Genomic DNA, 269,869 nt, shown 5'->3' on the forward strand with positions numbered 1-269,869 from the left:
TCACAACTTGGTGATGTGCATCTACACAATAGAAGAACTATGTAGCACCAAGTGGTGCATAGGGACCTAGGCCTATATAAGTTGGAGAACCTAAATCCTCTCCCACTTATCTTCTTTTTTCTCTTCATGTTGTGCATCTTTAGCATTTGAGTCATAGTGGTGCACCAACTAAGGTGCACCTTATCACCCCCCAACCTACAAACCATTAAAAAAAATTTAAGACTAACCTAATTAAGATGTGTAGTAGTGCACCTAATTAGGTGTGCTACTACACACCACCTTTTTTTGCAAAATACTTTAAAACCTTAAAAAGAAAACATTAACATCAAAAAGTATATATAGGGTGTGCATCAGTGCACCCCATGAGGTACACTAATGCACACCCACATATTAAAATTTTATAAGTAAAATGACACACTAGGCACACCTATCAGGTGCACCATGTGTGCCCTTTTTTGCAAATAACAGTCATAAAGTTAGGTTTTCTGTCAGATTAGGGTTTAGGGTTTGGTTTATATCAATTCTAGGGTTTGAATTTGTCAATTTTTCTTTGACTATAGACTAATGGGAATTATTATTGTATAGATTCAATGGCATCTTCATCATCCTCCCTTGTAGCAAAGATGGTCCCAAAGCCCATGGTATTCAAGTTTCAAGGTATTCTCATCAAATCATGATTTCAAGATGATCATTTAGATATCCAAGATACCAAACTAGGTCACACTAATTTGGGTGCATTCCTGACATTGTGTAACAAACCAAAAAAAAGGTCTCCAATGATTTCTACATTGATCCAATTAGGGCTTGTCAATACAACATCACATCCAATGTTAGTACAGTCCTTAGAGCTACATACAGAATTATGTTCCTAGAGAAAGAGTTGTCAAGAGCATTACTAGGGAGATCATTTTGGATATTTGACCCAAGAACATAGAGAAGGTGTTCCATCTCTTGAGGTTAGATCAATTCATTAGATTAACCTATCAGCAAGTAGAGAGATGGTATAGGGAACATATTAATGAAGCTTCCAAGATCATCCAGTCTTCATACCTCATTAAGAAGACTCCTCTAGGGTAGAAAGCAAGAAAAATGGATATGACATGAGGATATATGAAGCAAGATATTGGATATTCTATCATACTCTTGAGAAGAGTTATGGGTTTATCGATAGTTGGACACCTTAACATTTTTATGGTGAATTTTATTGAGACAATCAAAATAACAAAGATGATGATTGATTGGTCTTCTATTCTCGATGAGAACTTGGGTGAGCAGCTGGTGGTCGTGAAGAATTTAAAAAAAATTACATGACATCATACTTGGTGTACTTATTAGCCACAAGGGCAATGGATTATCCAAGGCTCTATAAGAAGGGTAACATGCAGGATGTAAATGCATGGCCCTACATTGTATATCCTCAACTAGTAAATAAGAGGCTTTTAGAGCAATGCAAGCAATATAGGATTGTAAATGATGCTTTCATATTCACAATAATATAGCTCATCGAAGGAGATTATGCAAAGAGGATGTTAGAAGAGGTAGTTGCAAAGATATCAAAAGTTGGAGCCTACTACATCCAACACCAAATATTCACATATTTGAGGGTAGCAGGCACAACTATCAATCCTAAGAAGCTCCCAAAATATTCAAGTGATAGGCTTATACTCTTGGAGATCACTCGATAACTCTTTTCTATATATGATAGAGTAAGGAGATAGCAAAAAGTAACATGGGCATGGCCTATTGTAATAGGACCATTCAGTGTGGATCAGAGATAAGACATTCTATCTTTTGAGTGTGAATGGGATTAATATCCCTTAGAAGAATATAATTCTCTATGGCCCTATTTTGATAACATTGGAAGGGTGCAACATCTAGCTCATAAGACATTTCAGCATGAGGATGCAATTGAGGATCACTAGATGAACTTAGTGGATGACTATGATATCTGCATAAGGGATTATTGTAGGATGACTCTATATCTAGTAGAAAGGGCTTTAAAGATGAATATCCCATCGAAGATTGTGCCACAAGATGCAGAGGATCTACTTGATCTATTTTTCAATAGGGACAAGATTGGTGATAGACTTGTTATGAATGCCAAGATTGACAAGGAAGAGAACTTGGACTTTAATCACAAGATGAGGTACATCATCAAATTGACAAATGATAAAATCAAGAGACCTTTTCAAATTGATCCAATTCCTTAGATAGTAGTCTTTCATGCTTAAGCCCACCTAGCTAAAGGTCGAGGCACTAAGGTCACAGTGCCTACATTTACTGCCCAGATGCCAATGAGACTCGAGACAATACACCAACTTGAAAGACCAATTGGGTATTATAGGGATTAGAAAGGTAAAGGTAAAGGAAAGAGGAAGAGAACTTCTCCTCAACAAACTAATCTAGAAGAAGAAGTGACTTGGTCACCTCCATAGTAGGGAGAAGAAAATTTACAAGGGCCAGAGAATGTCGAAGCCACACAAGTTCAAGATGATCCTCAAGTGTTGCTAACTAAACAAGATGAAGGAGAAGCTAAGGTTGAAATACAAGAATTTCCTTCACAAGAAGTACAAGCCTCCCCCTTTATGTCTAAGAAGAAAAAAATCAAGACTCCAATAAAGAGGAGACAAAGGGTAATTAGAAAATTGAGTCCTTTCCCATTATTCCCCAACCCTATTTTGAAAGAAGTAGAAGAAGAAGAAGATGATGAGGATGAAGAGGAAAATATACCTTTGAACCAAAGGACTCATCTTACAAGAGCTACAAAGTTATAAAGGAGAAGAAGCTCCACAATCACACTACCATCAATCCTTGAGCAACCCATTCAACTACAACATCAGAAGATGAAATGCAATAGTGAATAGATGAGTAGGATGTGGAGGGCACTAATGTTAGATTTTGATTTCATTTCATGGGTACTAAATTGGTTGGGGATAAGATAAGAGATACTCCAAAAAATCAACTTCAATAGGAGGATTGGAGTCATTTGTGACCCGATCCACAAGGACTTGAGGTAACTCCATCATCCCTAGTGCAAGTCACATTTTGTACAGACAAGGAATCAAGTACCCCTCTACCTCCAAGTACCAAAGAAGAATAGGTTCAAGTAAGGCAAGAGGAAGAGCCACAACAAGTATCTACTAAGGAAGTGCTAGAAGAAATGCAGATAAGTGAAAAGCCTCAGTAAACTTCTTAAGATACCAAGGTAAGGACTATGGACTCTATGGACATAAAGACTCTAGGTACAGATCTCATACAAAAGGAGATGACTCTAGAAAGGGGAGATAATGGAAAGGGCATAGCAAAGCAGACTCCTTCATCCTCAAAAGGAAAATCTTCATTGGAGCATATCCCAAGGTGGCTAAGGAAGGAAGTAATAAGAAATAAGAAGCATCAATTCACCATAGAGGAGGAGGATAGGATGGAATTGGTCAAAGTTCTAAGGAAGCTTGAATCACCTCCAAAGGATGCATGGGCATTAGCCTTTGTCATGAATGATTAGAACTAGGACCTATTTTCTCATGTATCTATCCCTCCTCCACATTCAAATACTAAAGAAAAGACTCCATGAGATTATTAGATCAAGGAGGTTATGCTTGGGGAATCTAGCTTGGATACTACTAAGATGATGGTTACAATAGGAATAAAAGAGGTTTTTAAGAGATTAGAATAGGATGGGGAAGAATTGATAACACTTCAGTGACAAAATAAAATCCTAAAAGGATATCTAAGAAAAATTGTTGGTCCCATAGATCCTACAAACCTTGAGTAAACCTTGAATACAATACTTGAAAGAAGAGATAGGGGTACAAGCCAACTGGATCCATTTTTGAGTGCTTGTTAGCACTGGAGAGAAATTTTTGAAGGAAAAGTTGTATAGATCATTTAGGGAAATCCAAAGCTATTGCATGTCATGCAAGAGAATATGGATAGGCTAGTAGTCATTTTGAATCAAGATTTTGGTCTTATGGATGAGATAATACTTGGGGGAAGGATTTGCAAGCATTACAGGCAATTAAAGGCCAAAGGTATAGGATGTTGATGGATGTATGTATAGATAAGGAGTTAGACAAGATTGATGATTAGATTGAAAATATTATAGATGAAAATAAAGTAATGGAGACATTACATGTAGAGATTCATAGGCTCAAGAATCAAGCCCAAGAGAAAATCTTGGAAGTTGAGAAGCATTATAGTGATGCGTATTTAGACATTTTTGAGGATGATGCATAGCAGAAGTTAATACTAGTAGAGATAGTAGTTGAGGAATTTTGTAAAACTTTTGAGGAAGCTACTAATGATGATGACATTAGGTAGGCATTTAGAATAGAGGAAGCATTGCTAGATCTAGATGTGAAATTAGGAGATTTTGCAGAGACTCGTACCAAGGTTGGAAACTACAAGTAGAAGCTAAAAGGAAAATATGAAGTCTTAGATTTGCCAAATGTGGCTCAAGTCACTAAGATAATCAAGAAATTCAAGGGAAAATACCCAAACATAGCTCTAGTATAAAGGGGAACAAAACACAAAAGTTGGAATTTTAATTTTGACACTTAGTGAAATTTTTCAATTTTTGGAACCTGCTTCCACAGTGTGCAGTTGCACTAGGTGTGCAAGTGCACTTTTCCAATAGTGGTCTAGAAGATTTTGAGGAATTCAAAGGTGCATAGATAGTTAACTACTAGTTCTAAATTTAGAGCTTTCCATGCATCAAAAATGCATTCAAATAGTAGTTTAACTCCTATAAACACCTAGTGAAGAAGGAGCTCTTATTTTTGGCACTTCTAGACACTTGTACATCAACTGAAGGCTTTCTCTTTCATATTTTCTCATGTCTTCTTGATGTAGGAGCATCTTGAGTTTTCTTGGTGACTACTTTGGAGTTCATGGGAGGAGGCTTGATAGTTACTTTGGAGGGTGCTTGAACTAGTACTTGGTCAAAGAAGGATTGGTGCCCGACATGAAATCAGAGCTTGGCATGGTGTATGAAGGTTGGCATGGTCTAGGAGCTTGGCATGGTATAGGGAGCTTGGCATGGTATTCAAAGCTCAACATGGTCTATGGGTCTTGACATGGTCTATGGAACTTGACATGGTCTTTGGTTGCTTGGCATGGTCTTTGGTTGCTCAGCATGGTCTGGGAGGAGCTCAGCCTTGCTTAGGAATTTGGTCTTTTTTGTAGGCCGTATAACTAAATTTATAAAATGAGTTAGAGGATAAAAATTTTAAGGATTGAAGAGGGCCTAGATTTCTAACTATGGTTTAAAGAATGAGTTCTAATTCATTTGAAGCTAGGAGATATCATGATTTTACTTAGACATCAATTTTGGGAATTTAATTATTGTTGTAGATCGACTTTGGCATTTAATTTTTGTTTTGGGTGGACTTGTGGCTTAGAATAGTATAAGTAGGGGTTGGGGGAAATTTTTTAGTGATTATTATTCACTCATAAGAGAAGTGAGTCTGAGAAGTAGCTGGAGAGCAAGTTTTCCTAAGTATGTGGATAGAGAGCCAAATGTGAGATAGTTTATAGCAAGATTGTGATTATTAATCCATCGTGGAGAAGTGGAGGAGCTTGGAAGAGTGAATTAGAGAAGAGCTAGTAGCTGCAGCTTGGAAAACAAGGAGATTGCTTTGTGGGCTTGCAAGAAAAAGTTGAGATCTTCCTTGGAGGTTTCTACTAGAGTGTGGATCTAGACTAGCTAGGGTTTTGATTTGGATATTGAGGGATCTTGTAGAGCTGCTATTGTAATTGCTATAGTATTTGGCCATAACCGAGAAGGCCTTACAACCTGACACATTGCATGTAATAGTTATTTTATAAATAAAGACTTGTGATTTGGTATCAAATCTTATTTTATTGTTTTGTTTCCATTGCATGGTTGTATAGTTGGGGGTTGGGACATGTACTTTGGGGATACTCCTACCTTGTACTATGTTAGGTGGTATCAGAGTGAAGGTTGTTCCTGAGTGTGTAGATAGATTGCCAAAGTTGAGGTAGTTTGCACCTAGACTTGGGTTGGAGAAGTAGTTCTAATTCAATCTTGATCTAGTGGTGGATTTTCTTTCTAGAGTCCTAGATTTCTTGGTTGTGAGGTGGTAGATCATGGTTCTAACTTGCAATTATAGAGGGCTTATAGATGGATTGATGGATGTGAAGATGGAAACTAATCTTGTTGAGGCATGATAATAAAGAGTTATGGATTGCAGATCTATGGTCTTGGACTTATGATGTGGTTCCTAATTATTCATGTCAGGTGGCAGGTTGTAATCTAACTTTCAAACAATTCAAGGTAGTCATAAGGAGCATGGGAAGGATTTGTTGCAAAGGGTTTAAAAGGATCTTGGGAGATGGCTCCAAGAGGATTGGACCCTGAGATGATTCTAAATCTTTATGATGTGGTGGAGAGGAGGTTTTTGTAAATGACTACTTGATTTAAAGCTAGCTTGGCTGATCATGTTAAGTACAGGGTGGGGAAGGAATTTCATGGATTTTTGTGGAGTTGGAGTCTTTCGATTTGAAAGAGAGTTGTTTGGCTAGTTAGGAGAGTTGTTTTCAAGAGAAGATGGCATAACAAGGTCAAGGTGGAAAAGGTTGGTTTTGTTGATCAATCTATGGAGTCTGATACACAACTTGTAGAGTAGCTAGAGGTTGTTGCTAAAGATATTCCTAACCTTGTTGATGCTGGGATAGAGGTTAGTTTTCATGATTAGTTGGTTGAGTCTAACATGAAAATTACAAAGCACTTTATCATAGATGATCTGATTGCTATTAGTGATGAGTTGTGTGTTGTAGGGCATCTTGTTGTGAGCAATGAGATTTATAAGGTTGTGAGTTTGCAATGTGTTGATGGAAATCTACATATTGCTACTAATGTGGAGTTTTTTGTTGTTGGTATGGATTCACTAGTTGTTAATGTGGATGTGGGTTTTTTGACGAAGCATTATGTTCAGTTTGTTCCTGGAAGTGAGCATGTTGATTAGATGGTTGAGATTTTGGTGTTTGATAGAATGAAGTAGATGTGGATGATGTACAGATTTGATTTCATGTCCCTATTGGAGTGGAAGCTTTTGGTGAAGATGAAATTGGTTTTTGATCTTTCTTTGGGCATCAAAGTGTGGGACACACTTTTTTATTTACCTGGGGAGTCTGGTGTAGGAGCATCTTGGGTTTTCTCGATGAGTACTTTGGAATTCATGGGAGGAGGCTTAGTAGTTACTTTGGAGGGTGCTTGTACTGGTACTCAATCAAAGAAGGATTGATGCTTAGCATGAACTAGGATCTCGGCATGGTATATGAAGCTTAGCATGGTCTGGGAGCTCAACATGTTCTATGGAGCTTGACATGGTCTTGAAGCTCGGCATGGTCTTGGAGCTTGACATGGTCTTGGAGCTCAACATGGTCTTTGAAGCTCTACATGGTCTATGGAGCTTAGCATGGTCTATGGATCTTGGCATGGTCTTGGATCTTGACATGGTCTTTGGTTTCTTGACATGGTCTTTGGTTGCTCGGCATGGTCTGGAGGAGCTTAGCCTTGCTTAGGAATTTGGTTCTTGTTGTAGGCCATATAACTAATTTTATACAATGAGTTAGAGGATGGAAATTTCAAGGATTGAAGAGGGCCTATATTTATAACTAAAATTTGAAGCATGAGTTCTAATTCATTTGGATCTAGGAGATATCACAATTTTACCCAAACATCAATTTTGAGCATTTAATTATTGTTGTAGGTCAACTTTGGCATTTAATTTTTATATTTGTATTTAATTTGTGTTCTCAGCTGACTTGTGTCTTATATTTTTATAAGTAGGGGTTGGGGAGAAGTATTTAGGGATTATTATTCATTCAAAAGAGGAGTGAGTGTGGGAAGTAACTGGAGAGCAAGTTTTCCTAAGTCTATGGATAGAGTGCTAAATGTGAGGCAGTTTACAGTAGGATTGTGATTATTGATCCATCATGGAGAAGTGGAGGAGCTTGGAAGAGTGAATTGGAGAAGAGATAGTAAATGTAGCTTCTAAAATAAAGAGATTTCTTGGTGGTCTTGGGAGCACAAGTTGAGATCTTCCTTAGAGGTTTCTACCAGAGTGTGGATCTAGACTAGCTAGGGTTTTGATTTGGATCTTGAGGGATCTTGTAGAACTGTTATTATAAATGCTATTGTATTTGGATATAATTAGGAAGGCCTTATAGCCTGGCACATTGCATGTAAGAGTTGTAATTTGGCATCAGATCTTGTTTTATTGCTTCTTCTTGTTGTGTTTCCACTGCATGGTTGTATAGTTGGGGGCTAGGACATCTCCTTTGGGGATACTCCTACCTTGCATTGTGTCACTTCTTTGTTTTATGACATGTAAAGGCTCATGCATCCAATTAAGGATATAAATATGGATGAATTCCTACTTAACACAAGTTAGATAGTTATTTTGTACATAAATAGATTTGTTTTATTAGTTTAGAAGCATATGATTGCAGAAAGATATCTCTCACTCTCAACACAAATTGAGGAGAAGATTTCTTATAAGTTCAAGAATGTAATATGTATTCAAGGCTACCATTATTCTGATGCAATAATATATGTTTTTGGTGCTTGGATTTGGATTTTAGTGATTCTTTCCTAAGTATGTTATATTTTGTAAATGTATGTTCATAGAATGTAATTGAGCCAATATTATTATTGCATTGTTTTGGTTGTGTGATCTTTTAATTTTGGTGTTTGCTATGGGTCTACAAATTTCACTGATGTACTTAGTTTGAAAAAAGATCATCATATTGTTCCTACATAGCTTTTCATTTTGCATGAGTGCACTTTTTTTGGCCTTGGGATTTCATGAAAAGTGAAACATCTTATGGTTACTAAATTCCAATTGACAATTGCATCAGTGGATTTAAGGAAGCATTGCTCCTATTTTTATTGGTTACCTACTAATCTGTTTGAAAGCTTAACTCATAGATATGTTGTTTATGTAGCTTGTGTCAATTAGGATTTTAATCTCCATGTTATTTTCTTAAATTTCTTGTCATCTTACCTTCGTTAAAATACAAAAATATATTCCTTTCTCATGTGGTTATTCTTTTTGAGATAGCAAAAAATTCAAATCTTATCTGAATTCTTTAGAACCAACAAAGGTCTCCTCATGAATCTTCACATTTATCTTCAACTAAGCACATTCTAGTAGGTCACAAGATCACCCAAAACCTTGGAGTTGATCCTTAGATTATCTTTTCAAGAAAAAAGTTTAAAAGGATTCCTGCCATTAAGCATCGTGCAAAATGAAAACTCATCAATAGGTTCAATTATTCCTTGTTTCTGAGGTCCAAGATAACTACATCCATCATAGCCTCTTTTTTGTGTGATAGTAAACTCGGGTCTATACCATACACTATATTTGTGTCACACTCTAAACCCTTCTATCCAAGTGATTCCACGAGTTCAAAATGCTTGGATGTAAGCTTAGAGCTCCTTATCCATAGAGTGCAAGGGAGTATGTTTCAAGCATAAGAAGGCTCTTAGTTGAGCCCTAGTGATACTCTTCTTTTGAGTAAACCCTGTAATGGGAGGTTCTCCTAGAAAGAAGATGAAGAATAAAAATGTCCACAAAGAATGCCTCAAAAATGCAATGCAAATGAAAACTAAACTACTATGAATATGCAAAATGAAGTTATGCTAACAAGAATGAGAGTGTTACCAATCCAACTATTAAGCTATGTGAGATAGATTATTGAAAAATAGAAGCTAAACTAACATGCAACATGATTCTAAGCTAAAATTCTATGGTATGATATAATGTAGACACAAAATGAAAGTTCTCCACAAATGCTCTCAAGAATTTGAATGATAAACTTGCAGCATAATAGTTCTCAAGATTGTGGATGCTTTGACAATGGGAGAGCTCTTTCTTTTAAAGTCATACAGATGGTGGAGATCAAGGTCAAAATGATCGAAGATCAAGGGTGGAGTTTGAAAATAAGGTTGGTCCATGTGCACACACAAGTCAACCAATAAACAAATAGTTGACTTTGCATATGAGACAAAAGGAGTCTTTTCCTTTAATTAGTAAAATAGAAATAATGCTTTATGTGTGCATATTGAGTGGGTTAGAAGAAAGGGATCTTTTATTGAATTAAGAGTGGATGTGTTCTTTTAATAAAATGATGAACTTGGGGTAGTATAGTCAAACTATAGTTTATAATCAAATTAATTTATTTCTGGCAATCTGGTCTAGGCAAATGATTAATTAATTTAGCCAAAATCCTTAGAAGGGGGCTAATATTCTGGATGACCATTTTTAGGTGATTAAATTTTCCCCTCTTCAACTAATGCATGATCAATCTAGGAACACATTATTTCAAGGAAAATGGAAGCCAAGTAGGCAGCAATGGAGATATTTGATTTCGAAGAACAAAATGTAGAAAGGGATAGCAAATCCTAAATACACAACCTAATAGCAGTAGTACTAAACACTTTAGGAAAGAGATGATGTCAAAACTCAAGAAGAATTATAACACCAAAAAAAGTAGATAGAATGAGAGAAAATGAGAAGATCAAACATATGCTCCTAAGAAATAGATAACTATAGCAAACAATAATAGGGTATTTCTACCCCCTTAGGACCAAAGTTGAAATAAGGTAAGGAGGATGCAAAAATGAGATAGATATGAGTAAACTGAGATATAGATAATTCCATGATGATGGATAGATAAGTAGAACCAAAGAGTGACAGTAAGGAAATGATAGAATGCCCCAATTTTATTAAAGTTGACCACAAAGGATAAAGCATGAAAATTAGGTCAAATCAAGTAGAAAGGTGATTTTAGACATGAAAATGTGAATTGGAGTAGATGTGAAGTGTATAAATGATGAACAAATGAAGATTCCCTAGCAATTATTTGAAGATTAGACCTCAAGGGGTCAACTAACTACATAGAAGAAGGTAGAATTTTAAAATGTAATTTTGACTATCAAGATGAACTCATATTTTGATTTCAATCTTGAAAATGGTTCTAGGATGTCAAAATTATGTAAGAGGTAAAAAATTTATGTAGATGTGATGATAGGATAGTAAAGAGATGAAGTGAAAGATCAAGAAGGTGAAAAGACGTGATCAAGAAGAAAGAAAAGAAGAAATAAAAGTAGTTATCTGACAATGTCCAATAAAAGATGAAGAGAGAGCTCTCCCCATATCCAAGAATGCAAGAATGAACCTATAATGAAAACTAATATCCAAAGTGGTTTACTAGCAAGAAACACAAAATATCTAGTCTCTAATTTCATAATTAAGTGTTTATTAGGGACATTGTGAGATCATACAACCATTACTAGTGTAACTATGAGGATGTTAATATGATTGATATCATATAAGAATGTGGAAATCCAATCTAAGCATCAAAGAAATGTAAGTCAAGATGGCTATGTGATGAGATTCCCTAAGTTTAAGATAGCAAGATTACACCTGTATCTAGGCATAAGTGTTAGCATAACCTCTGAGTGTGGTCTTTGAAAAATAGTCAAGGATGATATTTTTTAAGTCAAAATGTCAAGTAGGACAAGTATAAATTCCTTAAACACTATAGATGAATAAAGTACACTTTTCATGCCCAAAAATTCTACAAGGCAAAAACACAACTATTTTTTTATCAAGAGAGAAAATTGAAGATAAGATACATAATCTATCCTTAAACTTGGAGGTGATGAAGTTAGATGATGGAACGAAGTTTTTTCTACTCAAAAATTTAGATTTCAAGATGTTACGGTTATGAGCCCTTAATCTTTTGCACCCAAAATGAGACTCTCTGACGTGCAAGTGAGATTCAAATTTGTGTCAATGTAATGGTAAAAGTTTTAAGGATTGCAATGAGAAGATGTTTTATCAATTAATAATTTTATTTCTACTAATATTAGGATTATCTTTATATTAATATTATTATTATTATTTTAAAAACACCTATACCTTCTATTCTTAATATACATCTTTTATTTTAATTGTTAACATTATTATTATTTAATATTAAATTAAAATTACTATATTTGCAAATAAGGTTCAATTAATTATTAGATAAAACTATCATCTAATCCTATACTATCTTACTACAAACACATATCTTCATCTACCATGGCCAAAAATAACAAAGCAAATAATTAACTAACATAGAAAAATTTAAAGTTAAATTCCCTATCTACCTATCTTATCTATGCCACCCTTAACAAATATTAATCTAAAGCAATTATACATTACACTCTCCAAAATAATCCTCCTAAAACTATTCTAGACTTAACATCTTTGAAACTTACTTAACATAATACTAAAATCCCCTTTTAACAAAATATCCTAAGCTACCCCTTTTTCCTAGGTCCACCAATATCCAAAACAAAATCCTTCTCTTTCTTAGTGAATTTACCAAGGAAATCCTCCCACCTACCCCAATCAAGTGGGATGTCACAAGTCCCATCACCTAGGGATCAGCTTGGAGGCGTGTGGATGTGGGATGCTTAAAATTTCATAAGCAGCATACATTAAAACAAATTTTAAATTTTGCGAGTCACTTCCCATGAGCTCCCACTTCTTCCTAGGCATGGAGGATGAGTAGATAAGTTTTTTTTTTTCTTTATTATTTGTTGCATCTCCAAAGACTAGGCACCTAGGGAGGATGTCTAGCCCATGTCAAACATAACATACTTTTCTTTTAATTCATCACCCAAGGTCAACCATTTACTTAGCTACCTAGTGGACATCCCATCATCATTTACTTTATTTAATTTTTGTTTGGGGTTGCTTTTTGGTTAGAATGTGATATAGGTATGCTTAGGTAAGAGGAAATGAGTTGGAGACATAAAATTATTTTCCTTATTTATTATGTTTGGTCAAGTTAGGATTGTAATAGATTTCTTTCTTTATATATATATATATATATATATATATATATATATATATATATATATATATATATATATATATATATATATATATATATATATATATATATATATATATATATATATATATATATATATATATATATATAGGGTCTTATCATGATCTAAGGATTTCATCACTCAAGTCTGATACTTTATTAATGGGGAAGGTTTTGGAAATGATTTATTTCTAACTTAACAATTTCAAGATATTATTATTTTATACAGGGTCTATTATTTTATTGACCTATATTGGATGAGACATTATTTAGTTTTGCTCATACATTTTCTAGAAACTAAATATTCATCTACAGGAACTTTTTTTCTAGGTTGAGTTTATTTCCTTATTTGCTTCACAATTTCTCTATGGTTACTTATAACTAAATTGTTATAATTTAAACATTACATTGTGAATTTTAATGCTCATTCCATATAGTGAAATCTCTATGTAATATATGTCAACTACCTTATTGCTAACATCTCAAATTGAAAGATACATTTATATGAGACACAATGCAAACATCTACATGTAATTTTATGTACTTCAAATATTCCAATTGTATTGTTGATGTCTCCATCATGACTATGTGTTTATTATCAATTAGAAACAAAATCTACACCAATATGATTCAAGATTGAACATAATTACATCTACATCTTTCATACGATACTTGAGGAAATAAGAATAACAAAATGATAATATCCTATTCATTCTTCCAATGTATATCATGATACTAAACTTATTTTCTTCAATACATTCTAATCAAAGTAATGAAATGACAACATCAAAACAATGAAATTTTTCCTTCATGTTCCTCTCAAGACTTGCATTCAACACTATATATCAAGCAAGCAATAGGGTGGTGAAATCATCATATCAAGATACACAATGGAAGGACCTTGACAAGAAAGATGATTCACAATCTCTCTATTGGCATATGTATGAGATCAATAACAACATTCCTATAATACAAATAAATTCACATAACAAAAATGGAGTTATCCTCCATTGCAATAAAAATACAATAATTTTCTCTTCTTCTATGCAAAGGTAAGACTTCACAACTTCCAAAAGTCAAAGACTTCAAGAAAATACCTACAAATAAGAGACAAAATGTAGAACCATGGAGGCTCACCTCCCAATCTAGGCCTCAAGGAGGCCACCCACTGAGCTTGGGGAAATAAGGCATAAATGGTTGCACACATTCACATTCACATATCATGTAAACTATAACCACACCACTCAACTCAACACAATACAACCCATCCCAAGGCTTGCACATAGATTCTACCATAGAATCAAGATATAGGGTGAAGGTGGGCTCTCTCCATTAGGAGAATGTAAAATCCATGAATCACATATGTTCACATTTTCTCATAAGTACCATGCCCTTTCAAGGCTTAACAATGTCTTTCCTTCTTCATACACCTCCTTATACCTCCCAAGAATTGAAAGAAATCATGAAGTCCATACACCATTGAACACATCAAAATCATCTCCACACATGGGAGAATTTCTCAACTGCATGGGTAGCCCAACTAACCCCTTCACCCAAGCATATCTTCTCTCCCAAGGGTGAGTGATGCTTCGCACCCATTTAACATAAACAATCAACATGAAAAAAATAAAATTCAATAAGGAAAACTCATAAAAATTCTCACATTCAACACACATACAAAAAGGATTCTTCTTAGACCACATCTACCCCATAAAAAATTTACAATGCAATGAAGAACACCATATAAATCTTGTAGTGCAATGAAGAAAATACCATAACAAATCTATAAGAAATGAAGAGACACCATGGATCATGGATACCAACCTTACTCCAAGAAATGACAATGAAAGTTGTAGTAAACCTCCTTATCCTCTTATTCCAAACCCTAAATGTCTCTATAGTTAGAGAGTGGGCAAGTGGGTTTCTAGTTTGGCCATGCCTCTATATATGACTCCTATTTTTGGATTTGATATAAAATGCATTATTTGTGGGGTCTCCTAAGTCTTTTAGGCACCTTAGTGGTCACTATTATCCCCTTAACTTAAATTATTATCATGGGTAGGGTTTATTTTCATCACAAATTCACCTTAGAGCTACTTTTGGCCCTCACAATGCTATGTAAAGTCCAATTCCAAATTTCTTATTAGGTATCCCTTGTTTCCCTTACTAAATCAAGGTAATTAAGTCTATTTCTCAGTTAAGAAATTTAACTTGAGATAAGGTGGCTACATGATCCATGTTCAGAGAACATGTCATTTTCACATAACGAGTACAAGTGTCAAATCACACACACAAAATTCACTATACATCACACATGACATGTTCTGAATCTACTCATGAAATACATACTACACACACACATCTCACATTGAAAAAATAAATACATCACAACTAGGTTTATGAATCTTCTAAAGATTCACCTTGGCAGTGTCATATTAACATGTGTTTATGCCTTATTTCCTCATTATGTATCCATGGTTCCTTTCCTACACACTAAACTTGAGCATCAATAATCCAATGAAAAGTCACATTTAAAATTCATATGAAAGTAAAGATACATGATCATTTTTTAATTCTACAATTCACATATAACACATTTCATAATTAACTTCCTATTCTCCATCATTTTCTTATGCACATTTAATCATTAAATCTCAAAAATATGTATATTACTGACTTCCTATCAAGATAAATTTAAGCATTTGAACTACAACAAAATTCCATTTTCTATCACAATAATGAAGTATTGATTAAACATCCATTAATTCATTGACTATGCCAATCAAGTCGTAATACATATCAAAATAGAAAATCACAAAGTAAATATCATCAGATAAGTAGCAAAATTTATTGTCCATCAAGTATCAAAATATATGTTGAAATATCCAATCCTAAGTAACAAAATGGGAATATAGTATCTATGCTATGATGCATTGGGGTGAGGCCTCACAAAACCCACAAGTAGAAAGAAAGTAAAACATGCCCCATGCCCCTAGTCTTCTAGTCCATGACATCCTCAAAAGACTATTAGGGAGGGAACACATAGCAAATAAATCATCATAGACAACACACAAAAAAGATAAAGTCCATCACAGCTTAGTCATTTAAAATTTTAAGTGTGTGTGTAAGTCACTTGGCCATTTCTTCAAGACTTGATTATGATAGTGAGAAATATCACAATATCAAAGGCTATAGGTAAACTATCTAAAAAGTGTTGAGAAATACTTGATGTTAAAGGGAGGTAGTGTTGAGGAACATTGTTTTGTGAGTTGCCAAAGAAACCCCAATGTACAAGGATACCTCAATAGGCTAAGTAGTTGTGCCCTTGAGATGAGAACAAGAAACAATTCCAAGCTAAAAAATGTGTTGTAACATGGGTGATTGAGACTAATAGATATAGGTGCAAGGGTCTCAAGTAGCACCTATTTCCAAGTTTTAACCACTTGGAAAAAAAATTCACTACTTTTTTTTCAATTTTTTTGTATTTTTGAATTTTTTGATATTTTTGGTGATACATCAAATTTCCTATTGCTAGGTTTTCACTAAGATGATCATTTTTTCTAGATATTTTCTTCTTTTTAGAATTTTTTTAGGATCAATAAGTATATATTTGTACACTATATTTGTGTCACACTCTAAACCCTTCTATCCAATTGATTCCATTAGTTTGGAATGCTTGTATGTTGGCTTAGAGCTCTCTATCCACGGAGTGCAAGAGACTACATTTCAAGTATAAGAAGGCTCTCAATTGAGCCTTAGAAATACTCTTCTTGCTAGTAAACCATACAATAGGAGGTTCTCCTAGAGACAAGATGTAAGAATGTAAATGTCCACAAATAATGCATCAATAATGAAATGCAAAAGTAGAATAAACTAGTATGAATATTCAAAATGTAGCTATGCTAACAAGAATGAGAGTGTTACCAATCCAACTATTAAGCTATGTGAGATAGATTATTGCAAAATAGAATCTAAACTAACATGCACATTGATTCTAAGTTAAAATGCTATGGTGTGAGAGAATGTAGACAAGAAATGGAATTTCTCCATAAATTCTCTCAAGAATTCAAATGATAAATCTATTACATAATAGTACTCAAGAGTGTGGATCCTTTGAGGGAGAAAGCTCTTTCTTTTAAAGTTGTACAAATGGTGGAGATCAAGGTCAATTTCATGGAAGATCAAGGGTGGAGTTTGAAAATGAGGTTGATCCATGTGCACATAAGTCAACCAATAAACAAATAGTTAACTTTGTATATGAGACAAAAGGAGTATTTTCCTTTAATGTGTAAAATAGAAATAATGCTTTATGTGTGCACATTGAGTGGGTCAAAAGAAAGGGTTCTTTTATTTAATTAAAAGGGGACATGTTCTTTTAATAAAATAATGAACTTAGGATAGTATAGTCAAACTATAGGTTATAATCAAATTAATTGATTTCTAGAAATTTGGTATAGGTAAATGATTAATTAATTTAGAAAAATATTGAGAAGGAGACTAATAGTCTAGATGACCATTTTTAGGTGATTACACATACTTGCTAGGAGCTATGAAAGTGGGTTCCTATTCTAGTTTTTCTTCCTTAATATAGATGGATGCATTCTCATAGACATGTTCTTCATGTAAGGCACCTCCACTAATGAAATTAATATAAGTGGCATTTTGTGTACTGATCTTAGGTTGTTTTACTTGTAATAGTTGTGGTTTACCATAGGATTTGGAAGAAAGTGGTAACTCCCTAATGTGAAATACTTGAGATATAAAGTATTCTCCACATTCTTTGTCTTCAAGTTTCATCTTTTTCCTTGGTCTTACTAAGGAGTAGATTAGGATTCACATATTTAGAGGAATATGTAGGTTGTGCTTCATTGTTTGTTGGGACTTGGTATGCAGTAGCATCTCTCATATTAGCACAAAATTGGAAAGGATCTGGATCACCAAGGATGGTAACATCCACATTGTTGTAGGTGAACTTCAAACATTGATGATATGTATAAGGTACTCTTTTCATGACATAAATCTAAGGACATCCTAGTATCATGTTGTAACTTTCATTTTGATATCTAAGACTTTGAACAATATGCTCTTAATAGTAGGACTCACTCTAATAGGTAATATGATGACACTCTTGTAGAAGAATTCACCATCATCATAAGCCTTTATTATGATTCTATGGGAGGGATCCACATCTTCATCAGAATAACCAAGACCCTTGAAAACTTTAAAGCTACAGATGTTCAGTCCTACTCCACCATCTATCAAGACACATCTACCCTTGGAGTTATGGATATAAACCTCAAGATTAAGTGGATCATTTTGGTTAGGTCTATCTTTAGGGAAATCCTAAGGTGAAAAGGTGATATGTTGTGATATGGATAAGTTCCAAACCATGGCCTACAACTCAGTAACATCAATGTTATCTAGAACTACTAACTCTTTTAGGGCTTGATCAAGGATCTTTTGATGCTAGGAAAATGCACACAAAAAATCCAAAATGGATATTTTTGTGGGGGTTTTTCCAAGTTGGTCAAAAAGTTTGTAATCAAAAGAAGTAAGAGAATTACATCTACCAAGAGTTGTAGGTCAAGCAGGGGCTATAGGTCTAGTAGGGGCTCTAGATAAGGTGATCTTTGTGCAACACATGGTGACATCACTACAAGGGTTCTCCTCCTTTAGGTTGAATCTGGATATGTGGGAGTTAGAATCATTGAAACAATTGATGGTGTAGTCATATCTAGTGCATGTGTAATTAACCTATAAGCTTGAGTTTGAACTAGAGGCTTTTCCTTTGTCATGGTTCTCCAACAAATCCTTAAAAATGATATGATCAAAATTAGAGGACAATAATGTAGAGTCTATAGTAATCGCACCTTCATTGGTAAGGTCTTGGATCTCATGTTTTAATTAGAAACATGAAGTGGTCTTGTGTCCTTTGGTATGATGATAGTCACAGAATTTGTTGAAATCCCACCAAGATAGTTTAGTTGATGGTTCATCCTTCACTGGGGATAATTGTAAGAATTCATTTCTAATTAATTGTTGAAGTTTAGTCTCAAGAGGTATTCCTAAGGCTTTGAATTTCCTATCTTTATTTCTAGGAAATCTTTGAGGCCTATCTTGTGTTGAGGTATTGTTTTTCTATTGTTGAGGTAGTGTTTGGTTAGGAATTTTTAAGCTCCTAGGATTTGTCCTTTAAGGGTTAGTTGAGGTTATGTCATGTTTATTATTAGAGCATCCATAATAACAACATTGGTTGCATTCTTATTCTTGGAGAAAAACTTCACCTTTTCATTAGATGAGTTTGTGCTGGTGTTTTCCTTATTTTCTTTGAGGATGCCCTTACAAATGAGGGAATCTTTAATGCTAGATCCCTTTTTCATAAAATTGGAAATAGTTCTTAGAATTTTGATCTTAATTTTTTACATTAGGTTGGGGACTAGGTTTTCAATGCATGGATTGACTTGTTGTTCTTTGAGAATATCCAGTGAGCATTGACTGACAAGATTTCTCCAATGTAATAAGAATGTTATGAATAGTTCTCCCATCTTTTTTTGTTGTTGAACACAAATCCAAAAGTGTCACCTCATTTTCTATGTTGAAGGAAAAATGGGACATTAATTTTTCTTCTAATTCTAACCAAGATTTTATATTACTTGATAGTTTGGAGTACCATTCAAATGTTGGCCCACCAAGAGAATGAGGGAATAGTCTCATAAGATATGTTGTCTCATTACTGAGATCAATACAAGAGGAAAAAAATCTCTAATATGATCAATTGGGTTTCCTTTTACTAAATTTTTTTCAAATATTAGTGCCTCAAAGTGTCTTGGAAATGGAGGTATATACAGAATTTTATGAAGGCATTAGGATGTAAATCCCTCTTTGTCTATATAACTTTTTTCTTCTAGACTCCCAATGCCTCAACTTGTTTGGCCAATTGTATGAATTGGTGTAGTAATTCATCATTAGGGGGTTGATTTTTAATCCTTTATTTGAGTCTTTTATGCCTATAAGTAGATATTTTGCTATGGTAAGAACTATGTCTACTCAGTTCTGACATTTTTGTATCTGAAGACACAGATGATGTATCACTAGGTGGTGGAGGTATATTGGAACCTTGAAGATAGAAAGGTAGTTTTTGTGGTACTTTTTATGGAATTTATTATGATTTTTGTACCATGGGTTGAGGTTGTTGTGTCATTTGCTATGGTTGTTGTTGAGATACCTCTATTGGTTGAATGTCAAGCCATGTATGTGATTGTTGTTGCAAAGGTATCTATTGCATTTTTTGTGGCACATATTTTTGTTGTAACAATTGTTGTTGATAGGATATTTTTTTCTCTAATCATTTTTTATATTCCAATTCTTTTTTTAGTTTCTTCTATTTCTTAGAATATATTGGTTATTGTTGTTGGAACTATTGTTGATACATTGTGTGTAAATCAAGTGGATTTAGACTAGGGTGTACATTATGGATGTTGGTTCCTTGTACCACTTGAGGTTTTTTTTTTTGTGGATGTTGATATGTTGTATGCATTTTAAGTGGATTTTGACTTGGTTTTGTACTAGGAATGTTGGGTCCTTACACTACTTGATGTTGTTGTTGTTTTTGTCTTGGATGTTGATTATGTCCCTTAGAGCTGAGCATTATGTTAGGGTCCTTGTTTTGATATGTTTGTGTGTTTGAAACTTCACCTTGGGACATCATATTGATTTAGAAATGGGATATATTCCTTTGGGTAATTAGTGAAATGTTGATAAGACTTTTCCTTTGTGTGTTAATAGGAGTTTTTGCAATAAGTGTTGATGTTTCACATGGTGTACTCATAGGGGGCTCCACAAGATTTGATGTCATAGTAGTTGGTAAAGTTAGGAGAAAGGGTGCACTTTTTTTATTTTCCTCTAAAGGAGGCATGCTTGGCATCCCTAGGGTTCAAGTCCCCTTAGGTACTTCTTATGGTTGCATCATTTGATTCAGGTCAATTCTTAGTGTCCTTTTGGGGCATTTGGGAAGAGTCATGTTGCCATTGATTGATGGAGGTTCATCGAATAAGGGGTTGATATTAATGTTTTCAAAGGTTCCTTGGAGAATTTAAATGGTTGATTCTTGGTGATATCTCATAGGAGTTACCTTTGTGGTTGAAAGTTCCAAAGGTTGTTTCCTCTTATCCATGTCTAAGTTAATCATAGGTTGTATGTGTTCAAATGTGGGGTCATCTTGATATTTAGACTTGGGTCCTTCCAAATTTGGATTAAAATTGACTATTTATTGGACCACCAAGAGTTTAAAGGTCTTGTAAAAAGTTTTCTCTTGACAAGCCCTAGTCATTTCTTTGTCAGTGATACCATAGTCTGTGATGGAATTGTCACTTAGGTGCAAAGTACCTTGTTGTGTATTTGAAGGATTGAAGGTACTTGTAGGTATACTAAATTCAAAGGAGTGGGTTTGTTCATCCTTAGGTATCGGTACACATCCACATCTGAGTGGTATAGGTACAAATATTGGTTCAAAATTGAGACTCTGTTGAACCATTATGTGTGTAGGGGAAGTGTTAAGAGGGAACTTCATAGTAGACATGTTATTGAGGGTTGGTTGTGTCATTTCTTGAAGTTAGGTTTTGGAGGATACATGCTTAATGGGTCCATGAATAATAGTTGTGAGGCTTCAATTTTATCCATGTCAAATGTTTGTTGAGGTTTCTTGGTTTTCTTTTTTCTTAGATGAGCTTTAGGTTGTGTTTGTACTTCAGAAAATAAGGGTTTATATAAGTCTTATGGTCTATGAGTTGATTGTGTCATTGTGAGTGTGAGCATGATAACTAAAGATATAGATATAATGGAAAAACCTTGGAATGAGCTCTTTGCCTCCCAAGTGTGCACCTAAACTACCAAATATACTTTAATAGTACCAAGTGTTCCCTTGGGGTGTGCACTTGGTATCTAGAAAGGTGCACTTGGTACATGAGGTGGTTAGGTGAAAAATATGTAGAATATGAATAATCTAAGTGTTTATATGGGTTTGCTAGGGTTTAGGGATGCAATGCAAGTTGTGGGAATGTAGTTTAGGGGTCTAGAACCTAAGATGAAATTCCTAGTTACCAAGTGTGCTCTAAAACTACTAACTATTGGAATTTACAAGAGGGAAAATTTACTTTTGAGAGGGGGGGGTGAATTAGAATTAATAAACTTTAACCTTTTCAAAACCTTTTTTCTAAAATCATTCACATGCATCTAATTCATCTAATAAACATAAAAGTAAAGGCATGCATGAAAATAGATAAAACAAGAATTTAGTAATCCAGAAACCCTCCAAAATGAGAAGGTAAAACTAGGGTTGGGATGACACCAACAAAGTATCACTATAGCAATATGTAATTGTTCAAGGTTACAAAATTTGACCACTTCCAATGGTCCACCCTATGAAAGACCTATCTAGTTAAAGATTTTACACCCTATTAAAAGTGACCTAGTTAAAGGATTTACAAACACTGACTTGGAATGTTACCCAGTTAAAGGATTTAGCACCTTGTTTAAAGGCCTATAACATGGCTCTTAAACCAACCTATCATCATAGGATTTTCATTCCTAATAAAATTGCTAAAGAGTATTGGAAAGTCTTGACCTGATGACTTGCAATCTTCAATTATTGGTTCTAGATCCTTGTTTTGTTATTTTTGTTCTGATCCTTTCTTAATCTAATATGTCTCTCTTCAAAACTCTGATACTCTATTTTTGATCAACTAAATTTTGTAAAGTTGTTCTATTCTTTCTAAGTCTTTACACCCATCTACACTTTGCTAGCATTCTCCCATAAACTCTTACTCATGCATATACACAATGGGTTTTTATACTCCTTTTAAAGGCTTTGAAGACTTAGGGTTAGGTATGAATCTACAATCAATATTCATTCTTCATTTCTCACTCAATTCTTTCCTTTTTCCTATTGGTTGCATGCCTTCTCCATTTTTCTTATTGGTTGCATGCTAATTACATAGGTAATGCAAAAGATTTGATCTTATCTTCAAGATCCTTCGCGATTCATCCTAAGTTAGCTCAAAAAAATAGTTTACATCTAAGTTTGTGAAGGCACAAACTCATATGTTGATTCTATGTTACTCAACACTTACTAATTGCTGATTCTCAACACATATAGGAATTATATCTCACTCAACTCCTGTAATAATTTTTTTTGCTCAACATCTATACTTCACTTGGCACCTATAGTGATTTGGCATCACTTATCACTCAGCACTTGAACTTCACTTGGAACCTAAAGTTTACTCAACACCTATTGAATCTCTAGGTTAGCACATACTATAGCTCAACTTATGTATTATACTTGACATCAACTTAAGAATTGGTTAAGTGTGTTGACACTCAATTGTCAAAACCAATCTGAGACCAGCAATCTCTCCCTTTGACATGAGTGGCAAAAACACTTAACTAAGCATTATGAATCTAATCTCTATGAGTATACTACACATTCAAAACTTCAAAAAATTGTTCAAAAATTTTTTATACCTCAAAAAAACTTGTAACTCCTCCTGAGTTGATGTTCCATTTTTGTAACCAAAATTCCATTAAGTTGAATTTGTCTCATGCTAGTATTTCATTATTTGCCTTACCATTCCTTTGCCTCTATTCTATGTACCCTATTTTTTCTTTGTTTGTACTCCCTCATTGTTTATGCTCCCCCTTTCAAATCTTCTTCCAGGTTTTGCATCATGTTGGCTTTATTCCCTTATTTCTTCTTCAAAATTATTTTACATGAATATCTCCCCCTTTGGTTATTCTTTATTACCTCCATCAAAGAATGTATTATCTCTCCCATTCTTATTATATGCAATAATGAATATTTTGTTAATTTGTGGTGACTGATTAGGAAAGTATTATACATATTTCATATATTCTTTGGGGTTTAGGGCATCACCCCAAAAAAAAAATTGGACCGTGGCCAACATTGTGGTTGACATATGGCCGACATGTTGTAACCCTAAAGCAACATAAAATTACTTTTATAAAAGGGATTAGGGTTAGGTATTTTTATTAAGTTGTGATGTGAAATTTCTTCTTGCAATAGTATTGATCTGTAAGGGATTACAGATTGTAATCAAGTTGTAATCACTAGATTTTAATAATATCAAACTTGCTATTTGGTGGATGTAGCCCAGGGATTGGATGAACCACATTAAATCTTGGTGTCTTGTGTTCTTTTCTGTTTGATCTATTATTTTTTGATATTGGTTATATTTGCATGTAATTGTTATTTATGTCTATGGTTTAATCCTAACAAGTGGTATCAGAGCAAGGTTGTTTTTTCAATTATCCTATGTAGGAAAATCTCACAATTGAGTGGGAGTCTCATGGTTGAGTGGGAGCAATGATAGATGAGGGTAAGCTAAGTGTTGATAGGTTTAATGGGCAGAACTTTCAATTATGGAAGATGGAAATAGAAAACTATCTTTATTAGAAGGATTTATGGAAGCCATTGGAAGGAAAAACCAAGAATCAAGGATCTATGTCAAATGATGAATGGGTTCTTTTAGATAGAAAAGCACTTGGAAGCATTTGATTATGCCTAGCACTACTGGTGGCATTTAATATTAAAAAAGTAAAGACAACAGAAGAGTTGATGAAAACCCTATCGACACTGTATGAAAAGCCCTCTACTTCAAACAAGGTATTTCTCATGAAATGTTTATTTAATATGAAAATGGTAGAAGGTGGATCTATTGCAGATCATTTAGATGAGTTTAATACTATTACTAGTTAGTTATCTTTTGTGAGTATCAATTTTGAAGAATAAATTAGAGCTCTCTTGATTTTGTGTTCTTTGCCTGAAAGCTAGAATGGCTTGGTAATGGTGGTGAGTAATTTTGTTCCTAGGTCTAGTACCCTAAAATATGATGATGTGATTGGTGTTGTTTTGAGTGAGAAAACTCATAGGAAATCCTCAAGTGGATCTACATCAAGAAGTACTTTGAATGCACAAAGCAGGGGCAAAATGAATAAGAGAAGAAGTAATTCTATAAAACATGAGAAATTAAGAGGAAAGTCAAAGGGGAGGAGGTCTCAATCGAGATGATCAATCGACCACTAGTACTATAGGAAACTATGTCATAAAAAGAAAGATTGTTGAAATTGAAAGAAAAATGAAGGAGATAAACTAGATGGAAACAAGAAGGCAAATGTGGTAAGTAAAAAATCTAAAGAGGATGCTTTTCTTATGTCTTTAGAAAGTGTTGATAATTCATGGATTTTAGATTCTAGTGCTTCATTTCATGCTACACTCCGTAGAGGTTATTTCATTGATTATCTCCAAGGGGATTTTGGACTTGTTTATTTGGGGGATAATGAACCCTGTCAGATTGTTGGAAAGGGAAAAATTAAGATTAAGTTGCAGAATGGGAATCATTGGCTACTACATGAGGTAAGACATGTTCCAAGGCTAAGTAAGAATTTAATTTCAGCAAGGCAACTTGGTGAGAGGGTTGTGTAGTTACTTTTAATGATAAAAATTGGAAGGTTTCAAAAGGTTCCCTTGTAGTAGCAAAAGGTGTGAAAGTAGGAACCTTATATCTTTGTACAAGTCATATTAGTCCTTCTACTTTAATTTTTTTAGAGAAAAATGAACGTTCAAGAACAATTGTTGCAGTTGAGTAGGGAGAACAAATAGCTATTATAGATTTTGATACAACATTGTGGCACAATAGACTTGGGCACATGAGTGAGAAAGGTATGAAAGTACTTCATTCAAAGAAAGTTTTACCAAGTCTAAAATGTGTTAAAATGGATTTCTGTGAAAGTGGTGTGTATGGAAAACACAAGAGAGTGAGTTTTGTAAAGACTGGGAAGGAAAACAAAAAGTAGAAAATAAAGCTTGTGCATACAAATGTAGGGAAACTGGCTCAGGTATCTTCCCTTGGTGATTCTCATTATTATGTCACATTTATGTATGATACAACTAAAAAATTATGACAAAAATCTGATGTATTTTAAACTTTTAAGAAATGGAAATTCTTGGTTGAAAATGAGACTAGTAAGAAATTAAAATGTCTCAGATCTGATAATGGTGGTGAGTATTGTAGTCATAAACTTGAATATTATTGCTCCACTAATGGTATTCATAGATAGAAAACTATTTCAAGGACTCCACAGGAAAATGGAGTGGTTGAACACATGAACAGGACTATAATGGAGTGCACAAGGAGCATGAGGTTGCATGTTGGGTTGCCCTTATACATGTGGGTAGAGGCTATCAATACTACTATATATTTGATTAATAGAGGTCCCTCTACTCCTTTAGGCTATGGTATTCTAGAGGAAGCATGGACTAGTAAGAAGGTGAGTTATTATTTTCTCAAAACCTTTAGCTATGAAGCATTTGTTCACATAGATTATGAAAATAGAACCAAGCTAGAAGTTAATTCAAAGAAATGTGTATTTTTTGGATATGGCATTAATGAATTTCGCTATAGGCTTTGGGATTTTTTAAATCATAAAATTTTAAGAAGTAGGGATGGCATATTCAATGAGAAAGTGTTGTATAAAGATTTGTTATAGCAACATAAGAAGAAAGAAGATTATTATGTAGTGTTGGATGATACTCTAAAAGTTGATGTTCCATCCATTCCTCATGATGTGCAACAACCACAACAAAAAATACCAGACACACCAGTGAATGTTAGATAGTCAACAAGGCAAATTAGACCTCCAAAAAGATTCTCTCCCTCTTTGTATTCAATTTTACTTACTGATGCTAGTGAACCTAAATGTTATGATGAAGTTGTGTATGTGGATACTAAGATTAGTGGGAGTCTACAATGAAAGATGAAATGGACTCTTTGTTGAAGAATCATACATGGGATTTATGCAAGTTTCCTACAGGTAAAAAGCTTTATAGAATAAGTGGGTTTATAGTTGAAAGAAGAGGAAGGAGGTAAGAAAATATTTAAAGCTAGGTTAGTTGTGAAAGGATTTGCACAGAAAAAAGGTATTGATTTTGATGAGATATTTTCTCTTGTTGTTAAGATGACTTCTATCCATACTATTTTAAGTCTTGTGGCTACTGAAGATTTACATTTAGAACAACTTGATGTTAAAATAGCCTTTCTTCATGGTGATTTAGATGAAGAGATATATATGGTTTAGTGACAGGGATTTGCAGTCAAAGGTAAGGAGAATTTAGTGTGCAAATTGAAGAAAAGTTTATATGGCTTGAATCAAGCACCTCAGTAATGGAATCTAAAATTTGATAGTTTTATGCATGAGCATGGATACAATAGGTGTCATTTAGATCATTATGTTTATTTTAAGAGGTTGGATGATGATAGCTACATTATTTTATGTTTATATTTTGATGATATGCTTGTAGTTAGGTCTAACATGGATCACATTAAGGGCTAAAATGCCAATTAGCACATGCATTTGCTATGAAGGATTTGGGGGCAGCAAAATAAATCCTTGGTATGAAGATTTTTAGAGATAGGAAAAATAGAAAATTGACACTATCTCAGGTTGATTATGTTGAGAAGGTGTTGCAATGTTTCTCTATGGAGAATGCTAAAGTTGTCAATACACCTTTACCTGGTTATTTGAAGTTGACTAAGGAGATGTGTCCTAAGACACAAGAAGAGGAAGATAAGATGTCCAAGGTACCCTATGCTTTAGCTATAGGAAGAGTAATGTATTTTATGGTATGTACTAGGCTAGATATTGCACATGCAGTAGGAGTCATTAGCAGGTATATTAGTCATCTAGGAATTGAGCATTGGAATGCCATCAAATGGATTCTCAGATATTTGAGAGGAAAATCTAATAAGTGTTTACACTTTGGGGGCTCTACTACTAATTTACAGGGCTATGTTGACTCAGATTCCGTAGGGGATATTGATACTAGGTGGAGTACTACAGGTTATGTATTTATTACTGGTGGGGCAATTGTGAGCTGGGTTTCTAGGTTATAGAAGGTTAATGCTTTATCCACTACAGAGGTAGAGTATGTAGCTACTATAAAGGTAGCCAAGGAGATGATGTGGCTTCAGTTCTTCTTGGAAGAATTGGGACACCTTCAGAGGGATAATTATTTTTTTATAGATAGTCAAAGTGTCATTCATCTTGTGAAGAATTCTACTCTGCACTCAAAGACCAAAGACACATAGTTGTGGTATCATTTCATTCAGTTAGTTTTGGAGGATGGATAGTTAAAGCTAGATAAGATACATACAAATGAAAATATAACAAATATGTTTACAAAGGTAGTAACAAGGGAGAAGTTGAACTCCTCTTTAGCTTTGGTTGGTCTTTTAGACTAAACATGAATAAAGGAATAGCAGAGTCTAGGGTGGTTTGATCTAGTGGGAGCCCCATGGAGTAGTAGCATAGCTATAGGATTAGTCTCCAAGTGAGAGATTGTTGTTTAATGTGGAGCCTAATCATTCCCCAAGTGGGAAATTATTAGTTCCTGGTGACTGATCAGGAAAACACTAGACATCATAAATTCTTTGGGGTTCGAGGCATCGCCCCAAAAAAAATTTGGGTCATGGTTGACATTGTGGCCAACATATGGACAACATGTTGTAACCATAAAGTAGCATAAAATTACTTGTATAAAAGGGATTAGGGTTAGCTATTTTCATTAAGTTGTGATGTGAAATTTCTTCTTGTGGTAGTATTGAGTAGTAAGGGATTACGGATTGTAATCAGGTTGTAATCACTAGATTGTAATAATATCAGACTTGTTATTTGGTGGACGTAGCCCAAGGATTGGGTGAACCACATTAAATCTTGGTGTGTTTTGTTCTTTTCTGTGTGATCTATTACTTTCTTATATTGGTTATATTTGCATGTAATTGTTATTTATGTCAGTGGTTTAATCCTAACATACCTCCCCCTTTTTGACACTTATGTCAAAGGCTCCTAAGAATGAATAGAATATTTAGCCCAAAAAAAATTATTTACCTCCATTATCATCTTTAGAGAAGCATCCCAATTGTCCAATGCTATTTCTAGCACTTTGATTTGGACATTTGTCTTTGATGCAAGATGTACAGGGCCTTCTAAGGTAGAAAGATTGGGGTCTTTCTTTAAAACATTTTTTGCATAGGCCACTTCTTTTTGTAGTACTTCCAAATGTGGGGTAATAGTAGATTGTATTTGTATCAATTTGGCCTTAACACTAGCCTCTTTTGTTGTTAATACAACTAACTTATTCTAAGTGTGAAGCATTGTTGCAAAATGCTTCTCACTTTGAGCTAGATTCTTTGGCTTGTTTCTTGTGTGAAATATGATGAGTCACACAATTTGGAGTACAATGAAAATATATTCTCAAGTACTATTTTCACTTTCTCAACTTTCTTAGCCAGTTCAACTTGTGATAGTGTTATCTCACTTGATATCTTCTCATTAACTTTCATTTGAAATTTTTTTTAGACCATTCTAATAATTTGACATTAGTATCAAGGTCTTCATTTTGTACCTAGTCCACTATGTTGGAAAATTGCTCCATGATGGGCTTTGTCTCATCAAGTATAGGCAAGCTAAATGCATCGAGGAATATGTCTTTGACTTCTACCAATGCTTGCTTTTGTCTATACTCATTTTTGAGTATATCCTACTTCTTCTTTCTCTCAAGTGTCTCTTGCACTTCATTTATCTATGCCAAGTTCATTTTTTTGTAGTCATAACTAGGTATGACTATTTCCTCATCAAGTGTAGGGTCTCCATAATGAAGTACCCTTGCTACCTTGGTGGAGCTTGAGCCTAGTGCTGAAAATTGCAGTGGTACTACATTAATGCTCGGCTGCTTGGTAGAAGTCTCTGAGTAGGCAAGTTTACCAATGTCTATATTGCCTCTTGCTCTTTTTCTTTTGGGGTTTTCTCCTCTTACTTATCTTCTTCTCTATTTCCTTGATCAATGAAAATGATTTGAGGAGGTGCACCGTGGCTTTGTGTTGTAGGAACATCTTATCTTGTCTACTCCTTTGTTGGCTCCTAGGCAGTTGTTGTTTCTATTATTGTGGGATCAACCTTAGTAGTTGTGTCTTGTGTTTCTTGCTCTTTTGGTTGATCATCTATAGCTATGGGAGGTTGTGAAGGTTGTTCTTGTGTGTTCACCTTCTCCTTCGTAATCTCTACTACAACTTTTTGCAATTCTTCCACACTCACCAAAACAAGATTTGTGCATAATCATGATTGCAATGTTGTTTGGTGAAGGATTTTTTGAGATCCTTTGTAGTCAATGGATTGTTGTTCTAACTTGAGTGTCAGGAACATCCTTGAAAATTGTACTATCTATAGGTGTTGTATTTGGAGGAATTGGTGGTGGCAATTGGGTGTCTTGGACACTTTGTTCTTGTTGTTTCTCCTTAGTTGTTGCCTCTTCACCTTGTTGTGTCTTTTCCACTATTACGTCTTCTTTTTCTTTCTCTCCTTCTTCATCTTTTTTCATTTTCCTCTTCCTCCTCATCATTTCTTCACTCAAAGGGATCTTCTTGGCCTTTTTTTACTATTTTCAACCCATAAACCAATTTCCACATTTGTGTGGATTTCTTTACAACATCCTCTATTTTATCCTGTAAGATGCTAGAGGCTCTATATTTTGGTGCAAATTTGCTCCCATGTTTCTTATTGTCCTTGTTTATTTGAACTTTTGTAAGGTCTGTTATCACATGATTTAATGTTGACTCCCTTATTTCCTTCTCTATATTAAGGTAGTAATGCCATTTATTTTCTAGAATGGAGCTTAGCTCCTTAGGCATAGAATTGTCAAGTTCAAGTGGGGTAGTCTTAAACTTGGCCATCATAGTGTAGATGGACTCTTCTACTATGTTTTTTTCTTCTCTTGACAATTAGTTAAAATCAATTCCTTTTAATCTAGTCAAATCTACATTATCCCTAATGTTATGAAAAATATTCTCCAAATTAGATTTGGTGGAATGTCTTACCACTCTGAATTGATCATTGTCAGATTATTTTTGTTCTTCATCTGACTCTGGGGGTGCAGCATATTTTCTTCTTTTCTTTTGTTATGTAAGCCCTCCTTGCTATGTGGCTCTTTTCTTCCCTTGTTCCTCTTCCACCTGTGTCATTGCCCTTGTAGTTGGCTTGGTTGGGCTTGGCTATTGGTCTTAGATTGGTTTTGACATTTGAGTGTCAACACACTTAACCAATTCTCAAGACAATGTCGAGTATAATACAAAAGCAAATCTATAGTGTATGCTAAGCTAGAGAATTCAACAAGTGCCAAGTGAACTTTAGGTGCTAAGCAATCTTTAGGTGTCGAGTGAAGTTCAAGTGTCAAACAAAGTATAGGTGTTGAATCACTATAGATGTTGAGTGAAATAGAATTGCAATAGGAGCTGAGTGAGCTAGTTTTTCCATATGTGTCGAGCATCAGCAACTAGTATATGTCGAGTAACACAAAAATTAGCATATGAGTTTGTACCTTCACAAACTTAGATGTAAGCTATTTTTGGAGCCAACATGGGATGAATCTTGAAGGATCTTGGAGATAATAATGAATCTTTTACATTACCTATGTAATCAACATGTATCCAATAAGAAAAATGCAATAGGCATGCAACCAATAGGAAAAGTGCATGAATTGAGTGGGAAATGAAGAATGAATATGGATTGAAGATTCATACCTAATTCTAAGTCTTTGAAATCTTTAAAAGGAGGAAAAAACCCCATTGTATATGAATATGAGAGAAGTGTATGGGTGAACAATAGTAAAATTAAAAGGGGAGTTTAAAAGACTTGGTGAAGAACAACGCAGCATTATAGAATCTAGTTATTGAAGAATAGAGTATCAGAATGACATAGAGTGACATATCAGATCAAGCAAGGATCAGATCAATAAGAGAAAAATAAGGATTTGGAATTAACAATTGAAAATTGAAAAGCTAACAGGTCAAAAGCTTTCTAATACTCTCTAGCAATTGTATTAGATATGGAAATCCTATGAACTTAGGTTGGCCTAGTAGCCATTTGTAAATCCTTTAATAGGGTGGCATTCCAAGTGAATGTACAAAAGTCCTTTAACCAAGGCTAATTTTAGTAGGGTAGTGAAATCCTTTAACCAGATGACTTTTGGCATAGTGCAAAGTCTTTAATAGGATAGGCCTTTCACAAGGTAGACCATTGGAAGTGGTCAAACATTGTAACCTTGAATAGTTACACATTGCTGTAGTGATATTTTTTTGATGTCATCCCCACCCCAGTTTCACCTTCTCATTTTTGGAGGGTTTCTAGGTTACCAAATTTGTGTGTTTCCATTTTCATGCATGTCATTACTTTCATGGTTTTCAGATTAATTAGATGCATGTGAATGGTTTTAATTAAAGAAATTTAAAAAGGTTAAATTTTGTTACTTCTAATTCACCCCCCCTCTCAAAAGTAAATCTTCCCATTTATTAATTCCAACAATTGGTATCAGAGCCAAGTTCTCACAAGAAGGAGCCTTATAGCTTGAAGAAAAGATCTAGAAATGGAAGTCTACAAACTTGGGAAGATCATAGAGAATCAAGCAATTGATATTCAATTTTCTTTACATGATTTGGATGAAGCTAGAGAGGAACTGAGAAAATCCTTAAAAAGAAGAAACGAGATTTTCATAGCTGAGAATGACACATAGTACAAGGAGATTGACACCTCAAACCTATTTTCAAATGGATATTCCAAAGAATTTGATGCAGTAATAGCAGACCTAATGGAGAATAATAGAGCTCAAGTAGAAGAAATCAAAACATTTAAGCTTGAACAAGAATCACAAGCCATGATTCTTTGTGAGGTAACTAAATAGAAGAAAAGAGCCATTGAAGACAAGACTATGCTAGAAGAGGACAAGAGAAACCTAGCCAACAAATTGGAAGAAAAGTCAATTGAGCTTGCAAGAATCTCAAACATGTAGTTGGGCAGTGTCCACTTGCATGGATTTAGTACCCATAACAATGTGTGGTGGTAAGGGTGTCTAGTACTTCTCTTCTGCTTCTCCCTCATCACTTGATGGTGTGTTTTCTTGCATATACACTAGGCTCTTAGGTTTGGACTACACACTTACCTTGGGCACTAAATCATGAATTTCACAATTGCCTCCTCTATCTCCTTCCTGACATCCTCATAATTGCCTCCCATCAAAAAAATTTCTCTTCTTTTGTTCCTCAACAAGGGCTCAATACCCTTCAAAATTCTATTGAAGTCCTCCTTGGAGTCAACCTGACATAGTTTATTTATCATTGTGATCCTCAAATTCATATCTTCTTCCAATACTCTCTTCTTTCTATTTATTAGCTTACTATATAGGTCTTTAGGTATCTTATTCTCAATATTATCAAACTTCTTATATCTCATAATCATGTTCCTTACAAATGCATTTTCCAGTTGCCTTCTATGCATGTTTTTGTACAAGATATAATACTTATTTAATTGAACAAAATTATAATCATTTATTATTTTTATGTTAAGTTTCTCTACCTTAGGCTTACATGCTCTCTTTCTAGCTGATGTTCTACCTTCTTGTGCATCTTGTTCAACTAGTTTGTCTTGAGCTTCTTCTTCTGATTCCTCAAAATCAGTTATTTGCATCATTTTCCTTCTCTTTCCTAGTCCACTTGTGGTCTACTTGACCCTTTTCTTGGATGATTTTGTTGGTTCTTGCTTCACCTTTACCAATCTCTTTGATTTCCTCTATGTTGTAGGTGCTTGCACCTCTTACTACTTCCTTGGCTAATCACTTCTTGTCATCATAGGTTGCACTTGTGAAACTAGTACATATGGTGCAATAGGGGCCTCTGCACATGTTTGTGCTATTGTCACACCTTCTAAAGGTATTGCAACAACAATAGGAGTTATTGATATCACTTCAGATTGTTTTCTTTCTTTCATTTCTAGTGCAATGCCTTTGACTCCATCAAATTTCTCGCTGGTCATGCCTGATTCCTTAAGGATGGAATCTATCACCTTTTCTACCTTCTTATTGCTTTCCTTGATGTGTTCTTCTAACTAAACTATTCTCATTTTCTCCTCATAGGTTCCCCATCTAGGGTACTCTGTGCCCTTCTTTTATTGGAGTATGATTTGTGCATACACTTCTATGAGCTTTGCACTCATCTCATAGCCAAAACCCTTGGTACCACAGCTTCCATACAAGTGTTATCTCTCTCCACCATGAGGCATAATTCTTCCATATATTTCTCTACCATGGATGGAGGTATTCTATACCTCTATTTCACTTCTAACTAAAAAATTCTCATCCAACTGTCAATGTCATCAATTTTGACATTCTCCAACTTAGATTTGTAGCATTGAGTCACCATATTTATTGCACACTCATTTCTATCCCAATTCATCATTCTAAGAAACTTCCTTGTAGCATAGGAAAATAAATGAGTTATTAGGGACTCAAATCTAAAAATTGCACTCTTTGTTTTCTTAACTTTGGAAATGTTATCCAACAATTGTAGTAGGATAATCTCACATAGATTAACTTTTCTCCTCTGAACTACCATTACATAAGTCATATGCAAAAATCTAGCTGGTACAAAGTTAACCCTTGATCCATGGTTGAACTTGTACCCTAGTATCTTGTTTAATAACTTTACTCCTTTATCTTGAATGAAGTCTACTTTCATTTTTTTTCTATCAAACCTTGTATTTAGGTTTGTCTCAACCATTTTGCTTACATTTTCTCATTGCAAGGGTTACATCCCTCATTACTCAATCTTGTGACCTTATGAATTAGGTCATTATCAATAACTATCTATGCATCATCTAGCTATAAAAAATCATCATGTACTCAAAATGATTCAGGTCCAATTGTGATTATCAAATTCCTATAAAACATATATTTTACTAAATTCAACTCACTCAAGTGTGCATTCTCAGGTTTCAAGAATAGGTCACTATTACACATGGTTCCCAAATCCTTATGTATATCTCCATCACCAATGCTCTCAATCTTATAGTGGACATAATTTCTGATATCCTCAACATGTAGCACATTCTCCAAAACTTGCAAAAATGCACCCAACAAGTCATCCAAAAGTGAAATAAATGGATTTTTCTTGAAGACATACCATGGTCTATCACACATATCATAGACAGTCTTCCTAGCCATTGATTTGTAACTGTAAGCACTTAAAAACAAGATTCAAACTTTGTAAAATACCTTAAAATCACATTTTAGGGATTTTGCAAATTTGCGCTTCACAAACTTCTATTTGCACTTTAAATCACTATCAAATCACTCTTCAATTCACTCAAGACACTTCATATGTACAAATGGTACACACAATATTATTTGTGATTCTTAAATCATTTCAAATCACATTGTGCATTAAATGCATATCTGCTAAAAAATCATATATTGTCTTTGTTCACCAGTAAACTTGTTTTCTAAATTCCTACTTATTGCAATCATATTTAGACTTGTGCTCTTGACCATTGCTTCCTTTCTATGCTAACTACCTCCTATTAACTGCACAACTTCCAACTCACTCTCTAATATTAGTTCTAACCAATTGATGCACCATCTCTTCTAAAAAAATTTAATTCATGTAGGATGTCACAGATGATCTATGATTTCAATTTCTCATCAGGTGCATCAAAATACTATTCCTCCAAAATTGTATAAGAGCTTTCTAAATCCTTAGCTATCACAAATGATTCTTTGAATTCATCAACATGTTCTTTGACTGCTTCCTTCTGACTGATATCGCTGCCATTATCATTCCTTATGTCATTTAGGTTGTTGTTCCTTCTATAGTCAGGATTCCTATTAAAGCTCCTTTTGTACATTTTGAAATATATTATTATGTGTCCAAAGTTATTACATAACTAACATACAGGTGCATTTCTCCTCTGATTTATTCCATTCTAGCTTTTAGGTGCTCTACAGTTCCTTGCAATGTGTCCAAGATTGTTCCACTTATAACACACAAACTAGTTCTTTTCTCCATTAGATTTCTATCCATCATTAGATCCACTCTGTGATCTCCCTCTTTCATTACCTATATAGTGTTCCTAAACATTATATTATTATCATTATTACCATCAAACTTAGGTTTCTCACACTCTACTTCTTGATGTCTATAACCATGATAATTATAACAATATAAATTAGTAATAGGTTTAAAAGAGTGACCTATACAATCTCTTTTCATATCTCCAACTTCATTGCATATGAAACATCTACCTCTAAACTTACATCATACTTCCTTGGGTGGTTCATCTTTCTTAGGCTTATCAACTTGCTCTGTTTTCTTAAGTTCATCATGTTTCACTAACAAATCAATTAATTCAACTTCTTTTGATACTTCTGTAAATGTACTTGACTCTACCTTATCAGATTAGATTCCTTAAGGGATTCAACAATTGGATCTAGTTCTCTTATGTCTTCAAGTTTCTTGGCTAATTTCTCTCCAATAAGAGATCCAAGTCCTATGTTGTCGTAAGAAGGTCTCTGGTGAAATATATGTTCATCTATCTTCTCACTATTGGAATAAAGTTTCTATAACTATTTCTTATCTTGTGTCAATTCTCCTTTCACAATGGTATTGTATTTTTCTAATTTTGCATTCTCAATATTGATAGTATCTAGTTCAAATCTAACTTGACTTAACTAGGATCTAAGGTTTGCATTCTCAATTTTTGGTTTAGGTTCATTCTTGTCACCATTTTTCTTAAGACTCAACTTAAGTTCAACAATTTTTAGTTCATATTTCAAAATCTCATTTTCTTTTTGGAGATTTCCTACTTCATCATTGTCACTAGTCTATGCAATTGATTCCTTGCTAGATATCACCAATCTTGTCTTTTGGTTTACCAATGAAAAAAATTTAATCTTCATATCTATCTTTTAGGTTATCTCTTTCCTTAGTAAGAAGTTCAATCTACTCAAGAGCTTCTTCAAGGTCTTTCTTCAACTATTCCATATCTATAGATATTTTACTCAAGCTATTAAACTTCTTCAAAGTAATTGGGCTCTAATACCAATTGTTAGAAATAGATAATATTGAGAGGGGGGCTGAATCAATATTCTACAAACTTGTTCCCACAACTAAATATTTTTAATTACTTTATAACATGCATATGAAAGTAAATCAACAATGCTAAACAATATATATAACCATACACATAGAGAACTCATAACACCATTATTTGTTAACTAGGGAAACCCTGGCCAAGGGAAAACCCTGGTGGGGATGATATCCACAAGATGATTCACTAAGAAAAAGGATCTTTTTAAGGATATTAACCTTGCTAAGAATCTATGGAGTACATATAGTGTCTCAAGTTCTTGTTAGAGGACAAGGCCTTGTTAGAAGCATCAACCCTATTAGGAGTTGGTAGATCAAATATAAAGTATGGAAGAAGAACCCACTACCCTAACATGCAATTATATAATTTAATTCTACAAAAAAATAGATATATACATACAATACTTTCTATGTACTATATTTCACACTTGCTCTAATCATACACTAGATGTGGTTTATCTATCATCTCATCGACTTCACATCAATCACAAATATTGCATAGATCATACATCTATCATACACTTATCTTCACAAGATAAGATCTTTACTTATACCTTTCATATTCATAATTCACTACTTAGTTGGCTTTCATGCTTTCCAACGCTTAGCATAATATAAAATAACTTATGGAATAATATCCACATAGTCAGCTCATCATGACTCGGTAATTATTTTGTTACCAAAATAATTTCTTAAGCCATACAACTCTAATTACTGGTATGCTTTGTTATGCTCTATTAGATACCCATACTAATATTTCAACTGTAACTCATGTTTTACTATTTATATACACTTGCGTACTAGCATACATTATCATGACACTGTCATAGAGCTTTCCTCAATTGTGCATAAGATAACTCTTAATGATTCATCCATACACATCTCATCTGCTCTCTATGCTACTACAAACTGTCTAACACTTAGAAAATTTTCTATTTATAAACATGCATAAATGAAATGTTGAATATATGTTTCCATAAATGAAAACTCTCAAAACATCTATTTGACCATATTGCCAATAGAGTTTCAATTAGTTCATTTGAAATTGTTATTTTTCCCTTATAACAATCACACATAAGTGAGCTCATTTCTGATTTGGGATATGGTTTTCTTCATTTGTTTCAATTAAGATGTCATATTGCTCGATATTTTGGTAGTTGGTACAACCTTCTATCTAGAAAATTTTGCTTTTAGAGGCTCATAACCTAGATAGGTTATGGCAAGGGTCGAGATCACATGGACCTATTATACAAGTTTTGGATTCAATGGGGCCTATTGGTTGGGAATCATCGGTACCTCCATTAGATATGGTGGCATTATTTGGGATCATCATACCTCCACCATTAGGATTGACTTATTTGGTGAAGGTGACCACTTCTTTGAAGACCTTTTCCAGAGTATCGATATTTATAGTAGGAATTCTTCTTAGGAAGATAATGATGAGTTGATCCATATAATTTAGGTAGATTTTAATTACAACCTCTAATGGTATGGTGTAAGGAGTCTCCAATCTTTGGTTTTTCATGAGAAAATGATGGTTAAATCAAGAGATGGTTTTTTCTAGGTCCCTTTGAATTTGACAAAAAATGGTGATGCAAGATAGTTGCATTGTCAAAATTCTTGAATTGATCTAGGAACAACTTCTCAAAATCTGCATAGTTTTGAATGGATGTTGGTGGTGAATTCATGTATTAGTTGAATGCAACTTCGATCAAAGTGTATGGGAAAATATGGCGGACCACATATTTATACTAAATTTTCTTTCTATTACATATTTCTTTGATGTGATCTTTTTTTGTTTACATCTCACCATAGATGAACTTTAGGTATAAGTTTTCAAGATTTTTTAAGGTGTTCATGAAGTGGACCTTACAATTTGATAGGAAAATATTATGTGCTTACAAAGAAAGTCATGGGTGGAAGTGGTGGAAGCTAGCATTGTTGTTGCAAAATAGTTTGCGAAATGGTTGGGGTGTAAGTATTGGAAAGTGAGGTGGAAGATGATGATTGAATTTTTGGCATGAATGGATAGAGACTTAGTATCCCTTTTTCACTATGAGGCTTCTAAAACTGTTCAAGTTCTAAGAACTCTATCTTTTTGGGTGAGGAATTTAATTCTCATTGAGAGGGAGAAGTTGGATAAAGATTTTCTAGTTTGTGCACCTCTAAGATAGTGCACAATTGTGTTAGGCACACCTTAGTATCCAACACACTTTTTTTATTAATGCACATTTGCACTAGCGCACTTGTGCACCTTAGTGAATATGAAAATCGAAATTAAGAAAGTCCACAGGCTACAAAAATCTAAACTTGGAAAATTTTGGATCTTTGGGGTTTCAAACTTAGAAATTTTGCAAAATGGCCCTCCACGTAGTACCACTTCTGTTGAGTAATTATTTTACACAATGCCAATGTCAGAAATCCTTACTAATTTATCTCTTGAAAGGTTTATCAAACTGGCCAACTCCAAGGTTCTGGACGATTGTTTTTTAAACTACTAGGTAGCTCAATTGAAGATCAATGTGAATGTTCATAAGGATGCCATTTCCAGTACTCTAATCTACAAAAACTCTAGAGAAATGCAGCCACAAACCAATATGCTTTTGTATTTTCTAATATTAATATTGGATACAAGTTATAATAATGCAACTATATGAATCCCTATTCTAACCACGTGTTCAAAAGAAAATAATAGAGTTAGAGTAGTAGGAAATTTAAAGGACATTTTTGAAAATGAAACTCCTAATGGACATAAGTCAAAGCAACAACACTTGTACAAATTAGATCTTTGAAAGGATTGATTAAGAAACTAATGAAATTAGGAGTAGCACATTTTCAAATCCAATAATGCAATCATCAAAGGGAACAATGAAAACCATAGGATTCTTCACAACTCATCAAATCACATAGCCATGAAAAGTATCATTACATGAGACAAATTGCCATGGAAGAACCCAAAGGTGATCCTTTCTCCAATTCATCACAATAGAGAAATTTTTTAGTAGATAATAAATGCTAGAACTAATTGATTGAATGAGAATTTTTATAAATAAAAAAAAACCATTGGCTCCATTTCTATTCATGAACATAAAATTCATAAAGGAAACACACATTCTAGCAAGAAATACTACACATAGAATGAGAGCCCCAATAACATAAATTATTGCATCAAAATATCAACCTTGAATACATATTACATCTCTATATTTATAAGATACCTCATCCTTAATGGAATTTTTAGATCTAGGGAGTTTCCTTTGCAAAGACCATGCTAAAATGAGAATTTTAAAGAAAATTATGTATAAATAGACTATTAACTAGGTTCTAAGTAGGGTTTCACTCTTTATTTTATTAATTATATGGTGCATGGACCTTTACATGACTCAAAAAACTCATAAAGAAAGAAGATAAGAAGAGAGACATCTCTAGACAATTTAAGAGTCTATGGTACTTCTTTAGATGCAAACTCAAGCTCCACTATGGGTCTTTATTACTTAAACTACTACCAAAACATGTTTTCATTGCATGAAATACTAAAAAAATAGAATTGACAGTTAACTATCAAAGCTACTACCACTATCCCAAAATTGTCAGCACACTTATGCACCTTACAAAATGGTGCACTTTTTCACTAGTGGAAATGTGCACTAGGGAACTTGTGTATGTTTAGAGGTGACATGACCAAAACTGGCAAAAAAATTCTAAGTATCAAAATTTCAATTTTCAACATCTAGGTTTTGTGCCGCTTCTACCAAAACAATGTCTGGATGTTCCACCTTAAACTTTTAGATGATACAAGTGAGTTATAGGGTATCTAAATAGTCTAAGGATTCATACTTTATTCTCACCTCCCAATGATATTATGTGACTTCTTTTCTAAGCCCTACAGAATCTTCCAATTTGGAGTCTAACACTTTTAAGTATCTCCTCAATCCTAAAAATGTTCTTAATGTCATCTTCAAAGGATGGAGTTTCAAATGAGGCTCAGAGCTATTGTAAAAATAATTTAATAGAGAACAATCAAGTCTTAGAGTCATGTTCAAAAGTATCCAAACTAGGTACACTATAATATATGTCGACTTGTAAAAATTGATCGAGGGCCCTCTTCTTTACATCTTGAATATCTTCATATAGCCAGATCATAAACCTATTACACATTTCTGTCTTCTCTATCAAATCATTGAATTAATCTGACTCCTCTTCCAAATATATATATCTAGTAGCATTTGGAATCTGTAGCCCTTGATCATATGCAATGCTTCCAAATTGTTGGTCTAGAAAGCCACTTTGTCCATTAACCCAAAATCCCGGTCCACCATAATAACCAACCTATCAACATTCTTCTATATACCTATTAATGAGTTAATATTTGACTTAATTTTTTGTACTCCTCTATCTTCTAAACTATGACACCACCTTTTATATGCATCCAAAAATGAGTCACTTTATTTAGTGGTCATAGCTCATTTATCGAGGGCAGTCGATAAGGTGATCTTTGGATTGTTAGGGTTTAACGGACCAACTACCTCCTTTACATACACCTATAATAGATCATTTTGATTTCTCAATTATAAAATTTTAGCCTCATCTTCACCCAATTTTTGGAACACTTGTTTAAGGCCTGTGGTGTTCAAAATTTTGGTCGTATCTTAGGTGGCCTTTCCCAATACTACCTTCTTTACCTAATAATATTTTGGGGAAATGTCCTTAATATCTATGTGGAGAGGAGGAATAGAAAATTTTTATATCAAATCATTTATTTTTTTCCTCATGACAAAGGTCAGTTTCTTAGGATCACCTTCAATGGGTGTCGGTGTTCTCACTGTCATTTTTAGTGCCTCTAATCCTTCTGCCTCTGTATAAACCACATATCTCCTTTGGAAAGTAATACCTCTTGTTTCAACCATGTCAAAGTGGTACCCATAAGAGACATGTATTGGCCAAATGATGAGGTCATTTCTAATTTTTCCCTTTTCCTCTATCACTTCTCTCTAGGGTCTTCTCTACTGACAGTGGATCTACTACTAGAGTATCTTTTACGGTCCTTAGAGGAGAAGTTTGCAACTCCTATACAGGTGGTGTCATCTCTTTCTCCATAAATTTGGCACTCCTCTAAAACTTCCTCTATGTGTAGTTGTATAAAGCCATCCCCTCCTACAATTTGACTTTCAAATTATGTGATTGGTGGTAGCAACAAGGTGGCTTCCTATTCTAATGGTGGAGGAGAAGGAGGTGATGGTGTATTTTTGGGTGGAAACAATGGTATGCACACTATCCCTTATGAGAGTGGGTGAAATTGGCTCAAATCTTCTCTAAGTGGATCTCAGTTATACTTAAATATTGGTTGTGTAAATTGATTCTCTAGTTCCATCAAGCTTAAATATGTTGAAAGCTAAATTTTTAGTAGCCTTATGTCATTATCAAAAATCAAAAAAGAAAAAGAATAAGTGAGAGATAATGTCGAACCACATTGGTCTCCCCCTTTCCATGACTATGTAAATCAATTTTCCTTATTCTTATCACATCTCTTCTCTTGGGATGTTGATAGCCTTGGAGTTCCTACCACACACCTATTTTTTGGTAAGCTGATGATCTTGGAGTTCCTATTGCATCTCTCTCCATTTTGATGCTACTATCTTTCATATTGCTTTTGTCATCTTAGGTTTGATTTCCATGGAGAGGCACATGGTGCCTTCCCCTTCCTTCCACACCTCTTGTCCCTTTGCATTATGTTCTAAGTTCGTATTGCTAGACATTTTGTGACTAAGCTTAGTACCACTTTTGATTGTTGAATCTTCTATTTTTGGTGTACTACCTATATTGTACTCTAGCAATGTGATTATTACCAAATCATACATATCGTTGTGGTCTTTTAATTTTAATTTTTGGGCCCCACTTCACATGCTTGTTACATTGGCACATCTCCAATTCTTATATGAATGTAGGAAGTATTCTTTAACCCTTCATCTTTATTTTGTGTACTTATTTTTCTTAATAAATTATGTGGCATGTCTGGGATGATTCAACCTTTCAATTGGGGGTGGGGGTGTGTAGTTCCTTTCCATATTGGCATTATGTCCACTATGTCACACTTGTTTATTATTGCCTCTTAACATGATATTTCATGATTTTATGGCATCATCTTGTCATCATTAAATATAGTGGTTGTAGATTCCCCATTTATTGTCTTTTCCCTTAAAAAATAAAAACTTATCCCATTTTTCTTTGCCAGTACTTTTATCTACTATTGTCTTCAATTTTTTAAATTCACTTCTTGTTCAAATCTTAACACTTCATAACATGGGAGGCAGACATAATTGTTATGAACCAAGTTCTACAAAGGAATTAACTACTACTGAAGAAGTTCTAAAGATTTTTACCCATGCTAGTTGGACACACTATTTTGAACAACTATGTTAGTTTGATGAAGTAGTTATAGCTAAAATTTTTGTGGGTTTTCATGGAGAGAATGTCATAGTGTGAGAATTGCAATTTTCTATTAATGCATAGAAAGTTGGAGGTATTACTACTCTACCCCAAGTCACTGATCATTACTTTCCCATGGGATCATACAAAATTATAGTTTTGAAGCCCCATAAGAAATAGTTCCTCGAGTGAGGAGAATCAGTGGAAAATGTTTAGGGACAAGGAGTAACTCACAAGTCTCTATGGGAACCCTAGGATAAAGTATCCAGATTCTTGATCAAGTATGCCACTTGTGAGGGGTGCTAGAAGTATTTTTTTTCCCACCATTTCTAACTTATGCTTCATTTATGATATAACATCCTTATTAACCTCCCTTATTACCTATTTTTCTCTTTGAAGAATTCATGTAGTCAATTTCAAGAAGTTCATGTCGATTCCTTGGCTCATCATGGATTAATAAAATTAATTGTTTTACATGTTGTTCATTCAACTCAACCTAGCCTAGAATGTGGTGTGTTTGTTGACCATGTCCCTAAATTTCCCACCATAAAAGAACTCTTGAAATGATTTATTCTAAGAAAGGTGTGAGAAACCCATGTCTTCATGTAACCGCAAGAACCCCAAAGCCCTCCTAGTATAGTCCCTCAAGAAAAAAAATACTAGGAAACCTTCTAAGATGAAACAAGGCAACCCAAGTCTGCATGCTATGACTACTAGGAAAAGGTAACATACTACAAAAAAATTATAGGAACTTTCTACAGTTGTTGACTCCATTGAGGATGTAGAAGTCTTGTCCCAACAGAGGTGAAATAAAAAAAAATCTAAAAAGAAAGTAACCCCTACCTTTGCTAAAAAGTGGGAATTGACATATGATGCTAGTAAACAAGTGACTGATAATGGAGTAGACTGTCAAAGATAGGAAACTAAAGAAACACATGAACAAGAACTTGAAGAAGAGCATGGGCATGTACAAGAAGAAGAAGAGGATGAGTAAGAGTTTCAACACAAACTCTATAGACATATCTAAAGAACCAAAAACTAATGGTTGGGATAATTTAGTGAAAGAATCACATGAGATCCTAGGTGAGAATCCTCAAATTGATAATATATATAATATATTCAAAATTCAAATAGAGGATTCAGTTGAAGAACCTCATATTGAAACACTACTAAAAAATAACCTATCAAGGAAATTATAGAAAGGGATAGTGATATTTTTCTTGAGGATAATATTCAAAATGAAACCAAGATGACACATGACAATCCTACTCTGGGCATTAGATCAGCAGAGGAAAGTAATATCACATAAGAAACAAGACTTCTATGGGATGGAGATGAAATAAAGGGTGCTCCCAAAGAACCTCAGTTAAAAGTGAAGATCCTACTAACTAGACACACACTATAGTGGTTGAGAAAAATCAAGATACTTTAGGAACTTTTAAAGTTTCTAAAGATGAATAGTATGCATCCTTTATTCCATATGCATAGTAATGGAAAATAATTTCCCATCTTCAAATATCCAACCAACAACTAAAGGAATAATTAAAAACATTTTCTAACCAAGGGAAAGGTATTTCTAGCAAGGAAAGAATCATAGAGCTCATGAGAACACCTAGGAATCTCCTTGCTTATTTCTTAGAATCTAATTACCCACCAAGTTTGCATGAGGACATGCAAAACCCTTTAGTTGGGGGAATGATGGGTGGGCAAATATACTTCTTTCTATATACCCCTTATGCATTTTATCATAGTCTAAGCCTTTCCTATATCCCTTTCATGTCACTAACCACTAGGGAAATATTATGCATTTAATAAAATTGTAGGGTAAAAAGATACTTCCTAAATAAAGACCAATTAACACAAAAAATAATAAAACTCAATCGATTGTTCCATAGGAACAAGGATAAGTATGAATCAAATATTAGTTTAACAATCATGGAAGATGATATGGAGTGTAGATGGTCGCTATTGACACATTAATAAATATTGTTTTGAGAATATGGTTAATAAGCCATAACATTATGTTAATTTTGTTATGATAGTTTTTGGTTAGAGCATTCATGGTCTATAGCCAAGACAATAATATACCTATTTAAGTTTAGTAATTTAGGCCATAAACCATAACAAACTTGGCTACCAATTAGTTGAATGCTTAAACTATATAAATTAGCATTTCTATGAGATAGAGCTAATATATGTATAAGATTTGATTAAAACTATAATTATTCTATTTTTCTATAAGTATTACAGTCTGATGAATTGAATTTTTAATAGCAACTACAAGTTAATCTTTCCCTTGTCATGTGAACTATAGGAAGGGTCCCCTCTCAAGAATCCTAGTGAGACCATTTCAATTTGTATTATGGTATATTTTTTATGCAAATAGTTATCATATTGGTTTTATTTACATTATGTTTGGTTGTAAGAAGTGGAAATTATACAATTGCATATGTGTATTGAGTGTTTGTATGAAAATCTATAACATGAAAAATAGAACTCATATGATTAATGTTATGTATTTGATTAAGTTCTAATTATTTCTTCCCTATTTAAAGAATTAATTATCTCATAAATCATTGGACTTTTTTCACCCTCTTCTTCATTCACTTCACCCAACCACTCATTTTTTGGTCCTCATTCATACCCAATCTTCCACAATATTGAACTTCTTGTTGCATTCATCTCTCTTTCCTATTATTTGTTACCCTAAACTTCATTCCACAATCCAACTTCTTGTCATAGACAAGTATCTTAATCATTGACATTATTTTTATATACTTTATCATATTAAGGGGTTATGATTCTTACTTTGTTAATGTTCAAATTATTTGTAGAAGATATTTAAAGTGTGATTAAGGATAAATTTGTAAGTGTGTTATTATAAATATTCCATTAATTAAGAGTGTGTATGCTATAATTAGAGTACATAATTAAGGAGATTGAATGTGAGAAATTGAAATATATGGAAGGTGGTTAACCCTTGGTTCCCTATTTACCCTGACAGCTTTGTCCCCTATATGGAAGGTGGCATAAGTAAGGTCACATTGTAGGCTTCCCCCCATGGCGGCACTCAATTTTATGGAAAGTAGCATCCCGTAGTGTGGGGGTATATCCACCACAAGGACAAACATGGTTAATTCTACCTCAGGAAATGTAGCCAGTTTGAATGGTAAGGCATTTATAGTACCTATTACTGGAACCTCTCTAGCATCTATCCCTCAGCATCTACCTTGCTTAGTATCCACCTTCAATCCTAGGGCTTCCATTACTTTGAAAGGCATTATAGTGTTGGAAGCTCCAGAATCTATCATACAATTTTTTAAGGTTTTCCCTTTTATGATTAGACTAAGGAAAAAAGGATCAATATCTTGTATGAACGCAACTGATGAATCATCTAAAAACATCTGAGGAATCTGGGATATAATACCATTGTCCTCTATTATTAATGGGGTCTGTTGGGCTACAGCTTGATCATCAATACTATTGTTGTTTGCTATTCCACCCAACCATGACAAAGCCTTATTCTTATGCTCTTCAATTCTAAAAAGCTCAGACAAGGGTACTTTCACAGTAATTTGAGATAACATGGCAATCATATCAACAGGTTCAACCACAGTAGGTTTTACAATAGTACCTGGAATCAAAGTCTTTTGAGTAGTGGGCACCACTTTTTGCTTGACAACATCGGTTCTGATTTCTCTGGTTGCACTACTGTCTTTGTTGCTTCACCTTTCTGAAATTGAACCTTCTTTTTTGGTTCCCATTTCTGGCCCTTGTTCTCCTTAACCTTAGGCACATCTATACTGACTTTCTTGTGTTGATCATCTGTCTTATGAGTGGTGTCTTTGATGAACACACTAGATGGCCTTCCTGCCTCATTATTTATTGCTCTATTTCTCAAATTGTAATTACTATGGACTTATGAAATCATCTCGACTGTAATTCTATCAATTTCCTCTTTGGAGGGGATTCTTAGGTTTGTGAAACCTACTTCAAAAAATGTATTGCATACCTTATCTGTATCATTCTTTTCATCATCTAAAAATATTTGCTGATGATGTAACTGGTAAGTAATTCTATGGCTGGTAACATCATTCTCAGGTTCTTCTGAATCAGAATCTATCAAATCATCATATGTGTTTTCCATATTGCAGCTTATATCATCATGGTTTTTTTCTTCTGTTTCTTCTTCTACTTGCACTCCTTGAGCTTGGGCGAATGACTGGGCAATAGCACAATAATCAGTAGAATGAGGTGATTGGCATATAATGCACCAAGGTACATCATCATTCATATTTACAGTGTTCCTTTGCAGGGGGTCTGGGGTACCCTTATCTTTCATATTTTGGGTCTGGTTGGGAACTGGTTTACCATCTTTCCACTGGGTGGTGTAAGGGTAATTCTGCATCCTAGGCTGTCTATTGAAATTGTTGTTATTCACAGGGGTTCTCTCAGTAACATTTGTCTTATTGAAAATAGTGGGATTCATCTTCTTGAGCATTTCTAAAACATGGCCTATAGTAGGTTCTTCAGGCCTTTTTCCTATGGGAGTTTTGTCACCTTCTCTTTTATTATTATTCTTAAGATTGAAAAGCTTAGGATCATCCCTCCTCCCTAATTTGCCAGAGGCCTTTCTATTATTTTCTATATTCACTGCAACTCTATAGGCATCTCTTAAAGTTTTAGGATCCTTATCTCTCAGTTGGTAGGCCATTTTGCTATCAAAGGCATTGAAAAAGGTTGTAAGACAGACGTCTTCATTTAACCGCATAAACTGAAATAGTTTGTACATCCCTTTCTAAAATCTCACATTGAAATCAAATGTGGATTCATTTGGATTCTTCTTGATATTGTTGAACTCATTCAACATGAATCCTGCATTAGTATTGTCCCCATATTGTTCTTTGAACAATTTCTCCAAATCACTCCATGAAGTAATACTATCATCAGGCAACCTACTGAACCAATCCCTTGCATCCTCTGTGAGTGAATGCACAAATAATCTCATCACCATGTCCTCATGTTCAACTTCATAATCATTGAGCATGTCAATGAAAATTCTCAAATGTTCTTCACCAGTAACAGCATTATTTCCAAAAAACTTAACCACTTTATCCCTTAAATCAAAAGATATGGGATGGGGGGCACCAGGAATACCGGCAAATGATATTTGTCTATATTTTTTGAGGTATATAGGTTTCTTCTAGAAACCAGGAGCATTAGAGGTACTAGCTGCATTAGCTTGACTTAGGAGAGCAGCTTGGGATAGCTGTGGTGGGACAAATAGGACTTGAGTGCCAATATTGGAAGATGAGGTAGGAGCAGATTGGGGTACTTTCTGAGTCGGGATTATGGGAGCACTAACTGGTGCAGGATTTGTAGGTGGGATAGACAAACTAGGCCATGAATTCAATGCAGAATTAGACTTTATGAATTGGATTTTCCTTCTGGTTTCTGCAGCCTGAGCTTCATTTTCAACCTTCTCAAGTTCTTTTGCAAGGTCTTCCCTCTCCTTTCGAGCCTTCTCTAGTTATAGATCTAATTTTGATATGGAGGGTTGTATAGGTTTGCTCGGTATGGCTTCAGGCTCATTTATTTGGATTCCTATAGCCTTGCCTTTCCCTTTAACTGGAACTGTTCCAGTGAGCTCTATTGGATCAACTTGAATGGGTTTATAAGCTTGAACTTGAGCAATAATTGGTTCTTGCCTTTGATTTAGGAGTTTCTCCTATTGTTGAACTTTAGCTCTTAGATTATCAACATCTCCAAAGACATCCTGATGGAGAGTGGGGGTATTCTCTTCTAATTTTTTATTTTGCTCTTTCAAAGCAGCCATCCTTCTTAGCAGAGTATCTCTTTCTATTATTGCATCCAAAGTGGCTCGCTCCCTTTCCTTTTCAAGATGGATGCGTTTAGCTTCTTCCTCAGCAATCCATTTCTTCAAAAATCCTATTTCAGATTGCACTTCTTTAGAATCAGCAGAGGTTGCCTCGGAATCAGCAGGGTCATCTAGATCTATAAGGTTTGGTTCCACATATGGGGCTATTCTGGGATTAAAAGGGGTATCAGATGAACTCCTAAATCCTAGCCTACAATTTATATCTGCTACAGGCCCTGGTCTTGGTGAAGCAATTCCCATAGTAGATACGTCTTTGTCTTGAAAAACTCTCTGATCTGGTAATGGGGTACTGAAAATACCTCCTAAGAGTCTTGTATTTTCGGATTCAGAACTAAGCGAAGATGACTCTCTTGCTATTATCGGTTGATAATGGGAATTTACGGAGGCATTACCTCTAGGCTTCCAAGTAGGATTTGGATCTATTCTTTTCTTATTTTGGTTCTTCCTACCACCTTGGGGTAAATCAGTATACATTGATACATCGGGATTGGCTCTCATGTAAGCCCTTGTGTTTTTTCTCTTGTCAGCCATATTCTTCTTTTGTTACAATAAGCACTAGCTTCAAAACCTTGACTGAGTCACCACCCTTTTTCGGGAAAATATAATAACACTCTTATTGACAGAAAGAAAACAATACACAAGTGGGAACAAAAAATACGGCACAAAGAGACCAATCACTGATGTTGTAAGACTGCAACTCTTGCTTGTTAGATAAGACACTCGGATAAGCTGGATGCGTCAGTGTGCAGCAATGGTACTTGGGTTATATCTTCTTTAAATCCTCAAGTTTTGACACTAAAGATTCCCCTATAGCTATGGGAAAAATAAAGATCACACAACACATACTTACTTAGTAAGACTAAAGACAACTGCAGTACTTTTTACAGATGTGTTAGACATTCCCCAGCAGAGTCGCCATTTTGTTGGTGTTTTATTTTGATGTTAACAGTGCTAAAACTACTAGGCGACAAAAGGCTTAATACCTAGATATCAGTACATACACAACCTAAAGAATAGCCAATTCTCATTATCACTTGCATATGCAAAGTACTAGGACCCAACTCCAACAAAACCTTAGACGGTTTTCTACTCTTTTGGCTCTGTAAAAACCAAGGCGGGTGTACCCGGGGATGGTTCAAAAATGGAACAATTGTATGAGAATTATTCTTAGTTTCATTTTGATTCTCATCTCTAAATCCTCAAACATATACGTAAATCTTACCGAATTGATAAACACATCCCTTGAACAGATATGGCCAAGAAATCTTCTATAGCTCTGCAGATGTTTCCGACAGCAATGGCTAAATGAAGCTAAAACAATCCATGCAGGCAAGTGCTGGCCAACTTTGAATATCTTACAGGAAATATAAGTAAAGATTGATTTTATGATGTACTTTGAAAAGGCTAGTCATAATATACTTCTCTTTTGGCTGAAATACTTTCGATCAGTGCCTAATTCATTGGGAATTCAGAGTCAAGTAAATTCTTAAATCTAATTTGTTGCTTTGCAACAAATTTTCATCAGCAATTCTTACCAGAATTTATCATTCAAAAATCCTTATTAACACCCAAGCAACCTCATCACATTCATCAAAGCCTTTATTTAATCCATTGAATTAACAGCAATAACAAATGGATGTACAGTCTTACTATATTGCAATCAATTGCATAAGCTTTTACTCACACAACATCAAGGTAGCTAAGTATTTAAAAGGAGACAAAATTCAGAGAAGAACAGATATGGGGACAGTTCATAATTTGTATTCATTTCCTTTGAAAATGGTATATCCTTTACAATAGACCCAGAAAAACCTTCAGAGAAGAAGCACAGTTCTTTCTACATTCATCTATATCTCAGAAATTTTGATAGAAAAGTATACTATAAATTTCCTTCCCAAAATGTTTGGACCAAAAACAGAACTAAGCACAATACTTAGTAAAAACCAAATTTGGACCCTTCTTTAGCCTTGGGATCTCACTTAAATAATGTGAGATGCAACAAGCTTCAGGCTAAAAAAGGTGACAGGTGTCCTCCTTTAGAAAAACAAAAACAAGAATAACAGAAAGGTTAATTACAACAACAATTCTTGGCGGGTCCCTTTCTGTTATGCTTCTTGGTTGTTATGATCTGATCTCATAATCATTCTTCATCTTCATCTTCAGAGTAAATACCCATAAGGTCTGTAAGTGATGTATCATCTTCTGTTACATGCAAACTCACTTTAACCTGGGGATTTTCTATGTCATCATTGCTGACCACAAAAGTAACTATTACTCTTACATCTTCTTCGTCATCGTCTCCTGACATCTGCTCACTAAACTGATTTTTCCATCTATTAAAAGTATCATCATCTGGCCAATCAAAACTTAGGGTTTCTCTTTGTATCTTTATTAAAGAATTGGCATTTTCCTCTAAATGATCGAATTCTTTTCTCATATTAGCGTAATATAATTGTATTTTTACCAGCTCCTCATTTGTCTTTGCCCAAAACCAATGGCCAGTCTCACTGATGATGTTTGTTATTCTGTTATCGAATAATTCATCCATTTCCTTTTTCCATTTGTCTTTTTCCTTTACTGTATCAACAGATTCTAAAGCACAAGGAAATAGGGTGAATTTTTCAGCAAGATATTTTGAAAAACTGAGTATCAATTTTCTCTGTAAAGAATCTCTTTTATTCTCAAAATTATCTAATTGATTCAATAAATCAAAAATCCTTTCAACCTGATGATAAGGCATTTGGACTGTAGATATACAAATAATTGTAACATCATTGTTTCTCTGTCGCCATTTCTGTGCAAGAGAATCTAGTCCATCCTTTTCTTTATTTAACTCATCCATGAAGGTTACAATCCTTGTCAACTGATCATAAAAAGTTGACCATTGTATTTTATCCCTCAAATATGTCACACCCTGCCTCCATTTCTCTTCCTGTTGATTTCTAAATTCTATCTGCCATTCATGTAATTTGGTTTTTTCTGCTTCAAATTCCTCTACAGTATAGAATTGGGGTCTTTCAGGGGTGTCAGGTATCTCAATAATAGGGGTTAATCCCACAGATGACTGTGGGGGATATGCAATTCTCAGTGTACTGGATTCTCCCACTTTCCTCTTTCCAAGTACCTTTTCTAATTGAGATACCCTGTTTTCTAACTCAATTCTCCTTTTTACCTCTTGGTTATAGGCATCCACCACTATTTCATATTTATTATGCATATCAATCATTTCCCTCTCTCCTCTTTCCGCAGTAGCCAAAGCAAATTTAGAATAATCCACATTCATGTGGGCTGCCTGTACATTTGAAGTATCAGCAACTCTCCTTACAAAGATACTCCCTGTTAATCTTGAATCATCAGGCTGTGATGAAGTAGTTCTGGATCCTCTTCTCAGGGACCACATAACGAGGGCAGCTTGATCATTGATGAATGCTATACCCAAGAATTCCTCTTTATTTGGATCCTGGAGTCCTAAATTATTTGAAACAGAATTAAAAATTAATGTGTCAGCAATGTCCCAATTGGGCAATAATAAAACATTAGCATTTTTTACCATCTGTCTTCCCTCATCAGGGGTTATATTTTGGAACTCTTGCACCATTTGTTCCTTTATTAGATTTTGAATGGAGGGCTCATCCATTTCTGGATGTTCTGTTTTCATATTCTTACACCTTTGCTCAAAAATGTGCATGTTTACCCTCCACGCAAACTGATGGAAAGCCCTAGATCTTACAAAATTGTTATCAGATAAAAAATGTTGACTGGCTTGTTCCAAAACAGGGTCCAATTCCCTTCCTCTCAAATCTTCTATAGTTAATTCAAAACTTGGCACAGGGGGTTCCTGGGGGTTCCCTTCATCAATCTCTGCTTGTGTACCAAAAATTTCTCCTTGTGACCCCATTTGTTCGAATTGCTCATTGGTGAGTTGTTCTTCCTCAATTCTTATTGGGGTTTGAGAAGGTGAGTAACTTTCATCAGGGGATTCTTCCTCCCTTATTATTCTCCTTCTTTTGGGAGAAGGTTCAGGGGGTCTTTCTTCTAGGACAGTGTTGGTGGATTCAACTATCTGTTTTTCTTTATGTACAATGGGCACTTGCTGTCGAACAATAGTATATCCTGTCTTCTTTCGTACCACCAGTGGACCTATCCCAATGTTGGGGGTGAAACCCAATTTTCTCATAATTTCTCTGGCTTTATCTGGAAAAGAATTAATAAAATATCGTTTCTTCTCATTCATTACTTCCATTATCTCAGAGAAAGTACTCATGAGCTTATGTATTTTATCTGCATTGGTTGCAGCATTACTAAGAGGACTGAAATCTTTGTCAAAACAATTAATGAATTCCAAAACTTTTGAATAGACTCTCCATTTTTCTTTCTTTATTTCTTGCTCATGGAGAGAGTATTCATTTCTTATTATATCTTCAGGAAAATAGAATTCATGCTGAACTGGACGAAGCTTGATTCTCAATCTAAGGGCAGAGTTAAAGAAACCTTCGGTATCACAAAAATGAGAGTGAGACACTGCCATCTTATATTGATCCAAAATTTTATGGAGAAAGACCCACCCTTCTTTAGTTATCACAAACTGGTGGGCTATAGTACAAGTAGGAAAAATTGATCCTGTCCCCCTTTTGTGCAAAAAGGCCTCCTCCACTCCTCCCAACTGCCACAAAAATTCAGCTATCCCTACCTTTAAAGGTACCTGATAGGGTAACACATGGGGTGTCCCTTTGAATCCATAGACCCTGATGACAGTTGAGACTGAATATGGGATAATATCTCCCCAATTATGTGAAACTTTTAGATTATGGGTTTTGTCCATAGGCCTAACAAGGTGCATTAATGCCTTAGGGATTCTGGGATTATCACTCAATATGAGGCACCTTAGTTTGGAGGCAAAGTGCTTATCAAATCTAACGAAGCTAGCATTTTCTGCTTCCTAGGTCATACCTACACTCCATAATTGGACTGGCAGTGCTTCCCCTTCTTGTTCTCTATTTAAAACCATTTCTTTACCAAAATAAGTGGCCCCTTTAAAAAGAAACATATGCATCAATAAGGAATACTGACCCCAAACCTTTTCCACCTTGCCCTGTGCAATCCCCACCAATCCCCGATGAATCTCATTTGCCAAGTAAGATGCAAAATCAAAAATTATTTCCACACCAAAAGAAGAGATTTGGGTGATCATATACATGAAGCTCACCGGAATAAAATCTTCTTCGCCCTCTCCGAAGACTCTGCACAGGGTCCTATATATCTCCACTGCCCTGGCATTAAAGCATGATTTCTTGAATGGTTCTTTAGAAGATGATGTTATGGTTGGGAGGCCTCCAATCCGGCCTATGTGGGCTTTCAGTGCACCCTGTCTAACTACATCCCTCTTGGATATATATTCTTTTTCTAAATCTATCAGATTAATGGGCACATGATACATGGTGAGGGGTCCCAGACTGAAAACCTTCCTAATCTCCTCGGGACTGATGGTAACTAAAGCCTCACCATCCATTCTTCTCACTACCTTAGTGGCTTGGTCATAGTTTTTTGCTATAGCTTCAAGCAGGTCAAAATCCATAAACACGCTGGGGACAACAAGCTTCCCAAGATCAAAATTCCATATATTGGCATGAGGGGCATATAACTTCCTTTCCGCAAACCATTTTTTGAATAAACTCAAACCAGTTTGAGAAGTTTGAGCATCCCGGACCCAATTACCCTTATCATACAATCCATCAGCTACCCTTAGCCTAGGGTTGAGTGAGGTTAACCTCTTAACTTGCACCATTTCTACAGTAGATTCAGGAAGTAACTCAAGCAAATCATCATGCACATTTCTATCCAGGTAGTTTATTGCACCTGTAAATCCCTTCTTAGGAGGCATCTTGGGCTATCTTTTTAAAACTTAAAAGCTCACGAAGATGATGGTAGTTTTACTTACTTGAATTTTGTCTCAATTCTCCTCTATATTCCTGCAAATTTTTTGCGAACAGACAACTTGACAATTTTTTTATCAAACCTTGGCACGCTTTTCTTTTAGTAATGGCTTCTGCACAAGAATGGCTTCAAATCTTTTCTCGCGTGAAATGAAACTGATGAAATCTCTCTGTATTATACTCTATTTTTCCCCACGGACGAAGCTTTCTTGTCTAATTAATACAGAGAGTGGCACTACATTTTTCATTTAAAACTGCGTCGTTGATCTTCAAAGATCCTACGATCATGCGGTACAAAGAGAACAACTAGGAGTTATATTTGCCATGTCAGTTATTTTATCCAATGAGAACTTGCCACGTACAGAATTCTTTCTTTTGATGGCGCTTATATTTAGACCCACTGACAACGGAGAACACGTGTCAGCATGTCGCTACTTCGTTATGCATAAAGAACAAGCACCTTGCCATGGCGAGGCAGCGACAATCATTGATCAGATCAAGAAATGATCGAAAGATACGCTACAGGACTTCTTAAGAAAGAAGGCGGCGGGCCCAACTCGCTATGTCGCTGTAATTATCTTCCTTGCAACTCTTCATAGCGAGGTAGCGAGCTCCGTTGATCCACTTCAAGCTGACATTCAAGATTTCTTGTACATTCAGTCAGATAGGTATTAATGAGAATCGGATCTCTACATAGCTGGCACATGTCAAAATTTATCACAGTCATCTGTCATTACACATCATCAAAGATCTTGCCGATCTTTTGCCATTTTACGGGGCCTCGCTAACTCGCTAACGGTGAAGCACCTGAATTTTTCGATAGCGAGGTAGCGAGCTCTGGCACTTAAAAGGATTCCGTGCCAGAAAATGCAAGGGTTACCCAGTAATTACTTATGTTAATTAAAACTGATTCTGACAACGGTATTTATAACTGGTCATGCCACCTGGTGTAATTATGATACAAGCAAGATGCAATGTTATCATTTTTAGATTTTCACGTGGCCTCGCTACTTCGCTAACGGTGAAGTGCCTGAATTTTTCGATAGCGAGGTGGCGGAACTTCTGGAAAAATCAACATTTCGGCTCTAATGTCAGATATTCTAGTGGGTCCCTCTCCTTTTTTTGGATGGCAAATTGCAAAGTGTACCTGCACAATAAAACATTTAATAAGCAAATCTTCGATCGCCGCATCTTCACTTTATGGTCCCACCGCTTAAAAAACTCAATACTCGCTATCTCGCTATACTTAATGAGCATGCAACTCTCAATAGTGAGGTAACGCCAACGGTAGATCTAATCGGATCTGATGGTTGCGACAAATAGGAAGAAAGGTAACCCGGGAGAAAGGAAAAGGAATATGATAGCATATTCGTCTCTTTTGAAAATTCAAAATTTTGCGCCCGACAATTTATGAATAGGGATGAATATAGGGTTTATATGGCGATTATTTATTATAGATGGTTTATCCAAAACCCTATGTTTCACTTAGGCATAGAACATTTGACTTTTCTATGATTTAACTAAAAGTTTTTACTACAGAAAAGTCAGACCAACAAGGGGAATTCAAAATGAGAGCATGGATGCCTTGAACTTATTTAGAAAATGTGATATTTCTAAGTTTCCAATCAAATATACAATCATGGCATTAGGCACGAAGGCCATATGTACCACAATATTCTTATCCACCTCCACCATCTTCTTACCCACATCCACAACCTTACACACAAGCATATCCTCCAAAACACTTTTTTCCACCTCTACCTATAATAAGTCCTTATCAACAACCACAATAGTTTCTTTCGCCTATACCTCCATCTTCCTCTAATCCACCCTCAAATACATCTCATCCACCCAAATCCACATCCATGCCAACTCAACTAATTCCAAATCCCAATAATAAACCTTCACGACCATTTTATAAAAATGAGATGGAAAATACTCTACCTATCTTATAAAGATAGTTGATTTGGATGGAGTACAACTGAGATCAAGAAAGGCTCTTAAAGGACCTACTATCATGGAGGTCAATGAAAAACCGAAGGAGGAATTAGAAATAGAACCTCACTTTCCCAATCGGTTCATTGCTAAATAGAAGCCTAGAGATAATACACATACAAAGTTTGATCATTTGAGTGAATTATGAAATGTTAATATCATGATTCCCCTTTTATAGGTTCTCAAGGATATTCATGTATACAACAAAATGGTTCAATAATTATGTGGCCTGTTGGTGTTTTTAGACTACAAGGTTTCTCTAAACCCAATATCAGGGTGCACAAGATGAAAACAAGCCTAAGGATTAGCTAGGTCCCATACTCAATAAGATTAATCTCAACTCTAAACCAACTTCAATAGAGTACACTAGACTCTCTACACTTTAGGCTTTGCAAAACAAAGGCAGTTGAACCTTAGGGATATGAATGTGATTGATTATTTTGATTTTCTCTTTAGACACTTTCTCATGAATACTTCTTCTTTCAAAACTATCCCTTATAGAAGCTAATGGTCACAATTTCTTCTTAGATTTGCAACAAACTTTTTTATTACAATAGCTAGTTATAACCAAAGGGAAAGCTATTATAAATAAGTGATGACCAAAAACTTTAGTTCTTCATTACATAAAATGAAAAATTAATTTTTTATTGATATATGTATTTTTCAAACAAAAGAATCATCAACTTGCAATTGGAATTGATTGATCAGTGCCTTATCCATTGTTATATAGAATCAAAACCAACAATTTTAGACTTATTTAATTGACTTGCAATTAAATTTGTCAACAATGAACTCTAAATATCATTCTTATCATATCCCTCTCATATATCCAAACCCTATCACTTACTAAAAGCAATTACTTTATTATTTGAACCAAAAGCAATCAATAAGAGACATAAAATTTATCTAAATTGCATTGAACTGAAAGAACGTTGTTCACTTCAATCCCAAGATCACAAATATACAAGAAAGGAGACAAAATTTAGATACATAGATATGTATAACTTCCTTTTGTATTAATTTCCTTTGAAAATGAATACAATACTGATATAGACTCAAAATATAGCTCAAAACTTGACAACTTGATCACTCATATTCACTGTATCTTCAAGTTTTACAAGTCTAAATGCATTCATATAGTAAACAAAACTATATGGACTGTAAATGACATAAAACTAAAAAATCTATAGACTTTTGACCTCTACTCCACATCCTAGAAATATTTATAAAGGATTACAGCAAGCTACAAATGGTAGAAGGACACATGTCAAAATATTAGTAGAAGAGAAAGGAGGAAAGACATGTACAAAAAGATACAATTAAGACACTCCTCTATGCTTGATCCAAAAATAGTAAGTAATTGAAAAATTAGCAAGTGGTTATTTATTACTGGAGCTTTAACTTTAATCTTTTGTCTTCTAATTTCTTTAATAATTAACTCCTCAACTACCTCCTACCGACAAAGCTTTAATCTCTCCCACCACTTCACATACATAGATCTCCCTCTTGGTGGGCCACTTAGTTGATTTAACTTCTTCTAAGTCCTTTGTGGCTTTAGTCCACCTAGCATCTGTTATGGCTTTTGAATCCACTAAAAATTTATTTAAATCTATTTATATGTGTGTCACCAAGGTAACTCTCTAGTACACTAGTACACCTTCCTAAGGTATGCAATTTGCACTAAGTGTGCCTATGCATTTAAAAGATCAAACCTTGCTAAAGTAGCATGCAACCAAGACACATGTGCACATGTGTACCATACCTAAGTCTACACCAATGAATGTGAACTCATGAGCTTAAGGGGAACAAGTCATCCCTTGCTATGCACACATTGCACACTCTTTCAAGTTGGAAATGTGCATTATGTGAGCATATAAGGCCTTTTGGGGTTTTTTTTCATTTTTTTTTAGAATCTGGCTAGTCTAACCAAGTCATTGTGCATCATTTTGGTCTGATAACACTAGTACACTGACATATATCTCTTATATAGGTTAAGATGGAATCTTCATCCTCATTCATGGTATCAAATATTTCACCAAAATCAATGACATTCAAATTTTAGGGTGAACCAAAGATGTCATAATTCATGGACAAACACTCAAAGGTTTGTAATACCAAAATAGGCCACATAAATTGGAATGTGTTCTTGGTCCTATGCAATAAACCATGAGAGTGGTTGAATATGATCTCATCATTGATTTGGAGTGGATTAGTGAATGTATCCATCCAATCCTTAGAATTGATCATGGCATTATCCCATCATTATGTGCTTGAAGAGAAAGTAGTGAAGAGAGTCACTTGAGAAATAGTTCGGACATCCTTCCTAATAACATCGAGGTCTTTCCCCTATCGGACTTAGACCAACACTAGAAGATAAATTATGATATAGAATATTAGTGGTAGAGGGAGCATAAATGAGAGGCTAAAGAAATGGTACAAGATAAGTACCTCCTTTCTTGAACCCCTCTTAATAAAAGAGTTGCTAAGGTAGACATGACCTAAGGATATATGGTGCATGACATTGGCTACTATATAGTACTTCTGAGAAGAGCCATGGGGCTCCCCGTATTAGGTCCCTTGAAAATATTTTTGGTCCACTTCATAAAGACCATTAAGTAGGGATGATTTTTGATAGACTCAACTATAATCATTAGCAACAACCTAGTTGAGAAACTCATCCTAGTGAAGTCAGAACCTTGATTCTACATGACTTCATACATTGTATATCTTCTAGAAATAAGGCCAAGAGACTATCCAGGGTTAGTGACGAGAGGGAGCATGCAAGATGCTAATTCTTGGTCATACATAGTGTACCCCCAATTGGTATGGAAGAATCTCCCATTCAAGAACCTAGAGTACATATTGGTGAATGAGGGTTTTATCTTTTCTATAATCCAACTGCTTGAAGGGGATTATGCCAAGAGGCTATCTATGGAAGTTTTCACCAAGGTAACACGAGTGGGTGTCTACATTATTTAGTTTAATACATTTACTTACATATGTGTGGTTAGAACTCTCCTACATCCCAAGAAGCTTCCACACCATCCCTCAGATAGGCTTGTACTCTTAGAGATTACTAGGTAGTTAGCCTCAACTTATGATAGAGTGTGAAAGGAGAACAAGAGACAATGGGTGTAGCCTATTGCCATTAAATATTTTAGGGTCAAGAAAAAGTAAGATATAGGTACTTATGAAATTGAATGGGATCAATATCCCTTAGATGATTATCCAGTACCTCTCCCTTACTTTGAAAATATTGGGATGGTCCAACATCTCATAGGGAGATAATTCATACCTAAAGTTGTGATAGAAGATAATTGGATATATTAAGTAGATCAATATTATGTTAGAATTAAGAACTATTATAGGATGAGTCTACAACTCGCAAATAAGGGACTTAATTTGACCATGCCTTTGAAAGTTTGGAATAAAGATAGTCCTGATCTGTTAGATCCTCTACAATAGTGATAAGATCTTCAAGTTCTCAATTATGAATGTAGAGATTGGTCATGAATAGAATGATGATATTCAATATAGGGAAAGGCATTTCATTTAGCTAACAAAGGATTGGGTAAAGAAACCTTTCCACTTAGAGCCAGTTCCCAATGCACCAACTCTGCAAGCACCTACAAGGCTTAAGAAGGGGATAGGATCTAAAGTTATAGTTCCAACCTACCATGAGAAGTCCCCAGTAAGATTAGAGACTATGTATAAGCACAAGTGGGAAGTGGCATACTTCCACAGTAGTAGGGTTAAGAGGAAGAAAAAGAACAAATCTACTCAAGAGAAGCCCCACTAGAAGAGGGTCAATTTGAAGAAGCATGTGCTTAACCTAAAGAATCCTTGACTCAAAAAAAAACCTCTGCATCAATACCAAAGAGGGCTAGAATTGAAACATTGGTTGTTGGAGTGAAAAGGAATAAATTGAAGAAGAAGAGAACTCTATCTCCTCAAATTATAGAAACCATATCTAAAGGAGAAGAGGAAGAAGAAGGAGAAGAGATTGAATATATCCTTCTTATTAAGATGACCTGATCAACAAGGATTTTAGAAGAGGAGAGACTGAGGAGTGAAACCTAAACACCCCATCCATTTAGGAACAACTCATTCATCTTAAAGGGTCTATGGACTAAGAACATGAAGTATGGACTAAGTTGGTGGAGGGATATAGATCTAATGTCTTTGACCTCTCAGATGATGATTTCATGCTTGTAGGGACCTATCTAGAAGGAGGAATGATAAGGGATACTCAACACAAAAAATCACTAGGTGAAGATTGAAAACAATTTACCCCACTCCTACAATGACTAGTAGGAATACCACCTCCACCATATACAAATCCATCATTGCCTCCTCCTCTTCCACCATGAGAACAAGAATCCACCTTTTTGCCATCACTAATCATAGAATCTGAAAGTTAGGTGGTAGGAGGGGATGACTTTGTGTAACTGCACATAGCGAAAGTTTCAAAGGAGGGCCAAATTAATGGGGAGAGAGAGAGAGAGAGAGAGAGAGAGAGATAATTCCACCTATGTAGGATTCAATAAATTCTCCTCCAAGGACCATAATAACTACTCCAATAGCAGAGCCACCATGAGTAGATAAGAACCCCAAGAGAAGTGATAGAGGAAAAGGGTCAACTTCAAAAATAACCTTATCATTAAGCCAATACATTTCTCCTATGGCTACCACTCTGACATGGTTGAAACAAGAGATATTGACTCACTAAAGGAAATAAATAGTGTATAAAGAGGTATAAGGATTGGAGGCATTGACAAAGGGGGTGGGAACATTGGAACCCATTCAAGGTGATCCTAAAAAACTTGCCTTCATTATGAGGAACTGAAGAAATAATTCGATGGTGCATATGTTCCTACTCTCCATGTAGATATCAAGGACATTGAAAAAATATATTATCAGGTAAAGGAGGTATTATTGGAAAGGTCACCCAAGATATGACCAATTTTTTTACCACCACGGGCCTTAAACAAGTGTTCTGACACTTGGATGAAGATAAGGCTGAAATTTTAGAATTGAGAAAGTGGAATGATATGTTACAAGAGTATGTGAAGGAGGTAGTTGGTCTATTAGACCCTAACCATCCTGAGAAAACCTTATTGGATGCCCTCGATAAACAATCTCCAACTATTGAACAATGTAACTCAATTTTGGATGAGTGCAAAATTTGGCATCATAGTTTTGAAGATAGAGGAGTAAAAATAGTGGAGTCAAATATGAACTCATAACTTGGTATACAAAAGAATTTTGATAGGTTGGTTACTATAGTGGACTGAGATTTTGGGTTAATGGATGAAGTAGCTACCTAGATCAACAATTTAGAAGCATTGCATACAATCAAAGGCCAGAGATATCAAATTTTTCTAGCTACACATTTGGTAGAGGAGTTAGATAAAGTCGATGATTGGATAGAGAATATAGTGGATGCTAACATGGTTATTAGGCTATATGAAGATACCCAGGATATAAAGAAGAGGGCCCCCAATTTTTGGAAGCCAACAAATATTATAGTGTGGCCAATTTGGATATTTTTAAAGATGACTCTAAGAATCTATTCTTTTTAGTCAAAGAAGTTGTCTAACAGTTATGAACCTTATTTGAAACCACATCCTTAGAAGATGATATTAGGCACATTTTCAAGACTAAGGAGGCACTTAAAGAGTTAGACTCCAAAGTTGAAGATTTCATAAGGACCAAACAAGAAGTCAGTGACTAGCACTAGGAGGTGAGAATGAAGTATGAATCCTTACACTTTATGGATAGCCTATAAATCATTGCTATTATCCAAAATTTTAAGGTGGCACATCTAGAATTTGTTTTGGTAGAAGGGGCACAAAACCCAAATGCTAAAAATTGAAATTTTGACACTAAGATGAATTTTTCTCATTTTGGTCCTATCACCTCTGAAGATGTGTAGGTGAGATAGTACAAAATTGTGCCATTTTTTAGGGTGCACAAGTATGCCAATAGTTTTGGGACAATGAAAATAGCACTAACAATTAACTACTAATTCTATTGTTTTTAGTGTTTTATGCATCGAAAACATGTTTTGGCAATAGTTTAAATGATAAAGACACATAGTGGAGCCTAAGTTTACATCTAAAGAAGTACTAGAGACTCCCAGATCATCTAAAGATTTTTGTCTTCTTATTTTCTCTTTCTTTATGAGTTTTTTGAGTCATGTAAAGGTCCATGCACCAAGTAATTAATAAAATTAGGAGTGCAGGCCTACTTAACACCTAGTTAGGAGTTTGTTTGTACATGATTTGCTTAAAACTAGTGATTTTAGCAAACCTTTTGTAAAGGAAAAGTCCTAGATCTCTAAATTTCATTAAGGATGGGGTTTCCTATAAATAAAAAGATGTAATATGTATTCAAGGCCTGTATTTTGATGCAATAAAGTATTCTATTGGTGCTCACATCTGTGTGTAGTATTTCTTGTTGGAATGTGCATTTCCTTTATGAATTGTATGTTCATGAATAGGGATGGAGCCAATGGTTTTTATTGTATTTTAATTCTTGTGCAATCAATTAGTTATGTTGTTTTTCATTTTCTAACAAATTCATTAGTTGTGATGAAATGGAGAAATGATCACCTTTGAGTTCTTGTATAGTGATTTGTCTTGTGTAAGTACACTTTTTGTTGCTATACAATTTGATGAGTTTTGAAACATCCTATGGTTTTCATTGTTCCCTTTGTTGATTTCATTAGTGGATTTAAGGATGTGTTGCTCCTAATTTCATTGGTTTCTTACTCAATGCTTTCAAATATTTAATTTGCAGAAGCATTGTTGCTTTGACTTATGTCTAGTAGGGTTTTGAGCAGTTTCCTTTAAATTTATTACTACTCTAACTCTATTATTTTCTTTTGAACACGTGGTTATAATAGGGATTCATATAGTTTCATTGTTAGAAATTTCATCCATCATTAAAATTAGAAAATACAAAATATATTAGTTTTTGGTTGTATTTTGCTAGATTTTTTGCAAATTAAAGTACCAGCAAAGGCCTCCTTGTAAACATTCATCTTCTATTGAGCTACCTAGCAGGCTGAAAAACAACCACTTGGAACCTTGGAGTTGGCCAATTTGACCAGCTTTTCAAGAGATAAATTTGTCAGGATTTCTATCGTTGGCATCATGCAAAATGATCATTCAATAGGATGTATATTCATAAAGAGCTTTCAAATGGTGACAATATGGAAAAAGTTGTATAAGGAAACAAAAATTCCAAAGAAAGACCTATTGAAACTAAACCCTCTTAAAAATTGGTGGTTTCCAGACAATCCAGGTCTAAGTGTCCTTCCTCGGTCATTTTTAAGGGAACTTTTTTTAGGAAAAGATGTGATTATGGAGGATGGAAATAGATTGGATGGGAGAGGAACAAAGTAAGGAGGAGCCAATAAAAATGGTCAAGATGGTAAGACTGTTCCAGTGACCTAAAAATTGTCTCCCTTTCTCCTAATGAGGACATTACTAAAGCTATTAGGAAAGAGAAGATGTGTTTGAAGGAAATTACTATCTTTTTTGTTTGTATAGATAAGGAATCTCTTCCATCCCATAATTTCTTTGATGATTGGGTTGTTGATATTGTTGGAAATAATCAAAACTAGCTAGGTTACTGAGAGGGGAGGGGTGAATCATTAACCTCAAAAACTTTAAATCAATTCAACACTTAACCATATAAATCATTACCATTCATTTATCTAATCTACTACATGCACAAAGCAAATAAACATTCATTACACATGAACACAATATTTTGGTGACCCAAAAACCTTCCAAATAGAAAGTAAAACTGGAGTGGGGATGATACCCACAAAACTTCACTACTACAGTATAATGTTGGCCTACTAGGGCTTACATTGACCACTTATGATGATCTTCTTTGTTAAGAGTAATTTGGACTGCTAGATCCACCTTGTTAGAGGTTTTACAAACATACAATGAAGTATGCACTATGTTAGGAGATTTATGCAAAGACTATTAAGTCTACCTTGTTAAAGGATTTAGAAAACTAATTCACCTATTAGGATGAAATAGTAGATCTAACTTACAACTTGATTGCTGATTAGATCCTTGAAGTACAAATCACCTCTTGTGATTGATGTGACTTTGTTGCTCCTTGTAGACCTTGTTGAATACTCTGCTCTATTGTTGATTCCCATTACATATCATTCCTTTTTTTTTCATCCATAAATTTCAAATGATACAAAACAATACATATATACCATTCCAATATTTAAAATTACAAGGGCGGCTAAAACACAAGTAAACAAAACATTACTAAGTCAGCCAAACAATAGAAAACTTGGGTTCTTCAAGCTGACTTGGTGACCTTTTGATACTCGATGTCTACTACATTACTCAACATAGTCATGTACTTAGTAGAAGTAGAATCTCAATCCATACTAATCACACAACATAGCTTGGAACTCAGTAACCATTGGAGACTCAGTAGATATAGTGTCACTAGGTAGATACTGAATCCTTTGTTTACCTTGTTGTCACTCGGTAAACACTACACATCCACCACTTGGTAGAAATTGGCTTTACATCACAAAAACTAATAACTTGGTAGGCACTATAAAGCTTGTTAACCACTATCTATTCAATGAACACTGTAAGCTCAGTATAAACTGTTGAACTGTACACTGACTCATTAGCTTCAGGAATGCTCGGTGAAAACTACTTAAGTGATGAACTTACTAGGTAACCACTGAATGCTCGGTATAAATTGTAGATTGAGTGATGTGTTTGGTATTCATTCAAAATCGAATAAGTGTTATCACTAATGACAAATACAACATAATGCCATCAATCTCCCTCTTTGGCATTAGTGAAAAAAACACTTATGAGCCAAAACTTATGTACATTGACATACTAATTTTTTATTTTTCAAAATTGATCTTTGTAAAGTTGTATATACATTTTCACATATCTCACATATCTCCCCCATACATATGGCATAGTATATACACATATCTTTTCATCTATACATATATCAATCTATTTTCTCCCTTATTTTCTCCACAAGTCTCTTATCATCTCTTACTATCACTTACTCCCCCTTTTTGACAATAATTCCAAAGAGATACGCAAAATATTCAAATAGAGAGATAAAAATGTGAGAGAATTTTGAAGTGTACCTTGAGAATAAGAGGCAATGTCTTATCCCAATTGTCTTGCAAAATTTTGCAAGTGCAGAGTGCCACTTGAACTTCTCAGAAAGTTCAATCATATGATCTGCTATGGAAAAATTGTTATCCTAGACCAATGTTTTTGAATATGCAATGTGTTTTTGCATTGATTCCATAACTATAAGGATCATATTTTGTATATCAATTAGTGTAGACCTAATCCTAGCTTCTTCTCTTAGTAATTCTACCTACATTTTTGACAAAAATCTCACCTTCATGTGATGTGTTGAGCTTGAACTATGGTCAAGCTATAGATTTTGAGCACTTGCTTTCATATCAACATCAATCTTATTCAATTTCTCTTTTATATCCTTGGTATACTCGATAACATCAAAAAACTTGCCAAAAAGTGATGTTACATTGGTGAAAGATTTTTCAAGATTGCTCAAAATTGAAGATAACTCTACCTGATTAATGACAATGTGTTGAGAAACTTATTATCAAACTTTTTCTCTACCTTCTCAATGAGATTTTCTTGTCCAGAGGTATCCTCATTGAACTTATTCACAGCTTCTTCTAATTGCAACAAAATGTGTTGAGATGAGTCCACATCAACACCTATAGCCTTAATTATTATATTTTTCACATTTTCAATTATAGTGAACTCTCTATCTCTCTCATCTCTAAGTGACTTCTACCTTGCCTTTTGCTCTAAAAGTTGATTGACCAATATCATTTCATTAGTTGTGGCAGTATCCAAATCCATCTTAGGAATAACAATTTCCTTGTCCAAATCAATGTCTTCATCAATTGCTTTGCTAGTAAGTAGAAGTTTCAAAGGAGTCTTTGGTTTTACTTTTGAACTTACTTCTTTGGACTTAGAAATGGAAACAATAGTAGTAGTTGGACTTGTAGTGAAAACTTGAATTGGTACAACTAAAGGAAAATTGAGAGAGGTACTAACTGTATCCAAAACTAATGTGCTTCCCAAAAATGAAGTACCAATAGGTGGTATATACACTAGAATACTTACAACTGAAGAACTGACTAGAAAAAAAATTGGTGCAGTTAAAGCTATAGTTGACAAAATTGTAAAACATTTTGGAAGACTTATTGTACATGGTGTTGAAGAAGTTGACACAATTGGAGAACTAGCAGCTGTGCATATTGCTAAAGTAGATTGCTCAAGAGCTGATGAAGAGGGTTACAGCTCGGTAGATGAAGTGGCTGATACTTCCATTGTAGATACCTGGAGCTATGAGGTAGCAAGTACATATGATATATCTATGATGGTAGCAATCATACTTGCTGAAGTTGTTTCCAACCTTGATGATGTAGTAGTTTTAGGTAGAGAATGAGGAAGAGAAGCAATGACTTCTGCTGCAATTTTCATTGGATCATCTTCTTCATCTTCTTCCTTGTCTTCCTCTTCAGCTTCTTCCTCTTTCTCTTCATCATCAACCCTAAATGCCTGATAGTCTTCAACATCAAATGTAACAAATGGAGTTTTATCCTCTTTATCATCATTGTCACCATCATCATCCTTGATTTCCACTAGGTCATTACTAGGCTTATGTAGATGATAGATGTTCTTCCACATGTTTTTTGCATCTCTAACAACATGTTCAATATCTTTGATTAAAATCAAACATGTATGGAATCTAATCATCATTTTACCTTCATCTTCTTTCATGGTTGTCTTTACTTCTACATATTTAAGATTTGGCAGTAGCTTCCTCAAAGACTATTCATATATATATTTTTCTATTTGTACAACTGAATCCCACCTTGGCTAAAATCTTGCCAATAATTCCATTGAAATTTGTGGAGCAATCTAATTATGGGAGTACTTCCACTTTCCCATTTTAGTGAGTACCAATTCCTCAATCTACATCTTCTTAGCATCATTCCTTGTCTTAAACTTTAGAGCCTTGAAGTTTGTGATGCCTGCTCCTTCTTCCATCTGTTTCAATCTTTCCTAGAAGGTAAGTGGGGGCTTGCTAAGCACAACTTCACCTTTTCCTTTTCCTCTTCTAGTGAAAATAGTTGTGGAGGCCTTTGGTGTCTTGGTAATGATTACCCTGCCCTTCTTCTTGGCTAGCTCTGCCTCCTTCTCTAATTTGTGTTCTTCTGTTTCTTCTTCTTCTTCTTCTTCTTCATCCTCTCCTTTACCCTCAATAAGCATTAGAGGGCCCAGTCATAGTTTTCATCTTAGCTATCTTCCTCTTTCCTTTGCTAATTTCCTAGGGTAACTTGATTTGAAGCTCAATTATTACTTTGGGCTCATCATATGTACCAAAAATTGGTTGCTTGGGATCTACAAGTTCATTCACCAAGGCTTCAATGATGTCTCTATTTTCATCAATATTGACCTCATATGAGAGAGGTTTTACCCATGCAACTCGGGGCCTAACTACATAAATGTAAACTCTATCAAAGTCAACCATGAAACACACATCATCTTTATAATCCTTAACAAGTTCGGGTGGAATCTTGAACCTTTTGTTCATTCTTTCCTTGAAATCTTCAAAATAATTGTCCATAATTTTGTCAAAGTTTACACCCATTTCTGCAATGAACTCATTTATCTAATACACAATAGGAACATCTTTTCTCCACACAACAGGACCTTTAGATAGGAAAAAATTTTTCACATAAAAGAAAATACATGTCAAAAAAGAACCAAATTTACAAGGGTTGTTATTTGATGTCCTAATACTGTCCATATTCTTGTTCAATTATTTCAGTAGAAACTCTGACAAGTCAAATTCCATGTTTTTCTTCACAACCTTAAATACTAAATCCACTGCCTCACATGGTACACTATTCAAATGACTAGAGCTATAAATTTTGTGAGAAATTACATGAATACCAAATCTTAACTTCACATCAGAAATAGTGCTAATTTTCAAACCTCTACCATCCCACTCGGCTAGGATTTTCTTTTGGAGTTCGTCCTGACCTAGGGTTTTGGTAGATTTTTCTTTACTCAACATGGGGAGCCCTATAATCTTATGAATCATCTTCTTGGTTATTAACACAGACTACTCTAACAATAGTTGACCATTTTGCACACAACTAAGAATGTATCTAATCCACTTAATTTGAGAGCTTCTTGGTAGGTGTGTGATATGAGTCAATCCTTTTGTTTTAAAATGTTTATGCTCAAGTTTTAATGAACCATCAAAACACATTTCCTCTAATGCACTATCCATATCTAGGGTTCCAATTTCATGAATAGAACACTTCAAATGAGTGTGAATGTCATTAATTAACAGTACCTTTGATGGAATCTAGGATTGAGCTCCATTAGGGTCGAGTGCCTCTGCAACTACTGGAACTAGTTTGAAGTTTGGTGCTTTCCACTCCACACCCTTAACCAACCTTTTTGAACATCTTTTCACCTTGCTACTAATTGTACTCCTAGATGCCATCGCTGCTTGATAAGTGAAAGAAATTTTTCAAACAAATTTTGTGTTGGAAATTTTCTCAAAATTGCTTGGAATTTCTTGTGTGCACCTAGAAATCTCTTAGCTCTATGAATACTGAAGTCACGATGAAAAATGAAGTCAAATTCTACACTTTTGATGAAAATTCACCATTAATGCTAGGTACCATACTGACATAGTACGTGATAGACTGTCATCCACTCACTAGCTTGGTAGAAACTTGTGACTCGGTGATCAAACAAACTTTTCATTACTCTTAACCTTGCTTGGTTGAGTCTGTGACTAACCTCGCTTAGTAAGACCTGATCTCATGTGATCACTTTGTATCTAAAATAGTAATTTGGATCTTCTACTTTCTTCCATTTGGAACTGCTTGAGATTTGGCTTGATGATATAGTTCTAGTTCCTCCATGAATCTAATTGAAAATGGTGGAGTCACCCACTTCGTGAGTGACATTGCCATCATTTGAATTGTTCTACTCGATAGATTTTGGAATCCACTACTATCTCATCCACTTCCTAATGTTGTTAGCTTTAGCCTTCTTCTCATCTTCAACTCTTCCTATATTCATGCAATTTTTGGCTATGTGACCAATTTCAATACATGTATAACATCTTACTGTTGAATCTTTCTTTCTCAAGTGATGCCTTGTGCAATCTATGCCAATGTGTCCATATTCTCCACAATAGTGACATCTACACCAAGTGTTGCAGTCCCAACCAAATATTGCTTTGATAATTTGTTCAGCTAGATTGAATGATTTGTATCTACATTCAAATGCCTTGTGACCTTATTTCTTGCATATGTGACATTTGCCTTCAAATTTTGGTTTTTCCTTGCATTCATTAGCTTTATGATCATGTTGACTACAATTGTAGCATTTTTCATTGAATTTTTCCTTTCCATTGCCTCAACATTTGTTGGATGTATGACCTAACTTACCACAGTGATTGCAAGTAGGTCTTTGATTCCTTTGGGCACCTTGTTTGGAAGATTCACCTTCTTCCTGTTATCCAAGTCCTACTTTACCTTTTTTCCTATGAATATTATCCTCACTTAGCTAATTCAATTGATCCATATCTACTTGAGATTTCATCATCCTTTCATTGAGTTGTTTTTTAGAGATTAGATCATCTTTCAATCTTTCATTGATCTATCTTTCAGTGATTAGATCATTCCTTAAACTTTCATTTTCAGATCTCAGATTCATTATTTTTTCATTTGCATTGGAGAACTAATTGATAAGACTTTCTTGCTAAAGGGATTGATTTTGATTAACATTGTTCCTTGCCTCCAGGTCTTCACTTGCCGTATTCCTTTATTTCAATATTTCACACATTCTTGTTGACTGAACTTCTTGTTCTCTTTTCAATTTTCTCCCCTCTTCTTATAGATAGCCATTCTTTTCTAGGAGTTCTTTGATTGCTTCATTAGCTTCATTTGAACTGCTTGATGGGAAAAAATCTTCAATCTTTTCTTCAACATACTGGTGGTCTTTCATTTATTTTGCAAGTTCCTTCTTTTCAGTGATTAGCAAAGATGCTCTTTTACTTTCTTGAGTTGAATTATGGCCATTTCTAGATCTAGCTTTTGATTATCAATAGCTTTATCAAATCTGAATATCTCCATTGTCTTTGATCTTTGCTCAAGCTATCAACTTTATCCTGAGAACCATAGAGCTCTGATACCCATTTTTGGAAATAATCAAGACTAGCTAGGTTATTGAGAGGGGAAGGGTGAATCAATAACCTCAAAAACTTTAGATCAATTCAGCACTCAACCATATAAATCATTCGCCATTCATTTATCTAATCTACTACATGCATGAAATAGATAAACATTCATAACACATGAACACAGTATTTTGGTGACCCAGAAACCTTCCAAATAGAAAGTAAAATTGGGGTGGGGATCATACCCACAAAACTTCACTACTGCAATATAAAGTTGGCCTATTAGGGCTTGCATTGACCACTTTTTATGATCTACCCTATTAAGAGCAATTTGGATTGCTAGATCCACCTTGTTAGAGGTTTTACAAACATACAATGAAGTATGCACTCTGTTAGGAGATTTATACAAAAACTATTAAGTCTACCTTATTAAAGGATTTAGAAAACTAATTCACTTGTCGGGATGAAATAGTAGATCTGACTTACAACTTGATCGCTGATTAGATCCTTGAAGTATAGATCACCTCTTGTGACTGATATGACTTTGTTGCTCCTTGTAAACCTTGTTGAATACTCTACTCCTACTGATTCACATTACATATCATTCCTTTTTTTTTCATCCATACATTGCAAATGATACAACACATTACATATATACCATTCCAATATTTAAAATTGCAAGGCCAGCTAAAACACAAGTAAACAAAACATTAGTAAGTCAACCAAATAGTAGAAAACTCGAGTTCTTCAAGCTAACTTGGTGACATTTTGATACTCGATGTCTACCTCATTACTCAACATCGAGTAATAGAAGTAGAAGCTCGATCCATACTAATCACACAATGTAGCTTGGAACTTTGTAACCATTGGAGACTTAGTAGATATAGTGTCACTCGATAGATACTGAATCCTTTGTTTACCTTTTTGTCACTCAATAAACACTACACATCCATCACTTAGTAGAAACTAGCTTTACAGTGAACAAATTGATAACTCAGTAGGCAATATGAAGCTTGGTAACCACTATCTATTGGATGAACACTATAAGCTCGGTATAAATTGCTAAATTGTACACTCACTCAGTAGCTTCAAGAATGCTTGATGTGAATTGCTTAAGTGATGAACTTACTAAGTAACCATTGAATTCTTGGTATAAATTGTAGATTGAGTGATGAGCTCAGTAGCATTCATAATCAAATAAGTGTTATCACTAATGACAAATACAACATAATGCCAACAAATATATGGGGACATAAATTAGGGATTCAAGTAAGTTTTTGGAATATGATACATAAGGGCTTATTTGAGGTTTTTTTTAGGTCTCTTCATATACAAGAAAGAGTTTTAAAAAAGGATCACTCAAATGTGGGTCATTCTCCTTTTAGAGATTTTCAATGGTTGGCAAAAGGGAATGTAGAACAAGTCGTATCCATCCTTCTTCTCACTAGATTGAAACTTAAAAACTACAACCTAAATTCTAACCATTTATTCCTCAAATTATGCACCCTCTTGGGTTAGTTTTTCAATCAAAGATTCTAAACATACATTACCTCATCTTAATTCTAGAATTTTTCTTGCTTTAGCACCAATAGTATAATTTCCTAGGGTTATTTCAATGGAACTAGAAGAAGGAAGTTTTGTATGGGAAGTTTCCCTATAGGGGAGTTTAGGATCTTATTTTCATGGTAAAAAAAATAGACATACCAAAATGATTTTCTAGCACACAAAAATTTACAAAACCCTAAGTTTGGCATTAACAATAATCCTAATTTAAAGGAACTTAAAAATTCGGGTAATGTAGATATTGCTCTTAATCCTTGTAGGGTTAATGAATTTGATGTGAATTTAATGTGAATAAGGATGGTTGTAAAGATCTTAATGATTAAAACATTGTCAAGGTTGGTTTATCTCACAAAATTGTTGATAATGGAAAGTTTATTAGTCTAAATAATCCTCTTTTTGAGGATGAATTTGAAGTGGTGTCAGCTTTAGATAATGGAATGACCAAAAAACTAATTGATTTTCAATTAGATGATGAGCATGAGAAGATAAATGTTGAGGTTCCTAATAAATTTTCACTCCCACCTAGATCAAATGCACAACAAATTTCTCTTAATACTATTAAGGAGATAGTAGAGAATGTGAGGAGGGCCTCTAATGTACCCCTTAATATGATAAAGTTCTAACTGGAACTTTAAAAAAATTTATTGAGAAGAATGCAAATAATGCAAGGTGTGAAACATTGAATGAAAAAAAAATTATTGAAGCTATTAAAAAATCTTTAAAAAAGAAGAGGAACATAATTGAGAGATAGACTCTCTCTAACGATTGTTAAAAAATTAGACAAAGACATCCCTGATTATTTTAACAAACTATATAAGAAGTCCAAATCTCAACAATCTAAATGATGCACATACATACCTGGAATGTGAGAGGCCTTGATATTCTAGATAGAAATTATATGGTTAGGAAATGGTGAATAATCTCAAATTGAAAGACATTGTATTCCTTTAAGAGATTAAAATCGTTAGCATTCAAATCTATATTATTTTGAAATTCCTTTGAGATCTCACTACTGGATTCTACTCCAATCATACCAGAGGTGAGGGAGGTACTACTATTCCAATTGATCCATAATAGTAAAATATAATCATTTCAAATTATGTATCTCCTTGTCGTAGATATTTATGGGCTCTCTTCCAACATAATGACATCACAATTGGGGTCTATAACAGTTATGCTCCTAATGACTCTAAGACCGAGCATGTCTATACGAAAGGTTAAATTTTGGCCTCCCTAAAGCACATTTGATTTTTTAGGAGATTTTAATATGGTGAAAAATAAAGAGGATAAAAGTGGGGGTAATCTCCATAAATGGAAGGGGAATGAGCTATTTTTTTGTCTAACTTTAAGAAGAACTTTAGAATTGTTGATCCTCTAGCCTCAAGAAAAAGTTCCTTCTCTAATATTTGGTTCACATGGTGCAATAATCAAAGTGGATACCAAATATTCTATTGCTAGTTCGATAGGATTAATGTGGAAAGTCCTAACTTTTCTTGTGAAGTTAAGATTAGGTGTGTCCCTATTTGTATTTCTCTGGTTTCTATATCTAATCATTACCTAGTTTTTTCAAATGTGTATTTAGAGGATTCTATTGGTTGAAATAATAAAGAGGGCAAAAATGGAGTTTTTAAACTTAATATATCTTTTCTTAGTGATGAGGATAGTGATGATTCTATTAGAATGGTAATAAGCTTATGCAAATTTTTTAATCAAGGATTGAGACCTAAGGAGACAAAGAGTTCCCTAGTGGAATCATGGAGGATTTTTTTTAGATTATTGGCAAGAAAAACTCTATTGATAGAGTCAAATGTAATAAAGAACTATAGAGAAGATTGAATAGTACTGAGCAAGAACTACAAATTAAATTATTTGATCCTTAGTTCAAAGAGAAATTAGTATGGGTCAAGAGGGAAATTAAGGAAGATACAAAATTATAATATTAAAAGCCAAAAAAACTAGGGCTAGGATGAATTAGATGAAGGATGGTGACAAAGGCATGAAGTATTTTTTAATATTATTAGAAATAAACATAAAAGGGAATTTATAGAAGGAATCCATATAAGGGGGGGTATATTAGAGGACCCAAACACTATTAAGGAAGTTTTCTATAAATTATATAAGAATTTATTTAACTCTAAATATAATAATGATAACATATCAACTCTTAAGAAGTGTCTTAAGCTCATTCCTAAAAAAATATTAGAAAATGGGGTTAGGAGGCTAGATAAATCTATCACACTTGAAGAGATAGAAGTTGCAGTACTCTCTTTGGTAAATGATAAGGCACCTAACCCTAATGGCCTTCCCAGTGGATTTTATAAACATAACTTGAATTGGATTCGTCCTGAGCTTCTGGAGCTATATGAAGATGTCTTTAATAAAGGTGCCTTAGGTTCTGATATTAACAAGGGAATTGTTTAACTCCTACCTAAGGGTGGTAATAAGGCCCAAGTTGAGAATTGGAGACCCATTACATTGTTGATTCTATCTTATAATATTATTGCTAAGGTATCATCCATAAGAATAGGAGGGCTTCTCAATTTATATCTCCAACTAAAATTGGCGTCATGAATGAGAGATAGCCTTCTTCATTATAGAATTGCCTATAGACCTAGGGTGTCTAGGCCATCTATACTATCTATGTAACATGTGCACCTTTCTGCCCTAGATGGATGGGGCACTATATAAGATAGGGCACTACAATCTAGAGGATAGGGAACCACCTACCCTATCTTATATAGTGGCCCTCTCGATCTCAACAAGAATGCCAAGTTCATTCTTGAGAACTTGATCACTAGTTGGGAGGCAATGTATTGGGCTATGAATGAAGATCAAAATGCATTGATGGTTTTGTTATATTTTGAGAAGGAATTTAATAGAATTGAATGACCCTTTGTTATGTGTATGCCATGCTTCAAGCTTTCAGCTTTCCTTCATATTTCTATAAATAAAGCAATATTCTCCTTAAATACCCCTCCACAGTCATTGATGTCAATGGTGAATTAACTAAAAGTATTACTCTCGAAAGGTCTATAAGTCAAGGGTTCCCTATTGCCCTTGCTCTATTTATAATTGCCTCCATATGCTCAATTTGGTATTACACTTCCTAATAAAGAGATCCTCCTTATTTCTCAATTTGTTGATGATACTACTACAAATCTTCCATCATAGGTTAGCATTCCACCCCCCTAAATGGATTGTGATTAAAGGTTCATAGTGTCTTGGAACCAATTCTATTATTAGGTATTTTGGAATTTCTTTCTCTATTTATCCATACCTCAAAGATATGTGGCTTTAGCTCTTTTCTAAAATTGAAAAGAAATATTTGAAATGGAAGACTCATCTTCTCTCCTTAGCAAGGAGGGTGCAATTGGTTTAGAAATTATTTTCTGCACATCATATACTTTTATTATACATGGCTATTTTCTAACTATCAATCTAACAATATTGAAAGGATTATGAGATATTTCTTATGGTTTTATGGTTTGGGAAATTTAAAAAGGCACTGTATTAAATAGGAATGGTGTACATCTCATGGTATTTATTTGGTTTCAAAAAGGATCCTTCAAGGTTTATCTAGGTAGGAACCCTGGAAGGTCCTAATTAGAAACAATGTTAACAAATCTATCATTAAAAGAAGTAAAAGCTAGACCAATGTTTCTTTTTGTGATAAAGTATTTGGAAACTTGTAGTTATCTATTTTTGGTTCAAAATTCGTTCAATCCCTCTGGAAGGATTTGTCCCAAGTTAGAGATCTTATTTTTTTAGGGGAGTTAGTGGTGGTTCTCCTACATACTCTTTTATCAATAGATCCCTTTGGTTGGGAGTGGATACTACTGGAAATCCTCTAGCATTAACTCAAAGTTTCTCTACTAAAAATAGGTACAAAAATGATATTTATTTGGTTTTAGACATTCTAATTCACAATTGGTTAGGATCTTGGGATGAAATTTGAACCTAGTAAGATATTCCTAACACTTAGAAAAAAAATTATTCTATAATTGTTAAATTTGTGGGTAATTTCTTTCCTAGACATATCATGAATAACAATCAGTTCTTGTAGTGGGTGGCATTAAAAAATGTAACTAAAATTTGTAAGATCTCTAGTAAGAAGATTTATAATATGTTAAAAGATGGATTCTCTAGCTTCAATAGAGTGAACCAAGGCTAGGGTCTAAGTTTTTGATAAGAAAAATAGGTTTTACAAGGATCTTGAAACCCAAGAGTTAAAACACATCATAAGGATGATAATAAGCAGTTAGAGCCTAGCCAATAAAAGAAGGCCAACCAAAGGGCTAGTTCAATAGATAGACAAAAATCCAAAGGCTAATAATAAGATGATAAAGCCCAGCCAAAAAATGAAGGTCAACCTAAAGGCCAGTACAATAGACTAACAAACCAACTAGACAAAAAAACTACAACAATCTTATAGTCCAAAAGATGGGAAAAGAGAAACCATTATTATTCCTCTATCTTTCTCTCAAACTCCTGCATTGTTTATGTTGTTTCATAGGCTTTGTTAATCTCCTCAGCCATCTATTCCTACTTCTTCTAGCTATCCCACTCCATGCTACTGAAGGTAATGTTAGTAGTCACTTCCTCTTCCATCCTGCCTCTTTCTCTATCCATTTCCTCATTTTCATCCAGAAGAACCCTTGTTTTTAGCATTCTAGTAAGGGATGAGATATTATCATTGATAGAAGTCAGAATGGTAAGCATTTGATTTGCCAGATTATGATTGTAATTTTCCAAATTGTGGATTCTCTTCTCAACCAAACAAGTTGATCCCCCTAATCATTGAAATTCCCACAATCTGGCATCTTCCTTTTGTGTTCTAGATGGCTTATTTTTCTCTGAACTCCTCCAACTCATGGTAAAGCCATTTGATCAACCTTAAATTGTGAATCATGTTGTCCCTATTATTATTAAGCAAATTCATGTTAGTCTCCCTTACATTATCCATTAAGGCCACCATTGTTGGATCAATGAGATCCTCTAACTGGAGCTGACCCTATTTTTCTTCTAAAATTTGTGGGTTGATCACCTCTCTTACTATACTCATTTTGGAAGTTCTTACATTAAAGTTTCTCCAAGCCATGCACCTATCCTTAATAACCACCTCTCCTCCCTCAACATTTTTCTTCTCCATGTCCTATTCCTAAGGATGAATAAGGGAAAGAGGAATAGTAGGAAGCTCTAACCCAAAATCCATAATCCCCTCTACATCCTTCTCTTTTGACCTCCTCTATTTCTTAGCCACTAGCTTTGCTAACTGAGTTTCCACCTCCTCTTCAACCTCTTCATCAATTTTCATATCATCCCCTTCCTCATTATACTCTTCATCTACCTGGTCAGATGATTTTGACCCATGTCCTCTAGGGCTCTTCCTACTCGAGGTTTTTATTGATGAAGGTGACTTCTTGTCTAAATCCTTAGCCTTTTTTGCAGGTGTAATGTTCTCTTCACCCTTTGAACTAATACTTTAGACATCCTCTGAATCAGATGAGAAATTAGAGCTTCCCATATCCACAGAAGCATCTATGCCCTATAGGGGGGTTTTTCTTATGGTCTAATCCTTGAAATGCTCATAAATTAGAAGCAATAACCCCTTGTGTAGGGCTTGATTCACTAAGGATTTCTTCTTACTCCTAGAAATACTCTTACACATGGAAGGTTATAAATAGAAATGGAACAAAATCTTTTCACCATAGTGAAAGTGATTGAGTAAAATAAAGTGATGTGTTCTTACTCTATCAAATCTAGTGTCCAAAGAAATATACTCTATAATGTCCCATTAAACATACCTCCATAGCTTCTTGATAGAATCTATTTTGTAGTAATTTTCACACTTTACCAGTTCATTTCTCTTCTCTATATTCTTTGCAAATTCCTTCATAGCATTTTTTGACATCTTCTTGTCCCTATAAAACTTCATTCTGTCTGCCAAAATTTCAGATACTAGAGAAATGATTTCCTTGATGACCTAAAACGAAACCTCGTCCACTTTTATCCTTCCATCCTTCCATGAATCCACCATACTGTTAGTGACCACAGAGTCAAAACCATGAATTTTTGTAATGTAGTTGGCTATACCACCCTTCTCTAGCTTTTCCTAGACTTTTGTCCTTTGCTTCCATTTTTCTACTTCACCAATAAGTTCCTTCTTAATTCTTTCCCCCACCATCTCTGAGTTTTCAATGTTGACAATTCTCATAAACCCTAACTTCTGATAACCCTTCTCCAACCTCTAGAAACCCTAATGGCCACCTCTCTGATAATTTCCAAAATCTCTTTCTTTACCCCCAAAATGGTAAAGAAAGAGATAGAATTTTACCCAAGAAACATGTCGATGTGACACTAATAACCTCATCTTACTACTTTTTTTTAAAAATTCCATTATTATAATTACTTAAACCCCAACTCTCATTAAATACCATTGTGAGAGTTAGATATCCACTGTACCTCCCTATTTTGTCTAGTTCAATTAGGCTTTTTGCCTCTTTTGGGATATTTCTGCCAGAATTCCAAATCATCCCCTTTTCATGCCAGACTTCTTTGTTGGCAAACCAATCTACCACAGAATTTTCTTTCCTATATTCATGGGTGACATGGAAACTTTCAAAATTATCAAGAAGGGAGTGGGTCTTATCAATAATATTAGCTATTGACCATGATGGTTGAGTGACCCCTTTGATACACCTTATGATGTTATATGAATCCACCTCCAACCATAATTTTTTAACTCCCATGTCCAAAGCTAATTTTAGTGTGTGGCATGTAGTATTGGCTTCTGCATAATGGTTTGTTTGATATCCCAATGGATGGGAAAAAGCTAAATCCCCTCCACCATAGCTATTTCTAATGATACCTCCACAACCTGAAGGTCTAGGGTTTCCTTTGGCCACTCCATCAAAATTTTCTTTATACCATCCCTTTAGAGGGAGCAGCCATTTCACCTCATATCTTTTAGTCCTCCTATCCTTGTCTTTCTCCTTCTTCTTACCACCACTTTCAAAATCTCCCCCTTTCTTACTTGATAATTTTCCTTCATGCCTCTATATATCTTGTCTGTAAGAAAAAAAGCAGGTTCCTCTCTTTCTCTAAAGATTCAATTGTTTCTTTCCTTCATACTCCCCAATAGAAATGAGGCAAAGTCCAGATACTTAAATCCTACAGATTTGTTCCTTTAAACATACTATTCCATTGGTAAAAGAAATGTAGTATGTTGCCTAGCTTGCACCAACTTACCCCAAGATTCTTAGTTATGCTATCACAAACCTCCCTAGAATAAGAACAATGGAAAAACAAATGATTTATCATTTCCATTTGATTCTTACACAAAATACATCTATGAGGCATATAATGTACTCTTTTAATTAAATTATCTTGGGTAAGAATTTTTTCTTGTAAAGCCAACCAGAAAAAAATATTGATCTTTGGGGTAAGACCAGGTATCTAGGCTTTAGCCTAGGGGGGCTTCTCATTCAAGCTCCAAACAGAGTTATATCTTGATGCAACTAAATCAAAACCATTTGGGTTGTCTCCCCAAATAACCTCGTCCCTCTTGTTATTGAGAATCAAAGAGTTTAGCTTTATCATAATCAGCTTGAGGTCATCTAAAATGAGAGATAGGTCTCTCCAACCCTGGTCAGTTCTATAATCAAAAAATTTCAAACCAAATTTCCTAATACAAAAATTTGATCAGTTTTCAAAGATAGGATTATTAATAAGGGAGCCTTGAATCAACTAATTATCATGCCAAAATAGAATTTCCTCACCATTACCCACTTTCCACTTAATTTTAGCTTTGGCCAAATCCCTTACCTTAAGGATTCCATTCCAAATAATAGATCCATTCGGGATGTCTTCATTATTGAGAAAGAACTGGATAGCAGGTCTTTTGATATACTTATTAACAAAAATATCTCTCCATTCCCATGTGCTATTAAAAATGTGCCAAATCTATTTAGCTAGTAGAGCCTTATTTAGATGCTTTAATTTCCTAATTCCCAAGCCCCATAGCACTTTGGAAGATAAACATTATGCCAAGCCACAAGGGGATATCTATTCTAACCCTCAAGGCCAGACCAAAGAAAATATCTCTAGATCTTTTCCATTTTTTCAACAAACTTTATTGATATCCCAAAAAGACTTAGGGCATACATCAGGAGATTCTAAAGAGTGGATTTTACCAAAAGACATTTTCCTACTTGAGTAAGAGAATCCCCTTTCCACCCCACCAGCTTCTTCCTAAACCTATCAAGAATCTCATTCTAGAAAGAATCAAGAAGATTTGAACCCATAGGAGACCAAGATAAGTAGAAGGGATCTTTCCCACTCCACACCCAAGAATTCTTGCTATTTTCCTTTGACTATTCTTTGGACTATTAATGAAGACAATAGAGCTTTTCTCTCAATTAATGAGTTGTCCTGATCCTCTAATATACATATCTAGAATATCCTTCATCACTTTAGCCTCCTTAATAGATGCCTCCCCTCCCATAATATTACTATCCACAAACTACTGATGGGAAAAAGAAGCACTCCTTAAAGACAGTTTGATCCCTTTAAGTCTCCCTTCTTGGTTTTTCCTCTCAATCAACCTTCCAATACATTCAGCCATGATAATGAACAAAATAGGAGAAATAGGATTCCCTATCTTAACCCTCTCAAAGGTTTAAAAAAATCTGAGGGAGCCCCATATATCAAGATTGCAAGGGAAGAAGTAGAAATATGTCGAGATATAAGGTTACAAACTTTCTGATCAAATCCAAAAACCTAAAGCACCAAACCAAGGAAAGTCCAGTCAACCTTGTCATAGGCTTTGGAAAGATCCAGCTTAAGAAGCATACCTTCTCTTTTTCGTGTTTCCATGGAATGAATCACTTCATGAACCATCATGATAGAATCCAATATCTGCCTTCCAGGGACAAATCCCATTTGTTGTTGTGATATAATCAAAGGGAGAATTATAAGGATTCTTGAGGTTAATACCTTTGAGATAATCTTTAAAAAAGAGTTATAAAGACTAATAGGTCTAAATTTATCCAAAGAATCTGCCCCGAGGACTTTAGGGATGAGGACCAAGAAAGTAGAATTGATCTGCTTAAGAATGCTTCTTGCTCCAAAAAATTCCTAGACAACCTTCACCACATCTTCCATAACACCTCCCAATAAGTTCAAAAAAAGAAAATTTGAAAACCATTAGGTTCAGGGGATTTGTCAGTAGGAAAAGAGAACAATGCTTCTTTAACTTCCAGTGCTTTTGGAATTTCCCTCAACATCTTGTTATGATGGGGTTGAATAATCTATGGAAGACGAGAGACAATTTCATTCTTATCTACCTTCGATAGCAAAGGATCCCAGGATAGAAAAGAGGAGAAATACATAAGTGAGGAGAAATAAGAAATAGCCTCAATAGCAATATCATTCTCTCTTGTCAAAAGATCATGCCCCTTTTTTTAACTTGATATTCTATTATTTGCTCTATGCTTAAGAGTAGAGATATGAAAAAATTGGGTATTTTGATCACCCTCTTTAAGCCAATTAATTCTAGATCTTTTCTTCCAGAATTTCTCCTCTTTGCTAATAATATTATGCAAGTCAGTCAAAATGGACATCTCAACATTCCTATTCAAATCATTATACCCATCTTGTTGAATGGTGTTCTAGATAGAAGTGAGCTTGACAGATAGCTCCTTTTTTCCCTAAAAGATATGGCCAAAGTCAATCTTATTCCAGACTTTAATTATTCACTTCACATTCTCAACTTCTTAGCAACTCTAAACATAGTTGTTCCTTCCACTTCCATTCCCCACCAATAGTATATCCTATGCAATAAATATAGATGGGATGTCCACATCTTTTCAAACTAAAAAGGGAAGTTCCTCCTAGGTTCAAGAGAGACAACTGAGAGGGATATAGGGGAGTGATTCAAACTAACTCTTAGGAGTAGGGACAACCTACAAGAGAAAGAATTTAGCTAGTTCGGCAAAATAAGAGCTCTATCCAACCAAACCTAGATACAATCACTTCCAATTCTTTTGTTGGACCAAGCATAAGTTCCACCTGATAGATCCACATCCAACAAAGCCAAGCTATTAATGAAATTGGAGAGATCCATCTTCCCTTCCCAATCTAAAGCCAAACCTCCCAATTTCTACTCATCCATAAGAGGAGTATTGAAGTCCCCCATAATAATATCTTTATTCAGATTACTAGTCTAGACCATATCATAAATCTTAGTCCAATAATTCTTCGCTTCCCTTTTAGAATAAGGAGCATAGACATTCAAAAGGAACCAATTTTCATTGGAATGCAGGTGAAACACTTTGCAAAAGAGAATATTACCATCATTAAATAGAGTAGTAAATTTGAACTATTTATTATTAAAAAGAATAAGCAAATCTCTCGATGCACCTTCAGAGTCTACTACCTCACCTACCATATTACTACTAAAGGACATCTTACCTAGAATCTCCTTCTTCATTTTTGTCTCTTGAATCATCAAACTATCAAGTCTCTAATCTTTAATAATAGTCCTAAGAATTTCCACTTATGGACCCCATGGAGGCCCATTATATTCCAAGAAATTATCATCATTTCAAATTAGAAGTACATTCCAAAATAGTTCTTTGGCTCCCATCTGCCAAACTCCTTCTGGCCTCATCTTGAATGACTTGACTAACATTCCTCCTTCCTACTGACCTTGACCTCCCTCCCACATCTGGTCTACCATGACTCCTGGTCTATTTTGGAGAAGCTAGGGAGGGCTCCTAGCTATTTTTCTTTTTGGGTTTTCCTAAGTTATCCTTCAAACAGTCATTAGCCCTTCCCATCTTAACTAGAGATAAGGAATTGTCCTTCTCAAATCTCTCTTCCAAATTGCAAGAAAAAAAGTTATCCTTCCTAGAAGAAGGAGGACCTCCCTCTACTATTTCTTGGTTCTCCCTCTCTAATTCCCCTTCAATGCTCAACACTTGTTCCCCCTTACTCTTAAAAAGACTATCATTCTTTGCCCTATTCTCTAATATAACCAAATTAGCTAGAGAATCCACCTCCTTGGCTCCAGGGAAACCAAGGTTTATGACTATAAAACCACCTCACTAGGTCCAGGCAAAACCTTATCCTCTGCTTTGTCTTCTACTCGGATAGGGTCTACCCCTATTTTGACTAAATCTTCCACCTTAGTAATCTTTGGTCCAGTCGTGACCTTTTCCACTATCTCATCAACCTTTGGGTCATTCTAGACTCATTGATTTTCTCCTTTAGAAGGAGCCACTAGGACCTCCTTTGAAATCTCTTGGGAAGTCTAACCTTCCTTTATATCCTTTCTTTTCCAGATCTTTTTCTCCTTTCCAATTTTAGAAAGAATTGGAATCCTTTTCTTTTCATCTTTAGCCTTAGGGCACTAATTCACCTTATGCCCAGATTTCAAGTAGTGAAAAGAGGCAAAAGGAACACTTTCATAATCCAACTTCTAAGTGTGTGTCCCAAGTTTTGAGTAAAAGCACATAACTTCCAGCATATCGGCCCCTTCCCTCACCCCAATACAGATCCTTGGATACATTAGTCTCCTTCTTGAAGCCATTATTGGGTCTATAGAAAAAAGCTCTCCAAAGGAATTTGTCACCCCCACAAAAACATCATCATTCTAGAACTCCAAAGGCAAGTCTAGAAGTCTAACCCAAATAGGTGCTTGTGCAAAAAAAAGTCATTCAAATCTAGCTTCAAAGACCAGTTCTGGAACACTAGGGTCAGGCAACCTATGCTCCAAGGCCCTTCACACAAGATGCTTGACAAGTCCTCATTATAAGAGAAATCAAAAGACAAGAATCCTTTTGTCATCACCATTACAATGACTTGTCCTTTAAGATTCCATTTCTTTTGAGTGAAGGATCTTACAATATCTATGTTTGGCCTTGGCCTAATAAACTTTCCCACCAGGGTTGAAGCCATTGAAGCAATGCTATGATCTATCAACTCATCCAGAATAGCAATCACACAAGAACCCTTTTCCAAGCTAGATAGACTTTTAACTGGAGGGAAGGAAGACTTACTAGTAGGCTTAACTCCAAAAAGAGAAGACCATTTTGTGGGAAATACCCAAACTGATCCACCTTGGGTGGTGGAATAGGCTTGTCCAAATCTCTACTCTTGTCACATGGGTCCCTATCTTTATTCTCTATCGCATCTGTGTTTTCTACTTTCCCCTAACACTTCATAAACCCCTCTTGCATTACAAGCTTCTAATTCCCTCCTCCCTGAGGAATCACTCCCAGGACAGGATTCAAATTTTGAAAAGGTGCACTTCCTTGTCCTCTTCCCTGTCTACTCCCATGCATCGTCCTCTCTCTTTTAGGCTAGGGTTTGAATTAGTTTGTCTCTAAATGGCATTTTATCTTTTTCTGGTACTCCCATTGTGAACCTAAAAAGTCTTGTTTTAGATGGTTTTTATTACTGAAGAAACTTTTTGTAGGTTATACCATATCCCCTAATAAAGGTAGTCCCATTATTTGTGGCCTTTATTTAGTTCCTAAAACAAATGAGCATTTAAACTTTGAGTGTAGCTATGCTTGTGGTGTATGGTCTATTTTCTTTGGCTCACCCTTTACATGAAATAATAGTCCTAGTCTTTCATGGATTGAAATTTTAGTTGGTTTTGTGGAGTCATTTGATTAAAAATCTAACACCTTTTGGTATTTCTTGACTTCTGAGGTTTTATGTCTCCTTTGGAAGGATAGGAATTGAGAGATTTTTCAAAGGAGAAGGAGACAACTAACTGAGTTTGGATGTAAAATGATTCACTTTTGAATTATGACATAGGTTGTTGTTGCACTTGAAATCTCTAGGGACATATTCATGATGTTGATGAGGGAAGGTCAACTTTTGATACACAAGAAGGATGCAATTTATTGGTAGTGTTTCACTATTCACAAAGACATGCTCAATCAAATTGAGCTTGAGAATCTAAATCAATTTATCAAAAACCGCAAGCTTGATAACAGACAAGAAGACCCTAAGACTATTACTCAAGGTCTTTAAACAGTTGGAGATGATGCCAATGGAGAAGCACAAGTATCTCCAAGTTGAATGCAGCATTCATATTAATTTTCTTAGTTCTAGTTGTAAATCAATTATGTTTTTGTCAATATATTCCAACTACCTAGACAATAACACTCAATAATAATTTCAATTATGATGTAGATGTTGATCTATAGTTGTAGCTAATAGGTGGTACTTTTTAGTGTTTTGAGAGAGTTATAGTTATATCTTTGAGTAACAATGGATTCTAATGAAATAATGATGTAACTTCAGACTTGAACTATTCTATTATCAATAAAAGCAAAGGAAAAAAATTTCCTAAAGGTATACGAACATGGTGTTTTTTAATTATAAAAAATGATATCATGGTAATTAGGCAAGACAAAATGTAATTGATAAAAATGAGAATGCCATGTATGATTGAGTAAGATATTAATATGATGAACAACACTAAGTATATTACATATAAAATTAATTCTATGAATTGTATTTATTAGCTGAAATACAAATTAGCAATATGATTAATCATGTGAATCTTCAATTAAGAGAGCTAAATGGTGATGATACTTTATGAACTATATACATGTCTACAATGGGTTTATTCAAGACAATGTAAATATTACAACTCAATTATGAGAGTAAGGACAAGATCAAAATACTTAGCTGTCATAATGAAAATATACATGAAGCTTCTCTTTGAAGTAAACAAAAAGGTTAACCTTTTGATGCGTTTAGACTAAATTTTCTACAATATTTAGACTAAGATTTAGATTTCATATGGATAATTTAAATTAATATGAGAATACTTTTATCAATTTATTCTAACAATGATCTTGATTAAGAGGAAAGTGTATGTAGGCAAAAAGAGGACGATCAAATATTAAGTCAAAGTAGAAAAAATGCAGCTACTAAAAAGAAAACTCCAAAGAGAAACATACAAAGGAAAAGCTCAAAGTAAGTGAATTGAGGAATAGTTGTTATAAAATTCATAGGTTTTATAAATAAGGATATGCCCCTATATTAATTTTTGTAGCATTAATGGACATAAGTCCTTAGGTAAGACTAGAATTTCTCTTGAATCATTTCTTTCCTTTCAATGCCTATTTGAATGAAGGAACGATGTATACATTTTATTAATTAGTATTAAAAAGTTTAAGCTTCAGCCTTTTACTAATAAAAAATATAGTAAATCAAATTGAACCTGATCATGAATTTCAATTAAAAACAAACATATACTAAGCAAAGTAAATTATAAATCTTAAACCTAAATGAACATTATAATAAATGCAACCCCATACCTAATTTTAATATATATGAAGGAGAGATATCAAAGCTTTAATTTCTTACAATTAATAAAATTATATTAAATTGAACCCTTGATATCTCTCAACTTCATTTATACATATTATGAAATATGTGTCTCTTTGTGTGTGTGCATGCCTATTTATAAATTAGTGTTTGCATTATGGCTTTAAAGTCTAACATATTTTATGGGGCCTTATGATATATTTTATAAGTTCTTTTCTTTAATGCATTTATAATCATTAGAATAATTAATTAAATACTATCTTTATCTAGAAAAATTCTAAGATTTATAAATTTTAATATAGTTCATCGCAAAAATATTCTAGTTTGTTAAGATTTACAACTCTAACAAAGTTTTAAAAAAATATCATTAACTTTTGGTTTTATAACCTATTCATATTTTTGAATTTTGACTTCTAAGGAAGAAAGTAAATTAAATAAAATTAAGATATTATTATATGTTTTAGGATATAGTTTAGATAAATTATATTTAGATATGTATATATTTGACTTGGCTTTTAGTGAATTATAATTTTTCATTTCTTTTTCTTTTGTCACTTATTTTAGAAGATTTGGAATCTACTTTTAAAATATTATATTTTTATTAAAAAAAATTTAAAAATAAAGACATTTCAAAAAAAAAATACTCTATTCATTTTTTTTAAAACTATATTCATAATTATAAACTCAAATTTTTTTAATACTCTTTATGATTGTTTGGATGTTTGCATTTCACATATTTATCGAGAAGGAAATAAAGTTACAAAATTTTTATCAAATTTGACTTGTGATGGGGTTACTGTTTCTACTTTTCATTCTATACCTTTTATTGAGAAACATAAGGCTTTAAAAAATCTTATTCATGATGACATGGAAGCCTCTACTAGTAGTAATGTTTAAAGTGTCGAGCTTAGCAGGTAAAATTCAAATGTTGAGGTAAATTCCAAGTGCTGAGTTGAGCCAGTTTATTAAGATGCCGAGCAAAATTGCTTTGGTGCCGGGCTATTCGAGCAACAGGTACCGAGTTCTTCAAGTGCTGAGTGTTTCAAAAATTTTGAGTTAATAGGAGATTTTTAGGTGCTGAGTAGGCATAAAGGTAATCAGTGATGAGTCACTCTACTTAGCTCTGAGTGCCAAGTAACTGAGCCTTAAATCAGATGCCGAACTCATCAATTATTATTGATGTTGAAGTAAATTCCAAGTGCCGAGTTGAGCCAATTTATTAAGATGCCGAACAAAATTGCTTTGGTGTCGAGTTGTTCAGGCAACAGGTACCGAGTTCTTCAGGTGCCTAGTGTTTCAGAATTGTCGAGTTAATAGGAGATTTTCAGGTTTCGACTTAGGTGTCGAGTTTGTTACTCAAGATTTAATTGCCGAGTTACCCTATCATCTTAAAGTGAATTTAATGCCACATGTTTTTCTTAAGTGCATTTATAATGACACGATTTCTAAAGTATAATTTGTATGCTTCAAATATTTTATTCCTTGACGATCTTCAGTTTTGAATTCATGTTTTTTGATTGCCTCATGCGAATAAATTTGAGTCATTAAGGAGTATCATCTTTAGTACCATTTCCAAGCATGATAAGGACAAAATTGGTGACAGTCTACATGGAAAATGACAAGTTGCACTATGATTATTTATTGAAGTTGCCTATATGTATCTTTCATTGCACACTTTCACAAACATCCTGCAAATGCTTAATTAGGCAAATTTATTTTGTGAGCTGAGATTGTGCTTCAAGATGAATTGTGGGTGGTATATTGCTTTGGCTTGCAAAATGTGTCATAAACAACATCGTACCTTCATGCCAAAAAAAAATTGTATTTGGTTGCCGTCGGCATTAGAGGAAACTGTGTTACCCAGTCATGTTATGGATAAGGTGATGAACCAAATGTTCATATTGCATTCACAAATTATCACAACAGCTATCTGGCATATCATTGGTGAAGAGCTTCTCTATCCATCGGAACATGTGTTTTTCTATCCTTCTCAGGTCATATCTATATTTCTATCCAATGCCATGGATTTTTTGCAATCTCTAGATAGGCTTCAAGCCTTGGCTCGAAAGGTAATCCTACCACATTTCCTAGTGGATAATAAATTGACTATGGCTATGCAAAAGTATGATTTGTGGAATGGTATGGCTTTAGGTGGTGGTCTATTTTCACATTCTCAATTTTTGCAAAAACATGAATTTTATTTTGTTTTTTAGGCTATGAAGAAATCTATAGATACTTGCAGTTTCATTTATCTGAAACATACTCTTCCATCTGATCCAAGATTGATGGGTGTGCAATTGGTGGAAAGAATTAAGTTAGTGGGCCTGGCCATGATTGAATTGCAAAAGGATTTTAATGTTTCAAAATCCATACAGCCGAGTGCACTGTCAATAAATCTACAACCAATTGAACAAAGTTTTTGGGATTCAATTGGTGTGATTAATTCTGATTGGCTTGTAGATAGTTCAGAATTTTAATTTGGCTTGGGAATTCTTTTGTATGGACTTGGATTTTTTGGTCGTGATCTAGTATCTATTTGGGCAGGATTGAAAGGCAGTGTTTCTAAAGGTCCCTTTCAAGATATGTCATCATCAACTTGTGTTATCTTTTGTACGTTGCAGCTCTATGTCTAAGTACTTCATGCCAAAGCTATTGTATTTGAATTTTGTAGAAGTTTAGATTTGGTTATCTTCAGGGGTATACTATTGGGTGATAACCCTTTGTAATTGCTTGCTCATAATATCTAAATATATGTAAAAATTAGGGATGATGATGGGTTTTCTTCACTGATTCTTTCCTAGTTGACCTCGTTGAATTAGATTAATAAATATTATAGTGGCTAGCCACTTTTTCCTAAAATAATAAGTAAATAAAATTCAAGGATCATATTTTATTAAATTATAAGAATAAATATTTTGTAATTTTTTTTAGTGATTTTTTTTCTTATGGTATAGAGAATTTACTCAAGACATGAAATCTACATCTCAACATACTTATTACGTAAAAATAAAACATGTTGTATCTAGGAGGCTAATGCTACTATTTTTTATTTCATTGTGTAAACACACTCTTGATCCATCATCCTTAAGCTCTCTAACAACCATAATGAAAGGTGGATTATAAAAAATCTTACACAATCAAATTGAAACATAATAACATTGTATTGTATCTTAAAATACTAATACAAGACACACACAAATATAACTAGTCATTTCTTATTATTATTTTAGTTATGCCAATTGTAATTTATTTTTTCATACCCAATTTTGAAAACTTTTGTCAAATGAGATGGATTGCAAAGGAATGGCTCCCTAAAAGTAACTTATCTATATGGTTTAAATAACAATTGTATTTGGATGCATGGTTAGATAACCTCTATAATAAATCAATTACATAATACATAATCAAAAAAAATATTGATTAATTTGAAAGACTATCTATTGTTGTTAATTAGAAAGCAATGTTATGGTTTGTAATGATAAACCAAGAAGAAGTTTAATGAAAAACCAAGGAGTTTTAAATATTTCTTTTAAATGGAAGGATAATATATTTTTGTAATAAAAATTGAGAAAACTTATAAAAATTGAGGATATGTATATATATATATGATTGGTGTATAACATAAAATTTATAGGTACTTAAACATACCAATTTGCCTATTAATATAGGCATGATCCTACCATCCATCTACTTGTTCCCACCTTATGCATATATTAAAAATCCTCTCTTATATTCCATATCTACTCAAAGGGGTGGCTTTTATCTATTATTATTACACTGAGAATTTTTAGAATAACTTAACTTTACATAATATCAAGAAGCTACAATTCCTTTCTCACTCCTCTTACTAAACAAGGGACCTCTAAACCTAACGATTGCAAGGAGTCAAAAACCTCTTGCCACATAAAGATTCCATTGAGAATATATCAGTGAATGCAAACTTACTCTTTTATCAAATTATTATGACATTCTTAAGCTTCTTTAGTAAGATTAATTTATGATCATGAATTATAAAAGAGAATAGGAAAAATTCAAATTGGTTACTCACACAATAATACATAATAGATTATGTTCATATCAAATTTAGAAGTAAACCTTGCAACTTATCTCAATATTACACCACATAGACAAGAAAATTAGATGAACTAAGAAAGAATTATTCTTATCAATCTAGGAATTTTGATATTTGTCTCCTAATATAAGGGCTCATCCTTCTCCCATCTCTTCCTTCTCTAAATACTTGACCACAAACTCTCTAATTTAGGAGAAGTGGGTAACGACCTGTAGACACCAAAAATTATTCAATTATGCACAATTTCCCTTATTTTCCCAATTAAATAGATATTTATTATTTATTTAATTTCAGCCTCATCCTACCTTCAATTAAATAAATTTGCATTTATTTAATTCTATCATTTTCCCTTTATCCCTCTTGCATCTTAATCCTTCACTTTAATCAAGTAAGCTACTTATTTTACTTAATTAATTTGTTTTAATCCCACTTGGAATTCAATATTAAATTTAATTCTATTATGAGCACAAGGCTCCTAACTTTAATCCTCACCTAACCTCACTTCCCTAACCTAACCCCTCCTTCTAACCTTGGTCAATCCACTTACCCACTAATTAATCACAATCTACACCTATTAAGCCTAATCATGTGCTCACACATATTCTAAATCAGAGGTCACTCTCATGACTTTCTCCTTTTGGTTAGGCCTCTTACACCTCTTACACTTACCCAATCTATTCCTTCTTACACATTTCTCCCCCTTCACATGTGAAGTAAAGTTACTCACACATGTGTGAGCAACCTTGAGCTTCCAACCTCTTACATGTGTCATTCACCCATCACTTTCAAAGGTGGATCTCACATGTTTGAGAAACCTTGAGCCCCCAACCCTCTATGTCATTGACCTATCACATCATAGGTTTCTCACACATGTGTGAGAATCTTTTCCCCTTTGAATGGTCAAAACCCTAATCCACATGGAGTCTACTTGGCCTCCATTTTTCCTCCACCTCATCGATCTTGAGAGATCCTAGCCCTTCATCTTACATTGAATCTCAACTGTCCATTTAATCACATTTCCTATAAAATAAGAACCCTCCCCTCATTTCCATAAGAAATCTTCAATCCATTATTATGCTACCGGAATGTGAGAAACCACATCCCACAACAAAAAAGTCATCAACACTTGGTAACTTTGGGAGGTTTGCATTAGTGTTGTTTTGAATAGTTTAAACTCTTTTTATTCTATTTCATCGCTATTTATATGTTTACTTCCATACTTTGAGGTTTGCATAAATATGTAGGAATGGGCTTTAGTTTCTTATTAATTATTCCTTAGGTGTATTTTATGCAATACTTTTTGGCACACCCTGTGGGACCCACTTCACATGTTTGAACTAACTTCTAAAATGCTTTTGAGTGGTTTTGTGGAGTTATTGAGCTTTGTAAGTTGAAGGCTTGTATTTAGCTATCAAATCTTAAGAAAAGATTCAAATCAAGACAAGGAGCACACCATTGTGCTTACAGAACTCAAGAGATAACTTTTCACATATAACTCCCTATCTATTTCTCATTTTGATTTTTTTCATATTTTTAGAAGATATATACATTATATAAATGTTCTCTTTATATATTCTTTAAAATAGAAAAAAAATCTAGATTTGTTGTCAAATAAATAGATAGAAGCTTCTTTTTTATCATTTTTACATATTATCAATATAAATATATAGTTTCATAAAATATATTATCAAAAAAATCCAAAAATATATGTAATACATTATTAAATATATATATACATACATATCTATTTATATAATTAATAACATATTGAATAAACTAAAATACTAAAAAAAAACACAATCTATTGCAAGAACATAGACAATGGTCTATGAGTCCCACAATTGTAGACTGTGGTTCCCACAGATGTGGTTTGTAGTTTACCAAAACTAAAGATGCAGGTGTTGCCGCCTAAAAAATTAAAACCCTTGCCTAGCTAAAAATGATGCAAGCAAATACAAAATTTTGAGTCAAAACAAAAATGTTTCAAATTTTAAGAATAGCGCTCAGCCATAACAATTTTGAAGTTCAGTTCAAAGTTACTTTGTTTATTATAATGCTCTTAAGTTTGGATTTTAAAACATTATGATTTTGATTGACTTTAACTTTTTTCTTTTCTATATTTGGTGTAGGTAACTTAGCTTCTAATCATATTAGCAAATAGGAGCTTTGCTATAATTTTTAGCTCTCTTCCCTCTAGCTTGTGGTCACGCGGGATCTAAGGGTCAATATTTAGGGGATTAACTTAGCCCATTCTTCATTGCAATCATAAAGAAGCACTTTTACTTAATGCTTCTAACTTTTGCATACTATAATCACCCAAAAATGGTCATCTAGACTATTAGCCCTTTTTTCAACATTTTGGCTAAATTATTTAATTATTTGCCTAGGCCAAATCTTTATAAATCAATTTATTTGATTTCATCCTATAGTTTGACCACTATATCATAAGTTCATGTTTAATTAAAAGGAAGAAGTCCATGTTTAAATAAATAAAAGATGCATTTCACCCCTTTATCCTAAGTTACACACATAAAGCATTTCCCCCAATTTAAAAATAAAAGAAAAGACTTTTTGTCTCACATGGAGATGAAAAAATCAACTATTTTTCATTGGTAGAAATGATCTTTGCACTTGGATCATGCTTAAATTCAACCCCCACCCTTGATCATTCATCTCTTTATCTTGATCTCAACCATTTGTACATCTTTAAAAGAGAGAACTCTCTCCTCATCTAAGGATCCCTATTTTTGAGCTATTGTTATGTTGTAGGTTTACTTACATATTTTTTGGGGCAGTTTGTGGAGAAATTATATCTTCTTGTCTCATTCTTTGCATATTCATACTAGCATAGTTCATTTAGAATAGCTTAGTTTCCTTTTGCAATAGCATAGATCAATAATTAGCTTAATTAGCATGGCTTGATAACACTCTCATTTTTCTTAGTTTAGTTGCATTGTGCATCTCATCTTAGCATAGTTTCATTCTTGCATTGCATACTCAAGGGTTCTCATACTAGCATTCTTTCTCTTTTCTAGAGAATCTCCCATTTCATGGTTTACTAGAAAGGGCTTCATTCCTAAGGCTTAGTTGATAGCCCTCTCTATGCTTATTTTGTATGTCTCATGAACTCCATGACTAGGGAGCTCTAAACTGCCTTTCAATCTTTCCAATCTATGGAATGTCTTGGATAGAATGGTTTAGACAAGTGCACAATTCTAGTGTACATGTAGAAGCTCCATTTTGGATGATTCAAAAAGTGTTGGAAAGTTGATTTGGCTCTTTATCCATATCTACAAATTATTTTATCATATCATTTATAGAAAATTAGGTGTATTCATTCAAAGTGACTATTTCTTTTGCAACTCCAAATTCTTATAACTTTTGCAAACAAAATCATTTTTCAATGATTTTTTTAGCTTATTAGAAAAATGCAAAGAATTTGATTTTGAAGACAATTTTAGCCTTGGATAATCTACTTGATGTGTTTTTCACAAATTTGCATATCGAAGCTTAGAATTAACCATACACATTTGAGTTTGGATTTAAAATGAACAAGTTTCTTGTAAACCTTGAGGCCACTTGTGTATTCTCTCCTCTCGCACCTTTGGGTGATCTTGAGTGCACAATAAGTGGCCTTGTTTTGCATTTTTTAGGAGGCCTGCTTAGGGATTTCATCACCTCAAGGGACAACCTCAACTTCCTTGTTCCATGGGAGTATAAATAGAGGGAGGTGAATCCAAAGACACCTTTCTTGGAAGTATAATGTTGTCACTCTTGGCTAAGCCCCAAAGAAATTTGTACCTTTGGAAAGTGAAGGTGGAGATTAGGGTTACCATCTCCTTCTGATTGTGCGGCATTATTCTCTTTCATCTACAGATTTGGATCTCATGTACCTTGCCTATATTGAGGACATCCCCTAGTTGAGCTTGTATATCCTAGTTGAAGTTTGATAGGATTGTTGGTGTTTGATGTTCTTAATTGTTTAAAACCTCAATTATTCTTAATTTTCAGCCAAAAGGGGACACACCATCCAAATTAAACCTTATAAATTTGTCTTGTATATATTTCATTGTTTGATTTTGCATTCCAAATTTTAAAAATCCAAAAATGTTCTAAATTTTTTAAAAATCTAAGAAACATTGAAAAACATTCAAAATCCAAAAAAAACATAAAATCCCAAAACTTAAAAACATCATAAAAGTTCCAAATTCCAAAAAAAAAGTTTAAAAAATTCAAAAATAACAAAAATAAGGCTTGTTTTAAGTCAACTTAGTCAATTTGTTCACATCACTTCTTATATCCATCCATTTCATCATCATTATACATCTCATCTTAATCACCTTCTTAATTATTCAAATCACTCTTTAAAATATCAATCATCTCTAATCATCCTAATCATTTCCTCATCTTACTAATCATTCAATCAAGTCCTAATCTTCATCCTATTCATCTTTCAAAATCTACATCAACATCTAATTCCTCATCCAAACTCATAATCTACCCTTAATCCAATATTTCAAATCATCACCATCATAATCCTATCCCTTGTCAAATTCATTTCTTTCTAATCAATTCCCAATTCAATACATTTACATGTTCATACAAAATCTTTCTTTCAAATTTCATCTAATTTAAATTCTTCTTCTAATTCATCTTTTTATAAAAAATCTACTCAGAGCACGATCATAATCCTTGGAATTTAATCTTATCTATCTTGATTGACCCACATCCGTTCATAGTCAAGATTAACTCAAATCAATATCATCAATAATTTTTCTCCTTCATCCAAATTCAATCCAATATTTATGTGGAAATATCTTTCCAAGTGTTATATTAGATCGTTATCCTTAGCAAACATTATCATAGTTGCACTCTCTCACTTGGGATTATTTGTCCATCACCGAGTATTGAGTCATCAATTTTGTATCATGTTCTAACTTGGTATCATTTTTCCATCCCCAAGTTGAAGAATATATCATCATCCAAATCCAACATCCAATTTGTTTGTAATATTGTAAGGTCTTTTTCTATATCAAGGTTATCTCAATCCTTCACCCAAATCAAATAAAATCAAAACAAAGTCCAAAATTTCTCCTAGTCTTAAGGTCATATTTCATCCATCATCAAATATTTCATCACTCCTCATCTAATCTTTATGGATAAGAATTGGCTTAAACAAATGGCTGATGATCTTCAAAGGAAATATAGAGTTATACTTCCCACCCAATCCATGTATCAAATCAATCCTCAAAACTTCATATTCAATTCTAATCCATCTCACATTCCTTATTCTTCTTCTACCTTCAACAAGGGAAATCCACCTCATTATCCTTCATCCAATATGATTTCCTTCATAGCCCACATAATCCTTCAAACATAAATTTCATTTCCCAAAAATTTGAGGAACTCAAGAATTATATCCTTAGCCTAGAAAATGGGGGGGGCGGGGGGGAAGAAAGCATCTACCTTTCAAAACATATGTCCTCTTCCCCCATTCTTCAAATTCCATAATCCTCATGTCCCATCCAACCCAAATCCTCCATTTAATTTCCCATACTTTGATCTTAATGTCAAAAATCATCATCCTAATCCTCTACCTAGTTCTTAAATGCCACATAGTCCTAATCCTCCAAAATCAACATCATCCCCACCTTATAATAAGTATGTTTTTATCCCAAAAATCATTGGTAGAAAGGTTGTCTAAATCCAAAACTAAAAATAAATTTATCCAATCACCCATAGTCATACACCCAATGCCATGTCAAGACCTTGTTTCAAAGCATGCTACCATATATTCCTCTTCTTCTCTAGGTCTAGGAATTCCTCCATCCTATTATTTTTGTATCCCTCTAGATCTATTTACCCATCTTAATCCATCTCATGATCCCCTTCATAATCAATATCAAGACATTCCATTTACCCCATCCATTAAGATTCCCTTCCATCTCAAGAGTTGGCATCCACTAGTTCTCCACTTCATGAAGATCTTCCTTCCACTGCATCCACTAATCCTCCTCTGCGTCAAGATAAAATCACTCCATATCATGATTCCATTCCCTCTGCTCCATTATATGATCCTATTACATCTCATGTTCCTTCATTCCACCACATAATCCTCTTATAAATCAAGATCAAAGTACCCCTGCATTTGTATTTCATGACCCCAATCCATCTCACAATCCTATCATCCCTCATAATTCCCTTCATGATCCCAATCCTCTACAAGATCTCATCAAATCCATTCAAGAACCCCATATACATGGACTCACATCTTGTATTGAAAATAATAATTATCCCATTGAACAAAGAATGTCTCAAGATGTTGGTACACCTTCCATTCCTTCCAAATCCAAAATTTGTCCATCCAAACCTAAATGTTCCCATCATCCATATTCCAAATCCATGTTGAACCCTTATATGCATAATCATCTTCCTTCCTCATTTCCATCCATTTTGGGTCCTTATGTCCCAAATCCAAACCCCTCATCCCTTCTATTAATTTTGGATCCTTACATACATCCATCCACCATATCCAAGTTTCGCACTCCATCACCTCAAATCCATCGTACAAATAAATACAACCTTAAATTGCTTACAATTTTTACCCTCTACCATTTCATCCACTATCTCTTTATACCATTTATCCTCATACACCCATACCATGGTCAATGGAATAAAATTGGGTGCCAAAGATAAAGTGAATAAAGACAAAAATCTACAAAAATCTAAAGATCAACATGTCCCCTCTAAAAGACATGTTCAAAAAAATAAAATTTTGATCCAAAAGAAAGAAAAAATCAAAAGGCCACAAAGGCTCAAAATAAATAATTCAAAAATAATTTGGATTCTCAAGCTACTTAATGAAGTAGTGAATATCAAAGAAAGATTCAAAATGGCATCCAATCTTGATAATCCAAAAGCTTCCTTCATCCATAAATCATCCAAGATTCCACCTTCCAACTCCATCTTGGGTCCTTGTGTACCCAAATCTACTATCCCAAATTCATCATCCACTTTGGGTCCTTATATCCCAAAATTCAAACTTTCTCCTCCATATCCTCCAAAATTTCCTCTTTTCCATCACCCTTCAAGGTGTGTGAAAATGAAGATCTTTACACCTTCTGTAATGCCCCACCTGAAGATCCTTGGAAACAAGGATTCAAATCAAGCCAAGATATTTTTTTTTACAAGTATGAATGCACAAGACAACATCATACAGGGATCACAAAGATCGCAACGGAAGACTTCAACACAATCCTGACAACCAACGAATCTCTGAACGCCACTACCCAACTAACACACCCAAACAAAAGCCAACAACTACCACAACAAGATGAGGGCACAAGAAATGACCACTCATCAATGAAACACCAAGCTGGGGGAAAATGCAGAATCCTGAAATTTGGCTAAGCCTGAAATCCTGAAGCCCTGAAAATTGGCTAAGTCTGGATTTCTGAAGCCCTGCAATTTCCTAGAATCCATAACTTATCTCTAAGAGGTCTGAAACCTATCTCAAACGATTTGTCACATATATTAAAATATATCTTAAGTATAAGGAAATATTTTAAACCCCGAAGGACTACAACAGAAACCCAAAAACTGAATTTCAAAAGAAACCTCCTGAATTCAAAATGCAACAACATAGGCTTGAAGAATGCCCAAAAGGGTATCCAGATCAACTTTCAAAAAGATCAGATCATGAAGAAAAGTGCCCGCTGATGGCACGCACAAGTTTTTCACAAAAATCGTGCGACACTTTTCAATAAGGGAGAAGTGTCGCACGGTTTTTGTGAAAAACCTGCGCGTGCCATCAACGGGCACTTTTCTTCGTGATCTGATCTTTTTGAGAGTTGATCTGGATACCCTTTTGGGCGTTCTTCAAGCCTATCTTGTTGCATTTTGAATTCAGGAGGTTTCTTTTGAAATTCAGTTTTTGGGTTTCTGTTGTAGTCCTTCGGGGTTTAAAATATATCGTTGAAGTATAAGTTGACGTATATTTAATTCCTTATACTTAAGATATATTTTAATATATGCGAAAAATCATTTGAGATAGGTTTCAGACCTCTCAGAGATAAGTTATGGATTCTAGGAAATTTCAGGGCTTCAGAAATCCAAACTTAGCCAATTTTCAGGGCTTCAGGATTTAAGGCTTAGCCAAATTTTAGGATTCTGCATTTTCCCCCAGCTTGGTGTTTCATTGATGAGTATTCATTTCTTATGCCCTCATCTTGTTGTGGTGGTTGTTGGCTTTTGTTTGGGTGTGTTAGTTGGGTAGTGGCGTTCGGAGATTCGTTGGTTGTCGAGATTGTGTTGAAGTCTTTCGTTGCGATCTTTGTGATCCCTGTATGATGTTGTCTTGTGCATTCATACTTGTAAAAAAAAATATCTTGGCTTGATTTGAATCCTTGTTTCCAAGGATCTCCGGGTGGGGCATTACATCTGGTATCAGAGCCCATGTTCAAACATTGGGATCTCTGTGTTATGTTGCCCTTGTAGTTGTTGCTGTGTTGGTTCAGTGCGAGTGTCTCGGTGAGAACTCGTGATCTTTGTTGCTTTGGTATCTACTCATGATGGACTTATCTTTGTTGCTTTGGTATCTACTCATGATGGACTTACTTGTCTAGTAGATGCAACTAGAGTAGTGTGTGGAGAAGGAAGTGAGTCTTCCTGGCCTTGTAGGTGGGATCGATGTGCCTTGTTTGGTTGGTTGCTTGTGTGAACCTCTTTGGATGGAACCATTGATTGGTATCCATGCGTTGGCTTTGAGAGCCTCTTTGTTTCTCCTTGTGGAGTTAGGTGTGTTGTTCCTTGCTTTCTCTTCATTGTGAGTTGATGAATGAATCTTATTGTGATTCTTTATTTTGTTGTTATAATGATGAAATGGTTCCTTTCATTGAAAATGAGTGTTTATTGTGAATCATTGCAAAGAGTAGGTTTGCATTACATCCTTGGGTTAATGACTTAAGTCCCCAATCTGATTTTTTCTTAAGCTTATGTAAAATTGTATTAAATTGATGAATATTTAAATGTTACATTGCATGAGATTACTGATGGTATACTGTTTGATGTGTGTGAGTGTGTTCTCTAACATTGCTAGGATGATGTATTCCTTAGCATTGTGTGGTGATTTATCCCTCTTATGTGACTGTACTCAGTCATCACTTGTAATGTGATTTGTTTGATGCCTTAATTTATTTGGCTGGAGGTTCTTTCCTCATGTTGTTGGGCTAGCATTGGTTTTTAGTATTTTTCTCTCTTGGAGTAGTCATCAATTTTATCTATCACTCTCTTTGTGACAGTTTTCACATTTGACTTATTGTTGAAATGAGCTCTTTTTGGTACTTACTGTTGGAATTGACAATTCCCCCACTTGGGCTTTTTTATTATGTTTCATGATGACTATTCTGGATGTGTTTTACTACTGCCTAGTTGTGTGTTGTGACTTTATCATGTTCATCTCGAACCTTTGGTAGTACGTATAAGGGATAATATCATGGAGAACATACTAGTGTGTCTTTGTTAGATCTAAAGTTGTTATTGTAACTAAATGGTTTAAATGGTGATTAAACTTAATGTTATTTTTGAAAGAAATTGAAAGGTATGTACTTGTTTTATGGTGACTCTTGGACCCTTGCTTGAAATCTTTCAGTTCATTATGCATTAGTGCTTATGTTATGCTTAATTAATGAATTTATGAAAGAAAAGTAATGATGGTATCAATGTGTGATTTACCTTTCTTTCTATGCCTTATGTTGTTTTGGGCATGTGTGCTCTTGTGTGGATTTGGACATTTCGTCCGTTGCTTGTCTTGGTGACCAAGGCTGTTGGTTTTGTCCTTGTCATTTTGATTTGAGTGGTGGCTCAGATCGTAGGTCTTAGGTCTCTCTTAGCTTCTTCATGTTGTAGTCCTTGTTGATATCTTTTCGATGCTTTTCTAATGGATTCAATCTGAGTCTGGTTGTGAGGCTATGGCTTTTGAAGTTGTTGATCGATGTTTCGAGTACCTTTTTGAGTAGAGGCCAATTCGATCATGACATATCGTATTTGTGGCCATTGGAGAAGTTTAAATCCTTATGTTATTCATAACGGAAGAGTTATCTTGTCTTCATAATCTACTAGGTACTTGTTGGAGTTTGTGCTTGGGTTTTTGTGTTCCCTATTGCACTCAACCACCCTTGTGAGGTGTAATGTGGTTTGTAAGCGTTCCTTGTTCTGGATGATGTTGCCTTATCATTTGGGAGTGACTTGGTTCTTTGATGAGTCTACATTCTCCTTTCTAGATGTTGACCTTGGCACATCTCCGTATTCTTTCTCTCTTGTGAGAGTAGGCTGGTGTGGTTATGCCACTAGCTCAGTTAGTGTTTTTAGGTGAGTATGTTGATGGTTGGTGAAATTGTGAGTTTCCTAACACATCATGGACTGGTTAGTGTAGAGGTTGAGAGAGAGACTCACTCTCAGTCCTAATACTCTGTAGTATCCTTCTCCCTAAGCTTATATCTTCATGTGGATTGTCCCAGTTAAGTTTTCTCTTTAACTGTGGACTTGAGGCTAGAGATTGAGTTTAGCGGTAGATTGGGTGTAGTTGTCCTAGCATGGTGCTGTAGGGACATGGTATCGTTGGACACATGTTACCATCTCGTGAGTTGGTATGCAGACATTTGATGATTGTGTCCACTGACGAAAGTCTTTGAACCTTGTGGAAAGGTGATATCTTGTCTGGTTGTGTTGTGTTACCCTAGTTTCTAGTGGTAGTTGAGTTTTTGTGCCTTGGTGAGGTGTCGTGCTCCTACGCTTGGTGGTGAGTAGTCCTTTAGAGTGTGTCCTTTTGTTGGTAAACTTTCATCCTCTTTGTTCTAAGGGTGAGTTTACGTGGATTCCAGAATGATCATGTGTGACATGATAGTATTCTTGGGAGTTTGGGATGGTTATTCCCCATGATTCCAACTCTTGTTGGAAGTGTGCCTTGTTTTGACCTTGTTTGTGGTCTTGTAGTTGGTGCATGTTGTGGTTGGGCACCTGTTGACAAGGTAGAGTGGCTTGTTCATTACCTTATATTGTTGTTTTTATGGCTAGTTGGTTTTTCCTAGCGCATGGAAGGTTCCTTGTTGGAGGATCTTGTGTCTGTGTGACACCCATTCTCTCATGGTTGACCTATTTGGGGGTTAACGTGATGGTTTGAGAATTTTGGAGTGATTTGGGTTTGAGTTGTGGAGAGTTTCTTGAGTCATCTCTATTGCTCGCTTTTGATTTTGTTCTTGTGTGTTTTGGGTTCTATTCTTGGATTGCAGGCTTCCAGGACTAAGCCTAGTCTTTGGGGGGGATGATGTAGTGCCTCTCCCATTTGACTTTTGTAAGTCTTCCTGATGGATGCAACCTTGCGGATCTTTTGTTGTGATGGATCATGATTGTGACCCTGAGTGGTCTACACCGTCGAGGTGTTTGGATTTATATTTTTGTATCAGTTGCTTTATTTATGCTTTTGACTGATCTATGAGATTATGATGTGATTTTTGGTTCACTAAGGTTTGTGCCAGTGGTTACCAGGATCGATGTGGTATCATGAGGTTGTTCCGTGATTACCCTGAGATTTGTGCAAGAGATTGCACTGTGTACCATTACCATGCTACACTGGACTAGGTTCCTGTATTAGTGGTTAGTCATGTTTATGACTATGTTTGCTTATGTGCTTTAAATGCCTTTTTAATGCAGAGTAATCAATCTTTATTAAATGCATTAATGATTAGAAATGGATTGTCCATGTTGATTTATTTGGTTATGTGTTGCAGGCATTTACCTTGTTATATTTTTTATTAGAGAGATATTTGTTACTCATGTTATGTTTACATTTGAGAGGACCCGAGGGTCAGATGCTACACTTTGATTCTAGTATCATGGATATTAGACTACTATGTTGTTTAGTTAATCATATTGCATGATGATGCCATTTTGAGATGACAGTGTGTTTTATGATGATATCTGGTTATCTGGTATTTGGACATACCTCTTATTATGTTATGTGATGGATTTAATGCTATGGTTATCTACTTCATTCTTGCGTTGTTATGCTTTATGCGAACGTGAGTGATGTAAATAAATCATTTTAATATAATTAAATAAATGATTAAATTAGGTGATTTAATGCATTTATTGCTTCGACTATGTTATTATATGCAATTGCACTTGATCGTGTTGTTTAGTGTGCAGGATTTATATCCCTGGCAGTGGCGCATGGAGTTAGTGATTCAGCCATTCATATTTTACCAATGTCATCCTTATATGGCCGACGCATCCTTTATTAAATGTTTAATTTAAACCTTTTGGTGATTATTAAATCGGAACTCATTTGCATTATGTGATTAGACCAGTAAGTGTGTCTGTGCATTTAGAGGTTCGCATTGTCGCGAAAGTTGTTAAGGAGATTTATGTGTTTTTGGGTTTTCGGGCTTTTTAATTATTTTATTTTAATTTCTGGCAGCGTTGCCATAGATGAATTCCTATTTATAGGAATAGCCTGTTTTTGTTTGGGTCGATTCGGGGTTTAACTAAATTGGCTAGTTAAATGCCCTAATTGATTATTCACCCGAAAAGTGAATAAGTATCCAAAGAGGAATTTAATTCCTCACTTCTCACTTTCAAATTGGAAAGTTGGAGAGTAAAACCCAAAATCCTCTTCGTGAGAATTTATTGTTTTGTTTGTTGTGGGAGCTACAAGCGTGGGATCGTTGCAAGGTTGGGCTCATTGGATCCAGCTCGGGGAAACTTTGGATTGCCGTGTTTTTCAGCTACTTCTGCGAGATATTTATTTTATGGTTCAGATTCCTGTTTTGCCCTTTTGGCTGTGAGATAGGGCTTTCCCGTTTTATTGTTTCTGCTTCTATTTTTGGTAGCCGTTTGTTTGGAGGCTGAGAACTAGTGTTCCCCTCCGTTTATGTATGTTAGTTCTACCCGGTTGGGCGGGTATGAACATTTCCTTGTCTGATTTCATTTATTTTTGGATTTTTGGGGTTTTTGAACCTAAAGGCCAAATGGATTTTAATTTTGAAGTTTTCCAAAAACTTGGGATTTTTACCTCGTTTTGTGTGCCACCCTGTTTTCTCGAGTTTTCTTGGCACAATGTGGGTCGTGGACTTGGATGATCCGTTTGGATATCAGTCAGACCACTTTTGCACTTTTATATTGCATTGAGATGCGTGTTGCATCCGTACTCCCGAGGTTGTGTTCGGTTGAGTGATTTTATACTCATTATGGTTTTCTTTTGGACCTTTGCCTTGATTCATGGACATTGGGATTCGTGTAGAATCCATACTCTCGAATTGAGGCCAGTTGAGTAAGTTCATGTCTTTTGGTCTTGTTCATCATTGGGATTCGTGTAGAATCCATACTCTCGGATTAAGGTCGGTTGAGTGATTTCATGATGTATGATTTTATTGGCTTTGGGATTCCTATAGAATCCGTCATTCCCATGTTGCTTTCAGTTGGGTGTTTTCTTTGCATTGTGTTCTCATTCTTGTCCTTGTGTTATGATCTTTATGATGGTGGTGCACCACACACGAGTACGTACGCGTACATTTGTTGGGTGACTTGCGAGGCCTGATCTTCCGTGGATTTGCTAGAAGTTATGATCATTGGGGTTGGGATGGGAGTATGCATGCCCACGGGAACTTGTCGTAGGATGAGCATGGGTAGGGTAGGGTAGCATATGGAGGGGGCTTCTATCCTGTAACCTGGTGACTACTTCCCGGTTGGCAGAGGAAGTTTTATATAAGTGATAATTAAATTAAAACTTTGGGTGGTAATAAATACAAGATAATTAAAATGTGTGGGTTGTGCGCCTTCCGTCGTAAAGAGTAGCTGCCCTAGGTTGTGCGCCTTCTGTTGAGAAGAGTAGCTGCCTATACTAGCTTGGGCTTGTCGATGCCAAGCGACTCTCCATGATGTGAGCCCCTACTTAGCAGCCTTTTGAGTGTATGACCAGGACCTGTACTCCTTGCATTGTCTTAGGTTCTTGGTTGCATCCATCATACTGTTTGGCGTGAGTGTTAGCCTTGGATGTTGTGCTTTATGTGTGTTTGTGGTTGGATCATCATCTCCATCAGCACGGTGAGTGTGAACCTATGGGTGCCATGTGGTTGGGAGGCATAGCTACCTTCACCGCTACTAGGGATCGGTGTACAGAGACGATCTTTTGTCCTAGTGTGACCGTTGTTGGATGTCTTCACTTGGTACTTCGGGTTCGGGAGTATGCTTCCTTGTGATTTATGCTTTCGTTGGGATGCTTGTATATCATTTTCAGATGATGTTAGTTTATTTGATGCATTCCCTTATCATGATGGTTAGCATATGATTAGATGATGTTATTTTCTTAGTAGTATATCTGTTGCTTACTGCTATTTAGCATGTGATAGGTGATGTTATCTACTGTAGAATTATCTTATGCGTTATCACTAGCATGTTAGATTTTCTTATGTTGTTATTGTTGCATGTTTTTGGTAGTGACGTCCCTATTACGATAGTACCGACGATCTGGTCGGTGGCTTGGGATGTTACGCACGGGGGATGGCTAGGACCCACGATGGTCTTATGATGCTATTGACGGTTGGGAGGAACCGCATACTTAGTTTGGTTGTTTTGTTCCTGAGATGTATTTATGTTCATTGCGATGTTGCTTTTGTTCTCTGCGATGTTTATTTCAGTGTATTCTTTGCTGCTGTAGTTTAGATGGATAGATGTTCTCCTTGCTGTGTTGTTCTTGCGCTCGAGTGTTCATTCCTCGAGCCTTCGTGGATCCGGTACTCCCCGGTGTGGAGGTTCTTTTGTCGGTTTTTCCCTATTTTTGAGTTCTGGAAGTGTTTTTACTTTCTATGGGCGACATTTGTTCAGCATTGTGTGACACTGATAAAGTATCGCACGCCCATAGAAAGAATGTCGTACAATACTATAAAGTGTCGCACGCATTACTGGAGAAGTGTCGTACGACACTAGAAGAGTCAGAAAATTAGAAAATTATTATCAAGAAATATATTTTTTTTAATTTGAAAGGATTTCTGGTTGGTTTAGCTTCTTCAATAATCTTTAAAGTAATAGGGAGATGGTCAGATCCTGACAGACTATGAATATTATAAGATAAAGAGTAATTAAAAGAAGTGAAGTTTTCCAAAAAGTAGAAATCGATCTATTTTCTCTACAATGTTACTAGCCCAATCTCATCTTTTATTCCATGTATAAATGCTATTGTTGGTTTTTATGTGAATGAAATTCAAACTGTAATGTCTTTAATAGATTGATTAGTTTATGTCTAATGTCGCATCTCTTCTCATCAAGATTAGTTATAGTATTGAAATCTCCTCATATAATAAGCTTTCTATTTTTGATAGAAATTACCAATTTAGATACATATATTTTGTTTACTATTGGTTATTATTAGTCCATAAGCATTTATGAAAAATAAAGAGAGATTATTTTTAATGCTCCTAACTCAGCCATCAATCTAATTAGAGTCAAAAATCTCACCTTCAAATTTGGCTTTCATCGGGTCCCAAATGATGTTCAAACCACTAAAGGTGGCTTCCGCACTAACACATTCTAGTTTCCAAATACCTAGTTTTCTACTTAACCTGAAATTTTCATCTTTATGGAGTTTGGATTCTTGTATAAGTATTATTTCATTTTCAAATGTTTTAAGACATAATTTTAATGAAAATTTATTTTTTTGAGGTTGTTAAGCCTTTGATATTCCATCTTGTGACCATTATTGTGTTGCGGGAAGGTACTCCTTTCCTATATGAAATAGTGTGGGTAGCTTAGCTTGATTTTCTACTTTTTATCTTTCTTTATAGATTTCCTACCTCATTTAACCAGGATTTTGCCACAATTGGGGGTTTCAACCCATTTCATAGTAATAGAAACAACATGTTTGGTATTATTTTTAGCATTGTTGATTGTTTGTTTAGTCTAATTCAAATCTTTAATTTCAATATCATTATTATCTTCAATTAGGAATAATTTGTTGCTTGTGATATTCTATTGTTCTAAATTTTCAAATCTTAATTCAACTTAATCAACTTTGTGATTGATGCCCGTCATATCATATACAACTTGTAATTCATAACAGATTTGATATTCTATGGTAGGAGAATGATTTTCATAGTTATTTTGTTATAAATATAAAATATTAGTGTCTGATATATCCTTAATGCAATCATTATTATGACAGATATTTGTATTGTTTGAATTTGTTTATTTTTGTAATTCATACCAAGTGCTTAATTCACTTCACACTTCATCATGTACATCCTTGAATTCACAAAGTATTTCTCTTAAGATTATCATCTTATCTTCCATATTTTTAATTATTATTTCTTGTCAATTTAATCTATCACCCATTTTAGTAATTTTATTAGTATTCTCTTCCTAAGTTATATTTGAAGTAGGTATGATTAGGGGCACTAGGTTCCAACCTAAATCCATTAGATATGGTGAGGTTGATTTGAGTATTAATGTTTTTATTGATTTGATCTCCTTTATTATAGGATTTGGTTGCATAGAGGTGGGATTAAGAGTATTATTATTAGGCTCCCCATTAGTTTGATTAGTTTTTTTATTGATCTCCCTAATCTATCATTTTTCTATCTTTACGTTGATTTGTTAATGAAGAGTAAATCCTCCTTTTCCAGAATTAAATTGTATAATAAAATTATTGTTTATCTTGAGTTGAATGGTAACTAAATATGGATTTTTGCCTGCATAATGTTCCTTTGTGACCCAAAGGTTTTTTAAATTAATTTTACCATTGATTTCACATAAATAAAATTCAAGCTTTAAAATGTAAAGGGAATTATTTGATATAATTTTTATCAATTTTAATTTTGTCCATGCATAATAATCAACCAAAAATTTCACATTATTGGAGGTCATAAGATTTTCCACCAATCCTTGAAAGCATCCTAAAAAAACATCTATTCTTTAAAGAATTTTGTCATGAAGCAATTCAATAAGAAAGAACAACACTTTAAACCATCTAAAAAAAGCTGAGAATTTAACACTAGAGGAATCAAAAATAGGGGTCCACTTGGAAATTAACAAAGAAACCCTTGTTAATACAAGAAAAAAAGGGTGATGTGTTGGTTGCCTACTCAAGAAGTTTGGGCCATGGAACTAACAATGTGGTGGAAACCACCACCTTGCATTGGTGGCTAACAATTGCGGTGGAGATGAAGGTTAGAAGACTTACCATTGAGGAGAATTCTAAACTCATCATTGATTTGGTTTAGGGTTGGGCTCAACCTGGTTGGGCCATAAGGTACATCCTAGGGGACATGTGGTGTTATCTTACGAAACTAGATCATTATGATTTACAACACACTTACAGGGAAGGAAATGCGATGGCAGACACCTTGGCTAGTTGTGGTTTTGATTATGTGAACATAAAAAGTTGGAAGAGTGTGGAAACACTAACCAAGGATGTGCATTCCCTTGTTTGCAAGGAAAAGACCTCGCTAAATCAAGTTTGATGACCTTCCAACTTTGGAAAATGGACATTTTTGGCAGGCTTACTATTATTATGATAGCTAAAGTTGCCATAATGTTGACAAGACATCTATTGATTGCATCAAGAAAGGGCACGAAAAAGGTGAATTAATTAACAATATTGGCTTAAAAATCAACACCATTATTGTTTGGTGCTATAGCATGATTACAGGAAAAGTTCTCATTAATACCAAGGCCAGATCATTATGGTATTACATGTGAAATCCTCATACTCCTCGTAATGATATTTCTAATTGGCATGTACATTGTATTCACACACTTGTGAAGAAAAAAAAAAAATCTTTTAACCACCAATTGCCCTATTTTTAGGCCCGCCTTGGCAATTTTCTGGGCGCAAATGAGAATTACTAAGATTGTGGAAGGAGATTTGGTTGAGGAAAAAGTTTCCATGGGTGGGGACCTAAATAGATTAGAGCCCACAAAGATGGAGGACTTTTCCAAAAGGTAGGCCACTTGGATAATGCTTAAGGAAGGAGGGTTTGTCCCCTACATGCAAACCATAGCGGGGTACAATGAAAATTGTTCACAACAATTCATCGCTACCTGGAAGGATAGGTGGGTGACTATCAATGGCATTTCTTTTCAGGTGAGTGAAGAATCTATTGCTACGGTGCTAGGTTTGGAGATGAAGGGTAGGAAATGGAAAAAAATCACGAAGGTGGCGGATGAGGTGAGTCTGTCTAGTTTCTTTAGGGAGAATGAGATTCCTGACTGGTACCAGGGTGGCTTTAGGAGAGACAAACTTCCAGAGCCCTGGGATGATGTGTGTTTGATGATAATGAAGTATTTAGCACTAGAGGATAGATATGGTGTGTATTACTTTTATCATTTCCCTCTGCTTAACCATTTTCGCAATAGGGAATTTGTTAGTATTCCTTTATTTATGTTGCATGCCCTTGAGGACACTATCACTATTTTCCACCAAGGGCTCAGGTTTCGGCTCTTCCAATTTCACCTAGCCCTCTCTCCCCCTCGTGTGATTGCCATTGATTACATCCTCCCCTCTAGGGGCCCCCTACATTTGGAATTTACTAGTGGTAGCCATGATGAAATATCTTGAACTAGATATTTACTAGATTTCTCTTTCAACAATATATTCAAAACTAAAACATTGCAGATGTATTCTGGCACAATCAAAACTAGTAGAAATCCCAATAGATATTTAACCAACTTCTTCTTAAATATAATATTAAAAATCAACATAGACAGATATAATACGATACAACAATAAAACCAGCAGATTCTCTGCAAGAAAATACTATTCAAGATTTTATCATATGAAAGTATGCCACAAACCAATAATATAAAACCAGAAAACTCTTGTACAGCTCCATAAGCACGTTATTGCATTATACAACAACAATACAATAACTAGCACTAGAAAACCCAATCTTAAATACATATTAATAGTCAGATTGGAATACTAGAATAAGAACCTGTAAGCGCATATGAAACACCTGAACTGATGTCCCCCCGAACAATGGGTTTGTGTCCACTATCTGCCAGCATGAGGGGCTATGTCCTCATACTAGCTGAAAGCTAAAGCTTTCCAAATACTCTCACAAGAGAGACCTAAAATATGGAATAATAAATCAAGAATGCCCAGGAATGAGCATCTTTCCCTTTTTAATACACAAACTACAACTCTCCGACTCTCTTCTGGCTTTTATCCTATTCCTTTTGGCTCTTCAACTTCCCTCTGGCATTTCCTCTTATTCCTCCTTAACCTTTTTCCCTCTTTATAACATTAAATTGACCCTTTAATCATTTGAGTCTACACTATCACAGTCAATTTTAACATTATATAAAATAAGACTTCAATATTTCTAATGTCCCAAAAACGGGACGTTACAAATCTCCCCTTCTTAAAATTGCTTGTCCTCAAGAAATCAGTACCAGGATCCCATACGAGTCTACAGGTAGCCCTGTAGCCCAAACTGAAAACAATTTTGGCCACACTACGAGGCAGGGTGTCAATCTACAATCTATCCCTCAACCGAATCCCTGGATCCCATATAACTCTCTAAGAAAACTCTACACCTGTAAACTAAACAAATCTTATCATCACTGTATCCAACCTCAAACTGAATAGAATTACAAAAAGGTCCTCAACAAGCCATAAATACATATCATCAACACCTAGATCCCAAACCCTATTGTCATAACCGGCCAATATGATAAGGTGGAAATTTATCAATGAACTATGCATAACCCAATAGATGGTGACAACCCAATCTAAATAGATGACGTAATAAATAAGTACTTCAAAAACTTAGAGTAACACCTTGGGTGCATCAAATACCATACTGTCATCATCAAATTGGAGAACCTTCGGATACATAGGTACTATGAATAAGAATGAAGCTGAAAGAGCATTCCCTATGATCAACACATAACTCTCCTCAATTCTACACCAAAAACTATCTAAAGGTTGATGTAAATAATCCAACCAACTCTTGTATGGTGTCAAATTGGGGACCCTATGTGGACTGATCCAGTGAGGCACAATTGTAGCCAAATCACCACTCTCATCCTGTGACCAGGTTTCGTTGTTAAGAACTATAGCTTGATTTGAATCCCTCAAGATCATCCTCTTCCTAGAATCCAACAGGAACTCTTTCCTCTATCTTAAAAAGTGGGTTATCGAAATTCCAAATAGCATCTACCTCAAACAGAGGGTTGTCTATAAGTTGAATGTGTTTTGAAGTTTTGGCACTTGATCACTTGGGGAAACTATCCAAACCATATGTCTATTGAATTCTATCAAGTTCATCAATTACCTCAATGAAAAATTCTTGCCTCTCTTTATTCTCCTATTCCTGAGAGTGATTTGTGATCCTAATTTGATTTTCTACTTCCTGAAGGAAAATCTGAGCATCATTTAATGCCTCCTGGGTTTCCTCAAGCCCTCTATCGAGCTCCTTAATCTCATTCATTTCTTTATTCAGTTGATCAACATGTGTTTCAGCAACCTTGAGAATGTTATCCCTGTTGGAAAGCAAATACAAATATTCTGATTTCATAATTTCAAGAACTGTTTTGATGACTTGCAAATCATAAACAAGTCATTCTTCTTCCACTCCCTTTTGAACCTTCCCATAGAGATCCTCTACCATCCTGTGAGTGTTGTCATAACGTACCAAAGATACCACAACCATTTCTTCATTAACTCTTAGCTGGTTTCTAAATGCATGTATTTCATTATTAGGTTGATACACCTCAATGTCTTGCAGTGTCATCTTGGATTGTTCCTCTGAATTCCTATCATGGGCGTAGGAAATATATGGTTCATCACACAAAAATTCCAATCTACTATTACCTCATATGTAACCATCCTCATCAGCCTAGTTGTCAACCTCCAATTCACCAACATAAAAACTATCACCTTGTGTAACATCTTCTATATGGTTGTTGGAAGGTTGTAAAACAATGGTAGTTGACTGCTCTTCTTTTCCAAGAACCTCTACTCGGTGATTATGATTTTTTGGAAGTTCCTCGTATACATTTTTGCCCTGGACCTTTGCAAGAAGATCCAAAACCAATTCCAAATACTTCCTCTTTGTCATCTCCATCTTATTTTGTTTCTCTAGATGCAAATCCAAGTAATCATTGAATGATAATCATTCTGAATTCGGGTAGGAAGTTCTTTATACTCTCCATAAATGTCGAGTATCTCTAATCTTATAATGGATTCTAAATTTTGGGCTAAGTGCTCTTGTGGTTTCATAATACCTTTCAAGATTTTGTTCAAATCTTTTCCCATTTATGAATGTTGTTATCCTGTTACTGAGAGTCTGACAAATAGCTATATTTTGTCCTTGAAATATACATGTTATCTAGGATCGGATGCATCATGTTCTTAATCAGATGTACATTTGTTGTTGTAGATTAGTTCCTTATAAGATTGTGATCTATGTTGATCCACGACATATATTGACAATTATGAATGCATTAACATCTATATGTTGAGAACATTCAAAGACGCTTGCTAGTATTCAAAAGAAATCCGTCAATACTACACTCGTAATGGCTCAACCTCTTTACTTCATCAGACAACTCAATCAACAATTCTTGTTTACTCAAAAAATCTTTCTTTCTATGGCATTAGCCTATTCTCTCTACTTCATTCAGTGATTCCCTTTATAGTGGAGAACACAATCTTAAAGATTAACAGGACTCGTTGACCCAACAATTTCACCTGCCATAACCTTTACAACCCTTGACTTCAACTAGATTCAAACTCGAGCAATGTCGTTTACAATTTCTAATCATAAAAATATGCTAGAAGCTATTGGTCTTCTGTATAAAGTGTGCTCTTAGCAGTGAACTGGTAATGACCACAACCAAAATCCTATCCAAGAGTTTTGTCAACTTTTGACTCTATACCAATCCCTAAAACTAGCACAGATCATTGAATATGCTCTGGTGTCGCATCATTCACTTCCTCACAATGTTGATAGATGTCAATGTCTGAACGTTTGTCCAAAGAACCCATTACTATTCATAATTTGTGTATCTTCTCCTAGGGAAACATTGACTTGGCTGCTTGAAGTCTACAAATGCTCCCAATCTTCCAAAACTCATCTAAATAGACTATTCTTCCTTTCGTCAGTGGCATGAATACTAAGTTGGAAACATTCTTTTTGGAATTTCGCTCAATAAAGTACAAATGGATGTCTAGTCTAGTTTCTTCCAATAATTATTCTTGGCGCTAATTTTGTTACTATATCACTTCACTAGAAGGAGAGATGCTTTAGTGGCAATCTTCAATGACTTCACACAAGGAGTACATACACAATACTCTAGAAATTGCAAACAACACCAGATACCTTCACCAAATGGACACCTTCACTTGAATACAAGAATGATTAAACATATCATTCTACACTAACATTAAGAAGGTTAACATTTTCACCAACACAAGAAGTTATGCCATTAACAAGTTCACCTCTATCATTTTCTAAAAATAAGACCTATTAAGCATACAACAATGTCAACACTGGGAATCCCACCAGTTCCAATCGTTTCAAGGAAATATTATTTTGAAACCAACCACCACACTATAATGGCACAAAATCTGACCATATATTCACCGCCCAAAGTAATTCAGTGACTGTCACCATATATTATCACTCCTCAACTATTGTCTACTGCTAGGAGAGATTATGAAACGACACTCCTCATTTTTTAGTTGCATCATACACCAAACCTGTAGAGCAATTACTGAGTAAATATTAGTCACCACCTAATATAATATCTATTCCCTATTGGCCTCCCAAGTGGCATCCCTTTTTTGACTAGATTCTTGTTTCTACATTCACTTGCAAAAATATTCTCTGATATAGAATGTGTCGCCTATGTGTGATTACTCCACTTGTCTCGTGATTGCTGATGATAGTCTCATCACTAACTCTAAGTAACGCTTAGATTTTTGTGCTTGATGATGAAGAAGAAATGCCACTTAGCACTTCATTTGCGACACGCTAGAATAATTGCTTGATGTTTCCGCTTTATTTCCAAACTTCAGAATATTGGTTGGACAACTCTTCAAAAGGAATGTTTCCAAAGGCTCACTAAATATGGGATAATAGATATCATGGAGGTAGTTGTTAAAGAATTGCATAACAGTATTGATAGAGATTAGATGCCTCGCCTATGCCAAAAGTCTATGAAAATTTGAATTACCAGCATCTGTGTCCCTCGACGATAGTGTTACTAACATGAAAGCTTGATTCAGCTTGAATGGTCCCTACTGTGTTATTCCTTCACCACTCGACACCACCATGGAGACCCTCTCTTTTGGTAATGCTTTCACATAGAAGGCATGAATTGAGAGGAGACCTAACGTTATTTGCTCCCATAGTGACATTTGGCTTCCCTCCCAACATCCACGTCCAAATTTTTGGTCTTATTTATTATTTTTCACATGTACATGTTGATTCTGACCGCAACCATATTCCCCTCCTATCTCCAAATTCACTGCTTCATACATATGTTGGTGTTTGGTCGTGTGGAATTGATGAGAGAGGCTCTTCAATGCCGAGTTTTTGCTTCTGTATCAATGCCAGGGGCATTCAACGTCTTTACAGTCACTCCAACCTCTGTGTGTTATACCTATTATCAACTCCAACCTACTATTACTAAATGAGATAATCATGTGCAGAATTCATCATGGAAGAAACCTGGCTGTCGTCCAGTTACTACCATCTATTACGCATCCCTCTACTATAGCTTGATGCTAAACAATGTTGTTACAACCTAACTGAAAATAGGAAGGGTACTTATGTAGGTGACTTCTTTTCTGTCGTGGGGTGACTGGTCTCTCCCCTTGTCGTCCAAACTCGAACTAAGCTTCCCTTAGAATAAAGGCCCTTAATATTCAGAGAGTCATGTAAAATCTCAGACAAGGAATATATTAATACTTCAACTTAGTAAGATTCTATAATTGTTTAAGAGCCTCCATGCAACACAAAATTTGTTTTGATAAGCCTTTCTGAAAATCTTCTTCTGCTAAAAATCTGGTATGCAAATCTGACCCTTTAGGATGGCAGCATACACAGCTCTATTACAATTTCACAGGCTGGTAGGAAGACCAGCTCTGATACCACTGAAATAACACGAACTAGATATTTACTAGATTTCTCTCTCAACAATATATTCAAAACTAAAACATTATAGATGTGTTGTGGCACAATCAAAACTAGTAGAAATCCTAATAGATATTTAACCAACTTCTTCTTAAATATAATATTCAAACTCAACATAAACAGATATAATACAATAAAACAATAAAACCAGCAGATTCTCCACAAGAAAATAATTGTCTTTCCAAGGTACTGTTCAGGATTTGATCTTATGAAAGTACATCACAAACTAGTAATATAAAACTAGAAAACTCTTGTACAACTTTGTAAACACGTTATTGTATTATACAACAGCAATACAATAACCAACTCTAGAAAATCTAATCTTAAATACAAATTAATAGTTAGATTGGAATACTAGAATAAGAACATGTAAGCGCATAGGAAACACCTGAACTGATGTCTACTTAGACAATGGGTTTGCGTCCATTGTTTGTCGGCACGAGAGGCTACGTCCTCATACTAGTTGGAAGCTAAAGTTTTCCAAATACTCTCACCACAAAAGAAAACTGAAATCTGGAATAATAAATCAAGCATGCCCAGGAATGAGCCTCTTTCCATTTTAATACACAAACTAAGACTCTTCAACTCCCCTCTAGCTTTCGTCCTATTCCTTCTGGGTCTTCAACTTCCTTCTGGCATTTTGTCTTATTCCTCCTTGACCTTTTGTGCTCTATATAACATTAAATTGACCTTTTAATAATTTGAGTCTATGCTATCATAGTCAATTTTAACATTATATAAAATAATGTTGGTTGGGTCAAGCCTGTTGTTTTGTTTTTTTTGCTTGGTAGCTAGACCTGAACTGTTAGTTTTTATTTTTAAGTTGTTAACTGGTGGGTTGCAGGAACCCCTGTTAAAAACTTGTTTTACTTAATCAAAAACATTATATAAAATCAGACTTCAATATTTCTAATGTCCCAAAAAGGGGACATTACACATGGCCCCACCCCTCAGCCCTCACCTAGCCAAAACCCTACAAAGGGTAAGAAAAACAGAACTCTGACCCTCGAGCTGGAGCCCAACAAAAAAATTAAAATGGACAAGAGGGTGGAGGTTGAAATTGGGGACTCGGATGAGGAAATTTGTGGGAATAGAAGAAGGTCAGGAAGAATTGCTAAGACTCGGGGTTGATACAAACAAATGGCCAATCGTTCTCGGGAAGAGGAGGAAGAAGATACCAACTCTGAAGAGAGTGACAAGAATTCAAGGGATGATATGGATAAGGGGAAAGAAGATACAAATAAAGATGTGGAGAAATGGGATGACACCCATAATGGTACCTGGGACTTTGAGGCGGACAACATTATCAAGGATCCCTCCCCTAACCCCATAGATGTCTCTGCCACCATCACCCTGCCTTCTGGTGTCAACCAAGAGCATCCCAATATGACCAAAGCCTCCCCTAATACTATTTCCTCTCCGGTCAATAAAGAGGTCGAGGAGAACCTGAAAGGCCAAGCTAACAATCTTGATGTGCAAGATAAGTGGAACCCCTTAACGAATTGTAGCAGGACCCTAAAGTTGGAAACCAAGGAGAATGAACCTATTACTTGCAAGGAACACAAGGAACTAATGGATAGGTGCATGGCGATGGAGGAGGGATTCAACCTCTTCTCCAAGTTCACACTCAAAGTGACACACGTGGCAGCAACCACTCTTCAGCTGTTGGCCAATAACTCGAAGGAGGATAACCTTGGTAAGGAGGACACAGAGCTTCTTTATAGCTTCCTTGATGATGACTGGGCCAAGGTTCTCGTGGCTAGGAAGGTAAAGAAAAAGGAGGCTAGTTAGTGGCTTTCTGGTTTTAGTTGGTTTTTTTGTTCTCTTCTGGTCTCACTCCCCATCTGTTGTTGATGATTTTATTTTTTATGTTGAACTTGTTTATGGGTTGTAGGTGGTAGGATGCGATGACCACCTACATGTAGTTTGATAGCTTGTTAAACTTTGCTGGTTTTAAAAGTAGGAATACTAGTAACTCTATATACTATTATATTGTTTATTATGTTTTTGATATGAACCATTAGGGGGACTATTTGTTTGTTTGTTAGTTGCCAACTGGTCTTGTGTTGGTTGTCATCAGGTTTTTGTTCATTGTTCCACCACCATTGTAAAGGGCCAGCCCCCTAATTTTTGGCTACTTTTTTATCAAAAACAAAGAAACCCTTGTAAAATAATGTAGACACTTTATGAAATCTTTCTTTCAATTAGAGATCTTTGCAATCAATGAATCAAAAAAATCATTTAGGGATGTAATACTTACTTGGTCTTTGTAAGACTTTTGGAAATTTTTGGAGAAATTGAAACCAGAAATGGCTTCACCACCCCAAATGTGTAAACCCCATAAGTTTTACAGTAGACCCAAAGGCCATTTGAGTATTTGTTGCTAATAATCATGGTATCAATTTCATTTTTAGGGCTCAAACATTTCTCAGTCCCTAAATCTTCAACTAACCTAATGGGTTTTTAAGCTTTTGTTTCAGCTTTTTCGGTTCTTGTAAAGTTAACAGCGCAACAAGGATTCTTTGAGATCAAAGCCATTGAACAAGAGACTGTAGGCTTTTCTATCCCTACTGATAGCTTGTTTGTGCCAATAATGTATGTGTTGGTAGTGGGGAATTGTTTTTGCTTGTTATTGCTCCTTCAACTCCTTGTTAAATGCCACCCATCTATCGAATCCTTGGTTTGTTTGAAACTCTATTTGGAGATTTTCCAATTTTTTTGTAAATTCTTTGTACGAATGCCAAGATTGAGCCCTCATTTAAAAGGTTTATTCCTATGTTGGATGATTTAAGGATTAGGCTCATTGGGTTGCTTAATAATTTTCTTTATTACCTTTGGAAGAGCAAAATCACTAGAGGTTTTTAGGGCATCAAATGAATTTCTTGAAACAATAGTATCTTTCCCATATTTAGTTTTTACAAAGAAGACCTATTACCTTTTTTGTTCACCACATCATTCAATTGCAAGGCTGGATATTCCAAATTGCAAGCTATTTTTCCTTCTTTACTTTATTAAAAAAAATTACTATTGTTAAGGTGCCTGCGTTATAGTTGGCGTCTAGAATTCATAAGAAATTTTTTAGACTTCTTGTGTTACTCATGATGGAAGTCACAAGGACTAAATGTATTATGTTTTAGCAAGTCTCACAGTAGTTGCATGCATATTCATCCAACATGTATATCAAATTCCAAGCCAAGGTCACACTCAAAACCAAAAGGTATTAATAGGGTTGGAAAAACAACCTAGCGAAGAAGGACCCCTAATGAAAACCCTGGATCATGATCAAGATTGCCAAAAATATAAAGGATTCACGATTAAGTTAGTTAAATAAATACAATCAATTAACAAACAATTAACCTATATGACAAAATTGTGGCAAACAAATAGAACTAAAATAAACAATAAATTAGTAGAATAGGTTTAGTCAACTCAAAGATTGATGATGGAAAATGACATTAAGAGTGATTCACCACTCACATAATTAGTTGCCTAGGATTTTAGGAGTCATTTGAGTGCTTAGATTGATTTTGGATATAATCACAAGAGATTGAAGTGTTCATTGCAAGGTGGAGAATGAATGCATAGAAATTGGTGTAAATAAAGGTAAGAAATGAATAGTTGTGTAATTGGGAGCTAACTCTTAACACATCATATATTTTTACATTTAGACATTTTCATCAAGATGAACATAAAACTATATGAAAATCTATATAATTATGTTAATCTTACCATTATAAATAAATAACTAATGAGTTAATGTTAGTGAGCTTTCAGCATCAGTTTGTAATATTTTGCTTTTACTTTTTTAATAAAGACAAATAAATATAATAACAACAATATGCAAGGCAAAATATAAATATCTTAAAGAAATATATGAAAAAATAATAATTTTACTGTGTAAAAGAATGGGTAGTTGGCGAGTCCTTTAAAAAATTAAAAATTAAAAATTAAAAAATGTGATAGTTGCTTAAATTACAGTAGAGAAGAGACTTGACAGTGACACCAAGTACACTCGACCGAAACCCCTACCATGCACTCAGTTTATCATTTATGGCGAAATAAAAAATTCCAGTGACCATATATGGCTGCTCATTTACCTGGGAAAACATAAAGAAGTCAGTAGGTTTGGCCAATCTCAATTATTCAGAAGATGAATATGAATCAAATTAAAATGTGATTATATAAAGAGGGCAATGTACCCAATTCGAATAACAGATTTAGCCTGAATCAATTTTCTGTAGATATGATGGAGCTACTGCGGGAAAAGTTTGAGCAGTTTTCTATTTCGCTTACAACATTCATGGGAGCCCTTGCTTTTAATACCATCTCTTCGTACTCATCCTCTGGATCTGAAAGAGAAACAATAGCTCCTCCAGCTCCTATTGAAGCTTCTTCTCTATTTACTACAATAGTTCTGATAACAACATTCAAATCAAAAGTTTGATTGAAGGAAAAAAATCCTATAGCCCCGGAATAAACTCCTCTTGAAGTATTCTCAATAGAGTCAAGGATCTCCATTGCTCTTAATTTTGGTGCTCCTGTCATTGAACCTCCTGGAAATGCAGCTCTCACACATTCTACGGGGCTGACTTCGCTTCTTTTCTTCCCTCTAATTGTGCTCACCAATGTGTGCACTGTTGCATAGGATTCCACATCCATAAGACTGGGTACATGCACAGTTCCCGGTTCACACACACGACCCAGATCATTCCTTAAAAGGTCCACAATCATTAAGTTTTCAGCTTGATCCTTCTCACTGCAAATTTATAGATAACAAATTCATTAGGTATTACGCTATTAAGAACTCAATTTGACCTTTCATATATAGCAATTCGTAGAGAAAGAAATAGATGTGCTCTTACCTTTTTTGGAGCTGGGAACGTAATTTCTCATCTTCTAATTGAGAGTTCCCACGAGGAATTGTTCCTTTTATAGGTTTGGCTTCTAATATGCCATTCCGGTCCAAACGTAAAAACCTTTCTGGTGAAGATGAACAAATGCATACATCTTCCTTTCCAAAGTGAAGCCAAGCTGCAAAAGGAGCAGGGTTTTTGTCCCTCAAATTAAGATAGAGACAAAGGGCATCTTTTATGTTAATTCTCTTCCGAATCTGTGTTGTGAGGCATAGCTCGTAGCTTTCACCGTCTTTAATATACTGAAGGCATCTATTGACATCTTCCATATACTCACGCCTTGACTTTTGCATCCTGAAAACTTTTTGATTATCAACTTCAGAATTTGTTGATAAACAAGGCAATTTTCTCCTTTCCACTGCATCTGTGACAGCTGTTCTAATTAAATGCAATAGCTTCATCTCTGTAGCTTCCATCCATGCTACCGAATCGATTGTTTTAGACTTTGTAGTGTAATTATAACCTGGATAAGATGGAGACTTAACAGCATTTTGTCTAAACTCATGGAATTTATTCAGTGTGTCATGGTTCTGATCTGTTAATGAGTCCTGTTTCTCTTGGAAATTTTGTTCATTCAATTTATCACTGGATTCGGTGCTTGGAAATACTGACAGAATATACACATCATCAGTCTGGTGATCAATTGCAACAAGGCGGTCCGCCAAGAAGAAACATGCATCAGGGTCCTCTGATGCATGGCGGTTGTACTTCATTCCACACTCTGTCTTCAATTCATAACTGTTCAGAAATATTAATTAGCACATACAACTTTTAACGTGTATGTGTCATAAAATAGTCTCTAGCACATGAGAAACAATGGAATATTTAGGAAATGCTTACTCCACAAGAAATGACCTTGTTAGGAAAAAACCAAGACACCCTAAAATGAAGATAATCATAAGCGGAATAAAGAAACATACACATACTTACCCAATATAGCCAACATATCCGCCACAAAAATCAAAAGGCAGCCCTTCATAATCTTTTTTCCGAAAAGTAAAGGATTGAAGTTCCTGATATTTTCAATCCAAGTAATTAACATTGAATCCTAATTATCCTTGTAGTCGTAAGCATCACAAATTTCATCCAAGATTACAAGCATTTTATGCAGACCCAGACAAGTCCACAGGAATGAATTTAGCACCCAAAACACAGATTGTCTAGGCTAAATTCCAATAAATGAGGTGAAAGTCAGCATGTTGAAATGCTCCACACAAAACATCCAATAACAGAAAAAGAAAATAATATAAACATTATTTTAACAAAATGCTGAAAATATGATAATGTTTTTTTTAACTATACTCCCTGTGGATGCATCCCTTGCCGAATCTGACCCCGTCTCCTATTCCCAAAATTTACAGAAAAATAGGAAACAGCAATTTTTCAAAGGATACAGATCACTACATTAGGAAACAGCTAGGGGACCTACTTGCAATTTTTTTAGGGGACACACGGGTACATAAGGAAACAGCTAGGGAACAGTCTGGAATGGCTAGCTATCCCCTGCAACCCAAGCATGCTTTCAGTCACTTTTTACTCCATACAGCTGGGATGAACCATCAACCTTCAGCATTAACAATTTAAATGTAAATGCATGCCTCAATTTTTTATACGACAGGTTTGTGGGCTGTTAGAAGGGGGGACATACATCAACAGATAATTTTAGAATGCTGATTTCATAGTCCTTGCCTTAATCACAAGTCTGTTGGTACTACTGCAATATGAAATCCCTTCTATCAGTTTTAGTAGCGGGACTGTTATAGCTGTAAGAAGGCCTTTTCTTAACATGGTAAAATAATAAATATAGAATTAACCCTAGAACACTATTAATGCTATTGACATCTCTGTCCATACGTATGTTTTGCATTCCTGTAAGGTACACTAGGCAATGGAAAACCTGTGTGTTACGAGGGTTAATTGTAGGCTCAACCCAACCAATGATAATTTTCTACTGCAGCATGTTACCAACAATAAATGATCATAAATACAAGAAATAAATGACTAATTTTAACATCAAATGTAAATGCATAATTTTTTTTATTTGATCTTAACAGATTTTAAGGCCAGTTTAAGAGGGAAAATTCAAAAATGCATTTCAAAACATAATTTCAAAATGTTCATGTCATCAGTCACTAAACATTCTGTCATATCTTCACTAACAGATTTTAGAGCCACTTTAGAGGGAAAATTACAAGCCAAAAGATAAGTTCAAAATGCTCATGTCACCAGTTTGAACTTTGCAGACATGCTATTGCAGGTCTGTAATAAAGCTTTAAAAAGAGAAGCCTTACTTTGATCAAGTTTGGTGTCAGGACTGTTGCAGTTATATAAAGGAATTTTTCCTAACGAAGTATTCATGCAAGAGAGAATCAAGCACTATATGGCATTTTTCATGCTACTAATATTGTCAATCTACGCAGCTGACATCAAATTCATGTATGGAACAACTAGAGCAAGGAAATTATCATATATTCATGTTGACAGATGATGGTTCATCCCAGCCGAATGGAGTGAAACTGGCAATGTTACTGGATGCTGATTAGGGACAGCTGCATATTTTCACTGTTTCTGAAATTTGCAGCCTTTGGGCATTGCTTTTGTAATTATTATACAATATATTTTGCTCATTGACAATCAAAGCTAATTATTTTTCTTATCTAAAATATAATGTTATGTATTGAGGTTTTAAAATGTCTATGATAAATGCCTTATCAATGCTATCATATGTATATTTGAAATACCTTATATTTTAAAATTTTCCATTACCCCAAAATGGCCTCCCAAATGGCAAAAAGTCAGTCATGAAAACATTTTCCCCCATCCCCTGCTCTCTCCATCCAGGAGACTTAGGGGAGTTCTGCTTTTTAATAAATTAAACCATCCGTTTACCCACTTACTTGGACAAGTTGCCAAAGTGAGATAATAAATCATCTAACGATAATATAGATGAAATAGGTATATAGAAGAGGTATTGGCATTTTGGATTCAAAAAAAATACGTTATGATAAATCTATAGATATTACATAAAAGCCGAAAAGAATATGAATAGGTTATAAAGGGGTGTATAGGTAGGGAGATATCCAGCATATACTCCATAAAAATCAAAAGACAGCCTTAATAATCTTCCATTCATTAATTCACTCCCATGTTGGAAAGGCTTCAATCTCAGATAAATGTTAACATCTCAATAGATTCTCAGAGTAACAATCATCGAGATATGATTAGTCCATCCCAGACAAATTTTGATTGATAAGCTGTTGAATGATTTTGTAAGTTGTACACATGAATTTATTTGAGCATTGTGACTTGGTCCATGAGTCTTTCTTGGAATTTCGATTATTAAGATCTTTTAAAATTAAAGCCTTCCAATGAGGTTGAACACTCTCATAATAAAGAGGGTTTCGCTAAAGTTGCACTTTGGGTTCATAAATTCCTGCTAGTCGGTGCTTTTTTTATTTTCCACACCATGCTCATAAACAGCTGGTTAAAGAGTATGAAAATATTAAAACTACTCTGTATGAATTTATGTTTCAACACAAAGTTTGACTTAAGTTTGATGTGTAAACTTCAACCATTCATAAAAGTTTGACAAATTCAACTGCTTTTGAGTTCAAAATGTTCTACAATGGTAGCAATTCATTTCTCAATAAACATGATTTCATTGTTTACTAATACCTTGCATTCCATTCAAAGGGTGGAAATCAGTAGGATAGTTTGACACGATAAGGTTTGGAATTAGGCAGTACACCTTAGCCTCTGTAATGTCCCCTTCTCCGTGCTAGACCTATTGGCGCCTATTTGGTCTATCTTTCCATCCGGATAGGCTAACGGCATTTGTTTTAGGATGCCAGCCAGTCACAGAAGTCTTTTGGTTTCAGTAGAGGAGATATTTAAGTAGGAAATTCTAAGGTTGAAGTCAAATTGCTTTATTAAGTTAATTTATAAAGTATTTTTTAATTTAAAGTCACTTTATGACTTAAGTGACTAAAAGACAAAATAGTCTTTTATCCCACATTGCTTAGTTTTACGTTCTCCTAGCAGTGAGACGGCAGTATCTTTGTACGTGACAGTGAGCAGCAGCAGACAGGCACTCCAAGCTTTACCAAGGGTACACTTCACACGGGTCACCTTCAATGCAGTGATAGCAGATAGGAGTGGACATTCAAAACAGTAGGCAGATTAATTATGGCAGCCACATTTTCATTTAGAGGGAGGTCACAGGCCAAGGACGTTACACTAAGTCTGAGCTATGTGGACATGAGAGTGACTAGGTGTTGGCACTATCAAAACTGAAGTCTTTAACACGGACCTTCGACACCCAGCTAGCTGTGATTGTTATCAGGTTCCCTTTTATCATTTGTTTGTGCTTGTATACTTGTGTAGTAATGTAAACCAAATTGAATATGTTGGACTTCATTCAGAGCTTACTCCTTCATGATCTAGATAGATAAATTGTGTATGAGATCTGCTGTTGAAGGATAGTATAAATTCGGGACTGTTATTTCCGATACTTTCACATTATTTGCAAGTTCCTTTTGCCATATTTCTGCATTTTCTAGAGTTGGATTTACTGGCAGCAGTATCGGAGTTTCAGACCTGGGTTACATGCAAACTGTTTGACAAAATACCCCAAGTGGAGATTTAATTATTTTTTATCATTTTTAGCCCAAATCTAATTATTTTGTACTTCTCGAAGATTGACCTCAGATTGGGATACCATCAGATACGGGTTTGCGAGGAGGATGTGCATAAGACAGTCTTCCGATGTCACTATGGACACTATGAGTTCTTGGTTATGCCATTTGGACTCACTAATGCGCCAGCTACATTTCAGTCATGTATGAACCATATCTTTAGAAAGCAGCTACAGAAGAGCGTATTAGTATTTTTGATGACATCTTAATTTTCAGCAGAACATGGGAGGAGCACTTGCAGCATCTAGATGAGGTACTCAATATCATGAAGGAGCACTCATTGTTGCAAAGGAGTCAAAGTGTGAGTTCGGCTTGACCGAGATTCTTTACTTTGGTCACGTGATTGGGCAGATGGGGTCAAGGTACATTAAGAAAAGATCCAAGCAATCCTAGATTGGCCTCCACCGAGGAGCATATCGGATCTGAGGGGATTCATGGGTCTTTGCTCTTACTACAAGAGGTTTGCTAGAGGTTTCTCACAGATAGCAACTCCCCTCACCAATCTCACACTGAAAGGGGCATTCAAATGGACAATGGAGGTAGAGGAGACCTTTAATAGGCTCAAGCAGGTGATGAGCACATGCCCAATCTTGACATTGCCCGATTTCTCTTGATAGTTTGTTCTTGAGTGTGATGCTTCAGGGAGCGGTATTGGCGGAATTCTCATGTAGGATAGGCATCCCATTGCTTACAAAAGCAAGAAGCTTAAGAATAGCAAGAGACTGTATTCCACCTATGATAAGGAAATGTTGGCCATTATGCACACATTAGCCAACTTTAGAAAGTACTTGGTGGGTGGCAAATTCACATTTAGGACGGATCACAATAGTTTGCGCTATTTCTTAGAACTGAAGGATCTTAACGAAAGACAGCAAAAGTGGGTCAAAAAGATTAAGGCATATGATTTTGACATTGAGTATGTCAAAGGTAAGAACAATGTAGTTGCTGATGCACTTTCCAGAAGACCTTCAGTAGTGGAATGTTGTGCTATTTCTAAGATATCAACAAATTGGGAGTCTCAGTTGTTGGTTGAGTATATTCTAAGAATACTCAAGCATGTCAAATTATGGATGGACAGATTCAGGATAGCAGGTACAAGGTAATAGATGATGTGGTTTTCTATAAGGATAGAATTTACCTCGTACCATGATCTAAACTCAAGGGTAAGATTATGGAAACTCTACATGATGCACCATTGACAGGACACCCAGGGTTCTTCAAAACCTATAGACAGGTCAGGAAAATATTTTCATGGAAGGGCCTCAAGGACAATGTCCTCCAGCATATCAAAGAGTGTTAGACTTGTCAGGAGAACAAGTCAGAGCATGAGTTTCCAGCTGGGTTATTATAGCCTCTCCCCATTCTGGCGCAGAAATGGGAGAGTATTTCCATGAATTTTATTACAGGGTTGCCTAGGGTGTAGGGCAAGGATTCTATTTTTGTAGTGGTGGATAGATTGACGAAATTCGCTCACTTCTTTTCCATAGCAGTAGATTGGTCAGCCTCTCAGGTAGCTGAGTTATTCTTTCGAGAGGTATTTCGTCTACATGGTCTTCCTTACACCATTTTGAGCGACAGGGATAGCAAGTTCCTTAGAACTTTTTGATAGGAACTATTCAGATTGGCCAGTACGGAGTTGACACCCAGCAGGAGTTACCACCCCCAGATGGATGGGTAGATTGAGATAGTAAACAAATTGGTGGAGGGTTATCTCTGGAGCTATGTAGTAGGGCAGCAGAGGGCTTGGGTTAAGTAGTTATACCTAGGGGAGTATTGCTACAACTCCTACCACATGTCCATTCAAATGACTCCATTTCGAGCTCTCTATGGCAGCGAACCTCTATTGTTCGTAGATCTGGCTTTGCAGGATAGCAAGGCACCGCTAGCTGGGAATTAGATACAAGATCAGCAGGACATTCTCAGATCCCTTCAAGAGAACATTTTACAGGCTCATAATTGGCAAAAGATGTATGTTGATCCTTGTCGGACAAAGCACAATTTTGCATTGGGGGACATGGTTTATCTTCGACTCCAGCTGTACAAACAGACCTCTTTGAAGAAGAGTGAGTCCCAAAAACTCTAGCCTAAATATTTTGGTCCCTACCGCATTACTCGGAGAGTTGGGGAGGTCACTTATGAGCTAGACTTGCCAAATGACAGCAAAATTCATAACGTTTTTCATGTTTCTTGTCTCAAGAAAGCAATTGGTCAGCATGTAGTGCCCTCCATTGGATTGCCTCCACTTGATGAGGAGGGGAAGCTAGTATTAGTCCTAGCAGAGGTGATAGAGGTCAGAGAAAGGAAGCTGTGTAACAGGTCCGTCAAGGAATATCTGATCCCCTGGAAGGATTTGCCATATGAAGATGCCACTTGGAAAAGTGAGTCAATCCTGCATTGAGATTGATTGAGGGCAAGCAATCCTGGGAAGGGAGGACTGTAATGTCCCCTTCTCTGTGCTAGACCTATTGGAGCCTAGTTGGTCTATCTTTCCATCTGGATAGGCTAACGACATTTGTTTTAGGATGCTAGTCACAGAAGTCTTTTGGCTTCAGTAGAGGAGATATTTAAGTGAGAAATTCTAAGGTTGAAGTCACATTGCTTTATTAAGTTAATTTATAAAGTACTTTTTTTATTTAAAGTCACTTTATGACTTAAGTGACTAAAAGACGAAATAGTCTTTTATCCCAAATTTCTTAGTTTTACACATTTCCCCTCACTTTGAGGTTATAAAAAAGAGCAGCTGAATAGGGAGTGTGTTAGTTGTGTGTAGAGTCGCCTTTTATTTTTCTGAGGACCTCCTTCAAGTCCTTACCTGTCTTTGTTCGAAGCCTTTTCCTCACCATTTATGTGTTCACCGCTCCTTGAAGTAGCTGGTCGAAGTCGCAAGCTTCCGCGGTTGTGATCCCTTCCTTTGAACCGCTTTGAACCACTTTGAACCTTGGTTCAAAGTGGTTCAAAGTAGTTCAACCTAAGATTTTCATACTAACGCTTTTTTTTTGGCAGGAAATATTCTTTACGCGGTGGCTTTCTTTGAAGTACTTTGAACCACTTTGAATCTCAGTTCAAAGTAGTTCTTGATTGGAACGATTGGTGGTAATTTATTTCTAAAGTACGGTGCGCCGCCTTTTCACAATCAATTGAGGGTCTTGTTAGAATATCAAGAATCAAAAGATTTTGCTCTTTTTTCGAGGAGAAAGTCGTCATCATTGGAAGTGGGAGAATAGATCTTCGATTTGAGGAATGATCGGATATTGTACGAAATCAATCATTGTTAATTCATGTGAGAAGAGAAATCATTAAATGAAAAGCTCATGCAGCGATGCTTCGAACGTGCCAAGCTTGATGTGAGGTGATATGCCATCATGCCTATTAATTATCCAATACTTCCACATGTAAACCTCTCCTTTAATAAAACCCATTCAGTAGCTTTGTAAATTGCTTTGCAAAAAGCTGATTTCAAAGAGGAGTTGTTAAGGAAGATAGAAGAAGTTATTTGGTTTTCAGCGGAAAGCAAGTGAGAGTTTAGAAATCTTTGTTTTGTTCTACAAATCTGTTATTTTCAAAGGATTGTCTGCCAAAGGTTTTGCTTGTTTTGTTGAAAATGAAATCAGTCTTGCTCTTTTTCAACAATGCTTCTAGCCTTGAATGTAAGAGACCAGTGATCTGTGATACAAACTTAGAAGGGGTGAATGTAGAAAAGCTGCAAGCGAATTTTCTTGAGAATACTAAGGAGATTAAGGGATGCATGAAAGTGTTAACAAGTGGGTTAATTGAAGCCGCTGCCTTTCCTCCTGCTTTCGTAAACCCTGAGCTTCTGCAACTTTGCATTGACCATTATGATGTAAGGAGTAGAAGCATAGTAAGTGAGAATGGTAACACCATACTTTCCATCTCAAGAGAAACCATTTCATTTGTTTTACAATTAACAGCAAATGCCTTTGCCGCATTTTCCCCCACTCAAGCTTTAGCTGAATACCAAGAAACCCCTAGCGTTTTCTGAAACACCCTTGCCAGGAAATGGACCGAAGTTAACTATGGAGGCGGGTCTAGGCTGCCCAAGGTCACTACTAAGGATCACATGAAACCTCATATACATGACCTGGTTGTATTGTTGCACAGAGTGAAGGGTTCAGCTGATGCATATTTGTTTGAAGAGTGGATGTATAGGTACATTGAGATTATCTTAAAGGGCGAGCAATGGATGGATTGGGCGGAGATCATTGCCAATTCCTTGAGGAATCAACTCAAACGCGCCAAAGAATCTCGCGAGGATTTCTATATGGCCTCGTATTTAACTTATTATATTGCCTGTACATGTGATCTCACTACCCTTCCACATGGGGTATGGAAGGAAGAGATAACCGTCTTCCAATATTGTCCTTTGTTGCAGAAAGACAGAGTTTTAGAAGATTTCCATAAGGTGCATGATGTATTGTATGGAAGTGTTTATTTGACTCTAAAAGGTGTTCAGATGCCATGACTTTCTTCTGAATCGCAAAGGCTAGTTCAACAGTATAGGAGTCACTTCATTCAATTTCCTAGGTTGAGAGTTGGAGGGTTTGAAGATGAACCTCTAAAGTTACCCCGATATGCCCTTGATTGTTTCATTTTAGCCGAGTTATGCAGACAGCTTTTCTCTGTCATCAAAGATAATCTTCCTTAGGGGAATTGGGAAATGGCTTTCCCTATCACATTGGGCTCCTGAGTCTGTACTAATATGAATAATGCTTCCATCATCGGAAACAATTTGTTGGGATTCAATCTTGGTTTCTATCACAGCAGGAGAAATTTTGATAGTAAGGGACCCTTGGCCTTGAAATCAACCCTTCAGATGCTCCTCATCTAAAAGATCTATGGAGAGATTGTGGAAATGAAGAAGAAGTCTTGAAGAAAGACCATTCTAGATTAACCTTACAGCAAATCAGTTCTTTCAGATTGAAGTTCAAAACACAGGGAATTATTGAAGATGGTTCATACCTAATTGAACCCGGTTGGGAGGAGTCAAATGAGGCAAAGTTCCTAGCAGTACACTGGAGCCAAGAGGAAGAAGCTGATATTAATTTGAGGGCTAGATCTATATTAACCTATACAGATGATTGGTTACAGAGGAAAAGAAGAGGAAATATCAATGAGTCTTCTCCTAAGGTGATTTCTTCCCCAGGGTCACTTTAATCTGAAATTCCATTTTCTCATATTGCAGGTGACGCACCGATTCCAAATAAGAAAGTGAGATCCCCTCCCCATTCGCAAGCTACGGCTCCTAGGACAAGATCCCAGTCCAAGTCCAAAGCCTCAAAGCAACCTAGTATTCAGAAGCAGAAAATGGCATCTCAGGGGCAGGATTCAGACGATAAATTTCTTTCCCCTGATGAGGCAGACGGCGAGGTTCAATTCATTGAAGCCCGGAGAGTAGATCAACCCAAGTTCTTAACTCCAACTAGAGACACTCAGGTAATGTCAACCAGTCCTACTGTTCCTTCGTGGTTGTCAAATTGAATCAACACGAAGCGGAATCTACAACCAGTATCCACACCGGTAAAGGACATAGTCACTAGATACGCGGCCAAAGGTTCTAAAACAAAGAAAGTGAAAACGGATGCTTGTCTCACCAAAGACTCGGTAACAGGAAAAATCATAGCGGAGGTGGCCACTTATAAACAAAAGAAAGAGTCTAGGGAGATCGATGATGAAGGGTTCAAAGTTACTTCTTTTGAACTAGGTGCTATTAATAGGAATATTGGCAATAATTTCTTTAAGTTTTCTGCTGACCACATGCTCACACAATCAGAGAAAGATTCCAGAGAAAAGAAAGAATTGAAAGCAATGGTGGTGACAATGGCTGCATACATCATTTCGCTGATCAACCTAGGGGCTGCTCCCATAATCCAAATACCACAGCCTTTCAACCCAAACTCTGTTGAGAGCCAGCAACTGATGAAACAGATGCAGAGGGGAAAACTACTAACTGATGCCATGACAAACTGGGTGAATAACATAGTAGACCAGGGAAATAAATTTATTTCTGAAGTTACTAGTATCTACTCTGAAGGTGAAGCGCTGCTAGGGGAGATTCAAACCTTAATCCCAGTATGGGAAACAGAATTAGCACGTTGCCAAGCTATGGTTCTCCAAGTATCAGAAGTTGAAAAATTCGGGGTTCTCAAATTCCTGAATGAAAATCCTATGAAGACCGTGGACCCCTACATGCTTTTTATTTTGAAAAATAATATGAACTGGAAGGAGTCCATCTACAAAGAAACCATCAAAGAAATACAAGGCATCGAAAATAAGATCACAAGAATGCACGAGGAACTGGTAAAGGACATGAAGATTGTCAATCGTATAGGCATCTTACAACTTGAGGAAGGAAATATGGACACTGAAGCATTAACCAGGAGTTTCACCGGAGCAGTAGCACAGGTCAGAGACAAAGAATCGCCGAAGGTTGATGATTTCACCTCATTGGCAAGCATCGAATCCATGTTGCGCCTTAATGAGAACCTGATGCCACGTCAGAATCTGAAAGTGAAGGAATATAGGTGGCAGAAAGACGCATGCAGAGCCCGGTTGATGAGCTTGAAAAACCCATACTCCCATGCCACGCAGGAATTCATATCCACGTTTCGGAGTTGGAAGCTAGTGCACCAAACTGTCGGAGAGGAGGAGAAAACCGACGCAGATACTGGGAACTGAACCGTCGCTTGTTGGCACTCTTTCTTTTTGATAACCGCTTTCTAGTTTAATAACGGTTTCTTGTATTAATCCAATAGGGCTGGGTTTTGATGGAGGCCCTTCGGATTTGAAAAACTATAAATGCTGGGGCATTGAACTGTGTTTTTTTTAGCAAAAATAGGGGATAGAAAATAGAAGTTAGATAGTAGCATTTCGATATAGATTTTTTCTGGATAACAATGATTAGTGATAGTATATGAATGTTTTGGCTTTCAAAGACTTGGTGCATTGAAATTTGAATATATATATATATATATATGAAGAATTTCGAATTATGCTTTGAAACTTTGTGTTCAGAGTGTTGAATTATTATTACTTTGTGGATGTGATTTGGCAATTCGAAAGTTCCAGATTGCTGTTACTCGGTTGTAAGTTCTTTAGTTCCTGTTCTTTGTTAGTGATGCATGTTGAGATTTTAGCGAAAATTCATTCTTTGAAGTGGGTTTTCTTTTTCATATCAGTTGAATCTGTCCATCTTTAAGTAGTCTTTTGATAATTACCTCACTACCCAGGAGTAGTTGAGAGACCCTTATGCACTTTCGGGAAAAAGTGTGAAAGTAATTTTCAATTTATTGTAAATTTGGTAAGGGAGCTGTACCTTCAGAAAATTCAGAGAGGAAGTGTAAAGTAAAAATAATGCTTTCTCAACTATAGTGAGCGATTCTGTTCTTTTATAATATTGGGTATAGAGTAAATTTGATAAACTATTTAAAAGGACAATCTGTTCACTAACAGAGTGTTACCACGAATATATGTTATTTTACAAATCCTAAAGGTTGCTTAAATGTGACTAGATATTTCCTAAGGATGAAACCCCTTGAGGAAAATAATGAGGCTGGACGCAAACCCAGTGCTCGTAGTGTAATTTCAGAACTAAGTTTCGAATTGAAGTAGAGGTTTACAGGAAGTGGGAGCTCACGGCAGAAAGAAGTTTTGGTGTGTGAGCTTAGTATAGAACAGTGGCACGTATATGGCATTGTCTGATCATTTGGAGTTTGGACGGCAAATAGAATGGACTGTCATACTAGCTGCGATAGTGTTGGCGGACTTTGCAAGAGCCAAGTTCCATATTATCCAAGGCCTTCTCTATCTACGTTCTCCTAGCAGTGAGACAGTAGTATCTTTGTACGTGATAGTGAGCAGCAGCAAACAGGCACTCCAAGCTTTACCATGGGTGCACTTCACACGGGTCACCTTCAGTGCAGCGACTGCAGATAGGAGTGGATGTTCAGAATAGTAGGTAGATTGATTACGGCACGGGTACACTTCACACAGGTTACCTTGAGTGCAGCAATAGCAGATAGGAGTGGATGTTCAGAACAGTAGGCAGATTGATTATGGCAGCCACATTTTCATTTTCAGGGAGATCACAGACCAAGGACGTTACACTAAGTCTGAGCTCTGTGGATGTGAGAGTGACTGGGCATTGGCACTACCAAAACTGAAGTCTTTAATGCAGACCTTGGACACCCAGCTAGCTGCGATTGTTATCAGGTTCCCTTTTATCATTTGTTTGTGCTTGTATACTTGCGTGGTAATGTAAACCAAATTGAATACGTTGGACTTCATTCAGAGCTTACTCCTTCATGATTTAGATAGATAAATTGTGTAGGTGATCTGCTGTTGAAGGATAGTATAAATTCGAGACTGTTATTTCCAATACTTTCACATTATTTGCAAGTTGCTTTTGCCATATTTCTACATTTTCTAGAGTTGGATTTACTGGCAGCAGTATCAAAGTTTCAGACCTGGGTTACATGCCAACTGTTTGACAAAATACCCCAAGTGGAGATTTAATAATTTTTTATCATTTTAAGCCCAGATCGTTACAGCCTCACTAGGGGTTCTTCCCTTTGACTCTTTTGGGGGTCTCTGCTTCCCAACCCCCATCAGCCACCATCCCCAAATCTAGGCCATTGGTCTTTGTGCATTTCAACTGGCATCTCTTGTCACAAACGGAACTTGATTACAACAAGGTGATGATGAGGAATTGGAATATAAGTGTGCTGACAGAGATGCTATAGTTGCACAACTTGCCAAAATATATGTATGTGAGGCAAAATCTGCATATGACATGGCTAGTGGGAGTGGCGACATAATTAATAGTGATTAACATGAAATTGAACAATGTTCTCGAATCCCAATGAAAAATAATAAGACCTTTGAATATTGATTGTAACTTTCATTTTGTATTGACATTTGAATCTGAACCATTAAATTATGAGTTTGTGAGCATTTTCTTTTTTATCAACTAATGAGGTATTTAAATTTAAAAAAATTGTTTATTGACAATTACAAGTATTACTGTTTATATAATTTTAATATATATAGATTTATAAATTATAACTATGTCACACACACACACACACATGAACCCATACCAAAACTAAAGGAAAAAAATGCCATAGCAGCCTGCCCTAAGCTTAAAAATTGAAACCATCCTCATAAAGGTACTGGCAACTTAGTCTTGAGCTAGGGATTGGACCAAACAGAATCCTAGTGAATCCATGGTGGAGAAGTGCTCATTAATCTTTATTATACCAAGCTCAAGTGGCCAACTTGAGACTAGATTGAGATTTCACAAGTTTGCACACTTTTTGCCTTCGTCCAACTATACCATATCCATCAAGCTGAGCCATATAGACTTTTTCTTGAGATTTACATTGAGAAAGCCACTACATATAGGAGTGAACTTGCCAGCCAAACTATGCTAGCAAACCAAAACTTGCAGAACAAGGTGTCTGAGAACAAGATGGTTCTCTCCCAATGAGAAGTCTTCATGCAACCATAGTTGAAAAGTATCTTAAAAACTTGGGACTCGGGAAAAACATGAGGTAAAGATTCACAATAATTTAGCAAGTTTATCAAACATAAAAATAATAATAATAATTAAATATTCTTAAACCACATGCATATTACTGCACTCACAGAACATGTTACTCATTTCTTTCGTATGTAGAAAAAAATTAGATTTCAATATGCATCAGAGACGAGAAAATGAATTCCATACATATGAATTTCCAGTCTCAATATCAGTAATAACTGCATTTTGAGAAAAGATGGATAAAATTGCATATCCACATGTAAACAACTATGTAATGATGCACATATGTGTGAAGTTTGAACTATGCCATATCTATGCGTGAAATTGAACATTGCAAGATCTGGACCAAACTATGGACCATCAGACAAGTGTAACGGAAGGAAATCAGAAGCTAAAACATTAATGATGGAAGCACAGCATTCAGTGGATGGCCGTACACATGGACTATGAATATTCTCCTTGACAAGAATAAATGAAAGAAAAATAAATGTTGCTCTTAAGGTAGTAAGCCTCTCGTAGAAGTTCTGAGATATCCATATATGAATGAATAGTATGGTTCTTAGTTTCTTGCTCAAGTCTTTTGGGAGCTCCTATTGAGAATTTTTGTTGTCTTTCTCTTCTACTCTTCACCATGTTGTTTTGAAGAATTCTCCTCTTATTATTATAAAATATTTAAAATAGTGTCTACCTTCATCCCACGATTCATCAATCAAAAAATATATATAAATGTTAATTATATCTAATTTTATACTATATATGTTAAATTGAAAATTCAAACTGAAACCCTAGCAGCTAGCAACCTAGCACATAACAGAAAACACAATCAAATATCATACAAAATAGTGATTTCATGGTTTTTAACAGAATACTGTAGGAAAAAAATTTGCATTTGTGGCACAAACTCGTCAACACACCAAACAAAATCCCTAGACAGAGTCAACGAAATCAAAAAAAATCATAGAAACTGTCATCATACAACTTTTTCTTTTGCAACTGATTTTTTCCCAAATCACAAAGGTTGCCATTTATTACTACAGGTATGGTAACTTGAAAATTTTATATAAAAAATTTTGTTATTGCTTACAGGCAAGTAATACTCATTATAACTCTTTCTCGAGGATTTATCTGTGATTACTCATGAGGTAAAAAAGTAATTCCAGACTTGCATCTATGCATACAACAACATATTTTGTGCATTGTTTGCTATTTGCACAACATTCACCTTAAACATCTCAACCATCACTTCATCTAAAATCTTACGATAAAGTCTCCAATTTTCATACTTGTTCAAAATTGGGACCCTTATCCCTTCACCCTGGGAGCATTGAACCCAACCTTGACAACAACAATAGCATTCGCTAAATTTTTCCAACAAGTCAAAAACAAAATCAACATAAAGAATTTCAAAAACCCACTCATTTTTAAAATTCAAGATATGTACATGAGTCAGACATCAATCAAAATTTAAAACTCGTGAGTTTAAAAAAAAACAAGAAAAAAACTAATTACATAGCCATGTAAACTGGTATATTATTGACAATAGAACAAACAATCTCCAACTGCATTTTCCCAGTTGGAGTCTTGAAGAAGTGCATGGTACAATATAGGAATCTAATCTTAATCTACAAAGTCTACAGCCAACACCAATGTTCAAATTATAAGAGATTAGAGAAATTTTAGAAACAGATGAGTCCCTACTGCATTGCTGCCATCTCTTGTCTCTGCTTCTTTCTCAGTTACTTTTCCTCAATGACTCAAACTGAGCTTGGAACTCTCACACAACTTTAACTGGAGCTTGCATGACTAAATAAGTGTCTTGGCCAAGTATATAGGCCAGATATTTTTAAGTGATGAATAACTCTACAATAACTTTGGCTTTGCAATAATTGCAAACCAATTCCCATTTTGAAGGCCCTGGGAGTTGGAGTTAATGCTCCAACATAAATGAATAAGTCATTATGAAGTTTTGAGTATGTCTCATCAAAAAGTGGTAGGTGTCCAATATGTTTTGTTAATTTTAACAAGCTCTCAACCAATACCAGTTAGCTGTCAATCAGCTAAAGTTGTTGTCAATCTCCAGCAGCTAGTTGTTAATCTGATTAGCAGATTTGTATGGAAGTAGTTTGTATTCAGTGCTGTAAATATATATCATTTGATCAGAAAGATATGGCATTGAGTTCATATATCTAGTTTAATAGTAGAGTGGCATGTTTCCAACATTATACCTATTTGTAAATCACATGTAGGCCACAAAAGACAAAAGAACAATTTACATTTTCAATTTCTAGATTAAAAGGGAGTAAAATGGGAAAAAGTGGATTATGGAGCAAGGAAAACCAGTTTGAAAGAACGCGCTCTTCATGTTACCTCTTTTTTCTTCTTGTCATGAATCCATGATGGAATGGTGAAAAATGGAAAATGGAAAAGAAAACATTTAAAGAAAGAAATATCTCTTCAAATTTTCTGACTTAAATGCAATGTTGGTTAGCTCAAATGCACTTTGTACTGCTCCAAATCTGCAAATGCAAACTTTGAACATAGTTTACTGTTCTTTTCTGTTGGCTGTGTTTTTCTCTAACCTCTTGCATGATAGATTTTTATTTATTTTCTGTTGCTTGCAAGTGATCTCTTTTTCCTTAAATTAGCTGTGCTTTTCATTTTGGGGCTTAGAGTGTGGCTGTTAAAAAAGTTTGTTTTATTTTTATTGTTTTAAAATTTAAAGGTTCTTGGACAGCTGAGTCTAACTTGTTAGCCATTGTATTTTCCGTTGCGCTAAAAGATCGACCTGTTAACATCTGATACAACCACACGACTTATAGAAATCGGGAGGCAGTTAAGCCACCTCGCGAATCCTGAAGGGAAATGTTGGCGGTTAGTCCAACGATCGCCCCCTCAGCATTACACAAGGAGATTCAAACCTATGATCAAGCTCTAATACTACTTGTTAGTTGTCGTATTTGTCATTGAGCTAAAAGATCGACCTATTAACGTCCGATACAACCACACAACTTATAGAACACAGGAGACAATTAAGCCACGTCGCGAACCCCAAAAAGAAACGTTGGTGATTAGTCCAACATATCTAGCATGACTCAAAAGGCCAGCACAAACTGACAAGGCAGTGCAAAAGTTGTCAAGTTTTGTAGATGAGTTTTCAGGCCTCATTTTGTCTGCCTTGCCTTAGAATGCAACAAGTATGTCAAGAAATCAGCAAGTCCTGCTTTTAGTTAAACGGGTAATCCACAAGTCCTGTTACTCTATTATATTTCCATCAATTACAAATCAAGCAACAAGAAGGCAATTGGAAAGTTTCCAGCTAATACAGATCTTTGTAGCTATTTAGTACATGGTACACAGTTATGCGACTGCAGCCACATATAAGCTACGAGGGCAAGATCATTTAAGTCTAGCTTTAGCTATTTTTCCAAAGCTCAGATATAGTGTGTTCTTTTGAAATCCCAAGCTTCTAAAGGTTTACTCAAGTTTTGAACCTCATAAAATCCGTCAAGCACAAATTCCACCAGCATATATGTCCTCACAGTTTGAATCTTACCAAAGTTGTGCAATGTTACTTCTAAAGACCTGAAAGATTGGAAAAGACCTGGCAAGGAGGCTATTGTTGGGTGGTATAGAAGAAGAATGTCGAAGTTGTTGGTATTCAACAGAGAGCATGCCTTGGCATTAATGGATGTTGACAGAGATTCATGCTCTCAAAAGGAGGTGTGACCAGTGTTCCAGGACTTATTGTGGGTCATGAGGGTAGCCCAGGTCGGTGAGCCAGAGCCAAGGCAGCCTGTGCAGGTCAAAATGACCCTGACCCATTTGGCGGGTCAAACAACATGACCCGCGTGACTTGCCAAGTCAGAGGGTCATGGGCTGACTTGTCGAGTTCGTGATCCATTACCTGGTGGCAGCCCCATTGTAATTTACAAATAAATAAAAAGATTTTTCTTCAGCACTTAGAGGCCAATATAAAAAGTTTCTCATAACCATACTCTAGAACTTTAAGCCAACTGTTTGGGATTGTATAAACTATAAAATATTTCTTCAGCAAATCAGGATCAATGTTCAATGATTGAAGTGCCATTTTGCGAATGATCCTAAGGATACTGTTAGTTTGAGATACTCAAAGTATCATAATTTCACTTTCTGCAATTATGATAAAAGTTAAAGGCTAAAAGTCAAATGCCACTCTTTCAAATGTAGAATATTTTTTCAGCAGTCTCTTTTGGAATTGGTATTTTCACTTCCTTTGGGTTCAAGTTCGACAAATGTTGTTCTATTCCTTGTGACTTATATTTCCTCATAGGCTTGTTCAGAAACAATTGCAAGTCTTCCATTGTTAATATCCCTTAATTTACCATTTTGCTAAATACTAATGTTTGGGCAGAAACCCTAAAGATTCTCTGCTGATTAAGGACCTGTGATTATAAAATCAAAGGATAAAAATCTCTAAATTTCAAGCGTTTTTTCATTTTGCAAGTTACTGTCGAGTCACAAGTTGAGTAGTTCAGGCTGAGTACGATAAGCAAGACTTTAATAGCTTGATGAAGCGATGATGCTTCCTCTGATTGACAACAGAATTGCTAAACTACACTCTAGTTAGGACCTTCATTTCAAGAGAGAACTTAGCCAGAAGTTACAACTTGTTTGTATAGTTAAAAAAAATCACTTAACCTATATAAGAGGTAAGGATGTATCTCTTGTTCCCTGTTCATGGGGTTCTTGGTGTTCAAACCAATTTGCTGGACAGAAATAATGAATTTGATTCCTCCCCCTTGGGTATGTGAAATCAAACTTCAAGGGGGCAATATGTGAGAATCCAAGGTTGATAATGTTGAGTGTACCATTTGCCACTAAGAAAGGAAGGTGGTGGTGGCAACATTCAAGAAATTATTATTGGGCAGTTATTTAAAAACAAAAGACCAAGCCATATTTTTCGGTATTGTAGTGGCTTATCAAAATGGTCTGGCACAAGCAACAATCAAGGGGTATTTAATGATATGATCAATGCAATTACAGGGTGTTGAGCTCTCAACTAGAGATCACAATTTCTTACAAGAGGCTTGGGAATTGCTTGATTCCTTCGTAAACTTCAATTTAATACATTGCTAATGGAAGGCAAATATAATTGTAGGCTATTTGGCCAACCTTGCAATTATAGGCTTGAGGAGGCCATTTCTTTCAAATTCTTTAAAAAGTGGCATGACATAAATTTGATAACACTTTGGGAAGGCAAGAACATTGTAGTTTATTCTTCATCATTTGAATCATTGTAAAACCAATCAGAAGATGTGGAGGCTTGGGAATTGCTTGATTCCATCGTAAAATTTAATTTAATACATTGCTAATGGAAAGGCAAATATAATTGTAGGCTATTTGGCCAACCTTGCAATTACAAGCTTGAGGAGGCCATTTCTTTCAAGTTCTTTAAAAAGTGGCATGATAAAAATTTGATAACACTTTGGGAAGGCAAGAACATTGTAGTGTATTCTTCGTCGTTTGAATCATTGTAAAACCAATCAGAGATGTGAATGACTTGATAGATTCACATTTATTTTTGTCCGAACATCTAGGTCACAAAGTCATTGTTTATTACATTCTTCAACCAATCATCCATGATTTGAATGAATGGCAAACCTTTGAAGCAATGGTCATAGGACATTTTCTTCACGGCATTGGACTAGCTTCAGAATGATTTTCCAACAATCGATATTACTTCTTGTAGGTTTTGGTGGTAGATTTTATCACTACTTTGCATTAGGCCGCATCTCTACATTGTGAGGATTCTTGGCTCATTAAGCTACTATGAAGGTAGTAAAGTTGTATTTTGAGAAAAATGAGATAGCATTCTTTGATTACATCTCCAAAATCCAGTTGTGCAAAGCCTCTAACTTAAATAACATTCTAAAGGCTATTTTCATGGTGGTCAATGAAGATTTCATGAATGGCAACTAGGAAAAGGGATTTCCAATATTGTGCAAAATTCATTATAAAGTTTTCGATCTTTTTAAGAAATTGTGTTATTGACCAATGCTTAGCCCTATTGCATATCTGATATTAGATGTGGGTATAGTATCAGTCTTTACGATACATTAGAAGCTACCAAATTGAAAACCATGGTCGCCACCCATCAAGGGTGCATGCTTGTGATAGGTCATGCAAAGTTGAAGATAATATTGTGTGTTGGTGATTAATTTGGCGATAATGGAATTCTTCTCAGCCCATGGTTCAGGGGCATTCAACATGGTACTACATTTTGTGAGTATTTTGACCTCTGCTTCAAAAATCATTCACAAAGGAAAAACTCAATAACATAGGGTAATAAAAAAGGAAATACAATTCCCCATTAGAGCTGAAGATCTAGAGCCTCTACTCATGGTTGGCTCAATGAATGCAAACACTAATAGGCCAATGGTTCCATGTCATGCTCTATCCACTTGTTCCTTTGTAGCTCCAGGCTCTTTTGTGGGCCACAAAGTCTCCAACCAATCAACCTGGACTGAGTTTCTAGTGAGGATGGGTTTGCTATATTTTGTCAATGGCATCATAATGGTGGTTGGTTGGTTTCCTAGAGTGTCAAAAATAGGGGACGCATCTCCGTGTGATACATATATAATATGTTTGAGTTAATAACCTTAGTGTCAGGGTCTAATGTTTTCTTGTTTAAAATATCTAGGCTAGAGCATTATATACTTACATCAAGATGGACATGTTCAATGTTGTATGGTCCAACGTTAGTGGTGTTTTTGTATTTATCTAGTTTGGGGACACTAATATACAGCCTTTTTGGCGATTGTTGAGCATGTAATAGATTTGAAATGTGTTAGCAGTAATGTCATGAACGAAAAAATTTAGCACAACGCTCTACATCTCTAGTTTCGATATAATTGGAGTGGACCCTACCCACAATTCATCACTTAAGAAAAAAGAAGAATGCATGTCCTCATATGAAAATCGACAAAACATGCAAAAAGCAACAAAACTATGCCAATGACCAGAGAAAAATATTGTCAAGTTTTTACAAGGATAAACACTAGGGATGAAAATTCTCATAAAACAAGATAACTAATTTCTAAATTATAGGGAAACAACATGGATAATGTTCGGTCTTGAATGTTTTGAAACCCTCATCTCATTTCCCATCATGTATAACCGATTTGAGAAAAAATTTATCGGTTTGTGATATTTGTTAGAATCTGAAAAGATTAATAACCCAGAAAACTAGTGCAAAGAATAAATATCTAAACTATGAATGCAAATGATACAAAATCAAAATAGCAACACAGAGTTAGTTTCCAAGAGAGTAATGCAAATGCTAGAAGCAAAATAGCATTAAGAGGATGCAAAAACAAGAGATGCTTATACAAGCCAGGTAGCATGCTTATATAGGCTAGGAAGAGGGAGGAGGTGGCAACACCAACCAATGAGGAGCAACCATCTATCGGACTAAAGATAGCAAAGTATCTTCCCAAGATAGCTAATGGATGCTCACATGTAGGAAGGTGACACCTCACAACCATTCACCTAATAAGACATGATTTATTAACCTAAGCGAGATTATTAAAAGTGTAGGAAAAACCTAGCAAAATAGGAAAAATAAAAAACTACACTAACACCCCCCCATAAGCAAAGCTTAGGTAGATCTAGAAATGGGTCCCGACAAGTCAAGCTTGATGAGGTACCCATGTACATAAGATTTCCCAAAAGAGAGAGAAAAGAGACCCCCCAAAAAAAAGCCAGGACTCCGAGTGAGAGGAAGAGGCCCCCCCAAAAGATGAAGCATCCTGCACCCCCAGCAAAGCTCGCAAATGAAGGAACTTGCTCCCAGTGAAGGGTTTGGTGAAGATATCAGCAACTTGCTCAGAAGTCGAACAATAGCGAAGGTCAATGACATGACCATGGATGAGCTCCCGGATGTAGTGCATGTGGACCTTGTGTTTGGTCTACTGATGATGAACTGGGTTTCGAGAGATTTGAATGGCACTCTGGATGTCACAAAATATGACTGATGGTCGTCTAATCTGGATACCAAACTCAGTGAGAAGATGTTGAAACCAAATGGCCTTAGTGGCAGCATTTACAGCCCCCCGATACTCAGCCTCAGTAGAAGATAGAGCAATAGCAGACTGCTTTTTGCTCGACCAACAAACAGGACCTGACCCAAGTGAGAAGCTATACCTTGAAGTAGAACTTGCGATCCTCAGAATCACCTGCCCAATCTGAATCTGTGTAGCCCACCAAATCAAGCTCAATACCTGCTGCGTAGTGAATCCCACAACTATGAGAACCCTGAATGTAGTGAAGGATCCACTTGGCTGCTTTCCAGTGCAACTCATGGGGCTCCTGCATGAATTGAGAGACCATGCCTACAGCATTGGAGATGTCAGGTCTCGTATGAGTCAAATAAATGAGACTCCCAAGACGTTGGCGGTACAAAGTGCCATCAAAAAGTGGAGAAGAACATTGAGCCTCAAGTTTGACTCCAGAAAGGAAGGGAGTCGGAGCAGGCTTACAGTCAGCCATATGAAACCTCGAGAGTAAATCTAGAGCATACTTGGATTGTGTGATGGTGATCCCAGAAGGAGACTGAAAGATCTCAATCCCAAGAAAGTAATGCAACAAGCCCAAGTCAGTCATCAAAAAACTGTCCTGAAGGACCACTTTGACAGCCTTAATGGTGGGTGAAGAACTTCTTGTGATCAGCAAGTCATCAACATACAAAACCAAAAATAGAAGTGAATCACCCTGTTGCAAAATGTAGACATTAGGATCAGAATAGCACCGAGTGAACCCAACTGATAGAAGGAAGGAGTCCACTTGGCATACCAGGCCCGAGGAGCCTGTTTGAGGCCATAGAGAGACTTCCGAAGACGGCACACAAGTGAAGAATCCTGAAGGAAGCCCTGTGGCTGCTCCATGTAGATCTCCTCATGAAGTTCACCATGAAGAAAAGCACTCTTCACATCCATCTGATGTACTTCCCAACGATTAGCTGCAGCAATGGCAAGAACAATTTGAATGGAATTCATTCGGGCAACTGGCGCAAAAGTCTCAGAGTAGTCAATCCCAGGAACCTGGGAGAATCCTTTGGCAACCAAGCGAGCCTTGTGTTTGTCAACTGACCCATCTGCTGCAAATTTTGTCTGATAGATCCACTTACATCGAACAAGTTTTCTTCCTTTAGGAAGAGGGACAAGATCCCAAGTGTGGTTCCTCATCAAGGAACTATACTCTTCCTACATAGTTGTATCCCACTCAGGATTACCAGAAGCCTCATGAAAGGACTGTGGATCTGAGGCAGTAGCAATGAAGACATGTGGAGCATCCTGGAATTGTGAACAAGTTCGCCTGGTGTCTGATGGATCCCCAACCCAATCACCTGTAGACTACAAGGTCTGTCTAGCCCAAAGTGGACAGGAAGATGGAGAATTTGGAGGGGAATCATTAACCTCTGAATGATGACTAAGAGAGGAAGGAGGTGTGTTCTCTGAATCACTTTCTGCATCAAAAGTAGAGGTAGAAGACCGTTCAGGTGAATCTGACTCATCAGAAGATCTGTCATATATTCCAAGTGACTCTAATGTCAAGGTAGAAGGAGCTAGAGAAGTGATAGACAGTGAGCTTGAAGATCCCTCCTCAAACTAAACACTCCTCTCAATGAATAACTCATGTGTAGTAGGGTGGAGCAACCGATAACCCTTCACACCATCAAGATAACCTATAAATATGCAAGGTCTGCTTTGCAGATCCAAGGCCTTACGTTTCTCTGTAGGAATGTGGGCCCATGCAGGGGAGCCAAAAATTTGAAAGTGCTTAACTGATGGTTTTCAACCGCTCCAAGCTTCAAAAGGAGTAACTCCCTTCAAGGCTCGGTGAGGAATACGGTTCTGGATATAACAAGCACAGTTAATGGCTTTTACCCAATACTGTGGTGCAACAAATCTAGAGTGAATCATACAGTTTGCCATTTCCTTCAAGGATCTATTCTTCCGTTCTGCAACACCATTTTGCTGAGGATTGTATGGAACTGAATGCTGTAAATCAATCCCCTCTGAAGTGCAAAATCTTTCAAACCGATGGTTGACATACTCACCACCATTGTCTGTGCGAAAAACCTTGATGGCTTTCCTAGATTGCTTTTCTACAAAATTTTTGAAGTCTTGAAAATGATCAAATACCTCTGACTTTTGTTTGAGAAAGTACACCCATGTATATCGAGAAAAGTCATCAATAAATGTGAGGACATATCGGGCCTTGCTGAAAGAAGGATGTTGAAATGGACCAGCCAAATCACTATGAACTAACTCTAGTATCTATGAAGCTCTCCATGCCTTACTTTTGTCAAACTTTTCCTTAGGATGCTTACCAAGAATGCAACCTTGGCAAAAACCTCCTGAGAATTGAACCGAAGGCAACCCTGTGACCATGCTCTGCTGGTTGAGCTTATGCAAATAGCGGAAGTTAAGATGGCCAAACTGCTCATGCCATAATTTACTCACATCATTAGAGTGAGTGAGCAAAACAGATGAAGGAGGATCAGGAACAAAGTGAGAAAACAGAGAGTCGTGATTGATGAGCTGCTCTCCCAACTGCAACTACAGAATCACTATGCAACTCACGTATCTCCACTAAATCAGGAGTGAACTCAACCCACTTGCCTAAACCTGTGTGAGTGATTTGGTATATTGATAGGAGATTAGTTGATAATGAGGGTACACAAAGAACATCATGGAATGTGCCATCCCCCACATCAATAGACCCTCTCCCACACACCTCAATAGGAGTGTCATCACCCATCAAAATAGAAGGCATAGTACATGGCTCCAAGGATGCAAGTTCTTCCTTAGATGAAGCCATGTGGTGCGAAGCACCCGAATCAAGAACCCAAGTGGATGGTGAGGAAGCAATTGCAACAAGAGCCTTGCCCTTTCATTTCCCCTTGTTGTTTTCTTTTGCCTTGTTAGACTCTTCATTAGAACTTTATTTGATAGACTCAGGAACACTAATATTATTCTTCTCAAGAATGTATATCAAGTGATCAATTTGTTTCTTCAAACATTTATGTTCATCATGACCCGGTCTTTTACAATAGGCACATTTCACCTTTTCTTTCTTAGGCTTATCGCCCTTAGAGGATGAGGTATCAATAGTTGCTTTTGAAGCAATTGGTATCTGATCCTTCTTTTCCTCACTATTATTTTGTTTCTCATCCTTACTATTGTTGTTACTACTTTGTCCTTTTTGTTCTTTTGTGCCTTGGTTGGTTGCTAAGGCATGTGACTTAGAGGACTTAAGAGTGCCCATCTGGATTAGCTTGTCTTGTTCTCGAGTGAGATTGACAGCAAAATCATCTAGAGATGGCATGGTGAATTGAGTACCAAGTGCACCCTTAGTAGCATAGAAGGTAGAGACAAACACAGAATATTCTGAACTTAGCTTAGAGAGAATACTAAGAATCAATTGTTCATCTTTCTTTTCAATTCCACATTGTTTTAACTACAACATTAGTGATTTCAATTTGGTGAAGAAATCTTGGATTGTGTTGAAATTGCTTGGACTTAAACTAATTAATTCATTTTCCAACATATGACCCCTCATTGAATCTTGTGTGACAAATAGTGTTTCTAGCTTTGTCCATACTTCATTTGGTGTATCCAAAGACTCAATGTGAAATAGCAAGTCAAGAGAAACAAACAAACACAATGTTCCATATGCCTCATCACATTTGTTAAACCACTTAGGCTTATCTTCATCTTTATCAGGTTCAGTTTCAAGTCCCATAGTTATCCTATTTAATCCTGCTTTCCTTAAGTGAATTGTCATGCGTGATTTCCACTCAAAGTAATTGTATGGAGTTAAGATGGCCATATTTGTTTGATCCATGATGAAGAAATGCAAAGAAGAAATGCTAAAAAGAAAAGAACCTAGCCACGACAATGCCCCCCCTTTTTACTCAATCAAAGAACCCCCCCACAAAAGAAATATGATTTGGCACTTTATTTTAGTGCGTTTACAACTACCACTAGAAAGAAATACTTAGTGGTCTTGATTTCAATGCATTACAAACCCTCATGAAGAGCATATATTGAAAGTGAAACTTAGGCACAATAATCAAGGAAACAAATAGCACCACTGTGATCTACTCGAAAAATCATGCACTTTCAAAAAAAGAATTGCCTCGATACGAGGTCGTATGAGAAAGTTATGATCCTCCGAAGTTTTCAAAACAATAACTGTGCACAGTTACGGCCAAGAATCTGCAATTTCTGAAAAATTTATGCATGAAAATCAAAAAACAACTCCACTAGTGGATAGAGCACAAAAAAATAGCCAAGGTCATAACAAGAATTGTCAAAATCGGAGTTTGTATGAGCAAGAACGAGACATTTGAAAATTGCGTTCAAATTTGCAATTGCCAACGGAGAGGGGTACGGCTGTAGCTTTCCGCACTCGATCCTGCAAAATATATGGATTGCATGCAAAATCTAAAAGATACTCAAATGGTTTTTCGGAGCTACGAACAAAACCCAGAGAACATTTTTCTTGCTGATGTACAGAAGATGTTGCTGTAGTGTAAATCAGACGCCTTTAACAGTTAAAAAACGGCTCCAAAAATCAAGAAACGACCCTAGCAACCAAAATATGACATGCAAATGCTGGAACCTGCAATACTGATTGAAAACTCCAAATATGCAAGTTGGTTGTCAGATTTGAGATTGAAACTCCAGAGAAAAACCGTTTTTGTCAAAACTTTTCTGATTCTCAAGATCATCCAAAGATGCAAGAAAAGAGCATATTTCGTTTTTCAAAAAACTACAATAAAATTTATTAGCGCCCCCCCCCCCCCCCCCAATCTCTCAAATAAGGAAACTAAAATCTACTCTTGCACATAGAAATGCTCCGATACCATGTTAGAATCTGAAAAGATTAATAACCCAGAAAACTAGTGCAAAGAGTAAATATCTAAACTATGAATGCAAATGATACAAAATCAAAATAGCAACACAAAGTTAGTTTCCCAAAGAGTAATGCAAATGCTAGAAGTTTCCCAAAGAGTAATGCAAATGCTAGAAGCAAAATAGCATTAAGAGGATGCAAAAACAAGAGATGCATACACAAGCCAAGTAGCATGTTTATATAGGCTAGGAAGAGGGAGGAGGTGGCAATGCCAACCAATGAGGAGCAACCATCTATCGGACTAAAGATAACAAAGTATCTTCCCAAGATAGCTAATGGATGCTCGCATGTAGGAAGGTGACACCTCACAACCATTCACCTAATAAGACATGCTTTATTAACCTAAGCGAGATTATTAAAAGTGTAGCAAAAACCTAGCAAAATAGGAAAAATAAAAAACTACACTAACAATATTTTGGTAATGTTCTAGTCATTGTATTCATTCCCCCTTTCAGCCTAGGTATCCAATTTTAAAAGTCAATTGAGGGTCACCATGAGTTCCATCTATTAGAACATCCAATTAGGTATCTTTTTTTCAAAAATTGGAGAAAAAACCGACCAAATTTGAAGAAGTTATAAGATTGTGGAATTTATAACCTAATATAGATATATCCAACCACCCTTTGAGTTTCTGTAATGGAAAAAATGGAAAAAATATCCCTTGAATCTTTGCAGTGAGGAAAGATGACTCCCTAAATCTTTGTAGTCGAGCAAAAGACCCCTAATTCTCTGCAATGGAAAACAACCCCTAAATGTCCATGAGGAAAAGGACCCTTGAATTTTCACCGTGGTGTAGACCGTGGATTTTTGCCATTTCTTTGAGAACTGTGTTTTTTTGCCATCAGTAAGTGTTGATAATACACCAGAACTACAGTTTGAGGCATACAACACTTGATTGCACGCCATATCTTGGAATTAGAGCTTGCAAATATGGATAAACAGTAAAATCTCCAAGTTACACTGCAAGGTTGAATTACAAAACATTGTGATGTCGAACAATAAAGAATATGAAATTTGCATACCTAGTCTTATTTGTTCACTTCGAAGACAACTTCTCGTCACAGTACCTGGAATTTGGATTCTCGTCTTTAAAAAGCTACTCAATACCACTTTTAAGATATCTGGAAAAAAAATTGAGTCAGAATATTATGGGCAGCAACTTGAATGTTTCTGCATTTTATTTTTCTGAGTACAAGGTCAATGACTGCAGTTTTCTGTAATTCTATACATACTCTGGTTTGAGGGCACATGAATACATGCTCTTATTGTTTGTCATTCCAAATTTGTGATTTAAGATTCTTTTGAGCAAAGTAATCAGGTACTGTGATGTTCATCAGTGCGCATTTGCTGCACCAATGTTATTTTTGTTACTCTTGTTCATGCAGCATTGTAATTGCTTTCAATGAAGGTGATAAAGAAATCTGCTATTACAGAATGGATCTTGAAGAAGGATCGCATTGTTAGCCCTTTGCAAGGCAAATTTTTACACGTTGGTAATTCTAGATTCACCACTAGAGTGTATTGATTATTATGAATGAATGTATATTTTAAATTGACCTTATCACCCCAAATAGGCACTGATCAGTCCAATTTCTCCCATAACCATAGAATTGACCCTAAGATGATAAATCTTAATTCAACCAAATATATATTTCTATATTTGTTTTGAAATCCTCGTATCTAAAACAAATTGATCACAAGGAGCTTGCATGTTTTAAGATCTAATTCATAATCTTTGTCATAGGGATATGTAATCAATCTGCTAGGCACTAAGCTGTAGATCAGTTACATACTTACAATCAATGCCAAAAAGGGAAACCCACATAGGTTTTGAGAAGCCTAAAGTGCAGAGAAAAACACAATTGAAAGTGTTTCGTGTTTTTCATGTTTGTTGGCCTATCTTCCAAGAGCTTTGAGCATAAGAACTAGGTAAATCTTTAGAAGTTGCTGGAATACAAGTTAAGCAACCAGCAAATAACAGACTACACGAATCACTTCGAACCTAGTATCCAACATACGAAACCCACCAAGGTTGTCCCAAACTAGTCTTTCTTGTCTCTTTCTCCATATAGTCTTTGAAAGGAGTTTATGTCTTGGTTACAACTATATTGTCACTTCCAATTGGTGAACCATCGTCATCTGAACAAACACGATTAAATTGTTGATCTGGACATAGAATATTTATCAAGCTATTTAAAACTCCTTGGTAACCCAAAACACCTTCATTTGAATGACTCCTATATGATTATTTATTTTCCATTATTTATAGTTTTTCCATTCTCCTAAAGTCACACACCAAGTTATTAACATCCATTTTAGGGGAGTCAAAAGAGTTTACGTAATGGCATCCCTCTTAGGGATGGAAAATGACCCTAAATTGACATCACTCCAGAGGGTGAGTAGAGTTTAACCAAATGAGTTTTTTAGGCCTTGACCCTATTGTTGAGATCAAACACTTGATTTGGTTATATAAGTGGGGTTCCAAACTTGAGGTTATGTTAGACTAATGTCAATTATTGGATCTCTTACCTCCCTCCTTTACCCCATATCAAAGGGTTTCTCTAGAATGACCTCTAGTATCAATCTAGACCTCCAAGCATTTCAATTGCTTTTGGATTCTCAAACTGATAAACTCAAATCTTCATCTAACTAAAGCTCCTACAAGCCTTGAGATCCACCACCTTGGAACTTTCCATACTCAAAATTGTGTGTCTAACTTTCCACTGACCTCTACCATGTCCTAATCAATTGTTCTAGCTATGGAGCTCTTATAGGTATCTAGCACCCCCTTGATTCCTTTTGCTCCAAAATCTAAACCTAGACAAAGAATCAACAAATTGTACGTGTGTGTGTGTGTGTGGAGAGAGAGAGAGAGAGAGATGTGTGTGTGTGTGGAGAGAGAGAGAGAGAGAGAGAGAGAGAGAGAGAGAGAGAGAATCTAGTCTCTTAAAACCTCAATTCATGAGATGAGGAGATTCTTCCTTAGCTTCTCTATTAGCTAAAACTTTCTTTCCGAGCATTTGAACCTTGAGAGAAATCTGCCAAGTTTCCTTTTTAACCTCTAAAATCATGTTCATTTCGTTCCAAATCATTGTGTCAACGCTCATCTCCTCTTGATACAACAGTGCGTGGTCATCAAGTGAGGGCGGCACATTTTTTTATTTTTAATCATCCTCCTCGTCCAACATGCAATGCTCAAACAAATTTACATATTCTACACTGACATCTGTGCACTAATATGTATGCAGTACCATTATGTTGGAGTGTATGAAAAGGACAATATCAATTACAATTACACTTTCCTTGACTATGTCATCAAGAAAGAAGTCTAAAGTTATGAGTTTCTAAAAACTCATTATCCCTAGCTTTGTGGTTTTCCCATTGATTCAATAGTTTCTCTTATATCTCTAAATGTATTTGTTAGATTCTTTCCAAAAAAATTGTCACTTACCTAAGGCTCAGCAAAATGTACAAACTCATTAAAGCCAATAAATTTCTGCCAACTTAAGAAAACATCAGTTGCAATTTGTGCCTTTCTATACCAACGAGAACCTTTCCAATGAAATCCCACATAATGAGAGAAAAGACTATGGATCTATTAGGATCAAGAAAAACTAAGGGGGGGCAAATCAATATTGCAGCAATTTTAATCAAATTATTCTTTTTACCACTATACCATATAATAACTGAAATGATAAAGCACAGTAACAAAGCATAGACAACAAGAGAACTCATAACACCATGATTTGATCTCAAGGAAACCCTGGCCAACCCCTGTAGGGATTGAACCCACAAGATAACTCACTACGGGAGACCTAACCCTATTAGGAGTCAATACAATAAATCCAGTACATAAGTCCCTGTTAGGAGAGTAGACCCTTTTAAAGGTCTTCAATCTTGTTAGGAGTTGTATAAACAAAAAGGGAGCTCATTTCTCGAAGATGAAGGTTAAAGCCACCTTCAAGGAATCAATGTCAATTACAATAGTATATACATCAAAAATTGGGTTATATAGATGAACCATACATAGCATCAACACAAAATTAGATCATGCTATCCAAGAGTTAAAACCTTGGATGTCGTCCCTTCAATGCTAAGTAATTGAACTGGTAAGCCAATTTGTTTGAATATCAAAAATTGGGATGTGTCACTACCTCCTTGGACTTGTGTCACTTCGCACTACTATATCTTATTCAGCATCACATACTAACACTGGTAATCACAATAGGAGACCATATACATCTCATATAACATATTCCTGAAGTTGTAGACCCATCTGATAAATCCTCTATTGTCGCTAACCAAAACTATACTAATTGTTCGTAAGGCACAACACTTGGTGAAGGTTTTGCAAATGGGGTTGCAAGCAGAGTGGATTTAACCATGGAGGAAACTCCGTGGTTAAGCGCGCTCAATTTGGAGTAGTACTGGGAAGTCCCAGTGCTTCACCTTTGTGAGCATCACCTAAATCCAATAGTGTTTAGCTTTTCATTTATTCTCATGAGAGATAGGTTCTTGTTGAATCACTGCTCATAAAATATGAGTCAATGAGTTTGACTCATAAACTACACAATTAAATCCTAATAGCAATATCACAATGGAAGAGGTGCTTGTGTTTTTGTACGCTTAAAAACCAATAATGTTTCTCCGTTTGGGATGATGCAGGAATTGTTGATAACCATATAGGATATGTAAGGTGAATTGTGTTCAAAGAATGCGTTGCAAGAGCCAACTGGAATGACAATTGGTATATTTAGACTTTTACTGTCCTCAAGAACTATTATGTTTTTGTTTCTTGAATTAGGAAGTTTAAAATTTTGAATGACCTCCCAACCGGTTTTTCTTTTTCCCTTACATCAATTGATATTCCTTGTGTGCAATTATGCATTTTTAGGCAGTTTAGAAAAGCTAGTATTTTATACAAACCACTCCCCCAGTTAATCATTTATTGCTTAAATTATATTGGACCCTGCATCGTCAAGGTCCATGTGTATAAACAATATCTCTTCCCTTCACCATTTTTAACCTTAGAAGGTTTAAAATGGAAGAAAAAGTGCCACAGCATTTTAACCAAAATGCCAAAGAAAGTTAAAAGAAACTTGAAATACCTTGATGTAAAACATTTTTGATGCTCTCCAAATGGTTAGTCAGCCCAAAAGAGTCCATTTTTTGTCCAAAATGTATACCCAATTCTTCAAAAATGCTCCAACCTAACAATGAATCGAAGCCATAGATCGCAAAGAAGGCAATATAAATAACACTACAATTGCAAGATTTTAATGCTTGAAGAAAAGGAAGTCCATAAATTGCCCATTTTGAATCTCTCCTTTCAAAGTAGATTGAGATTGTAATGAACAACACTTAAAACAGTCTTGGTATGTAACAAACATGAAGAACGGAAAATATAGACCTAAAAGTAAAAAGAGATTTGATTTAGATAAAAATGAATTTAAAGGGACTTTTTTAAGGGTTTTGGGTGCAATCAAATCTCAAGACACACTTTGGTGAGTCTTAGAAACTTGTGAGTTTCAATTGTTTTTGGCAAGACATGGTTAGTTTGATCAGGCCTGGTAAAATTGGTCATATTTTGCTTATTTATATGCCATGCTGTCAAATTACTTAGTGTTTTTTACAAATGGTCATACTATGGACAGTACATAGCATCTTCAGCATCGTGAATCATGTTATTCAATTACAATAACCTTTCAAAATCTGTTGATCACAGTACAAACAGATTGAGGTACCCTTACAAAACTCATTGAAATTTCTGATCCATTGGAAGGACCAGGATGCAAAAAATAGCAGGCTCTTATGTTACAATTGAAGTAATCTTTCATCCACACAACTACCACCTATAAAACCTAATCATATCAATTACAAGAAAAATATCAAAAAATTGATGATTTATTTTTTATTTACAAAATAGACAATATAATTGAAACTTAATTGCATGTAATTGAAAACAGATATGACTTCAAATTTATTCAAAAAGTCACGTTTCTGAGGATCTTCATCAAAATATGAAAAAAAAAAAACTTGAAACTATCTTGTGGCAGAGTCATAATCTTCATAAAGTTTTCTAATAGAACATATTGGCACATTCAAAATAAAGAATAATCAGATACAAAATGTAAATTCATAATTATTGCAACTCTATAGCAATAATATAGTTTCATATAATCGTTAATTAAATCTTACCTTACTTAAAAAGTCAAATAATCCAGTTTCAAGATATTTTTGTTTGACAGAGCCATTTTCATCTTCAACTGACAGATACCCACCACCTTGAACCATTTTGTCACTGAAGGAAAAAATTTCAAGGACATGTTGGTTCTCCTTATTTGATTCAAAATGACATCCTAAAGTAAATTTTCAGAAATCTAAACAATAAAAACTTAACAAGCTATATTGACAGCCAGAGTTCCATTATTATCCTACAGATTATATTTTATACTCCACCTTTGATCAGACAGTTTAAATGCAATACGTCGCCACAGCAGTCCACCTTTACCACCCATAAACGAAAATCGTGCCCTGATCTAGAAATAGATACAATATCAATATCAGAAATCTAGCTATAAACATGGTACTCAAGTTAATGCAAGCCCAGCACCATTAAAAACCACAAAGAAAAGTTTGAGATAGTAAGATACTATCAAAGATATTGAATTTGGAAAGAAGGAATACAAGTAAATCTGCTTCGGGGTAGCACAGTTATGATTTTATAAAGAATGCAATTTTTTTGCTGGCTACTTGAATGCAAAAGAGAACAGGATACAAGTACTGACTTTTCTAGCAAATTAAAACACAAAACACAAAACTATCGATAATCTCATTATCTTCTGAGAATGTAAACAATAATAGTCTTTTAATAATCTCAGATTTCCACAATCCATTTCTAGTATCAAAGAAAGAAAGATATGCAGACTAGCCTGATGAAAAGAAATAAAAAAAGGCAAGGAGAGGAGAAATGGCACACACAACGACGCAAAGGGAGAAAAAAGAATTAAAAGGAAATGAATAAAAACTAAGCAAAAATAAGTGAACCAACATATGCAACAAAATGCATAAATATAAAATAGAAGAAATACATGGCCACAAATAAAAATTGAACCAAAAGATACACAACAAAATAATAGTCTTTGGAACTGAACTAGTATATTTCCGCATATTTCAATTGGCAAATATGTTAAAAAGGGACAAGAAACGAATTAAATAAAAAAATTATTCCCAGATTCAGTATACAATCCAATTCTGTAGAAAAATCATAATGAAGTTAATAAGTTGTCCTTTCCCTGTTTTCTTTTGACTGGTGTTATTAAAAACAATTTTTGGGTATTAAGACAGCAGTGGCAACTTAAGAAAAGACCAATGCAAGCAGAATCGGTTACACTGAATAGAAAGCTGGAGTAGAGGAAAAAGAAAATAGAAAATAGAAAATATTAAGAACCCAGCAGAAAAGAATTGCAATAAGTCTCAATATCACAAAAGATTCAAGTCATACTGGAATGCTCTACCCCTATCACTTAAAAGGCAATCAAATCAAGGTGGAGGTGATATATGTTTTTGATTATTCTCAATATTATGCCTTATGATACTGCTTGACTTTTGTTACTATAGGTATGGCCATTCGAACTTAGTAATCTTGTAACAGAGGAACCAAATAGCAGATGAATAGGGTTCCAAGATCATCTATCTAATCAAGCATGCCACGCAGGTGTCAAACATGGTTCCAATTCGGAAGAAGAATAGTGATGTCTGCCTCTAGGTAGATTTCCAAGATCTAAAGAAGGCTTCTCCGAAGGATCATCACCCTCTATCGTCAATGGAACAAATCTTGCAAATTGTTGCTAGATAGAGATGTTCTCTTTGCTAGATGGTTTTTCTAAGTACAACCAAGTTTGGATGCAAGAAAATGACCAGCAAATAACAAAGTGTTGGCTAAAAACATTGTACATTACTAACTACAACTTACAAAATTGTGACTTCAGGCAACATTTAATGAGATTTCTCTCTCCTCTCAATGATAGGGGAGGCTCCCTTCTTATTGTAGGTGGCTTCAGTAGGAACTTAACTGAAATTACAAAAAGGATGGTTCTCTTGATCAATTCCTTTTTTTTCAAGAATGATTTGCATACAACTCTAATTTTCCGACTTAACAAAAAGTGCCTTATTGCTATGATAATATTGGTGAATCTGGAATTGACGTAAGAACAACACCAGGGACAGCATTTTACTTTTTATATTTTGTGAAACAAAAACAGGAACCCAAAGTCTCCTGCACTTGTCTCGGACGAAGATTCAAGCAGAATAAACAGTAAAGCACAAAGTCTCTTATTCGATACTCTCAAATATAATAAAACACTTACAACTGAAGCCCAAAGTCTTCAACTCTAAGTAATTGCAGCCACTGCTATCAATTACAATTTGTCCTCCTGCAGCACAAAGTCTTAAAAAGTTCAAATTGACTTTGAATGCAATAGGCAGCTCAAAGTCTGCACAATCAAATTCAAATCCCTCTTGATCAAAGCTCCAAAACTCACAATCAAAATCCAAAAAATGTCATCACATAACACCTTGAATCAACACAAAGTTTAAAAGCAAGTTGCCTCTTTTATTGATAGCAATCTTGATTTACATCCAAGCACAAAGTCTTAGTGCACAATACAAATTGACAGAATTTTCTTGTCATGCCAAAAGATGGTTATTTACAATGAGTTCTCTCCTTTATATAGAAAAATAGGAGAGAGAAAGGTGGAGGAAAAAGTGGAACAACCTCAACCACCATGACTTATCTCTAACTAACTACATTGACTTTATTCAAAATTGCATGCCTAATGTGATTGCAACTTAACTACATGAGTTGGTTGTACAAGTCCATGTTATCCTGTGCTTACAACATAGATGCTTTTTACATGTAGCTTTCCTACTGCTATTCTACTTAAAGCATATGAAAATCTGATTTGAAGTATTCACATGGTATCAATCAGCTCTACAAACTTCTATAGGGACTCGCGTACAACTACAGCATCTAGTTCACCGATGTGTTGCGAGATCATTGTGGAACCTTCCTAAGTATGCTTGCTACTCCAAATATCTCTTCGTTACAGATCTCCATTTGATTTTGCAAATTCTTTAATGAATACTTCCAACTTGCAAATGTATCCAACACACTAATGTTGAAGTCATCCACTTCAAGCTGTAAGCGGATGACCTCTGCGAACTTTGTGAGAAGATCTTGATTATTGAGTCTGTTATCTTCAGCGATGATTTCACATGATAGCCCTCTGAATGCCTCTTTGATCATGCTTTCTTGGTTAGTTATCCTAACTACTGCTGCCTTTGCATCTTTTACAAGTACTTGTAGAACTTGCTCTTTGTTGGTCATCATATGTGCATAATCATGGTACATCTCAACGGACGTGATGACTCCGTACTCACACAAGATGTCCAAATCAATCTTTGTCATGCTACTCTAAACACCAAGATCCCCATCTAGCAACTTGAGTCGATGATTGAGGGACTTGAGAATGTCATTCAATCTAGAAGTAGTCTCTTTCCCTTTTTCTGGTGTAACTTCTCTTGACATCGCCGAATGGTGTGCCTATGCAACTATCACATGAAAGTTCCATAGTCTATGAACATCATCATATGAGGGGTCCATGGAAAGCTTTTGATGTAAAAACACAGATTTTAGGCAAGGTATGGATAGGGAGAATGAATGATCTGATCAAGGATAGGGAATGAACAAATGGTTCAAGCTCAAAATGGCTACAAAGTGATTAGAAAAACCATAAACAGGTTTTTCAGGGTCCATTGCACATATGGCCAGCAAGCTTGGAGTTAAGTGAATGAGAAAAAAAATGAGTAACACATTGAGCATAGCATGTTTAATAAGTGTAAAAAATGATACTTTATCCGGCAAGCATGTGGGAGAAACTTCAAACATAGGGAAGCCATATGGAGGTCCATGGAATGCATTGTGGTGGGGTTTTATCTTGCATTTCTTTTGAGAACAAGATTTTACACCTGACTACATATGCAAATAAATGAAACCTTACACATGCAACTTGGAGCAGAAGATAGAAGATAGAAGGAGCAACTTCATGCACACCAAAAGAGATGCAAATCTGAAAATGAAAATGACAAAGATTTGCATTCACAAGAAAAGAAATATATGCATCAATGCCTTAAGGGAAATAACAAAGGAATTTTACCTGAACTCCACCAAAAATGAGAAAACAAATCTTTATCCAAATTTTGAGCAAATCTGAAATAAATCCAAGAGATTTGGGATTTTAGATTTGTCCAATATCACAAGACTTACATAGATTTCAAATTTCACATATTGAGGATTGTCAAAATTCGAATTTGGACATGTGGAGATAGTTGGAGAGACACAATGCCCAAAAATGGAATAAACTTTGACCAAATCAAAGCCACGTGCAAATGCATTCAAAAACAGCGTCTAGGGCATCATTTTAAGCTTGGAATGATGAAGAACAAGCTGGAAATAAAATGCATACCCTGGGAAGCTCTTTGGAATGATTGGAAACCAAAAGCCACCAAGAAATGCAATGTTTTTGGTAGAAAACGTTCCCTAGACGGGCTGTTTTTGACCAAAAGCATGTAACATATGAGATACAATCACTCCAAAAATCACCACTTCTGAAAAATGTCCAAAAATAAATTATATTTGAGTTCAAAACGTGACTTTTTTTGAGTGAAAAAATGTGCCCAAGGGTTGCCAATACTTGGACACACATTTAGATAGTGTTTGCATATGAATATGATGCACAATGACCCTCCAAATCCACGCTGAAAGTGAAAAACGGGATTTCTTGCATGAAACGCACATAAAAAACAATGTGTTCTTCCTAAAAAATCGTCACTTTGCCCTAGATAGAGAAAAACGCAACTTTTGGGAGCAAACACATGTTATAAAATACATGCATATCCACCAAAAATCACCACTCTTAGTTGACCATTTCAATTGCTAATGAAAACACGTTTTTAGGAAGCATATGTATATTGGGAAATATATGCAACATGATATAAAATCTCCACTTTTGCTCCAAGTGGAATTTACAAGTCAAAACGCACATATCAATAGCATTTACATGTTTTATAAAACATATGCGGTTGGCTCAAAAATCGCTAATTATGACTTAGAATTAAAGGAAAGCACATTTTTTAATTGAAAACATATGTATTTGGGTCCAAAATCACCACTTCGGCTTAAAATGAATAAAGAACTCATCTAAATTTTACATTTACATGTAAATGAGTTTCAAAAACCCACTTTAAATAGTGATTTAAAAAACACATGCATTTAATTGTTAAAAATGTACTTTAAACACAATTACATATGCAATCACATTTAAAAATCACACTTTTAATAGTATTGGGACTTAGAATTTATTGAAAGTGGATTTTCATGGAGTATTTTGCATGTGGATATATGCAAATATGAAATAAAAATCTCACTTAAAAACTTAAGTTGTCTCATGTAATTATATTTAATATTTAACTATAGTTTTAATAAAATAACATGAAAAATAACCTCGAAATAAGCTAAATTCATAAAACATAAAAAAACTATGGTCAAATCAACTCAGAATGTATTGAAATTTTAAAATGGACCATAAAATCCACTTTAAATATCACATACAATGCCCACTTTTATGAAGTTTTTTAATTGAGATATGTAGTTGACCTAAAAAAAACCCACTTTTTTCCTTATAACTTGAGGTAAACAACTCAGATTTGGACCTAACTTAGCTTGAATTGAGCAAAATTCCAAGGGCTATTCACCTAAGGCAGAAATAAGACCACAAACTATTTAGAAGACAAAGAAAAGACGAGAAAGTTAACCAAAAATTGAGAATTTACGATGGGAGAAGGAAAACTCTTCCCTGCAAATAATTGGAGATAATCTCAATGGAAATTTTTCAAAGGAACACATAGACAAGCCTACACAAAGAACAATTTGAAGATAATGAATTATTTTCATGATGCCTCATCAATGCGTTAAAACAAAGAGGATGCGCCTACGAATCCATGAGAGCATTGCATAGGGTTGCCTCAATTTTGTGATGTCAAAATTGAGGATTGAGGACAGCCTATCTAATGAAGGAGCAATTTTCTAGAAGGTCATGGAGACAGTCTTCAAAGAATTAATAGATTTAATCATTCTAATTTACCTCGATGATTTGACAGTGTTTTCAAAAAGCAAGGAGGATCATTTCAATCATCTAGAAAAAGTGTTATTTAGAATTTCCTTGAATCCAAAGAAGTGTGTATTTGGAGTTCTACAAGGAAAGCTCCTAGGGCATATAGTCTTTAAAGAAGGGAGTTCCATAGATCTAGAGCGAGAAAAGACTATCTTAGAACTCCTGCAGCCAACAAACAAGAAAGGAGTTTAGTCTTTCTTCGAGAAGATTAATTTCGTCAACAGGTTCATTTTCAACTTTGCTTGAACGGTGCAACCCATTAGAAAGTTTCACATGTACCCCAGATGAGAAGGTCGCCTTTGAGAAGATAAGGCAGCTATAGCTACCACTCCAATGTTGTCAAATCTGTATTTCTCAAAAGACTTTATAATCTATGACTACAACAGTGAATACAACCTTGTTATCCTAACTCAAAAGGGAGGAAATCAAAATGAAGAACACACTGTCACATTTTACTCCATGAAACTCAAGGATTATGAGGTCAAATATAACTTCATGGAGAAATAGACCTTTTTCTAGTTAAAGGCCTCAAAAATTCAAACACATGGTCTCTAGAAGTAAGAGCATGGTGTACGTCACACATCCAAGTGTGCGAGAATATATCACAAAATGTGAGATTACTGAAAAAAGAGCTAACTGGATCACTAATATTATAGAATGTGACATGGAAATCCGCCCAACTAAAGTAATATGAGGGAATGACCTCTATGAATACAGTGCCAGAAAGGATGAAGGAGCTGAAAAAAGAGCATTTGATTCCTGTTAATATGTTGAAGAGACAAAGGATTGGATAACCGATCAAAGAAACTTCATGCAAACCGATAGGCAGATCAATAGGTTGCAAAGTACTAGATATTTCCTTGTTGAGGGTGTGTTTTTCAGGAGGAACTTCAAGGGAATTCTACTGAGGTGTGTAAACGAAGCACAGAGCCAAAAAATACTAGAAGAAATGCATAAAGGCACCTCCGATGGACACCATTCAACTAAGGCTACTGCATTCAAAATTATGCGGATCAGTCAGTTCTTGCCAACCATGTTTGCAAATTGTTTTAATTTGGTTAATAAATGTGAGAAGTGTTGTTGAAAGACGAAAGAATTATGTCATTCCCCTACCACCCATCATGGTTGATGAACCCTTTACCTAATGGGGCTTAGATTTCATCAAGATGATTAATCCCCCTTCAAGTGTCGAACACAAATGGATTTTGACTACTACAAATTACTTTACCTAATGGGCAAAAGCAAAACCACTCAAGAATGCTACAAAAAATGAAATTACCCACTTCCTTGAAGAGTTGTTGTAATGTCTCCTTTTTTGGGACATTAGCAGTCTCACTTTGTGCTTTATGTCACATTTCTAGTTATCCAATCTGACTATAAGTGTGTCACTCGGATAAAAGAGCGTAGTTCTGACATAAGGTATAACAGAGTCCTCAAATCATCCCTTTGTAACCATTCCTTTGCTACCAACCACCACATTTTTGTTAGAGAGCACTCTAATCTTGTTCAAAGAAGAAAATTCCTTCAAGCGAAAAATTAAAGAAGCCATTGAAATCAATAAGCACCCCTCTAATCTTAATCAAGATGAAGGTTGGATCCTTCATCATTTTTGGCATCCCTTTTTATTCTTCGTGAGAAATCAGTTTCATCATCCTTGACTAGTCCCCTATCTCTTTCATTTTCCCTCTCTTGCTCTATTTCTTCTTTCTTGTCCTTGCTCCCATTTCTTGTTTCTTCTTGTCCTTGATATTTTTCTCAGGCTTTATTTTTCTTCTTTCTCATTTTCCTTTATTCATCTTTTACAATTTTGGGTTTCGTTGCTTTATTTGATTTTCTTACATTAGTTGTATAGATCTTCATATATATATATATATATATATATATATATAATTTTTCTTTTAGATAGATGGATGGACGGATAGATATATATATATTTTTCTTTTGTTGTGTTCTTTCTTTAGTGTTATGTATTTCTTTAACTAGTCTTGTTTTAGTCTTTTATATGTTTATGTTTTGTTGTTGTATAGTTATTTATTGGCTTGTTTCCTTTTACTTGTGTTTATATATATAATTTTAGTCTTGTATAGTTTCTAATTGTAGTATTTAAGTAAATTTAGGATTCTATTTATATTATTTATTGTTTTCTTTATTGTTCCTGAAAAAATAAAGGCTTCCAGCTATTATTTTCTACATTTATAGTCTTGGTTTCACATTTATGTTTTGTATTTATATGTTTCAGTTTATTATTTGTTTTCATATTTATTGGCTCATTTCATTTAATTTAGATGTGGACTCACTTGATTTTTCTTTTTATTTTGTAGTTAAATATACTTGCTGGTGCATTTATTTGCCCACACTCATATCCTTGCACATAGTTATTTATTCACTGCTTTGTTTTAATGTATTTATATATATACATGACTATACATATTAATTATTTATATTTATGCATAGACAAGTATGTTTGTACATATTGTTTCATGTTTATTTACTTGCTAGTTTAAGTTTTTGACCTTAACTTTGATATCATTTTCTTTGTTTTTAATTTCTCTTATATATGTTTTCTCTTGCCTTGGTTCTTGTGCCCATCCCCCTACCCACATGTCCCCCATCCCACACCCTTCTCCTCAGCCCCCTCATTTTATTCACCACTGGTCTGCAATCTACCCATTTTCTCCTTCAGATATCGCATCCTAATGATGGATCACAGTGTGTCATCAGTAACGTTAGTGCAAATGAGAACTCGCAATTAGTTCCATAAATAACTATGCACAATATTATGGATTGTGGAAAACTGCTATCTTTAAAAAAAATTGCCTAAAATTTGAAGAATATATTTTTGAAAAAAGTGGAAGTTTGCCTTATAATGAGAAAACATATTATTAGAGGTCAAATAGCACAAACGCAAGTGAAAAGGGAACATTAAGAAAGTTCCACCCCAAGCCCAACACCTAGTTTATGACAACAACCTACCACTAGCCCAGACTGATCAGTAAAAAGTTACAAATTATCTGTTACTTAAAACTATGAAAAAAGCAGATACATCCATAAGTTTTCCATCATGTAATTCAGTTTGAAAAGATCAGATTATAACTCACATGATCTTTTGTAGAGCTGTCCAACCAGAACGTATCTTCTGCCAGGTAATTACCAAACAGGGAACAGAAAATATTTTCTGATCCCCCAGCTTTTGCGGCAATGCCTTTCAATTTCTTCCAGCATAATTTCAAAGCTGTAGCAGATCCCTTTTCGATGTTATTTCTGATATTTGCAATTTGAACAGGTTTGGTGAGTGCATCCAACCCTCTCCCTATCTTATGTGTCAATTCCAAGAAATCATTGGGCTCTGGCCCTTCAAAATTTCTTTGCAAAGGGAATGGAATTAATACCTGCAGTATGTTGACCCAAATGTGCTAGGCATTGAATTGATAAAGGTATCAAAAATATTTCATCATCACTTGTACAGTCTCATATTATACCACAGTATAAAATGGAATATGCCAAAATGAGGAAAGAATAGGATAATTCATGGTTTAATATGTTACCGAGGTTCATGCTAATCCCTATGATATAGTTAACTCATAGTAGGGATCCTCAAATGCTTTTGCATGGTCAAATGAGACAATCTAACTCCAAAATAGGAATGATAATATATATGAATCATCCACTTTTTATACAAGTTTCTGCAGTCTAAGAAGCAAATAAAGCTTACCCTTTCATCTGGGCTTGTTGACAGGCTGTGCCAATGATTTGTTGTTATATCTCGAAAGTTTTCAAATATCTTCCTCCCATAACATGTTGCAATGCTTTCTGGATGGAACTATGACAGAAACCAACATAAAGCTCAAAAATTGAGAAGCTCTGCACCTGTATATCATAGCGAGATATTGAAGATAAGGACTTCAAATCAAAGGAACTCTTTACCTGAACCCCATAATGTGGACTACTGCAATGCATAACACCCATAAGCACTTTTGCATCTTTAGCAGCATCAGGATTTTTAGAGGCACTAAAGCTTAAGTGCTCAGCCGAGGAAATCGTTATCTCATTAACAAATTTGTGTTGTTTTCCATTCAGAGCACTTGAATTTGCATTTTCTAGTACCTGACTGCTATGCATGTCAGAAACATGATTCAATGCATCAGAACGTGATGTCCAGGCAATGGGAATCAGATCCTTGGGAAGTGAGCTTGTGTCAAGTGCCAATGAATGGTATCTTACAACCTGCCATTTTACAATGCAGTAGCCATATAGCCATTACAGTCGTGTATGAAGTATGCAGAGGTTTGTTTGAAAATAAAATCAGTTGATCTATTCAAATCTCATTGTCATGTTAGACATACACCTCGACTAATTGGACACAGTAAAATGTACCGTGTCTAGATGACAAATGGGATATTCCCTTCTAGCAACAGACTCACCCGAAATCCAGAACCCACTCCAGAAGGAATATCATGAAAAAGTTGGCACCCGGTGTGTTCAATCTCACTGCAACAAAAGAAGAGAAAATTTCACTCAATACAAAAATTATTATTAATTATCAAATACAACGGAGCAATTCCAGGTTTAAAAAAAATGTCATGTTTCTTCATGTTATTAAAACTGTGTCCATCTAATAATTCTAAGTCATTAATATGGTAACAAGCCAGAAGCACACTGGCAAACATCCAGTTACATAAGACCTGACTTCACAGGCCACTAGGAGTCTCAGGTTTAGTCATTTTGTTGAACTAAGCTGTAAACATTTTCATCTATATGATGCCTGTCTTGGTTACATAAATTGTACTTAATGACAATCAAGATGAGTACATGGGACGTTTAGATATGGGCATAGAATATGGGTGTAAATTGTGATTTAAAAATTGAATTGCTAGTCATGTTTAATTTGTTTTACAGTCAAGTAATTCATCATTTTAAATCTTTATTGATTGCATTTGTATTTAATGGATTTAGAAATTTATAAACACATGGAGTGTATTACTTTATTTTCAGCATGTGCATGTATACATGTGTTCATCTCAAGATTAACCGCACGCTCACTTGTAGCCATGTGCTGAAAATTTGTGTCACGTGAGATCATCAAAGCGAGTCACATCCATCAAGAGCTTTTTTACTACGGGAGTATGAAGCCTTGATTAGCCCAATTTGTACAGCACTTACATTGTTGTTTAGTAAATGAAGCAGCATTGAGAGTAACATGTAATGAGCTTTCTTGCACCACTTTGCAAGAGAGTACCAAACATGGTCATATCATGAGTGTGTCAGCCCATGCTTTGTAGAAAACAGGAAAAAAAACAGAAACTAACTTTAGCAGAAAACTTGGTAACAGAATCTATGCTCCATAGAGGCACTAAAACATCTATGTTCCATAGGGGCACATTTCCAGCTCTAAAACTGGTATTCCTGTTCCCAACAGTGTTTTAGAGACTGTATGATGGCAGGGGACATTGCTTCATCATCCCTATTTTTTTCCAAAATCTGAAAATAGCATGAACCATCATGGGACACTTGCAAAACTTTTAGCCATCCCCAAGATGAGCAGGGATGTCTGAAATGTCCGTCAACCATCCTATGGATGTCCAGGGCCCAGGCATCTCAAATGGAAATAAATATCTTACAGGATTTATATTTTAAATTCTTAAGGTTTACTAATTCGTTTTCCTTTCTGACCTTCTGATTGTCTGTTGTATTGTTTTGTAATTCACCAAGTAGTGTATAGATGAATTATCAACTCACAATACAATGCTGTTTATAGTCAGCAGAATTAAGTCAACAAGGTCTATTTTCAGAGTTAGATGATATTGCAATAACTTCTTCTTAAGATTTATCAACATTGCCACCCAAACCCAAGTCAGTTACCCAGTCACATTCATAGACTCTGATTGGCCATTTTCATAGCATTCAAAGAAGACGATGATTGCTCTTTTGGTCCTCACCCCAAAACAAAATGCAGTCTACTTCACTACAACGGGAATTTCTTTGGCCTTGCATGTTAGATGTGATCCAATTAGGAGTGTGCCTCCTAACCCTAGACAATCCCCAATGAGCATTATCTGATCTTAGATTGGTCCCTTCAAATGACCAATGGTGACAGTACCACCTTCACTCTTTCTAATCTAGACAGTGATACTTAATGATCTCCAATTTTCCTTTACAGTTTCTCTTTACTTTTCAGGGTTCTTGTTCCCTTTTCATGGGTATTTGTACCTATTTCTGACCACTTGTTTGGTGGTTCTCTTTTGTTTGTATTTTTACTTCTGTTCTTTGCCTTACTGGGACCTTTCTAGGTTTCTCTTCCTAGAAATCACTATTGTTTACTTCTGTCAAGTCTCGTTGACCTACTTTTGGCCATCCATGGACATTATTATAATTCCTTTCTACCTGTCTATAGGTGTTTTCCTCTTACTTGGAGCACTCCTTTAACTCAAATGTTTTTTGATATTTCATTGTATGGCTCTTTATTCTAAATTGTTTACAATTTAACTGTTTGAACTCCTCTCTTCTCCCACATGTGTATATCCTCTATGTAGAGAAATTTGAGAAAAATTTCAAATTCGATGTGACTAGAAAATGTTTGCTTCCTTCACGAAATCTTATAGTCTTGCCTCCATTGATTTATGATCTTTATTCTTTGGAGATAGATGAGTTAAATTTAGTCTGAAGAGTAGAAGTAACACACACATTTGACCATAATCTCAAATTCAGTTTGACTACAATAAGATAGACGGGTTCAATTTAATCTCAAGATTAAAGGAAACTAGTAGAAATTTGGTCTCAAGAGTAAAGGCAACTAATCTAAGGGAGTAAAGGCCTTAATATCAAAGAAGACTTACTCTCTTAAATAAGTAATAACTACATTGAATGAGCAAGTCAAAGGTGAAAACTCTTAACACTCACATTTTTAAAGACGATCTTTGGTAACTAGAGCAAGAGTCACATCAAGATCAACTTCTTCTTTCTAAGATAATATTTGAGCAATATATTTTCCTGGTACTTTTCGATCCTCTTTTCAATTGTGTGAATGGAATCAATCAGTGATTAAACAATAGGTTTAGAAACTTTCTCCAAAAAGTGGAAGGGCATTCCTCTATCATGACAATTCACCATTCCCACTCAACTAGATCAGAAAGTAACCTATAAAGGTCACCCTTTCAAACTCAACTAGAAAAAACTTGACCAAGTTCAAGGTTGCATTTGCTAATGATAACTAGCTATCACCAAACTCAACGATACATTCTAGGCACCATGCAAGAAACTAAAAAATGACTTCATCAAACCAAGTACATACTAGGCATCATCTAGCAAAACATCACCTAAACACATGTCAAAGGAGAAATATCCTAATCCTTCAAGTAGACAAGTGGCATCATCCCCCAACTCCATCTTTATGGCATTCTTGAATGTCTCATGTTTATATACTCAATTGCCCACATACCAAGTATATACTAATCAGATATCTAGCAGAAGAACATCATCTTAACACATGTCAAAGGAGAAATGGCCCAGTCCTATAAATGACAAGTGGCATCATTACCCAACTCCATCTATATGGCATCCAACACCACCTTCTTGAACGTCACATGTCTATATACCCTATTGTCTACATACCAACCTACATCAAGAAACAATTTACAAATAAGAACCACATCATGAAGAGAGTTGTCTTGGGTTTAGATGGTAACTCATTCATCTCTTGCACTTCCTTGTTGTTGCACTTTCTTGTTGTTGCTTACCTTTCTTTATCTACGTAACTAAGATGCAAAGTGGCCTATTTTGTGGCACTTGAAACACTTCATGTGACTGAAATTCTTCCCCTCATCCAAACAAATTGGTTCCTCCTCTTTTCTCTTCTAACTGTTTCTTGGGTTCTTTCTTACAACGTTTCCTCATCTTCCTAGTGAGGGCTAGGTTCTAACATTGTTTTATCGTAGCTGAAGCAATCTACACTTTAGTCTTCTCATAGATGAAATCATGCTAGAGCTTCTTAAAAGTGGGAAGCTCCTCACATGTGTAAACAACCCAAAAAAATGGATCCCAAGATGGAGAGAACCAATTTATAACTATGGTCAATGACTTAGTGTCCCCAACATTCATCCCGATAGAGAAAAGTTGTCGAAGCTTAATGATCTTCAAGAGTTAACTAGCCATAATGCCTATATCACTCAAGTGTGTAGTATTGAGCTTTTTTTAGTGTTATTTAGTGGGAAATGTTCATAGTTTGATGGAGAGCAATCAAACATCATACATCTCCTCATTGTCTTCTTCTCTATAAAGTGAGGGGTGAAATGGTCCTTCATTGAATTTAGTTCATCTTAACCAACTTTTTCTTATGTTCAGCTAACTAAAGGGGATATAAGAGATCCAACATCCGTCTCCATAAAATTCCTAAGATTGTCCTCCTCCCTATATTTCCAAAGTGTAAAGATGGAAGTTTCCCCTAGATAGTCACATTGTCTAAGACACACATCACACTTGAAACTACTAGGACACACTAGAAACCATTGTTCCATGACTCTCCGTGAGTTGGGTCAGCATCCCAAGTCGCCAAGTCAGGTCAGCCCTGCCGGATCCGAGTCGACGAGCTGGATCAGCCCTATCAGTTTCAATATATGATAGCAAAAGGGTGAAGGCAAGGGTAAATCTTCATAAAAAATTCATGGGTTTTGTCACTTTGTTGAGTCACTGCCGAGTCATGGCCCATTCTAAGCCGGTTTCGCGAGTCGAGTTACCCTTGCCAAGTCAAGGTTGGGTCCAATCAGCCAGATCCAGCATCCATCTCCATAAAACTCCTTATATCATCCTCCTTCCTATATTTCCAATGTGTGAAAATTGAAGTTACCCCTAGATAGTCACACTATCTAAGACACTTAACACACTTGAAAGTATTAGAACACACTAGAAACAAACCTATCAGCCAGAAACAACTAAAGTCAGCAATCTAGCACAGGTGTGGATCAGCAGTCAAGGTATCTGACTCTACAACCTCTCAGAGGTCCAGATCTCTTCAATCCCTAAAAAACTCCTAGGCACAACAATCTATCATAACCCCTTGAACCTATCATGGGCACAAATCAGATTCTATCGCAGAAGCTAGGGCATTGAACCTGATGAAACCTTCCAATTACTCCTTTGCACATGCAACAACCCTTTCCATTCACAAAAAACTTGGAAGATATCAGATTTTCTGCTGTGATATGTTGATTTCCAGACCATTGAAAATAAATTCAACACTCAAAAGATTTACTCCTAACTATAAAGAGCTTAATACTTATGTTGCACAGCATTTCCAAACAGAGAAGACGGGGAGGTAGGGAACCCATTTTGGGGATGGCGGTCCAAGAGCCATTTTTTGTAAAAATTACTGGCATGTAGCTTCTCCATCTTTATTAGTGCATAAAGCTACAAGTTCTTCATTATAGTTGGAATAACAACTTCATGGTGTACCAAAGCAAAAGAAGAATAGCCTTGGGTTGGCTAGCTGGAATATTCCCATAGGCCACAGTGAGCCTAAGCACAAAGCTTCCATGCTTTGCATTGCATCACTCTTTGTCCCTCTCATACACAAAACATTTCTAATTATTCATTTTACTTTGTAGCAAGAAAAAAGAGAATGATTAGATTTTCTAGCAGTTTAATTTTCTGTATTAGTTATCTTTTCTTGAAGTGCTCAAGTGAAAGGATTTAAAAGAAACAAATAATAAGTGGTTGGATCTTAAGTTGTGTTTTAAACTCAGAGATATACGCTTTTATCACTCTTCTAGAATGTTAGATGAATTAATTTATACCCTTCTCGTGCCTGTTACATGTTCTTTTACTAGTCAGGGAAGGTTGATTCTTAACCCATTTATGATTTTTGTCAAGTCAAAGCTTACTCCACACACAAATTATATTTCTAATTATTCATTTAACTATGTGAAAAGAAAAAAGTGAGATAAGATTTTCCAGCACTTTAACCTTCAGTATAAGGTCTCTTCACATAAAGTGCTCAAGTGAAAAGATTTAAGTGAAACCAAAAACAAGCTGTTGGAATCTGAAGAGGTGCTTTAAACTTTGAGATTTAAACTTTTATTCCTCTGTCAGAATGTTAGATCAGTGAATTTATACTCTTCTCATCCCTGTTGCATGTTCTTTTACCATCTAGGAAGAGTTCTGATCCTTGACCAATTCTGTTTCACTACTTGTCTTTGTCATTAATATCAAATATACATAGCCTATTTATCATGATTATTTGCTGCCAGAATCTCAATTTGAAGCTCAGTCGTTTATGTTGTCTACACTTTGTGTCAGCCTGCATGGAGTAACCTAGTTGTGCTGCTGCAGTTGCTAAGAAGTCTCTTAAGAGGTGCATGTTACGCCACTTTGACATTGTAGTTAAGTGAGCATTAGCTCAGAGGCATTGAATAACACCTCGATCTTGTCACACAGTACAAGAAGCAAGGGTTATCAGTGTCTAGCATTATAATGTCAGTACCAGATTGTTGTTCATTTGGTGACAAATTACTGTGTTATGTTTGGGATCAACTAGAGAGTGGCGTCTGATATAGGACACAGTGATAGCCTTTTGCACTACTCCCATTCTTCTTTGGCATCCTATCTTTGGCACAGGCTCTTTCTCGAAAACATCATTCATAACAATCCAAATTCCTTAGTGTTGCAATGTTTTCACACCATCACCACATTACAAATGAGGACCCCCTCTTTTCACTTAGCAAGTAGTAGTAGTGATTGTAGGTGGTCTTGGTGGAAAATTTTCAAGTCTCCAAGTCTTAGAGATGAGTTTGGGCAACTTTGGCTTATTGAGTAGTCAAGTTAGTGTGAGCGAGAGTTGGGCTAAACTAGTCAAGGATATGGAGATGAGTTAGAACTTTTTGAAAATCCTTGTTCCTATTTCATTTTCATCATAGAAGGTCAAAGAATGTTGTATGAGATAACACTAATGGAGGTGCGTTGAATCCTAAAATTCGCCCTAGTCTAGAATTTGTTAGAAACTCCCAAGATCTATAACTCTTATGATCCTAAGCCACTCTCAGACATCCTGATAGTGTTTATGTAAAAATAACTTATAATATGATAAATTATATGTTATATTTTATATACTTCATTTTGCTCTCCCAGTTGAAGTGATTGAATTGAAAAATTGGGAGTTAACTTGCAAAATGAAATATCCTAAGACTAGGTCAGAATTTGACCATGTCTCAGAACTCCAAATCACGACACTAGGTCGAAATCCAACCTCATGTCAGGATTCCCCATCTCGACAACCCTCAGAATTCTGACCAAGTGTAGGTGATCTCCAAGTAACTAAAAGTCTAAAAGGCGAGAGTCAAGTATAGACTAATGAAAAGAACCAAGGGAATGAGTGAGAGGATAAATCAATTGATAATTTAATCCTGAGAGTAGATCGGAATCTGACGACCTCTCAAGATTCTCAATCCCAAGAGACCCCAAAATTCCACCCCATTTTGCAAGTAAGATCTTGGCAACTGGTCATATTCTGTCCAAACCTAAGGGCATTTGAATGAGTGATTTCAACTCCAAGTTATTAAAAATATGGAAATTGAAGATGAAAGATGAAAATCAAATGAAATCTTGAAGGAACGTGATCAATTATGGAGATAAATGTGGATTAAAAAAATCAAAAATTGGAATAGATTTCAATTGGCTAGAGGTGAAAATCAGACTGAAAACATAAATATGAGCCTTGAAAATGAGTTCAAATTTTAAAATCACAAAATAAGAGTGGAAAAGGATAAAAAGACAAAGTACAAATAAAGTGAAATCAGAATTTATGTTGACACTAGGTCGGAATCCAACCTCATGTCAAGATTCTTAATTTTGACATGCCTCGCATTCCGCCCTAGTTTAGGCAGATTCAAAATGGATAGAGGGAAAGATCCTAAGTCTTGAGGAAATACAAGATTCATTGAAGAAAAAGATAATCCGCCTCCCTTGCAAAATTCCAACAATTCCAAAAACCCAGCCCAAGTATGAAGGTTTTTCAATGAAAATTCCGAACTCTAAGTTGGTCAAATGGTGAAAAGTGAAGACTAGAGGCAAAGATAATAAGGTTTGCAGGAAGAAGATCAAATTATTTTGAGCAAGTCAGCCTCTCCAAAGAGTATTGAAAGGTTAATTCAAATCAAATTGATTGACTAAACAAGGGTTGGTTGGCCCAACCAAAAGGTATCCCTCTTCATCCTAAGGTGCCTATATAGAAAAGTGGGTTGATTTCATTTTACATCATACCATTTGTCTTCTCAATGAGCAGGTCGAGTTCACTATTTGAGGAGAGCGATTTTATCACAAGGGGGCAACAATTCCATGATTGGAAAGTCTATCTTGAAGAGGATTTTGAAAGGATAAATCGCTAATTCTATTTGCAAAATTAGAATCTGGTGATTGCTAAGAGGAAATCTGATAATTGAAGTGAACTAAAAGGAGAAACCTGGGCAGAAATTAGAAAAAACGGACCTCAGAAAATTGAGGATTATTGATCAAGAAGAGGAAAAGGTTGATTAAAAGTTGATCTAGATAAAATTTCATATCATGTAAGCTTTCAGTTTTCCTTCATTTCGTTTATACTTACCATTTTGTTAGCTAAATGCAACTTATGTTTTGTTTTTGCAAGGTAACTGTGAAGGAGGAAGGGTTGAATCAAGATTCAGCCATTGGAGCAATTTGGAAGATCGGAACATGGTTGGTATGCAAATCCTTGATCATCATGCCAACCAAAAGGAATGCTACAAGGTCAAGCTTAAAACTTCAAGCAAGAATATAGCTCAAGGACAAGAAGGATGATGCCCAAAGTTGAAAGTACAAATTCAAGGCAAGATCAAGGTGGAGTTCAAGAAGGCAGAGAACAAGGAGAAGAAAAAATCAAAGTCTACAAGTGAGAAATTGTCAAACCTTGTATTTCTCTGAAAATCCAAGTTCACTTTGAAAAGATCCAAGGGCATGAAGGCCTCATCACTTTGTGAGGATGAGGTTAAAACACAAAAGAGACATCAATTTGCAAGTACAAGCTAATTCAAAATTGTGCAATGAAAAGATTTCCAAACAAAAGAGGATGGAGATATTTTGAAAAGATGAAGCAATTTGGGAATATGCCATTACAATTGGAAGCTTGATAATGTTGACAATCAAGAGATATTTTCGCATCACCAAATAATTGATGAATTCTATGAGATAAGAATGTTGAGGTGATGCCCACTTGTCTTCGACCTATTAAAAGGCTCAAGTTTGCACATGTCCAAGCACATTCAATCACATTAAACCAAATGTACATGTGGGAGACACTAGAGCCTCTACCTTGTCTAGTTTCTCACTAGTTATCAAAAGCATTGTGATTTTCTTACTGCCCATAGGGTGGTACTGCCATGTAATTGGGTGATAGAGATGGAAACCCTAATTAGGGTTGTAAGGGTAAATCTCAGCCCTTGATCTTGAATCAATCTTGGCCTTTCATTGCAATTGAACAACTATAAAAGGTCAAGGCGTCCTCATTTGTAATGAATGAGATTAAGAGATTAAATGAGATTAGATGGGAGATTAGTTTTAGAGTAGAGTAGGAGACTTGTTGAAATTGTTACCATAATGCTATCAAAGCAATTGTTGATTCATCGTTGGTCTTCATGGTGAAATCACTTGTGTTGCTTTGGAGTATTGCATGGTTTCTTCAATTCCTCATTTAGAGTAGATTCCATTTCATGTTGAATTAAAGTAGATAGATGGAAGATATTGTTGAATGGTGATTAGTGGTTGAGCTAGTGTCCATACCTTATGGTACTTGCTAATTGTAAGTAACAGTGCAAGGTTAGCCTAGAATTGAATTGTGAGTGTTTAACTACTATTGGAAATGTTCATTATAATTGTGGCTGCATAGGGTATTTCAATGATTATTGACAATTATTAGACCATTCCTGCATCCATAGAAGATAGCTCCCTCCTATGCCTAGTTGAGACAGCGAAGAAAGGACTAGTTAGAGGCTCATCCCATCATCAACATTGCCTTACATTCTTAGAGTAAAATAGAATTTTTGAATCCTTATCCTTTGCAAGTCATTTGTTTGGTGAGAAGAAATTTAAGTCGAGTTGGCATCCATTGAGAGAATAGTGTGAGTCCCTTTGTGACAGCTAGCATATCGCATCATTACAACTGAATTAAGCCCACAATAATAAGGAAGCTTGAGGTTATCTTATTTGATCACACAATTCATCTACATTGTGTAGCATATGAACATCCTTATTCAAGAGGGAGTATGAGATTCAGTGTTTCCTCTCAAAATACCAAGTGTTCTATTCTGCATGTTGTAGTGGAACAAAACTCACATCAACACTTAGCATTGGCACTATTGGCAGTACCTTCTCTATTCAGCACCGCTGTTCTGTTTTATGCACTTATTGTACCAGCCCACGTGGTTTGGAACAGCAAGTTTGTGGGTGCAAAGGTTTGATTTGGCACAAGTTGTCTCTTACCACCATGTGTTGCTTGTTTGTAGCTTGTTTGATATTCTTTGGTGTTCTGTCTTGTGTAATGTCCCCACTCCTTAGGACAACTTTACCTATAGGATTTTAGCAACATAATCTATTAAATTCAATTCTAATGATTGATATCTAGGAATGTTTCTACACATCTTTGAAGATCCCTTAATCTGGCTTCCTAACCCTCTGGGAGGATCCCCTGTGTTCGCAAGGAATGACCTTCGATTATTTGGCCTTCTTTCCTGAAACTACCTTTCAAGTCGAGCTTCATAATCCTCTGGGAAGGCCCTCTATGTTCCTCAGAGCGATCCTTGATTAGTTAGCCATCATCCTTCAAAGTTATTCCTAAAAGGTCTACAAGATTTATCTATCAAATTCCCTACAATTTTATATTACAAATAACTTTATTTCTTATTAATATTCCAATGTAAATTATATTCTTATTATCTTAATTTCATACTATAATTATATTATTATTATTTATTAATATCTATATTATATTTGCAAGAATCAATATCTAATCAACTAATAACATCCTTATTATTTATTAAGTAACCTTGAGAAACTGATAAAACAATTGGCTGCCAATGTGGGTACTTTGATTAAAAAACTTGAAATGGATAAAGGCCAGAACTCCCCTCAGGTAGCTGATTGCCAAGGTTCCAGTAAGCGCACTAGGGCTCACTCCAAGAAGACTAATGACACGGGAACAAAGGATGAGGTGAAGGCAGTGGCGGACAACATGCAGATCCTAGCTGATCAGGCGCTAGATCTGATCAAGGCTACCTAGTTGGGTCTTTATTGTCTTTTCTGTTGTCTTTTAGCTATCTCTCTGCTGTCTTTTCGCTATTTCTTTCAGCAGTTCTTTCTTTGACCTCTTTTGTGTTATTTCTGGAGGTCTGTTTCGTGTATGCTTTTACTTCCTCTATCTTTTTCTAGCTTAACTTGTACTACTACGGTTTCGGGTCCTTAAAACCTGTTTTTACATAATCAAAACATCCTTATTAATAAACATTATATTTTGAAAAACAAATTCATAATATTCTCTATATCAACATTTATTCTTATACTCTTATAGAACAAATAAATATAACATTATGAGCCATGAATAATATTCAAAAAATATAAACTCACCCTTTTTACCTTACACACTGCTGGATCCTATAATTTCGAGGCTGACTTGAAATATATGGTACTTTGTCCACGATCTTCTCAATTCATCTTTTACACTCCATAATATTTATTTCTCAAGGTATTTTGTTGCTTCTATTAGGAGAGGTAAATTAAAAATAATAATCTCCTTATTGGGTTGATGTTTCCTCTTTATTTCTTACCCGCAAATCATGGCACAATATACTTGTCTTGAAGTGGACCTATGGCACTTCCCTTTTTCCCCGTGCACTATGCTTGGTACATTTATAGGCAACAAGGGGCATGGGTCGTGACCGATAGGTTGTGGACCGCCTCTATTTAATATTAAATCTATCGATTTCCTTAATCATTTATTAGTGACTTATAGTCATTACTTATATATTTATTAGTTAAATAAATTCAATTATAATTTTCATTTTATCATTTAATTATAACTAATGTAAACATTATTTTAACACTCAATGGATTTATCAATGGTGGATTGTATAGGCTAGTTATAACTATGAATTATTCTTTTATTTTTATCAATGATATTTTATAACTAGTAATTATTTATTTAATTACTAATTGTAAGATTCAATTATTTAGTCGATTGTTAATAATTATTTTTATTTTCAAGCCTTAGGATTAGGATAATACACTTGTCTGTTTGCTACTCTATACACCTGTTTGGAGTAGCATGACATGCCTACTAGCACCAATTCTCAGTTTGATGCAGAAAATTTCATTGGTCTCAAGCTTAATTCCCTAGTGTCAATAACTTCATTTTTTCCTTTTAAAACTTCAAGGAAGTACTCAATTTCAGGATGCTTAGTAAAAATCTCAAGTTTATTCGACTACGATAGAAACTGTAAGGCTGTAATTCAAATTGCAACATGAAAATATTTTAACTTGTCCACATTTGACAAAAATGGTTAACAATTTCATCCGAGATATTTTAAATTTGTCATTTTTGTTGGAAATATTAATTTAAGTTAAGAAATACCTGACTATTTTATTCAATTAAGCTATAGGAAATAGATACGAATACATATACAAATACAACAATTTTAGGGCATTTAAGGATACTGTATGGCAAGGATACATCTGCATAATATATGCATATAAAAAACAATATTATTTTCACATAGTAAGCATGCTTTAGTACTGAAGTAAGAAAAACTATAAATTATTTGGATTTTGGAAGTGAGCAAATAACCTTGTTTTGATTTAATTGCAAGTGAACAAATGAACCTACCTACCATGGATTTTTGCCAAAGGCACATTTGAGCATTGTGGTAGGATCTTCAACACTTAGGCAAATTTTTGCTTACTTATCTTGAATTTGCACCTAGGACAAATTTTATCACAATTGGAGTACTTTCAACACTTGCAAATTTCTGCTTGCCTACCTTGGATTTGCACTCAAGGCACATTTGAGTACTATAGGAGGATTTTAACACAAGCAAATTTATTTTGACTTCTCTCCGTCTTTTTGAGCTTGAGCTTTGTGGATTTTGTTGTTCCTCCATTCAACGTCCCCGAACATTTAGCCTTTTTTTGCTCATATCTCATGCTTTCCCAATGTTTTCCCAACTCAACTTGTTTGCAATGCTTTTCCAACTCGACTCACTTGCATTTCTTTCCAACTTGTCTCTTTTGCATTGCTTTCCCACTTGGCTAATTTGCATTGCTTCCCAACTCGGCTGATTTGCATTTCTTTACCAGCTCGGCTGATTCGCATTGCTTTCCCAACTTGGTTCATTTACATTGCTTTCCCAACTTGGTTCATTTACATTGCTTTCTAAACTCAAGTCACTTGCATTGCTTTCCAAATCAACTCACATTCTTTTTCCAACTCGGCTCACTTGTATTGGTTCCCAACTTGGCTCGTTTCCATTTCTTTCCCAACTCATCTCGCTTGCATTTCTTTCCCAACTTGGCTTTGCTTACATGCTTTCTGAACTTGGCTCATTTGCATTGGTTTCCTAACTGGACTCGCTTGCATTGCTTTCCAATCTGGGACATGTGCATTTGCCTTGTGTGTGGACATGTTGCATTTGCCTTGTGTGTGTAGATGTGTATGCATTTTAGTGCTTTTTCACTTTTTAATCTGCTTTTTTAGACTTTTTTTAGGATACTTTTCTATCGATTGCATTTTAGGAGACTATTTTCTTGAACTATTTTTAGAAATCTTTTCTAAAGATTGTGTTTTCAAGAAACTATCTTTTTAGGGATGCTTTATTTGGAATGCTACTTTTTCAGGAATTGGCCTGATTTTCTAGGTACCCATTTTCATTCTCTTCAACTAGTGTTCATTAGTTCCCCAAAATGACACTAAAAATAGACATATCATAAATATTAAGTTTTTTCAAATGCAAAATTAGGGCAATATGGGACTTACTAAAACAAACATCCCTAAAAATTAGGAATCCCTTAAAAGGGGAATTTCAACAAAACTCAAAATAAAGCCAATCTAAGAGCTCCTAAAAATAGAACTCCCTCAAAAAATATGAAACCCTAAAAAATATGAACACCAGAGACTTAATTTCATTAATTCATTCTTCAAAGGATTTTCAACTCAACATTTCATCCAAATTACATTTCTCAATCTAAAAAGCCCTCAAAATTGAAACCCTAGAGGGTAGGAAAAATTCTCTATTCTAGACCTAGCCCAATTCATCAATACTCATTTGAAACATGGGGAACCTTGAGCAACCGATACCAGAACTACCAAGAACCAAACTGAAAAAGGCCAATTGGAACAAAAAGTTAGGGGGTCCCCATTTGCAATGTGGCTATTTGTGAAGAGGTCACAAACAAGTACTAATAGTAGATGGTAGTGGTAGATCGTGAGCTAGCATAGAGAAAAGTAAGCCACTGTAATCTCCCTTATTAGGATGTTGCTATATTTTTGCCTTGAACCACGGTTTTAATTGAAATTAGAAATATAGCAAATTTAAGAAGACCAAATTTACCAATTGAAATGCTCTTCATATGAGAGATCATGGCCTAGATCTTACACAAACTATTAATCACTAGAAATTGGCATTAAATCATAAGCCATGAAAACATACATCTTGCTAATCAATAGTAGACATCAGGATATCTGTAAAGATCATTCAAATTCAAATCCAAATAAGCCATAGCCATTTCAAGTACTTTCCTATAATATTCTCATCAAGAATGCATTAAAATGTTTGCAAACCAAGTTGTCAAGGTTGATAACCCTTGCAAGAGCATCGGAGGTGGGACGCCCTTCTATCCCTCATTTCACCTTGGAGGCTGGTCATCCTCTTTGTTCAAGCCCAAGAGCATGGAAGGTCAACATTCAATTCCACCTCCTAACTCATGGACATGGAAGGATGGCCATCCATTCCATCTTGGAGTGGTGTAGGACTTCAAGCCCAAGGGCACTCTAAGCCCCTCGCCATAAGCATAACATTCATCTAAGGGTGGCATAGTGTGGTCTCATGAACTCAAAATGATGTTCAACCTTCCTATTTGCAATATGTTTCTCAAAATTCAGAATGGACAATCATATGAATCCTTCCATGTCTATAATTAAAAGAAACATTTGGATTAATTACAAAGATGAATTATTTCAGCTGATATGTCTAATGCATGAACCATATGCATAGATCCACAAAATTTATTTATCACATTTTGCTGCAAGATCAGCTCCAGTTCTGATTTTGATTTTTTCTGCCTATTCCTCGGCTCATTCCATTTCACTTGATTGATGAATTGTTGTTGAATGATCAATGTTCGTATGAATAATTGATAGAATAAATGATTTTTTTTTATTGTTTAATACGAGGTATTGGTGAGTGATGATTAGGTGATTGTTGATGAGATGATTGATGGGTGATAATGTAATGAATGCTGGTTGGATATATTGGTGAATGACGATTGAATGAGTGCTGATTTGATAGAATGATTTTCTGATTAATTGTTTGCTTAAATTGGTAATGGATGGTTGACTTTTTGGATTCGGGACTGATGATTTGATAAGTAATCCTTGAATGCTTGGAATGTTTTCTCCTCTATACTTTATTGGTGAAAGAGCCCCCGTCTTTCATAAGAATTGTGTCACCGCCCTTCATTGCTGCCTTTTGAAAATGATAAATTATCTTCCAGAATGATCACCCTTGGATGTCTTCGAATAAAACATGTTCCCCTATATATCTTCCAATGTCAAGGAGAAGTCACACCTCTTCATTGTGTTTTCCCTTTGCAAGAGTCACATCCTTTCACGATTACCACCCTTTGAAAGAGTACAACTCTTCACATTTCTGCCCTTTGAAAGAGTCGCAACCTTTCACAATTACCACCTTTTTAAAGAGTGCAACTCTTGAACCCTTTTCAAGAGTCAAAACCTTTCAGAACTATCACCCTTTTAGATAGCACAACGCTTCATAATTTTTGCCTTTTGAAGGAATCACTTCCTCATTCTTTTCTCATTCCTTTATTTTCTTCCAACTCTTTCTTGATTCACATGCTCCATTCTTCTTTCCTTCCTTTGTATCCCCTTTCTAATGAATTCTTCTCCCTTTTATATCTCATTTTGAGGGAGTCGCAACTCCTCACCAAGGCGTTCTTGTTTCCGAATTTGAGAAGGGAAATTTCAGGCATCTTCGTGTATTATTTCAATCAAATACCAGGTTCCTCTTCTTGTTGTTTTCACTATTCCTCTATTGTAATTTGCAGACCAGATTTTCATGTTTTAAAGAAATTAAGCCTGAGCAATGAATAGGTATGAAAAGCTTGTATAAACATTGCATTTGAACTATAAGGATGATTTAATTGAAATGATATTTAGAATCTAGATTATTTTAATAGTTGAATTTTTACTATAGTTAACATTTTTGGTATCTCCATATTGTTACCAAAGCTCTCGAAATTGTACCGGTTCAATTGGGTTGACTCCATCGAATTCTTCAAATTCCAAGTGGGTTTGTGAAAATTGTTTTATTTTGGTGAACAACTTGATTTTGTAGGGTTTTTAAGAACTCCTTTCTTTCCCGTGCAAACATTTTATTCATTAATTTCTTCGGGTCTTTGCAGGGGTTAATCTTTTCTTCAAGTATTCTTTCATTTTCTTTCGAATCTCAGTGTTTGAAGGTTTGGGCAACTTTGTCTTTCTTGGGATCTACTGTATGGCTTTAACGATTAAGATTTGTTCAGAATCTTGTGAGAATTGGATAGATTTTACAGGGTACCTGTGCTTCGCTTGTATTGTGATCTTGTTTTATTAACCTTGGGTTTCATTGTTTTTATTGTCGAATGTTGGTTCTTCTTTCGCTCTTTCATGTTTCTCTTGGTTTTTAATTTGGTGAATTTGTATTTAATTTTCCTTAGAAGAATCGAGCAGTTAACAGAAACTGAATGAATATCTTATCTTGGGGTTAACAAAATGGATGCATATGTTTTCCATACAGATTGTTGGTAAAGTGTTGTTCAATTTTTGGATTGTCGAAGTACAAAATTTTATTTTTTAAACTTCACCAGGAGAAGAGCTTTACCCTCTGTTGTTAGTTTGAATCAAAATTTGCACTCACAGACAAATCTAATCAATTTACCACATTTACACTCGATGGCATTCATAGCAGAAACTAAAGGTGCGAAATATGCGAAATATTATAACAAACGAAAAAATCAATTAAGCACAAGGGATCCGCATCCATACCAAAAACCCTAGCAAACGGATCCGCATCCATACCAAAACCCTAGCAAAAGAAAGGAAAAATAGGCCGGAACATGTGGTGATCCTCCTTCCTGCAATTACTCTCATCCCACAATATTCATTAATGCTATCAAAACAGCGAATTTGTTCTCCGTCTTAGATAAGACAAATAGCATGATTCAATCGGTCGGGAAGCAATTAAATGTCCTAAAAACAGGGGTCATTCAAGAAGAGAAGTCGGCAAGAGGTGCAAAGAAGACAAAACCTCAGATTCTGTCAAAATCCAAGGAAAATAGCAATCCTTGAGTAATTCCAGAGTCGAAGCAAGGTTTTTCAGCTCTCGGCCTATCATTTTCTCTACTTTGATTCTTGACAAACAAATCTATTTCTTTAACCTTGCCAAATATGCAGATAAAAATAAAAAGACTCTGTTATCCTAACAGACAGGATTTCTAACGGATTCCTTCTCAAAGCCCCCCCGAATCTTCTTAAAAGTCACCCTCCCTTACCTTCTCCTAAAATCTATATCCCACCTCATCGCAGGAGTCCCGCTTCAAAACATCTTGTTCTGCCTAAGAAAAAGCCTCCCATGGTTCCTAAAACACATCTCACCCAAATCGGAAGAAAAGATCATTATTATTAGTAATCAGAATAGTGAAGATCGATAGTAGGAATGCCAAAATGTTGGTATCTTCGCATTCTAGAATGGACCTATATCAAAAATGTTCAATCTCATAAATTGGTTAGAGGAATTCTGCCAAAACCAGGTAAGTATCTCTCACCATTTAGATAGATTAGTGTATATTCATTGCATTAATGAATATGTTAAAAAAGATTTTCTTTATGTTTCTAATTGTTACTTCAAAGGATTTGTTGTTAAATTCTTTGAGTGGATTCCAAATTGTAAGGAAGAAAGGCTAGACTTTTTGATTCCAACTTGGATAACCCTTTAATCTCTTCCTCCGGAGTTAATGCATATAGATATTATCAGGAAGATAGGTTTTTCTATGGGTGATTTGATTGGTATATATGTTTCTTTTAAATACTGTAATAATGTCAGACTCTTGATAAACTATAAAGTAAATATCATGGAATCCAAACCTATTAAAGTAATAACAAACACAAGTATCTATAACTTAAATTGCCTCAGAATTGAGGGTAAAATTTCAAAAACAATTAGATTAAATGATGAGAGGGAAATCATTTTTTAAAATATTCAACTTACTACAAATCTTGTAGACACCTTTCCTATGATAAACATTAGAAATCATAGAGAGCACCAGAGGAATGCCATTAACGAGAAAAACATCTTGAAGACAACTCTGGATTCAATAGGGACAGCAAAACCAGATCTTCAAGATGGTATAGCAAGAAAAGACAAGTCTTCTCGATCAAGCTCTCCTACTAATTCTAATAACAGCTCACTTCGTATTCCCAAAAAAGATTTGGACAAAGTGGTAGAGCTAACACATGAGGGTCTACAGAAGACAGAAATTCGGAAATCAGAAAGTTCAAAAAACAGCAAAGGATCTAATAAAATGTTAAGTGTAGAGGCCAGTAAAGGAATAATCCCTAATGAACAGAGTATTGGTGAGGATAATAGATCCAAAGATCACTCCAATATTTAACGAAATTCTTATACAAGATATGGATAACATAAGGCAGCAGAGTACAGGGATCAGCAATAAAGAGATTAAAAAAAGAACAAAGAAAGTAAAGAAGGGCAAAAGCATCAAATTAATCAATGAGGAAGGTAAATCATTAGGTAAAAAGTCAAAGCCCTTGGATAACTCGAGTAGTAGTCTTGAAGAATTAGAAAATAACTTATTGTACTCTGATGAAGGCTCTGAATTGGTAAAGCCCATATATACAGAAGGAAAATTGGAGACTCCGCAACAACAGAAAGAAGAACATTTGTGGGAGAACAGAATCCCCAATAAAAAGGAAATAAATAGATTCACAAAATTTTGGCAAACTCCACCCGCTAGTAAAGAATCCCCCAAGCGTGACAATGGTGAGCAAAAGGTAAAGGAAAGCATCCAGAGCAAGATTACCAGAACTGTAACACAGGACTTTCATGACTTTTTGAACAATGATATGATCAGGGATGCAAATTTGGAAAAGGAAATTTCAAATGCGATTGAGAAAGAAAACTTGGAACTATTAACTGATGAACTAATCCAAGTATTCAGCTTTGAGAATATAGACAAGACCAGTTAATCACAAAAAGAGAGATTATTGTAGAGAGTTTTAAAACTTGGTGGAGATAATTATACTTTTGAAGACTTAAAAAGAGATCTATTAAGCATAGAAGAGGAAGACAAGAGCAGTAAATACATACAGAATTCCGAGTATAAATCAATGATAGAACAATGCAACGAGACCGAGGAAGGCAATGTTAGAAAGATTCTAGATAAAGATGATAAAACTACAGAGGATCAGATGACCATTGCAAAACAATTATTGCATGAGCTGGAAAATGAAGAAAAAAATGAGACAGAAGGAAAACAATTTGAAATCATCTTAAATGCATAGAAGAACATAGAGCAGCTGGGTATTTTAAGGAACCGAGAAGGGATAAATGTCCCTAGATATGGTAAATTGAAAGCTAAAAGAGGTAGGAAATCTTTCAAGAAACTCAGAGAAGCGGATGGGAAGGCAAAAGAGCAGCAAAAGATCAATCAGTTATTTAATCCAAGGAAGGGGAAGATCCTTCCCAAGTCAGCAGGAAGATCTCTACTTTGAACATTAGAGGTTTAAATGCTCCTAGCAAGAAATGACTATTAATACAAAACCTAAAACAATTTGAATCTGAAATTATTATGTTACAAGAAACTAAATTGAATAAGGAAGGAGTCAAGCTAGATAAGAAATTAGGCAGCTGGAATGTTAACCTACAAGAATCCAAAGGAGCTTCAAGAGGTTTAGATATGATATGGAATCCTAGGAAAGTTACCCTTAATATATTAAATTCAAATAATTCCTGGATGAGCAGCAGAGTAAAAAGCTTAAAAACCAACATACAGTTCATCTTAGTAAATGTATATGGTCCAATCTACAACATAGATAAAAAAATCCTAAAGAAGAAATTAGTACGTTTATTAATGAACACAGTAATGAAATCATTCTTTTAGGTGGTGATTTCAATACTATCTTAAGCATAGAGGAAAAATTTGAAGGCTTACAGCAAACCACCCAAGCAACTAAGGATTTTAAAAATAGGGTTGAAGGTAATAATCTAACTGATGTTCCTATAAATAATGGGAAATACACTTGGAACAATAAAAGGAGAGATTTCTCCTATATAGCTGAGAAATTGGATAGATTTTTTATCAAAGGAGAACTCAGTGATTTTAATTCCAACATTCAATCCTCAATTCTACCAATAGCGAGATCAAATCACTACCCTGTTCGAATTGTTTTATTTGCACCAAATAAACCTATTAGGAATCCTTTAGGTGCGAAAAAATAAGGGTTTTAGACAAAAACTTTATGGAACTTATTAGAGATTGGTGGAAGCAAGGCAATTTTAAAGGTTCTAAAATGTATATCTTTGTTTCCAAGATGAAAATGATTAAAGAAAATATACTTAAATGGAATAAAGAACATTTCAATAACATATTTAGAGAAAAATTAGCTATTGAGGAAAGATTAAAGTTACTAAATATCGAAGTAATTAAAAAGGGGATGAATAATAATAGCTTTTATTTAGAAAAAGAATTACTTGCTAAGCAGGAAAATATATTGGCAAAAGAAGAAATCTTTTGGAGACAAAAGTCAAGATAAAAATGGTTAGAAGGAGGAGGTTGAAACACAAAAAAAATTCATAATAGTACACTTCATAATAGAGCAGTTAACAAAATAGTAAAAGCCAAAGATCCTTTGGGCATAACCACAGAAAATTCTGATAAAATAGCTGAGATTTTCATGAGTCACTTTCAAAATATTTTAAATAACTTTGATAGCTCGAATATGGTAGCTCAAGAAAAAATGCTTGAAGCTATACCTAAAGTGGTCTCACCAGAAGAAAAGAGAATGTTAAACAAACCCATCACTATGGAAGAAGTTAGATCAATGTTATTCAGCATGAATCCTGACAAATCTCCAGGACCTAACGGATTCCAGGCTTTCTTCTACCAAAAATGTTGGGACATAATTGGTCTAGATCTCTGGAAAGCCATTGAAGCTTCAAGAAATGGTGGGTCATTATTATCCGAAATCAATTTTACTTTTCTTACCCTAATACCTAAAAAAGGTGATCCTGAAAATCCAGGGGACTTCAAACCTATTGCTTTATGTAATACTATAAGATCATGGAGGTATAATGGTTTGAAGGCTACTGGAAGATGGCAGTGTGGAATGAGGCAGCGGGAAATGGTAAAGGTCATGGAGGTATAATAGTTCTAGTAAAAGAAAGAGAAGGTCATGCCATTCAGTTGGAAAAGACTGATTCTAATAAACAATTTATATGGCTCAAAATCGTAGAAAATAACACTCTTCTCAGGATTGCAGCCTGTTACTTTGCTCCACAAGTATCTAAAACTTATAAAAAGTGTGGCTTAGATCACAATGACCCCTATGTTGCGTTAAAGAAAGATGTTGTTATTTTTTCGCAGCGTGGGGATGTTCTTCTTGTTGGAGATTTCAATGCTAGGACAGAAAATTGGCAAGCAAGTATTTTCAGCTCCAAAGTAAATGATAACCCTATTTGGCTCACAGAAGAAAGAAATCATCAATGGGAAAGAATATCCGAAGATGCTAAAGGCTGCAATCATTTTGGGGAAGAATTGATCACTCTGTGTGGCACATTTGATCTCATAATTTGTAATGGTTTGGCTAGATGGGCTAAGTCGGGCAATTTCACTTGCAACACATATAACGGGGCAAATGTGGTAGATTATGTAATTTGTTCGCAGAATTTGTATGAAAATATTGAAGAAGTTGAAATTGGAGAGCACATTTGGGATCTCAAATCAGATCATAGACTGTTGTACGTAAATTTGTATTGGGCAAAGGATAGGCGGATTGGGGCAAAAATCCAAGGCCCTCAATACCCCCCTTCTCAGGGCAGAATTTTGTTAACTTCAGAAAATAGTAACGCTTTCAGAGCTACTCTTGAGGAACTTTGTATGGGACACCCTATGTATAAACATGGTGTTAACAGTCATGATTTATTAAATCTAATTCATGAGGCTCTTTCAAAATGCAAGAGAACAAAAAATAGAAAATCTGAAACTAATTGTTTTCCAGCTAATGCTTGGTTTGATAAGGAATGCAAGAGGGCTAAGAGAAACCTAAGGGAGTCAAATAAAACTAACCTTGACATTAAGGCCTACAAACAGATCCTAAAGAAGAAAAAAACCAATTTTATGTTCACAAGGAGAGAGGAGCTAATTTTCTTGGGCAGAAATAACCCCAAACGTTTTTGGAAAGAACTCCAACCAAGGAGAAAGCAAATTGAAAATAATATTACTGCCACCCAATGGTTTGAATATGCTAAGAAACTTTATGAACAAGAGGGTGGAGTGGGACAGCCACCTTTGGTCAACGATAATACAAATCTTTTCACTGTGCAAGAGATAGAGACAGGGATTAAGAAGTTAGGTGGAGGTAAAACAAAAGATCTTGGTGCGCTCCAAGCAGAATATCTGAAGTGGGGTATGAAAACTCTTGCACCGCACATCACTGAAATTTTCAACAAAATCTGCCAAGAAGGGTTTCCGAAAGATTGGACAATCAGTCTTGCAATACCACTTTTTAAGAGTGGTGATGTTAACGATCCCTCCAACTATAGGACTATAATGATCAATTCCCTCTCTGCTAAACTTTTTGGCAGCATGATAGAAACTAGGATCAGCAAATGGGCAGAAGAAAACCATAAACGTACTAAAGGGCAAGCTGGTTTTAGGCCAAAGCACTCGACAGTGGATCACTATGTCACTTTGAGACACATTATTGAAAAAGAGTGGGAGGAAAAGGAAGAGGCTTTTTGTTGCTTTGTTGACTTTAAAAAGGCTTTTGACACCGTCCCGAGAGACAAGCTTTGGTTCAGGATGGAAGAATTGAGGATTCCTATGCATCTCAGAGCTGCTGTTCATAGGATGTACGAAGAGGTGAAAGTCAAAATCAGAAACTCAAATGGCATTTCAGAATGTTTTAGGAGCGATATCGGGGTCAAACAGGGCTGTCCTTCATCTCCTACTTTGTTTGGTTTATATATTGACAAACTGGAAGACTGGTTAAACATGCAAAAGGGTGAAGGCATTCAGCTAGGTGAATTTGTTATAAAGCTGCTCTTATATGCGGACGATCTCATTTTAATTGTCAAATCTGCCGGTGGTTTGCAAGATCATCTATCTTCTCTTGAGCTCTTTTGCGGAATGGTGGGGATGTAAGTCAATATCAGCAAGACTAAGGTTATGATTTTCTCTAATAATAAAAAACAGCATCAACATGAATTTTATTACAATGGAAGTGTTTTTGAAAAAGTTGCGGAGTATAAATACCTTGGCATCAATTTCAACAAAAAACTAAGCTGGTCTAGCTGTAGGTATAAAAGGATATTAGGTGGGTGGAAGGCTTTTTATGCTCTTCAAAATAGGTGTTGTGAAGCGGAGTTGTGGGATTGGAAAACTATTCGAACCTTGTTCGGTCTTCTTGTGCTGTCAGTTGTTCTTTACAGGTGTGAATTATGGGCCAACAACACTACTATAGCACAATGGAAACAAATCGAAGGAATCCAAAAGCGCTTGATTACAAGCAAGTTTAAAATCAAAAGCACTGTTCCATACGATATCATGCTAAGTGCAATGGGGGCTGCTCCTATTGAGGCACTTGCTATGGTTCGCCTTCTAAGCTATTTAAAAAGAATCGAAAAAATGGAAGAGGATAGATGGCCTAAAGTTGTCTTTAGTGACACACTATTTAAGCAAAAAAGGACATGGATGCAACAAAACATCAAATGGATGAGTAAATGGAATATTCAATTCAATATGTGCCCCACAAATAATAAAGATATAAAGGTCTTTGTTATGGAGAAATTCTACAAGAGAAATTGGGGAAGCGAGATCGGGAGGAAGAAACCATATTATATAAATGAGTTCAACCCCACTTGTGATCAACTCCAAAAAGCATACATAGGAGCCAACATTTCTTGGAGGGCTAAAATTCTTATTGCTCGGCTGAGAACCAACTCTCACCAACTTTGGTGTGAGACCAGGCGTTGGAAGAGGCCAAAGGAGGCTTGGGAAGAGAGAATTTGCAAATTCTGCAATTCTGGTAAAGTGGAAACTGAACAGCACTTTATTTTAGAATGTGAGGCCTACAAGAGTAGCAGAGATAAATTTGCGGATACTATATGTGACAGTTCTTGGCATAACTTATTCAACGAAGAGTACATTGAGCAATTGGGTGGACTCATCATCATCTTGCACAAGAAGCGAACAGTGCTACTTAAGTCTGCTTGAGTTGTCTGGCTGTCCCATAGGCTATTTTTAGCCTCGTGGACGTTAAAATTTTATCTATCTATCTATCTACTATATATAAAATCTTATCTAAGATCTTAGCTAATCGGCTTAAACTAATTCTTTCTAAGCTTATATCCAAAGAACAAACAAGTTTTGTCCCAAGCAGATCAATCCTAGATGGATTACTAATTATTCAAGAAACAATTCATTCAGCCAATAAGAATAAAGTGGCAAGCATGTTCATGAAACTGGATATTCAGAAAGCATACGATATGGTTGATTGGAGGTTTTTATGTAAAAACTTAGAAGCCTTTGGATTCTTGCATCAATGGATTAATCTTATCTACCAGTGTATTTCTACGACTAAAATTTCAGTACTCATTAATGGAAAACCTGAAGGCTTTTTTGAAACATCAAGAGGTTTAAGACAACAAGATCCCTTATCTCCATTTCTATATATTATTATAGAAGAAGCCTTTGGGAGAGCAATAACTGAAGCTCATACTGAGGGGAAAATAAATGGTATCACTGTAACTGAAAATGTTCCCAATATTACCCACCAGCAATATGCAGATGACACTATTCTGCCAAGCGAAAGCACCATAAAAGAGGCCCTAAATATCAAGTCTATCATCCAACTGTATATGGAAGCATCTGGTCAAAAAGTTAATGCAGCCAAATCTGAAATTTATTTTATTAACACCAAACCTGATATTAAAAAGCAGATTTGTAACATTATGGGGTATAAAAGAGGCACATTTCCATGCAAATATTTAGGAATAGAGTTAGAGATAGGAAGTAAATACAATAAGGAGTGGAACATGATTCTTGAAAAATTGGATGCAAGGATAGGAGGATGGAAAGACAAATGGCTAACAAAAGCTGGGAATGTCACACTAAGATCAGAGCAGTTTTGTCCGCAATTCCAACATATCCATTATCCTGTCTTCCTCTTTCTAAACACATCAATAAGAAGTTTGAGGCAAAGCTTAGAAATTTTCTCTGGAATGACTTTGATGATTCAAAAAAATTAGCTCTCATAAAATGGGATAATATATGTAAGCCAAAGGAGTTGGGAGGCCTAGGGATAAAAAATTTAAGTTGGCAAAATAAAGCATTAGGGGCTAAACTAACTTGGCGCCTCTTTGAAGAAAGGGATCATAAATGGGCTAAAATCATGTATAACAAATACCTTAATGCTAATGATCCCTACTCAATCTTTAGAATGAGGTCCCTTCCAAAAGGATCCGAAAGCTGGAACTTTATAACTAAAAGTCGAACCCTTATTAGTAAATTTCTCACATGGGATGTGAGTAAGGGTGATGAAGCTTTATTTTGGGAAGATTTGTGGGATGGTTATCATAGTATGCGATTCCCAAAGAGTAGTAAAGAGCAATTCATCAAACTTTGGGAGAGCAAGGTTAGTGATTACAAAACAAGAAATACTATTAATGGAGTCTCTAATTGGGAATGGAAATCCGTGGAAAATTTGGATATGGATCCAACAATAAAAAAGGCATTTGAAAAGATAATCCAAAAAAGAAAAGTAAAGCAAGTAGATAGAAAAAACAATCTTATCTGAGCAGCATCGAAGGATGGCAAGTATAGTGTCAAAAAGGGATATAGAGCTATCACTAATTCCCAAAGATGGCAACAAGTAAATATTCCCCTTAAACTCTATTGGGATTCATCCTATCTACCAAACACAGGATTCTTTTTATGGTTGGCATTTCAGAAAAGGATCCTAACTGCCGAGAGACTCCGAAAGCTAGGTACTGAGGGTCCATCAAGATGTGTATTGTGTAAGCAAGACAGTGAAGATTCTCATCACATCTTATATAGTTGCACATATTCACAATATTGTTGGGATTGGCACAAACATATGATGGGTTGGACTGCTCCCATGCCGAAATCCTTAGTGGATTTCCTTAAGGGATGGCCAACAGAGTGTAGTAGTGGTATTTATAGTAAATTATGGAATATTTTCCCATCTATCCTTATGTGGGAAGTGTGGAAAGAAAGGAATAGAAGAATTTTCCACGATCAAGATACATAGCAAGAAGAGATTATTAAAAAAATTGAGGCTTGTATAGTTGAGACTTTAAATTCTCTTCTTAGGAAATCCCAAACAGAGGAAGGATCATTTTCAAGTTGGGATGGATTAATGAAAAAGAAGTGGGTAAATCTAATTAATCCTCCACTTAAATATAAAAAGAAGAATAAAGAGGCTAGAGAAAATTGTAGATGGACCTCTCCACCGACTGGGTGGGTCAAGTTAAACTTTAATGAGCCTCAAGAGGTAATCCTGGTTCTGCAGGAATTGGATGTATCATTAATAATAAGTCCGGTAAGTGGATTGCTAAGCCCTACTAGAAGGTCTTCAAATATGTTTAGATATAGGTTTACCTAAGATTATTATTGAAGGAGATTCTCAGATTGTCCTAAATGTCATTAGGAAGAGAAAGACGCCTAATTGGGTTTTAAAGTCGAAACTGGAAGAAGTGCTTAATATTCTGGATCATTTTACAAATTTTCAAATCCTCCATATTTTTAGGGAAGGCAACGAAAAGGCAGATCAGTTGGCAAATAAGGGTGCGGATGGTGAGAATATTTTAATATATAATGATCAAATAAGTAGTCCTACATAATGTAAGATAAATAATCAAAATCCAAGTTATTGTTCTAATTATGACTTGATAAATCTTCCAAATAAGGCCTAAGGATAACTTAGAAAATAAGAATTAATAGTATTAGCAAATCCACTTAACATTGTATTGGAATTTTGCAATAATTATTATTAGACTTTAGATGCCTTTTAGAATATATATGTATCATAATGATCATGTAGAGAAGATAGAAAGAAACAATTAACAGGAAGGCTAGACTCAAGCAATCCTGTACCATTTGGTTAAACTTAGAATTTTATTATCTTCAGTCCAAAAATTTGAGGATTTTATTAGTTTTATCACTAACTAAACTAATGTGTTCATTAAGTGTTATTTCTAATGAGCAGGTTAATAAGAGGAAATCATTTCTTGAAAAGTGGTTCCTACCTAAGATACTAGATCCAGTCGAATTTTTTAATTATCATTTTGATCAAAGAAGTTTGATTGATCAATTTTATATTATGTATCTTCTTGCACTCAAAATAAAAGATTGAAATAGTCAACTAGAGTATGCCCATTTTAATTATGTAATAATATTGGACTATGGTCCCGGGCAAGACTGGAAGTTTTCTTCTCCGTTCTTTCCTACCAGTGCCCGTTTGAATGGAGTTACCTTATTGTATTTTTATTATTATTAATATAATCAAGGCCTTGGCCGTTTACTGATCAAAAAAAAACTCTTCATTTGATGCCTTTTTACCATTCATTAAGCTCAATAAAATTTAGTTATACTATATTTTATTTTCATTATTTTATATTCGAATTCTATTATTATCATTTATTATTGAATCCTATTTCAAAAAGGGAACATTACAGCCACTGCTCTAATTTTGCCCATGTTTTACATAAGCTCATTATAACAAGGTCTGTAATGTGTAATGGCATAGGAAGAGTAATAGTAATGATGGTGATTACAGAAAGTGGCTGTGAAAGCAATGGTCATGATAGCATGGATTGTAATGAGATAACCTGTGAGGAAATGAGCTGACCAACAGAAAAATAGAAGGTCTAGGGTTGCATTGCAGGAACATATCCATACAAAAGTATGGGGCTATACTCTATCCCAAAAAAAGAAGGATCTGAAATGATAGAAATAACCACATGCATTGGATTTGCCATGTGAATAGGCACAGACATGAAATTTGATTATGTGCAATGTGAGAGTGGGAATCTTAATTTCAGTCACATGTAACCACTGTAGTAGGAATATAATTGTTCTCTATAAGGGCAATACTTCACAGAAAGTCAAGTCCCTCAAGACAATTACACAATTTGTCCTCATGGTGTCATGATAGAGACATCAGTTTTACATGTATCCTTAATAATATTTGATTGGAATTCAAAAAATCCCATACAAAAAACACCTTGACAGTCAAAGCCTGGCTCTGTGTCATGATACATGGTGAAGTAGGGAATTTTGAGGAACACTCACATCAGAGGAAAAGTTTGAAAAGTTGAGAATTGTTTAGATTGCAGTAGCTTCAACAAAAAACATTATTGAAATAAAGGGACTCGGCTGTGAAGCTCATAAGCATCACAAAACACAGCACTACTGATAAAGATGTTTAAGAATTTTGGGTTCACCAAAATCAAAATGTAATCGGCAAGATGATAACCTCAATTAATAAACAAATAAATAACTCACGGTATCCTATCATTATGTTACATTTTCTGTCCGTATGCAATTTTCTTGACATGAAATTAAAAAGACAGCAGTTTTTTCTGTTTCTTTGAATTTTATGCATTTTTAATATCCCGAGCTTTTGGCAATTGAATCCCAATAGATTGAAAAACTTTTATCTCTTGACTTGCCAAAATATTCCCAAGAAACATTTTTGCTACTATGGATAGAGGCCTGATTTATTGCAACTAGATATATTTGTATCCCATACATTTCTCTTGGATGTCTGATTACAAGATGCCGCCAGGGGCATAGCTCCTATTATGAGCTAATAAAACAGAAGATAACTCAAGAAAGCAACATGACAGATTAAAAATCTATAATGCCTTTAATTTCAGAAAAGCAACATATGATTCCAAAAGTATTCCTATTTTTTAGAATGCATATATAATTTGAACATGCAAAGAAGCATAGAGAACAACATACCTAAGTCGCCCATGAACAGGCTCCGGAGCATATATGACTTGAGCACCATGAACATATCCCAATGCCTATTGAAAACAGCAAAACAGTCAGTTGTGAATTAAGAGGAGAAACCATGCACAAAAATACAATCAATATGGAAATGATTACACCAAGTGTCCATAATTTTAAAAGCTTTTCCATAAACATATGTGATGGTTTATGGAGTTTACAAACGAATTTCTGAAAACCAGAGAAATGCATGGTTGCAAATGACACCCCTTGCTAAACCCACATTTGAAAAAATGCTCAAAGATTTCGATGAATAAAAAACATCGTCAACAAAAATCCTTCATATGCTACTAAAGCTCTATGTTAGCATGCAACAATACAAAAGAATAAATTATATTATCAATTCATACCAGGAATGATTGTACAAACCTAAGGCAATTGATGCCTTATTTCAAGGTAGCGTTCAGTTACAAAGAAAGTAATACAGAGAGGAGTTTGTATAAATCAGTATGGGAGGAATGTGCGTAGGGAACACAACCTTTGTATTCATATAATAAAATATTACAAAAAACAAAAGTCAACTTCTATGCATTGATGTTTTCATAAAATGGCTTATGCTGCAGAGAATTATACTACTTAAGACCAGTGATGGGAATTTAGTCAAAAAGATTAGGAGTTAAATATTAAAGAAATCCTTGCTCATAAACTTAAGAAACTATTTTTTTTGCAATTTACTATAATAGGAGCTAGGCCCCTGGCAGCATCTTGTGTGCACTCACATGCACACACGTATACATATATACACGTATATATTCACTCATATGTATATTTATTATTTATCTATAATATTAATCACAAAATTGCACAATATGATCATAGCAAATAGTTAAAGAGATTTAAAGAATGCATAATTAGTAACTATAATGGTCCCTGATATTAAACGAACAAATACAAGCATTGAACATATGATATGCCCAATCTGTACCTCTGTAAAACTAAACAACTGAAGACTACTACACCAACAATCCTAATTGGTCTCTTGACAAGCATAGGAGCAGTATCTTTCCAACTTCAGAATGTGGCAAAAATAAGAGTATCAATATATGATCTCAATGGTACATTGCTTGGAGATTTTGTTAAAAATATCATATTTGCCTTTGTGGCTATAGTAGATTTTGTTAAAAATATCATATTTGTGATTGAGCAAGGTATTTTAAATTTCATGCCTTTGAATCATGAGTTTCATTTGTGTGAACAAAGTGAATGTTCAGTTATTGCCAGTCAAACTATGCATACTTCCTCTTCTGTCCACGATTGCAAGTGCAAAATTTATTGCAGTAGTTGCAAGTAGCTATATAAATGGGTGAGTAGGTTACATATAAGGTGTTTGGGAGCTACACAAGGTGTACGAGAGGGCTTGTGAAGGGGTTGTGCACTTTTCTCTGTTTTTATAATGTATCCCAGTTTCCCTAGAGAGCAAGGGACAGGCAGGGGACATTCCTATCAATTCCCCTGTTCGAGGGACAGCAGTGGGAACAAGAACGAGAGGCGTGGGAGTATGTACATGTTCCCATGTTCAGTGGTATTGTTGCTGTCATTTTTCAGATCCTAGGTGCAGGAGATCTCATCTTCATCAAATGCCTTGGTTTTAGAATAAACTAGCGCAATCGTGTGATACTAGTCTATGGATCCTGACTCAAACATCAAAACCCTCTTCAAGGCAACATTTTTTTCAGACTTCAGCTTTTCATCTAATTTTTTGGAGACCCTATGTTTTCAAGCAAAGAGACAAAACCTTAAGGCATCAATCTGCTTGGCACAAGCTATCATACAAAAGGATTCAATGGCTCACCAACATCTGCAAATGTATGACTTAGATAACTTGACGAAAGCAATTATTCTCAAATACAGGAGGGAATGAAGCCAAAAGTAGGCATTAGAAAAAGTCCTCTTCTAAAGCCACCACTGTCACAGCTGAAAAGGAATTGCAATTCAAATCAGCAGTAAGGTCAGTCATTAGATTGGATGACTTCTGAAAAGCTACTCCATGATTAAGGCTTCTACATGCCAAAGCCAATGGCAAAGAAACAGGTACACGAAGAAAGCTTGGAATCTTTTCCTTTTTCCTGAAAATGAATTCACAAGTTATAGGTGTAATCACCCAAAAATGGTCATCTAGACCATTAGCCCCCTTCTAAGCATTTTGGCTAATTTAATTAATCATATACCTAAACCAAATTGCTAATAATCAATTAATTTGATTATAACCTATAGTTTGACTATGCTATCCTAAGTTCACTATTTGATTAAAAGAACATGTCCCCTTTTAATTAAATAAAAGACCCCATTCTCCTAACCCACTTAAAGTGCACACATAAAGTTCTTTTCTATTTTTGAAATTAAAAGAAAAAGCTTGTGAGACTTTTGTCTTATATGACAAGTCAATTCATTTTCTATTGGCTGACTTGTATGTGCACACGGATCCCTCCCATTTTCGAATTCAACCATTGATCATCCACCCTCTCAACCTTGATCTCTACCGTCCGTACGGCTTTAAAAGCAAGAGAGCTTCTCCCCTCAAAAGATCCACACTCTTGAGTATTGTTATGCTGCAGGATTTTCATTCGAGTGCTTGAGAGCTTTTGTGGAGAGCATCACCTTCTTGTCTTCATCCTTTGCATTCATGGCATTTTGTTTGCATGGCATCTTAGCTTAGTTTGCACATAGTATAGTTCCTCTTTGCAAGTAGCTTAGATCACATAGTTTAACTAAGATGGTTGTAATACTTTCATTTGTTTAGCTTAGTTGCATTCTTGCATTTTATTTTAGCATAGTTGCATTCTTGCATTGCATGCATTTAAAGTTCTTTGACACTAGCATTCTTGCTCTTGCTCAAAGAATCTCTCGTTTCATGGTTTACTAGCAAGGGTTGCATTTCTAAGGCTCAGCTGAGAGCCATTTTATGCTTATTGTATGCTTTTGCACTCCATGACTAGGGAGCCCTAAGCCGGTATTCAAGCTTTCCAATCCATGGAAAACCTTGAATAGAAGGGTTTAGGGAATGCACTCTTTTTGGTGTACATTTTTGGCGCCCATCGTGGGGCAGAACAGTAGTTTTGTCCTTAGTTTTGTTGTTTTTGTCACCATTTTCATTTTTTGTTCCGCACTTTCTTTCTTTTTACAGTCGCAGTTCTGGGCGACATTTTTCCAGTTTCATATGACAATTCACAGTATTGTTGTGCGATACATTTTTGGAAATAGTGTCGCACAATTATACTAAACTAGATCGCCTTTGTCGCCCGGCTTAAGGAAAAATATCACACAGAGAAGTTTTGTCACACGGGTATACTGTGAAGTATCATACGACAGACTTCCAGTGAAAAACTATCGCCTAACAAAGATTTGCTTGTTGTTTGAGATGTTTTGATCAGTTTTTGGTTGTTGTTGGTTGGTTGCTAGTTTTTACAAGTTTCTAAACAATTTGAAGAAGTCCATTCATAGATTTTTCTTTGATTTTGGAAGCTAACCCTTGGCGCTAACGGTTGTGGTTGCAAGTTGTCATTTTGAAAGTTTGAAACATTGCTTAAAAGAACGCATGTCAAAGCTTCAACTGCAAAAGGGCTACTAAAGATTGTTTGCAGGGTTGCCCGACGCATAAAAATCAAAACTTGCTTGTTCTTTTTATTTCATGTGCGGCATATACTAGTTGTTCATTTTTGTAAGCACATTAAAACTTGTAATTAGGGTCCCTTGGTGATAGGAGAGTATGCTCTTCACCCTTGTGGTAAATCAGAAATCTTGACCCACCTTTGGATTTCGAAAGCAAGTGGGTAATTTACTCTTCTTGGTGTGTTTGGGTGACACGATTGGAATAGGAGAGTATGCTCTTCACCCTTGAGATGAATCAGAAATCTTGACCTCCAAGAGTTGATCCGCTCAATGTTTAGTTAGGATCCTTTAGCGGGCCTGCTCTCCAACAACTTGAGAGGAACAACCCAAGTGGGGACAAGCAAATTACACAACTCTTCCAACCCACTATAAAATCAAGGCTATCAAGGACACAAAACCTTGGTAGACGTAGTGTTTGTCTTCGCTTAGTGTGATCGCTTATAGGATTTCGACCATAGGGAGATCACTAGGCAAGAACGCTTAAGGTGCTCTTGTGGCCGCGAGGCTTGTTACCCACCTCAAGGTGGGGTGTCCCGTAATTGGGAGCAAGGAAGCCCTATTTAGACACCCTAGGTTAGTATCCACCTTATCTTGCTGCTCAACTTCTTGGTGCAAGGATCAATCCTAGTGGACTACCCAGATCACCTCAAGATTTACACTCACCATATGTGTTCCCTTAGTTGTGCTTATGGCACTTCTATGACAAAGCCAATATCTCTTGTGGGTAACCACTTGGTGTGAGGCAAAGGAGCATCAAGCATGGGCCAAGTTGTTGAGTAATGAACCGTGACCTTAAGGTAGATTACTTGGCTACTATTTTTGAATGTGTTGACCAGTGTTAACATTCTTGCACATCAAACAATCGCAGTAATATTAGTAGGAAGGCTATTATCATATCACAAGTGCATGTTGGCAAGGTTGTTTTTACCCTTGTTCAACTGTTTGAAGACGTGTTAAAACACTTACTGTTTGCAAACCTTTCTGATAACTGACACAAACTGGAAACCTACACTGTCTGATCCAAAAAATCACCTGATTAGTGAAACGGAAACGGAAAATTTTGAGTCAAAACAGGTCTTTTTTTTGCACAAACTGGCACTTTATCACCTGGTCTTAGAAGAAATATCGCGCGATAGAAATTTTCCAAAATTGCATCGCCTACTTGTTTGAGTTATATCGCTCTGGGTCCTAAGTTTTGTCGCATCACTTTGTGCAAATTGTCGCTTGCTAGAAAAGTATCGCCCTCTTATTTTGCAAAGTATCGTACGACATTTTATGCTGTTTTACTGTCGCCTGGTAACTGATAAAGTATCGCCTAGGGTTATTTCTTGCCAAATCAGCATTTGCATTCTGGTCTTTCTGGTTTAGACTATGTCATTTCTGTTCCCTGGATTCTAGTTATATATCTGTATGTTCAGAAATTGTCCAAGGTTGAAAAGATGAGTCTAGTTTGTTGGATGTAAGTCTTGAAACGTCACTGATAACTCACTTGTCAAAATCCGGTTACTGTTCCTTTTAGCTACTTGCTATTGAGCTTCTTGCTCACTTGCTCGGCTCGGGTCACCAGTGCTATAAATGCTTGAGCATTGCTTGACAAGCCATCTATCATACTTTGACAAGTGACTAATCTTGATTGTAAAAGCTTCAAATCTGACTTACTCTTCTTGTCCTATTAAACTAAGACAAGTCTTTACATGCCGGTTACAACTAGATTTTAAGTTGGGAGTGGGAACCATACCCCTTTTGTTTTCAAACAATTAGAAACCCCACCTAGACGTCCTCGCGGACAGCCTTGTGTGAAAGACCTCGAGCCAATTGAAACACAAACAGCTAACATTAGGCATAATATGCTTTACAGTTTTGAAAACCCATTTGGCACACCTTGTGAGACACCCAAGGGTGAGAACGGTTTGGTCACCATGGTGCACCCCGATGAAGTCCAACGTTGTTTAGAGGAACAAGCACATGAAAACCAAAGGATTTTTGAAGCCATGTATGCTAGGGAGAAAGAACGCCAACAAGCTGAAACCAATAACTATACTCATCATGAAGGGAACAAAAGGACTTGCTCTCTAAATCCTTTTGATGGCAATGATGGCAACAACACACCTCCAAAAACTCCTAGAGTCACCATTGGCGCATGCCCTTCTCATCATGACAGTGATGAAGAAGTAACTAGCGAAGATGTCATAAAATTCCAACAAGACAGCTTCGCTCAAAAATTGATGCGTAGAGCTTTAGAGGAAAATGGAGATCAATATTTCCGATACATGGCATCAAGAGGATGGAAACTTCCCCAAGATTTCAATGTAGAGCGCATCATTCCAAAACAAGAACCTACTGAAGCTGAGATATTAAGGGAAGAAATACAAGAGCTGAAGAAACAATTTACACAATTGCAAGCTTCAAAAGAGCCACCTAAAACTTCATTTCTTGACTCAATATGTGCCCTTCCATTTGATAGGAGTCTCTACATGCTACCATTTCCTAAGGATATAGAGGCTCCTAAGTATGACAAATACGATGGAAATGGTGATCTTCACGATCATGTGAGACATTTTTATGCTCTTAGGATGGATTTTATGCATGAAGACACCTTTCTTATGAGGTTATTCCCTAGGAGTCTAAGAGGGCAAGCAATGGAATGGTTCACCAAATTGATTCCTCCCATTAAGACATTTGACAAGCTTGCACAACGTTTTATCTAGCAATACTCCTACAATATTCAACATCCTGTAACAGTGCTGGATTTATGCAAATATCAAACAAAAACCAGGAGAGCCTTTTGCAACATATCTTCAACGACAAAGGGTATTATACTCTCGATATCCCCGGCAAGTTCCTGAGGCTGAAAATTTTGATATATTTGTCAATACTCTCGTACCAGAATTATACTTTGATCTAAGGAAACAGCTGTTCACATCTTTTAATGCCATGGTTGAGAGTGCGTATCATATTGAAGATGTTGCTATCAAAAAGGGTGATATTGTCATTAACAAAGATAAGAACAGCAATGGAAATAGTAAAGACAAAGGTAAGCCTTGGAATAAAAACAAGTATGTTGTCAATGATGGAGTGGTGGATACTCCTAAGACCAAGGAACCTACGTTTAACCTTTCCACTGCCATCTGCGCTACAAAGCAACAAGAAAATGCAAGACCACAAACATCTGACAAAAGCTCCAAGTTTACCAAGAAACGACGTGTTTACACACCAATGGTTGAGTTCTATGAAACGGTTTTGAAAACTTTAATTGCAAACAACTTGATTACTTTGCTCGATAATTCTCGACCCTATGATCCACCCGTCAAACCCCCATGGTGGAGGGAAGATCATGTTTGCAGTTATCATAGAAGTAAGGGTCACAATACTAAAAACTGTTTCAAGCGCAAAGATGTGATTCAAGATCTTATTGAGGAAGGCAAAGTCGTTACAAATGGTCTTGTCAAAAATGCTGATCACAAAGCTTTTAAGCAACCCTTACCAGAATATGAGAAGGGTGCAACCTCTAAAGCTACTAAAAAAAATCATGATGCTAAGATCAGTTATGCTTATGCTGACACGGACAATATCATAGGTATGCTTGAGCCTATTGAGCATTTATGCATGGCAAATTCTAATGATGACAACCGATATGCAGAAAAACGACCTAAAGTTGTCTTACAAACGCGTGATGTTCCTCAAAACCATAATGACTCGACCTAGGGTGGTGCTCCGGGTGACCAATTCTTTTTCATCACAAAGTGAACCACTTAATTCTGTCACTAGGGAGCAATCTAAGGTTGTCCTAAAAGTTGCCCAAGACTCCAAGAATGCTTCATCTTCTAAGCAACCAACCACTTCTAGGATCTCAAACTATGACCTTGTCAGTCAGTTACAGCATACCCCGGCTCAAATTTCCATTTTTGAGTTGTTAAAGTTATCCCCCTTGCACAAGGATATCCTTGAAAAAGCTTTATGCTCCGCCAATGTTCCCACAGATATTGATGCGGAACGATTCCAAGCTATGGTGAATCATATCTCTTCACCTTACCACCTCACCTTTTCTGAAGAAGATGACGATATTGATGCAGAACGATTCCAAGCTATGGTGAATCATATCTCTTCACCTTACCACCTCACCTTTTCTGAAGAAGATGACCGAGCTCCTAGTCATCCCCACAACCTTGCTCTCCATGTCGAATTCCAAATCTTCCATACTCGCGTTCGCCAAGTCTTGATAGACAATGGTGCAGGGTTAAACATTATCTCCTTTAATGTCATCCAACAGTTGGACATGTCAGAATTTGCTATTGATCCTAGGTGCAAGATCACCATAAAATCTTACAACAAAGTTGAAAGACCTTCCAAGGGTCTAATTGTGCTACCGATTCGAGTTGGTCCAGTGGAAAAGGATGTTGTTTTCCAAGTTCTAGATATACCACTTGCATATAATTTATTGTTGGGACGACCATGGATTCATGATCTGCAAGTAGTGCCTTCTACATATCATCAGTGCATCAAGTTCCCTCTCAATGGCACTGAAGTAGTTGTCCCCGGTGATAACTCAATGTCCATCAACGCATTATCGACTGCTGAAACACTAGTTCCCAACAATTGCTCTTCTCATGAGCCAACGCCATCTCTTGCAAAATGTGAATGGAAAATGAAAATGACGAGTCTTGGTATGGGAGAATACACTTTAGATTCTATTGCTGCTCTACCGCTTTCCCCTCGGTCTTAAGGGAAACAGTCCACCAAAAAGAAACCTTCTGCATCTGCCATGACACTTTTTGGCACCTTTGTCCAGTCCTCAATACCTTTGGAAGCGGAAAAAGAAGAACAAGCTATTAGAGACTGGATATATAGGGGAGAGGACGATGAAGAGGATGTTACAGTTACCACTCCCATTTCTCCCACACAATATGGAAAAGGATATAAGATGCTTGCAAATATGGGCTATCAAGGTCATGGGTCTTTAACTGGTAACAAAAACACTCTAGCTGAACCTTTAAGTCATACCCAAGATCGTGATGCTCGAGACACTGCTAGCTTAGGATTTGGGCTAGAGGATAATATGCTAATGTCCACTCAAAATGCACCCATATCTAGTGACTCAGAAGACGATAATCCTCCCTTTGTGGCTACCACTTTGCAAGATGAAGACTTTGTGCCTACAACTTCTCTTCTTTGGGGAGAAGACACTCCAAATACCACTAATGATGCTGAAGCTTCCACTTCTCAACAACTAGAACAAGATGAATCCGATCATGAGGACATGAATAGAGGCCAGATTCGACAAAATATTGCTCATCTAATTGCTAGAGATCAGAGTATAGACTCTCAAGAATATGAATGGGAAAGTTTATCGGATGCTTCTTGTGAACTAGGAGTGGATGTTATTCACGCCTATGTAACTCAACCAAATGTAGTTGATGAGTCTAGTGTAGGGTTAGATGAGTTTGGCTGCTTTAGTGGGTCACACTAGTTCCTCTAGAGCTATTCCTGATCTGGATACCTTTGCAACATTTAATATAGGCTCACCTTCGCATGTCACCAGAGATGACTCTTTTCATATCAATCACCTTGAAGCTTCTCCCTCACTTTCATTAATCCATCCCGATCTCATAGATTGGTCTAGTCAATATCAAACACCAGAAATACTATCTTTCCGCAAAGACTATGAGATCGCTTGCTACCTAAATGTCATTTAACCTGTCACTTCTTCCACCAGTGAACTCGCGATTCACATGACAGAATCATATATCAAGTACCTTAGTCATAAAATCAAAAGAAAAAATAAACGGTCAGATGGCGAAAACCATGTTGTGGCGGTGTCTAAACCTAAAAGAAGTAAAAATAAAGACGTATCTAATAGTGAAAACCTCTTTGAGGCACCCGCAGATGAGGTACTCGGTAGTCTGCCCAGCTATTTTCAAGACAAATCATCAGTTCTTATTGAGCCTACGCAACCAATCAACTTGGGGACAGAGGAATCTCCTAAAATTATTCATGTAACTCAATCATTGTCAGCTAAAGAAAAGGAGCAATTTACCCAATTTTTCCAAGATAAAAAGATCAATTTTGCATGGAAATACTCAGACATGCCTGGGCTTGACACAAATCTTATCATGCATCATTTATCTATTTCTCTTGATATCAAGCTTGTTAAACAAAAATTGAGGAAAATGCATCCGCATGTAGCTTTGTTGGTAAAAGCAGAGTTGGAGAAACTTTTGAGTGCAAACTTTATTAGAGCAATTGACTATGCGGAATGGATCTCCAACATTGTACCTATACCCAAGCATGACAAAACCTCTGAGTTTGTACTAACTTCAGAGATCTTAACAAAGCATGCCCCAAAGATGATTTCCCGCTACCAAATATTGATATGATTGTAGACATGACTGCAGGATATGAAATGTACTCCCTTATGGATGGATTTTCTGGGTATAACCAAATTAAGATAGCTCCAGCTGATCAAGAGAAAACAGCCTTCACATGTGCATGGGGTACTTTCTATTAGAACATCATGCCTTTTGGGCTCAAGAATGCCGGTGCTACCTACCAAAGAGCAATGACCACCATCTTCCATGACATGATGCATAAAAATATGGAAGACTATGTTGATGACACATTGGCAAAATCTAGGACAAGAGACACGCACCTTCAAGACCTTAGTTTGATATCGACCGTATGGAACAATTTCAACCGAAGCTAAATCCAAAAAAGTGTGCCTTTGGTGTCACTTTGGGAAAGTTGCTAGGTTACATTATCTCAGCAAAAGGCATTGAGGTTGATCCTGAAAAAGTCCAAGCTATCATGGATATGCCTCCTCCAAAGAATATCAGTCAACTTAGAAGTCTTCAAGAATGTCTACAATCCATAAGAAGGTTTATTTCTCAATTGGCTAATAAAGCTTGACCATTCAATAAGAACTTGCACAAAGGTTCTACTCAAATCTAGAATGATGAATGTCAACAAAGTCTAGATCAAATCAAAGGGTACTTGGCAAAACCTCCAGTCTTGATGCCACCTATTTTAGGCAAACCTTTGATTTTGTATATCTCAGCTACAGCTTCTTTAGGAGTGCTATTAGCCCAAAGTGATGAGACTGGTAAAGAACGCGCCATATATTATATTAGTCGAACTTTGGTTTCCTATGAGATGAATTATACCAACATCGAGAAAGCTTGTCTTGTAGTGGTCTTTGCTTCTCAAAAACTTCGGCATTACATGTTGGCACATACAGTTCACCTAATTGCTAAAATTGATCCTTTGAAATATCTATTGAGCAAAGTTGTGCTTACTGGTCGTCTAGCTAAATGGATGATGATTCTTTCAAAATTTGACATTCAGTATGTCGAACATAAAGCCATCAAAGGACAAGCTATAGCTGATCAACTAGCTGATTTTCCTTTAGAGGATACAACACCCATACAAGCTGAATTTCCAAATGCCTCAATAATGTACATCACTGAAAGAACTTGGAAAATGTTTTTCGATGGTTCCCACACACAAAATGGAGCTGGAACTGGTATATTGTTTGTCTCTCCTCATGGGTATACAATTCCCAAATCTTACAAACTCTTGTTCCCTTGTACAAACAACATGGCTGAATAGGAGGCTTTAACAAATGGGATCAAGATGGCTCTTAAATGGAGAATAACTGAATTGCATATCTACAGGGATTCCCTACTTGTTATTAACTAGGTGAATAATGACTATCAAACGAAGGATGACAAGTTGATACCTTATAAAAAGTTGATAGATGCTCTAAGGAACTACTTCACTTTTGTGACATTCCAGCAAATTCCTAAGGCTGATGCTATGGCTACTCTAGCATCTATTCTCCAATTACAAGAACATGAATCTCGATTTGAGTTCCTGGTGGAAGAATTGCATCATCTTGCCCATAATTCCCCCGATAACCAAGTGATCTACACTGTTGTAGGTCATGATTCTTCTCGCTATCCTGACATCTTCTCTTACCTGCATGATCAAATCATTCCTAAGAACCTCACATGCAACCAAAAATGTCAATTCCTTCGTAACGCCTCACATTACATTTTGGTCTCTGGTGACTTGTATAGAAAGGGTCTAGACGGAACTTTGCTTAGGTGTTAAGAACTAGAAGAGTCTGAAAAGGCACTTGCTGAAGTCCATGATGGTATTTGTGGGGCACATTCTAATGGCCTTGCACTTGCTCGAAAGCTGCTTAGAGCAGGTTATTATTGGCCAATTATGCAAGTTGATGCTGTTCGTTATGCCAAGTCCTGTCAAAAATGTCAACTCCACAGTAACTTAATCCATGCTCCTGGACATGAGTTGATCCCTTCTGTGACATATTGGCCATTTCAGCAATGGGCCTTTGACTTGGTGGGTAAAATTCACCCAAGTTCCTCTAGTGGCCATAAGTTCATCATCACTGCAACTGAGTATTTCACTAAATGGGTCAAAGTTGTGCCATTATCTGCTGCTATAGGCAAACATGTTGCCTTGTTCATACTGAATCACATCATTTGTCGATATGATATTCCTTCCTCTATTGTCACTGATAATGGAGGACAATTCAAAAATAAGGACCTCAGACAGCTATGCAGGAAGTTTAAGATCAAACACTGGTCCTCTATTTATTACCCTCAAGGGAATGGTCAAGCAGAGGCCTCCAACAAAACATTGCAGAAAATCCTGCATCGCACAGTTCATAAGTCTGGGAGAGATTGGCACCTACAGATAAATCCAGCACTTTGGGCCTACAGAACTACTATTCGTACTCCTACAGGGGCCACACCCTTTTCTTTAGTCTATGGTTCTGAGGTTGTCCTCCCATTAGAAGTAAAGATCCCTTCCTTGTGAGTCTCTTTGCATAGGTTGATAACTAATGAAGATCATAGAGCTATGCGAATACAGGAATTAGAGACCCTTGATGAGCGTCGAAAAGAAACTTTTGATAACATGAGGGCTTATCAAAAGCGCATGTCTACTCAATATAATAAAAAGGTTCATCCACGTGAGTTTCAAGCTTAGAGAAAATCCAAAGAATCAACAACATAGAGAGCAAAAGGGAAAGTTTGAACCTAATTGGTTATGCCCATACATTATCACAATAGCATTTGGGTCTGGTGCTTATCAGTTGTCTACTCCTGAAGGGAAAGAGCTTGTAGAGCCTATCAATGTCTTACATTTAAAGAAGTTCTATGCTTAAAAAGCCTACTGCTCAATTATCTTGTATATATTTATGAGCTTGAAAAAAAATCCTAAAAATCAAAAAATGTCTTGAAAAAATGATCATCTTAGTGAAAACCTAGCAATAGGTGCTTTGATGTATCACCAAAAAAATCAAAAACAATCAAAAATACAAAAAAAAACTATAAAAAGTCCTGGAAAAAAAAAATGCCAAGTGGTGAAAACCTGGAAATGGGCGCTGCTTGAGGCCCTTGCACCTATGTCTATCAATCTCAATCACTCATTTCGCTACACATTTCCTAGCTTGGAATTGTTTCTTGTCCTCGTCTTGGGGCACAACTGCTTAGCCTATCTGAGGTCTCCTTGTGCATTAGGGTTTCTTTGGCAACTCAAACAAAACAATGTTTCTCAACACTAACCCCCCAATTGGACATCAAGTGTTTCTTGGCACTTTCAGATAGTTTACCTACAGTCTCCAATATCGCGATATTTCTCACTATCAAGATTAAGCTTTGGAGAAATAACCAAGTGACTTACACGCACTTAAACATTTAAACGACTGAGCTATGCTGATATTTATTTACTTTGTGTGCTGTCTATGATGATTTCTTTGCTATGTGTTCCCCTCCTAATAGCCTCTCAAGGATGTTATTGACTAGAAGACTGGGGGCATGGGGCATGTTTTCTTGATTTCTGCTTGTGGGTATACTTTATTTGTCTATAGTGTTTTAAAGCGTTTCCCACTAATCCTATTTAGCACTTGGACTTATAAACGTATCATCCTTGACTATTTCTTGTGCAAGACCGCACTCGGGGGTTATCCTGGAGTTTATGCCTTGATATAGGTGTAATCTTGCTATATCAAACTTAGGGAATCTGATCACGTAGTCATCTTGACTTCTATGTCTTTGATGCTTAGATTAGATTCCCACATACCTATCTAATATCGACCATATGCATACCCTCATAGTTATACTAGTGATGGTTATATGATCTCATGATGCCCCTAATAAAAGCTCAATGATGAAATAAGAGTCTAAATGTTATGTGTCCCTTGCCAGTAAACCACTTTGCATATTAGCTTGCATTTTAGGTTCATTTTCTAGTCTAGTTTTGCATTCCTGCATATGGGGAGAACTCTCTCTTTACCTTTTTTGCGGACCTGTCAGCTAACTGCTTCGTTCTTCTTTGCTTTCTCTATCATGTCTTTCACCTTCTTGATCTTTCATTTCATATCTATCTTGCTATCCTATCATCACAAGGGGTTAATCTAAGCATCACATTCAATCTATCCAAGTGTCACATATTTTCAGAAACATACACATGAGAGCTAACAACATCCTACATAAGAGAGACACATGAGCATAAGTATCCAACCAAACGCATACATGAGCAAGAAACTGAAACTGAAACTAAAATGTTGAAACATCCATTTGAGACAAGTGCACAAGATTGCCAAGCGAATCCAGTATCTCATATATATATCTCAATATGTCATAGTACATATACAAAAAAATGAGATCCAACATCTGGATATCCGTCTCAAAAATACATGATCAAAACATCGGCCTCAGCCTATGATCGACTCCCACCCTCTGCAGCAGGTGAAGGTGGTGGCCCTGGTGGTGGAGCCTATCTCCTATCTAGTGGCTGTACTGCACCCTCTGATCTACCCGCCTGCTCTGAGTAATCAGGTAACCCCTACCCTGGTGGCACCACCCCTCTATATGTGGCGGCATAATAGTATGCGGCTCGGGCACCATGATGAGCCACCTCGCGCTGTGCAGCATTCCTCTCCCTGCGGAGCTCATCTCCTCGCGCTCGCTCATCCATGAGTTGCTGATCACGCACTGCAACAGTAACCTGCACTGCCTGTAACTTTGCCTCCAATGTGCGGATCCTAGCATTCCGCTCGTCATCACCCCCCCTAACCGGCTGCTCTGGCTCTGCCTTTGCTCTCCTAGCTCGCCTTCACCTCAGTGGCACCTCCTCCTCCTCCTCCTCCACCTCCTCCTCCATCTCCCTCGCGGCCTATGCCCGCATCCTCCTCCCTAATCGAGATCCCTCTCCAACCTCCATCCATCTCACACCCCTACCTCTGCCTCCGCCTCCACCACCTCCATGTCCCCCTCCTGCAGGTAGCGCATTAGGCTCTGTGAATCAGAATGGGTGCCCTTACCTCTCATATAAATATGCCGGATCTGCCCCTACATCTACCACATCTGGGCGATAGTCCTAGTGAGTCGGCACTAAAGCTGTTGTATCTCATACTGCTGTGTGGTAATCTAACATCGGCAACCATCCCTATGCCTCATCCAACCGCATCCGAGCATAGGTGGTAGTCTCTACTGATACCACCTGCCGCTCTGCAAACTGCCACCATACTCGGCTGATCACAAATCGCTCTACTACATCTGTCATTGTACCCACCAATGGCCTATTGTACCTCATATAGTCCAACTCCCATGCATCGGATCATCTGTGGCACTCTCGGTAGGGTCACCATGTGAACGTCGTCAGCTCATCAAACACCCGTCGATAATAGGTCACATCCCCACTACGTGTCTGGGGGATAAATCCTCTATAGCCAAAGATGTACAGTTGGCTCCGCTCTCATGGCTACACTTGTGGTCAAATCACCACAATGTGCTCCCAAGCCCATATCTGTGCCACTGCTGGACCGCATGCCCATGAGTGGCCCTCATGATAGACTATCTCGTGTAACTCATGATACATCTCTGCTAGTATCGTCGAGCCCCATGCCATCCTCTGTGGTCGGGGAATCAGATCGAATACCAATCGACCCCATCCCAGTGGGAAGCCCTTCTAGCCCCTGTCTGTCACTAAAGCCTGCGCCACCAATGAACATAGCAAGTTGGGAAGAGGGAAATCCACTCCATACTCCGCGATCAATCGCTCCCAACCCAGATGCCAATCTAAGATAGTGACATCATGAAACAGTTGTTGCATCACGGCCCGCCCCTTTGTTAGGGTCTAATCATAGTACACTGTGACATAACCAAGATTACTATCAGTCTCTCTCACATCAACATTTGCAAAACATGATAATAGCAATCACTCAAACAACTTACCGGCTCACCGTGACATGGCACTCGAAGGATGCGATTGACGTCCTCCAATGTAATCGATGTCTCACCCGTCAACAAATGAAAGGTGTTATGCTCGTTGTGCCACCGCTCAACCAACGTAGTTAGCAATCCATGGTTCGCCCGTATATGGGGCATCCGTATAACCCATCGCAAACTCATCACAAATATGGCCACATGCTCATCATCGCTCAGATATTGCACAACACGCAACCCCACCACTTTGGGGGCTTTGATCAGTAGCGCTGGAAATACCTCCTATTAACACACAGCATGTACACATCAGTAACGCCTCAAAAATGTACTCAATGCAAAAAATCCAAAAAATAGGTCATGCGATACTTTTTTCTACTACAGGCAACATAATTTGCTGACAGAGTATTGTGTGATACTTCTTTTAAAGTCGTGCGACACAATTCTGTCGTGCAATATTTTGCACCAGTTCATACGACATATGGGTATGTCCCATACGATAGACCTCATTGCATGTGTGTGATACATTTTGGGTAAAACTATATTGCACAATACTTAATAAAGTACCTGTGCAATACTTTTAAAGTATCGCGCAATATTCTGCAACAAACCCTACAAACGTGCAAAAAAACACCACAAAAGCTCGAAAAAAGGTGATAAAAGTGTTACCGGTGCCCCATACTAGTCGGGTCGATTGTGCAACCAACTGCGCTCGAAACAGTGTCGGTGAAGCGGAATGTTCACCAAAGCCATCGTAGTCTCTCAACCACTCACAAGCTCTCAACAACTCACAAAAGACAAAATGAATTTGAAAATGACACTTGGGACCCTTTTATAGCTTCCGACTCCATTTTGATCTAATTTTTAAACCTCTCGAATTGCACAAAAATTGCACCCCTGGCTAATTTCGACGTCCTGGATCCATTTTCGTGATCGAAATCGAAATCCGGGTTCATCTTGATAGTCAAAATCGCATTTTAAAATTCTACCTTCTTCTGAGCAATTAGCTGACCTTCTAAGACCTAATCTTCGAATCATCGCTAGGGCATCTTCATTTCTTCACCATTTCTACACTTCATATCTCCTTTTATTCACCTTTTCATATCTAAAATCACTTTTCTACTCGATTTGACCTAATTTTTATGCTTTATCTTTCACGGTCAACTTGGGTCAAACTGGGGCATTTTATCACTTCTTAAGTCACTCTTTGGTTCTAATCATTCATCTATCATCTCGAACATTGCTATATCTCGATTTATGCATATCTAGCTCATTTTTGCATTCCTCTTACCTCATTTCGATTTTGATCCCAAGGGGGCAGAAATACTCTATCATCGCTTGCTACAGCTGTCTATTTCTTTGGAGCATATGATTGATCTTATCACTTGCTCCTAACCTATCTACTTTGCTAGGTGTTAGTGTTCTTCTTGGATTTTGATATCATCTTTTCCTAGTGTTCAGTACTATCGCTATTAGGCTGTACATTCAGGATTCACTATCTCTTTCTACATTTCATTCTTCAGAATCAAACATCTATGTCTATTGTTGCCTACTTGGCTTCTATTTTCTTTGACATAATGTGTTCTCAGATCGATCACACATTAGTCAAAGAGGGGCAAATGTAATCACCTAAAAATGGTCATCTAGACCATTAGCCCCCTTCTGAGCATTTTGGCTAATTTAATTAATCATTTACCTAGACCAAATTGCTAATAATCAATTAATTTGATTATAACCTATAGTTTGACTATGCTATCCTAAGTTCACTATTTGATTAAGAGAACATGTCCCCTTTTAATTAAATAAAAGACCCCATTCTCCTAACCCACTTAAAGTGCACACAAAGTTCTTTTCTATTTTTGAAATTAAAAGAAAAAGCTTATGAGACTTTTGTCTTATATGACAAGTCAACTCATTTTCTATTGGCTGACTTGTGTGTGCACATGGATCCCTCCCATATTCGAATTCAATCGTTGATCATCCACCCTCTCAACCTTGATCTCTACCGTCCGTACGGCTTTAAAAGCAAGAGAGCTTCTCCCCTCAAAGGATCCACACTCTTGAGTATTGTTATGCTGCAGGATTTTCACTGGAGTGCTTGAGAGCTTTTGTGGAGAGCATCACCTTCTTGTCTTCATCCTTTGCATTCATGGCATTTTGTTTGCATGGCATCTTAGCTTAGTTTGCACATAGTATAGTTCCTCTTTACAAGTAGCTTAGATCACACAGTTTAACTAGGATGGCTGTAATACTTTCATTTGTTTAGCTTAGTAGCATTGTGCATTTCATTTTAGCATAGTTGCATTCTTGCATTGCATGCATTTAGAGTTCTTTGACACTAGCATTCTTGCTCTTGCTCAAAGAATCTCTTGTTTCATGGTTTACTACCAAGGGCTGCATTTCTAAGGCTCAACTGAGAGCCATTTTATGCTTATTGTATGCTTTTGCACTCCATGACTAGGGAGCCCTAAGCCGGTATTCAAGCTTTCCAATCCATGGAAAACCTTGGATAGAAGGGTTTAGGGAAGTGCGCTCTTTTTGGTGAACAGGTAAAACGAGTTTTGGAAGAAATAGAAAAGTACCCTTCAGAATGCTCAAGTGAGGGCTGAATACAGTGGGAGCTCATCTCCTGAGGCTTTTTCTAGCCATAAGGACCATCCTACCCCTGTGGTTTCTTCCCTTGAACAAGTAAACAATTATAGGTTAGAAGTTAGTTGATAATTATAGAGTAAGTTGACAGTCGATATTCAGTTTAGAGGGAGGGAGTTTCAAAAGTCAGTTGAAGAAAAATATAAATGTAATGCAGACTTGATCATAACAGATGATGCCTTGTACCTTGTACATTTTCTCTCTCAATTGTCTACAATAACTTATTGGTATTTTTAAAATCACCTGTATGGTATAAGCCCCAACTGATAGTTTCTCGAGTATAGAATATTGTAATGTTTCTTTAATGGTCATCTTAGTTAGTCTTTAGTTTATTAGGCAGTTTCTATTTTCCTCTTTAACCATCATCTCCTCTGTATAACACAACATTGATTTACCATAACATGGTATCAGAGCGGGTCAATGTGATTTCACAAAATTTGGCCAATTTTTTAAAAAAAATTGAGCCTCTTGATCTAGGATTTTTTTTCTAGAAATTCGTCTTTTGATTTTTTTAAATGAAAATCATCAGAGGTATTTTATGAAAATTTTGTTGTTTTTCTTCAAAAATTATTGTTGAAAATCGCAAGCCTGGTCGAGTGTTTTGATCACACAATTTCCTAGTTTGTGTAACATACCATTTTTACTTAGTTGAAAGTAGATATAACCTTATATCATAACAGAATGACATAAAGTAGTTGAAAATCCATTCCATCATATAGAAAAGAAACTATTAACTAAATTCATTAAACAAGATATATAATCAAAATTTAAGCAATGACTATATCTATTTCATATGAAAGACAACTAATTTAACTTCCGTAACAAGCTTCTACAATTACATTTTGAAAGAAACTAACATTTTAACTATATTTTCAATTATACATTTCAAGTAACATAAAAAGTAATGTACAAGTAAAAGATTTAGAATTTATACATATAACGTAATAAATGTAGATGTGTTGTGCAAGCCTCGGCATTTGGTGAAGAGGAGAAGCATTGACATAGGCTCAACCTCCCAACCGCAAAGATTAACATATCCCCACGCAATCTCTTACAAAAAAGGCCCTCCCTAGCCCGGGTTTAGGCTTGGGGCATCATAGTCCTGCCATCTGAGCATTCTAGTGTTATAGTGTCAGCTAAGCAGCTGACAAGGTTGTGGAATTCCTCCAACAACCTCCCCTCTATCAGCTAGCACTCTGACATCTAGTGATCAATTGTGGCAAGCATGCCTCTAATCTACCTTGGCCAAGGATTTAAGTGGGCAAATGGACCACCCAATCACCACTACTCGACTTGACAACTAAATATACTTTGGACAATCATGAGCTAACTTGGACTAAATAGTTCCTTTTAAATGTTCATGAACTTTAGTTATTGATTTACAATTTATTTTGCAAGGGTACCTATCCTCTTCACCCATCTATACTTGACTATGTTGGTCATGGGTGCATCCTGGGAGATTGTTGGTAACTATGTGATTCTTATCAAATAGAATTCGTGTATTCCAATCTGATTCATATCTCAACTGGTATATGGCAAATACCAATGTAGAAGTCAGATATGTATACTTTGTGCAAAATGATGGGACCGTCCTTATGCAAATCGTACAATATTATGCATTTAACAATATTTGTGCATTCAACCTTAAGGGAATCTTATCAGATCAGACTCTACGGGTCTACACCCGATATACATAGATAAGAAACTAATTGTGTACAAAGAATTCTTATTACATCTTGAGGGTTGGTTATGGCCCAGTTACGTAATCAAGCTCGTGATCACACATTATCATAATAATTCTTCATTCCACAGTGGAATTCAAAAAGAAAGAATTGCATTGTGAAAGGCATAGCATAGGAAATATAAAAAAGACTTGTGAAAATGGTTTCATGACCTGAGGTGCAACTCAATTTGTTGTCGTGATCCTGTGGCACAACTCCACACGATATCACTATCACAAGCATGGCCAACACTACCGTTCAAGTATGGTAATATGATCCGAAATATTGATGGTAGAATTATAGAGAGAGAAGAGCTTCGGTTTAGAGCAATCGCAAGCCAAGAAGAAAAATGAATGATCATCCTCTGTCCTCTGCCATAGGGAGAGAAAGATAAAGCCTCCCGTGGCTTCTCCAGTTACAAGAAAAGAAGCTCGGTCAAGGCCAAACATTGGTTACAAGAACATAATTTTCAAAATTTAAAAGATTGATGCCGCCATGAAGGTGGCAAATGTTCATTGACATGAAGCCATAATTAAAACGTAAAGATTATACTTTCTTATGATTTATATCAAATATATATATATGTGTGTGTGTGTATATATATATATATATATATATATATATGTATATATATATATATATATGTATATATATGTATATACATATATATATATATATATATATATATATATATGTATATACATATATATACATATATATATATATATACATATATATATATATATATATCATCATGCTATTGGATTCTACCCATAGTTGTACGTACACACACACATATATATATCTATATGCGTGTATGATTTTGAGAGCACGTATAATTTTGTTTATCGTTGTATTGCTCGTGCACTCACGCATATGCGTATATATACATGTATGTGCAACTTTTAGATTTAGCAAAATAACATGGTGTCATTATATATATGTATATATATATAAAGTGACAAGTGTTGACCATTCCACAGTCTCACAAGTAAAAGAAAGGTAATAGTTTTCTCAAGATATTAAATATTTAATATTTTCCTTGTTATAAAAACCGACCAAGTAGCTCATGACTGTCCAAGGTATACTTTGTTGCCTAGCCATTAAATCCTTCACTAAGGCAGTTAGAACCCATACCTGATGGTCTGACAATGGAATAAATTGGTGCCCCATTCCTTAAATCCCATTTAGCAATGCTTTCCCCACTTCGTCTGCTCTTGCAACGAAAAATGCATAATTCCACAATAATACATGCTCCTCCATTTAAATTGAAATATCAAGAAAACACAATAACTAATAACTGTCATAACGGCTAACCACCACTAACATTTATTTTTAAAATGTAAGCATTCATGTTTTAGTCGAAATAATAGAAATCAACTAACAAGTCATTTTCACATGAATCAATTCGGTTAACCATAACTTCCATTTCACAAGATCATGATATCCGAGAGTTTTTTACTAACCATTACAACGGCTATAAGATTATTTTAAAAGATCAAGAAAAAGGGATGTAACATACCCTCCCCCTTGTGTTTCATCGTCCCTAATGAACTTTACAAAAAGGAAAACAAAATTCTACTTAAGTAAACAAAGCATTTTTTTTAAAGTAGTCACAAAAATTTTATGCTCCAGTCCTAGAGAAGAGATGGGGAAATTTCAGGAAGATCTCATCATAATCTTCCCAAGTGGCATATTCCTCAGTATACTGGTCCCACCCTCCCCTAGGTCTCGTACCTACAAAAGATTCCAATCAATTACATGCTCATGATGGGTGATATACTTCTTAAGATATGATACATGGAATACATTATGCATCTTGCTAAGGGTCAGAGGTAGTGCAATCTTGTAGGTTATCGGGTTTATAACTTCTAACACCTTAAAGGGTCCCACGTATCTTGGGGCCAGTTTAGCATTCTTTTCGAACTTGATAGTATTCTTTTGTGATTTTACGTCACTTTTACCTTTAATAGAACCTTTTCTCCCACCGAAAATTCTCTAGGTATTCTTTTAGCATCTGTGTAACTCTTCTGTCTCATTTGCCTCTTTCAACCTCTCACGGATCTGAACTACCTGTTCTTCCATCTCTAATAGCATTTCTGGCCCAATGATAATTTTTTCCTCAATTTGGTTCCAACTTACAAGAGTTCTACATTTACGACCATACAAAGCCTCAAAAGGTGCCATCTTGATAGCAGATTGATAAGAGTTATTATAAGAAAATTCTACTAAGGGAAAATACATTTCCAACTGGTATTGTCGATCCATACAATATACTCTTAGAAGATCTTCTCTTGAACAAACTTGTGAGCAATCTCAAGTGCTCCATCTGTTAAGTTACCTAGTATGAAGTGAGTCACTTTGGTTAATCTGTCTACCACTACGAAGATGGTGTTATGTCTATTCCGGGTCATAGGTAACCCTTGAATGAAATTCATGGTAGCTATCTGCCACTTCCATTCAAGAACCTTATTCGGGTGTAGTAGGCCTGTTGGATAACAATGTTCTGCCTTGACTCTTCGACACTCGAGGCATCCAGCTACATAATCTGTTATTTCTCTTTTCATTCCCTTCCAAAAATACAAGGATTTTATACATAGCACCAAGCTCCCAAGCTCGGTAAGCCCCAATCTCTCAACATCACTATCCTAACATTCTAAATAGGGAATTTATTCTAATCTGCCACTCTCCAACACCTTGGTGACATCTAGGACGCACACCATTGCTCGATCCACATCTAATATGGGCTCTAGCGCGGCATTGTTACATGTCTCCATTAGCGCCATCCTTCTGTGATAGCCATCAATCCTTGCAATCATAGAGGCACACGAGCATAAATCTTGATTAGGCCGATCTGATACAAGTCAACTATTATATCTAGCACCCACATTGGTTTGGCATTGAAACCCCAACGTCACCATCCTCCAAGCTCAAAGCTCACCTGATCAGGCACCTTTGGCAAGTAGCCATCTGAATTATCATTGAAGATTACGTCTTTGAGATCAGTGTTATTCAAGTAAGTTAATCTACTTTGATTCTTTAGTCCGTCTCCAAATTTTAATTTAGTGGTGTTATATGATTGAATAAGCAATCAAAAATATCTAAGTAGGAAATCGAGATTAAATTACTAGTAGTCTAAAATTTTAACAATAAATTGTAATAAAAAAATAGTGAAATCGTAGGGAATTGATGTAATTGTGAAAAATGAATCCTGCGACCCCTTTGTTTTGTTCAATCTATGTGAACTAGGCAGCTAGGGCAAAATTTAATAGACAATGTTTCATCTTTTGGCTCACAAAATATGCCCTCCCCTTTTACTACAAATCAATTCTAGACTTGGTTCCCTGGAAGCTTTCTGAACTAGCGAAGAATGAATCTAATGATGCGGGTTGGATTACTATAAAATCTAAATGACCCAAATCACAAGCAGCAATGTTTAATCCCCAAAAAAGCTCGAATTCCATCCCACCCTTATCCTCAAAACTCACATAGGTCAAAACTGCCCTGTTCATGAAGACCGGGAACAATTGTGTCTAGATATCATTTGCATTCTAATCCTTTCATTCCTCTGCGAGATCTCATTCTAAGATCGCCCTTGCCTAAATTCAAATCAAATCCCATAGTCGAACCGGCTAGGAAGAATGCCCCAGCAAGCCAACAAGAAACAGTTATCCCTAGTCTAGTGGCGACTGACAAGGAGGAAATCCTCACTCTAGATCTTCAAGGTTATAAAGTAGAATATACCCAACAAAAATGCCAAAAGTACGGATTCTATGCCAGATGGATGGGAACAGGTACAAAGGTAGAGTCTATTGTGAGATGGTTGAAAGAATCTTATGGTAAGAAATTAGAAGTAACTATCTTGGAAAATAATTTTTTTTATATGATTGTTGCAGCTCCAATTTGAAAAAATAGTTTTTATTTAAAAATGCCCTAGTTTTCAAAGGCAAATCTTTTAGAGTCCTTGACTGGCAACCCTTCTTTAACCCAAACAACCCAAGCTCCTTCATAATAGATCGTGTTAGTTTTCTTTATCTACCTATTGAACTACTAATAATAGAAACTCTTAAATTGATGGGTAATAAGTTAGGGAAATATGTAAATTTTGTAGTAACTGAAATGAGGTTCTCCAATCCAATTATCATAGCCAGTAGGGATGCCAACATCTATAAACCTAAGCCTTTAAAGATATGCATCAAGGGAAGGTCACTCACAATAGAACCGAGATTTGCGGAAGGATCTTTCATAGAGGACCCTACATCAGCTTCTTTAATCCCGAATAGGTGCCCTTCTTTTCCTTATCTTCCTCCGGACACACAGATTATCCTTAATAAGGAAAAGGGAGGCTTTGACATTGTGGAATCCCCTTTAGAGGTTGAATTGGAAGAGGAGGAGATAAGAGAAGTTGCGCCCTCACTCCCTTCGGTTATGGTGGGAACTATTATCTCTACAGATCAAGGAGGGGAGGCTTCATGATTCATCATGATTGCACCCTTTCAGCCCAGCTCGAGTTAGAGATAGTTGTAGACAAAATAAAGGGTGAGGAAAGTTCCCAGCAAGATCTTAGTGAAAACATGGGTGTAGAGTGGCACGAGGGATGGACTCCAAAAGGAATAAGCCTCAGAAAGACATAGCAATAATACTTAATGAGAAAGGAGGCTTCAAAAATGAAACATTTCAAAGTAGAAAGGAAAAGGATTACGAAGGGGAGGATCACCTGGATAATGACATAGATATCCAAGAGGAAACATTATGCCCATCAAGCCCTTCAACCAAGGAACCAGATAACCAAGCTAGAGTGGAGGAAGAGGTTAGGATCATTTTTGAGCATTTATGCAAGTTTGTAGGTAATGAACTTATAAATGAATTTTTGATGAGGATGAACTACTAAGTGAAAAGGAATTGTTGATCAAGGAAATTCTAATAGGTGATGATCCAATGGAGAAAGTGGAAGTGGAGCAACTGCTAGCAGAACTAGAAGATTTGGAACGATTGGGAATAGCCATGACTCAACCAAGAGAGGAAGAAAATCCCTACAGGAACTAAGAAAGAGAGATGGATGTGCTCATTATCAATCCAAATTTACCAATGTTTTTTATGATGGGAAGGGGAAGATCCTTCCCAAGTCACCATGAATGTCCGGACTTGGAATGTTAGGGGTTTAAATGCCCCTAACAAGCAAAGGGTCTTAAAACGTTGTATATCAAAAACAAAAGCAAAACTCATCTTATAACAAGAAATGAAGCTAGATTGGAATGATCTAGAGGGTTTAAAAAAGAAGCTAGGATTTAGGGAGATATAGGGATCTCCAGCTAGGGAAGCCTTAGGAGGTTTAGCTTTCATATGGGACCCAAGGTTTCTGACTATAACATCTTTAGAAGATCATGGAGATTAGTGTTGTGGCTTAGTAAGAAGCTCCCAAATGAAGTTGAGCTTCAAGATTTTTAATGTGTATGGCCCTATTTAAAATATGGAGAAAATCAGAATCTGGAAAGAGATTGAAGAAAAATTAATCGTCTATAAAAGAGAGATTTCAATTATAGGAGGGGATTTCAATATTGTAACTTTAAGCACTAGAAAAATGGGGTAGAACTCAAAAACTCCCTAAAGCAGCAGTAGATTTTAATGAATGGACTAACAAAAATTGAGTAATAGATATTGCCACTTCCAGAGATAGCTGAAGTTGGAATAATGGGAGAAAAGGATTCAGTTTTATTTCAAAGAAACTGGACAAATTTCTTTTAAATGGGGATATGGAAAAACTACCCTTTAGAATCAAAAGTGAAACCCATCTTAGGTTCGAATCACTACCCAGTTGAATTATGCAACATAAAGGATAAAAAGCCAAACAATTGTCCTTTCAAATTTAAACAAACGTGGCTTAAGGATGAGGACTTTCTAAAGATGATAGAAAATTGGAGGAACGAAATTGTGTTATTTGGATCTAAACTTTACCAAGTGGTTAACAAATTCAAAATCATTAAACAAAGGCTTAAGGTATGGAATTTTGAACACTTTGGTAATATCTTTGAAAACAAGGAAGAATTGAAAGGAGAATTAGAGAATCTAAACAAGGATGTTATAGAGGAAGGGATGAATTCAGCCTTATATGAAAGAGACAAGTGTCTAATTAAGGATTATGAAGATATCTTAACCAAAGAGGAACTGTTTTAGAGACAAAAATCAAGAGAAAGATGGTTAGATGCAGGGGATAGAAACACAAAATTATTTCACAAATTGGCGGACCCAAATGATATTGCAAAAGAGGCAATAAATTACTTTGAAGAAATCTTCAATAATAATGGTAACCAGAACCTAGGGGCACAAGAAAGCATCATTAAGAACACACCAAAGCTTATATCCAAAGAACAAAATAAAACACTATTGGGAAAATTTACCTTTGAGGAAGTGCAGCCTGTTGGTTCCAAAAAACCACAGATTTGAAATCCAAGAGCTTGTCACTTCTCCAACAGGATTCCACAATCAGTTCTAGCCAACGAACGAGAATCACCTTGATTTCCCTGCACTTTAGGCTCTACTACACCCAGGCAGGTAGACCTTCACCGCAAACGTTGACTGCTTGGTTCAAGGCATTTTCTCTAGCGAATTTAAGCTTTGGAGTTCTCTGGCTGGCAAGGTCTTCAAACTCGACTAATATGGAGTTATGTGATATTTTGAAATGAATGATTTTGTATAAGGTTTTTAACAATGGATTTGAGGTTTGTCAAAAGGAAGTTATAGATTTTCTGACTTCAAATATAATACAATACTTCAATGATAAAAAGACTAGTGCTTTATCTTATTCGAGCGACAGAGCCGACTACAATGAAGATTATAACGTACAATTTTATAATGTTCTATGCACATAAACTATTAGCGGTTTAATAATTAAAATGTGACGGATCAAATTTATATATATACGCAATTCTAAACTAGTCAAGATTGTACCTTAACTCCTAAGGTCAGGGAGACAAACTGGACACAAATTTGGAAACAATTAAATATTTCACAATATCTGTGATGATCAAGTTTTAAATGCCATAGATCACCTTGTCCACTTATCTAACATAAATTGTTTGCGGAATTTTTTTAAGATGATTATAAAGGACCAATCAACTGCAATTTAATTCTCCATGCAATTTAAATAATTAAAAAGCAACAAGCTTTTATAAATCATTGAAGTATAAAATTAGAATATATTTACAAAGTCATATTTGAGCTCCTTATCCCTCCGTACAAATGTTCTTCTTCTAATTGCTTATTTTCGAATATGTCTTGTTATTTCTCACTATGGCAGACCACTTTTTATATCTTATCCTTGTATGGGTGTGACCGCTTGGAATAGAACATTGTTTCTTTTCATCAAACATTGCACCCTTTCAAACCGTAACATTAATATTTTTTTTATTAAACAAACATTATATTTGTTTATTGCAATATAACTATGGCATATTGAATATTGTTAATTCCTTTATTTGTTACACTCCATACGCACGCCTTTTGCTTATCGAATCATTATTTGGCAACTGTAGGTGCATCAAACTCTCATTTTATTTATCTCCATTTAAATTCTGGAACATGATCACTGCAATGGACAACAATGTTCACCTTTTCTTCATTGGCAACGTGAATGTTACGCATCATCATAGGTGTAGTGCAAATTCGATTTTGGGCTTTTTCGGGATGCTTCTGTTGTTTGCAAAGTTGAACTGGCTGCTTACCTGGCTTCCACAAATTGTTTCCATATGCTGACTTGGTCCAATCTCCTGGTGTTGCGGACCATCGTATTTCATTGCCGCCTTGGAAATTCTTATTGTCATTTGATTATGTTGTCTTCTATATTGATTCAACACTTAACACTCATCGTTGCCCTCTTTGTATTTGATAGGTTTCGTTCACCATTTCTGCAGGTTTGTATTGATCTTTTCTTGTGGACTTTCATTGAATGATGGTCTTCCTTTGGATGAGAGTTTTTCCTTTGGAAGAGAGTTACTAACACTGGTGCTTGGTGCTGGAGAAGAATCGTTATCTTCAGAAAAAACTCCCATCTCATAATCACTGATGATGATATCCACATTTTGAGATCGTTTCTTTTTATTGTGTCAGCAATCCATAATCTTCAACCGGAATCTGAACTTTAGTTCCTAGGCATATAGTCCGTGTGTGATTTTATGCACGGTAAACAAATACAGTATGCTCTAACTTCCTTTTCCTCATATGGGACTGAAACACGATTATGGCAAAAAACTAAATCTCTGATTCTGCAAGAGACTCCTTGATAATTGGAGGGAATGCTTCCTTTGAGATGTCGTGTTACTGCTCTAAGGATGGAATTTGCTATTGGTATTCCATAGTATTATTGTGCAATTGATTATTTGTAACTGATAGTCCAAATGTTCATTGTTCTCATAACCCCTTTGCACATAACTTTGCACTCATTGCATTCCATGAGCTCACTTAATGTTCAGGCTTTCTGTCAAAAACATTGCCTTAATCATTTGAGGCATTTGAGGTGTGAAACTCAACCAGCTGTGCTAAACTGGTAATCCTAATTTCACTAGCTGCATTGTCAGCCTTCTACCACACATCATTGTCTCCTTATGCTTATAGATAAGGAAGTTTCCATTATCATTGGTTTTGCTCATGCTATCAACATCAACGCCAATATTTTATCAAATCTCCAACATTATTTGTTAAATGGAGACCCTAAATTTTGCAATAAATTGGGCTCCATCACGGCCTTCAAGCAAATGAATCTAAATAAATCTCCAGAGTTGGATGGGTTTCAGCATGTTTCTTTCAAAAATGTTGGGACTTCGAAGGGATGGAGGTAACTGAGGCTTTAGGAGGAGTATGAAATTCGGAAAACTCCTCAGTAGGTGAATAATACCTTTATTGCCTTTATCTCAAAAAAGGAGAAATCGAAGACCTTTAATCAGTATCGTCCCATAGCTCTTTGCAATACTCTTGATAAATTATTTACTAAAACTATGGCAATGAGAATCCAAAAACTTCTCCCAAATCTAATTAGGGAGGAATGAACAAGGTTTGTACAGGGCAGATCTATCTTCGATGGAGTAATTATTGCACAAGAGGCCATTCATACCATCGAAAACAACAATGAGCCTAGTATGTTGCTTAAGCTAAATATTAAAAAGGCATATGATAGAGTGGATTGAGGATTTTTAAGGAAATGCTTGAAGCCTTTGGGTTCGCAAAACAATGGGTGGATTTGATCTTTGAATGCATATCCTCCCCTAAGTTATCAATACAAGTAAATAGATCACCCAAAGGATTTTTTGAAATAAGCAGAGGACTTTGACAAGGGAATCCAAAATCCCCTTTCTTTTCATCTTAATGGCAGAAGCGTTAGGAAGATCAATAAACTATGCCAAGTATAAGAAGACTATTAAATGGAATAAAGATCACTAATTACATGGATCCGATGACCCACCAACAATTTATTGATGACACTATGCTTTATGGACAAAGTACCATAGAGGAGGAAAAAGCATATAAAACAATATTAACTCAATACACCAGTGCATCAAGTCACGAGATTAACCCCAAGAAGTCAGAAATCTTCTTCTTTAATACCCATCCTAATTTGGAACAACAAATTTGCCAAATTTTGAATTTCAAGAGAGGAAGTTTACCTTGTAATACCTAGGTCTCCCTTTAGCCAAATGGGCACATTCAACAAAATTATGGGATCATATAACAAAAAAAATCAAAAGAAAAATGGATTCCTGGAAAGGAAAATGGCTCTCTTATGCGGGTAGAGAAACGATGATACAATATGTCCTTTCAGCACAGCCTATTTATCATTTATCTTGTATTGATCTCCTCGGAAAAAATATGGATGAAATCAATAGACTCCTTAGGACTTTCTTTTGGCAAGGAACAGGGGAAAAGAAAAAAAATTCCCTGTTAGCTTAGGACAAGGTATGCAAACCAAAAGACGAGGGAGGTGTAGGGATCAGGGACATCAAAATCCAAGGTAAAGCTTTAGGAGCTAATCTAGTATGGAGAATGTACAAGAATCCACACCTCAAGTGGGAAAAGACCCTAATAAAGAAATATCTAAGCAATACTAATTTGATCAGCATATTCAAGGAGAAATCGCTGCCTAAAGGATCAAGAATTTTGAACTTGATGATGGATTGTAGATCCTCCATCTAGGATAGACTAACATGGAACCTGGGGATGGGAGAAGAAACCCTCTTCTGGTAGGAGTCTTAGGGAGGATATGGCACTTTAGAAAAGAATGGTAAACTAGCCCAATTAATGCTGACATTGAAGCTAGATGGGGAAAAAGACTTATAGATTATGTGATCTTTGAGGATAGAGGAAAAGGTTGGAAATGGAAGGATTTTAAGGACATGAACCTCCCACCTAAGGAAGTGGAAAATCTAAAAAAAACCGTGTTAGACAGGAAAGCAAATTTCAATTTTGGCAAGGACAAACTAATGTGGGATGGAAGCAAGAGCAGGAATACAACTCAAAGGAGGGGCATAAATTGCTCAAGTCTCTTCAGATAAGCACAATGGACTCCCTCACTATATTATTATGTTGGAATAAAGCTTGCCTGCCTCGAGTAGATTTTTTTACCTGGTTAGTTTTAAATAGGAAGGTCCTTACCTCAGAAAGATTTAAGAAAATGGGATGCCAAGGCCCAAGTAGATGTCACTTATGCTAAAATGAGGAAGAATCCATTGACCGCCTTTTTTGGCATTGCCCTTCTTAGAGTCAATGTAGGAAATGGCTTTGTTCACAATGGGGGTGGAATCAACATTTCCAAAACTATAACAGATATGCTACGTGCTTGGCCCTTCCTTAGAAAGGATAGTATTTATAAGTCTATGGATATCTACACCTTCCATAGTCCTATGGGAATTATGGAATGAATGAAACCGAAGAATTTTTCAAATTTAGAAGATGAATGTAGAACAACTTATAATTAAAATTGAGAATTCTATCATTGAACTTACCAATAGTAGGAATTTGAATTAACAAAAGAAGGAGGTTATAATGTCTCATTGGGATGAGAAAATGAGAGGCAAGTAGATAGGTCTAAAATTAGCCACCTTTAAAGGAATGAGGGGGAGCTTCAAAAAGAAAATGAGAGATGTACTAATGGCAACCACCCAAGAAGGGACAGTTTAAACTTGATTTTGACAGAGCTTCAAGAGGGAATCCATGCAAAGTAGGCATTGGTTGTAGTATCCATAACTCAGAAGGCATGGAGATAGCAAAGTTAGCAAGATATATAGGAATAGAAACTAAAATTGGGCAGAACTAATGGCTTTAGTTGAAGGACTAGAACTGCTTAAAACTCTTGGTTGCAAGAATGTAGAGATTGAAGGAGATTCTGCAGTTATAATAAATGCTATAAGGAAATGATCCCTCATTAATTGGACACTAGACTCAATTTTATCTAGAGCCCTCTCACTATGTCAGACCTTTGACAAGATCACAATCAATCATATATACCGAGAGAGAAATCAAAGAGCGGATGAATTAGCTAATATAGGTATAGAAGAAGGTCAGATATAAGAAGACGAAATTTCAATATAGGGACTCCATCTAAATTACGGATGGTTTAGATTTGTTAGAGTGTCAACCATAGTTTACATCTCATTATCCCAAGGAAAATTTAAAGGTTTTTCTCTAGATTTTACCCATTGCCTACATCTCGCATCTCAAGACACTATGATTGGATAGACAGATTCGTTCTGGAAGATGGTGTTGGAGCTTGGGAAAATGAGTCTAAGGTGTTTTTGGAGGTTTTACAATCATCCAGTTTTGACTTGATGGACATTTAGAATGACAGGGAGCCTCTTTCCCCCATTTATGCTAGTAGAGTAACATAGGTTTATTATTGCTATATTTTTACGTAACCAAGCCGGCAAAACACCCTTCAGTGTAACAAACTGATAATCACACTACTTAAGATATGTTTTCTCAACTGAGGAATGACTACTTCACTCTATTAGATGTATTTTCTGATGATTTAGATGTATATTTTATTTTGTTTAAGAAAATACTTTTATCACTATACATTTTGTTTCAATGCCTTTTATGTATTTCATGTTTTGTGACTTTTCAGAGCTTTATCCTTAACATAAATGCAAGATGTAGTGCTTAGATTATATGCAGATCCTAATCGGACGCAGAAGAAGGGAAGGACGATGAATGACCTATAAGAAAGGTGGAAAATGTAACTTGGGACTAAAAATTGATTATCTAGATGTATCTATGTACTTTATAATGTGTTAAGGGTTAGGTCGTTTATCTATCAAAAAACAATTATTATATAATATTATGTATATATAATATATTATATTATATATAGTACATACATATATATATATATAGACACACACATACACACACACATATATAAATCAATGAATTTACGCAATAAGATAAGATTTTTTATTAATGCCCAACAAAACACCAACAAGCAGGTCTAAGGACTGCCAAAACAAACAGGAGGCCAGCCCACAAAGGGAACACCAAACAGTGCTTGAGGAGAGAAAAATAAACACATGAGAAAAAGCAAGAACGACCTAGTTGCCCCTAGCAGTTGAGGATAAGTCCAGAATCGAAGGATAGACTCTAGAGCGAGAAGAGGCCCTAAGTCATCTCTAAAGACCTCTAGAACTGGGTGGAAGTTTGACGGAGTCTCATAGGCCTGGATAGGCCAGAAGAGGAGTCAAGCGGCCTATTAGAGGATGTGGCCACCATGTTTCTCTTTTATAAACTACATGTCCGTCGAATTCATTGTAAATAAAAAACATGCACGCTTGGAAAAAATTCATTGATTCTCAATTCTAAACCCAGCCATGGAGCCACACTCGGAGCAGACATGTTTGGCTCAAACCCAGACCTGCATCTGGCCTCCCAATGCCAAACACGGTAACAAAGAAGAAGAGTGATGCATCTACATATGGGGAAGAGAGAGGTTGGAGAGTGTGAGAAAGAGAGAGAAAGCAATATTATTCAAATTTGAGACTAAATCATTATGTAAGAATCTGAGAATCTGTACAATGGTTTTCAAAGATGCATCTAGTAAAGACAGTATGAACAACCATCTGAAAAGGGTCTACATCCTCGTAGTATAGATCTAACTAGACTGTCATATAAACTGACTCTCCTGTTCTAGATTAAATTTTCTTTAGTCTTGACAATAAACAATATATATATAAATATTAAAAAAATTGAAGGTTAAGGTGATCTACATCAGAATGAAGCAATACTTAAGTATATCATCATAGGTAGGGTTGTTATTTTTCATGGACCAACTAGGACACAAACCTAGGACCTCTCATGTGCATGCTGGGATATTATACTGCTGAGCTATCAGCCCTCCTTGTGACCAGCACTTTTTGGTAGCACTTTTTGGTAGGCTCCTCATTATGGTTCCAATGTGGCTCATTTTTCTAACACTCCCCTTGAGCTACACTTTGGTGCTTGGGGCTTCTAATCTGGCTTTCGTACCATGTTATTTTCCAAGCCCCAGCTAGGACTTGAACCTGGGACTTCTCATAAGCATGCTGGAGTGCTCTAAAACTGAGCTACCAAGACTTTTTGGCAGGCTCCTTATTATGGTTTCAGTATGACTCATATATCCAACACAATCAACAGAAAAATCATTTTGTTTGTTTCTTTTAGCAGAAAGCAAAATTTGTTATTTATTACCAGCTATTTTTTTAAAAATAGAACAAAAACAAACAAAACAAGAAATTCCAAAAGTTTGTAAAAATATTTTATTTCAAAAAATAAAAACAATTTGGATACATCATTCTTGACTGTATCTTGAAAATTTAAAGAATATAACATCTGGAAAAATCAGCTAACAATAATTTTTGATTTAGGAATCTCATCATAGTAGTGTAGCAAAATCTTCCACTGTGAAGTGGATCATTTTTTAGGCATGATTGGAAAGCTCAGTGATTGCTAAATTTACACCAATATCATAATTGTGTGTTCAGGTTAGCCTGATGAGTACAGTTTCCTTTAAGTAAGATTGCATGACTTGAGTACATAAGAAATAAATGTTAACATGAAAATCAAACACAGAGACTGCCCAACAGTAAGGTGGTACAATGTGAACCTGATGACCCAAACAAACTCCCAAAATAGGGATGTCTTTGCATTCACGCAATATTCTATAACAAATTCCTGCATAGAAACATCATTTTTTCCCGTCAGGAACTAGAAGTCTTTGACATAAATAAACTAGGAAGAACTAATGTGCTTAATAAAAACATAGTTCCCAAAAATATAAACAAAAAAATCAATGACGTGAGCTTCATAAGCCTCACGAACCCTGGTAGCAATACATTATTACTTTCTCAGAAACAGAAAAGCATCGGGCAATATTCTTCCATTCCTAAGGACATGTGCTAATACATATAAAACCAGATAGTACCATTAGAATAGAAAAACTTGAAAATTACTCACAAATTCAGGACTAAGATAATAAAACAACCTATATCTGCAGCACGTGTTGGTGATCCAGGTCCTGGTGAAATGACAATATTATCAAATGCATGTTCTTCGTACAGAAGATAGCAAAGATACTCCCATGTTATTTGATCATTCTTGATAACAGTAGGTGCTGCTGAAAACATTCATCAACAAAATATGACATAAGCTACCATCAAGAATGATTATACCCATTTTGCAGAAGCCAATGCAAGGAAAACTTGACCTTCAGGCAAGTATGATATCCACATATGTAGATACAAAGTTCCTTGCTTGAAAAAGAAAGGTTTGCATTACCAGGCAGGCATTTGGTTTTAACAACTTGAAGCATTTGGAAATTTCAACATTTCTTAAAATTGACAAATTCTGATATTTCATCAAGGAAAACAGAAGAAACTTAAGGTATATGATGAGGCATAAACTTTTCATGTTTTAAGTTCGATGCTTTTCATTTGTTTGATATTTTGATGAGCTAGCAATGGTACTAGTAACTAATGTGTCCTTTTTTGAACTATTATCAACTAAATTTTGAGTAAATTTAGAGATATCATCTTTGCAAACATTACTATCTAATTGTATGAAAAAGATGCTATAGAAAAATAAATCATATGGTTTAGAATTGGTTTATTTGATCCATAATCCTCTTCAAAGTGTATATATTTCAGTTCAGATTGCTCTTAGTCTTCGCAACTTATGAATATGGGCGATTCATGTTTGAATCATTGTTTTGCTACATGTTTATTTCTGGGGAACTGCTCCTCTGTGCTCTGAGTTCATGATTCTCTATTCCCACTAAGTTTTCAGTTCGACTGCACTGTTTCCTTTGGCTGGCAGAAGGAACTTTCACTCCAGCAGTTCTGTTTTTGTTTCCTATCCATTGGACTTCCAAGGGAGCTCCCTGTTCCCTCTGATCAAATTACTTTACTCCACTCAATAAATTGAGTCAGCTATCTTTGTTTATGTTTGAAATAAGAGCATAAATGTTTGCCCATTAGTTAGTGGATATTAGTCATTTGATAATTTTCAGTAATTGTATTTTTTGAACCTTGCTGCACTCACTGTTTGGGGCAACTTGAATGAAAATAAAGAGCTGATTTGAGTAAGAATTGTGTTGAGAATAAGAGATCCCACCGAAAGCAGAGCAAGGCCTGCTCTTCTGAAGGTAGGTGATCTGTGATTTGTTTTTTCTGTTCTCTACATTTGTTTCACTTATTCAATAGTTCTCAAATTTAGATGAGTTAGAGTAAATGATTTGTCTCAGAAAGAAGAAACTAGTTCTTTTCTTTATGTTTTGAGATCTCATTTGCTAATAGGTTAGGGCCTGTTTGGCTGCGGGAATAGGAATCAGGGAATAGGAATAGCTATTCTGGAACAGAAAATGGGGCTATGTATTCCTGTTCTCTGTTTGGTTCACCCAAAATTTGATGGAGAATTCACGGACCCCAAAATTTATGTTTTCTAAAATAAATAAAACTGGAATAGGAATACGTATTCCAATAACACCTATTTGCGCGGAATTGCAAAACCTCATTTTTTGGCCAAAATTGGAATACGTATTCCTATTTTACTTCGTATTCCAATTCCGATTTGGTGCATCCAAACGAAGAATCCAAAATTTTAAGAATTTAGATATGCCTATTCCACTTGTATTCCCATTGCCAAACAGGCCCTAGATCCTTCATTTAATTCCAGTTTGTTTTTGAAATCCTGTTAAGCTAAATCTTTCATTTTATTTTTGTTGTTTAGAATGAATATTTTGATAAATGAGTCAGGAAAACAAAAGTGAATGTTGGAGCATTGTAATGGGATGTAGTTTCTTTAGTTTGTGCAAGTGTGCTTTTGATTTACGCAAGTCTGTTTCAATCCCTGCAATAGTAGAATAGATTGATTTCGTGCAAAATTAGCCGAGATTTGAATTTAGGCAGATCTGTGAAGAAGATTAATTTTAGCTTCTGCAAGATTGCAGTAGATACATCAACCCCATCCTCAGAACCCTGCCACAAGCTGAAACCTTAATTTACCTGTTTAGCAGTTATGATAGAAAAGTTCAATAGGTTATATAAAATAGTTTGGTAGACTTAGAGCCATTTGAGTTAGTTGAAATCTAAGGTAATCAATTAAGGAAGAACTGCTCCTAGAAAATCCTGACCAAGAACAAACAAACCGTCATAACTATCAGACTTCAAAGCCTTCCCTTAGAAACCTAAGTATCCTATACCTATGAAAGGTTCTAGAATGTGATGCCCTAGTTTCTGCAATGTTTGGGTCACTCTGGAGTATTGATCTACACCTATGACAGGTTGCTGGCCTAACTTGTTTATAACTAATTTGATCAGTTCCAATGTGTTCCAGTAGCTGCAAACATGACTACTCTCAACCTCAGAGAGTGACCGACCTCGAGGGTGATTAAGACTTTAGTTCTTTGAAGTGTAGGTCGCAGATGCTATTGGAAGGAGCTGTTATTTGGGTCTGTGGAGATCATGTTGATACATTCAACTAATACTATTTACTTGATTGAACATAACAAGGAGATAACCCAGGCATAGCATATCCTCTTGGATTTTGTGAATTTGATTCCTCACAATGTTGAAAAAAATGAATAAAAAAGATATATGATGCTTTCACTACTCTCTAATAGAATGTGACTGTCTCTTGTAAATGCTGTTGATGCACAATGTTAAGATAAGATATACTATTAATTCATCTAAAGATATTCACCTGGGCTTTTGGCTCCATATAAACCATAACTGCAACACGATGTCTATTGTAATTGACCTTCATTCTCATGCAAAGATACATTGCTTTAAATGTTGGGATCAAGATTTATCCTTTTGAAAAAAAGAATCACCCAAATACGGTACAAACAACCACATTGTTGGATCTAAACATATCTAGAGGAATTGAAAATTTGCCCTAATTTTGGGTACGAGTGTGATTAGTACCTGATCCATGTAGTTCATGTATCCATATTGGGTGCACCAACACACATACCACGGGGAGGAGTGGTATATTTCATAAACTTGATTCAAAGAGGTTATACAGATTTTACCATCCAGCAGATGGAAGCATAGAGAAATTCAAGGCTAGGTTTTTCGCATGTGGGTAGAAATTACCACAAATTTAATGTTCCCTTTTTGGAACATTAGAGATATTGAAGACTTCTTTTATATAATGTTAAATTTGACTACGAGACAAAGACTCAAATTATTAAAAGGTCAAATTAATGTTATACAAAGGACGAAGGGTCAAGGAGGAACAAAACGAAATGCTGTAAGGAAGTTGAAGAGCCACAAGGGAATAAGACAAAAGCCAGAGAGGAGCCTAAGAGTCTTGGTTTGTGTATTAAACGGGGAAAGAGGCTCATTGTTGGACATGCCTAATTTATTATTCAGTTCAGTTTTCTCTCTTGTGAGAGTCTCAGAAAGCTTCAGCTTTCAACTAGTTGGAGGACGTAGCCCCTCGTACTGGCAAACAATGGACGCAAACCCATTGTCTAGGGAGACATCAGCTCAAGTGTTTCACATGCGCTTACAGGTTTTAATTCTAGTATTCCAATCTGACTGTTATTCTGTATTAAGGATTCGATTCATAGTGCTGTTGGTTATTGTATTGTTGTTGTATGATGCAATAACGTATTGTAAGGAGTTATAAGAGTTTACTAGTTTTTATCTTACAAATTTGTAACGCATTATTATATGCTCAAATCTTGAGAGTTATTTTGGAAATAACAGAATATTATCTATGGAGAAGCTTTTGGTTTTATTGATTGTCTCATATTCATTTGTTTATATTTGAATCTGAATATTATATTCAAGAAGAGGTTGGATAAATGCCGGTTGGTATTTCTACTGTTTACGATTATGCTGGAAACTATATGCAATGTTTTATTTCTCAATATATTGCTGAAAGGAAAATTTAGTAAAAATCGGGTTAGGAATATTTCAGTGGTATCAGAGCAAGGGATCCTACCATCCTGTGGAAGTTAGTAAAAAATATTTATGAGATTCTTTTTATCTGAGATATATTTTCATAAAGGGTTGATTAAAGACAAATCTATAGTGAAGATTTCTAATTAGTCCGAGAGAAAAATTTTAGAGTACAACCTTCTCGGAATATCACTTTACAATAAGGTTGGTGACTGCATTATTTGTGGAGCAAAGTCTGGAAACCATTTTCAGTATCATGGGATACTAGATATAGATGCGAGACCAAGGCATGAATGGTGAAGAAAGGTTTTTTTTTTTTTTGCAATCAACTATGGTTGCAATTTACATATTTTTCTAGACTGTGGGGATGAAATCCACCATGATTGGCAATCTTAACACCGTGATGAAAATGGCCTTGAGACTTTGATTTCATTACTATGGAAGAGTTTTGGACTTGAACTTATTTTTGAAGCAAACAGTGCTCAGAATATGAAGACGCTGGAGTTGGGGTGAGAGATCGACTAAATCATTGATTAAACTAGCAGCGGTTAGAACTATTGGAGGATTCATATTTGTAATCAATCCCAGCAAATACAAGTTAGCAGGAGACAATATGCGGTATCGGGACACTCCTAAACACGACAACGGAGTTACGACAGGAGTTTGTATGATAACCATCGGCCAAACCTATCCTCGATCAGAGATGACATCTAGCGGGCAACCAAGAGGCAACAATGATATTGATGTACGAGATGGCTTCCAGAACCTTAGTTAAAATAGACAGACCAACTAGAGACGATGATTGGCAGCACACCATACAAGAGAACAGAGACTCATGGTATGCCTGGAGTCTCCGACCTATATTGATTAATCCTTGGAGCTGCGGTGGAAATATTTAGGCAAACATTAAGTATCATATACATATGTCGAATGCCTTCAAGAGTTTACAACAATCTTTGTTGAGCATTATTGGATTCTCACACAAGAATCTTTTTGGACCTTACTATTTATGAGAAGCCTTTGGATCTTTCACCCAACTCTGGAAGCATCAATAGCCTGGTGATCTGCACTTGGCAGTAGGAAGGCAAATCGTCAACAAGAAAGACGTCTGCATTGGAGGAGTTAGAATAATTACCAAGAGTCAAGCGTTAGAAGAGTATGTGCAGGTCCGATAGTTATTAATGATAATTAGAATTGGTTTAGGGAGATATTCACAATGGTAATATCATTTAAATGATACTACCCTAGCTATCAATCCATCGGTTTTAGAATCAGTATAATTGGGAAGAAAGCCAAATAACACCGCAGTCAGGAATACAATTATTGGTGTTATGTGAAATTCCACACATTTTGTGCTATATTCATAACAGTAATATTCAAAAGGCCATGAATTTTCCTAAGTCTGGAGCATAGCATATATGGCAAGCGACTAGGAACGACAATTTGTAAGTATCCCGTGAGCTGACACGTGGTTCGAGATACCACCAGTCATTACCTTGAAGTCTTTCGTGAGATGTTTTCATTTGCCGTAAACCAAGTGTCTGAATAAGGAATTACAATGAGCGACAAATAACACCCTGCCTTGAAATATTTAACGCCAAAGTCATAAGAGAGTAATTGGTGTCAAGTACGTGCATGAGTTTGGGTAGTGCAATAACATCTTCGTACCAGCATCTTCGGACATTGGGAAGCCATCATTGAATTGTATCTACGAATGGGGAATTTGCTTACAAAAAACTATAGAAGTTAAAACGATAGAATTGCAACAGAATATTGCAGGAACTTTGGCCATGGAAGAAGCAGATGATTTGGCAAGTATAACAAAACTACAGTCAGCTCTTGAGTCTATGGAGCATAAAAGAAGAAAGATACTGCAACAAGTTCAAACAAATATTGCATTATTAACCAAAGAACAAGGGGGGTCACCTGTATGTAACCCTTGAACTGTAGCTGAAGATGCTCAATTTGCATCACTTATATCCCTTGAAGAACTTATTTCAAGTAGAAGCAAGAACATGCTATAGATTGAGAACAGAATCCATGAGACAAAGGACATGGTTATGGAATATTGTAAGAGGAATCAATGGAGATGAAGTTAAGGGTCGTCTGCTCCCTAAGAGTCAAGGCTGTAGCAAATCATTTCCAAGTCCTCAAGCTTTAAGAATTATCGCTTATGTTGAGCACTCGTTGGGTGAACTTTCTACAGAATTAAATGATCGTACACAGGTTGATCTAGAGCAAAATAAACACATTGCTCAGCAACTCGTTCTACATGCGCGAACTCAAAAGGAATATGGCACAAATTCCAACAAAAAGTTTCCATCCAAGTCCTGTCGGGTAAGATATGGCAAGGACAAAATATTGCATGACGCTCTTCAACTTTTTTGAACATGGTCATGCTTGGGCAATAGTTGGTCTATCAGTAACAGCTTTCAACCTATTAGTTTTCAGATGGGGATTAACACAAATGAAGGTTGCCTTAATAATTGTTCTTTTCTGAAACAAAGGATACGCATTCAATAGCTGAAGGATCAAAGAATAATGTAGAGCCAGGAGAAATTCCTAATCAAGTTAAAGAGAATTGTGATGGGCATGCAAACAGCTTATACCGGCCAACTAAGGATCCTCTACTTTATTCTAAAACTGCATCTAGAAAGAGCGTTTATGATGTAGGCAATACAGCTGAAAGACTTTTAAGTGAAACTTTTATCGAGGACCATGAACAAAAACAAGGTTTAAAGAAAATGCGACATCTTAAGACAAAACTAGAAAAGAAAGCAGCTTCCTTAAAATTGGAGAATATTTGGGAAAAGAATGAAGATGCTTCATCAGTCATATCAAGTGTTTAGCCATTTGAAAATCAGAAATGGTATCTCAAAACCGTGGTACTTGTTATGTATGGTGAGTACCAAAAACTCCCCCCAAAGATTCAAAAGGAATTAACCTTCAGTGATTTCACAGAGTTCCATCCAGAACTCCAAAGCAAGACCGATTTGGCAAAAATGAAGTACCTTGAATTAGCTCATGATCTCCTTGTAAAAGACTAGTGCAAAACTATGTATGATGAATTTTCAGCAGACCAAAATCAACTAATAGGGGATCTTGAAAAAGAAGAGCAGTCAACCCATATTGATTTACAACCTTCCAATGATCGCGCAAAAGAAGTGACACAAGGTGCAAGTTTCTACGTTGGTGATTGGGAGATTAGCTTTGACAAGCAAGTTGATGAGATCAGCTACACACGAGATAATAGTACGTTGGGGTCTCTATGTGATGAACCATATATTTCCTACACCCATGACAGAAATTCAGAGGAACAATCCAAGATGATGCTACACGATGATGAGGTGTATCAACATGATAATGAAATGCATGCATTTAGAAACCAGCTGAAGGTTAACAAAGAAATTCTTGTGGCATCTTTGATACATTATGACAGCACTCACAACTTGGTTGAGGATCTCTATAGGAAGGTTCAAAAGGGAGTGGAAGAAGAATGGCTTGTTTCTAATTTGCAAGTGGTCAAAACAAACCTTGAAACTATGAAATCAGAATATTTGTTTTTGCTTTCCGACAGGGATAACATTCTTCAGGTTGCTAAAACACATTTTGATCAAATGAATAAAGAGAAGAATGAGATTAAGGAGCTCAATAGAAAGCTTAAAGAAACAAAGGAGGCATTGAATGAAGCTTGAATTTCCCTTCTAGAATCAGAAAATCAAATTATGATCACGAATCACTCTCCGGAACAGGAGGATAAAGAGAGGCAAGAATTTCTCCTAGAGGTAATCGATGAACTTGATAGCATTCAGCAGACATATGCTTTAGATCATTGCCCCAAGCGATAAAGTACCAAAGTTTCAAAACACTATCAGCTTATCGATAACCCCGTGTTTGAAGTAGATGCTGATTGGATTTCCGATAATCCTTTTCTTGAGATAAACAAGGACTCTCCTTTTGATTGTCATGATGAAGATGATTTTGGTTTCAGGATATGGAATCCTGATACGATTCCTAGCAATGAATATGGGTCACAGGATGGAAGTGGTGATTTGACTATGGTTATGCATCGTAGGATCAGTCCACATTGGATTCCTGATTTCACACCATACCGGAGTTGGTTGGATTATTTACGTCAGCCTTTGGATAGATATTGGTGTAGTTTTCAGAAGAGTTATGTGTTGATCATATGGAATGCTCTTTTAGCTTCATTCTTATTCATAGTACCTATGTACTCGGAGATTCTCCAGATTGAAGATGACAGTTTGGTTCTTGTTGCGCCCAGGGTGTTACACTCAGTTTTTGAATGACTTGCTTATTACATCATCTATTTAGGACGAATTGTCATCATCTTCTGGGTTATGCATAGTTCACTGATACATTTCTATCTTATCACAACGGCTGGTTATAACAACAAGGTTTGGGATCCAGGTGTTGATCATATGTTTTTTTGGCTCATTGAGGACCTTGTTGTGATTCTATCCAGTTTGAGGTTGGACACAGTAGTATCATTAATGGTCACAGTTGTTCAATACACGTGCAGAGTTTTTTCAAAGAGTTATATGGGATCCAGGGATCTAGATGAGACATAGATTGCAGAGTGACATCTTGTTGCGCAATGTGGCTGGAATTGTTTTCAGTTTGGACTACAGGGCTACCTACAGATTTGTATGGGATTCTGGTACTAATTGCTTGAGGACAAGTAATTTTAAAAAGGGGAGATTTGTAATATTCCCTTTTTGGAACATTAGAGATATTGAAGATTTATTTTATATAATGTAAATTTTTGGTTATGAGACAAAAACTCAAATTATTAAAAGGTCAAATTAATGTTATACAAAGGACAAAGGGTCAAGGAGGAACAAGACGAAATGCCTTAAAGAAGTTGAACAGCCACAAGGGAATAAGACGAAAGCTAAAGAGGAGTCGAAGAGTCTTGGTTTGTGTAATAAAAGGGGAAAGAGGCTCATTGTTGGGCATGCCTGATTTATTATTCAGTTCAGTTTTCTCTCTTGAGAAAGTCTCAAAAAGTTTCAGCTTTCAGCTAGTTGGAGAACATAGCCCCTCATACTGGCAGACAGTGGACGCAAACCCATTGTCCAAGGAGACATCAGTTCGAGTGTTTCATGTGCGCTTATAGGTTTTAATTCTAGTATTCCAATATGACTATTATTCTATATTAAGGATTGGATTCGTAGTGTTGGTTATTGTATTGTTGTTGTATAATGCAATAAAGTATTGTAAGAAGTTATAAGAGTTTATTGGTTTTTATCTTACTGATTTGTAACGCATTATTATATGCTCGAATCTTGAAAGTTATTTTGAAAATAACGGAATATTATCTATGGAGAAGCTTCTGGTTTTATTGATTGTCTAGTATTACATTTGTTTATATTTGAGTTTGAATATTATATTCAAGAAGAGGCTAGATAAATGCCGGTTGGTATTTCTACTGTTTACAATTATGCTGGAAACAATCTGCAATGTTTTATTTCTGAGTATATTGCTGAAAGGAAAATTTAATAAAAATTCGGTTAGGGATATTTCAGCAACTAACAGACTTTCTTGTGTGATTAGTAAATACTTCACTTGACAAGTGTTTTGCACTTAATACATTAAGTTGGTTTATGGTTAAGGGTACTAAATTATTGGCTGCCACGAATATGGTAATGTGGAATACTTCGCACAAATAATCAGCCTTTGTCAATCTCCATGGTCCAACCTCCAACAAACCTATGGTAAGATCGAATGGAGCTACAATAACTCAAACCAACCCTATTAGAGGGTGTCTGTGGCACGGCAAGATTATTAAAATGTCCCCTTTTTTTCATAATCTATATTGTGGTCCAAAATGCCCATTTCTTGTTACCAACATTCCCCAATAATCCAATTTTTTACAAGTTTGTCTATTTCATCCCCCGTGCATCTGCTTAAGGTCCCCTAAATTTCTTAGTATGGAGGCATAGCCAATTTTCTAAGTCAATGCAAGCCATCGGAGTTGCAAAATTTCCCTTCCCAGCATCACTTTCCTCCGAAGTCCCCATCCTAGTTTTGGACTTATCCATTCAAGCATACCTCAACACCATCCCCTATCTTCATTCCCTTATCCTCATAGGATATCAAAATTGTACATCCTGTAATACCTCTCAATCAAGCCATGTTCCTTCACAAGCCTTCAAAGAGTCAAACTTCCTCTCACCACCATGCTTCCCTTCCAAACCCAAGTCCCTAATTTGTGATGAGTTGTAGGGTATTCCTAACACCTCAACTCTGATCGCTCTAGCCATATCTCGTTGTCCATCCCACCCACCACCTAACTTCTCAATTTTCAAATGCTTAGTCTTGACACCTAGCTCCAATTGTGGTACCAAATCATTGGCATTATTTACATGAATGACATGTCTCCACCTGTATTTCTTATTGCGGGAGTTGAGCGTATTGCCTTGGTCACCATTAATCTAGTAGTTATGGTTTGTGGCCACAAAAATTTTAAATCATTAATGTTGGGAGCTGTTGCAAGTTTCCAGTATCATCTCTCATGCCTTCCAATAACTCTTTGTGCACATGGATACAAATTTGGGTGTCATTCACTTAAAACAAAATTGGTTGGTATGGGTACCCTATATGTCTACTCCAACATCTCAATAGTCTCCACATTCACTTTTGCATTCTTAGTGGATGGTATTTCTAGTTTGGAAGCCTAAGAAGAGAATCATCTTAAAACATACACCAAACCTCAAACAAATTTGTCTCAAGAACTCATGTTTAGACAAACTAGTTCAAGAATGAAAACTTACTAGTTTGCGAGCAGCCAAGGACACAACCCCTATTGGCTAAAGGAGCAATCCTTGTTCAAAGGTGGCATTGAGTTTTATTAGCAGTCATTAGTGGCAATAGAGAGACAGCTTGACACATGTAATTCTCAAGAGAAAAGTTATTCCATGTTTATCTGAGGTGATGGCTACCCACCAAGTTGGGCGAGACCTATGCGCAAAAGAGAGTGAAAGTCAATTAGAGTCCTCCTAGTCCATGAATGTTATTGAAAGAAGCATTTGTAAAGTACATCTTGCTTCTATGGATGTAAGAAATGGATCATGGATGTAAGAAATGGATCATGGTTGTCATGTGCGTGTGTGTTTAAATCAAGTTAGTCAAAGTATAGTTCAAAATCTCGTTCTTGGCCACTTCCCAGCGAGGCCAAAAAAAAAAACTCGGCAAATATAGGAGAGAAATCGGCAACTTCCCGAGAAAATATCGGGAATTTTTTAAATGACTTAAATTTAATTTTAAATGCATTTTTTCACAAAATTCAATAATTAGATGCATGTAATGAGTCAGTAAATGAGTAAACACACCAAACAAGCTAATCTAGATATATATATAAATGCAATAAATAACAAAATTGCATCCTTATGTGGAATGCCGATATAGTCAGAGACTGAACTCTAAAGCAAACTACAAATACCGAATTGTCTTTGTAAAAATATAAGCAAATACAAATCTCAAGTGCAATATTTAACTAGTCTACATCTTCCTCTTCCCCTTCCTAGTAGTTCTAGTAAAACCTATGGGAAAAGGAGGGGTTCTAGCAGCTCTAGCCATAGCAGTCGTCTGTGGTGATGGTGGTGTTGGCTCTAGCAATGACTCCTCATCCTCACTATCAGTCTACTCACTGTCAGTGTCCTCACTCTCACTGCCCTCCTCCTGAAGTCGCCCAGTCCCACTGCAAAACCACCCTCCTCCATAGCCTGCCTCTCCAACTCATATATGTCCCACTGTAAAACCTTTCTCCCACACCCAACAAACTCAATGCTGCAAAAAGGCACAAATGATGTTGTTTCTGGGCGTGACTATCACTTAACTGGCAACTTCACACACTACCTACGAGAAGTTGCCAAGATCTCACTAAGATATCACCATTTTCTCGTGTCAAGAAGTTGAACTTCTCAGCTCAGAGACTTGGCGAGAATAGGATGACTTTTCGCACTATCCGCAATTTCTTGCGAGAAATATGCTTCTCGCCGCTATCTCAGCGATATTTTGAACTATGAGTCAAAGTGTCCATGAATGCAAACCATGATTTGTGATTCGGGGTTCTTAGAATTGTCAACATATTGAAGTCTAAAGTACAATCTTGAGCATAAATGTTACGTAAACATCAATGAATTTTAGGGGAATATAAATAAGTTTGAAGCATACTTAGGATTTGTTAAGTTGTGCAAATATTAATATAATCTAGGGTTTTATAAGGTTGTTAATGTTGTAGGTAAAAGTTGGTACAAATTTAAGGTTTGTATGGTGTCCACTTAATAAAATTAAATCTATAGATTATTTCCTGATTTTTGGTCATGACATTGGAAGTTGGAAGGTGTCAGTGCCATAATTTAAATTTATTTCCTGAATTTTGGTCATGACATTGGAAGGTGTCAATGCCATAATTTAAATTAATACGAATGAGAAAATTTTAATAATATTTACATAACATTTTATTAGGGGCACTACAATTGCACCATAAGTGAGGATAGCTACAATTGCACCATAAGCGAGGATAGCTACAGTGGCTCCTTTTATAGGTGGATAGTGTTGGGAGGTCGGTGCCTCCATCCCCTCTAGGTTGGTACCTCTGTCCAGCATAGACTGACGGATTTGTGACATGTGCTTAACCGCCTCCCATGGATCCTTGTCTCTAGCTGTTGTAACATTCATTGATAGCTCGAGCTTTTGGTGTAACAGCAGTAGTGATTCCAACAAGTGGTATTAGAGCATTGGTTTACGGGTTCAAATCCCTCGGGTCATGCTGAGGGAGGGATTGTTGGGAGGTCGGTGCCTCCATCCCCTCTAGGTTGGTGCCTCTGTCCAGCATAGACCGACAGATTTGTGATGTGTACTTAACCGCCTCCCGTGGATTCTTGTCTCTGGCTGTTGTAACGGTCATTGACAGCTTGAGCTTTTGGTGTAACGGCAGCTGTGATTCCAACAGATAGTTCCTCTACTATGAAGAGGAATCAATCCACATATTTCACTTAATCAATCAACGAGATCAACAAACTCCACCCACACAACAATATTTTAATGATAATCCCAAAGATGCTCAGGTTTTGGTGAGGCCTGAATAATGTTGAGGACAGAAGCATCCATAGTAATAAATCAAATATTTAAATAATATAACTACAAATAAGAACCAACTGATCTTAATGTTTTTGTGCATAATTAGTATTAGAACGGAATAAAATTAAAATTGATAAATCAGAGGTTTACAACTTATGCCTTATACTCCATGTTCAAAAGATAAACACGGCTACAAAACAAGAGTATCGGAAGTCTCTTGATACCGTCAGCAGCACAAATCTCCTTGAGGTTGTTAAAGACAATTTTGGCAGTACAAAGAGTGGGAGAGCCTATAGATTATAGGATAATTTCTATTTTTTATTCGTTTGTATTAGGATTTAGATGGGGATTTGAGGTGTTGGCAATGAGTTATTGAAGGAGTTCAAGGGAGTTAAAGTTGGTTGTGCCGGATGGATTTCATCTTTTTATTTTATTAGTTGTGGTTTCTTCCACTCGCGGGTGAGGAGAGAACTAGTGATGCCGTTGACATCTTGAAGAAGAGCCCAAGGCTTCCAGTGAAAATGAGGCAGATTCAAGGAGGGCACAGACCTGTATCAATCTTATAGACATTTCCAAGCCGATGTGAGGGAAAGTGAATGCACTGACGTTTCTTTCAACATAAATGATGTTCCCCTGGTTTTTCCATATCCTCATCATTAGTGATTGTAGATTCTATTTTGGAAACTAAAGCTTGAGTATACTGACATCTTCTGCATTTAATAAATATACTTATAGCTACAACGGAATGACACTATAAGTCAAAACTATCAAAAAACAACTTCTCATATTTCGCTGTGAATCAAACAGTGCAATCTAAAGTATGGAAGATGCCTTACCTCCATTTACCACCGCTAATAGCTGAAAAATGTTGTAAGTATAGCTATCATAATTGTCAATCAGCAATGTCCGTACTTGCTTAAAATTCAGTCTACTCTTCTTTCTTGTATTACTTTTACTTAATTCTGAACCCAGATTCTCACCGAGAGTCAAAGATGCAGACACCTTTGCCGTGCTGGTAACAGCATTTCGACTATGGATGCGTAACAATCTGGCAAATGTAAGACCGTTTAACTTGTTATGGGATACCGTGGCCTGGTGAAAGTCCAACGCAGATGATTGAGAGGATACCAATGGCAATATTCTCAAACAGGAATTTGAAAATTCCTTCGATAATGAGATCCAACTGCAGCTCCATCCCATGTCAACACCAGGATATAACAGACACCGGATATGCTCTCAAAAATGAGTATAGATTGTGCCTTCGAAGAGGTCACTTGCTGAGATAGCTTAATCTGGAATTCACTATTATGGTACAAATTTGAATCTGTTTCTGCTAAGAAAACAAATATTCAAAGTAATAAGTGCAAAGCAAAGACAATAAACATTTAAATTTAAATTGCGCTGCTTTTCTTGAGAACCACTTCCAAAGCAAATTGCCTAGAGTGGGTCATTTTGCATATTGGTTGAGGGCTGGCAGGTGATTTAAGAGAATGAACACAGATTTATACAATCTATTATATTAAAAGGAAGAGCATCCGGAAAAACTGTATGCATTTTGTTTCATTTCGGATCACACTCCATATTCTACTTTCAAGTTGGGTTTGTTTAAACATAAAACGCAGGAAAGACGCATCAGAGGAGAAGCAGAAACCGCAGAGAAGGAAAAAATAAATTATAAACTAAATAAACTGCATACAGTATGACAGTTTTTTAAGCCAGAAGTTATTCCTTTCCGATTTAAAAGCATAAAATGCTAGATAGAAAACATAATTCAATATTCAGAAGAAAAAAAAGATTTTGATTGTCAATGGAGATTGCAACAAAGTGAGGCATTTTACCAGAGGAGGCGAGGAGAATGGAAGCCGTGTTTGGTTTTGCTTCCCGCAGGCGTGGGAGATGGCTGATTTTCATTCACTCATAATTTAGCTGTTTGAAGTTTATAAATAATCACAAACACACATTCCCGCGGCCTAATTGTCGGCCAATACATTTAATCGTCTTCATCCAACGAATTTCGAATCTGATTGTGATGGTCAAAATTGCATATACCTACCCTTTTGTTGGGGTCGCTTTTCTATAGTGCGTCATGAGATTTCATGGGCATACTAATAGATGTATTAAAAAAATACACTAAAAGATGTTTTGACAATTTTAATATTAGATATCAAATTAGTTGGTAATAATAGTAACTAATAATTAATATATTAAATTAAAAATTAATATTTTCTTTTCTTTTTAATATTTATGTTAAATGATGATAAAATTTTGATAATCTTGAGTGAGAGTTCATTCAAATCTAAAGATATGTATTTCAATGTGTTTATTTAAAATAATTATAAACTTATGTATAATAGTGACATTGGTTTCCACTTTATTAAAAGCATGGTTAGCTAGGCATGTTATTAATCTATTAATAAACCACTATGTTTCAATGAGTTTAGAAGTGATATATTGTGTTACATTAAGAATGTGATTGGATATTAAATTATTTTGTCATGAAGAAAGTAGAAAATAAGAATTTAAACAAGTATTGTGTTAAAAGGAATATAGCATCAATTGAGACTTCCAAACCACCTTTATATACATGTCAAAAAGATTCTAAGAAATGATAAGCAACTACATTCCTTAAATAATAACAAGAATTCTAAAGTATAAAACATGGATAATAAGGGTACAAATTGTTGAGAGAGCGAAAACATGAACTTGATGCAACACATGTAATTCAACGTAGTTTCACTATATTATCAGGAAATTTTCACTTTTCATAAACTTTTTTAGACAAATGTCTTTTAAAAGTTATGGCTTCTTGACTTGTTAAAAGTCGTACAATGGCATTTGATCCAAGCATGATTAAGAAATATGCATAGTATCAAACAAACATGAAATTTACTAATTATATGCCAATAAATAAATTGCAAATATGAGAATCGTTAAAATTGTGTAAAACAAGACCATTTTATGTTGTGATTATTAATGATGGGTTTTTGAAAGATCAAAACTCATAGACATTAGGTAAAATAAAGACAAATATGTCCATTGCATTATATTACAAAATAGATAGCCATAAGAAGTGAAATTTTGAAAATTATAACCAGCAACAAACATACCAAGAAATAATAAACTAGTAACCCACTAATTGGTAAAGAAAACCAAAACATAAAAGTACACAAAAATTAGGTTTTTTAAGTAGTAAACATCCTTCCTCTCTTTAAGAAAGAAGCCAATACAATCCACAATGCCTCATTGTCCTTTTTTTATCATTATACAATCCTTGTGATTTAATTGAGACTAATTCCTTTTACTTGGCCTTGCCCCTAAGAGTTGTCTTTTTCTCTTCAAGGGATTATCATGGAGCATGTCATGGTAAGAAATGGAGTTATGTAGTTTAGACATGCAAAATAAAACCAATTTCTCAATCCCATTACATTAGGGAACAATCAATTAATCCCAATGTCAACCCTAGAGAGAGTTGGGAACTTGTGGTTGATTGTCAACTTATTTCCCCTCTTTTGAATAAATTAATTTGATATTATAGAAATTCAAAGTACAATAATTAGGCTAAAAGGGGCAAAACAAATAATAGCAAGTGCAAATAGTAAGGTAAATAGTACATATACAAACTTTGGGTATAGACATAGGAAAAGGAATCGAAGAAATAAATAATCAACTTGTGTCTAAATTTTGAGTTCAAAATGGTTGGACACTGTCAATAGGTGTTGTGGTCACAAGAGGACTTTGTCAATAATCAATAACATCTAGGAAAACCATGTCACTAATTAACAACAAACAAATGGACTATGTTGTATATTGGCATCATTCAAGCTACTTTTAAGGATTTCGTTCTCCTTGTCTCAATATGATCTTCATGAATCTGCAACTATTTGCCCTTATAATTTTAAAAAGTATAGAAAATAAGAAAGAAAATGATTTTTGGGTTGGATATGGGCTTACCTCGGTCAAAACCCAAGTTGGGAACCAATCCTACAATAATGATGATGAAAAGGAAAGCTTACCCTTGCTAGAGAAGAGGCAAAATCTAAAGGAAAATCTTGAATTGAAATGGTTATACCTTTAATTTATGATGTAATTCTCTTAGAATAAGTCCTCCAAACCTTGATGCTATAACATTATGAATTGTCACAAATCTCAGCACAAAAAAATAATTAAAGATACCTTGTTGTAACTTTATGTTCATTCTTTATTAAATATTCTCTCAAGAAGAATGTTTTCTCTTGGAATGAACTTGTAGATGTGATAGGAACTACAAGTGATGCTTTATATAGGGTTTCCCGGCTATTTTTGCATTTTGGTTGACTTACAATGGTCACATCCAACTTCAAGGCCAAAAATAGAAATGTGAAGACTAACATATTATTCTCTTGAATTTTAAGCCAAAGGGCATCAAATTGTTTTAGTAACCATAGACTATGTTGATAATTGACAACATCAAGGTAAAGCAGACCTAAAATTTAAGGGAGACAAGACAATAAGTCTTTGATATCATATCTATAATTAATATTGAGATTAATGATATTTAAGTAGGCAATCAAGTGCAATGAAATTAAAAATATGCTAGAAATCAATGTGAGCTTGAGATATTATAGAATAAATGGAACACTATAATAAGGACCCATGGAGTTTGAATCATATTTAGGGAGTCCTAAATAAATTGCCTGTGAAATTTGATAATTCTAGTTTGTACTCTCTCCTTTTTAAGAGAAACCCATTTTGATATGTTATTTGAAGGTTGTAATTATCCTTAAATGACTCCACCTTTGAAGCCAACTTGATTAGAAGGGGTTCCCCTTGCCACTATCAATATTAATTGTTGTTGGGATTGTTGAGATTATGTATGTTGCACACATTGCATAATATTATTTAATTTATTTTACTATGTAATGTTGCACCTAGTAGCATCTAGATAGATGTGCAACATGTGGAGAATCCCATGGAATGTCCTTGATGATTTGTATTGACACATTATGCCAATTTTTGATATAATTATTTAATATTGGAGAAAAATATCAAATGTCCAATATTAAATGTGGGTCAATGGGAGTTAGGTAGAACATGGTTTATGTAATACCACTTGGTGGTTTTGTGGGAACTTACTACTATAAAAGAAACCACAAGGGCAGTTGTTGATGTAATATAGAGCAAGACAAGGTGAGTCGAAATAGCCAAGGGAGAATTTGTGGAAGTTGGAAGCATGACATGAGATGTGTAGATTCATGCTTCTTCACATGAATTATTTGGTTATGGTTATGGCTTTGAAGGCTTTCATGGTTGTATTGCCATGGTATTTTGTTGAATAATACGTGGTGATGAATGCTTTTGGAGGCTAAGTTTTTTCCCTCAATGAAGGTTTCTCAGGGTATATCTTGTGTCACATTTTGTGGATATGTTGTTTATTCTCTTACATGTGGATTCTAAGTCCTTATTTATTTCAGATCTATTATGGGTTATGTAAAAACACTGATATTTTTTAGTCGCAAGTTTTCGTACAAGTGGCATTAGAGCTATTATTTTATTATTGTAACCATGGATTGAATCCATGAGAATGCATGAAAGAACAAAAGAAAGGGAAAGATATATGAGTTTCGTAGGTTGTTTATTGTAAATCTTAGGGTCCTGCATTTGCTTTGATTAAGTAAAAATAAGTTTTGAAGGACCCAAAACCTTTTACATAGTATCAAACATAAAAGCTAATAAATCCCACAAGGAACTGTGCATCAACACCAAAAAAAAATACAAACTATGACTAGCAATATTAATACATCAAATAGGAAAAGACAATAATAAGACAACAAAAAGATAGCATCGGGACAACTATAAGGTCTTCAGTAAATCAATAGCTTGATCTGTAAGGATATTCATGTTTGCAGCAAAGGCCTTCAACTCATCAACTTCTTTGTCATCCATCACCCCTATCTTATTTGAATTAGCCCTTGTGCATTTATTGGGGCCTTGATCCTCTTTCATGTCCTTAAAACCTTGAATTCTCCCATCTTCTAGTTTGTCCAGCAAAATCTTAATGTTATCCCCTATAGTCTTCAAGATGGAACAACTCTGGTCTACAAGTTTCTTTATCACATTCTCAGTATTATCAACTTTGTTTCTCACAACATCCACCTTTTTCTACATATCCTTCATCATTTGTTCCATAGCTTTGTTCTTTGCTTCTAGAGGTGGGACTCTCTTCATTAAATTCTTGACTTCTTTCGCACTTCCAATAACATCTAAGAGTCTATCCAAATGTTAACCAAGAGTCCTCTCACCTCTAGTAGTCCTGCTTAGCTGATCAAAATCCCTTCTGATATCCTACATCTGTTCCTTCATACTATTAATATCCCTTTTCATCACACCCAAGTTACCAAGGATTCCCTTCATATAGCCTTATTCATTTTGGGCCTTGGTCCAATTCAAGTTTTCCTCATCCTTATCCATAGTATCTCTTTCAATGTCTACCTCCTTGATGTCTTTGTCCTCGGCCTTCCCTTGAGATAGCACTTTCTTACCTCTTAGCTCCTTTTTTATCAAAGGCTCATCATCTAAGGGAATGTTTAGAACTCTGTCCATCTTCTTCACATTGGTTCTGGTAAAATATTAGTTTTACCTTTGGTTTTGTTCCCTTTATTCTCCTCAAGCTCCTCTTCATATCTCGTCTCCATCTCATAATCTGCCTGCTTACTCTTCCTTTCCTTAGTAGACAAGATCTTAGGTGAAAGGTTTTTCTTCTTCTTATCAACCATCTCATCTTCTTCCTCCTTTCCTCTTCATAAACCCCATCTTGATCACTCCCCTCTATATCACATTCCAAGGTTTTTTTTACCGTTACGGGGTTTGTCCACTTTTTTAGTTTTAAGAAGATTCATAATCAACACCATCAAACCCTCATGGCAAGCATGATCCCCCTCATAGTCATTCTGGATAGCTAAAATGGTATTATCCAGCGACTGCCTTAGGTAGAAAGGGAAATTAATTCTAATCCTATGCCTAAAATGATTTACTAGCATAAAGTGGTGCCCAAAAATCTTTGTAAAATGGACATCAAAGGCTAGGTATTCAATTACAACAAACATAATAAACCTCCATGGTTTGGAAATGGAATGAGGGCTAAAATAGGAATTACCAATTTTGACCAACTTGTTTCTCTCCTTGGCCATCTCCAAAAACTCATCAACAACATGATTAGACACCTTCCTATCTCTGTAGAATTTTATCCCATCCATATCGAGACTAGTGGCTTCAACTATAATGTCCTTTGTGACATTCATTCTCTAGTTTCCCACCAAAATGCTTTTTTTCTTCCATATCTTGATAAAATGATAGGTTATGGATGAATTAATACCCTTTAACTTCTCCATGAAGTCTGTAAATTGACCCTGTTCTAAAATATCCAAAAAATTTGTCTTGTACTTCCATTCCTTGCAACTTGCGAGCTCGACCCTCTTTCTCTTACCACCCATATTCCTCAAACTACAACAAATCCTAACTGTCCTAACAAGCTCAGATGAAGTGGAAATCTATGTGTTAAAATAAAAGCAAAATTTTCTCTTATGCAAAAATTCCCACAATCCACGTGGTAATGAATGAGTTGTCTTATCAAAGATAATCATAACCCACACCCCATTCCTGCGCAAATCATATTTGTTCCTATATGTCATTTCCATCATTAATAAGCTCTTTTGCATACTTCCAATCCTGTTGTACTCTATCAAAAATAGCCTATCATTAGGGATGTTGTCACCATAATTCCATGTCATCTTTGTATGTCTTTTGCATGCCACGTTCACAACCTAGTCGGTTACTTTGTTGGTTTCTCTATAGTTATGAGTGATAACACATTCGACAAAGGAATAAATCAAATTAATAGTCTTGCAAATAATATTATGGATGGTCCAAGAGCGGTTATTAACTTTATTAAGACAGTTAATAATATTAAGGAAATCCCCTTCTAGCCAAATTTTCTCCAAATTCATGCTCTTGGCAAATAAAAGACCATAAAGAGTCGCACTAACTTCTGCAACATGATTGGTTTGATCTTCAATAGGAATATCCATAACACCCAAACTATCTCCATTTTTATTTTTTATAATAATATCGCAATCTTCTCTTTGAGACCCCATCAAAATTAATTTTATACCATCCCTATGGTGGACAATCCCACCTAGCCAAATTTCTAAGGTTACTATCACTCAAAGAGTAGTTGATCCCTTCCAAGTTCCAATTCCAAATCACTTTGGTTTCCCACTCGTCTTGAGGCTCTTGACCTTTCCCGGTTATCCTAATATTCTCAATCACCATATGGTTTATCTTATTAAAAATTTGACTGAAAGAAGTCTCCTTACCCTTGAAAACCCTATCATTCATTTCCTTCCAAACACCCCAACATAGATACAGAAGAATGAAATCCCATAAATTAATAATCAAAGTATTACGAGAAGGAGACTTCTAGGCTAAGAATAAATCTTCAATACTAAGGGGGGAGAACCATTCCACATCTAGAAGTCTACAAATCCTCTCCCATAACTTTCTAGTGTAAGAGCAATGAATGGTCAAATGACTAACTAACTCTTCCTCTTCCTCGCAAAGATAAAATCTGCTAACAAGACACATACCTTTCTTCATTAAATTGTTAGTAGTAGGGATTTTATCCTGCAATAAGATCCAAAAAAATATGTTAACTTTGGGTGTTGGGCCTTCAAACCAGACTTTAGCCCAACAAGGCACATGTCAATCTTCAAAAGTATTTCCATACAGAGATGAGATAGAAAACAATCCATTAGGATTAAATTTCCATATTAAAGCATCCTCCTCATGAACTAAAAAGAAAACATTCAACATTTTGTTAAGGTCATTAAGAGCCTCATGCACTCTGGTAAGGTCCATCCATTTATCTTCTTCCCAATAACCAACAACATATGTCCCAAAAATAGTCTTGCATTGATCCATATACCCATTCCACTTCTGATCAGAACTCAAAGCATGATTAAGAATCCACTTGTCATCCCAAAATTGAATATTCCTACCATTTTTCTACCTTCCATCTTACCTCTTTATTGATAATCTACTTATTTTTATGAACCTACTTCCAAATAAAAGAACCCCTTTAAGTATCCTCACTACCAAGGAAAAGATTAAAGCTTTGGTTCTCCTTGTTATATTTATCATTCCATATGTCTTTCCATTCTCCATCTTCATTATATAATCTCAAGATAAGCTTAGCAAGTAAAAAATCATTCATGCTATTAATCTTTCTTAGACCCAACCTTCATTTTTTTATGGGCATACAAACTTTATCCCAAGCAATCAAAACCATTCTTTTCTTCTTTTCCATACTAGTCCATAAAAAAAAAATTCTAAATTTTTTCAATGGCCAAAGCATACTTTCTAGGTATCTTAAAAACACTCAAAGCATATAGGGGCATGCTCTGTAAAGTGGATTTTAGAACAATTATCTTACCAGCCTGGCTAAGGAGAGATCCTTTCCAGCCAGCTAACTTTGGGTGGATTTTGTCAATCAGAGAACTCTAGAAGGACTCAGGAGGGTCAAGACAAAGAGGTAAACCAAGATACGACCCCGAAAGGTTGCCAACTTCACATCCCAGAATTTTTTTTTTTTTTTCTATTCACAGTAACATTAATAAAATAGATCAAGCTTTTGTTCCAATCAATAATTTGTCTTCTAGCCTACCCATAATCCTTAAGGGACTTTAAAATATTCCTCGCATTTTTTACTGAAGCTTCTCCCATCACAATCGAATCATCCACAAATTGTTGATGAAAACAGGTTAAATCCTTAGATGAAGGTCTTAAACCCACAAATTCCCCCTTTTGAACCATTTTTTCCACAAATCTACCCAAACACTCAGCCATGAGGATGAATAAAAATAGGAGATAACGGATCCCCTTATCTTAAACCACGAGAAGCCTGAAAGAAAGGAGTCAGATATCCATTAACAATAATAGAAAAGGTGTTAGAGGAAACCAATAAATGCACCAACTCCAAAAATATTTTGTTGAACCCAAAAGCTTTTAGTCCACACTTTAAAAAATCCTAGTCCACCCTATCGTATGCCTTGGATAAATCCAACTTTAATAAGAACCCTTATTTCTTGGATTTAGTGAGGGAGTAAATATTTTCATGCACTGAGATAATAGAATCCAAAATCTGCCTACCTAGAACAAACCCATTATATTGTCTCGAAATCATATTAGGTAATAAAGACAAAATCCCAAGAGTAAGAACTTTAGAGATGATATTTTAAAAAGAATTGCAAAGATTGATTGGTCTAAATTGGTCCATACTATCCACCCCCAACTTTTTGGGTATCAAAGCGAAAAAAGTACCATTCAACTCTTTAAGAAGTTTTCTAGAACCAAAGAACTCATTAACTCCATTAAAAATGTCCTCTTGAATGATATGCCAATAGGTCTAAAAAAAGAGGAAGGGAAAACCATCAAGTCCAAGAGCCTTGTCTCCCTCAAAGGAAAAAACAACCTTAGTTATTTCATCATTGGAAGGGATGGTAGTGAGGTTTTTGTTTTGATCTTCAAATATGCTCTTTGGATTAAACTTCAGAAACTCCTTTTGTTTTTCCTTATCCAGGTTGTGTTCTCTCTCCAACAAACCACTAAAAAATCTCATGGATTCCTTTTTTATATCCTCATCCTCATCAGTAATAACACCATGAACTTTTAATCTGGAAATTTTATTAGCCATTATATGCTTCAAACTGGTCATATAGAAAAATTTAGTATTCCTATCCCCTTCTTTAATAAAAAATTTCCTAGATTGTTACCTCTAGTAAATCTTCTCCTTGGTAATAATATCATGCAACTCAATCAATTTCAAATCCTCCTCCTCCCTAGAAACATTCTCATAACCCTTAGACTGAATGTTATCCTGAATCTTTGTTAATTCCTCAAGAATCCTACTTTTGTTGTCAAAGATATTCCCAAAAGTTTCCCTATTCCATCTTTTGATACTATCTTTAACATTTCTCTACTTTTTAGAAACTCTGAACATAGTTGTTCCCTCAACTTGAATTCCCCACCAATCCTTAATAAGGTTTTCCAACCTAGGATGTAAAGTCCACATTTTTTCAAAATGAAAAACATAGTGCTTTTAAATGGTGATAGGGTCGACAAGAAGAAAAATAGGGTAATGATTAGAACCTACTCTCACATGAGTTGATAATGAACATTTATAACTTTGAAACAAATCATTACTAATAAGGGTTCTATCAAGCCTAACTTGGATGAGATCCTTACACGACCTTCTATTCATCCAAGTATAGTCAACACCTTGCAAATCCATGTCATGCAGTAAATGATTGTCAATAAATTCCATCAAATCCATTATGCTATCTAAATTGGTCTGACTACTCTGCATCTTCTCATTCTCTCTTAGAGGTGTATTGAAATCACCCATAATGACCTAGTCCTCATCTGCAAAGTTCTTTCTCTGATTATAAAGTTCAATCCAAAGAGCTTTCCTACCCTAGTTTGTATTAGGTGCATAAACATTAGTTTGCACTCATGAATTGTCATCCTTAGCATTAGAAAATCTAATATTGATCATATTCCTATTCTATGATACAAATTCCTCATGAATATTTTTATTATTCCATAAAACTGCCATACCCCTAGAGGCCCCATCAATATCACCCCCTAAAATCTTGCCACTTTTGAACAAAAACAGACTTTCAACTTTATCCTTTAGCATCTTAGTTTCCTGCAGAAGAAATATATCCGGTTTATCATCTCTAATCATGTTCCTAACCATATCTTGCTTATAAGGATTATTTAATCCTCTGATATTCCATGAAATAATCTTCATTTTTTATGGAATGATTTTGATTCTAAGATAATCATTTGACTATCATCTGCTATACTTCTATTGATCTCCAAAATTCTTTTATGTTGATTAGTGGGTCTCCCTAATGGGAGAGGGGTTTGACCAACATCCCCTATTTTGACACACTTCCCTGATGGGGTAAGGGAATGACTAACATCCCCAGCTCTTTTACTCCTTAGATCTCATGGTTTTTCACTCTTGCTTGTTGGAGTAAGGGAATGAATAGCATCCCCTGACTTGTTACTCCTTGTTTTCCTATTAATCAAGAAATTTTCTTTGTTCTTTTTAAAGTTGATCTCCTCCTTTTTCTTAGATCTAAATTTCTTCTTAGACTCCACATCTATCCAATCTGCTCCAATAACTTCTTCCTATTCCATCAAAGCTCCAGAGATGTCTTCTACATCCCCCAACTTGGGTGAGCTATCCTTATTGGTCCTTCCCTATAAGGTGAGCTCATATTATCCTTGGTATTCCACTAAGAGCATTCAGAAAAACCTGGTACTAGAATAATACATTCATGTGCTTCTTGATAATCTGAATCCTTACTGTTAGCAATAATCTTGCTATAGTCACCTGATATTTCCACTTCTAAAATCTCCTTAGCTTCTACCGCTACTATCCTTAATCTCTAAATTATTAATGGGAATGGTTGCTTCTTTTTCCAAGTTCTCCTTCTCATTAATTTTAAGAAATTAAATAGTCTCTACCTGAGCATAGATATTATCCTCTTTAGTCCCCTTCACAACTTGGTTTTGTTCCACAACCTTGATATCCTTAGATCCTTTTTGAACCCATTCTTTCTTTAAAAAAAATGGAATGTTGACCTTTGTAGGGAATTTCTTCGTGTAGTGGCTTGATTTTTTGCAGTGGAAGCATGCAAAAGGGATGGTTTCATATTCAATCTTTCTCTGCCTAACTCCCAATTTAGATTGGAGTGTAATAGCATCTGACATATCAACCCCTTAAATGACCCCCACATAGATTCTTGCATAAGTTAATCTCCTTCTTGAAACTATCACTAGGTCCATAGATAAGAGTTCTCCAAAGGTATTAGAAATCCCTTGGAAGACATCTTCAACCTAGAACTCAAGTGGCATTCCTAGAAGTTTGATCCAGATAGGGGCTTGCACCACTAGTTCATCCTAAGAGTTCAAGTTAGGGGACCATTTTTGTAAAATCATTGTATTCTTACCCACAACCCATGCTCCACTATATAAAATGTCTCTTCTATCTTCATCATAGGAGAAGCAAAAGGATGAGCATCCTTTGACATTGCAACAATATCAACCTGTCCCTCCAAAGCCCATTTCCTTTTAACAAAGGCTCCAACAATCTCAATGTTTGGTCTGGCTCCCAAGAACCTCCCCACAAGTCTATGCTTCATTCTATAGATATTCATATCTATGATTTGGTCCAGGATCTCCAAGATAAGCGAACCTTGCTCATAAATAGAAACATTCTTGATTGGAGGAAAGGAAGACTTACAAGTCAACTTGATGCCAAACAAGCCTGACCATTTTTCTGGCAGGAATCTTGACAACAACCACAGACCTAGGTCCCCCTTGGATCCCCAAGTACCCCACCTCCATCAAGTTCCTTCCCAATCTGACCTGCATTGTAATGTTCCCATATTAGTATATAATTTAAATAATAAATTAATATTTTATATAAATTAATATTAATAATGATATTAAAATAATAATATTTTATAACGTAATATTACTTTCTAATTATATAATAATATCATATCATGTTATAATAATAATCTAATATAATATAGCAATGTACTATATTAATAAGTATTATAATCTAATAAAGTTGATATATTATTAAATTAATATATATTATAATATAAATATTTTATGATATTATTATAAATAAATAATTATATAATATTATAAATATTAATATTAATAATAAATAAATATTAACAAGTAATATTAAATAATAAATAAATATTATATATATTTATATTATCAACAAGACATCAAATTGATATAATATTATATTATATCAATTAACATAGTAGCAAAATGTAAATTATATAAATAACGAATATATTATATTATTATAATAATATAATACAATTATAAGTATAATGAATGGAGAATTAGCTAAAGCCACAGTACCGAACATTGAGATTAGAATTCACCATTAAGAGGGTATGGACTCAAGGAATGCTCAAATAATTACACCATTGGTCAAAATATTAAATCCCTCTCCAAATCTTCATTTCTAAATACTATTTGAAAACACCATCAATGAAGATAAACCAGTTACATGAATTGTTTTGTGAAGGAATGTGTCCCTTTAGTTTTAGAGATATTATAATAAGGTCACACCGACTTGATTGGACATTCAAGAAAATCATCGAATGTGATTCATCTCTGATGAGAATAATAATTCATCTCCAACTCCAAGAAGAAACAATAGACTCTAACGAACATGCAAAAGTTGACAGATAGGAAAAGACTATCATAAATGATATAGATAGATGTCTCCTTGCAAAACAACCAAACTGAAGTCCAACGTGGATTAAAAAATGAGCTACTCACATTTAAACAATGATTCTAGATGAAAGGGGAGATAGAAGATTTGGAAGATAAGTGTTGCATAAGATCAAGGGTTCATAGTCTTGACGGCAATAGAAGACATTGACAATATCCAGGTTCAAATTGGTAGACAGAAATCTCAATCAAAGACTGCATAAACTGGTGGCCACGTTGAGAGCACTAGTGGCCTGAAATATTAGAACTTATCTTGTCTCTATCAATAGAAGGTGTTATGCTATTCAAGGAGCTTTCAACATTCACGGGATTGGGCAACAATGAACAAGCAAGAATATTAAATATATTGCATCCCTTCATGGATCACTCTATTTAGAGTGGCAAATTGTCAAGGCAATCAATGATGCAAGTATTTACTTGTATGATCAGGAAAAATGGTACAAGTATTTATTTACATGATCAAGAAAAATACATACGTCAAAAAGGATACAATAAAAGAAAAAAATGAATGACCTAAAAAGGGTCATTACAAATGGTATCAGAGCAGATTTTCCTGCCATCCTGTGAAGAATATATATACATGGAAAGAACTGCAACTGCACCTACATAACATAGAGAGAGAGATTGAATAAAAGAAAATAAAAAACATGAAAGGTATAGATCTGAATTAAACATCAAACCGAAATAGCCATGATTGAGAGAAGTTTGGCAAAAAGAAGACATATTCAGGGGCAAGACACAAAATTTCTATTTTCTGTGAAGTCTCATAACATCTGAAGATAAAGATTCATTCTGCAAAATGGTAATATAAAATATAATTATAAAGAATGAAACCTCAATGATTTTCCTATTTCCTTGGTAGGTTCAAACCAAATGTATTGAACATACTTATAAGACTACATAGATTCATATCACTACGACCAAGTACAAACAAGTATAGTAGGAGAATCATCATATATCACACCATGTTCTCACTTCATATTATAAAGACTTGGAAAATAGTTCTTTAGGTTCATAGCCAGTGTCATTGGGGCTCATCATCAAGTACAACCAAAGTATCATAAGATAAATCCTATCGCGAAAAGGTTTAACAAAAGTTCAAATAAAGGCAATTAGCGGGAGTAGTGTCAAACTCGATGAACTTTACTAAAGTTGATAACAATCCCTCTATTTGGAAATAGAGCTTATTACATGGATGTTGGATTCACACTAACTCACAAAGGAATGCTGTTGGAAAGAACAACAATCAATAAAAGTTTATAGGTCAATCTGAGTTGTATTGTAAATTTTAACTGACTAAGCACTGTTAATGTACTTTATAACCACCACAAAACCCTAGAGTATTACTGGGGATTAAATCTTTTTGGAATAACAGATAAGGAACATAATTTATAAAGAAAGAAGCAAACAAAAGATGAACGAAAGAATCTATTTAAATAATGCATCATGGATTCCCAAGTAGCAAATAGTATGAATAATGGGACCACCATTGGTTGATGGAATATTAAATGAAAAGATATATAAAAAAATCAAGCGATTTGATGCAGAAGTACGTAGACTAAAAAATAAAACCCACACAAAAGTGATATATTCGTATGAGCAAGCACCATTCATTGTTCCCATCCAATGATAAGTCTTTGATGGTAGCACCTTTAACATGACTACAGTTGGACAAGATATCAACTAAATATTGGTGAGAAACCAACAGCCAGATTACCTATTACTAGAAAGGTATCAGAATATTATGTTGTGACCAAAATCAAGAGTCGCATATTAAATGATCAATGGCTGATGGAGGATGTGATATAATGACCTATGGATATCAAATCATCTATTCACCCAAGCATTGCTTAAGATTCAGTACTCAGTCATGAATTATCGAATGTTGAGAGCACATGATGATATAGGGGATCTAAGAGAATAGCAATCTGATCAATAACTGTCAAACATTTCTAATCAATAATTGGAACATCAGAATGACCAACGGTAATTACAATGCTAAGAAAGGTCAATTGAGATAAATTTTAGTGGTTTAGATTAATCAAGCTTGACTAATATTCAACACCGATAAATAACAACAATTTTTTGAATTGTCCCTTAATTATATCAAATTGGGTAGTGAGTATAATTATCAAATGGATTTGTGCTAATAATAATTGAGCGAACTCTAAAAAGGTACGAAGACAACGATGAGGTAAATAGCGGTATCCTCTTTAACAACTAATGTCCCCATTCTTGACTTCAAGACAACTAGAAGCTATAAATGATCAAAATAAGTTTTAATTAAGGATTTAAACTTATTATTAAAGAAAATAATTAACTTCAAGCATGATATCAAGTATTAACAAAGGATAAGAAAGTCAAACATTGAGAAATCAATATTTCTATAGTTTGGGAAGGTAAACGTGGAGTCAATAAAGAGACATAAAGGAACAAGAAAGATAAAAAGAGATATAATACTTCATGAAGGTGCTTCAGATCAATATACTCAAGTTAGTAATAACTAGCAATCTTATTGAGAGCCATCAAACATTATTCAACAAATGGGATATCAATACAAATTTAAGGTGCTTCCTTGTGGTATGCATTGTCAAGCACAACTTAAACTTCGCCAAGCCATTTGCTTTATTGAAAAATTTGTAAGACTATCATAATTTGATATCCACCGACGGAGAGGCTTCTTGACTTTTCCTTCAATTTTAAAATAAAGTGGAATTGTCAAACAACAATGGAGATTTATGAAAGAATTTATGACAGACTTATAGTCATTTCATAAGATCTATTTGAGAAGAAGACTTGTAATTGATTTGAAGGAAGCAAAAATATGGATAGTATTAAAGATATCCATCATTATTTGAATAAGCAACATTAACAAGGTGTAAAAAATCACTAAAGACTCTTAGGGAAGAATCATTGCAGATTTAGCAAGCTTGCAAAACTCTTATCCCTAAGGGTCGAGGGGGAGGTGATATAAACTCAAAGGATAAATTTGAAGAGGCTACCACATATTGAATATTTCAATCAACATAAGCTCATCTTTGGTTTATTTTGAATTTTGAATTTTAAGATGAAATTACTGACAAATTCTTTTATTTTGGGATTCTCATCTGAGAATCAAATTGTTTTTAGGATTAAACTAGAGGAAGACCTTAAGTGGATATGAAGATTACTTCATACTCCTAAATCACCACTTCAACACATAAAGGTAATGAGGTAAGGTATATATTTTGTGCATATTTTGTTATGAAATAATTGATAGTGTCTTTCTTATTACTGACACATTCGCTATTATGAAGAGTATTTAATAGTCTATCAATGATTTTAGTTACAATGAAATGAAACTAGAATATATGAAAAATGAAATGAAAAATATATATGAAAAATGAAGAATGAAATATAATATTGAATTAAGGGATAGAGGGTGGAGTTGATTTTACATAAGCAAGACCATCCTAGTATTCCAATAACAATAGACAATGGAAAAAGAGCACAATATCAATAGACTGCTAAACTAGGGGAAATCAAATAGGTTTGAGAAACAAAAAAGGTGTGGTATGAGCCATGACAAATTTTGTCCCACCACTCAAGTGAAGTATTAAACACCATGGAAATATATGAAATGAGGTACAGTGACCTATCATAGCTTAATGACTACTGGTTTTACACCAAACATTACAAAAGAGTAAATACATGTCCATAGAGTAGTGTATATTTCAAAAAAAGAAAAGAAAGAATTTGACCAATTATGGTAGAAGGGAAAGCCATATGATTAGATAGTACATAGGGGTCTATTTCTCATTCACATTATGATCTCTTAAGATAGGGAGTTGGTGGAGGGAAAGGTAGAGTAAATTCGAGCACCTGACAGATATCCTCCAGGGAATAACTTGTAGCTTGTTTCACACGTCCTCTGCATCATCAATCTACCATCTCAAAATGATCATAATAAGGAGAGAGAAATATTCCTATTCATTAGATTAACACTTATTTTATCATCCACATTATGATCTCTTAAGATAGGGAGTTGGTGGAGGGAGAGGCGAAGTAAATTCGAGCACCTGACGAATATCCTCCAGGTAATTGCTTGTAGCTTGTTTCACACGCCCTTTGCACCGTCAATCTACCATCTCAAGATGATCATAATAAGGAGAGAGAAAGTTGTCTGTGTATCATAAGAAGAAATCTTCCAAATAATTATCTTCTCATCCACATTAAGATCTCTTAAGGTAGGGAGTTGGTGGAGGGAGAGGAGGAGTAATTTCGGGCACATGATGAATATCCTCTAGGGAATCGCTTGTAGCCTGTTTAATGCGCCCTTTGCACAATAAATCTACCATCTTATGATGATCGTAATAAGGAGAGAGAAAGATTCCTTCCAAAGGATTATGTAAATGAGAAAAGGGATCACCACAAGAGTCAGCTTTCTTTAGAACTATTATATGTTAATAATTATTTGTGTTGCAGGTCCATGATCAAAAGACGTATTGGGGAAGTATATTTTTCCTTTTACTCTACTTCATTGTGAAAATCAACAAAAAATGTATGATGTGCCTACAACGTGTATGCTTTGTATTTGTATCGTGTATGCTTTGTGCCTTCATGCATCATCTGTCTTCATCGTGTATTCTTTGTATTTTCATGCATTCATGTGTCTACTTTGTGCTTGCCTTGTGTATTTATGCATCAATATTTATATTCAATATATATTTTCTTACATCACAGGGATATTAATATTATATGTAGATAGTCCTATAAGTTGTCTTTGCTTGAGGACAAGCAAATTCGAGAGGGGAGGACTGTAATGTTCCCATATTAGTATATAATTTAAATAATAAATAAATATTATATATAAATTAATATTAATAATTATATTAAAATAATAATATTTTATAAAGGAATATTACTTTCTGATTATATAATAATATCATATCATATTATAATAATAATCTAATATAATATAGCAACGTACTATATTAATAAAGTATTATAATCTAATAAAGTTGATATATTATTAAATTAATATATATTATAATATAAATATTTTGTGATATTAATATAAAGTTAATATAAATAAATAATTATATAATATTAATATTAAAATTAATAATAAATAAATATTAACAAGTAATATTAAATAATAAATAAATATTATATATTTATATTATCAACAAGATATCAAATTGATATAATATTATATTATATCAATTAACATAGTAGCAAAATATAAATTATATAAATAACGAATATATTATTAATGTGATATATTATATTATTATAATAATATAATACAATTATAAGTATAGTGAATGGAGAATTAGCTAAATCCACAGTACCAAACATTGAGATTAGAATTCACCATTAAGAGGGTATGGACTCAAGGAATGCTCACATAATTACACCATTGATCAAAATATTAAATCCCTCTCCAAATCTTCATTTCTAAATACTATTTGAAAACACCATCAATGAAGATAAACCAGTTACATGAATTGGTTTGTGAAGGAATGTGTCCCTTCAGTTTTAGAGATATTATAATAAGGTCACACCCACTTGATTGGACATTCAAGAAAATCATCAAATGTGATTCATCTCCAAGAAGAAATGATAGAAGAAATGATAGACTCCAGTGAACATGCAGAAGTTGACAGATAGGAAAAGACTATCATAAATGATATAGATAGATGTCTCCTTGCAAAATGACCAAACTAAAGTCCAACGTGGATTAAAAAATGAGCTACTCGCATTTAAACGAGGATTCTAGATGAAAGGGGAGATAGAAGATTTGGAAGATAAGCGTTGCATAAGATCAAAGGTTCATAGTCTTGACGGCAATAGAAGACATTGACAATATCTAGGTTCAAATTGGTAGATAGAAATCTCAATCAAAGATTGCATAAACTGGCAGCCACATTGAGAGCACTAGTGGCCTAAAATATTAGAACTTATCTTGTCTCTATCAATAGAAGGTTTTATACTATTCAAGGAACTTGCAACATTCACGTGATTGAGCAACAATGAACAAGCAAGAATATTAAATATATTGCATCCCTTCATGGATCACTCTATTTAGAGTGGTAGATTGTCAAGGCAATCAATGGTGCAAGTATTTATTTGCATGATCAAGAAAAATGGTACAAGTATTTATTTGCATGACCAGGAAAAATACATACGACAAAAAGGATACAATAAAAGAAAAAAATTAATGACCTAAAAGGGTCATTACAACTTGTGAGAGTGATGACATGGTAGGAATCTTGACAACAACCACAAACCTAGGTCCCCCTTGGATCCCCAAGTACCCCACCTCCATCAAGTTCCTTCCCAATCTGACCTGCATCCACAGTATTCTCCCCTTGACCTCCCTCTCCTGATGATTTTGAGCATGTGAAATTGTTAGTCAAAAGGGTTTTTTGGATGTTTTATTTAAATGAGGGTTTTAGGAGGGAGCTTGCACTAGACATGACCTCCTAGGAAAAAGTAGACCTCACCATTAGATCTAGGTTTTCTTTTCCATAAATTTTGATGCATAATTTGCTCTAGTTTGGCCATGTCAAGAGAAAATACAAATCTTTTTAAGTTGTAGGCCATGACGACAATCAAATTTAATTTTGTTAGAATTTTTCGTCTTTTACAACCAAAAAAAAGGTTTATATTAGAAAATAGTTTATCTTTTTAAAATGACCATAACTTCTAGTTGGGATGTCGGGTTTTAGACTTCTTATAGTTGTTGGAAAGCTATTTTAGAGCACTACATTTTGGTATAGGTTTGATCATGTGATATTGACATTTTGTCATGTTTTATGAGCCTAAAAGTTAGATGCTATTTATTTTTAGCATAGGTTTGGGCATAACTTGGGCATACATAGTCGTATTTTAGATTTCAAATAGTTAATGAAAAGATCTTGGAGAGCTCTACATGTTGGTTCAGATTTGGTATAGGTATATTGATATGAATGGTTTATGATTTATATTGACTATGATAAAATTGTGAGTTTATGGCATTGTATGTTAGAGATTTCATATTTGATGTCATTGTATACTCAATTTATATATCAAATTGGTCTCTTGTAAGTTACATGGTTATTAGTGTTTGATTTGGATATGTATGATGACTTGTTAGGTCTACAAGTTGTATAATATTGTAAGTGGTCTATACTTATAGGTCATATTTATGGCTTGGATATGGGTTGTCTTTGCCCATTGATTTTATTATTGATGCATATTCAAATTGGTTGCTTTGATTTGGGTTGTCTATGCCCTTAGTGACATGATTTTCTAACTTGTATTCATGTAGAAGGAATGAGATGTTGTTACCAAGTAAAATAATGGTGGAGGATTATGGTTGACTATTTTATGTTGAAAGGTTGGACACTTTGAGAGTTATATGCTCAGTTCATGGAATTGATCATGGTGTTATAAATATTTGGTATGACATGATTGGTGATATAGATACTTCATTGATGTTCATTGGTTTGGATTCCAAATTTGATCATGGTAGAATATCTTCTTAGTTGAGGATCATGGTTATTTGATTGATTCCAAATTTGATTATGGTACAATATCTTCTTAGTTGAGGATCATGGTTATTTGATTGTCTTTGAGGAGCCCATGATGTGCACTTTGATTTATTTGATGGTTTGATGCCTTGGTTGATTCTCATGGTTAGAGGATGGTTTTCATCATGATGTCATGGATAGCTTGAATATATAGTTTAGTGGTAGCTTGTGAGAGTGATGACATGGCAGTGCAAGATTGGTTTCTAGTTGTGTTTGTATCTTCTTGGTTTGGAGATTTTGATTTTACTTGGTACTAACACTTTGGTTGAGTGTGTGTAGACTTAGATGATCTTCATGTAGGATATGGATGTTATGTTTCCATGAGTAACTTGGTACCATACTTAAGTGAGAGTTGTTCACATTGATATAGATAGATAGATAGATAGATAGATAGAGGGATAGAGGGATGGAGAGAGGGAGAGGGAGAGGAAGAGAGAGAGAGAGAGAGAGAGAGAGAGAGAGAGAGAGAGAGAGAGAGAGAGAGAGAGAGAGAGATTTCAAATCTTGGGGGATGTCTTAGATCCTGTTTTTGCAAAAAAATCTTTGACATTTGCATGGTGCGCTTATTCTAAGTGGTTATCTTCATGGTGTGTGGAGATGGTTGCATCCTAAGGAATCATATGGTTCTTGGTAGAGGTGTGGTTTATGCTTTAATTTGACATGTTATCCTTGGTTTTAGGATGGTTTCATTATTATGTCATGTTATACTCTCAATACATATTTAGAGTTTTGAGATTTTATGGTATGTTCATATGGAGCATGTTGTCTCTTTGGTTGAGATAATTTATATTATTTTGTCATGCTTATGTTCTAGAGGTCATTGTTAGAACTTTAACATCGATATTTGTTTGGTTTCTTGGTATTGAGTTCATTGATCATTTGTTGGATACTTCATGACATTGCTATGTCAAATTTGAAGTTGGCATGGATTGATTGGTTATAGGCACTCATGGATATTTAGAGATGGTGGTAATGTTGATATCTCTTGGATTAGAGATGTATTTGTTAGAATAATTGATAGTTTCAGCAAGAAGTTTGAGGGGAATTCACCTAATATGGGCTTGAGAGGAGATTGTTCTTAGATTAGTCTTGGTTGGATACTTAGATATCTTGATGAACATTATCATTCCCCACTATTAGTCTACTCAAAATTTTACTACTTGAGAGGTATAGCCATTATTTCTCTCATGTGTTGTGTAGGGAGAAATGTGAATCAAGAAAACTAAACCTAAGTTCATCACATAACCACACACACCTCAAAAGGATTGAGTCCAAGGAAAGATATTCTTTTAAACCAACCCTCAAAGGTGTTAAATCTTAATAGGTTAATTCAATCCAAGGGATAAAGGAGGATCAACACCATCTAGGATCTAATAATTATAAAGATAGGTAAAATAATACACCCTGCCCTTCAGATCTTAATTCATTACTTCTAGATCTATAAAATATATGCAAAGTAATGAAAGTGCTAAATGAAAAATTGAAATAACTAGGAGGGATAAAGACACTTATCTTAGAAAATTGAATCTTGATTTCTATGTGTTGTGTTGCTTCTAGAGATGAATAGAGTTGTATCTAGGCTTGAACTGTGAGATAGCTAAAACCTAGAAATTGCTTGGTGATCTATCAGGGGCAAACTAGATGATCAAGGGTAGCTCGATCACCATTGATGCATAAAGTGTGGCCTGATCACCCTTGATAAAATTTGTGTGATGTTAATTTTGATTTTGTAATTCCAATAAATGATGAAAAGGGTACCTTTGATCTATGACTAGTATTTCCTTTTGAGATACACAGATATCTGAATGTATGTTGAGTGGCTATGTAGGGGTTTGTCTTAGTAAAGCCCCCTATTAGCATACTAAGACCCCAAGGGTAAAGTACTCTAAGCCATGCTCATGATCCAATTTTTCTACTCCATGATTGAATCTTGAATGCTTGAATGATAGAATGAGAAGAGAAAAATGAAGAACTCTTTTGGTTTAAAGGATATTTCCAAGCCTCCTTGCTTTCAACTTGCAAATGTGCTACGATAAATTGGGATGTCCACATGAGATATGTTTGCTTGACCTTGCTTGAGTATGTGTATTCTTGCTTACTTAATTTTCATATATATCAAATGATGCAATTTAGGGTTTTTATATAGGATTCAGATTAATTTCTCTCATAAGCCAACTAAACTCAAAAACCCAACTGTAAACCAAACCCTGAGAAGGGACCAACTGCCAAGACTCAAGATGGGACCTGATCAGGGATGCACTACTGCCCTAATTGGTCCATCAAGGGAGAATTTCACCCCTAATTTATTGAGGGAACATTGTGCCCTTGACAACTAGGTACAAAAACTCTCGAGACTCCATAACAAGTCCTAGAATACAAAAATTAGGTCTAGATTATGAGGAAATCTCATTTCAGTGCAAAAAAAGTGATATGTTGATTGAAATGATAGAAAAGGGGAGGACCTAGATGAATAGATCCCACCTCAAGTTATGCATCATAGAATAGGAATACCAAGGAGGACTTATTAGGTCCTACCTAGATCCCATTTAAGAAGCAGATATGACAAAGATATAAATACATCTTAAATGAAAAAATTGCCTTAAATTACATTGAATAGGTGCTAAATGGTTATAAATTGAAGTTCATCTAATTTAAGATGGCACATTTAGCACCGAAGTTAGCTAGATATGACACTAAGTGAATATGCAATCTAAAGTAAAGAAAAAGAATTAAAGGAAAAAAGGATATAGCAAGGTCCAAAAGTCACGATCCTGCAAGAAAGTCTTAGTGCATGCATCTTAAAGAACACATGTTAGTGAAAGTTCAAAATCACCTAGATCTTACTAAGAATGATTCTATGAGGTTCATAGGTGCCCATATGCCTCCCTATTTTGACTTGCTCTTTTCAGAAAGGTAAAAAAGGGTGATATAGCTAATCTTAGGAACTAGAAATGTAGATTGATGAAATAGACTTTCAAACTTAATAAGGATTTTATCAAAATATATCTCACCCAACTTCAAATGGAAGATAATCGAATCATGATTCCTATTCTTTTGATGGAAAGAAAAGTGGAGTTATCTAGCTCAATTTATGATGTAAAGAGTGAATACCTATTCCAAATGCATAGAAAGGAAACTCTAATTGTAACCCTTATTTATGTTTGAAAACAATATAAATAGAATTTATTACCATTCATTTGTTTCCTTTATATCTTGAAGAAATGAAGGAGTTCTATAGATGAAAAATAAGCTAGATCTAATGTATATGGAGGTTCTGAGAGTAGTTGTAATAGTTGATGACCCGCAACCTGAGATAAGTGCTAGTGTAAAGTGATTTTTTTCTTGATATGTGTGTTTTTGACTGTTTTGATGCATATTTTAATCTTTTATGATGCACATTTCATATTTAGAGGAGAGGCTAACTATTTTCTACATAACTTGGGGGGGGGGGGGTGTGAATCAGTCATATCTAGTTATCCTACAGGCCTTAAAAAACTTTAGTACCAATTTAAACTTCATAATATTTTAGATCAATAACTTTGTAATCACATCCAACATCTCAAATTAAACTTGTAAGCCTTTTTCACCAAATTGTTATCTCATTGTTTCGTAGTATACCAAATACGTTAGAGAAATCATCTAGTATATATTGAGTTGCAACATTAAGCAATTGACATGAAAATAAACTTTGTAACACAATAAGCATTCATACATTTGACACAAATATTTAACATGGAAACCTTGTAAAGGGAAAAGCCACTCGAGAACCAAAAATCCAAATTTCACTCTTTTAAAGCGAGCTTTATTAGTAGCCAACCTTGTTAAAGGTTACATGCACATTTTTAGTGTGACCTTTTAGAGGTTTTTCACCAAAGATCATCTAGACCTTATCACTCCTTGACATTTCTAAAGAGTGGCCTACTCTAAAAGACTTACAAAACATCACTATTGGATGATACTATATATGAATTCAAAGACATGTTATGTCCACTCAATTAAGAAATTTTATCTACTAAAATGATATGAAAGTAACAGTTAAGTGATTTGTTAGGTTTTAACACTACCTTGCTTGTTCAAATCTCTACTTCCCTCTGTCTCTTCCTTGTGATCTCTTTCTGGCTGATTCACACACTTTCACTTAACACTTCCTCTGCTTGATCTTCTGAGTATTGTTTTTCTCAGTTCACCTTTTATCTTCTTCAATTCGCATTAATAACAGTTCTCCAATGATCAACAACAAGAAACATTGTGTTCATCCCCTTACATAGCTAACTTTTACCTATCTAGAATCTTCTAGGTTTTTTTTTTTCTTAATTATAATCGTAGATGTTAGATTCATTGAATTTAGTCACTTGAAAAATTGACTTCCTTCTTCCATTTCAGATTGTTAAATCTTCACCATTATATCTTCTTTGAATTTCTTCAGTCATTGATCTCATAATTGACTTCATCCTTATCTTTTAGACTTCTCAAGTAGTCTTGATTTTTATCAATTGTCAGCCTCCTAGATTATATTTTTTCTTAACTTGTTCTTCCTATTTAGGCTTGGTGAACACTACAACTTTACTTAGGAAATACAATACTTGGTTAACATTGAAATGACTCAATTAACACTAAACATTAACTCTTTTGTTCCAGATGCTTGGTGATAATCATAGTATCTCTATTAATATCATGTTCCTTCATTCACCATGTTGTTTAGTCAGTGTAAATTGAACATAAAAAATCTTGAATACTTTCTCACAAACATTGTATGATTGTAAAACAATCAAATCAACATTACACTGCCAAGGTCTAACTTATTTAAGTACCCATTGAATACCATAGTTATCATCACTCTAACTTATAATACTTCCTTCAAATCCTCTTCATCAATCAAATGATATGGGACTCTACTAAATTAGCATAATGTCTTACCAATTAAAGTTTTACATTAATGAGAATATAATAACGAATATGATTCTTTTACATATGTTAACAACATTATCAGTTGGGATAACACTGTCAAGATGAGAAAATGTTGACCTTTATTAGCCAGATCGACCTTGATGATGCATGTCGGCCCTAATCAAGGGGATGTCAACCCTGATCAAGGGAGGTCAACCCTGATCAGGAGGATGTTGACCCTATCCATAATGAGCAAGTTGGCTCATGGTATGATATTGATGTCTAGTTTGATGTGATTTGTAGGTTCTAGTGTCTCTGTGAGAGCAACATATGTAACATACAATGAACTTTATCCAGGATAATATGGACACAAGCAAAGAGGACATCAAGATTCATACTGGGTAGGCTAAATTCCATACTTGAGATTCCATCAAGGCATGATTATGACACTAATAGAGTAGTGGAACAAGGACACTTATACATTCCATCTTCCCACCAAAGATATCACTATGGCCTAAGAGGATGTATACCAGATACTCCTCTTACCTATCAGAGGGCTTCTAGTAAGGCCTTATGTTGGTAGAGATGTAGATTAGATATTTGTAGATGAGGAGTATTGCATAGGACAAAGATCATTGATTAGATCTAGAGAAGACCGGATGGATCTACATGATATCATTTCAAGTGATACTCGTTTGTTGAGATGGTGGATATGTTGCATACTGAGCTGCACTATGACCCCAAAGGGCAAGGGGACAATAGTTCTTTCATATTTTACACATTTGGTACGAGAGGTGTAGAGAGATCAATCATTGTTTGCATAGGGTAGGTGTATGTTAGTTACTCTGTATTCAAAGTTGAGAAGATTCAACAAATACCAGAGATATATCTTAATAGTATGCACACTCTCACAGGTGTGGTTGTTCAAGCATTTTGCATACACATGACTAGAAAGAGTTCCTATAGCACTATATCCTAGCCTTCTGAGAGTGTATGCAAATCCTCTTGTTGAGATGTGGTAGTTTGTAAACACACTATTTTGGAGAGTTATATTTGATTGCATGCGCAAAGATGATATGGTATGGAGACCATACCTCTAGATGGCAGAGTGGCTTGATACTGCATTAGAAATTAGATACTCATAGAGGAGGATATTTCTAGAGGGATGACAGAGTCATGTGATCATGTCATACTACCATGACCAAGTACTAAGACAATTTAGCTTATAATAGGGTGGACCAAGAGTAGTGCCACAATATGCCCATCCTTAGAGATATATTCAGAGATTCAAAGCCATACATCGGCCTATAATATCCAATATCATCTATAGTGATATAGAGGAGAGAGTGGATGCCCTAACGACAACAAAATGATATGTCGATTGTACAAATGAGTACATATACTACTAGACAAGACATGGAGTGAGAACCATCTTTCCATCGAACTACCTATAACATACCAAGTTTCCTAATCAATTTTGATCAATATTTGAACTAGCAACTATTCTCATTCAGATGACAATGACCTCAATTATCTAACTATAACTAGAAAGAAGTAACTGCTATCTAATTAATCTACATGTTAACATCTACAAAATGTAAAAGAAAATACATGAATACTTTACTTTCATTGAAAGTAATCTAACATGTTCAACTGAATATAAAGTAACACAACTACCATTTTTAAACATGTATATATTT

At 35.5% G+C, this 269,869-nt stretch overlaps 1 protein-coding gene across 7 annotated transcripts; it reads right to left on the minus strand.

The window, feature by feature from the left end:
• Positions 1–119,585: 119,585 nt before the first annotated feature.
• Positions 119,586–243,377, minus strand: EMB1997 (para-aminobenzoate (PABA) synthase family protein). 7 transcript variants are annotated; one of them, XM_089831503.1, is made up of 15 exons: positions 243,195–243,320; positions 242,193–242,689; positions 228,327–228,458; positions 227,949–228,016; positions 193,555–193,619; positions 164,439–164,505; positions 163,942–164,241; positions 163,730–163,837; positions 163,116–163,406; positions 154,244–154,323; positions 153,983–154,085; positions 121,505–121,587; positions 120,524–121,312; positions 119,861–120,417; positions 119,586–119,758 (listed from the first exon to the last, which is right to left on the minus strand). In XM_089831503.1, the coding sequence occupies exons 2-14, from the start codon at positions 242,554–242,556 to the stop codon at positions 119,889–119,891; spliced, it is 2,979 nt and encodes a 992-aa protein (XP_089687629.1). In that variant the 5' UTR covers positions 242,557–242,689; positions 243,195–243,320; the 3' UTR covers positions 119,586–119,758; positions 119,861–119,888. The 7 variants fall into 7 exon arrangements, with proteins under 7 accessions (XP_089687629.1, XP_089687624.1, XP_089687630.1 ...); XM_089831498.1 differs by having other exon boundaries at positions 119,586–120,417; positions 242,193–242,686; positions 243,195–243,377; XM_089831504.1 differs by having other exon boundaries at positions 119,586–120,417; positions 228,327–228,455.
• Between the last annotated feature and the right edge of the window lie 26,492 nt (positions 243,378–269,869).

Source organism: Cupressus sempervirens, chromosome 5 (assembly GCF_028749045.1).
Source record: "Cupressus sempervirens isolate cs-2001-9-10 chromosome 5, ASM2874904v1, whole genome shotgun sequence".
Taxonomy (NCBI): domain Eukaryota; kingdom Viridiplantae; phylum Streptophyta; class Pinopsida; order Cupressales; family Cupressaceae; genus Cupressus; species Cupressus sempervirens.

What these genes read in the sequence shown, in the direction of transcription:
- EMB1997 (XM_089831498.1), bottom strand. Translation starts at nt 242,556, where the DNA reads ATGGGATGGAGCTGCAGTTGGATCTCATTATCGAAGGAATTTTCAAAT. An exon ending in GAGTTTGTTTGGGTCATCAG is followed by an intron (nt 193,620 to 227,948) that starts GTTCACATTGTA and finishes TGTTTTCAATAG; the next exon opens with GCATTGGGATATGTTCATGG. An exon ending in CCTGTTCATGGGCGACTTAG is followed by an intron (nt 164,506 to 193,554) that starts GTATGTTGTTCT and finishes CTTTTGTTGCAG; the next exon opens with TGAGATTGAACACACCGGGT.